The sequence below is a fragment of the Phyllobates terribilis genome, unplaced genomic scaffold (assembly GCF_046119375.1).
Source record: "Phyllobates terribilis strain yellow unplaced genomic scaffold, ASM4611937v1 Scaffold_1__5_contigs__length_1240528914, whole genome shotgun sequence".
In the NCBI taxonomy this organism is placed as follows: Eukaryota; Metazoa; Chordata; class Amphibia; order Anura; family Dendrobatidae; genus Phyllobates; species Phyllobates terribilis.
Genome location: NW_027362761.1, coordinates 1,140,941,774 through 1,141,215,981, shown reverse-complemented (window position 1 = coordinate 1,141,215,981; position 274,208 = coordinate 1,140,941,774). Strand labels below are relative to the sequence as shown.

General features: G+C 43.7%; 2 protein-coding genes and 1 long non-coding RNA gene across 9 annotated transcripts; 2 read left to right on the top strand and 1 right to left on the bottom strand.

Moving 5' to 3' along the window:
- The first annotated feature begins 41,320 nt into the window (after window positions 1–41,320).
- SH3TC1 (SH3 domain and tetratricopeptide repeats 1) lies at window positions 41,321–179,062 on the top strand. 6 transcript variants are annotated; one of them, XM_073647813.1, is made up of 18 exons: window positions 41,321–41,571; window positions 98,232–98,541; window positions 107,865–107,957; window positions 111,734–111,855; window positions 115,135–115,240; window positions 120,931–121,074; window positions 126,843–127,035; window positions 127,357–127,427; window positions 127,921–128,119; window positions 128,501–128,640; window positions 130,868–130,903; window positions 133,053–134,729; window positions 135,223–135,403; window positions 162,571–162,721; window positions 168,313–168,435; window positions 174,578–174,728; window positions 175,786–175,982; window positions 178,726–179,062. In XM_073647813.1, exons 2-18 carry the CDS (start codon window positions 98,280–98,282, stop codon window positions 178,972–178,974), a joined length of 4,095 nt encoding a protein of 1,364 aa, XP_073503914.1. In that variant the 5' UTR covers window positions 41,321–41,571; window positions 98,232–98,279; the 3' UTR covers window positions 178,975–179,062. The 6 variants fall into 6 exon arrangements, with proteins under 6 accessions (XP_073503914.1, XP_073503905.1, XP_073503932.1 ...); XM_073647804.1 differs by having other exon boundaries at window positions 41,321–41,620; XM_073647831.1 differs by lacking the exon at window positions 41,321–41,571 and adding an exon at window positions 41,583–41,702.
- Window positions 179,063–188,306: 9,244 nt separating this feature from the next.
- On the bottom strand, window positions 188,307–189,031 carry LOC141172787 (uncharacterized). The gene is made up of 4 exons (XR_012252535.1): window positions 188,904–189,031; window positions 188,700–188,820; window positions 188,533–188,610; window positions 188,307–188,450 (listed from the first exon to the last, which is right to left on the bottom strand). It is a non-coding gene; the product is annotated as an uncharacterized lncRNA (long non-coding RNA).
- Window positions 189,032–213,364: 24,333 nt separating this feature from the next.
- Window positions 213,365–251,760, top strand: HTRA3 (HtrA serine peptidase 3). Of its 2 annotated transcripts, none has more exons than XM_073647770.1 (9): window positions 213,365–213,956; window positions 224,222–224,321; window positions 236,217–236,439; window positions 237,542–237,736; window positions 238,280–238,312; window positions 240,237–240,351; window positions 243,210–243,258; window positions 245,050–245,145; window positions 246,059–251,760. In XM_073647770.1, exons 1-9 carry the CDS (start codon window positions 213,557–213,559, stop codon window positions 246,222–246,224), a joined length of 1,377 nt encoding a protein of 458 aa, XP_073503871.1. In that variant the 5' UTR covers window positions 213,365–213,556; the 3' UTR covers window positions 246,225–251,760. The 2 variants fall into 2 exon arrangements, with proteins under 2 accessions (XP_073503871.1, XP_073503881.1); XM_073647780.1 differs by having other exon boundaries at window positions 213,814–213,956; window positions 224,217–224,321.
- The last annotated feature ends 22,448 nt before the right edge of the window (window positions 251,761–274,208 follow it).

Here is a 274,208-nt window from a genome sequence, read left to right as displayed (position 1 = left end):
CACCGTCCACGTCCTTGTCCCACTGCAGCGTTCAGTTGTCCCTACCCTATTCCTTAGAATGCAAGAGCAAGTATGCAGCCACCCACCCACCCACAGGCTGCAATACTATACTGTCAATTTTTTGACAGCTGCTTGCACTTGAAATGTGGCATTTTAGGCTCGTGCAGGCGGAAGCTTTACACAACTTCATGCCGGCGGCGGCCGGGTGTCCATATTCGGTCCCCAGTCGCCACTGTTTCTCCCAGTGTCGTCTCCGCCTTCCACAAGTAGGGGTCACACAACATTACTGGTGCCCTCCCCAGTGCACTTACTGGAAAGTACCGCCTAACCACAAACACGTGGACAGGTGAATGTGGCCAGGGATGGTACGGAGCCAGTCCACAGCTTTTTTTGCTGAGAGTTGCATTTAGCTCGGTGAAAGGACTGGCATAGCGGGAAACCGTATTTACCCTGGGTGTCATTTCTCCCAGGAAGTACTCTAATGCAGCTTGTTGCAGAAGCAATGGCAGCCTGTCCAACATCAACTCGCACTTGTCGGTGGTGCTTTGACACACAAACATCTTTCTTTGCGCATTTAATTTCATGAATACAGAGTTAGACAATGGCCTGCAATGCAGTTTAAGAAATAACATGCATAAGCATGTCCGATCCACGTTAAAAAAGCAGTCATAGAGTGTCCGGGAAACTTCCCCCACACTTTTCTTAGCCATGGCTGCTTCTCGGCAGGGTTGGACGGGCCCACCAGAGAACCGGAGACTCCTCCGGTGGGCCCTGGCTTCTCCTTCAGGAGAGTTCATAGTGCCGAGGTGAGGCCATGATGATGATAGAGGCCACCATCTGCTTAGTTTTCTGTTACTTGGAATGCAAGCGCAAGTATGCAGCCAGCCACCCACCCACCCACAGGCCGCAACACTAAACTGCCAGATTTCTGGGCAGCTGCTTGCACTTGAAATATGGCCTTTTAGGCTCGTGCAGGCGGAATCTTTTCACAACCTCATGCCGGCGGTGGCCGGGTGTCTAAACTCGGTCCCCAGACGCCACTGTTTCTCCCGGTGTCGTCTCCGCCTTCCACAAGCACGGGTCCCACAACATTACCCATGCCCTCCCCAGTGCACTTACTGGGAAGGACCGCCTAACCACAAACACGTGGACAGGTGAATGTGGCCAGGGACGGTACGGAGCCAGTCCACAGCTTTTTTTGCTGAGTTGTATTTCACCACAGCCATATTCTTTAGCATGGTGAAAGGACTTGGGAAACCATATCTACCCAGCTGTCATTTCTCCCAGGAAGTCCTCTAAAGCTGCTTTCACTTGAAATGTGGCTTTTTAGGCTCGTGGAGGCGGAAGGTTTTCACAACCTCATGCCAGCGGTGGCTGGGTATCCATACTCGGTCCCCAGCCGCCGCTATTTTTCCCGGTATCGTCTCCGCCTTCCACAAGCACGGGTCCCACAACATTACCCGTGCCCTCCCCAGTGCATTTACTGGGAAGGACCGCCTACCCACAAACACATGGACAGGTGAATGTGGCGAGGGACGGTACGGAGCCAGTCCACAGCTTTTTTTGATGAGAGTTGTATTTAGCTCGGTGAAAGGACTGGCGTAGAGGGAAACCGTATCTACTCTGGGTGTCATTTCTCCGTCACCAGGTTCTTCCCATTGTCACACACGACCATGCCTGGCTGTTTGTTCAGAGGTGAGAGCCACAGATCAGGCTGCTGTGTTACAGCTTTCAACAACTCTGCAGCGCTGGGCGGTTTGTCAATTAAGCATTAAGCATGTTATCTTCAGCACAGCCTGTTGCCACTTGGCCAAGGCAGTGCTGCAGTGCTGTCAGCTTGTGACTGATGTGGTCATTTCGGAGATGGAGGAGGAGGTGCAGGAGCTGAACAATGTGATTACATTGAGGTTAAATTGGTGACGCTGTTTTTTATACTAAAGAAAGATCCTATTATTTTGGTTTTTTACGTTATTTTTTAAGACAAATGCATTCACTGGGAAATGTCATTTTAACATTTTACAACCTTATCTGGCAATGTGGTGTGTGACACATCATCAGTCACATCCTGTTTTATTTATGATGGAGGGACTCTGAAAGTCATAAAGCCTATTTTTATAGGGCCATCAGACGGCCCTTACTAATCTTAAAAGGCCAGCAGTCGGCCCTCGCTATTGTTAGAGAGCCATCAGCCGGCTATGCTTTGTTGTTCCCATTATTAACAAGTGGGTCTGCTATACTGTTATTGCGTATCCAGTGACTGCAAGGGCTGCCAAAAATTTGGACGCAACCCAATACCCCTTTGAAGAGACATAGAGGAGGGTCTCAGTAAAAAAAATGTTCCCTTTATAAAGGAGCGGGTCTCCTATAGTGGTAATGCCCATGCTGTGACTGCAAGGGCTGCCAAAATTTGGGAAAAACCCCACTAAGAATTTAAAGACACATAGAGCAGGGCCACAGTAACGACAAATTCCCATTAGAAAGGAGAGAGTCTGCTATACAGTTATAGGGTATGCAGTGAGTCCAACGGCTGACCAATTTTAGGAAAAACCCCACTAAGAATTTAAAGACACATAGAGCAGGGCCACAGTAACGACAAATTCCCATTAGAAAGGAGAGAGTCTGCTATACAGTTATAGGGTATGTGACGCGCCCCCTGGGCCGTGTGTGCAGGTGTGTGGGTTACCCGGAGCCGGGTCTCTGGGGGTTGTAGTCTCCGTGGCGGCGACCCGGTCCCGTGGCTCAGGGTGGTCAAACCAGTGGCAGTCTTTTATATGGCTTAGGTTAATGTCTAATGGTGACTACACCACCGTGGAATGCGGTCAGGGTATACCGCCGCTGCGAGGCAGACCGCTGAGGCTGGTGTTGTGTGCGCAGCAGAGAATGGGACAACTCCCCACGGGAGGAATATAGCCTCAGGGTAGTGAGTGTGCATGATGGGAGTGATGGTGCACGGGTGTAGCAGGAACGACTCAGAGTCTTTGCAGGGCAGTTCAGGGTCTTTACTGATGATGATAAGGCAGACCCTCCCGGGAGTACTTGCTAGCATAAGAGGCCTGGTCAGTCTGTGAACAAACAGGAGTTCCCCTGGCCAGGTGGAGTTGTAGGCCTCCCTGTCTGTCTGCACTCTTCCTGGCTACCTTGCTGTAAGTGAGTGGAAGTAGCCCACATCCCTGAGCGTACCGTGTAGTGCTCACCGGTATGGCTGGTGACTTGGGGCCTTCTGGTAGCTTCCGCTCCTCAATGGCGGTGCTGGTCCCTTGCTCGTGACTGAGCCTCCGGGCTTCTATGGCCAGAGGACCTGGAATCCCCTGCCGGCTGGTTTCTGCTGCTGGACGTAGAGATCCTCACAGCCTCGGACTCCGTTGTCCGGTCGTAGTGTCTTCAGCCAGGATGAGCTATATCTGCTTCCAGTCCCTGGCACTCAGCTCCTGCTCCTACAGAGCTCCTAGCTGTTGCTTTCCCTGTGTCTGTAACTTTACTCCCTACTCTCTCCCTGCTTCACTTTCTCTCCTCTAACCCCGCCCCAGATCCAGTTTATATAGGGCAGATTCCTCCCCTATCTGGTCTGGGACAGGAGATGTTGCATGTTCAAGGGCTCCTGACCAGGAAACTCCCACTTGCTCTCAGACGTGATATTTCTATCACTGTGGCGACCAGACCCCTGGGGAGCCACATATGCAGTGAGTCTAAAGGCTGACCCATTTTAGGAAAAACCCCACTAAGAATTTAGAGAAACATAGAGCAGGGCCACAGTAACGACAAATTCCCATTAGAAAGCAGAGAGTCTGCTATACAGTTATAGGGTATGCAGTGAGTCCAAAGGCTGACCAATTTTAGGAAAAACCCCACTAAGAATTTAAAGACACACAGAGCAGGGCCACAGTAACAAGTATGACATGTTCCCATTAGAAAGGAGAGGGTCTGCTATACAGTTATAGGGTATGCAGTGAGTCCAAAGGCTGACCCATTTTAGGAAAACCCCCACTAAGAATTTAAAGACACATAGAGCAGGGCCACAGTAACGACAAATTCCCATTAGAAAGGAGAGTGTCTCCCATAGTGTTGGCCTATGCAGTGAATGCAAGGGCTGCCAACAATTTGGAGGCACTTCAATGTCTCTTCAGAAAAAACGTGGAGAAGGGCCTCATAAAAAAATGTTCCCATTAGAAAGGAGCGGGCCTCCTGTACTTGTAATGCCCATGTACTAAGTGTATGGGCTGACAAACATTTACCCCTGGGGGGTATACATGAACATATTGTGTAAAAAAAAATTTTTACGGGCATTATAAACACCCTTTAAAAAAATTACGGACCACGGTCACCCTGGTGATATGGTGGTGGAGGATGAGGAGATGGAGGAGGACAAGAGCAAATAGCCAAAATAAGGAAGCGTATACCCATGTCTGGGTGTGAAAAGGTGCATGGGAATACAGCTCCCAAGAAAAGACACTGGATTTGAGTTTATGTTACGCTGCTATCATTCGGTGGTGTTGAGAAGTCTGACCCAATCCAGCCCTTGTTCATTTTTATAAGAGTCAGCCTGTCAGCATTTTCGGTTGACAGGCGGATGCGCTTATCAGTTATAATTCCTCCAGCGGCACTAAAAACCAGCTCTGATAAAACGCTGGTGGCAGGGCAGGCCAGGACTTCCAAGGCATAGAGAGCCAGTTCATTCCACGTATCCATCTTGGATACCCAATAATTATAAGGCACAGAGGAATCACGGAGGACGTTGGTACGGACGGCAAGGTACTCCCTCAGCATCTTCCAAAACTTGGCACTCCTTGTGAGAGTACCCCGCGCCTCTCAGATGGGAGAGTCTGAGAAAACTCTCCCAGAACTTTGACAGTGTTCCCCTGCCTCTGCTGGATTGGAGTTGTGTCTCTCTTGCCTGTACTCCTTGGTTGTCCAACGAAGTGTGCCCTCTGCCGTCATCGTTTTCAAATGGGAGTTTTTTTAATAGTTCCGCAAAAAGGGCCTTCTGGTACAGCCCCATTTTTGTAGACCTGTCCGCCTTAGGAATAAGAGATATAAAGTTCTCCTTGTAGCGTGGGTCTAGAAGTGTCACCAACCAGTAATGACTGTCAACCAAAATTTTGAGAACACGAGGGTCATGGGAAAGGCAGCGTAACATAAACTCAGCCATGCGTGCCAGACTACTAACAGGCAAGACTTCCTTGTCCTCACCAAGAGGATGACTGACCATGCTCTCCTCCTCCTCCTCTCTGTCCTCTGGCCATCCACGCTGAACAGACGGTACGACAGCTGTGCAGGTAGTACCTTCTATAGTGCATGAAACTAGCTCCTGTCCTTCCTCCTCCTCCTCCTCTTCCTCATTGTCACCCAATCCACGTTGGGATGAGATGAGGCTTGGCTGTGTGTAATCACCCTGTATGGCTCCTTGCTCCATCTCATCGTGCTCCACCTGCAATGCATCCGCTTTGATTGTGAGCAGAGAGCATTTCAGAAGACAGAGAAGTGGGATGGTGACGCTAATTATGGCGTTATCGCCTCTTCTGCTCACAAATCCTTCCCAACATCTGCAGTGTAGAGTTCCAACGCATGGGGACATCACACACCAGTCTGTGAGCAGGAAGCTGCAAACGCTGCTGAAACACGGAAAGGGCGGCGGAAGCTGTAGCTGACTTTCTAAAATGGGCACACAGGCTGCGTAATTTAACAAGCAGATCCGGCAGCTCCGGGTAGGATTTGAGAAACCGCTGAACCACGTGGTTAAGCACATGGGCCAGGCATGGTGCGTGTGTGAGCTCACCTCGCCTCAGAGCTGCCACCAGGTTCCGGCCATTGTCACACACGACCATGCCTGGCTGTAGGTTCAGCGGTGTGAGCCACAGATCTGCCTGCTCTTTCAGAGCTGTCCACAACTCTTCAGCATTGTGCAGTTTGTCACCTAAGCATATTAGCTTCAGCACAGCCTGTTGCTGCTTGGCCGAGGCAGTGCTTCAGTGCTTCCAGCTTGTAACTGATGTGGTCATTTCGGAGATGGAGGCTGAAGAGGAGGAGGAGGCTGAGGAGGATGAGGTGCAGGAGCTGTAGACCGTGGGGGCAACCCTGATTGACCTAGGGCCCGCAATCCTTGGCGTCGGGAGGACGTGTTCCGTCCCAAGGTCCGACTGGGTCCCGGCTTCCACTATGTTAACCCAGTGTGCCATCAGCGAGATGTACCGTCCCTGCCCACAAGCACTTGTCCATGTGTCCGTGGTTAAGTGGACTTTCCCGGTAACTGCGTTGTTGAGGTGACGGCTAATGTTTTGGGACACGTTCTTGTGTAATGCGGGGACGGCACACAGGGAGAAATAGTGGCAGCTGGGAAACGAGTACCGAGGGACGGCCACCGCCATCAGGTTGCGGAATGCTTCCATCTCCACAAGCCTAAAAGGCAACATTTCGAGCGCAAGCAGTCGGGAAATGTGAGAATTTAGTACTGTGGCCTGTGGGGCTTTGGCTGCATATTTGCGCTTGCATTCCAAGGACTGGGGTATGGACAACTGAACGCTGCGCTGGGACAGGGACATGGACGTGCTTCCTGATGCTGCTACTTGAGAGTGCGCAACGACAGGTGCAGGGCAGGAGGCATCTTCGCATGCACCATGAACAGGGGATTAGCTTGCATGCACAACAGCGGAAGAAGCAATGGTGCCACCTGCAGACACTGTTCCTGGACCGTGGGGTTCAGCCCACAAAGTCGAGTGCTTTGCTGCCATGTGCCTGATCATGCTGGTGGTGGTCAGGCTGGTCATTTTGCCACCCCTGCTGATGCTGGCCTGGCAGGCGATGCAAATGGCCTTTTTGGGGTTATCGACAGTCTTTAAAAACAACCAGATTCGGGAAGACCTAACAGTTGTACTGGTAACTTCCTTCGTGTTACGGGGAACGGTTGCCTGCCTTCTGTCTGCGGCCACCACATTGCTTCTTCCTAACTGTTGGGGTGCTCTGCCTCCCTCCCCCTGTCTGCTGCTGTCCTCACTCTGCATGTCCTCCTGCCAGGTTGGGTCAGTTACTATATCATCCACCACCTCGTCTTCCAATTCCACACCCTGGTCCTCTTCCTGACTTTCTGGCAATTGTTTCTCATCATCGCCCACCTCTTGTGACACTTTCCCACTTCGTGTGAACGTGGCTGCTCAAATATTTGGGCATCGATACACGCGATCTCCTCTTGCCCCGCTTCAAGTGGACCGGGCGAGAGGCTGAATCTATAAATGGAAAAGTGAACAGCTCTTCAGAGTGTCCAAGTGTGGGATCAGTTGTCTCTGGGCACTCGGCATGGTGGGAGGAACGAGGATCAGGGTGAGAAATATGTGGTCCAGACTCACTGCTAGTGAGACTTGACCATGTGGAAGACAGGGTGGTGGTGGTGGTGGTGGTTGAGTGACTGGAAGCGTTATCCGCTATCCAACCAACAACCTTTTGACACTGCTTTGGGTTCAATAGTGGTGTGCTGCGGTCCCCTAGAAATTCGGACAGGAAGGTCAGGCAAGAAGATGTGGGTGTTTGTTGTGGCACAATTTCAGCTTGCCCACGGCCTTTTCCTCGGCCTCTGCATGCACCATTACCATCATGTCCAGTTCCCAAATGGATCACATATACGTTTTCAGAAAATACTGCCATTTCTGGCCTCCATTAAAAATTTCTTTCAGTGTGTCAGTGAAGCAATTCACAGCAGTTTCCTATACTTGTAATGCATGGGCATTACAAGTATAGGAGGCCCGCTCCTTTCTAATGGGAACATTTTTTTATGAGGCCCTCCTACACGTCTCTTCCAAGGGGCATTGAAGTGCCTCCAAATTTTTGGCAACCCTTGCATTCACGGCATAGGCCAACACTATGGGAGACTCTCTCCTTTCTAATGGGGACATGCCGTACTTGCTACTGCGGCCCTGCTATGTGTGTCTTTAAATTCTTAGTGGGGTTTTTCCAGGGCCGTATTTGCCCTTAGGCACTTGTAGGGACGCACCTAGGGTGCCGGAATTCGGGGATGGCGGCGCCTGAGCGTGGGTTTTTTTTTTGTGTGTTTTTTTTTGTTGTTTCGTGCCCCGCCCAACCCCCCCCTCCCCTGTCATCGTGCCCATAGGCGGATTATAATGAGGGCAATCCGGGGTGTCTATGGCCGGATTGCCCTCATTATATGTGCGGCCGCCGCTTCTTCTCCGGCCGGGCCAGCACTGCAGCAGTTAACTTCCCTGTCTGCTGGCCCGGCCGCGTCACTGCTAGGAGACACGGCCCTGTGTGCGGCTGTGTCTCCTAGCTGTGACGTCACGCAGTGCACGTCCTGCACTGCTACTTACCACCGGAGAGGAGCAGGAGCCAGGAGGACTGGAGCCGAGCCGGGGGATGGTGAGTCTGTGTGTGTGTGTGTGTGTGAGAGAGTGTGTATGTGTGTATGTGTGATTGAGTGTGTGTGTCTGTGTGTGTGTGTGCAGGCAGATATCATTGTGTGATGTCTGTTTATATGTATTTTTGTGTTTCAAATGTGTTTATGCGTGTATGTATATGTCTGTATATGTTTGTGTGTGCGTGACTGCGTGCGGCCTCCTGCTGTCTCTGGGGGGGCACCGTGCGGCCTCCCGCTGTGTATAGATGGCGCTGTGCGGCCTCCCGCTGTGTATAGATGGCACTGTGCGGCCTCCTTCTGTGTATAGATGGCGCTGTGCGGCCTCCTGCTGTGTATAGATGGCGCTGTACGGCCTCCTGCTGTGTATAGATGGCGCCGTGCGGCCTCCCGCTGTGTATAGATGGCGCCGTGCGGCCTCCCGCTGTGTATAGATGGTGCCGTGCGGCCTCCTGCTGTGTATAGATGGCGCCGTGCGGCCTCACGCTGTGTATAGATGGCGCCGTACGGCCTCCCGCTGTGTATAGATGGCGCCGTGCGGCCTCCCACTGTGTATAGATGGCTACGTGCGGCCTCCCGCTGTGTATAGATGGCTACGTGCGGCCTCCCGCTGTGTATAGATGGCTACGTGCGGCCTCCCGCTGTGTATAGATGGCTACGTGCGGCCTCCCGCTGTGTATAGATGGCTACGTGCGGCCTCCCGCTGTGTACAGATGGCGCCGTGCGGCCTCCCGCCGTGTATAGATGGCGCCGTGCAGCCTCCCGCCGTGTATAGATGGCGCCGTGCGGCCTCCCGCCGTGTATAGATGGCGCCGTGCGGCCTCCCGCCGTGTATAGATGGCGCCGTGCGGCCTCCCGCCGTGTATAGATGGCTATGTGTGCTCAATATTGAGTCATACAATTAATGTAAGGCTATGTGCCCACGATGCAGAAATGCTTCGGATTTTTTTTGAGCGTTTCTGCATCTCACTGGCATAAAAAACGCATGCAGATTTTACATGCGTTTTTCCTGCCAGGGACATGCTGATGTGAAGCGTTCTTCACTTGCAATTCCGCATGTGGGTTGACAAGCGATTTTAGCATCACTTGGAAAGTGCTTGACAACTTGGTCACACTATATAAATCCATGCAACCGGCATGGATTTATATAGTGTGACCGTAAAAGAATGGTAAAAAATAAATATATAATTACCTTCTGATGGCCTGCCAACATCAGCGGTCGCGTGACCCGTCACATGACTAAATGGCGTCATGGCAGATCCCTTTCAGACCATCGTGAGCTGCCGGCAAGCCAGGACGCATTGGATAAAGACACCGGGGGCCATCAGAAGGTAAGTATGATATTTATTTTTTATTTTATTCTTTTTTTTTACAGATACTATGGTACCCGGGTCTGGAGGAGAGTCTCCTCTTCTCCAAACCCGGGTACCATCCGCACATTGAAACGCATGGATTCTGCATGTACAGATGCAGAGATGCGGATTACATGCGTTCCAATGCAAGTCAATGGCGGCAAAAACGCTGAGCTTCCGCAAAATAATTGGTTGTGCTGTGGATTTTTCCACAATGATAATCCGCAGAGGGAATTTCCGCAGCATGTGCACAGCACATGCGGATTATCATTGGGGAACATGGCAGACCTTCTACCAAGCGTTTTTTAAGCGTTTCTGCAGCGGAATTGCTTAAAAAACGCATAGTGGGCACACAGCCTGCCTGCTGCAACCCAGTTCTGTGTGGGCCGCTCCTATCCCCCCCACCCCCATATACAATGCTGCAGCCCTGTGGTCTGTGTGGGCCGCTCCCATCCCCCCCACCCCCATATGCAATGCTGCAGCCTGTGGTCCGTGTGGGCCGCTCCCACCCCCCCACCCCCATTTGCAATGCTGCAGCCCTGAGGTCTGTGTGGGCTGCTCCCATTACCCCCCCACCCCAACCTTTTATATGTGCTACATGGAATGGGGGGGGGGAGAAGCTACATGAAACTTGGGGAAATGGCATCGAGATATTGGATGCGAGGGAGGCACGACGTGGGGGGGACGTGACGTGGGGGGGACGTGATGGGGGGTGAGGGTGGGCGTGGCCGGGGGGGGGGCGACCACTGACAGTGCCTAGGGCAGCAGAAACTCCAAATACGGCCCTGGGTTTTTCCTAAAATTGGTCAGCCTTTGGACTCACTGCATACCCTATAACTGTATAGCAGACTCTCTCCTTTCTAATGGGAATTTGTCGTTACTGTGGCCCTGCTCTATGTGTCTTTAAATTCTTAGTGGGGTTTTTCCCAAATTTTGGCAGCCCCTGCAGTCACAGCATGGGCATTACCACTATAGGAGACCCGCTCCTTTATAATGGGAACATTTTTTTTACTGAGACCCTCCTCTATGTCTCTTCAAAGGGGTATTGGATTGCGTCCAAATTTTTGCCAGCCCTTGCAGTCACTGGATACGCAATAACAGTATAGGAGACCCACTTGTTAATAATGGGAACAACAAAGCATAGCCGACTGCTGGCCTTTTAAGAATATAAAGGGCTGTCTGTTGGCCCTAGAAAAATAGGCTTTATGACTTTCAGAGTCCCTCCATCATAAATAAAGCAGGATGTGTCTGATGATGTGTCACACACCACATTGCTAGATAAGGTTGTAAAATGTTAAAATGACATTTCCCGTGAATAACGTAAAAAAACCAAAACAATAGGATCTTTCTTTAGTATAAAAAACAGCGTCACCAATTTAACCTCAATGTAATCACATTGTTCAGCTCCTGCACCTCCTCCCCCATCTCCGAAATGACCACATCAGTCACAAGCTGACAGCACTGCAGCACTGCCTTGGCCAAGCGGCAACAGGCTGTGCTGAAGATAACATGCTTAATGCTTAATTGACAAACCACCCAGTGCTGCAGAGTTGTTAAATACTGTAACACAGCAGCCTGATCTGTGGCTCTCACCTCTGAACATACAGCCAGGCATGGTCATGTGTGACAATGGGCGGAACCTGGTGACGGAGAAATAACACCCAGAGTAGATACGGTTTCCCTCTATGCCTGTCCTTTCACCGAGCTAAATACAAGTCTCAACAAAAAAAAGCTGCGGACTGGCTCCGTACCGTCCTTCGCCACATTCACCTGTCCACGTGTTTGTGGTTAGGCGGTAAGTGCACTGGGGAGGGCACGGATAATGTTGTGGGACCCGTGCTTGTGGAAGGCGGAGACGATACTGGGAAAAATAATGGCGGCTGGGGACCAAGTATGGATACCCGACCGCCGCAGGCATGAGGTTGTGAAAAGCTTCCGCCTCCACGAGCCTAAAAGGCCACATTTCAAGTGAAAGCAGCTTTAGAGGACTTCCTGGGAGAAATGACAGCTGGGTAGATATGGTTTCCTAGCCCCTTCACCAAGATAAAGAATATGGCTGTGGTGAAATACAACTCAGCAAAAAATGCTGTGGACTGGCTCTGTACCGTCCCTGGCCACATTCACCTGTCCACGTGTTTGTGGTTAGGCGGTCCTTCCCAGTAAGTGCACTGGGAAGGACATGGGTAATGTTGTGGGACCCGTGCTTGTGGAAGGCGGAGACGACACCGGGAGAAACAGTGGCGGCTGGGGACCGAGTATGGACACCCGGCCGCCGCCGGCATGAGGTTGTGAAAAGACTCTGCCTCCTCGAGCCTAAAAGGCCATATTTCAAGTGCAAGCAGCTGCCCAGAAATCTGGCAGTTTAGTGTTGCGGCCTGTGGGTGGGTGGGTGGCTGGCTGCATACTTGCGCTTGCATTCCAAGTAACAGAAAACTAAGCAGATGGTGCCCTTTATCATCATCATGGCCTCACCTCGGCACTATAAACTCTCCTGAAGGAGAAGTCAGGGCCCACCGGAGGAGTGTTCGGTTCTCTGGTTGGCCCGTCCAACCCTGCCGAGAAGCAGCCGTGGCTAAGAAAAGTGTGGGGGAAGGTTCCCAGACACTCTATGGCTGCTTATCTAATGTGGATCGGACATGCTTATGCATGTTATTTCTTAAACCGCATTGCAGATCAGGCCATGAGGTTATGAAAAGCTTCCGCCTCCATGAGCTTAAAAGGCCACATTTCAAGTGCAAGCAGCTGACAAAAAATTGGCAGTATAGTATTGCAGCCTGTGGGTGGGTGGGTGGCTGGCTGCATACTTGCGCTTGCATTCTAAGGAATGAGGTAGGGACAATTGAACGCTGCACTGAGACAAGGACGTGGATGGTGATTGTTGCAAGTCTGCAGGTGCATGGCGGGAGGCATCTTTGCATGCGCCAAGGATCACTTATGATGGGTACATTTTTTGGCAGTGACCTGGGAGTCAGAAATGCTTCCAGAGATCTTCCCCATGCTGTTCCCATGTCTTTTCAGCACTGTATGCATGTGTCTGATGATGTGTCACACACCACATGGCCAGATAAGGTTGTAAAATGTAAAATGACATTTCCCATTGAATGCACTTGTCACGGTTGAAAGCAATGAAAAAGAGAAAAAACGCATCAAAAACGCTACGTGTGAACATAGCCCAAGGTGTGGAGGAGTATTTTTGGTTTTGGTTATTTATTTTGCCTTATATACAAGTCATTACCCTGGAAAGGATGTTCCTTAATATATTTCCCAGGAAAATCCATTTTGGTTTTGTTTTTGAATGTTTTATTGTGAGTCCGTAAAAGTGGCGTAATACTCTGACAAAGTTCTTGACAGCAGTGACCTGGGACCCAAAAATGCTTCCAGGCGTCTTCCCCATGCTGTTCCCATGTTACTTGAGCACTGTTCCCATTGATTTGGGCAATTTTTAGGCCCTCTGCAGACCGCCGGGTGGAGCCACCAGAAAAATGCTTGAGTTTCCCATAGACTTACATTGGGCTCATTGCTCGGGTCGAGCACCCGAGTATTGCAATTTGCTCGACCTGAGCAACGAGTATCCGAGCAATTTAGTGTGCGCTCATCACTAACCGAGCCTTTTTTGGCCGAGCGCGATGCTTTATCGGTGGGGATCGGAGCAGTTTTATCTCAGGAGAACAGAGATGGAGTACATCTGACCACCCCAGGGGGAGATATGGGGGAAACTCGGTACCCGGGCCTTGACCTTCTGTGGGATGTCACAGCAGTCGGCTCCCGGGCCCGTACCCTGGGGTCATTCTTTAACCCTAGAACGCATACCTGGGGCCTCGCAGGCCCGCCCTGTTAATTGTTTTCTATTTTCTGCAAGATTACTTTAGTTAGAATTTTGAAACTCTAGGTATTCCTCAGGTATATAGTTGTTTGTCATTTTTGTTTGAGTTATTCCATGTTATTTGCACACGGACCTAAAAGGCCCCAGGTATGTGAAAATGTAGATTTTTATGGTCATGCGTTCTAGGCTTAAAAGGGGTTTTGTTAACAGTTTTGTCTCGTGACGCCACCTGTGGTTACCGGTAATGGGTACCGGCGCTGCTGCAGACCTCTGGAGCAGAAGTTAGGGCAGCTGGGTTGGTGCGGCTCTCCACAGGCAGAGCACAGCTCTAGGGCAGTGTAGGTGTAGATGGTGATGCTGGGCGTTGTAGTGCAGGAGCGGTAGCGTGGTATAAATAACTGACAGAAAAAGTGGGGTGCAGTCATCCGAGTTTACTCACAGTTCTTTAGGTTCCTCAGGTGCACTGTACAGGTGTCAGCCTCCCACGTTGCGCTGTGTTTACCAGGCAGGGGTTCAGCACTCCCTCAAGTATATCAGAAGCATTTAACGGGACCCCCTTTCTGTATGTTCCTCTCTTAGCCTACTTCCCGCGCTGGGTCTTCTCCCTCTTGCCCTGTGCCCCGCCACACAAAGTCCCGATCGGGTACCCTGAGATCCCTCTGGGCAACTTGGAGTTCCCAGACCTGACTTGGTTCCCTTCACGGCGGCTTAGGTACGGTTGTGGCAACTGCACCTTGAAAGTGCAGAAGCCTCCGGTTTTCCAGCCGAGACTTGAAGTAACACGGCTAGTCCAGGGACCGGTTCCCTTCTTGCGGCCTGATCCCTCTGACACTTGGCAGATTCGGGCGTACGGGTGCCGTCCTGCACTCACCGTACCCCCTGGGATCCCTTCTATTCCTGGAGCCTTCCTCCCTGAGTCCCCTCTCACTCCTGGGCCTCTCTTACTAGGCCCCACTCTGGAGCAGAGCTCCTGAAGAGACTCTGCTCCTCTCCTCTTCTCTCTCACTGCATAACTAACCGACCTGCTACTCTAAGATGGCTCCCCTTTATATATACCTCCTATTCAAATGCTCCCCTATACTACATCCTCCACCCACACCCACTACTGGTTCCCCCTCACTTTTGGTTCCCCCCACTCCAGCCAGGGACAGGGCAGCAGAAGAAGTGCATAATGCCCTTCCAGGCAGGTGTTGGGGTCCCAGGCAGTACTCCATCCTTACCGGAGAGAAGGAGATGCCACACCTCTGGGTGAGGTGCAGTACCTCTGTGGCGACTGAACCCCCATTCCCCCCCGGCAAAACACAGCACATCCGCGGGCTGGAACAGAGTAAAACACGGTATATTACAGACATGTAATTTTTAGAATGCATTCACATAGAAGATAATAAACAACTTTTCTTCCCTTATGGGAGGCACTTTTTCTTAAACGTTACTGGTTACAGTTATCAAAACATTATAAGACTTTTTAAATAACATTTTTCTTTATACTTATAAAACATTCTTCTCAAAGTTACAGTGAGTCCCATAACCAGGTGTACATCTCACTGGTGAAGGTGCAACATGAGCAGCATGAGGGACCTGTCTGAAAACCCTCAACGTAGGCCCTGGGCGTGGCTACAGGGCATAAGTGATCCAGGTGTTGGACCACGTCTTCGGCCATGCCAAATGGGTTTTTGTTCAGTGGTCTTTTGATATAAAACCAATAGGGGGCACTTTAATAAGTGCAACTACAGTATTTACAATGGACAGTTTTTCGGTTATTCATCGTCCATAACCTACAGTCTTTATACCCTCACGGGTAACTAAATGAGCACATTAATTTTCAGTTCACACACATAAACAAAAATGTCTCTATTGAACTGCGGATCACGGATAAAGCCCCATCCGGCTTCCAGGTCGAACTTTACTATTAGTCCCTCCGCACGGGGACTAGGCCGGACGGACTCCGTTTGACGGATGTGGGCTTTGGCGGCCTTGTTCCTGGCCTCCATTTGTTCCCAGCGCACCTGCCGGGTGCGCCGTTCCCTTGCCAGCTGCAGGAGCTCATGTCTGCAGAACTCCTCCCTCTGCAGAGCTTGGGCTTCGGTCTCCTGCAGGTCCCCCCCCCGGTTGTTCCACCTAAATTCTTCTCCTTCTTGGCGGGCAGCCGGGGGTGCTGGTGTGGGGACTAGAGGGAGTTGTTACTGGTCCTCATACTTGGCGGACCAGTCAAAAGAGGGAGCTCTGTACACCCACTCGGGTGTCGGGGCTAGCGGTTCTGGGAGGGAGCCGAGCAGCAGGTCTGCGGAGTCAGCGCCCAGGGGTGGAGGTTCCGGGCTCAGGAGTTGCTCCACGGTGTACGCAGCCGGGGACGGAGGGTTCTGTAGGAGGCCCAGGAGCAGGTCGGCGCTTTCAGCGCCCGGGACAGGGGAACTTCTCCTACCTGCTCCAGTGCTGCATGCGGCCTCCTGGCGCTCATCAGGCTCCGCCGGGGCTGGGGTGCCGCTGGTGGCACGCAGTGCTGGCTGCCGCCGGGCTGTGATCTTCGCTAGCAGCTCCTCTTTCCAGCGTGCGACCGCCGCATGCTGGGCCTTCTCCACTCGCTGGCTCAGCTCCTGCACTTCAGTCTGGAGGAATTCGGCATCCTCCGGGGACAGCTTGGTTATTGCTCCCTCCAGGGTGAGGGGGGGCACTTGCTGCTGCAGGCCAGAGGCGGAGGCTTGATCCTGGCTTCCATCCATGCTGGCTGCCGGGTGCGGTCTGTCTAGACTGGTTAAGACCACACCCTGTCTGCACTTTTTCCTCCTCCCTCTCTCCCCTATCGTGGGCGGTTCCATGGCAGCCTGTTGTCAGTCACTCCTAGGAGTGGCCCCCCCACTTTGACAGACACATCTACATACATGGTCACTGTTGCTTGGGGCGGGTCTTGCTTTTGGCGCCATTCTGGAATCCGGCCCACGATGGGAGTTGATTCCTTGTTGTCTTTGAGTACGCACATAATGGCGCCCGTTCTTCTGGGGCAGGCGCCAAATTTCAGTGAAGCAAAAACAGTCTCTAGGCGCACAATACCCGATGATAACGGGCACGAAATCCTGTTTGTGACGCCAGGAAGAGCTGACCCGCCCAGGGGAAGATATGGGGGAAACTCGGTACCCGGGCCTTGACCTTCTGTGGGATGTCACTGCAGTCGGCTCCCGGGCCCGTACCCTGGGGTCACTCTTTAAAAGTGTGTTTGTTAACAGTTTTGTCTCGTGACGCCACCTGTGGTTCCCGGTAATGGGTACCGGCGCTGCTGCAGACCTCTGGAGCAGATGTTAGGACAGCTGGGTTGGTGCGGCTCTCCACAGGCAGAGCACAGCTCCAGGGCAGTGTAGGTGCAGATGGTGATGCTGGGCGTTGTAGTGCAGGAGCGGTAGCATGGTATAAATAACTGACAGAAACGGTGGGGTGCAGTCATCCGAGTTTACTCACAGTTCTTTAGGTTCTGGTGCACTGTACAGGTGTCAGCCTCACACGTCGTGCTGCGTTTACCAGACAGGGGTTCAGCACTCCCTCAAGCATATCAGAAGCACTTAACGGGATCCTCTTTCTGTATGTTCCTCTCTTAGCCGACTTCCCACACTGGGTATTCTCCCTCCTGCCCTGCGCCCCGCCACACAAAGTCCCGATCGGGTACCCTGAGATCCCTCTGGGCAACTTGGAGTTCCCGGACCTGACTTGGTGCCCTTCACGGTGGCTTAGGTGCGGTTGTGGCAACTGCACCTTGAAAGTGCAGAAGCCTCCGGTTTCCCAGCCGAGACTTGAAGTAACACGGCTAGTCAAGGGACCGGTTCCCTTCTTCTTCTGATCCCTCTGACACTTGGCAGATTCGGGCGTACAGGTGCCATCCTGCACTCACCGTAACCCCTGGGATCCCTTCTGTTCCTGGAGCCTTCCTCCCTGACTCCCCTCTCACTCCTGGGCCTCTTACTAGGCCCCACTCTGGAGCAGAGCTCCTGAAGAGACTCTGCTCCTCTCCTCTTCTCTCTCACTGCATATGCTATTCTAAGATGGCTCTGTAGCACCCCGAGAGCTCGGTTGCTACAGAGGTATTGCATCTCAACCAGATGTGCGATATCTCACTCTCAGGTAAGGATGGAGTGTGGATCAGGACCCCGACACCTGCATGCATTACACCACATTTCCGGGGGGGAGGGTGACCGATATGCTCCAAGTAGAGCACGACAGTCCCTGTCCCTGGCTGGAGTGGGGGGAGGGAACACCGATGAAGGGGGAACCCTGTAGTGCAGGAGCAGGGAGGGAGCAGTTCCTGGGTGCACCTAGAGGGAGGTATGAAAGGTGGGCACCATCTTAGTTCAGTGTGCAGTTCAGTTCAGAGAAGAAGTGACAGAGTAAGGGCCTCTGCATGGGGCTCTGCTCCGGAGGCGGGCCTAGCCTGTGAGGCCCAGCCAGCACTGAAAGAGCAAAGAGAGGAGAAGACAGGGAGCAGAGGCTCAGACAGAGCTCTGCACTGCAGGCAGGCCTGAGAGAGCGGCCGGAGCCTGGAGGAAGGAGAAGGAAGAAAGAGGAGCGGAGGAGGCTCCAGGAACAAGGAACGAAGGGACCCCAGGGGTGCGGACCGGCGAGTCGCCACCGCACGCCCGAATCTACCTGCGTAGAAGGGTCAGGGCAAAGGGGGAGACCAGTCCCCGAAACTAGTGGAGGCGGGGAACTACCCTCAGCTAGAAACCGGAGGCTGTGACATTTCATGTGGTGCAGCCCCTCACTACACCCGCTAGGAAGGCACCATATAGGGTCAGGGAAACTGGCGCCAAGTTTACCAGAGAAGGCCCGAGGCAGCCAGACAGAAGCGAGGTCACTGGCGGGCTATGACAGGCCAGAGAAAGGACACACAAAGGGGGTCCTGTGAAACGCTCCAAAGTTATCTGGGAGTTGGCCGAGCCCCTCACCTGGTGAGCACAGTGCGACGCGGGAAGTTACAACCGGCCGGAGTAACGTGGAGTAACGAACTGTGAGTAAAGATCCTGGACTGCATTACAGAGACTCTGAGTCATTATTTCCGCGCACCATCACCCCCATCATCTGCACTCACTGCCCTGAGGCTATACTTCTCCCGTGGGGAGTTATACTACACTCTGCTGCGCCCACAATACCAGCCTCAACGGTCTGCCCTGCAGCGGCGGTTCACTCTGACCGCAATCCACGGGTGGCGTAGTCGGACATTTAAAATACAACAAACAGACTGCCATTCGGTTTGACCACCCTGAGCCACAGGACCGGGTCACCGCCACGTGGAGACTACAACCCCCAGCATCTCACAAAAGGCCCGGTTCCGGGTTCCCCACACGGCCCAGGGGGCGCGTCAACTTTGGCGTAGTCGGCAGGATTTCGTGCCCGCTACCACCGGCTACTGCGCGCCTTCAGAGACTGTATACTTACCGTGGTGAAGATTTTCCCGCCATTCGCTGTCGTTTTCCCGCCATCGTCCACCATTTTGGGTCGCCGCGCGGGAAGAAGAGGGGCGTGAGCGCAGAAAACGCGCGAAGTCTGAAGCCCCGCCCCAGGCGCTGACGCCGCACAGGGTCCTGGAAGGAGCCCAGCGAGTGCTGATGTCAGCAGCGCGCGACGCCAGGTCCTCGACACAGACCATCGCCTGCGGAGCTGCGGCCTATGGGGAAGAAAGAAAAGAAGGTAGGCCGCGGTTCACCAAGGGGGGGAAGAAGGCGCCCAACATGGAGGGAACTTCAGCCGCAGGCGCGGCCGCTGCCACGGTAATGCCGTTCTCCATGCCCTATACACCGGGGGCGGCGCTGCAAGTGATCGGCGGCGCCCAAGCCCCGGCGAAGTTGCTTATGGATCGGGAGGTGATGGGCCGAGCTGAAGCGGTCGCGGGAGCAGGTGGGAGCGATGTCCCTGTCGCGGACGCAGCTGGTGCTGCACCGTCCCTGGTCCCCCTGCTAGAACTGCTTATCCCGGGCGCTCACGCCCCAGACCTGTACCCTGGTAATCATGTCATCTACACCAGGCACAGAGGTGAGAGGGGCTGGTATGCCCTGAATGTCCACAGGGTGGAGACAAAGACCAGTTCTTCACCCTACAGCACTGAAGACCCGGCTGGTCCAGCCTACAGTGGACAAAAGCCTCCCCGGAGGGAGCACCCTTACTAAAGCATAGTAAGTGGGACTGAACTGTACATAGTTACCCGCCAGGGTGAAGAAGTTCCGTGACACGTTGATTGCAGATTACAGAAAGTTTACCCGGTTAAGGGTTGTTGTAAAAATTTTGTGTGTTTGTTCAAGTTACCCGAAAAGGGTCTGTGAGTAGTAGCCGGCTGAGGACTGGGAGCAGCCAACTTTTGTGAACTATCCGGCCGAGGACTGGGAGCGGTCAACTTTGTAAATAATTGCACTTCTTAAAGTGCCCCCTACTGGTTTTATAAGGAACTACAACAACTGACCCCAGAACAAAAACCCGTTAGAGGTGGCTGAAGACGAGGTTCAGCAGCTGGATCAGCTACGCCCTGCAGCCACCCCAGGGCCTTCGTTGAGGGTTTACAAACGGGTTCCTCATGTTCGTCTGTTACCTGTTTGCAAGTTTGCACCTTATTGAAAAAATGGACACCTGGTCGCAAGTTGCACCGCGGCTAGTACAAGAGAGTCCACTTGAAAATGTTTGATATGAAAAGTTTTATATACCGAAATGCTTTGTATAATGCTTTACCTGATATTTGATAAAAGAGTTCCAGTGATATTGAAAGTGTACTTATAATGGTAACAAAAGAAAATGTTTCCCATAAAGGGAAGTGATATGCGGTTGACAGTTAGGCTGCGTGCCCACGTAGCGTTTTTCAAGCGTTTATGCTGCGGAATTTCCGCAGCGTAAACGCTTGTGAAACGCTAAGTAATCCGCACTCCATGGTCCCCAAGGGGATTCCGCATGTTTTATGCACATGCTGCGGATTTTTCCGCAGCGTTTATGCTGCGTACAAAAATCCGCAGCATGTCATTTAATTTTGCGGTAGAGCAGCGGAACTCCCGCCATTGACTTGCATTGAAACGCATAGAAACCGCGACTGTACATTTCTACAAGCGGCTTCTATGCGTTTCTATGTGCGGATGGTACCCAGTTCTGGAGGAGAGGAGACTCTCATCCAGACCTGGGTACCATTGTACCGGTTAAAAAAGAATGAAATAACAAATAAAGTTATATTCACCTGTCCGGCGGCTTCTCTCTGAATGCCGGCATCGCTTGAGGACCTGCGGTGACGTCACAGTCATGTGACCGCAGGCCCTTCACCGCTCTGTCTCGCGATATGCCGGCAGCCGGGAACCAGACAGGAACGAGCGCTGCAGCCACGCCGGGGCCTCGGGGGTGAGTATAGCTTTATTTGTTTTAATTTTTACGGTTCACACTGTATAAATCCATGCTGTTTGCATGGATTTATACAGTGTGACCTAGTTGTCAAGCACTTTCCAAGTGATGCTATTGTGACACCCCAGGGGTCTGGTTGTCACAGTGATAGAGATATTACGTCTGAGAGCAGGTGGGAGGTCCTTTGGTCAGGGATCCTGTGCATGCCACACCTCCTGCCCAGCCTTGGGAGGGGAAGAACTTCCCCTGTATAAACCCGGGGCTGAGGCAGGGTTAGTGAGTCCAGGAAGAGTAGAGACAAGAGCAGCATAGGAAGCAGCAGAGTCACAAGGAGTCAGGGGCTGGCAGCTAAAGAGCTCGCCCTGACTAAGAAGATTCTTTACCGGACCCGGAGTCCGAGGCTGTGGGGACTAACTTCTACCCAGCAGCAGAATCCGTCAGGCAGGGGATTTCAGGTCCCCTGGCCCAGAAGCCCGAAGGCCCGGTCACACGCGTGGGACCAGCACCGCCATCGTGGAGCGGAAGCCATTAGAAGGCCCCGAGTCACCGGCCATACGGGTGAGCACCACACGGTACACTCAGGGACGTGGGCTACTTACATCAGCTTCTAGCAAGGTAGCCAGAAGAGTACAGTCAGCTTGGGAGGCCTACAACTACGCCTGGCCAGGGGAGATCCCATCTGCTCAAGGACTGACCAGGCCCCGTTCGCTAGCAAGTACTCCGGGAGGGTCTATCGTTGTTACCAGTAAAGACCCTGAACGCTACCATACCGTCTCTGAGTGGTTCCTGCTACCCCCATCATCCACGTCGGCTGCCCTGAGGCCATACCCCTCCCGTTGGGGGTTATACTATCACGCTGCACCATCCTTCCACCGGCCTCAGCGGTCTGCCCTGCAGCAGCAGCCCCCTGGCTGCATTCAACGGGTGGCGTAGTCATCAACCATTTTCTACCGCTAACAGACTGCCGTCCAGTTTGACTCCCTGGGCACGGACCGGGTCACCGCCACGAGACTACAACCCTAAACAGATCCGGCTCCGGGTAAGCTCCCGCGTGCGCAACGCAGCGCGACACAGGCCCAGGGGCGCGTCAACTTTGGCGTAGTCGGCAGGATCACGTGCCCGCAACCACCGGGTACTGCGTGCCTGAAAAGCAAAGACTGTTCAAACTTACCAGTGGTGAAGATTCCCGCCATCGGTGAAGATTCCCGCCATCCGGCGCCATCTTCAGCCTTCTTCCCGCCATCGGTGAAGTTTCCCGCCATCTTCAGCCTTCTTCCCGCCATCCGTGGAGTTTTCCCGCCATTGGACGCCATCTTGAGGACGCCGCGCGGGAAGAAGAGGGGCGTGGACTCCGAAAGCGCGCGAGAACTGAAGCCCCGCCTCACGTCCGGACGTTGCGTAAGGTCCTGGAAGGAGCCCAGCAGATGCCGACGTCACAGGAGCGCGACGGAAGGTCCTCAACCCTGACGATCCACTGCGGAGCCGCGGCCTACGGAACAGGATCATCGCAAGGTAGGCCACGGTCCACTAGGGGGGAGGAAGATGTCGGATACGGAGGGGAGCTCCACTGCCTCAACCCCCGCCAGCGCTACCGCTGTTGCAGTTATGCCCTTCACCATGCCCTATATCCCGGGAGCAGCTTGGCTACCCCAGTACTCAGGGGAGTCACATACCCTGCATGACTTTAGAGAAAAGCTGGATAGCCTCTTCCAGGTGTACCCCCTCACAGAAGAGCAAAAAGTGAGCATCCTGGTGGCCCAACTAACTGGGGCAGCCAAAAGGGAAGTAAAATCCTGGCCACCTGGGAGGAAGACTGTCGCAGGGATACTAACCCGGCTGAAGGACACCTTTGATACCCGCACCTCAGCCGAGATTAAACTTAGATTCTACGGGTGCAAGCAGCGAGCGCATGAGAGTATAAGGGACTATGCACTCAACCTACAAGAGGCCCTGAGGGCCATTAAGCAGACCGACCCTAATGGAGTGGGAAACGAGGACAGGCTGTTGACCGAACAATTTATAGAGGGTTTATATTGCAATGCCCACCGCACCCAGTTGCGGGCAATGGCCTTACAGGACCCTCATCTAGAATTTGCACAGTTCAAGGACAGAGCCATCCGGGTGCTCCGAGAACCGGCACCAGGTGGCGTTGTGACCCACAGACGCCCCACTACCACTTACTACCAGGAGGCGGCGCCCTTGTCAGCAGGGCCTGTGGGAGCTGATGCGCAGGCTTTGGACAATGACCCGGCTCCAGACCTACACCATCAGGTCCAAGAGCTAGCTAAAAGCGTTGCTGCGCTAACCCGAACTGTGCAGTCTTTACAGGTTTCCACTCCAGGGAAGATCCAGCTGGCATCCGGACCGGAGGACATCCCGTGGCGTCGACCAAGGAGGACCCCACCGGCCAGAGGAAGACCCAGTGACCGATACAGCGAGGACGGACGACCCATCTGCCGCCGCTGCAATCAACCCGGACATATGGAAAGGTACTGTTCTTTAAACGGGCACAACCTGGGGTAGAGGGCCAACCCCCAGGAAAAAGATCACCAGGCCCATCGAACTGGCGCGACAGATATGTGGGAGGACGTCCAGTCTTGCCTGTGGTACTGGATGGCATTCCCATGAGTGCCCTACTGGACACCGGGTCACAGGTCACCACCATCCCGTACGTGCTCTTCAAGCAGTACTGGAATGACTCGGATATTACCCGCTACCCTGACGACGACTTGAGTATCATCGCCAGCAATGGTCAGCCCGTGCCACAGATCGGATTTAAAGAGGTGACCATCAAAATTGGTAGAGTCGAACTGGCCGCACAGGGACTGATCATTGTAGATATTGACAAACATGAGAGTCACCCAAAAATAACTCTAGGAACTAATGTAATTGAAAATTGTCTTGCAGAGGTGATTTTCCTTTTACAGCAGGTTGCCAAGAATGCCAGCTCCGGCGAGCAGCGGGTGCTCCAGAAAGAGATCCGGGCACTGATGCAACGGCAACAAGTGGAACTCTCCGGCGGTGAGATTGGTAGCGTAAGAATGTGTGACCCTTTTCCTATTGCCATGCCCCCAAAAAGTGAAATGATGATTTGGTGCCGGGCAGCTATTGGTCTGAGAGGTAGAGATTACCAGGCAATGGTAGAACCAGTTTACTCAGACAGTAGGCCCACCATTTTGACAGCACGGGGGGTGGTCAATGTACGCCATGGGAGGGTGCCCGTTCGCATAATAAATATCGGGGAGAGGGAAGTGTACCTGCCCCGGTATGCCACGCTGGCCAAATTATATACCACTAATCAAAATTCTATACAATCTGTGGAACCCTTGCCTCCATCTCACCCGGAGGAAGGTAACGGCTCTAAGAAAGACATGGAGGACTGGTGTCAGCAACTACATCTGGGTACTGACTCCACTCCCTCACACCAGAAACAAGGAGTCTATCGGGTGGTTCAAGAGTATGAGAGAGTGTTTAGTAAACACCCGTTAGACTTCGGGCGAGTCAAGGGGGTAGAACACCGCATCCCCACGGGAGATCATCCTCCCATAAAAGAGAGGTATCGACCCGTACCCCCTGCACATTACCAACACGCCAAGGGGATGCTTAGAGACATGAAGGAGGCTGGGGTAATCCGGGATAGCTGTAGCCCCTGGGCAGCCCCACTAGTTTTAGTCAAAAAGAAAGACAACACCATGAGGATGTGTGTAGATTACCGGAAAATCAACCGTATCACACACAAGGATGCGTACCCCTTACCAAGGATAGAGGAGTCATTGGCTGCTTTAAGATCTGCTAACTTCTTCTCTACCTTGGATCTCACTAGCGGGTACTGGCAGGTTCCTGTAGCAGAGGCGGACCGGGAGAAGACCGCATTCACCACCCCGATGGGACTTAGCGAGTTCACCTGTATGCCGTTCGGACTCTGCAACGCCCCAGGAACCTTCCAACGATTAATGGAGTGCTGTCTGGGCCACAGAAACTTCGAGACGGTCCTGTTGTACCTGGACGATGTCATCGTATACTCCAAAACTTATGAGGACCACCTGAAACACCTGGCGGAGGTGTTCGAAGCTCTGGCGAGTTACGGCCTAAAGGTGAAACCCTCCAAGTGTCACCTCCTGAAACCAAAGGTGCAATACCTGGGACACGTGGTGAGCGCTGACGGAGTGGCTCCCGACCCCGATAAGATCACCGCAATCAAAGGATGGCCAAGCCCTTCCAGCGTAAAAGAAGTGCGGCAGTTCCTAGGGTTGGTAGGCTACTACCGAAGGTTTATTCCCGGTTTCACCAAAAAGGCGGCGCCTATGCAGGACCTCCTGATAGGCCAGTCCCGGAAGGCCAAGAACCAGAAGCCGCCCTTCAAATGGGAAGAGCTAGAGGAAGAGTCCTTCCGCCAGCTGAAGATGGCCCTCACGGGGGATGAAATCTTGGCGTATCCGGACTATAGCCAGCCCTTCATCCTCTACACCGACGCCAGTAACGTCGGGCTAGGAGCCGTACTGTCCCAGATTCAGCAGGGGAAAGAGCGAGTAATCGCCTATGCCAGCCGAAAACTGCGACCCACCGAAAGGAATCCCGAGAATTATAGCTCATTTAAGCTAGAGTTCCTGGCCGTGGTATGGGCAGTCACCGAGCGCTTTAAGCATTACCTCGCTTCTTCCCGGTTCACCGTATACACGGATAACAACCCGCTGACACACCTGGACACGGCAAGACTCGGTGCCCTGGAGCAGAGGTGGATGGCCCGTCTGTCCAACTACGAGTTCACAATTAAATACCGGGCAGGGCGCTCCAATACCAACGCGGACGCCCTGTCCAGGATGCCCAACCTGCCGGACGGAGGAGAAGATCCGGAGGGACTGGAAGAAGTTGAACTCCCTGCGTTCCACCGTCATGGGACTATCCAGTATTCCCACCGGGTAAGGAGTAAGCAGGCTGCTACGTTGAACCCCTTACCTCACTACAACTGGGCGGAAACGCAAGACAGCGACCCTGCCGTCCGACTGGTGAAGGAGATGCTGACTCGCCCGGAGGCTAGCCTGGAATCAGACGCTCCAGAGGAAGCCAAACAACTATGGGCAGAGAAGAGTCGACTGTTCCTTTACAAGGGGAAGTTGTGCCGCAGAATGGTTAACTCCAGGACGCATGAACTACTCTGGCAAGTAGTGGTGCCACGAAGAGACGCAGCCATGGTGATGGAGGCATACCACGACGGAGCTGGACACTTCGGGTGGAAAAAGCTGGAGTTCCTGCTGCGCGAGCGGTTCCACTGGGTAGGCATGAGGGGAACCATCGAGAAGTGGTGCAGAGACTGTGGCCCGTGCAATCTGAGAAGGAAGGACCGGGCCAGCCAGAAGACTCCCCTGCAGTCCATCGTCACCCGGCAACCGTTGGAACTGGTAGCCTTGGATCATGTAAAACTGACCCCCAGCAGAAGTGGCTACGTCTACGCGTTAACCATCGTGGATCATTACTCCCGGTTTCTGGTTGTCGTCCCCGTCAAGGACTTAACGGCTCGAACAGCAGCTAGAGCCTTCCAGCAGCACTTTTGCCGTCCACACGGGTACCCGGACCAAGTGCTGACGGACCAGGGACCTGCCTTTGAAGCGGAGGTCTTCCAGGAATTCTGCAATCTGTATGGCTGCCGGAAGATAAGGACGACACCCTACCATCCGCAAACTAATGGACTTTGTGAGAAAATGAACCAGGTGGTAATGGATCTTCTAAAAACGTTGCCCCTGGAAGAACGCAGTCTGTGGCCTGAGAAGTTGCCCGATCTGGTGGACCTATACAACCACATCCCGGTAGGTTCCACCAACTGTACCCCGGCTTACCTAATGAGGGCAAGACCAGGTAAGTTACCTGTTGACCTGGAAATGGGAGTCCTGACGCCCGAGGACACTTCACCAGAAACAGACTGGGACACAGAGAGGCAGCAGCAGTACCGGAAAGTACAGGAGAGCGTGGAGCGAAGTCTCTGTCAGGCTAGGGAAAGACAAGAGAAGACTTACAACCAGTATGCTCCCGCTGTTCCCCTGGTACCCGGAGAGCAGGTCTTGAAGAGGAAGAGACGGCTCCACAAGTTGGACGACCAGTGGGAGAAGGACCCGTACACCGTACTGCCCTCAAGCCACGAGAACCCGAAGGTCTGTACCATCAGTAAAGACGGAGGGGAAACCACAGCCATTGTATCCCGGGACCACCTGAAGAAGTGCCCCGAACAACTGAGGAACCCTGAGGAGGAACAGGAAGACCATCGACCCGTGGAAGAAAGGGAAGATATGGTTAGTACCGTGCTCGGGGACTTCCCTCGGTCTTGGACTCAAGTCAATGGTGCAGTTGTGGTACCCGTACTCACCTTCCTCCAACCATCATTCCAAGAACCTACGGAGCAACGGGTAGAGCTGGAAGAGCAGCCGGTCCAGGAGGCAGAAGACTCCACCCAAGCGGAACAGGAGAATCCACCCTCTGCTTATAGTGAGCCTGCCGTACCCCTAGTGAGACAAAGAGCCGGTAGACAGCTGCCCAGTTTACCCTTGACAGCTCCTACACCCTGTAGTTCAGGGCCAGACAGTCAGCTCCGTAGGTCCACTAGGGCCACTAGAGGCCAGTTACCCGCACGTTGGAGGATCTAAATGTTTAAGTTGTTTTACAATGTTTACCTGTTTATTGTTGCTTGTGTGTAATTTTGTGTTTCTAGTTGTTTTCAGGAGTCTTCGGTGGATTTACCGGGAATCCTTTGTATATAGTTGGAGCGTAACCCAGGATGGACTAGAGACTGTTAAGGACTCGGGGTAGGACAGACCCCTACCTGGTTACGTCTCCCTGTGTTGGTGAAATGGACACCTTTGCTTTTCTTCAAAGACTGCACCCGGTTGCGGACATCCGTGACCATCTTATTGTGTTTCCTTATTGTATTTTATTGTTCTTTGATATACCTTGTTATATTTTTCTAAAAAGTGTTTAGTCCCGGAGTACTAAATTTCACTAGGGGGGAGTGTGACACCCCAGGGGTCTGGTTGTCACAGTGATAGAGATATTACGTCTGAGAGCAGGTGGGAGGTCCTTTGGTCAGGGATCCTGTGCATGCCACACCTCCTGCCCAGCCTTGGGAGGGGAAGAACTTCCCCTGTATAAACCCGGGGCTGAGGCAGGGTTAGTGAGTCCAGGAAGAGTAGAGACAAGAGCAGCTTAGGAAGCAGCAGAGTCACAAGGAGTCAGGGGCTGGCAGCTAAAGAGCTCGCCCTGACTAAGAAGATTCTTTACCGGACCCGGAGTCCGAGGCTGTGGGGACTAACTTCTACCCAGCAGCAGAATCCGTCAGGCAGGGGATTTCAGGTCCCCTGGCCCAGAAGCCCGAAGGCCCGGTCACACGCGTGGGACCAGCACCGCCATCGTGGAGCGGAAGCCATTAGAAGGCCCCGAGTCACCGGCCATACGGGTGAGCACCACACGGTACACTCAGGGACGTGGGCTACTTACATCAGCTTCTAGCAAGGTAGCCAGAAGAGTACAGTCAGCTTGGGAGGCCTACAACTACGCCTGGCCAGGGGAGATCCCATCTGCTCAAGGACTGACCAGGCCCCGTTCGCTAGCAAGTACTCCGGGAGGGTCTATCGTTGTTACCAGTAAAGACCCTGAACGCTACCATACCGTCTCTGAGTGGTTCCTGCTACCCCCATCATCCACGTCGGCTGCCCTGAGGCCATACCCCTCCCGTTGGGGGTTATACTATCACGCTGCACCATCCTTCCACCGGCCTCAGCGGTCTGCCCTGCAGCAGCAGCCCCCTGGCTGCATTCAACGGGTGGCGTAGTCATCAACCATTTTCTACCGCTAACAGACTGCCGTCCAGTTTGACTCCCTGGGCACGGACCGGGTCACCGCCACGAGACTACAACCCTAAACAGATCCGGCTCCGGGTAAGCTCCCGCGTGCGCAACGCAGCGCGACACAGGCCCAGGGGCGCGTCACTATCGCCTGGAAAGCGCTTGTCAATCTGCATGCGGAAACGCATGTGAATCCGCATGTGGATCCGCATGTATTCTGCAGGAAAAACGCATGCACAATCTGCATGCGTTTTTTCTGCCAGGGAGATGTAGAAATGCTGCAGAAATTTTCTGCTTCATTTCTGCATCGTGGGCACATAGCCTTAAAAAAAAAAAAAAAAAAAAAAACTTTTGCATGTCCTAATTTGTATTGTCTTTTGCTCTGTTCCAGCCCGCGGACGTGCTGTGATTTACCAGGGGGGAGTGTAGCACCCCGAGGGCTCGGTTGCTACAGAGGTGTAGCATCTCAACCAGATGTGCGATATCTCACTCTCAGGTAAGGATGGAGTGTGGATCAGGACCCCCACACCTGCATGCATTACACCACATTTCCGGGGGGGCAGGGCGACCGATATGCTCCAAGTAGAGCACGACAGTCCCTGTCCCTGGCTGGAGTGAGGGGAGGGAACACCGAGGAAGGGGAAACCCTGTAGTGCAGGAGCAGGGAGGGAGCAGTTCCTGGGTGCACCTAGAGGGAGATATAAAATGTGGGCACCATCTTAGTTCAGTGTGCAGTTCAGTTCAGAGAAGAAGTGACAGAGTAAGGGCCTCTGCATGGGGCTCTGCTCCGGAGGCGGGCCTAGCCTTTGAGGCCCAGCCAGCACTGAAAGAGCAGAGAGAGGAGAAGACAGGGAGCAGAGGCTCAGACCGAGCTCTGCTCCGCAGGCAGGCCTGAGAGAGCGGCCGGAGCCTGGCGGAAGGAGAAGGAAGAAAGAGGAGCGGAGAAGGCTCCAGGAACAAGGAACGAAGGGACCCCAAGGGTGCGTACCGGCGAGTTGCCACCGCACGCCCGAATCTACCTGCGTAGAAGGGTCAGGGCAAAGGGGGAGACCGGTCTCCGAAACTAGTGGAGACGGGGAACTGCCCTCAGCTAGAAACCGGAGGCTTTGACATTTCATGTGGTGCAGCCCCTCGCTACACCCGCTAGGAAGGCACCATATAGGGTCAGAGAAACTGGCGCCAAGTTTACCAGAGAAGGCCCGAGGCAGCCGGACAGAAGCGAGGTCACTGGCGGGGTATGACAGGCCAGAGAAAGGACACTCAAAGGGGGTCCTGTGAAACGCTCCAAAGTTATCTGGGAGTTGGCCGAGCCCCTCACCTGGTGAGCACAGTGCGACGCGGGAAGTTACAGCCGGCCGGAGTAATGTGGAGTAACGAACTGTGAGTAAAGATCCTGGACTGCATTACAGAGACTCTGAGTCATTATTTCCACGCACCATCGCCTTCATCATCTGCACTCACTGCCCTGAGGCTATACTTCTCCCGTGGGGAGTTATACTACACTCTGCTGCACCCACAACACCAGCCTCAGCGGTCTGCCCTGCAGCGGCGGTTCACTCTGACCGCAATCCACGGGTGGCGTAGTCGGACATTTAAAATACGACAAACAGACTGCCATTCGGTTTGACCACCCTGAGCCACGGGATCGGGTCACCGCCACGCGGAGACTACAACCCCCAGCATCCCACAAAAGGCCCGGTTCTGGGTTCCCCACACTGCCCAGGGGGCGCGTCAGCTCCCCTTTATATATACCTCCTATTAAAGTGCTCCCCTGTTCTGCGTCCTCCGACCACACCCACTACTGGTTCCCCCTCACTTTTGGTTCCCCCCACTCCAGCCAGGGACAGGGCAGCAGAAGAAGTGCATAATGCCCTTCCAGCCGGCCTGGAGTAGTGTAGTGTTGAGTGCAGGTGTTGGGGTCCCGGGCAGTACTCCATCCTTACCTGAGAAGGAGATGCCACACCTCTGGGTGAGGTGCAGTACCTCTGTGGCGACTGAACCCTCAGGGGCGCCACACATCCTTGTGCCTTCTTTTCGAAAAAAAATTCGGAAACCGAATTGAATTATGATGTTGGAAATCGGGAGTTGCTGGCTATTAAACTCGCGTTTGAAAATTGGCGTCATTTTTTGGAAGACACTAGATTTCCTATTCAGGTTTTCACAGATCATAAGAATTTGATCTATCTGGATGCTGCCAAGCGCTTGAATGCCATTTAAACTAGGTGGGCACTTTTTTTTTCTCGGTTTCATTTTTCTGTTACCTATATCCCTGGTACTAAGAAAGTTAAAGCCGATGCTTTATCTCACAGCTTCTCTCCTGTGGTCGGTGCCAAGGAGGAGGAGAACATTTTACAGAAAGGAGTTGTGGTGGCGGCATTGGACTCTGTTTTAGAGAATGGGATTCTAAAAGCTCAAGATGATGCTCCATCTAACACTCCACATGGGAGGTTGCTCGTGCCTAGAACCTTTAGGAGAGACTTGTTTCATGAGTCATGAGTCTTGGTTGACAGGTCATCCAGGAATTTCTGAGACTAAGAGACTTATCAGTTGCAGTTTTTGGTGGCCTGGATGGCAGAAAGAATTCATCAAGTGGGTGCTTCAATGTACGGTGCGTGCTAGGTCAAAGGCTTCACATACTCCTGTTGCGGGGTTGCTTTGCCCTCTGGAGGTTCCTAGTGCGCCTTGGACGCATCTCGCAATGGATTTTATTACTGATCTGCCTGTGTCCGAGGGTTTTACTGTCATCTGGGTGGTCGTGGACCGTTTTAGTAAGATGTGTCATTTAGTTCCATTCATTAAGTTGCCTGCACCAAGACACTTGCTAAGGTGTTTGTTAAGGAGATTGTCAAGCTTCATGGCGTTTCCACAGATATTGTTTCTGATAGAGGACCTCAGTTTGTGGCTCGCTTTTGGTGTGCTTTTTGTGACAGGTTGGGAGTCCATTTGTCATTTTCGTCTGGGTATCATCCTGAGTCTAATGGACAAGACTGAAAGAAAGAACCAGGATGCTGAACAGTTTTTGCGATGTTTTGTGGTGGACAATCAAGAGGGGTGGTCTGAGTTTCTGCCTCTCACAGAATTTGCTCTTATCAATCATACATCCTCCTCAGCTGGGTGTTCTCCTTTTTTGTTGTTGTACTGAGAGACATCCGTCTTTTGGTTCGTTCTCCAAATTGGGGTCGGCGGTGCCGGAGGAGGAGATTTTTTCCGGTGATTTGGAGAGAGTTTGGACTAATGTACGTTGCAACCTTCAAGAGGCTAACAAGAAGTCCAAGAAGTATTTTGACAGGAAACGAAAGGAGGTTTTGTTTACTGTGGGTGACATGGTTTGGTTGTCCTCAAGGAACCTGCGGTTGAGGATTCCCTCTAAAAAACTGGGTCCTAAGTTGTGGGTCCATTTAAAGTGCTTCAGGTTGCTAACCCGTCTGCGGTTAGGTTGGATGTTCCTACTTCCTGGAAGATTAATCCTGTGTTTCATGTTTCCTTGTTGAAAAAGGCGGATGTATCTGATAGGGATGCCACTGTCTCAGTTCCTCCTGTGGTGGAAGATGGCGAATATGAAATTTCACATATCTTGAATTCTAGATGGCATAGAGGGAGAGTACAGTATCTCATCTCCTGGAAGGGTTTCAGTCCCGAAGATAACTCCTGGGTAAGGGCGGATGATGTCTTTGCTCCTAGGCTTGTTAGAGCTTTCCACAAGAGGTTTCCAGATAGGCCTGGGCGATCCGGAGGATCCTCTTAAAAGAGGGGGTACTGTTGGAACCCTCCTGTTTGTTTTTTTCTTCTTGTGTTTGCAGTCACGTGACCATCTGCCTTTATATTCCAGCTCCGCCTTTTTGGCTGTGCTAGACTTCAGTGTTGTTTGACTGTTTAGCTAGCCAGGTGCTTCGGTGCCTATATCTCTCAGTTCGCTTGGTCCTTTGGGACCTCTAGTACCTTTTTCTCAGTTTATCTTTTGTTTTCTGCAACAACTTCTCTGTTCAGGAGGTGTCCCTTTTTTGTTCCAGTCCTTATTTCTTTTAGGGATCCCTTCCCTTTATTCTATAGGTCTTCGTTCAGACTAGCCTAGGACTAAGGTGGGTCAGTTCGCTAGGAACAGGCAACCCAGTACATCGTAGGGATTCAGCTTAGTCTTACTGTAGGGAAAGCTTTCCCCTCTTTCCTTAGTTCTTGTTTGCAGATCATAATAGCTTGCTCGTCCAGGTGTCAGTGGTGAAATGCACCCTGGCTGACATAGATTTTTTTCAAGGAACGGGTGATGTTGTCTGTGACATGCTGGTGTAGCGCAGGCACAGCTTTCTTTGAGAAGTAATGGTGACTTGGTAACCGGTACTGGGGGACGGCGATGGCCATCAGTTTTCGGAAAATGTCTATATCTACCAGGCAGAAAGGCAGCATTTCTGTGGTCAACAGATTGAAGATGGTGAAGTTCAAGCTCTTTGTTTTGGCATGTGTAGGAGGAAAGAATCTTTTACACGACCACAACTGCGGGACCAATGGCTGGCTGTTGTGCTGATTTAGGGTGGAGTAGGATGAACACGACAAACTGCTGGACTGTGAGACAGGTGCAGACGGAGATGTTATGGTGGATTGAGAAAGATGTGGTGTGCCTCGTGTCTGAGATTGGTAAAAAAAAGCAGGAATGGGTGTGTCAGGTCTGACAGACAGTCATACAGGATTCGGCTGTAGAAGGTCTCTGCGTTTAGCCTTGCAAACATCTTCCTGATCCTTTCATTATCCCTCTCTCTCTAGGAGCCAGTGGTGATCTTCACCTTGCTTGGGGATTATACCTTTAGGACCCAGCGGTGATCCTTACCTTCTGCTGCTAATTACCACACCCTTGCTGGATCATTAAATACACTCAGTTTCTCCAGAGAGTTGCTGGTGATAGAGTTTCCTCTTCTATTCAGGCCTGGAATTCTAGTAGTTGGCTAGTATTTCCTTATAGTTTCTTTGTGGATTGCAGCCGTGTTCTCTCCAGTGTTATCTTAAAGCTAAGTATATTACCTTGTTTGTTTCCCTGTTTTGTACTTTAGTTTGCAATGGGGCTGACTGGTGCTCACCCCTTCCCCTCTCTACCTAGGGCCTAGCATTAGAGTCAGCTAGGGCTAAGGTATCCTGCTTGGTGATAGGCGTGGAACCTATTTAGGGTCGATAGGTAGTCAGGGTGTTGTTAGATCTGCTTAGCGGTCTTCACTCTCCCTTTCCCTAGTTGTAGGGCTCCCTTCCCCTGTTCCCGTTGTTATATGATGGCGTGACAGCATGTCCACTTCCAGAACAGCTGACAAGCTCTCAGTCACCCCGACTGTAGCGGGTAAACAAGTGGAGGTTTTGTGTCCGGAGACCTGTGTGAGAACACTTGTCAATGGTGATGGAGGAGGAAGAAGCAGCAGTTGTAGCTGATGAGGTGGCCGGTAGTTGGCGAGGCCCGCTAGTATGCATTTTAGCGCAGTGAGATTCCCAGTTTAATGAATATTGATCGTGCATGTGTAAGTTCATGCATGTAGTAGTCAAATTGTTGCAATTTTTGCCTCTACTCAGTCGTTTTTAACAAAGTTGGCAGATAATGTGAGTTGGCTCATTCTTTGCGGTCTCCAAAAAGACCCAGGCTAGGCAAACCTTGCCACCCCTGCGAACTGCAGACCCACGACAGCTACTGACCACTGCCAAAGTTGTGGCTATGGATGCAGTGCTTGTCATGGTTGCATCATTCTGTGTCTGTGCCGGAAGCCACAACGTAACCTCATCTTTCTCCTCCTCCACCTCCTCTGCTGAGCTACTCAGCTGCATGCCTCTGGGTTCACACCAAGTGGGATCTACAACCTATATGATCTCCCACTCCTCACCCTGAGATTCATCCTCCTCCTCTTCCTGCCCTAACAGCACAGTACAGTCCACTTGTGCCTCAATGGTTGCCCACTCTCCCAAGTCCCGCAAGCTTGACTCAGATCTCTCCTTCAAACCTGACATCCAAGCCCTTTCCACTTAGTGCTGACTCCAATTCCAAAATATTTCCGGGATCCGCACATTCCTCAACCATGAACCTGCAAAAACACTAGTGCACGCCCTCATCATCTCCTGCCTCGACTACTGCAATCTCTTGCTCTGTGGACTCCCTTCTAACACTCTAGTACCCCTCCAATCTATCCTATACTCTGCTGGCAGACTAATCCATCTGTCACCCCGCTATTCCCCGGCTGCTCCTCTCTGTCAATCCCTGCTCTAGCTCCCCGTTGCCCAGAGACTGCAGTTGAGAACCCTAACCTTGGCATACAAAGCCTAGTCTCCCTGTACTAGTCACCTGCAAGCAACCTCCCATCCTTCCAAGATCTCTTTCTCTACTTCCCTCTTATCTCTTCTTGTCACAATCGCATACAAGATTTGTCCTGTGCATCTCCCCTGCTCTGGAACTGCTCTTGCCTACCTCTTCCGACAAGCCTACAACCTGCAGTAACTCTCACTCCACCATACAGCTGCACAACCAGCTCTACCCTCATCTACTGTATCCTCACCCATCTCCTGTAGATTGTGAGCCCTCGTGAGCAGGGTCCTCTCTCCTCCTGTACCAGTCAGTGACTCTTTTTTGTTCAAATTATTGTACTTATTGTTTGCTATGTATACCCCTTTTTCACATGTAAAGCGCCATGGAATAAATGGTGCTATAATAATTATACTATTTGTACTCTGGATCAATTGATGCCACTTTCCTGGTGTCTGTGACGCGCCTCCTGGGCCGTGGGGTGCCCGGTGCCGGGCCGGTAGATGCTGGGGGTTGTAGTCACAGTGGCGGTGACCCGGTCCGTGACCCAGGGCGGTCAATCCAAGGGAAATTATATGTATAGGTTTTATTAAAGAGTCCGACTACGCCACCTGTGGAATGCGGCTAAAGGGGGGGGACCGCCGCTGCGGAACAGTCCTCTGAAGCTGGTGATATTGCAGCAAGGATGTTATGACTACCCACAGGAAGAGTTAGCTTCAGGGCAGGGTGTGGATGTTGATGGTTGTGCAGGGTGTCATAGTGCAGTAATAATCACAGAGTCAGTATAGTGCAGTCCCAGGGTCTTTACTGATGACAAGATGACAATTAGGCAAGCCTGGATTGAGAGTACTGGCTAGAGGTAAGAGTCCGGTCAGCCTGGGAGCAAACATAGAGTCCTCCTTGCCAGGTGAAGTTGTAGGCCTCCCCTTCTCACTATACTCTTTGGCTTTGCTGCTTGTAGCGGTACTATAGCCCACGTCCCTGAGTGTAACATTCTGTGCTCACCCGTATGGCTTGCAGCTCGGACCTTACTCATGCGTTGCTCCCTCGTAGCGGTGCTGGTCCCTCTGTGCTGCTGAGCCTCCGGGCGTCTGATGGGGCCAGGAGACCTTCAATCTACGGTATCTGCTGCTGGGCCTTCAGTGGCCCACAGCCTCGGACTCCAGTGTCCGGTCCTCTGTGTTTCTCTAGCTAGGATGAGCTACTGTGACGCTCGCAGCCCTGCCCTGGGAAGATGGGGGGTACTCGGAGCCGGGTCAGATGTTGAAGGGATGCAGTCGTGGCCAAGACCCGTTCCATGCCCAGGGCCGTCACATTAAAAAGGATGTAAGGGCTTTCAGGGTTGAGTGGTATTTGTCGACTACGCCACCTGTGGTGTCTGATGATGCGCCACCAGCGCTGCTAGCAGTCCTCTGAGGCTGGATGTAGTGGCAGCAGGCAATGTTATAACTCCCCACAGGCGGAGCTGGGCCTCAGGGCAGATGTAACAGGAGGATGGGGAGAGTAGTCCTGGGTCACTCAGATGCGGTGTGGTGCAGCACAGAAATAAAGGAACCATAGGCCATAGGGATAGTCTTCCAGGTCTTTTACTCACAGTTCTTTTAAGCAGCGGCAAGGCTTCTCCCTGCTCCTCACGGATGACTGCGGCCACCAGGGATGAGGGTTCAGCGCACCCAAGGAATTCAGGTACTTCAATCAGGACCCTCCGAGTGTTCCTAACAGTCCCCTTTGAACCTCTCCTGTGTGTGTGCGTGCAAAGGCTGGGTCTTCCTCTGGACTATGCACAGATATAGGGTAAGGCGGCAATTCCATTCCGCCTGTCACCCGACGGGATCCACTGTAGCCTACCGGGCTTCTCTGACAGAGACGTGAAGTGGCAAAGTCAGATGTCGGGGGGCCGGTACCCCTCTTGCAGCAGGAGTCCCTCTGGCTGGGCCAGAATGGAGAGTACAGGTGGCGTACGCCGCTCCGTCCGTGCTCCCTGGGATCCTTTTGCTTGTGGAGCTGTCACTAAGGCTCCCGACCTTCTTAAGCAAGGGAACTTGACCGGGATAGAGACTCTGTTAACTCCTTCCCGCTCCTCGTGTCAAGGTCAGAGCACGAGGACCATGCATCTTCAGCACACTGCAAGCTCCTACACAAGGCCACTGACAGCTGCAAAGACCACAATCAAAGAACCTTGTGCTTAAGATGGCTGGCTATTATATATGAAACTATGTGTGCAAACTAAAAGTGTGTTCTACCCTTCACCCACTACATGGTTCCCCTTACTTTTGGTTCCCCCCACTTGTGATCCTGCTGAGGCAGCACTATGGTGCATACTTGCCTCCCATAGGTCTCCTCGACGTCCTAAACTCAACTCCTGACACTAAGACTAACTAACCCCGCCCCCAAATCTCAGTTGCCAAGGGGAGGGGACTCCCCTTGCTGGTCTGGAGCCAGGAAAGTGTTGCATGTTTAGTATCCCTGACTAGGGGACCCCTGCTTGCTTCCAGGCATGGCATTACCTCTTTTTAGGGAGGCAAAGTCACTGTGGCAACCAGACCCCTGGGGTGCCACATCTGCCCCTAATTTGAGCTATTTTGGCAGCTTTCAAGCCCCCTTTGAAGGTGTTGTGTTTATGTTTGGTTTTGCCTCCCATTGAATCCAATGGGATGCGGATATGTTCGTTGAACTGTATGACGAATTGTTCGGCGAACATCGGGACGTTCGCCGATCAGAAACGAACCTTTAAAGGTTCACTCATCTCTACTTATTACATAGTATCTTGTATTATTTATAGCGCTATGTTATGTACCGCGCTGTACATAAGGGAAAAAATGTTTTTACGTCTCTGCCATTTTGAGTCTGCAGATGTGCACTAGATATGTCATTTGATACATCGGTTGCTGGGGAGAGACAATACCCTCTAAACTGCATGGGGCCCTGACTAATGGGTGCCAGGAAGCTTCTAGCATGATAAACTTTTACTCAGTAAGATCCCCCTAGTGGCAGGGACTTGTACATTTATTCTAGGTGATTAGTGGGAGTCTCAATGAAAGACAATACAAAAAGGTGAATTGTAAGAGCAATACGAACATTGAGGAAGAGAAAGTTGAGACAAAAAAAGAAGAAAAACCAGACAGGGATAAAGTATAGTGATATTGGGGAAAAGCAGAAATAAAAATACTAAAGTGCTCACAAACTTTTTCTTGCCATTGTAACCAGGTGGTATACTTGTCAGTAGAGATCAATACTACGTGGATTTCGAGTGCTGTCTTCACAGTGATATACTGATCACTACCCTAAGACCTCATTCAGAATTTTCTCGTAGGCAGAAAACTGATCAGATTTTCATGAGTTTTTGGTCAGTCAGTTATTATCGTTAAAGTTAAGACATCAGTTTGGCTCGCATGCAAAAACACCCCAAACAAATTGAAAAGCTGATGGGAGTTTCCAGGGCAATCACTTTTTTCACGGACTCATACTGCATTAACGAGTTTGATCTGTGACTCGGATCAAAAGCAGACATATCTCCATGATTTAGTGTGGACTAATCTGTCTGTAAAAATACACGGACATGTAAATAGCCCCATAGACAATAATAAGTAAAAAATACATGGATAGAACTTGTACGTGAAATGCAGACGTCTCTTACTAGGATTCATTTACACATCACCTGTATTGCATTTCAAGGAGCTTTCCAGGTTTTACAACTTTGTTATTGGTAGAAAGACCCTCAACTATTAGCCCCTCGCCTTCAACTGATATTTCAAGTGGAGTAGGCTGTGCATGCAGCTATTGAGGAAAACTAATTAGCCTTTATTTCCTAAGGGACACTGCCTGGTCTATAAAATTCTACATGGAAAAAACATTACCTCTTAGACCCACAATTAAACGTCTCTCACCCAGTCAATTAGTACTTTACCCCATGAGGGGCAAAAAGTCCCAAACAGATATATGAAATTATTAATTTTTTTAGGAAGATACTTTGGTTTGTCTTATAGCCTTAATCATGTTGTAACACTTGTCATAGGGTCAGACCTTGACTTAAAGGCTTTGCCATCTACTCGGACAAGCCCTTCTCAATCACGATATTTCCCCCCTGAAAATAATAATAGCCTATACTCAACTTTGGCACTGGAGACGTTCCAGTGATGTCAGTGCCTGATCTCCCAGAGCTTGCATGACATTGTTATGTCACGCGAGCCCTGCAGCCAATCAGTGGCCGCTTCATTCTCACTTCCTTTGGGCTAAACTGACACAAATAACAAGTGAGAGCACCCTGCTTCCCTCTGACTTCCTCCACATGTGAGTTACGTCTGAAAAAGGGGAGAGTGAGACCCATGAAAGCAGGTGCTGACATCGCTGCAACGCTCCCGCATCTAGAGTGATTATAATTGGTAATATTTTACATAGTGAAAATCTAGTGATTGCGAAGGAGTTGCTCAAGTAGTGGACAATGGACAACCCCTTTAAAGGAGCAATCGATAGGTAACTGTAGTCAGCACTAGAAACACCTCAATTTTTCTATAGGAGAGCTAATTTGCATACCTATAAGAGCATATTAATAGGGATTGCCTTGATGAGACCATATCTTTAATGTTCAACATAATGTACTGCTTTCACAATGACTTCATATATGAACATATATATTGAGACACATGTCTTAATCATTCAGCCATTGCCCCCGGTGTATAGCAGCTAGCCCCTCGCCCCCGGTGTATAACATCCAGACCCTCGCCCCCGGTGTATAACATTCGTCCCCTCACCCCCCATGTATAACATCTGGCCCTTTGACCCCGGTGTATAACATCCGGCCCCTCAACTCCATTGTATAACATGCGGCCTCTTGGCCCCAGTGTATAACATCCAGACCCTCGCGCCCAGTGTATAACATTCGGCACCAGCCTGCCATCTGCCTTTATTGACATGTGGCAGAATGTCTGCTGGTGTAGAGCTCGCTGATACAAGCCCGGTCCCGTAATAGGAGCCTCCGGGGTAACAAGTGAGTTAATGACATTTCTTCCTTCCTAAATATTCTCCCATCACCTGTGAGTGATATTGAGAAGTGAAAGGAACCACAGCAACTCATTCATGAAGTTGAGACCCCGTAAAGTTACAGAGTGGGTGACCGAGTGCTGAGGAGCAGAGGGCAGAAAAGTCACCAAAGCTCTGCTGACTCCATACCTGCAGAGTCCAGACCTCCTCTGGTATAAGCATCAACATAGGCGGGTTATAATGAGGGCAATCTGGTCTACTGCCCGGGACCCGAGGCTCCGGGGGGACCCATGAATTGCCCCCATTATAATTCACAATCCCATGTGTTATTTAAGTCACTACCACCGGCCCGCGGACGCAGGTGGCTTGAATGATGCTGAGCCCGTCCTGCCGCATGATGTCAGGCAGAGCGGACCCAGAATACACAGCGCGGGGGGCCGGGCTCGTCTATTTAACAGTTAGTTGCCCACTCACGTCACGACGCAGCCGCTCCTAGCCGGCCGTCGTGGCCGCATGTTGTCACCATTGCGCGCAGATGCTGGGCCCGCCCTGCCTCATGACATCAGGCAGAGCTGGAATGGCCCCGGGTACCGTCTGGAGCTCAGTGTCGGGGGTACGGGAGTGAGGTGAGTATGTGTTGTGTTGATTTTTTTAATTATATATATGCATATCCAGCTATGGGGGCTCATTCTGTATATAACCAGCTATGGGGGCTCATACTGTATATAACCAGTTATGGGGGTTCATACTGTATATAACCAGCTATGGGGGCTCATTCTCTATATAACCAGCTATGGGGGGCTCACACTGTATATAACCAGCTATGGGGGGCTCATACTGTATATAACCAGCTATGGGGGCTCATACTGTATAGAACCAGCTATGGGGGGCTGATACTGTATATAACCAGCTATGGGGGCTCATACTGTATATAACCAGCTATGGGGGGGCTCATACTGTATATAACCAGCTATGGGGGGCTCATACTGTATATTACCAGCTATGGGGCGCTGATACTGTATATAACCAGCTATGGGGGGCTCATACTATATATAACCAGCTATGGGGGCTCATACTGTATATAACAAGCTATGGGGGCTCACACTTTATATAACCAGCTATGGGGGGCTCATATTGTATATAACCAGTTATGGGGGGCTCATACTGTATATAACCAAATATGGGGGCTCATACTGTATATAACCATCTATGGGGGGCTCACACTGTACATAACCATCTATGGGGGGCTTGTAAGGGGGAAGACCAGGGTGTAAGTACTTTCAGAACAAGGGACCCGGAACTGCTGGGGCCGTGCCTCTTGTTGCAGGGGGAAGACAGACTGAGAAACAGGAGTCAGGTGACTGGGAAGCTGGGGGTGTGTCCAGAGAGAGAGCTGAGGAGTCAGGTGACCGGGGAGCTGAGCTCGTGTCTAGGAAGAGGGTTGAAAAGGAGTTTTTGCATGAGAATAGCGGCAGTGGACAGTGGGAGTCAAGCCCGACTAGAGGGAGAAGAGACGCAGGATCCCTGGAGCTGAGCAAGTGAGGTGCAGTGTTATCAACTAGGGGCTCAGCGGGTCAAACCGGAGACCGCCCTCTGCCGCCAGAAGACGGACCTTTGTTTAGGTGGGGAAGCCGGAAGAAAGCAACACCTGCACCAGCCGGCAACTGCCTTGTGAGGAGCAAGAGTCAGCTAAGTGAAAAAACTGCCAATTACAACCGTGTCGACTCTGCTACATCTAGCCCAACTGTGGATTGTCAGTTATAGCATATTACCTGCTAATTCCCTTGTTGTCCCCATATCTCCCGTTACTCCCTGCGTGGAGATTGACCCTGTTACAGTAAATCCCCCTTGTTTATTAACCCTGTACTGGCTGCTCTGTGTTTCTGTCTCACTGCATCTTAAGTACCTGTGTTACAGGCTCACACTGTATATAACCAGCTATGGGGGCTCATACTCTATATAACCAGCTATGGGGGTCTCATACTGTATATAACCAGTTATAGGGAGCTCATACTGTATATAACCAGCTATGGGGGACTCATACTGTATATAACCAGCTATGGGGGGCTCATACTGTATATAACCAGCTATGGGGGCTCATACTGTATATAACCAGCTATGGGGGACTCATACTGTATATAACCAGCTATGGGGGGCTCATACTGTATATAACCAGCTATGGTGGGCTCATACTGTATATAACCAGCTATGGGGGGATCACACTGTATGTAACCAGCTATAGGGGCTCATACTATATACAGTATAACCAACTATGGGGGCTCATACTATATATAACCAGCTATGGGGGGCTCATAATGTATATAACCAGCTATGGGGGGTTCATACTGTGTATAGGGGGATGTCAGCATACTTAATTCTGCTCTATATTAAGTCATACAATTAATGTAAACAAATAATTATAATTAACATGTTAATATTAATATTGAGCAGAATTAATTTCAGCCTATTGGTTCGGCCCCCACAACATTCATCATGTGGCCCCTTGGGAAAATTGATCTCCCACCCCTGCTCTATTTTGTATAACGCTATGTTATGTATAATGCTATGCACAAGGGAAAAATTTGCGCTATCTGCTTTTTTTTCCATCTACAGATATGCACCAAAGCACCTGTGTGTTGCTCACATGACCTGTCACATGATTTATCAAAGGGGATCATGTGACATGTCATGTGACACATCAGGTACCCAGAGGGGGGGGGGGGGGCGCCTTCTAAACTGCCCGGGGCCCTGGCTACTCTTAATCCACTCCTGAGCATCGGCACAGACACGGCGCCCCGGCCGGGAGCGCTGTGTGTGCACTGCGCTTGTGTCATGTCACGTGTTCTATGTTTGTGTGATGTCTGATGGGTCCACTGTGCTTCTGTGACATTTCTGATGTGTGCGTTGTACTTGTGTGATGTGTTTGCTGTGCTTGTGTGATGTGTCTGATATCTGTGCTATGCTTGTGTGGCGTGTCTGATTAGTACATTGCACTTCTCTGATGTGTCTGCTGTGCTTGTGGGATGTGTGTGCTGTGCTTGTGGGATGTGTGTGCTGTGCTTGTGGGATGTGTGTGCTGTGCTTGTGGGATGTGTGTGTTGTACTTGTGTGACATTTTGGATGTGTACACTGTGCTTGTATGATGTGCACGTTGTTTTTATGTGACATGTCTGATGTGTGCGCTGTGCTTGTGTGAAGTGTGCTGTGTTCTTATGTGACATGTACACTGTGATTTTCTTATGTGTGCTCAACATGCTTTGACATGTTACCTTAAAAAAAATTAAATTAAAAATTCCTTTATGCCCTTAGGCTTGTGCTAGGGAAAAATATAATATGTCGCTCCTTCTCCCTGGGTCCAGCGATGTCTCTTTGCTGCTACTCCGGTCCTTGTTTACAGGGTGCAGTGATGTTACGACTACAACACTCATGACCACTGCAGCCAATCACTGGTCTGAGAGGTCATGCCGTGATAGATGGCACAAGCTGCTGTGTCCAGTGAATGGCTGCAGTGGTCACGTACGTTGTAGCTGCGTCATCATCATGACAGCTTGTAAACAAAGACTAAAGAAGACTTTGAGACGCAGCGCTGGACCCAGGGAGAATATGCAACTCTGATATTAGATTTTTCCTAGGATAAGCCAATGGACATTGGAAGATTAATATGCAAAAGCGAGTGGGACCCATACACAATTGTGGCACCTGAGCCTTTTGCTCTCATGGTCCGCCCGCTGTAGGAGTCATGTGGAGGTGTCCCAATACTTTTGTCCATACAGTGCAAGCCCAGAGCTTGTGTAAGTCGGCAGAGACCGTAATAATGCAATAGTGTGTAAACGCCATGGTCATCTGCAGAAATTGTTAATGGTCAACTCTTTGTTAGTTCAGAGAGTCCGAGCTCAGCTCCGGGTAGTTCAGTCAACAGGAAAGGTAAAGAGGTCACACAGGAAGGGATGTATCAGAGGCAGTTCCTGCAGTCCTGTGCACAGCGCCGTGCTGCGGAGCTGCTCTCATACTAGTCAGTCTGAGAGCAAGAACGAAACTGCAGAGGTAAGACATATTCACACTATTATGCTGAACAGGGTCTTTAGATATAGATGCAGCAGAGCTGACTTTGTCAGATGTAACGGATTTGGGTTTTTTACGACATTATATGCTGTGGTTTTACATAGGACTGCAGGTAAGTTTAACGCATTCTCTTTACTCAAATAGTTCATTGGATACACAATGCTGAATTTTATTACATGCACTATGTTCTGTTTTGGTTTGAAAGTGTAAGGCTATGTTCCCACCTTGTGTTTTTTGCTGCAGATTTTTATGCAAATTTTCAGCTGCCTTTTTCAGTACCAGCAAAGTCTATGAGATTCCAGAATTCTTTGTTCTTTTTTGTTTAGGATTTTGTACCTCGGTTGGTATTTTGGAAAATAGAGCATGTCACTCCTTTTTGACCCGTTTTTTTTTCAGCGTTTTTTTCACCCATAGGAAGTAATGGGAGGTGAAAAAAACGCTGAAAAAAACGCACCAAAAACGCAGGTGTCAAGTTTTCAAGTTTTCAGCATTTTTTGTGCATAAACCAGAATGAGATTTTTTTTTTTTTCACTGAACTTCATGTACATGCATAACAGAGACAAAAGGACAGTGAGAAAAACGCTGAATAAAACGCACTTAAAAAAAAAAAGCAAAAACGCAAAAAAAACAGCAACAAAAATCCTGAACAACCTCCTGGCAAGAGATCAGGTTTTGCTGCAGAAAATCAATGCATAAAAAAACTATGATGTGTGAACATAGCCTAACTGTTGCTTTAATAAAACTTCAGAGGTTTTGATGAGTGGTGATCGGGATACTGAACCCCCCCATCATCAGTACAGCGCCAGGCTGGCCGTCATGCACTGTGAGATAGTCTCAGCACCACTGATGCAGACTGCTGACATCTCTCTATGACATATGCAATTATTAAAAAAAAAACTTAAACACCCTTTTAATCCTTCTTGATATCCAAGTACATGTAATTTATGTGTTGTCTGCTGATGTACGGAGCGAGGGCTCGGGAGCTGCCTCTGCTGCGCACATGGAGAATGACAGCTCTGTTCTATAGACCGAATTAGCCTCTAAGGCTACGTTCCCACGATGCGCTTTTGGAGAATTTTTACACTACATATTTTTGAAAAAATACAAGTAAGCTATTTAACTTAATGGGTGCAGAAAATCTGCAATATCAAAAACTCACCGAAAGCTCATAGTGGGAACGTAGCCTAAGAGCAGCGACCAGAGCTAGCTCCGATCACTCCTGTTTAAGCCCTTTAATAGTCACATAGGTTGAAAAATAGACCACGGTCCATCAAGGTCAACATTTCTCCAACCAATTTTTTGTCACTAAATTATCTATAACCCTCAATGTTACGTGTTGCTGTCAATCTCTACGGGGACTAAAACATAAAGTAAAAAAAGTTTTGTTTTTAAAAATATTAAAAAAAATGAATCATTCCCTTTTGCCAGTTTAAAAAAATAAATAAATAAATAAATAAACATTTTGTATCACTACATCCCTAAAAGCCAAATGTATCAAAGAAAGAAATTATTTACCTGTACAGTAAACACCTTTTAAAGCAAAAAAAAAAATCGAAATGGCAGAATTTTAACTTTTTTAGTCATCAAAATATGATTTGCACCCTAAAATTGTAAAAATAAAAAACTCAGCCTGCAATGCAAAAAAAAAAAAAACAAGCCGACAAACCAAAATTCTTTTTCTTTTTACAAATCTGTGATTTTTTATTTTCACCACTTCATTTCAAATTTACAAGTTACAAGTGAAAACTCTGGGTTATTAATCATTATCCTGACGATAGCGCAATCATTTGCATTCACTGCACTGAGATTATCTGGATTTCAGAAAATGCTTTTGTTTTCTGAAACTTTCTTACAAAAAAATTCCGCAAAATTCCCATTACCAATAAATTATCCGTTCGCTGTCACAACAAAAAAAAAACGCGCATGAATCTGGACGATTCGTCGCTCTGCAGGTCGTTACTGAAAAGCAAACACAAAAGTTAAAGAGTAACTGCAGGAAGAAAACGTTAGCGAGCCGCCGGTGTGAGATTAATATGTGGCAATGTGTCCGCACTCTCTATTCGTTTTGCTTTGTACTGAGTGCCAAAATGTGCTCAGAAAATCAACTGCGGGCGCGATGTGGGACGCCGGGAAGAGGAAGGAGACGAAAACCTCTACAGTCTTCTATACCCTCAGTGAGAATGATTGTCCCATGGTTGTGGTGACTGTGATCATTTATGTAAAATCACTAAAATGAATTATCACAATGAGTAGACTGGCGGCTCAGGGCTGCATTCACACATCCGTGCTGCCGTTCTTTTCTCGGACAGAACACGGACCCATAAAGTGTCATTGATCCATGCACAAAGGGTTAATGTCTCCGGAGACTCAGAGCCGGTCCTGTTCTTATCCCTTTTGCGGATTAGATCTGTGAAAGACAGACTTTACTTCACTTTTCCTTCTTAGCTTCATCCGTTTTTTTTACTGATCCGTTGTTAAGAGTCAATGGATGAAAGAAAGTCCAGACACGGAGGAAAAAGGATGAGAAAAAGGTGGATGCAACCAGAGAGAAAAAAAACAACAATTTTCCACGTGTGTAAAAATATATATATACATAAGACAGATGTGAAAGCAGCGAACATCTCTGATAAACTCACCTCTGCTACAGCTCAGTCCTGCTACACCGAGTACATCCCCACCGACAGCGCTAGTAATGTTCCTATGGAGTCAATACATGTTACAAACCTTTGCAGATAGTACTAGTTATCTTCCTTTGTAGCCACAACTAGTAACAACTCTAAAGAAACACTGCTGGCAACATTACAATTGAGACAGTACTAGTAACATTCCTATAAAAGCAGTAATAGTAACAAGCCTATAGAGACAGTACTAGCAACACTCCTATAGAGACAGTACTAGCAACATTCCTATAGAGACAGTACTAGTAACACTCCTATAGAGACAGTACTAGTAACATTCCTATAGAGGCAGTACTAGTAACATTCTTATAGAGACAGTACTAGTAACATTCCTATAGAGGCAGTACTAGTAACACTCCTATAGAGACAGTACTAGTAACATTCCTATAGAGACAGTACTAGTAACATTCCTATAGAGACAGTACTAGTAACATTCCTATAGAGGCAGTACTAGTAACACTCCTATAGAGACAGTACTAGTAACATTCCTATAGAGACAGTACTAGTAACACTCCTATAGAGACAGTACTAGTAACATTCCTATAGAGACAGTACTAGTAACATTCCTATAGAGACAGTACTAGTAACATTCCTATAGAGGCAGTACTAGTAACACTCCTATAGAGGCAGTACTAGTAACATTCCTATAGAGACAGTACTAGTAACATTCCTATAGAGACAGTACTAGTAACATTCCTATAGAGACAGAACTAGCAACACTCCTACAGAGACAGTACTAGTAACATTCCTATAGAGACAGTACTAGTAACATTCCTATAGAGGCAGTACTAGTAACATTCCTATACAGACAGTACTAGTAACACTCCTATAGAGACAGTGCTAGTAACATTCCTATAGAGGCAGTACTAGCAACACTCCTATAGAGACAGTACTAGTAACATTCCTATAGAGGCAGTACTAGCAACACTCCTATAGAGACAGTACTAGCAACACTCCTATAGAGACAGTACTAGTAACATTCCTATAGAGGCAGTACTAGTAACATTCCTATAGAGACAGTACTAGTAACATTCCTATAGAGACAGTACTAGCAACACTCCTATAGAGACAGTACTAGTAACATTCCTATAGAGGCAGTACTAGCAACACTCCTATAGAGACAGTACTAGCAACACTCCTATAGAGGCAGTACTAGCAACACTCCTATAGAGGCAGTACTAGCAACACTCCTATAGAGACAGTACTAGCAACACTCCTATAGAGACAGTACTAGTAACATTCCTATAGAGGCAGTACTAGTAACATTCCTATAGAGGCAGTACTAGTAACATTCCTATAGAGGCAGTGCTAGTAACACTCCTATAAAGACAGTGCTAGTAACATTCCTATAGAGACAGTACTAGCAACACTCCTATAGAGACAGTACTAGTAACATTCCTATAGAGGCAGTGCTAGTAACATTCCTATAGAGGCAGTGCTAGTAACATTCCTATAGAGACAGTACTAGTAACATTCCTATAGAGGCAGTACTAGTAACACTCCTATAGAGACAGTGCTAGTAACATTCCTATAGAGACAGAACTAGCAACACTCCTATAGAGACCGTACTAGTAACATTCCTATAGAGGCAGTGCTAGTAACATTCCTATAGAGACAGTACTAGTAACATTCCTATACAGACAGTACTAGCAACACTCCTATAGAGACAGTACTAGTAACACTCCTGTAGAGACAGTGCTAGTAACATTCCTATAGAGACAGTACTAGTAACATTCCTATAGAGACAGTACTAGTAACACTCCTATAGAGACAGTACTAGTAACACTCCTATAGAGACAGTACTAGCAACACTCCTATAGAGACAGTACTAGTAACACTCCTATAGAGATAGTACTAGTAACATTCCTATAGAGGCAGTACTAGTAACATTCCTATAGAGGCAGTACTAGTAACACTCCTATAGAGACAGTACTAGTAACATTCCTATAGAGACAGTACTAGTAACATTCCTATAGAGGCAGTACTAGTAACATTCCTATAGAGGCAGTACTAGTAACATTCCTATAGAGACAGTACTAGTAACATTCCTATAGAGGCAGTACTAGTAACATTCCTATAGAGGCAGTACTAGTAACACTCCTATAGAGACAGTACTAGTAACATTCCTATAGAGACAGTACTAGTAACATTCCTATAGAGGCAGTACTAGTAACATTCCTATAGAGGCAGTACTAGTAACATTCCTATAGAGGCAGTACTAGTAACATTCCTATAGAGGCAGTACTAGTAACATTCCTATAGAGACAGTATTAGTAACATTCCTATAGAGACAGTACTAGTAACATTCCTATAGAGACAGTACTAGTAACATTCCTATAGAGGCAGTATTACTAACATTCCTATAGAGACAGTACTAGTAACACTCCTATAGAGATAGTACTAGTAACATTCCTATAGAGGCAGTACTAGTAACACTCCTATAGAGGCAGTATTAGTAACATTCCTATAGAGGCAGTAATAGTAACATTCCTATAGAGACAGTACTAGTAACATTCCTATAGAGACAGTACTAGTAACATTCCTATAGAGGCAGTACTAGTAACACTCCTATAGAGGCAGTAATAGTAACATTCCTATAGAGACAGTACTAGTAACATTCCTATAGAGACAGTACTAGTAACATTCCTATAGAGGCAGTATTAGTAACATTCCTATAGAGACAGTACTAGCAACATTCCTATAGAGGCAGTACTAGTAACATTCCTATAGAGACAGTACTAGTAACATTCCTATAGAGGCAGTACTAGTAACATTCCTATAGAGGCAGTACTAGTAACATTCCTATAGAGACAGTATTAGTAACATTCCTATAGAGACAGTACTAGTAACATTTCTATAGAGACAGTACTAGTAATATTCCTATAGAGGCAGTATTAGTAACATTCCTATAGAGACAGTACTAGTAACACTCCTATAGAGATAGTACTAGTAACATTCCTATAGAGGCAGTATTAGTAACATTCCTATAGAGGCAGTACTAGTAACATTCCTATAGAGGCAGTACTAGTAACATTCCTATAGAGACAGTACTAGTAACACTCCTATAGAGACAGTACTAGTAACATTCCTATAGAGACAGTACTAGTAACATTCCTATAGAGGCAGTACTAGTAACATTCCTATAGAGACAGTACTAGTAACATCCTATAGAGGCAGTACTAGTAACACTCCTATAGAGGCAGTATTAGTAACATTCCTATAGAGACAGTACTAGTAACATTCCTATAGAGGCAGTACTAGTAACACTCCTATAGAGGCAGTATTAGTAACATTCCTATAGAGGCAGTACTAGTAACATTCCTATAGAGGCAGTACTAGTAACATTCCTATAGAGACAGTACTAGTAACACTCCTATAGAGACAGTACTAGTAACATTCCTATAGAGGCAGTACTAGTAACATTCCTATAGAGGCAGTATTAGTAACATTCCTATAGAGACAGTACTAGTAACGCTCCTATAGAGACAGTACTAGCAACACTCCTATAGAGACAGTACTAGTAACACTCCTATAGAGACAGTACTAGTAACATTCCTATAGAGACAGTACTAGTAACACTCCTATAGAGACAGTACTAGTAACATTCCTATAGAGACAGTACTAGTAACATTCCTATAGAGGCAGTACTAGTTACATTCCTATAGAGACAGTACTAGTAACACTCCTATAGAGACAGTACTACCAACACTCCTATAGAGACAGTACTAGTAACATTCCTATAGAGGCAGTACTAGTTACATTCCTATTGAGACAGTACTAGTAACACTCCTATAGAGACAGTACTACCAACACTCCTATAGAGACAGTACTAGTAACATTCCTATAGAGACAGTACTAGTAACACTCCTATAGAGGCAGTACTAGTTACATTCCTATAGAGACAGTACTAGTAACACTCCTATAGAGACAGTACTAGTAACATTCCTATAGAGGCAGTACTAGTAACACTCCTATAGAGACAGTACTACCAACACTCCTATAGAGACAGTACTAGTAACATTCCTATAGAGACAGTACTAGTTACATTCCTATAGAGACAGTACTAGTAACACTCCTATAGAGACAGTACTACCAACACTCCTATAGAGACAGTACTAGTAACATTCCTATAGAGACAGTACTAGTTACATTCCTATAGAGACAGTACTACCAACACTCCTATAGAGACAGTACTAGTAACATTCCTATAGAGGCAGTACTAGTTACATTCCTATAGAGACAGTACTAGTAACACTCCTATAGAGACAGTACTACCAACACTCCTATAGAAACAGTACTAGTAACATTCCTATAGAGACAGTACTAGTAACACTCCTATAGAGACAGTACTAGTAACATTCCTATAGAGACAGTACTAGTAACATTCCTATAGAGGCAGTACTAGTTACATTCCTATAGAGACAGTACTAGTAACACTCCTATAGAGACAGTACTACCAACACTCCTATAGAGACAGTACTAGCAACACTCCTATAGAGACAGTATTAGTAACATTCCTATAGAGGCAGTACTAGTAACACTCCTATAGAGACAGTACTAGTAACATTCCTATAGAGGCAGTACTAGTAACACTCCTATAGAGACAGTACTACCAACACTCCTATAGAGACAGTACTAGCAACACTCCTATAGAGACAGTACTAGTAACATTCCTATAGAGACAGTACTAGTAACACTCCTATAGAGACAGTACTAGTAACACTCCTATAGAGACACTACTAGTAACACTCCTATAGAGACAGTACTACCAACACTCCTATAGAGACAGTACTAGCAACACTCCTATAGAGACAGTACTAGTAACATTCCTATAGAGGCAGTACTAGTAACACTCCTATAGAGACAGTACTACCAACACTCCTATAGAGACAGTACTAGCAACACTCCTATAGAGACAGTACTAGTAACATTCCTATAGAGACAGTACTAGCAACACTCCTATAGAGACAGTACTAGTAACACTCCTATAGAGACAGTACTACCAACACTCCTATAGAGACAGTACTAGCAACACTCCTATAGAGACAGTACTAGTAACATTCCTATAGAGGCAGTACTAGTAACACTCCTATAGAGACAGTACTAGTAACACTCCTATAGAGGCAGTACTAGTAACACTCCTATAGAGACAGTACTAGTAACATTCCTATAGAGACAGTACTAGTAACATTCCTATAGAGGCAGTACTAGTAACATTCCTATAGAGGCAGTATTAGTAACATTCCTATAGAGACAGTACTAGTAACACTCCTATAGAGACAGTACTAGCAACACTAATATAGAGGCAGTATTAGTAACATTCCTATAGAGGCAGTACTAGTAACATTCCTATAGAGACAGTACTAGTAACATTCCTATAGAGGCAGTACTAGTAACACTCCTATAGAGACTGTACTAGTAACATTCCTATAGAGGCAGTATTAGTAACATTCCTATAGAGACAGTACTAGTAACATTCCTATAGAGACAGTACTAGTAACGCTCCTATAGAGGCAGTATTAGCAACATTCCTATAGAGACAGTACTAGTAACATTCCTATAGAGGCAGTACTAGTAACATTCCTATAGAGACAGTACTAGTAACATTCCTATAGAGGCAGTACTAGTAACACTCCTATAGAGACTGTACTAGTAACATTCCTATAGAGGCAGTATTAGCAACTTTCCTATAGAGACAGTACTAGTAACATTCCTATAGAGACAGTACTAGTAACGCTCCTATAGAGGCAGTATTAGCAACATTCCTATAGAGACAGTACTAGTAACATTCCTATAGAGGCAGTACTAGTAACATTCCTATAAAGACAGTATTAGTAACATTCCTATAGAGGCAGTACTAGTAACATTCCTATAGAGACAGTACTAGTAACGTTCCTATAGAGACAGTACTAGCAACACTCCTATAGAGGCAGTACTAGTAACATTCCTATAGAGGCAGTATTAGTAACATTCCTATAGAGACAGTACTAGTAACACTCCTATAGAGATAGTACTAGTAACATTCCTATAGAGGCAGTACTAGTAACATTCCTATAGAGGCAGTACTAGTAACACTCCTATAGAGACAGTACTAGTAACATTCCTATAGAGACAGTACTAGTAACATTCCTATAGAGGCAGTACTAGTAACATTTCTATAGAGGCAGTACTAGTAACATTCCTATAGAGGCAGTATTAGTAACTTTACTATAGAGACAGTACTAGTAACGCTCCTATAGAGACAGTACTAGCAACACTCCTATAGAGAAAGTACTAGCAACACTCCTATAGAGGCAGTATTAGTAACATTCCTATAGAGACAGTACTAGTAACACTCCTATAGAGACAGTACTAGTAACACTCCTATAGAGACAGTACTAGTAACATTCCTATAGAGACAGTACTAGTAACATTCCTATAGAGGCAGTACTAGTTACATTCCTATAGAGACAGTACTAGTAACACTCCTATAGAGACAGTACTAGCAACACTCCTATAGAGGCAGTATTAGTAACACTCCTATAGAGACAGTACTAGCAACACTCCTATAGAGACAGTACTAGTAACGCTCCTATAGAGGCAGTATTAGTAACATTCCTATAGAGGCAGTACTAGTTACATTCCTATAGAGACAGTACTAGTAACACTCCTATAGAGACAGTACTAGCAACGCTCCTATAGAGGCAGTATTAGTAACACTCCTATAGAGACAGTACTAGCAACACTCCTATAGAGACAGTACTAGTAACGCTCCTATAGAGGCAGTATTAGTAACATTCCTATAGAGGCAGTACTAGTTACATTCCTATAGAGACAGTACTAGTAACACTCCTATAGAGACAGTACTAGCAACATTCCTATAGAGGCAGTATTAGTAACATTCCTATAGAGACAGTACTAGTAACACTCCTATAGAGACAGTACTAGCAACACTCCTATAGAGACAGTACTAGCAACACTCCTATAGAGGCAGTACTAGTAACATTCCTATAGAGGCAGTACTAGTTACATTCCTATAGAGACAGTACTAGTAACACTCCTATAGAGACAGTACTAGCAACACTCCTATAGAGGCAGTACTAGTAACACTCCTATAGAGAGAGTACTAGTAACATTCCTATAGAGACAGTACTAGTAACATTCCTATAGAGACAGTACTAGTAACATTCCTATAGAGACAGTACTAGTAACATTCCTATAGAGGCAGTACTAGTTACATTCCTATAGAGACAGTACTAGTAACACTCCTATAGAGACAGTACTAGCAACACTCCTATAGAGGCAGTACTAGTAACACTCCTATAGAGAGAGTACTAGTAACACTCCTATAGAGACAGTACTAGTAACACTCCTATAGAGGCAGTACTAGTAACACTCCTATAGAGACAGTACTAGTAACATTCCTATAGAGACAGTACTAGTAACATTCCTATAGAGACAGTACTAGTAACGCTCCTATAGAGACAGTACTAGTAACATTCCTATAGAGGCAGTATTAGTAACATTCCTATAGAGACAGTACTAGTAACACTCCTATAGAGACAGTACTAGTAACATTCCTATAGAGGCAGTATTAGTAACATTCCTATAGAGACAGTACTAGTAACGCTCCTATAGAGACAGTACTAGTAACATTCTTATAGCGGCAGTATTAGTAACACTCCTATAGAGACAGTACTAGTAACACTCCTATAGAGACAGTATTAGTAACATTCCTATAGAGGCAGTATTAGTAACATTCCTATAGAGACAGTACTAGTAACACTCCTATAGAGACAGTACTAGTAACATTCCTATAGAGGCAGTATTAGTAACACTCCTATAGAGACAGTACTAGTAACACTAATATAGAGGCAGTATTAGTAACATTCCTATAGAGGCAGTACTAGTAACACTCCTATAGAGACAGTACTAGTAACATTCCTATAGAGACAGTACTAGTAACATTCCTATAGAGGCAGTACTAATAACATTCCTATAGAGGCAGTACTAGTAACGCTCCTATAGAGACAGTACTAGTAACACTCCTATAGAGACAGTATTAGCAACATTCCTATAGAGACAGTACTAGCAACATTCCTATAGAGGCAGTACTAGTAACGCTCCTATAGAGACAGTACTAGTAACACTCCTATAGAGACAGTATTAGTAACATTCCTATAGAGACAGTACTAGTAACGCTCCTATAGAGACAGTATTAGTAACATTCCTATAGAGACAGTACTAGTAACGCTCCTATAGAGACAGTACTAGTAACGCTCCTATAGAGACAGTACTAGTAACATTCCTATAGAGACAGTATTAGCAACATTCCTATAGAGACAGTATTAGTAACATTCCTATAGAGGCAGTACTAGTAACATTCCTATAGAGGCAGTACTAGTAACATTCCTATAGAGACAGTACTAGTAACGCTCCTATAAAGACAGTACTAGTAACACTCCTATAGAGACAGTATTAGTAACATTCCTATAGAGACAGTACTAGTAACACTCCTATAGAGATAGTACTAGTAACATTCCTATAGAGGCAGTACTAGTAACATTCCTATAGAGGCAGTACTAGTAACACTCCTATAGAGACAGTACTAGTAACATTCCTATAGAGACAGTACTAGTAACATTCCTATAGAGGCAGTACTAGTAACATTTCTATAGAGGCAGTACTAGTAACATTCCTATAGAGGCAGTATTAGTAACTTTACTATAGAGACAGTACTAGTAACGCTCCTATAGAGACAGTACTAGCAACACTCCTATAGAGACAGTACTAGCAACACTCCTATAGAGGCAGTATTAGTAACATTCCTATAGAGACAGTACTAGTAACACTCCTATAGAGACAGTACTAGTAACACTCCTATAGAGACAGTACTAGTAACATTCCTATAGAGACAGTACTAGTAACATTCCTATAGAGGCAGTACTAGTTACATTCCTATAGAGACAGTACTAGTAACACTCCTATAGAGACAGTACTAGCAACACTCCTATAGAGGCAGTATTAGTAACACTCCTATAGAGACAGTACTAGCAACACTCCTATAGAGACAGTACTAGGAACGCTCCTATAGAGGCAGTATTAGTAACATTCCTATAGAGGCAGTACTAGTTACATTCCTATAGAGACAGTACTAGTAACACTCCTATAGAGACAGTACTAGCAACACTCCTATAGAGGCAGTATTAGTAACACTCCTATAGAGACAGTACTAGCAACACTCCTATAGAGACAGTACTAGTAACGCTCCTATAGAGGCAGTATTAGTAACATTCCTATAGAGGCAGTACTAGTTACATTCCTATAGAGACAGTACTAGTAACACTCCTATAGAGACAGTACTAGCAACATTCCTATAGAGGCAGTATTAGTAACATTCCTATAGAGACAGTACTAGTAACACTCCTATAGAGACAGTACTAGCAACACTCCTATAGAGACAGTACTAGCAACACTCCTATAGAGACAGTACTAGTAACATTCCTATAGAGACAGTACTAGTAACATTCCTATAGAGGCAGTACTAGTTACATTCCTATAGAGACAGTACTAGTAACACTCCTAGAGAGACAGTACTAGCAACACTCCTATAGAGGCAGTACTAGTAACACTCCTATAGAGAGAGTACTAGTAACACTCCTATAGAGACAGTACTAGTAACACTCCTATAGAGGCAGTACTAGTAACACTCCTATAGAGACAGTACTAGTAACATTCCTATAGAGACAGTACTAGTAACATTCCTATAGAGACAGTACTAGTAACGCTCCTATAGAGACAGTACTAGTAACATTCCTATAGAGGCAGTATTAGTAACATTCCTATAGAGACAGTACTAGTAACACTCCTATAGAGACAGTACTAGTAACATTCCTATAGAGGCAGTATTAGTAACATTCCTATAGAGACAGTACTAGTAACGCTCCTATAGAGACAGTACTAGTAACATTCTTATAGCGGCAGTATTAGTAACACTCCTATAGAGACAGTACTAGTAACACTAATATAGAGGCAGTATTAGTAACATTCCTATAGAGGCAGTACTAGTAACACTCCTATAGAGACAGTACTAGTAACATTCCTATAGAGACAGTACTAGTAACATTCCTATAGAGGCAGTACTAATAACATTCCTATAGAGGCAGTACTAGTAACGCTCCTATAGAGACAGTACTAGTAACACTCCTATAGAGACAGTATTAGCAACATTCCTATAGAGACAGTACTAGCAACATTCCTATAGAGGCAGTACTAGTAACGCTCCTATAGAGACAGTACTAGTAACACTCCTATAGAGACAGTATTAGTAACATTCCTATAGAGACAGTACTAGTAACGCTCCTATAGAGACAGTATTAGTAACATTCCTATAGAGACAGTACTAGTAACGCTCCTATAGCGACAGTACTAGTAACGCTCCTATAGAGACAGTACTAGTAACATTCCTATAGAGACAGTATTAGCAACATTCCTATAGAGACAGTATTAGTAACATTCCTATAGAGGCAGTACTAGTAACATTCCTATAGAGGCAGTACTAGTAACATTCCTATAGAGACAGTACTAGTAACGCTCCTATAAAGACAGTACTAGTAACACTCCTATAGAGACAGTATTAGTAACATTCCTATAGAGACAGTACTAGTAACGCTCCTATAGAGACAGTATTAGTAACATTCCTATAGAGACAGTACTAGTAACGCTCCTATAGAGACAGTACTAGTAACGCTCCTATAGAGACAGTACTAGTAACATTCCTATAGAGACAGTATTAGCAACATTCCTATAGAGACAGTATTAGTAACATTCCTATAGAGGCAGTACTAGTAACATTCCTATAGAGGCAGTACTAGTAACATTCCTATAGAGACAGTACTAGTAACGCTCCTATAAAGACAGTACTAGCAACACTCCTATAGAGGCAGTATTAGTAACATTCCTATAGAGGCAGTACTAGTAACGCTCCTATAGAGACAGTACTAGCAACACTCCTATAGAGGCAGTACTAGAAACATTCCTATAGAGGCAGTACTAGTAACATTCCTATAGAGGCAGTACTAGTAACACTCCTATAGAGACAGTACTAGTAACATTCCTATAGAGACAGTACTAGTAACATTCCTATAGAGGCAGTACTAGTAACATTCCTATAGAGGCAGTATTAGTAACATTCCTATAGAGACAGTACTAGTAACACTCCTATAGAGGCAGTATTAGTAACATTCCTATAGAGACAGTACTAGTAACACTCCTATAGAGGCAGTATTAGTAACGCTCCTATAGAGACAGTACTAGTAACATTCCTATAGAGACAGTACTAGTAACACTCCTATAGAGGCAGTATTAGTAACGCTCCTATAGAGACAGTACTAGTAACATTCCTATAGAGGCAGTACTAGTAACACTCCTATAGAGACAGTACTAGTAACATTCCTATAGAGACAGTACTAGTAACATTCCTATAGAGGCAGTACTAGTAACATTCCTATAGAGGCAGTATTAGTAACATTCCTATAGAGACAGTACTAGTAACACTCCTATAGAGGCAGTATTAGTAACATTCCTATAGAGACAGTACTAGTAACACTCCTATAGAGGCAGTATTAGTAACGCTCCTATAGAGACAGTACTAGTAACATTCCTATAGAGGCAGTACTAGTTACATTCCTATAGAGACAGTACTAGTAACACTCCTATAGAGACAGTACTAGCAACACTCCTATAGAGGCAGTATTAGTAACACTCCTATAGAGACAGTACTAGCAACACTCCTATAGAGACAGTACTAGTAACATTCCTATAGAGACAGTACTAGTAACATTCCTATAGAGGCAGTACTAGTTACATTCCTATAGAGACAGTACTAGTAACACTCCTATAGAGACAGTACTAGCAACACTCCTATAGAGGCAGTACTAGTAACACTCCTATAGAGACAGTACTAGTAACACTCCTATAGAGACAGTACTAGTAACACTCCTATAGAGACAGTATTAGCAACATTCCTATAGAGACAGTACTAGTAACATTCCTATAGAGACAGTACTAGCAACACTCCTATAGAGACAGTACTAGTAACATTCCTATAGAGACAGTACTAGTAACATTCCTATAGAGGCAGTACTAGTTACATTCCTATAGAGACAGTACTAGTAACACTCCTATAGAGACAGTACTAGCAACACTCCTATAGAGGCAGTACTAGTAACACTCCTATAGAGACAGTACTAGTAACACTCCTATAGAGACAGTATTAGCAACATTCCTATAGAGACAGTACTAGCAACATTCCTATAGAGACAGTACTAGCAACATTCCTATAGAGACAGTAGTAGTAACATTCCTATAGAGGCAGTACTAGTAACATTCCTATAGAGGCAGTACTAGTAACATTCCTATAGAGACAGTACTAGTAACACTCCTATAGAGATAGTACTAGTAACACTCCTATAGAGACAGTATTAGCAACATTCCTATAGAGACAGTACTAGCAACATTCCTATAGAGACAGTATTAGTAACATTCCTATAGAGGCAGTACTAGTAACATTCCTATAGAGGCAGTACTAGTAACATTCCTATAGAGACAGTACTAGTAACATTCCTATAGAGGCAGTACTAGTAACATTCCTATAGAGGCAGTACTAGTAACATTCCTATAGAGGCAGTACTAGTAACATTCCTATAGAGACAGTATTAGCAACATTCCTATAGAGACAGTACTAGTAACATTCCTATAGAGGCAGTACTAGTAACATTCCTATAGAGGCAGTACTAGTAACATTCCTATAGAGGCAGTACTAGTAACATTCCTATAGAGGCAGTACTAGTAACACTCCTATAGAGACAGTACTAGTAACATTCCTATAGAGACAGTATTAGCAACACTCCTATAGAGACAGTACTAGTAACATTCCTATAGAGGCAGTACTAGCAACACTCCTATAGAGACAGTACTAGTAACATTCCTATAGAGGCAGTACTAGTAACGCTCTTATAGAGACAGTATTAGTAACATTCCTATAGAGGCAGTACTAGTAACATTCCTATAGAGGCAGTACTAGTAACATTCCTATAGAGACAGTACTAGTAACGCTCCTATAAAGACAGTACTAGCAACACTCCTATAGAGGCAGTATTAGTAACATTCCTATAGAGGCAGTACTAGTAACATTCCTATAGAGGCAGTACTAGTAACATTCCTATAGAGATAGTACTAGTAACGCTCCTATAGAGACAGTACTAGCAACACTCCTATAGAGGCAGTACTAGTAACATTCCTATAGAGGCAGTACTAGTAACATTCCTATAGAGGCAGTACTAGTAACATTCCTATAGAGGCAGTACTAGTAACATTCCTATAGAGGCAGTACTAGTAACGCTCCTATAGAGACAGTACTAGCAACACTCCTATAGAGGCAGTACTAGTAACATTCCTATAGAGGCAGTACTAGTAACATTCCTATAGAGGCAGTACTAGTAACATTCCTATAGAGGCAGTACTAGTAACGCTCCTATAGAGACAGTACTAGCAACACTCCTATAGAGGCAGTACTAGTAACATTCCTATAGAGGCAGTACTAGTAACACTCCTATAGAGGCAGTACTAGTAACATTCCTATAGAGGCAGTACTAGTAACATTCCTATAGAGACAGTACTAGTAACATTCCTATAGAGACAGTACTAGTAACATTCCTATAGAGGCAGTATTAGTAACATTCCTATAGAGACAGTACTAGTAACGCTCCTATAGAGACAGTACTAGTAACATTCCTATAGAGGCAGTATTAGTAACATTCCTATAGAGGCAGTACTAGTAACACTCCTATAGAGACAGTACTAGCAACACTCCTATAGAGACAGTACTAGTAACGCTCCTATAGAGGCAGTATTAGTAACATTCCTATAGAGGCAGTACTAGTTACATTCCTATAGAGACAGTACTAGTAACACTCCTATAGAGACAGTACTAGCAACACTCCTATAGAGGCAGTATTAGTAACACTCCTATAGAGACAGTACTAGCAACACTCCTATAGAGACAGTACTAGCAACACTCCTATAGAGACAGTACTAGTAACATTCCTATAGAGACAGTACTAGTAACATTCCTATAGAGGCAGTACTAGTTACATTCCTATAGAGACAGTACTAGTAACACTCCTATAGAGGCAGTACTAGTAACACTCCTATAGAGACAGTACTAGTAACACTCCTATAGAGACAGTACTAGTAACACTCCTATAGAGGCAGTACTAGTAACGCTCCTATAGAGACAGTACTAGCAACACTCCTATAGAGGCAGTACTAGTAACATTCCTATAGAGACAGTACTAGTAACATTCCTATAGAGACAGTACTAGCAACACTCCTATAGAGGCAGTACTAGTAACATTCCTATAGAGGCAGTACTAGTAACATTCCTATAGAGGCAGTACTAGTAACATTCCTATAGAGACAGTACTAGTAACAGTCCTATAGAGGCAGTACTAGTAACACTCCTATAGAGACAGTACTAGTAACACTCCTATAGAGGCAGTACTAGTAACACTCCTATAGAGACAGTACTAGTAACATTCCTATAGAGACAGTACTAGTAACATTCCTATAGAGGCAGTACTAGTAACATTCCTATAGAGGCAGTATTAGTAACATTCCTATAGAGACAGTACTAGTAACACTCCTATAGAGACAGTACTACCAACACTCCTATAGAGACAGTACTAGCAACACTAATATAGAGACAGTACTAGTAACAGTCCTATAGAGGCAGTACTAGTAACACTCCTATAGAGACAGTACTAGTAACACTCCTATAGAGACAGTACTAGTAACACTCCTATAGAGGCAGTACTAGTAACACTCCTATAGAGACAGTACTAGTAACATTCCTATAGAGACAGTACTAGTAACATTCCTATAGAGGCAGTACTAGTAACACTCCTATAGAGACAGTACTAGTAACGCTCCTATAGAGACAGTACTAGTAACACTCCTATAGAGACAGTATTAGTAACATTCCTATAGAGACAGTACTAGTAACGCTCCTATAGAGACAGTACTAGTAACGCTCCTATAGAGACAGTATTAGCAACATTCCTATAGAGACAGTATTAGTAACACTCCAATAGAGACAGTACTAGTAACATTCCTATAGAGACAGTACTAGTAACATTCCTATAGAGGCAGTACTAGTAACACTCCTATAGAGACAGTACTAGTAACGCTCCTATAGAGACAGTACTAGTAACGCTCCTATAGAGGCAGTATTAGAAACATTCCTATAGAGACAGTACTAGTAACACTCCTATAGAGGCAGTACTAGTAACATTCCTATAGAGACAGTATTAGTAACATTCCTATAGAGGCAGTACTAGTAACATTCCTATAGAGACAGTACTAGTAACATTCCTATAGAGACAGTACTAGTAACACTCCTATAGAGGCAGTACTAGTAACATTCCTATAGAGACAGTATTAGTAACATTCCTATAGAGGCAGTACTAGTAACATTCCTATAGAGGCAGTATTAGTAACATTCCTATAGAGACAGTACTAGTAACATTCCTATAGAGGCAGTACTAGTAACATTCCTATAGAGGCAGTACTAGTAACGCTCCTATAGAGACAGTACTAGCAACACTCCTATAGAGGCAGTATTAGTAACATTCCTATAGAGGCAGTACTAGTAACATTCCTATAGAGGCAGTACTAGTAACATTCCTATAGAGGCAGTACTAGTAACATTCCTATAGAGACAGTACTAGTAACATTCCTATAGAGGCAGTACTAGTAACATTCCTATAGAGGCAGTATTAGTAACATTCCTATAGAGACAGTACTAGTAACACTCCTATAGAGGCAGTACTAGTAACACTCCTATAGAGACAGTACTAGCAACACTCCTATAGAGGCAGTATTAGTAACATTCCTATAGAGACAGTACTAGTAACACTCCTATAGAGACAGTACTAGTAACATTCCTATAGAGACAGTACTAGTAACACTCCTATAGAGACAGTACTAGTAACATTCCTATAGAGACAGTACTAGTAACATTCCTATAGAGGCAGTACTAGTTACATTCCTATAGAGACAGTACTAGTAACACTCCTATAGAGACAGTACTACCAACACTCCTATAGAGACAGTACTAGCAACACTCCTATAGAGGCAGTATTAGTAACATTCCTATAGAGGCAGTACTAGTAACACTCCTATAGAGACAGTACTAGCAACACTCCTATAGAGGCAGTACTAGTAACACTCCTATAGAGACAGTACTAGTAACATTCCTATAGAGACAGTACTAGTAACACTCCTATAGAGACAGTACTAGTAACACTCCTATAGAGACAGTACTAGTAACACTCCTATAGAGGCAGTACTAGTAACACTCCTATAGAGACAGTACTAGTAACATTCCTATAGAGACAGTACTAGTAACATTCCTATAGAGGCAGTACTAGTAACACTCCTATAGAGGCAGTACTAGTAACACTCCTATAGAGACAGTACTAGTAACATTCCTATAGAGACAGTACTAGTAACACTCCTATAGAGACAGTACTAGTAACACTCCTATAGAGACAGTACTAGTAACACTCCTATAGAGGAAGTACTAGTAACACTCCTATAGAGACAGTATTAGTAACATTCCTATAGAGACAGTACTAGTAACATTCCTATAGAGGCAGTACTAGTAACATTCCTATAGAGGCAGTACTAGTAACATTCCTATAGAGGCAGTACTAGTAACATTCCTATAGAGGCAGTACTAGTAACACTCCTATAGAGACAGTACTAGTAACATTCCTATAGAGACAGTACTAGTAACATTCCTATAGAGGCAGTATTAGTAACATTCCTATAGAGACAGTACTAGTAACGCTCCTATAGAGACAGTACTAGTAACGTTCCTATAGAGGCAGTATTAGTAACATTCCTATAGAGGCAGTACTAGTAACACTCCTATAGAGACAGTACTAGTAACATTCCTATAGAGACAGTACTAGTAACATTCCTATAGAGGCAGTACTAGTAACATTCCTATAGAGGCAGTATTAGTAACATTCCTATAGAGACAGTACTAGTAACACTCCTATAGAGACAGTACTAGTAACACTCCTATAGAGACAGTACTAGTAACGCTCCTATAGAGACAGTACTAGCAACAGTCCTATAGAGACAGTACTAGCAACACTCCTATAGAGGCAGTACTAGTAACATTCCTATAGAGACAGTACTAGTAACATTCCTATAGAGGCAGTACTAGCAACACTCCTATAGAGGCAGTACTAGTAACATTCCTATAGAGACAGTACTAGCAACACTCCTATAGAGACAGTACTAGCAACACTCCTATAGAGACAGTACTAGCAACACTCCTATAGAGACAGTATTAGTAACACTCCTATAGAGGCAGTACTAGTAACATTCCTATAGAGACAGTACTAGTAACACTCCTATAGAGACAGTACTAGCAACACTCCTATAGAGACAGTACTAGCAACACTCCTATAGAGACAGTACTAGTAACATTCCTATAGAGACAGTACTAGTAACACTCCTATAGAGACAGTACTAGTAACATTCCTATAGAGGCAGTACTAGTAACATTCCTATAGAGGCAGTATTAGTAACACTCCTATAGAGACAGTACTAGTAACGCTCCTATAGAGACAGTACTAGCAACACTCCTATAGAGACAGTACTAGTAACGCTCCTATAGAGACAGTATTAGCAACATTCCTATAGAGACAGTACTAGTAACATTCCTATAGAGGCAGTACTAGTAACATTCCTATAGAGGCAGTACTAGTAACATTCCTATAGAGACAGTACTAGTAACACTCCTATAGAGACAGTACTAGTAACACTCCTATAGAGACAGTACTAGTAACATTCCTATAGAGACAGTACTAGTAACATTCCTATAGAGGCAGTACTAGTAACATTCCTATAGAGACAGTACTAGTAACATTCCTATAGAGGCAGTACTAGTAACATTCCTATAGAGGCAGTACTAGTAACACTCCTATAGAGACAGTACTAGTAACATTCCTATAGAGACAGTACTAGTAACATTCCTATAGAGGCAGTACTAGTAACATTCCTATAGAGGCAGTACTAGTAACACTCCTATAGAGACAGTACTAGCAACATTCCTATAGAGACAGTACTAGTAACATTCCTATAGAGACAGTATTAGTAACACTCCTATAGAGACAGTACTAGCAACATTCCTATAGAGACAGTACTAGTAACATTCCTATAGAGACAGTACTAGTAACACTCCTATAGAGACAGTACTAGCAACATTCCTATAGAGACAGTACTAGTAACATTCCTATAGAGGCAGTACTAGTAACATTCCTATAGAGGCAGTACTAGTAACATTCCTATAGAGACAGTACTAGTAACATTCCTATAGAGACAGTATTAGTAACACTCCTATAGAGGCAGTACTAGTAACATTCCTATAGAGACAGTACTAGTAACATTCCTATAGAGGCAGTACTAGTAACATTCCTATAGAGGCAGTACTAGTAACACTCTTATAGAGACAGTACTAGTAACATTCCTATAGAGACAGTACTAGTAACATTCCTATAGAGGCAGTACTAGTAACATTCCTATAGAGGCAGTACTAGTAACACTCCTATAGAGACAGTACTAGCAACATTCCTATAGAGACAGTGCTAGTAACATTCCTATAGAGACAGTACTAGTAACATTCCTATAGAGACAGTACTAGTAACATTCCTATAGAGGCAGTACTAGCAACACTCCTATAGAGATAGTACTAGTAACATTCCTATAGAGACAGTACTAGTAACACTCCTATAGAGACAGTACTAGTAACATTCCTATAGAGACAGTACTAGTAACATTCCTATAGAGGCAGTACTAGCAACACTCCTATAGAGATAGTACTAGTAACATTCCTATAGAGACAGTACTAGTAACACTCCTATAGAGACAGTACTAGTAACATTCCTATAGAGACAGTACTAGTAACATTCCTATAGAGGCAGTACTAGTAACACTCCTATAGAGATAGTACTAGTAACATTCCTATAGAGACAGTACTAGTAACACTCCTATAGAGACAGTACTAGTAACATTCCTATAGAGGCAGTACTAGTAACATTCCTATAGAGACAGTACTAGTAACATTCCTATAGAGACAGTACTAGTAACATTCCTATAGAGACAGTACTAGTAACATTCCTATAGAGGCAGTACTAGTAACATTCCTATAGAGGCAGTACTAGTAACATTCCTATAGAGACAGTACTAGCAACATTCCTATAGAGACAGTACTAGTAACATTCCTATAGAGACAGTACTAGTAACATTCCTATAGAGGCAGTACTAGCAACATTCCTATAGAGCCAGTACTAGTAACATTCCTATAGAGACAGTACTAGTAACATTCCTATAGAGACAGTACTAGTAACATTCCTATAGAGACAGTACTAGTAACATTCCTATAGAGGCAGTACTAGTAACATTCCTATAGAGACAATACTAGTAACATTCCTATAGAGACAGTACTAGTAGCATTCCTATAGAGGCAGTACTAGTAAAATTCCTATAGAGGCAGTACTAGTAACATTCCTATAGAGGCAGTACTAGTAACACTCCTATAGAGACAGTACTAGTAACATTCCTATAGAGGCAATACTAGTAACATTCCTATAGAGACAGTATTAGTAACATTCCTATAGAGACAGTACTAGTAACATTCCTATAGAGGCAGTACTAGTTACATTCCTATGGAGACAGTACTAGTAACATTCCTATAGAGACAGTACTAGTAACATTCCTATAGAGACAGTACTAGTAACACTCCTGTAGAGGCAGTACTAGTAACACTCCTATAGAGACAGTACTAGTAACATTCCTATAGAGACAGTACTAGTAACATTCCTATAGAGGCAGTACTAGTAACATTCCTATAGAGACAGTACTAGTAACATTCCTATAGAGGCAATACTAGTAACATTCCTATAGAGACAGTATTAGTAACATTCCTATAGAGACAGTACTAGTAACATTCCTATAGAGGCAGTACTAGTTACATTCCTATGGATACAGTACTAGTAACATTCCTATAGAGACAGTACTAGTAACATTCCTATAGAGACAGTACTAGTAACACTCCTGTAGAGGCAGTACTAGTAACACTCCTATAGAGACAGTACTAGTAACGCTCCTATAGAGACAGTCTTAGTAACATTCCTATAGAGACAGTACTAGTAACATTCCTACAGAGGCAGTACTAGTAACGCTCCTATAGAGGCAGTACTAGTAACACTCCTATAGAGACAGTACTAGTAACATTCCTACAGAGGCAGTATTAGTAACATTCCTATAGAGGCAGTACTAGTAACATTCCTATAGAGACAGTACTAGTAACACTCCTATAGAGACAGTACTAGTAACATTCCTATAGAGACAGTACTAGTAACATTCCTATAGAGGCAGTACTAGTAACACTCCTATAGAGACAGTACTAGTAACATTCCTATAGAGACAGTACTAGTAACATTCCTATAGAGACAGTACTAGTAACACTCCTATAGAGGCAGTACTAGCAACACTCCTATAGAGACAGTACTAGTAACATTCCTATAGAGACAGTACTAGTAACATTCCTATAGAGACAGTACTACTAACGCTCCTATAGAGGCAGTATTAGTAACACTCCTATAGAGACAGTACTAGTAACATTCCTATAGAGACAGTACTAGTAACATTCCTATAGAGACAGTACTAGTAACATTCCTATAGAGGCAGTACTAGTAACACTCCTATAGAGGCAGTATTAGTAACACTCCTATAGAGACAGTACTAGTAACGCTCCTATAGAGGCAGTACTAGTAACGCTCCTATAGAGGCAGTACTAGTAACATTCCTATAGAGGCAGTATTAGTAACACTCCTATAGAGACAGTACTAGTAACATTCCTATAGAGACAGTACTAGTAACACTCCTGTAGAGGCAGTACTAGTAACATTCCTATAGAGGCAGTACTAGTAACGCTCCTATAGAGGCAGTATTAGTAACACTCCTATAGAGACAGTACTAGTAACGCTCCTATAGACGCAGTACTAGTAACGCTCCTATAGAGGCAGTACTAGTAACATTCCTATAGAGGCAGTACTAGTAACATTCCTATAGAGGCAGTACTAGTAACGCTCCTATAGAGGCAGTATTAGTAACACTCCTATAGAGACAGTACTAGTAACGCTCCTATAGAGGCTGTACTAGTAACATTCCTATAGAGACAGTACTAGTAACATTCCTATAGAGACAGTACTAGTAACATTCCTATAGAGATAGTACTAGTAACATTCCTATAGAGATAGTACTAGTAACACTCCTAGAGAGGCAGTATTAGTAACACTCCTATAGAGACAGTACTAGTAACGCTCCTATAGAGGCAGTACTAGTAACGCTCCTATAGAGGCAGTATTAGTAACACTCCTATAGAGACAGTACTAGTAACGCTCCTATAGAGACAGTACTAGTAACATTCCTATAGAGACAGTACTAGTAACATTCCTATAGAGACAGTACTAGTAACATTCCTATAGAGATAGTACTAGTAACATTCCTATAGAGATAGTACTAGTAAAATTCCTATAGAGACAGTATTAGTAACATCCCTATAGAGACAGTACTAGTAACATTCCTATAGAGGCAGTACTAGTAACATTCCTATAAAGACAGTACTAGTAACGCTCCTATAGAGGCAGTATTAGTAACACTCCTATAGAGACAGTACTAGTAACATTCCTATAGAGACAGTACTAGTAACATTCCTATAGAGTCAGTACTAGTAACGCTCCTATAGAGGCAGTACTAGTAACGCTCCTATAGAGGCAGTATTAGTAACACTCCTATAGAGACAGTACTAGCAACACTCCTATAGAGACAGTACTAGTAACATTCCTATAGAGACAGTACTAGTAACATTCCTATAGAGACAGTACTAGTAACGCTCCTATAGAGGCAGTACTAGTAACGCTCCTATAGAGGCAGTATTAGTAACACTCCTATAGAGACAGTACTAGCAACACTCCTATAGAGACAGTACTAGTAATGCTCCTATAGAGACAGTACTAGTAACATTCCTATAGAGACAGTACTAGTAACATTCCTATAGAGACAGTACTAGTAACGCTCCTATAGAGGCAGTACTAGTAACGCTCCTATAGAGGCAGTATTAGTAACACTCCTATAGAGACAGTACTAGTAACGCTCCTATAGAGGCAGTACTAGTAACACTCCTGTAGAGGCAGTACTAGTAACACTCCTATAGAGACAGTACTAGTAACGCTCCTATAGAGACAGTATTAGTAACATTCCTATAGAGACAGTACTAGTAACATTCCTATAGAGACAGTACTAGTAACACTCCTGTAGAGGCAGTACTAGTAACATTCCTATAGAGACAGTACTAGTAACATTCCTATAGAGACAGTACTAGTAACACTCCTGTAGAGGCAGTACTAGTAACACTCCTATAGAGACAGTACTAGTAACACTCCTATAGAGACAGTACTAGTAACATTCCTATAGAGACAGTACTAGTAACATTCCTATAGAGACAGTACTAGTAACACTCCTATAGAGACAGTACTAGCAACACTCCTATAGAGACAGTACTAGAACATTCCTATAGAGACAGTATTAGTAATATTCCTATAGAGGCAGTACTAGTAACGCTCCTATAGAGACAGTACTAGCAACACTCCTATAGAGGCAGTACTAGTAACATTCCTATAGAGGCAGTACTAGTAACATTCCTATAGAGGCAGTACTAGTAACACTCCTATAGAGACAGTACTAGTAACATTCCTATAGAGACAGTACTAGTAACATTCCTATAGAGGCAGTACTAGTAACATTCCTATAGAGACAGTACTAGTAACACTCCTATAGAGACAGTACTAGTAACACTCCTATAGAGACAGTACTAGTAACATTCCTATAGAGGCAGTACTAGTTACATTCCTATAGAGATAGTACTAGTAACATTCCTATAGAGATAGTACTAGTAACACTCCTATAGAGATAGTACTAGTAACACTCCTATAGAGATAGTACTAGCAACATTCCTATAGAGATAGTACTAGTAACATTCCTATAGAGATAGTACTAGTAATATTCCTATAGAGATAGTACTAGTAACACTCCTTTAGAGATAGTACTAGTAACACTCCTATAGAGATAGTACTAGCAACATTCCTATAGAGATAGTACTAGTAACATTCCTATAGAGACAGTACTAGTAACACTCCTATAGAGATAGTACTAGTAACATTCCTATAGAGACAGTACTAGTAACATTCCTATAGAGACAGTACTAGTAACATTCCAATAGAGGCAGTACTAGTAACACTCCTATAGAGACAGTACTAGTAACACTCCTATAGAGACAGTATTAGTAACACTCCTATAGAGACAGTACTAGTAACATTCGTATAGAGACAGTACTAGTAACATTCCTATAGAGGCAGTACTAGTAACATTCCTATAGAGGCAGTACTAGCAACACTCCTATAGAGACAGTACTAGTAACATTCCTATAGAGGCAGTATTAGTAACATTCCTATAGAGGCAGTACTAGTAACATTCCTATAGAGGCAGTATTAGTAACATTCCTATAGAGGCAGTACTAGTAACATTCCTATAGAGACAGTACTAGTAACATTCCTATAGAGGCAGTATTAGTAACATTCCTATAGAGACAGTACTAGTAACGCTCCTATAGAGACAGTACTAGTAACGCTCCTATAGAGACAGTACTAGTAACGCTCCTATAGAGGCAGTACTAGTAACACTCCTATAGAGGCAGTACTAGTAACACTCCTATAGAGACAGTACTAGCAACATTCCTATAGAGACAGTACTAGTAACATTCCTATAGAGGCAGTACTAGTAACACTCCTATAGAGGCAGTATTAATAACATTCCTATAGAGACAGTACTAGTAACATTCCTATAGAGACAGTATTAGTAACATTCCTATAGAGGCAGTACTAGTAACACTCCTATAGAGACATTACTAGTAACACTCCTATAGAGGCAGTACTAGTAACATTCCTATAGAGACAGTACTAGTAACATTCCTATAGAGGCAGTACTAGTAACATTCCTATAGAGGCAGTATTAGTAACATTCCTATAGAGACAGTACTAGTAACATTCCTATAGAGGCAGTACTAGTAACATTCCTATAGAGGCAGTACTAGTAACACTCCTATAGAGGCAGTATTAGTAACATTCCTATAGAGACAGTACTAGTAACGCTCCTATAGAGACAGTACTAGTAACATTCCTGTAGAGGCAGTACTAGTAACACTCCTATAGAGACAGTACTAGTAACATTCCTATAGAGACAGTACTAGTAACATTCCTATAGAGGCAGTACTAGTAACATTCCTATAGAGGCAGTATTAGTAACATTCCTATAGAGACAGTACTAGTAACGCTCCTATAGAGACAGTACTAGTAACATTCCTATAGAGGCAGTACTAGTAACACTCCTATAGAGACAGTACTAGTAACATTCCTATAGAGACAGTACTAGTAACATTCCTATAGAGGCAGTACTAGTAACATTCCTATAGAGGCAGTACTAGTAACACTCCTATAGAGGCAGTATTAGTAACATTCCTATAGAGACAGTACTAGTAACGCTCCTATAGAGACAGTACTAGTAACATTCCTATAGAGGCAGTACTAGTAACACTCCTATAGAGACAGTACTAGTAACATTCCTATAGAGACAGTACTAGTAACGCTCCTATAGAGGCAGTATTAGTAACATTCCTATAGAGGCTGTACTAGTAACACTCCTATAGAGACAGTACTAGTAACATTCCTATAGAGACAGTACTAGTAACATTCCTATAGAGGCAGTACTAGTAACATTCCTATAGAGGCAGTATTAGTAACATTCCTATAGAGACAGTACTAGTAAAATTCCTATAGAGGCAGTACTAGTAACATTCCTATAAAGGCAGTACTAGTAACACTCCTATAGAGACAGTACTAGTAACGCTCCTATAGAGACAGTACTAGCAACATTCCTATAGAGACAGTATTAGTAACATTCCTATAGAGGCAGTACTAGTAACGCTCCTATAGAGGCAGTACTAGTAACATTCCTATAGAGGCAGTACTAGTAACGCTCCTATAGAGACAGTACTAGCAACATTCCTATAGAGACAGTATTAGTAACATTCCTATAGAGGCAGTACTAGTAACGCTCCTATAGAGACAGTACTAGCAACATTCCTATAGAGACAGTATTAGTAACATTCCTATAGAGACAGTACTAGTAACATTCCTATAGAGACAGTATTAGTGACATTCCTATAGAGGCAGTACTAGTAACGCTCCTATAGAGACAGTACTAGCAACATTCCTATAGAGACAGTATTAGTAACATTCCTATAGAGGCAGTACTAGTAACGCTCCTATAGAGACAGTACTAGCAACATTCCTATAGAGGCAGTACTAGTAACATTCCTATAGAGGCAGTATTAGTAACATTCCTATAGAGACAGTACTAGTAACATTCCTATAGAGACAGTATTAGTGACATTCCTATAGAGGCAGTACTAGTAACGCTCCTATAGAGACAGTACTAGTAACATTCCTATAGAGGCAGTACTAGTAACACTCCTATAGAGACAGTACTAGTAACATTCCTATAGAGACAGTACTAGTAACATTCCTATAGAGGCAGTATTAGTAACATTCCTATAGAGACAGTACTAGTAACGCTCCTATAGAGGCAGTACTAGTAACACTCCTGTAGAGACAGTACTAGTAACATTCCTATAGAGACAGTACTAGTAACATTCCTATAGAGACAGTACTAGTAACGCTCCTATAGAGACAGTACTAGTAACATTCCTATAGAGACAGTACTAGTAACATTCCTATAGAGGCAGTATTAGTAACATTCCTATAGAGGCAGTACTAGTAACACTCCTATAGAGACAGTACTAGTAACATTCCTATAGAGACAGTACTAGTAACATTCCTATAGAGGCAGTACTAGTAACATTCCTATAGAGGCAGTATTAGTAACATTCCTATAGAGACAGTACTAGTAACATTCCTATAGAGGCAGTACTAGTAACATTCCTATAGAGGCAGTACTAGTAACACTCCTATAGAGACAGTACTAGTAACGCTCCTATAGAGACAGTACTAGCAACACTCCTATAGAGGCAGTATTAGTAACATTCCTATAGAGGCAGTACTAGTAACACTCCTATAGAGACAGTACTAGCAACACTCCTATAGAGACAGTACTAGCAACACTCCTATAGAGGCAGTACTAGTAACATTCCTATAGAGACAGTACTAGTAACATTCCTATAGAGGCAGTGCTAGTAACATTCCTATAGAGGCAGTATTAGTAACATTCCTATAGAGGCAGTACTAGTAACACTCCTATAGAGACAGTACTAGTAACATTCCTATACAGATAGTACTAGTAATATTCCTATAGAGATAGTACTAGTAACACTCCTTTAGAGATAGTACTAGTAACACTCCTATAGAGATAGTACTAGCAACATTCCTATAGAGATAGTACTAGTAACATTCCTATAGAGACAGTACTAGTAACACTCCTATAGAGACAGTACTAGTAACATTCCTATACAGATAGTACTAGTAATATTCCTATAGAGATAGTACTAGTAACACTCCTTTAGAGATAGTACTAGTAACACTCCTATAGAGATAGTACTAGCAAGATTCCTATAGAGATAGTACTAGTAACACTCCTATAGAGACAGTACTAGTAACATTCCTATAGAGACAGTACTAGTAACATTCCAATAGAGGCAGTATTAGTAACATTCCTATAGAGACAGTACTAGTAACACTCCTATAGAGACAGTATTAGTAACACTCCTATAGAGACAGTACTAGTAACATTCCTATAGAGACAGTACTAGTAACATTCCTATAGAGGCAGTACTAGTAACATTCCTATAGAGACAGTACTAGTAACATTCCTATAGAGGCAGTATTAGTAACATTCCTATAGAGGCAGTACTAGTAACACTCCTATAGAGACAGTACTAGTAACATTCCTATAGAGACAGTACTAGTAACATTCCTATAGAGGCAGTACTAGTAACATTCCTATAGAGATAGTACTAGTAACGCTCCAATAGAGACAGTACTAGTAACATTCCTATAGAGGCAGTACTAGTAACATTCCTATAGAGGCAGTACTAGTAACACTCCTATAGAGACAGTACTAGTAACGCTCCTATAGAGACAGTACTAGCAACATTCCTATAGAGACAGTATTAGTAACATTCCTATAGAGGCAGTACTAGTAACATTCCTATAGAGGCAGTACTAGTAACACTCCTATAGAGACAGTACTAGTAACGTTCCTATAGAGACAGTACTAGCAACATTCCTATAGAGACAGTATTAGTAACATTCCTATAGAGGCAGTACTAGTAACGCTCCTATAGAGGCAGTACTAGCAACATTCCTATAGAGACAGTATTAGTAACATTCCTATAGAGGCAGTACTAGTAACACTCCTATAGAGGCAGTATTAGTAACATTCCTATAGAGACAGTACTAGTAACATTCCTATAGAGGCAGTACTAGTAACATTCCTATAGAGGCAGTACTAGTAACGCTCCTATAGAGACAGTACTAGTAACATTCCTATAGAGGCAGTACTAGTAACACTCCTATAGAGACAGTACTAGTAACATTCCTATAGAGACAGTACTAGTAACATTCCTATAGAGGCAGTACTAGTAACATTCCTATAGAGGCAGTACTAGTAACATTCCTATAGAGGCAGTACTAGTAACGCTCCTATAGAGACAGTACTAGCAACATTCCTATAGAGACAGTATTAGTAACATTCCTATAGAGGCAGTACTAGTAACACTCCTATAGAGGCAGTATTAGTAACATTCCTATAGAGACAGTACTAGTAACGCTCCTATAGAGGCAGTACTAGTAACACTCCTGTAGAGACAGTACTAGTAACATTCCTATAGAGACAGTACTAGTAACATTCCTATAGAGACAGTACTAGTAACGCTCCTATAGAGGCAGTAATAGTAACACTCCTATAGAGACAGTACTAGTAACATTCCTATAGAGGCAGTATTAGTAACATTCCTATAGAGGCAGTACTAGTAACACTCCTATAGAGACAGTACTAGTAACATTCCTATAGAGACAGTACTAGTAACATTCCTATAGAGGCAGTACTAGTAACATTCCTATAGAGGCAGTATTAGTAACATTCCTATAGTGACAGTACTAGTAACATTCCTATAGAGGCAGTACTAGTAACATTCCTATAGAGGCAGTACTAGTAACACTCCTATAGAGACAGTACTAGTAACGCTCCTATAGAGACAGTACTAGCAACACTCCTATAGAGGCAGTATTAGTAACATTCCTATAGAGGCAGTACTAGTAACACTCCTATAGAGACAGTACTAGCAACACTCCTATAGAGACAGTACTAGCAACACTCCTATAGAGGCAGTACTAGTAACATTCCTATAGAGACAGTACTAGTAACATTCCTATAGAGGCAGTACTAGTAACATTCCTATAGAGACAGTACTAGTAACATTCCTATAGAGGCAGTACTAGTAACACTCCTATAGAGACAGTACTAGCAACACTCCTATAGAGGCAGTACTAGTAACATTCCTATAGAGACAGTACTAGTAACATTCCTATAGAGGCAGTATTAGTAACATTCCTATAGAGGCAGTACTAGTAACATTCCTATAGAGGCAGTACTAGCAACACTCCTATAGAGACAGTATTAGTAACACTCCTATAGAGAGAGTACTAGCAACACTCCTATAGAGACAGTACTAGTAACATTCCTATAGAGACAGTACTAGTAACATTCCTATAGAGGCAGTATTAGTAACATTCCTATAGAGTCAGTACTAGTAACATTCCTATAGAGGCAGTGCTAGTAACATTCCTATAGAGGCAGTACTAGTAACATTCCTATAGAGACAGTACTAGTAACGCTCCTATAGAGGCAGTACTAGTAACACTCCTATAGAGACAGTGCTAGTAACATTCCTATAGAGGCAGTACTAGTAACATTCCTATAGAGACAGTACTAGTAACATTCCTATAGAGGCAGTATTAGTAACATTCCTATAGAGTCAGTACTAGTAACATTCCTATAGAGACAGTGCTAGTAACATTCCTATAGAGTCAGTACTAGTAACATTCCTATAGAGTCAGTACTAGTAACATTCCTATAGAGGCAGTATTAGTAACATTCCTATAGAGTCAGTACTAGTAACATTCCTATAGAGACAGTACTAGTAACATTCCTATAGAGGCAGTACTAGTAACATTCCTATAGAGGCTGTACTAGTAACATTCCTATAGAGACAGTGCTAGTAACATTCCTATAGAGTCAGTACTAGTAACATTCCTATAGAGTCAGTACTAGTAACATTCCTATAGAGGCAGTATTAGTAACATTCCTATAGAGTCAGTACTAGTAACATTCCTATAGAGACAGTACTAGTAACATTCCTATAGAGACAGTACTAGTAACATTCCTATAGAGGCAGTATTAGTAACATTCCTATAGAGTCAGTACTAGTAACATTCCTATAGAGACAGTACTAGTAACATTCCTATAGAGACAGTACTAGTAACATTCCTATAGAGGCAGTATTAGTAACATTCCTATAGAGGCAGTACTAGTAACATTCCTATAGAGACAGTACTAGTAACATTCCTATAAAGGCAGTATTAGTAACATTCCTATAGAGTCAGTACTAGTAACATTCCTATAGAGACAGTACTAGTAACATTCCTATAGAGACAGTACTAGTAACATTCCTATAGAGGCAGTATTAGTAACATTCCTATAGAGTCAGTACTAGTAACATTCCTATAGAGACAGTACTAGTAACATTCCTATAGAGTCAGTACTAGTAACATTCCTATAGAGACAGTGCTAGTAACATTCCTATAGAGGCAGTATTAGTAACATTCCTATAGAGTCAGTACTAGTAACATTCCTATAGAGACAGTACTAGTAACATTCCTATAGAGGCAGTACTAGTAACATTCCTATAGAGACAGTGCTAGTAACATTCCTATAGAGGCAGTATTAGTAACATTCCTATAGAGTCAGTACTAGTAACATTCCTATAGAGACAGTACTAGTAACATTCCTATAGAGTCAGTACTAGTAACATTCCTATAGAGACAGTACTAGTAACATTCCTATAGAGGCAGTATTAGTAACATTCCTATAGAGTCAGTACTAGTAACATTCCTATAGAGACAGTACTAGTAACATTCCTATAGAGACAGTACTAGTAACATTCCTATAGAGGCAGTACTAGTAACTCTCCTATAGAGACAGTGCTAGTAACATTCCTATAGAGGCAGTATTAGTAACATTCCTATAGAGGCAGTACTAGTAACATTCCTATAGAGACAGTACTAGTAACATTCCTATAGAGACAGTACTAGTAACATTCCTATAGAGACAGTGCTAGTAACATTCCTATAGAGGCAGTACTAGCAACGCTCCTATAGAGTCAGTACTAGTAACATTCCTATAGAGACAGTACTAGTAACATTCCTATAGAGGCAGTATTAGTAACATTCCTATAGAGTCAGTACTAGTAACATTCCTATAGAGACAGTGCTAGTAACATTCCTATAGAGGCAGTACTAGCAACACTCCTATAGAGGCAGTACTAGTAACATTCCTATAGAGTCAGTACTAGTAACATTCCTATAGAGACAGTACTAGTAACATTCCTATAGAGGCAGTATTAGTAACATTCCTATAGAGTCAGTACTAGTAACATTCCTATAGAGACAGTACTAGTAACATTCCTATAGAGGCAGTATTAGTAACATTCCTATAGAGTCAGTACTAGTAACATTCCTATAGAGACAGTACTAGTAACATTCCTATAGAGGCAGTGCTAGTAACATTCCTATAGAGGCAGTACTAGTAACATTCCTATAGAGACAGTATTAGTAACACTCCTATAGAGAGAGTACTAGCAACACTCCTATAGAGACAGTACTAGTAACATTCCTATAGAGACAGTACTAGTAACACTCCTTTAGAGATAGTACTAGTAACACTCCTATAGAGATAGTACTAGCAACATTCCTATAGAGATAGTACTAGTAACACTCCTATAGAGACAGTACTAGTAACACTCCTATAGAGACAGTACTAGTAACATTCCTATAGAGACAGTACTAGTAACACTCCTATAAAGACAGTACTAGTAACATTCCTATAGAGATAGTACTAGCAACACTCCTATAGAGACAGTACTAGCAACATTCCTATAGAGACAGTACTAGTAACACTCCTATAGAGACAGTACTAGCAACACTCCTATAGAGACAGTACTAGCAATGCTCCTATAGAGACAGTACTAGTAACATTCCTATAGAGACAGTACTAGTAACACTCCTGTAGAGGCAGTACTAGTAACACTCCTATAGAGACAGTACTAGTAACGCTCCTATAGAGATAGTACTAGTAACACTCCTATAGAGACAGTACTAGTAACATTCCTATAGAGATAGTACTAGTAACATTCCTATAGAGACAGTACTAGTAACACTCCTATAGAGACAGTACTAGTAACACTCCTATAGAGACAGTACTAGTAACATTCCTATAGAGGCAGTACTAGTTACATTCCTATAGAGATAGTACTAGTAACATTCCTATAGAGATAGTACTAGTAACACTCCTATAGAGATAGTACTAGTAACACTCCTATAGAGATAGTACTAGCAACATTCCTATAGAGATAGTACTAGTAACACTCCTATAGAGATAGTACTAGCAACATTCCTATAGAGATAGTACTAGTAACATTCCTATAGAGATAGTACTAGTAATATTCCTATAGAGATAGTACTAGTAACACTACTATAGAGATAGTACTAGTAACACTCCTATAGAGATAGTACTAGCAACATTCCTATAGAGATAGTACTAGTAACATTCCTATAGAGGCAGTATTAGTAACATTCCTATAGAGACAGTACTAGTAACGCTCCTATAGAGACAGTACTAGTAACATTCCTATAGAGGCAGTATTAGTAACATTCCTATAAAGACAGTGCTAGCAACACTCCTATAGAGACAGTACTAGTAACACTCCTATAGAGACAGTACTAGTAACATTCCTATAGAGACAGTACTAGTAACATTCCTATAGAGGCAGTACTAGTAACATTCCTATAGAGGCAGTACTAGTAACATTCCTATAGAGGCAGTATTAGTAACATCACTATAGAGACAGTACTAGTAACGCTCCTATAGAGACAGTATTAGCAACACTCCTATAGAGACAGTACTAGTAACACTCCTATAGAGACAGTACTAGTAACACTCCTATAGGGACAGTACTAGCAACACTCCTATAGAGGCAGTATTAGCAACACTCCTATAGAGACAGTACTAGTAACATTCCTATAGAGACAGTACTAGTAACATTCCTATAGAGGCAGTACTAGTAACATTCCTATAGAGGCAGTATTAGTAACATCACTATAGAGACAGTACTAGTAACGCTCCTATAGAGACAGTATTAGCAACACTCCTATAGAGACAGTACTAGTAACATCACTATAGAGACAGTACTAGTAACATTCCTATAGGGACAGTACTAGTAACACTCCTATAGAGACATTACTAGTAACACTCCTATAGAGTCAGTACTAGTAACACTCCTATAGAGACAGTACTAGTAACATTCCTATAGAGTCAGTACTAGTAACACTCCTATAGAGACAGTACTAGTAACATTCCTATAGAAACAGTACTAGTAACATTCCTATAGAGACAGTACTAGTAACATTCCTATAGAGACAGTATTAGTAACATCCCTATAGAGACAGTACTAGCAACACTCCTATAGAGACAGTACTAGTAACATTCCTATAGAGACAGTACTAGTAACATTCCTATAGAGGCAGTACTAGTTACATTCCTATAGAGACAGTACTAGTAACACTCCTATAGAGACAGTACTAGTAACATTCCTATAGAGGCAGTACTAGTTACATTCCTATAGAGACAGTACTAGTAACGTTCCTATAGAGACAGTACTAGTAACATTCCTATAGAGGCAGTACTAGTAACATTCCTATAGAGGCAGTATTAGTAACATTCCTATAGAGATAGTACTAGTAACATTCCTATAGAGACAGTATTAGTATCACTCCTATAGAGGCAGTACTAGTAACATTCCTATAGAGGCAGTACTAGTAACACTCCTATAGAGACAGTACTAGTAACATTCCTATAGAGGCAGTACTAGTAACATTCCTATAGAGGCAGTATTAGTAACATTCCTATAGAGACAGTACTAGTAACACTCCTATAGAGACAGTACTAGTAACACTCCTATAGAGGCAGTACTAGTTACATTCCTATAGAGACAGTACTAGCAACACTCCTATAGAGACATTACTAGTAACATTCCTATAGAGGCAGTATTAGTAACATTCCTATAGAGACAGTACTAGTAACATTCCTATAGAGGCAGTACTAGTAACATTCCTATAGAGACAGTACTAGTAACACTCCTGTAGAGGCAGTACTAGTAACACTCCTATAGAGACAGTACTAGTAACGCTCCTATAGAGACAGTACTAGTAACATTCCTATAGAGGCAGTATTAGTAACATTCCTATAGAGACAGTATTAGTAACATTCCTATAGAGACAGTACTAGTAACATTCCTATAGAGACAGTACTAGTAACATTCCTATAGAGACAGTACTAGTAACACTCCTGTAGAGGCAGTACTAGTAACATTCCTATAGAGACAGTACTAGTAACACTCCTGTAGAGGCAGTACTAGTAACACTCCTATAGAGACAGTACTAGTAACGCTCCTATAGAGACAGTACTAGTAACATTCCTATAGAGACAGTATTAGTAACACTCCTATAGAGACAGTACTAGTAACACTCCTATAGAGACAGTACTAGTAACATTCCTATAGAGGCAGTACTAGTAACATTCCTATAGAGACAGTATTAGTAAAATTCCTATAGAGGCAGTACTAGTAACGCTCCTATAGAGGCAGTACTAGTAACGCTCCTATATAGATAGTACTAGTAACACTCCTATAGAGACAGTACTAGCAACACTCCCATAGAGACAGTACTAGTAACATTCCTATAGAGACAGTATTAGTAATATTCCTATAGAGGCAGTACTAGTAACGCTCCTATAGAGGCAGTACTAGTAACGCTCCTATAGAGATAGTACTAGTAACACTCCTATAGAGACAGTACTAGTAACACTCCTATAGAGACAGTACTAGTAACATTCCTATAGAGGCAGTACTAGTTACATTCCTATAGAGACAGTACTAGTAACATTCCTATAGAGGCAGTATTAGTAACATTCCTATAGAGATAGTACTAGTAACACTCCTATAGAGATAGTACTAGCAACATTCCTATAGAGATAGTACTAGTAACATTCCTATAGAGATAGTACTAGTAACATTCCTATAGAGATAGTACTAGTAACACTCCTTTAGAGATAGTACTAGTAACACTCCTATAGAGATAGTACTAGCAACACTCCTATAGAGACAGTACTAGCAACATTCCTATAGAGACAGTACTAGTAAAACTCCTATAGAGATAGTACTATTAACATTCCTATAGAGACAGTACTAGTAACACTCCTATAGAGGCAGTACTAGTAACATTCCTATAGAGGCAGTACTAGTAACATTCCTATAGAGACAGTACTAGTAACATTCCTATAGAGATAGTACTAGTAACTCTCCTATAGAGACAGTATTAGTAACATTCCTATAGAGACAGTACTAGTAACTCTCCTATAGAGACAGTACTAGTAACACTCCTGTAGAGGCAGTACTAGTAACACTCCTATAAAGTCAGTACTAGTAACACTCCTATAGAGGCAGTACTAGTAACACTCCTATAGAGATAGTGCTAGTAACGCTCCTATAGAGGCAGTACTAGTAACATTCCTATAGAGACAGTACTAGTAACACTCCTATAGAGACAGTACTAGCAACACTCCTATAGAGACAGTACTAGTAACACTCCTATAGAGACAGTATTAGTAACACTCCTATAGAGACAGTACTAGTAACATTCCTATAGAGGCAGTATTAGTAACATTCCTATAGAGACAGTACTAGTAACACTCCTATAGAGGCAGTACTAGTAATCACTCCTATAGAGACAGTACTAGCAACACTCCTATAGAGACAGTACTAGTAACATTCCTATAGAGATAGTACTAGTAACATTCCTATAGAGACAGTACTAGCAACACTCCTATAGAGACAGTACTAGTAACGCTCCTATAGAGACAGTACTAGTAACACTCCTATAGAGACAGTACTAGTAACACTCCTATAGAGACAGTACTAGCAACACTCCTATAGAGGCAGTACTAGCAACACTCCTATAGAGGCAGTATTAGTAACATTCCTATAGAGACAGTACTACCAACACTCCTATAGAGACAGTACTAGCAACACTCCTATAGAGGCAGTATTAGTAACATTCCTATAGAGATAGTACTAGTAACATTCCTATAGAGGCAGTACTAGTAACACTGCTATAGAGACAGTACTAGTAACACTCCTATAGAGACAGTACTAGTAACACTCCTATAGAGACAGTACTAGCAACATTCCTATAGAGATAGTACTAGTAACATTCCTATAGAGACAGTACTAGTAACATTCCTATAGAGGCAGTATTACTAACATTCCTATAGAGGCAGTACTAGTAACACTCCTATAGAGACAGTACTAGTAACACTCCTATAGAGACAGTACTAGCAACATTCCTATAGAGATAGTACTAGTAACATTCCTATAGAGACAGTACTAGTAACATTCCTATAGAGGCAGTATTACTAACATTCCTATAGAGGCAGTACTAGTAACACTCCTATAGAGACAGTACTAGTAACACTCCTATAGAGACAGTACTAGCAACATTCCTATAGAGATAGTACTAGTAACATTCCTATAGAGACAATACAAGTAACATTCCTATAGAGATAGTACTAGTAACATTCCTATAGAGATAGTACTAGTAACACTCCTATAGAGATAGTACTAGTAACATTCCTATAGAGACAGTACTAGTAACATTCCTATAGAGGCAGTACTAGTAACATTCCTATAGAGACAGTACTAGTAACATTCCTATAGATATAGTACTAGTAACATTCCTATAGAGACAGTACTAGTAACATTCCTATAGAGACAGTACTAGTAACATTCCTATAGAGGCAGTACTAGTTACATTCCTATAGAGATAGTACTAGTAACATTCCTATAGAGATAGTACTAGTAACACTCCTATAGAGATAGTACTAGTAACACTCCTATAGAGATAGTACGAGCAACATTCCTATAGAGATAGTACTAGTAACATTCCTATAGAGATAGTACTAGTAACATTCCTATAGAGATAGTACTAGCAACATTCCTATAGAGATAGTACTAGTAACACTCCTATAGAGATAGTACTAGCAACATTCCTATAGAGATAGTACTAGTAACATTCCTGTAGAGACAGTACTAGCAACACTCCTATAGAGGCAGTACTAGTAACATTCCTATAGAGGCAGTACTAGTAACACTCCTATAGAGACAGTACTAGTAACACTCCTATAGAGACAGTACTAGTAACACTCCTATAGAGACAGTACTAGCAACATTCCTATAGAGATAGTACTAGTAACATTCCTATAGAGATAGTACTAGTAACATTCCTATAGAAACAATACTAGTAACATTCCTATAGAGATAGTACTAGTAACATTCCTATAGAGGCAGTACTAGCAACACTCCTATAGAGATAGTACTAGTAACATTCCTATAGAGACAGTACTAGTAACATTCCTATAGAGACAGTACTAGTAACATTCCTATAGAGGCAGTACTAGTGACATTCCTATAGATATAGTACTAGTAACATTCCTATAGAGACAGTACTAGTAACATTCCTATAGAGGCAGTACTAGTAACATTCCTATAGAGACAGTACTAGTAACATTCCTATAGAGGCAGTACTAGTAACATTCCTATAGATATAGTACTAGTAACATTCCTATAGAGACAGTACTAGTAACATTCCTATAGAGGCAGTACTAGTTACATTCCTATAGAGATAGTACTAGTAACATTCCTATAGAGATAGTACTAGTAACACTCCTATAGAGATAGTACTAGTAACACTCCTATAGAGATAGTACTAGCAACATTCCTATAGAGATAGTACTAGTAACATTCATATAGAGATAGTACTAGTAACATTCCTATAGAGATAGTACTAGCAACATTCCTATAGAGATAGTACTAGTAACAATCCTATAGAGATAGTACTAGCAACATTCCTATAGAGATAGTACTAGTAACATTCCTGTAGAAACAGTACTAGTAACACTCCTATAGAGGCAGTACTAGTAACATTCCTATAGAGGCAGTACTAGTAACATTCCTATAGAGACAGTACTAGTAACATTCCTATAGAGATAGTACTAGTAACATTCCTATAGAGACAGTACTAGCAACACTCCTATAGAGACAGTACTAGCAACACTCCTATAGAGACAGTATTAGTAACATTCCTATAGAGACAGTACTAGTAACTCTCCTATAGAGACAGTACTAGTAACACTCCTATAGAGGCAGTACTAGTAACACTCCTATAAAGGCAGTACTAGTAACACTCCTATAGAGGCAGTACTAGTAACACTCCTATAAAGGCAGTACTAGTAACACTACTATAGAGGCAGTACTAGTAACACTCCTATAGAGATAGTACTAGCAACATTCCTATAGAGATAGTACTAGTACCATTCCTATAGAGGCAGTACTAGTAACATTCCTATAGAGGCAGTACTAGTTACATTCCTATAGAGGCAGTATTAGTAACATTCCTATAGAGACAGTACTAGTAACGCTCCTATAGAGACAGTACTAGCAACACTCCTATAGAGACAGTACTAGTAACATTCCTATAGAGACAGTACTAGTAACATTCCTATAGAGACAGTACTAGCAACACTCCTATAGAGACAGTATTAGTAACATTCCTATAGAGACAGTACTAGTAACATTCCTATAGAGACAGTACTAGCAACACTCCTATAGAGACAGTACTAGTAACATTCCTATAGAGACAGTACTAGTAACATTCCTATAGAGGCAGTACTAGTTACATTCCTATAGAGGCAGTATTAGTAACATTCCTATAGAGACAGTACTAGTAACATTCCTATAGAGACAGTACTAGCAACACTCCTATAGAGACAGTACTAGCAACACTCCTATAGAGACAGTACTAGTAACGCTCCTATAGAGACAGTACTAGCAACACTCCTATAGAGACAGTACTAGCAACACTCCTATAGAGACAGTACTAGTAACATTCCTATAGAGACAGTACTAGTAACATTCCTATAGAGGCAGTACTAGTAACGCTCCTATAGAGATAGTACTAGTAACACTCCTATAGAGGCAGTACTAGTAACATTCCTATAGAGGCAGTATTAGTAACATTCCTATAGAGACAATACTAGTAACATTCCTATAGAGGCAGTACTAGTAACGCTCCTATAGAGGCAGTATTAGTAACACTCCTATAGAGACAGTACTAGTAACATTCCTATAGAGACAGTACTAGTAACATTCCTATAGAGGCAGTACTAGTAACGCTCCTATAGAGGCAGTATTAGTAACACTCCTGTAGAGGCAGTACTAGTAACACTCCTATAGAGACAGTACTAGTAACATTCCTATAGAGACAGTACTAGTAACATTCCTATAGAGACAGTACTAGTAACATTCCTATAGAGGCAGTACTAGCAACACTCCTATAGAGATAGTACTAGTAACATTCCTATAGAGACAGTACTAGTAACATTCCTATAGAGGCTGTACTAGTAACATTCCTATAGAGGCAGTACTAGTAACACTCCTATAGAGACAGTACTAGCAACATTCCTATAGAGATAGTACTAGTAACATTCCTATAGAGATAGTACTAGTAACATTCCTATAGAAACAATACTAGTAACATTCCTATAGAGATAGTACTAGTAACATTCCTATAGAGGCAGTACTAGCAACACTCCTATAGAGATAGTACTAGTAACATTCCTATAGAGACAGTACTAGTAACATTCCTATAGAGACAGTACTAGTAACATTCCTATAGAGGCAGTACTAGTGACATTCCTATAGATATAGTACTAGTAACATTCCTATAGAGACAGTACTAGTAACATTCCTATAGAGGCAGTACTAGTAACATTCCTATAGAGACAGTACTAGTAACATTCCTATAGAGGCAGTACTAGTAACATTCCTGTAGAGACAGTACTAGCAACACTCCTATAGAGGCAGTACTAGTAACATTCCTATAGAGGCAGTACTAGTAACACTCCTATAGAGACAGTACTAGTAACACTCCTATAGAGACAGTACTAGTAACACTCCTATAGAGACAGTACTAGCAACATTCCTATAGAGATAGTACTAGTAACATTCCTATAGAGATAGTACTAGTAACATTCCTATAGAAACAATACTAGTAACATTCCTATAGAGATAGTACTAGTAACATTCCTATAGAGGCAGTACTAGCAACACTCCTATAGAGATAGTACTAGTAACATTCCTATAGAGACAGTACTAGTAACATTCCTATAGAGACAGTACTAGTAACATTCCTATAGAGGCAGTACTAGTGACATTCCTATAGATATAGTACTAGTAACATTCCTATAGAGACAGTACTAGTAACATTCCTATAGAGGCAGTACTAGTAACATTCCTATAGAGACAGTACTAGTAACATTCCTATAGAGGCAGTACTAGTAACATTCCTATAGATATAGTACTAGTAACATTCCTATAGAGACAGTACTAGTAACATTCCTATAGAGGCAGTACTAGTTACATTCCTATAGAGATAGTACTAGTAACATTCCTATAGAGATAGTACTAGTAACACTCCTATAGAGATAGTACTAGTAACACTCCTATAGAGATAGTACTAGCAACATTCCTATAGAGATAGTACTAGTAACATTCATATAGAGATAGTACTAGTAACATTCCTATAGAGATAGTACTAGCAACATTCCTATAGAGATAGTACTAGTAACAATCCTATAGAGATAGTACTAGCAACATTCCTATAGAGATAGTACTAGTAACATTCCTGTAGAAACAGTACTAGTAACACTCCTATAGAGGCAGTACTAGTAACATTCCTATAGAGGCAGTACTAGTAACATTCCTATAGAGACAGTACTAGTAACATTCCTATAGAGATAGTACTAGTAACATTCCTATAGAGACAGTACTAGCAACACTCCTATAGAGACAGTACTAGCAACACTCCTATAGAGACAGTATTAGTAACATTCCTATAGAGACAGTACTAGTAACTCTCCTATAGAGACAGTACTAGTAACACTCCTATAGAGGCAGTACTAGTAACACTCCTATAAAGGCAGTACTAGTAACACTCCTATAGAGGCAGTACTAGTAACACTCCTATAAAGGCAGTACTAGTAACACTACTATAGAGGCAGTACTAGTAACACTCCTATAGAGATAGTACTAGCAACATTCCTATAGAGATAGTACTAGTACCATTCCTATAGAGGCAGTACTAGTAACATTCCTATAGAGGCAGTACTAGTTACATTCCTATAGAGGCAGTATTAGTAACATTCCTATAGAGACAGTACTAGTAACGCTCCTATAGAGACAGTACTAGCAACACTCCTATAGAGACAGTACTAGTAACATTCCTATAGAGACAGTACTAGTAACATTCCTATAGAGACAGTACTAGCAACACTCCTATAGAGACAGTATTAGTAACATTCCTATAGAGACAGTACTAGTAACATTCCTATAGAGACAGTACTAGCAACACTCCTATAGAGACAGTACTAGTAACATTCCTATAGAGACAGTACTAGTAACATTCCTATAGAGGCAGTACTAGTTACATTCCTATAGAGGCAGTATTAGTAACATTCCTATAGAGACAGTACTAGTAACATTCCTATAGAGACAGTACTAGCAACACTCCTATAGAGACAGTACTAGCAACACTCCTATAGAGACAGTACTAGTAACGCTCCTATAGAGACAGTACTAGCAACACTCCTATAGAGACAGTACTAGCAACACTCCTATAGAGACAGTACTAGTAACATTCCTATAGAGACAGTACTAGTAACATTCCTATAGAGGCAGTACTAGTAACGCTCCTATAGAGATAGTACTAGTAACACTCCTATAGAGGCAGTACTAGTAACATTCCTATAGAGGCAGTATTAGTAACATTCCTATAGAGACAATACTAGTAACATTCCTATAGAGGCAGTACTAGTAACGCTCCTATAGAGGCAGTATTAGTAACACTCCTATAGAGACAGTACTAGTAACATTCCTATAGAGACAGTACTAGTAACATTCCTATAGAGGCAGTACTAGTAACGCTCCTATAGAGGCAGTATTAGTAACACTCCTGTAGAGGCAGTACTAGTAACACTCCTATAGAGACAGTACTAGTAACATTCCTATAGAGACAGTACTAGTAACATTCCTATAGAGACAGTACTAGTAACATTCCTATAGAGGCAGTACTAGCAACACTCCTATAGAGATAGTACTAGTAACATTCCTATAGAGACAGTACTAGTAACATTCCTATAGAGGCTGTACTAGTAACATTCCTATAGAGGCAGTACTAGTAACACTCCTATAGAGACAGTACTAGTAACACTCCTATAGAGATAGTACTAGTAACACTCCTATAGAGACAGTACTAGTAACACTCCTATAGAGATAGTACTAGTAACATTCCTATAGAGACAGTACTAGCAACACTCCTATAGAGACAGTACTAGTAACATTCCTATAGAGGCAGTACTAGTAACACTCCTATAGAGACAGTACTAGTAACACTCCTATAGAGATAGTACTAGTAACACTCCTATAGAGGCAGTACTAGTAACATTCCTATAGAGGCAGTACTAGTTACATTCCTATAGAGGCTGTACTAGTAACACTCCTATAGAGATAGTACTAGTAACATTCCTATAGAGGCAGTACTAGTTACATTCCTATAGAGGCAGTACTAGTAACATTCCTATAGAGGCAGTACTAGTTACATTCCTATAGAGGCTGTACTAGTAACACTCCTATAGAGATAGTACTAGTAACACTCCTATAGAGGCAGTACTAGTTACATTCCTATAGAGGCAGTACTAGTAACATTCCTATAGAGGCAGTACTAGTTACATTCCTATAGAGGCTGTACTAGTAACACTCCTATAGAGATAGTACTAGTAACATTCCTATAGAGACAGTACTAGTAACATTCCTATAGAGGCAGTACTAGTAACACTCCTATAGAGACAGTACTAGTAACACTCCTATAGAGATAGTACTAGTAACTCTCCTATAGAGGCAGTACTAGTAACATTCCTATAGAGGCAGTACTAGTTACATTCCTATAGAGGCTGTACTAGGAACACTCCTATAGAGATAGTACTAGTAACACTCCTATAGAGGCAGTACTAGTAACAATCCTATAGAGGCAGTACTAGTAACATTCCTATAGAGGCAGTACTAGTAACATTCCTATAGAGGCAGTACTAGTTACATTCCTATAGAGGCTGTACTAGTAACACTCCTATAGAGGCTGTACTAGTAGCACTCCTATAGAGACAGTACTAGTAACATTCCTATATAGGCAGTACTAGTAACACTCCTATAGAGACAGTACTAGTTACATTCCTATAGAGGCTGTACTAGTAACACTCCTATAGAGACAGTACTAGTAACACTCCTATAGAGGCAGTACTAGTAACATTCCTATAGAGGCAGTACTAGTAACACTCCTATAGAGGCAGTACTAGTAACATTCCTATAGAGACAGTACTAGTAACATTCCTATAGAGGCAGTACTAGTAACATTCCTATAGAGGCAGTACTAGTAACATTCCTATAGAGACAGTACTAGTAACACTCCTATAGAGGCAGTACTAGTAACACTCCTATAGAGACAGTACTAGTAACATTCCTATAGATGCAGTACTAGTAACATTCCTATAGAGACAGTACTAGTAACATTCCTATAGAGACAGTACTAGTAACATTCCTATAGAGACAGTACTAGTAACATTCCTATAGAGGCAGTACTAGTAACATTCCTATAGAGACAGTACTAGTAACACTCCTATAGAGGCAGTACTAGTAACACTCCTATAGAGACAGTACTAGTAACATTCCTATAGATGCAGTACTAGTAACATTCCTATAGAGATAGTGCTAGTAACGCTCCTATAGAGGCAGTACTAGTAACATTCCTATAGAGACAGTACTAGTAACACTCCTATAGAGACAGTACTAGCAACACTCCTATAGAGACAGTACTAGTAACACTCCTATAGAGACAGTATTAGTAACACTCCTATAGAGACAGTACTAGTAACATTCCTATAGAGGCAGTATTAGTAACATTCCTATAGAGACAGTACTAGTAACACTCCTATAGAGGCAGTACTAGTAACACTCCTATAGAGACAGTACTAGCAACACTCCTATAGAGACAGTACTAGTAACATTCCTATAGAGATAGTACTAGTAACATTCCTATAGAGACAGTACTAGCAACACTCCTATAGAGACAGTACTAGTAACGCTCCTATAGAGACAGTACTAGTAACACTCCTATAGAGACAGTACTAGTAACACTCCTATAGAGACAGTACTAGCAACACTCCTATAGAGGCAGTACTAGCAACACTCCTATAGAGGCAGTATTAGTAACATTCCTATAGAGACAGTACTACCAACACTCCTATAGAGACAGTACTAGCAACACTCCTATAGAGGCAGTATTAGTAACATTCCTATAGAGATAGTACTAGTAACACTCCTATAGAGGCAGTATTACTAACATTCCTATAGAGGCAGTACTAGTAACACTCCTATAGAGACAGTACTAGTAACACTCCTATAGAGACAGTACTAGCAACATTCCTATAGAGATAGTACTAGTAACACTCCTATAGAGGCAGTATTACTAACATTCCTATAGAGGCAGTACTAGTAACACTCCTATAGAGACAGTACTAGTAACACTCCTATAGAGACAGTACTAGCAACATTCCTATAGAGATAGTACTAGTAACATTCCTATAGAGACAATACAAGTAACATTCCTATAGAGATAGTACTAGTAACATTCCTATAGAGATAGTACTAGTAACACTCCTATAGAGATAGTACTAGTAACATTCCTATAGAGACAGTACTAGTAACATTCCTATAGAGGCAGTACTAGTAACATTCCTATAGAGACAGTACTAGTAACATTCCTATAGATATAGTACTAGTAACATTCCTATAGAGACAGTACTAGTAACATTCCTATAGAGGCAGTACTAGTTACATTCCTATAGAGATAGTACTAGTAACATTCCTATAGAGATAGTACTAGTAACACTCCTATAGAGATAGTACTAGTAACACTCCTATAGAGATAGTACGAGCAACATTCCTATAGAGATAGTACTAGTAACATTCCTATAGAGATAGTACTAGTAACATTCCTATAGAGATAATACTAGCAACATTCCTATAGAGATAGTACTAGTAACACTCCTATAGAGATAGTACTAGCAACATTCCTATAGAGATAGTACTAGTAACATTCCTGTAGAGACAGTACTAGCAACACTCCTATAGAGGCAGTACTAGTAACATTCCTATAGAGGCAGTACTAGTAACACTCCTATAGAGACAGTACTAGTAACACTCCTATAGAGACAGTACTAGTAACACTCCTATAGAGACAGTACTAGCAACATTCCTATAGAGATAGTACTAGTAACATTCCTATAGAGATAGTACTAGTAACATTCCTATAGAAACAATACTAGTAACATTCCTATAGAGATAGTACTAGTAACATTCCTATAGAGGCAGTACTAGCAACACTCCTATAGAGATAGTACTAGTAACATTCCTATAGAGACAGTACTAGTAACATTCCTATAGAGGCAGTACTAGTAACATTCCTATAGAGACAGTACTAGTAACATTCCTATAGAGGCAGTACTAGTAACATTCCTATAGATATAGTACTAGTAACATTCCTATAGAGACAGTACTAGTAACATTCCTATAGAGACAGTACTAGTAACATTCCTATAGATATAGTACTAGTAACATTCCTATAGAGACAGTACTAGTAACATTCCTATAGAGGCAGTACTAGTTACATTCCTATAGAGATAGTACTAGTAACATTCCTATAGAGATAGTACTAGTAACACTCCTATAGAGATAGTACTAGTAACACTCCTATAGAGATAGTACTAGCAACATTCCTATAGAGATAGTACTAGTAACATTCCTATAGAGATAGTACTAGTAACACTCCTATAGAGATAGTACTAGCAACATTCCTATAGAGATAGTACTAGTAACATTCCTGTAGAGACAGTACTAGTAACACTCCTATAGAGGCAGTACTAGTAACATTCCTATAGAGGCAGTACTAGTAACATTCCTATAGAGACAGTACTAGTAACATTCCTATAGAGATAGTACTAGTAACATTCCTATAGAGACAGTACTAGCAACACTCCTATAGAGACAGTACTAGCAACACTCCTATAGAGACAGTATTAGTAACATTCCTATAGAGACAGTACTAGTAACTCTCCTATAGAGACAGTACTAGTAACACTCCTATAGAGGCAGTACTAGTAACACTCCTATAAAGGCAGTACTAGTAACATTCCTATAGAGACAGTACTAGTAACACTCCTATAAAGGCAGTACTAGTAACACTCCTATACAGGCAGTACTAGTAACACTCCTATAGAGATAGTACTAGCAACATTCCTATAGAGATAGTACTAGTACCATTCCTATAGAGGCAGTACTAGTAACATTCCTATAGAGGCAGTACTAGTTACATTCCTATAGAGGCAGTATTAGTAACATTCCTATAGAGACAGTACTAGTAACGCTCCTATAGAGACAGTACTAGCAACACTCCTATAGAGACAGTACTAGCAACACTCCTATAGAGACAGTACTAGTAACATTCCTATAGAGACAGTACTAGTAACATTCCTATAGAGACAGTACTAGCAACACTCCTATAGAGACAGTATTAGTAACATTCCTATAGAGACAGTACTAGTAACGCTCCTATAGAGACAGTACTAGCAACACTCCTATAGAGACAGTACTAGCAACACTCCTATAGAGACAGTACTAGCAACACTCCTATAGAGACAGTACTAGTAACATTCCTATAGAGACAGTACTAGTAACATTCCTATAGAGGCAGTACTAGTAACGCTCCTATAGAGATAGTACTAGTAACACTCCTATAGAGGCAGTACTAGTAACATTCCTATAGAGGCAGTATTAGTAACATTCCTATAGAGACAGTACTAGTAACATTCCTATAGAGGCAGTACTAGTAACGCTCCTATAGAGGCAGTATTAGTAACACTCCTATAGAGACAGTACTAGTAACATTCCTATAGAGACAGTACTAGTAACATTCCTATAGAGGCAGTACTAGTAACGCTCCTATAGAGGCAGTATTAGTAACACTCCTGTAGAGGCAGTACTAGTAACACTCCTATAGAGACAGTACTAGTAACATTCCTATAGAGACAGTACTAGTAACATTCCTATAGAGACAGTACTAGTAACATTCCTATAGAGGCAGTACTAGCAACACTCCTATAGAGATAGTACTAGTAACATTCCTATAGAGACAGTACTAGTAACATTCCTATAGAGGCAGTACTAGTAACATTCCTATAGAGGCAGTACTAGTAACACTCCTATAGAAACAGTACTAGTAACACTCCTATAGAGATAGTACTAGTAACACTCCTATAGAGACAGTACTAGTAACACTCCTATAGAGATAGTACTAGTAACATTCCTATAGAGACAGTACTAGCAACACTCCTATAGAGACAGTACTAGTAACATTCCTATAGAGGCAGTACTAGTAACACTCCTATAGAGACAGTACTAGTAACACTCCTATAGAGATAGTACTAGTAACACTCCTATAGAGGCAGTACTAGTAACATTCCTATAGAGGCAGTACTAGTTACATTCCTATAGAGGCTGTACTAGTAACACTCCTATAGAGATAGTACTAGTAACATTCCTATAGAGGCAGTACTAGTTACATTCCTATAGAGGCAGTACTAGTAACATTCCTATAGAGGCAGTACTAGTTACATTCCTATAGAGGCTGTACTAGTAACACTCCTATAGAGATAGTACTAGTAACACTCCTATAGAGGCAGTACTAGTTACATTCCTATAGAGGCAGTACTAGTAACATTCCTATAGAGGCAGTACTAGTTACATTCCTATAGAGGCTGTACTAGTAACACTTCTATAGAGATAGTACTAGTAACATTCCTATAGAGACAGTACTAGTAACATTCCTATAGAGGCAGTACTAGTAACACTCCTATAGAGACAGTACTAGTAACACTCCTATAGAGATAGTACTAGTAACTCTCCTATAGAGGCAGTACTAGTAACATTCCTATAGAGGCTGTACTAGGAACACTCCTATAGAGATAGTACTAGGAACACTCCTATAGAGGCAGTACTAGTAACAATCCTATAGAGGCAGTACTAGTAACATTCCTATAGAGGCAGTACTAGTAACATTCCTATAGAGGCAGTACTAGTTACATTCCTATAGAGGCAGTACTAGTAACATTCCTATAGAGGCAGTACTAGTTACATTCCTATACAGACAGTACTAGTAACATTCCTATAGAGATAGTACTAGTAACATTCCTATATAGGCAGTACTAGTAACACTCCTATAGAGACAGTACTAGTTACATTCCTATAGAGGCTGTACTAGTAACACTCCTATAGAGACAGTACTAGTAACACTCCTATAGAGGCAGTACTAGTAACATTCCTATAGAGGCAGTACTAGTAACACTCCTATAGAGGCAGTACTAGTAACATTCCTATAGAGACAGTACTAGTAACATTCCTATAGAGGCAGTACTAGTAACATTCCTATAGAGGCAGTACTAGTAACATTCCTATAGAGACAGTACTAGTAACACTCCTATAGATGCAGTACTAGTAACATTCCTATAGAGACAGTACTAGTAACATTCCTATAGAGGCAGTACTAGTAACATTCCTATAGAGACAGTACTAGTAACATTCCTATAGAGACAGTACTAGTAACACTCCTATAGAGGCAGTACTAGTAACACTCCTATAGAGTCAGTACTAGCAACACTCCTATAGAGACAGTACTAGTAACACTCCTATAGAGGCAGTACTAGTAACACTCCTATAGAGGCAGTACTAGCAACACTCCTATAGAGGCAGTACTAGCAACACTCCTATAGAGGCAGTACTAGCAACATTCCTATAGAGGCAGTACTAGTAACACTCCTATAGAGGCAGTACTAGTAACACTCCTATAGAGGCAGTACTAGTAACACTCCTATAGAGGCAGTACTAGCAACACTCCTATAGAGGCAGTACTAGCAGCGTCGGACTGGAGTACCTTGTGCCCACTATGCAGCTACAGAGAAATAAATACAAGACCACCAATTGTGTGGTAACGTGCTAATATCAGGGTATTATATAAGAATGTACACTTCATGCTATAGAAAGAGCTGCTGCCCACATTTTGGTGCAAACTCAATGATAAATGTCCCCTGATGTTTATTAATAATACTAATAAACCAATATTTTCTAGCGCCAGCACAGTAGATTAGATCTTATGACATTTCATCCATAATCCATACGCTGAGAAAATCCACGGTGTAAATTGACCGGCGCTGCGTATTTGACGTGAATAATGCGTCAATTTATGCTGCAAATATTCACCACCAATCTCATCCTTTGCGATACAAAGGATCAGGTCAGCGGTAAAGGCGCACCATAGTGTAGCAGTAAGCGCAGCAATATCAGCACGATATCTGAGTGGATATTACGGATATTAATTTGCTGTGTGATTTTCATTGTAAAATTTCTGCAGAAAATACATTATGTGAATGTACCCACAACACTGGAGTGATAGCAAAATAATTTCCCTCACATCCCCCTATACACTTTACATAGAAATCACTCTGCCGCTTATAAGGCCATAACATTTTATGAAGGGCCTCATTTTGTTAGTAGTTGGGGGAGAAAACTTTTAGCCTATGTTCGCACGTTGCATTTTTTTCCGCAAGCAAAACCTGCTCTCTTGGCAGTAAAGAAGCAATGTCAAAAAAGCAGGTTTTCCTGAGTTTTTGCTGCATTTTTGTCACTGTACATTTGTTTGTTTGTTCATGCTGATAAAGTTTAGTTCAAAAAATAACCTCAGGTTTTGAGACCAAAAACGCAGCAAAAGCTGATACCTGCGTTTTTGCAGCATTTTTTCACTGTTTTTTTGCACTTGCTCATTGCTTTCAATGGGTGAAAAACACTGTAAAATCGCTGAAAGAAGTGACATGCTGCATTTTGCAAAAACCAAGGTATTTGACAAAATACTAAGGACAAAAAAAACCTGTGTGCATGAGATTTCTGAAATCTCATAGACTTTGCTAGTACTGTAAAACACAGTTGAAAATTTGCATAAAAAAACACTGAAAAAACACAATGTGTGAACATGGCCTTAGTCAGTCAGGAGTGATACAGGGAGAGGGGGCTCAGTCATGTGTGATACAGGAAGAGGAGGCTCAGTCATGGGTGATATGGGGTGAGGGGGCTCAGTCAGTTAGGAGTAATACAAGCGGAGTGGGTGCAGTAAGGGGTGATACGGTAGAGAACGCGCAGTCAGTCAGGGGTGATAAGGGGGAGAAGGAGCAGTCAGTCAGGGGTGATACGGGGAGAAGGCGCAGTCAGTCAGGGGTGAAACGGGGAGTAGGGGCTCAGTCAGGGGTGATATGAGGTTTAGTAAGGTGTGAAATGGAGGAAGGGATGCAGTCAGTGGTGATATAGGGGAAAGGGCTCAGTCAGGGGTGATATGGGGAGGGGGTGCATTCAGGGGTCATAAGAGGGAGGGGGTGCAGTCAAGTCAAGGGTAAAAGGAGAGATGAGGGAATGTTGCCCTCATTAATTTCTAAGTGGCTTAGCCCCCTCCCCCTCTATCACCCGGGACTAAAGGCCCCCCATTTTCACTTACTCGCTATTAGGCTGGAGGGGGGGCCTCCTTCAACAAAGCTAATGCTAATTGGCTACGCTGCTTGTTCAATGCTGGGAAGAGCGGTCACATAAAAAGTACCAGGGTGCAACAGCGCTCTGTTACTTACAAATAGTGAGCCGCAGTCTGCAGCAGGCGAGCTTGTCATCAATGCTATCAGTGGCGCGCACACTGCTCTCCTGGGCTGTCTAACTCTGGGAGGAGCCGCTAGGAGAAGTGACCTACACGCTGGCAGCATGCCCTGCTTGTAGCAACCCAGGAGAGCATTGTGTGATTCAAACTGCGGCACAATATTTGTAAGTAACAGAGAGCTGTTGTGCCCTGATAACTTTTTATGTCACCACTCTTCCCAGTCAGACAACCAGGGAGAGCAGTCGATATGCCTCCAGTGGGCCAGTCTGACCCTGCATGTCCCCCCCCCCCATATAACATATGCAGCCAAGTTCCCTTCTTCCATAAATAACCAAGTCCCCCTCCCCCACATATAGCATATACAGTGGTGTGAAAAAAGTGTTTGCCCCGTTCCTGATTTCTTTTTCTTCTGCACGTTTCTCACACTTCAATGTTTCAGATCACAAAACATATTTAAATATTAGATAAAGATAACACCAGCAAACACAAAATGCAGTTTTTAAACTAAGGTCTTTATTATTAAGGCAAAAAGAAATCCAAACCTACAGGGCACTGTGTGAAAAAGTGATTGCCCCCATCCCCATTAAACCATAAACCACAGTTAGTTTATCGCATCTTTGGGAAAAACAAATTATGACAAAAGTATAGGATATGCTCCTTACTTGTCGACAGTCCTTTTTTTGCTTGACTGCAAAGGGTCGGGGGTCTAATAATAAAGTGCACTAATAGTAGCGTTTCTGGCTGTTTAGGGGAGTTCCTGTACAGAACAGACTTCTAAATCTGTCATCATCTATGAAATTTCTGGACCTGCAATAGTAACTTTTTTAATAATGTCAGTCATGGTCTTTGACCTAATCAGGCTTTCCCAGTAGTGATCGGAGGTAGGTTGTAACATGGTACGGAGAATGCTATTGATCGGCATCCAAAGATCTCGTCATGTATCTACGCATATTTCTATAAAGTAACTAGTAACAACTGATTCTTTACGTGTTCATTATTTGCAGAAATAGTTCACGATCCCTGATCTAATGTAAGGAACAATTTTAATTTTTACAGGTCAGAGCGGTTCATTATTAAAATGCAGATATCATAAGGCAGGACAAGATGATGGATCCGAATGATGTAGACACCGTCCCCACCTACTCCAAAGTTCACAGACTTCACCCAATTGCCGAAGATGAGTTTGAGGACAAAGAACCGGTGGAGACACCTACAAACCAAAAACTTCCAGAAGATAAGAGTCAAGAATATTTAGAAGAACGCGTCAATGGAGAAGGTCAGGTGTCCGGACTTAGAGTGGCCGTCCACAGCTCTAGGTCCATTGTTGCATCTATGAAAAAAGTGATATCATCCCTTGGACCCAATGGTAAGAAAACAGGTTTATCACCCAATAATTATTATTATTATATAGAAAAAGTAAAATCCGGTGCCACAAGCGATAAATCCTTTATTCTAAATATTAAAAATCACATGTCCCTAGGAGGGGAACAACTGGACGCGTTTCGAGGACGCAGCCCCTTAATCGTCAGTATACAAATGAATTAAAAAACAACACATTTATAATAAAAACTGTGACCACCCCTACGCATGTGTGATAGATTAGTATACACATTAGGATATTAACTCCTACTTAGACAAGATTTGCGTGCAACAAATTCTCATAGAATATACAGACATAGACTTAGGAAAAAAAAAAAAACTTTTTTGTAAATAATTTGCCATATAGATGCACAGAACAGAATATGCATATAATATTATAAATGCAAGTATATATATATATAATTCAATAAAAAAACATTAAATCTGATCTATAATTCATACCTTGCGGTATCCGTGCATTTAATTTCAATATCCACAATTTTTCTTTGTTATGGAGCATTTTTTCCCCAATTACCGCCACGATGGGGACATGGTACTCTCTCTATGCCTCTAATATTTAATGTGCTTATATTGCCCGCATGTACCTCCCTGAAATGTTTGGAGAGACCTGATAACCTGATGGATTTTGAGGCAGGATTTGCTCCTGTAATATGTTCTGATATTCTTGCTTTAAGGGCTCTGGTAGTACGGCCTATACAATATTTTGAACAGCTGACACAAGTTGCCATATAGACAACATGGGAGGTGTTACAGTCTATATAAGACTCTATGTCATATTTTCTACTTGTATGTAAATCAGAGAAACTTGAACCCATAGCGACATACTTGCACATACAGCATCTAATTTCACCACATTTATACATACCGACATATTTCAGCCAGGTGGGACTTTGTACTTTATTATCCAAAAATACGCTGGGTGACAACATATTGCGTAGATCCTCACCTTTCCTTGAAACCACCCTACAGCCTGCTTCCAATATATTAGACAATTTGTCATCCTGATATAATATGGGTAAGTTCTTGAGAAAGATTTGTTTAATGTTGTAAAAGTGATCACTATATGGCGTAGAGAAAGTTAATGAAGATTTAGTCTTATTAGAACTATGTTTTACTGATTGTGTCAACAAACCTTCTCTATCTTTAGATGTAGCTATAGATAGATACAGCCCTATCGATCATCCATTTTTTTATATCCCCTAGACCTCAGTCTCGTTGACATGGTTTTAGTTTCCTCCTCAAAACACTCTTGTTCACTGCAATTGCGTCTAGCTCTAATGAACTCACCCACTGGTAAATTTTTTATAACATGTTTTGGGTGGCTGCTTTCAGCTCTCAAGAGAGAATTGCCGCTAAGGGGCTTGCGGTAAAGTTTAGAGGCAATTTTCCCTGTATTCCCTCCTGGCCTCGTGTTCCTCCTCTGCCTACAGGGACTCCTCAGCCTGCTGCTGACCTGTCCCTATCTGCAACTTCACTGGAACCTTGTCTGGAACTTGTCTCTCTAACCCCGCCCCAGATCCAGTTTATAAAGGGCAGGTTTCTCCCCTCCCTGGACTGAGGTAGGAGGTGCAGCATGCTAATTGTCCCCAACCAGGGAACCTCCCACCTGCTCTCAGACATGACATTGCTGCCACTGTGGCGACCAGACTTGGGGTGCCACATATACACTTATATAAAGTGAGGCCACGCCCTCTAGTCAGCCACACCCAATGAACTGCCACGTAACTAGTCAGAGCGTGGCCTCGCTCTATCCAAGTGTATGGAGCGAGGCCACGTGCACTGGACGGGTTCTGGCCAGGAATATGTATAGCTCATACATACCCACCCGGTCCCAGCTCAAAAACCGATGAATCCCCGCAGTGCACAGTGCGCGCACTTGCAGGATTCTTAAGTCTGCAGTCACAAAGAGTGACTGCAGACTTATCGATTTGGAACAGACAACCCCTTTAAATGCGGCTGTCCATATCTGGCAGCGGCATTTAACACACGCCGGCATGCGTGCACGTTATTCTCTGCGCCTATCGGCACGCCCATGACGAAATCATGGGTCGCCGATGGGCTGTCATGATAGCCGGGGATCTGCTGATGACCCCCATCAGGGCCGGCGTCAGCACCCGGCGTACCCGGGCAAGTGCCGGGGCCCTGGAAAATCAGAGGGGCCCACCCGCCCACTCACTGTCGGGGCCCTCCCGCCCACTCACTGTCGGGGCCCTGGCCGCTTCCTCTGCACCTGTTCAGGGACGCAGGCGCTGCTTGATTGCCGGCACTCCCCCCCCAGACACGGCCGGGCGCTGTCCGGCTGTGTCTGCTAGTAATGACGCGGCAGGGTCGACGGCACTGCACCTTTAATTGTGCTTGTGTGTCGCTCCTGCCGCGTCATTACTAGCAAACACAGCGCGCGGCCATGTCTGGGGGAGTGCCGGCAATCAAACACCGTCGGAGGTCCTGCACAGATGGGGGGGAGCGGCCTGGACCCGGACCCGACCGCAAGTGGGCCCCTCTGATGGTCCAGGGTCATGATCTCTGTGACACGCCGGGGGCCCGGAGCTGCTGGACAGGACACTGGACCGGGGACAGGTGAGTGAGGCTTCCCCAATCCCCATATTAAAAATATTTGTAATGGGTCTGTGTGAGTGCATGTATGTGAATGTCAGTGTGTATGACTGTGTATATATATATTTGTCTGTTTTATATATGTCTTTAAGAATTTGTGTAAAAATATGTGTATGTCTGTATGTATACATGTCTGCGTACCGTGTGTGCGTGCATGTGTCTGCGTACCGTGTGTGCGCGCGCATGTGTCTGCGTACCGTGTGTGTGCGCGCATGTCTGCATATGTGAAGGATGAGGTGGCAGGCTGGGCCCTGTCTACTATATATATATTTCTCCGCCGTATCTGTGCATCATGAATCGTGTATGTGTTAAAGGGCCCACTGAGACTGTTTCGCCCGGGGCCCAGAAAAACCTGGAGCCGGCCCTGACCCCCATGCCTGTCATTATGGAGCTCCTTTGAAACCCTGCATGTGGCCGGGCTTCAAAGGTGGACCGTGATTTCTGCTATATGCAGCAATGCTATGGCATCACTGTATGTAACACAAGCGAGCGGATTATCGCAGCTTCAAGTCCCCTTAGGAGACTAACAAGATCAGTAAAAAGTAAAAAAAAGAAAGTTTGAAAACAATCTGAAAAAAATTAAAAAAAAATCATAAAACTTCAAATCATCTCCCTTTTACCCCATTAAAAAATAAAGATACTAAAAAAAATACACATATGTGGTATTGTCGCCTTCAAAAAAGTTCAATCTATCAAAATATAGAAACAATTAACCCGATCGGTGAACACAGTAAATGGAAAAAAAATTCAAGAATGCCAAAATTGTGTTTTTTGGGGCTCCACAATTCCACAAATAATGCTGTCAGATCTATCCAAAAAGGTATCAGTAAAAATGTTTTCTCGCCCCGCAAAAAATAAGCCATCACACAGCTACATCAGCCAAAAAATAAAAATGTTATGGGTCTTGGAAAATGGCGACACAACCCCCAAAAATTTTTTGGGCAAACTTCTGTTTTTTTTGCACCACTAAAATAATAAAAAAAAACTGGACATGTTGGATAACACTGTAATCGTATTGATGAGGAGAATCATATGGCAAGGTAATTTTTACCATAAAATGTACACCGTAAAAACAATTCCCAAAAAACAATGTCATCATTGTGGGTTTTTTCACAATTTCTCCCCACTTGGAATTTTTTTCCCATTTTCCAGTACAATACGTGGTAAAATGAATGATGTCATTCAAAAGTACAACTCGTCCCACAAAAAAAACTGCCCTTATATACCAACGTGGACAGAAAAATAAAAGAGTTATGGCTCTGGGTAGAAGGGGAGGAAAAAACGGGAATGCAAACACGGAAATTGGCCGTGGCTTGAAGGGATTAAAACGCAATTTGTTTTTTCTTACGATACTACGAGGAACAAACTAGAAAAACTCTGGGTATGGGATGGTGGGCGCTGTAGCTGGGAGACTGTACTATTCCCTAGAACAGGGATGCACAACTCCAGTGCTCAAGAGCCACCAACAGGTCATGTTTACAGGACTTCCTGAGCATTGCACAAGGTGTTGGACTCATCACCTGTGCAAGTCATTAAATTATCATCACCTGTGCAATACTAAGGAAATCCTGAAAATGTGACCTGTTGGTGGGCCTTGAGGACTGCAGTTGTGCACCCCTAGAACAAAGGCAGCGATTCCTGCAGCTTGTGCTTTGTTCCATGAGAGGCAGCCATCCAGCCTCCCGTGGAAGGGTCATCTGGGGTTGGACCAGATGACCCTGGAGGTCCTCTCCAACTCTACCATTCTATGATGAGTAGATTAGCACAAACCTGGTAGTAGCTCTCATAAACTTAATGTGTAGTTTAGGTCGCCATTAGTGTTTCACTAATGTTTTCTGCGATGATAATCCCTAGCGAGACTCTCCTTGTCGATGCATTAGAAGTAGCTGCTCCTCTTCGGGTGTGAGCAAAAATGAAACCAGTCCTTGCCAGATCCGCAAAGTGGGCAGCGCATGGGCGGGATAGTGCGTTGTGATGTCCATCCAGCAAATTCTTCAAAAGTTACACTACTTTAGTGCTCCAGTCCTTGACTGGAGTAACATTTTCTGGCGGTCAATGACAAAATGCACCTACTTCATAAAGTGACATCTCAAACTAGCACTTCCTTCATTAAAAATTTCAGAACTTTGTAAAAAAAAAAAAAAGTTTGGTTTGTGCCACTATTTTCGGTGACCTGTAACTTTTTATTTTTCTTCTGATGTAGCTGTGTAAAGGCTTGTTTTTTGTGCGTTGAGCTGTAATTTTTAATGACACCATTTTTACATAAGGCATTTTGTTCACTTTTATTGCATTTTTGGAGGGAAGTATGGCGACCAAAAAAACGCAATTCTGTCTTTTTAATTACTCTGTGGATCAATATTGTTATATTTTATTAGTTTGTCAATTTCTTTGTTCCATGTTCAGTGTGGTACACTCCATGATACCAAACAGCACAGCGACTACTTTTCACCCTTTAAATAGACAGACTGTCTAATTACAAGTTTGTAGACACCTGCAATGTTAATTAGAGGACACACCTTAGTTTAACATTTCTCTATGGTCAAATTATTTTCAATCTTTTTTTTAGGGGTATCATCATTTTTGTCCAGCCCACTTTTCTAAGTTTGTTTTATTTTACATTTTTCTATTTGAACCACAATTCAAAAGTTCATGAACTGATTGAAAATTACCTTTGGAAGTTTCAACCTATTTCAATGGCCATTGTGGGTTTTTTCTTAAAATAACAGAAGTGTACCAACTATTTTATCCACGTTTGTATACTGTATTTTTTTTTTACATATACAGCAAATAAATTTTATATTTTTCACTAATTTGTTTTTCATATTTTTCTTTAGTCCCCTTGAGCCTGCAATAGCTTGAGCACCGTTACAATACACTGTAATACTGTAGTATTGCAGTGTATTGTGAAATTACGCATCTCATATGAAGTCCAGCCGAAATTCAGTATTTAACAGTTTTCATAGCTGCTCTATGGTGCCCGCTATATAACACAGCTGGCACCTGCATTGTATAGAAGGGACTCCTTAATTCCCTCTATGCCAGCAGTGCACAAGTCACTAAGGTGTTAAGTAGAGGTGATATGAGCCTACATGTTTTCCCATTACTTTGTTGTTTTTTTTCTGCTCCCCCAATCAATGAAGCTGCAGTACCACTAACAGCCACACTTGGATGGATGTCTCTGTGCCAAGAACTGTGATTTGCTGATCACTAGGCATCTTGGCGATCCCACTGATTGCTCATGTGAACTCACCCCCGTAGTGTAACCCCTCAAGATCTTCCATAATGACCACCTTATTGCAAACCCTAATGGGACCTTCAGCTTGTTTTCATGGATACATAACATTTAGGCTTTCAGTAATGGCTCCTATACTAGGAGGCTTCAGTCCAGAAATCTGCAGCTTGGGGTAAATTGTGGGAAAGTATTTTTTGGCAACTATATTTTATCAAAATGGACAATGGAGCCAACCGGTTCACGATTAAGTTACTGGGAGATTGTATGGAAACATCATTATGGGCCGCGCAGATAGGGCAGATTGTATTGGCTTCTGTCCTATAGTAACAGCATATTCCGCATGGCTGCCAGACTATAACATCTGCTTAGCTTCACTTTAATGGAGAGAACATTTTTTTTCAATCCAGGTAAAAAAACATAACTTTGTGACTTGAAGAAACCATTTCAGTGTAAATATTCTGTAACTTTATTATTAGATGACTGCATTAATAACCCCTCGTAAAGTGTTTATATTCACATTCACCTTCGAGCACCATCTTTCATATACAATTCTGACAATTTTTAGTAACCTTGTAAATACATTATAGTAAAGGGGCATTTTTTTTATTACTTGAATGCAAGTACTTTTGCAATTGAGTTTCATTATAAATATTGCACCTTTTGCCCTCTATAGCCTCAAGTCTCTATTCATCATTTGCGGGTTTTTTTTCTATTTTCTGTTTTTGTCTTTTTTGATGTTTTTTTTTCTGCCAAATTCTTCAAGATGGCACGCAAATCAAAAATGCTTTTATTTTTTTGTCTTTTACCCTTTTTTGTGCCTTTTTAGAGCAAAGAGTTGCATGTTTGGCTAAAATGTTGAAAAATTTGCACAAATAATTTCAGGCACACAATAAATTACTTAGTGGGGTTATGGGACTGGTGTACATTGACTCAGGAGGTGGTCAGTATCAGGAGGCCAGCTCCAGAGAGAGGAGCGTGTGTTTGTTCCTGTTGAACCTAAGCCATGTGGTTTTTGCTAATCCTGAGTGGCCAGATGCCGGCCGGTGCGAGGACTTTGATGGATTCTTTCTTATTTTGTTTTGCCATTATGCCAGATGGACTACATTTATGTTTCATGGACTCTGCATTGGTTTAAATAAATAAACTAAATAAACCAACTGCAAGTTTTTTAAAAAGTTGCAATTGGTAAGTCAACTGCAAACTTGTAGAAAGCAAAATGCAAGAGATCATTGGCCAACATAAAACAAAAAAAAAAAACACATAAAATAGACTTAAAGGTGCAAATTAAAATAAGAATTTGGTGCAAATCAAAATTAAGCAAAAAAAAACACTGAAAGCAAGATAAATAAGACACAAATGCGATAATGAATGGGGCCCTGGGTGTTGCCGTGTCTATTGCTGACGGACAAATTAAAGATGACATTTCACTACATTTTTTTTTTTAGTTTAACTGAGCATCTCCTCCAATTGCCACTGCTCCTCTGATTCAGGAACAGTTTTTTTTTGCATCTGTGCCCCTCCGTTCCAAAGTTATGACCCCAGAAATAAAGATGAAAATTTTCCCTTTAACAACTGGGTGTGTTCCACAGAACTTCTCTTGTGGGAGTGGCCATGTTTTGATTGGCCAGCATCAGAGGAGAAAAAGCAAATGCCCACAAGTTCTGTGGTATACACCCATCTGGCTGAAGGGAAAATTAAAACTTTTATTTCCATGGGGCATAACTTTGGAATGGAGGAGTACAGAAGAAAAAGAAAAACTGTTCCAGAATCAGGGGAGCAGCGGCAATTGGAGGAGGTATGTCATTAATTATAAAGTGGTGAAAATTGCCTTCAGAGATTTTTGTATAACTCACCCATGGGAAAGAGAAATACTGTAAATAGGTCAATGTGGGACGTAGAAATTGAACAGAAACGTGCTCAAAATTAGAGGTCACAGTAGTAACACACATTGGCACTCCAGTGTATGATAAGTGTACAGTATAGAACATATCCCTCCACTACTTCCATTGCGGATATTAACTCTTTGGGCCCAATTCATAATTTGTGAGGGGTTTTTTAAGTCACTTTTTTTTTGTCTTGTAGCGTTTATTAATGTTTTTTCTTCCCAATGCAATGAATTTTGCGCAAAATAGAAAAATGCTCTTAATATGTGTCTTTAACTGTTTTTGCGTCTTTTTGAGCACAAAAGGTTACATGTTCTGCTAACATGTTCGAAAACATGCATACATTTTCAGACATACATGAAATCACTACCAGAGGGTGACAGGAGCAAAAAAATGTACAAAAAATGTAGCAACTTTTTAAAAAATTTGCACTTGATGAATCAGCTGAAAACACTTGAAAATCCCAAAATCTGTCCACATAAAAAACAGGCGATCACATATAAAATATACAAACTAAAACAAAAAAGCGCAAATTAAAAAGTCAAAACACCTAAAAATAGACAAAAAAAGCACAAATGCAATAATGAATTGGGCCCGATGTGTCTCATCAGATTAATATTATTATTATTATTATTATTTTTAGAGCACCATTGATTCCATGGTGCTATACGTGGAAAAAAAGGGTCTTATATACAAGATACAAATATAAATTACAATGGACAAAACAACAATGACAGACTGGTATAGAAATGGGAGATCCCTGACCTTGTGCGCTTACATTCTACAGGATAGGATAGAAAGCTGGAATGACAATAAGCACAATAGGGTCTTATCTGGGTAAAATGGGGAGATTGTGGGCAATGTTGCTCATCGGTTAGGGTTGTGTGATTACAACCACTACAAAGGCTCAAGACTGCTGCAGACTCATGGCTTGGAGAACATCAGAGACTGGAGTAAAATGGGTTAAATCTGCGGTGAATAATGATGGAAAAGGAGTCAGAAATCCATTAATGCGATTTATTTGTCAACGCTTTTCGAAGTTCCACGCTTCTTCTTTTTCAGCACTGTGGTTTGTCCTGATGAAGTATGGCACTTCGAAACGCGTTGACAAATATACCGCATTCCTGGATTTCTGACTCCTTTTCCATCATCATTCACCGGCAGCGCAGATTTAACCCATTTTACTCCAGTATCTACATTTACAGAATAATGGAGAAGTTGACAGTAGGTTGGGGGGTTGTGGAAGCTTCCATGGTGGTGACGTGGCAGGGGAGTCATTTCAGGCTGTAAGATTTCTTGAAGAAATGTGTTTCGAAATTCTGTCTGAAAGTTCGGAATGTGGTGGATAATAATTGGGACATGTTGGGGCATGGAATTCCAGAGGAGAGGATGGGGGATACTCGGGAGACACCTTGGAGGATACTGGGTGAGGAACGTATGAGTGTGGAGGAGAGAAGGAGGTCTTGGGAGGACTGGAGATTACGAGTGGGAAGACATCGAGAGATTACTTCGGAGATATACATGTTAGACATTCCACTGTCTTTGAAGATGTCTTACCAAGTCGACCATGTTTCTTTACAGCTGCCTCTTCGGTTCCAGATTTCATCCATATTAATGACTGCTTTATGGAAAGATCTGAAAAAGGCCCTGATCAAACAGAAAGCTTTATGTCAGGTAAAGACTTTCTTATCTAAAAATTAATGATAATCCTAAACCGGATGTCATGTACAATACAGAACTCAGCTCATGGTGATTTTGTTCTTGTGCGACAAATTTGTTTCTGATGGGCACAAAGGCAGCTCCATGGTAAATGCATTGATTAATACAAGTAAGAGGCTACCCATGGATCCACAGCTGCCGGGAAACTACAACTTCCAGCATGATCTGCCAGGGAATGCTGAAAGTTGTAGTTTCTGGAGAGCTACACCACTTCTCTGAAGAGTCCTGAATTGTATCTAAAGCTAGAATGTATCACACTATACAATGTATTGGCATTGATACAATGCCATGCCACCAAACAATATTCTAAGAGGGTCTGAGCCTAATTATTGAGGTCGGGGGTCTAATAATATTTCGGTCTGAAATTGATTCAAGGATCTCTTTTGGTGCCTAAGAACATGGGCTTGGTCTGGGGGCTGCTTTTAATATAAGGGCTCTGGTCTGGGGTCTGATCTTAAATATTGGGATCTGAATATATTTAGTCATTCCATTTTTTTTTTATAAGTCCCTTTTAGCCACCTACCATGTATCATTTATAATAATGATATCTTATGAGGTAGAGTGATCTTTGGGCTCCTACGGACACCGGGTCCTGGATTCGAGTTCTGCCTCTGCTCCCCTATACATCCCTCTCGGGAGCTAATGATCCTTCTTGCTGAGCTCGCCTGTGATAACAAATCTGCTCAGCTACATCCCGTGAGATTAGGGGAACTCATTTTTACAGAAAAGGAAGTGTTTTTTTTGCGATTTACCTCTAAGGGAAGGAAACGGGCCAGGATATGAATGTATTTCACAGGTTTTGATATGACACAACAGCCAGTGAGACTGGTAAACAATGTAACCCGCTGACTAATGTGATATCTTGGTAGAATATAATAATACTGATTACTATAATACTGATATAATTGAATATTCTCCACCAAAAGGTTCAATCCAATCACCGAATTTCATCATTATACGGTATTCGTAAGCCAAAACAAGGAGTGGGACAGTTATAGGAAAAGTATAATAGAAACACGTCATCACTTCTGCATTTTTGACCCACTCCTGGCTCACGGAGGTAAAAAAACCTCCCCAAACACTCAACGTGTGCACGTGGCCTCAGCACAATGAGCTGTTGGTGAGTTTTTGATGTTGCATATCTTCTGGTCCATTTTTGATCCCATTAAGTAAAATAGGTTGCTTGCATTTTTTTTTTTTCAAAATTACTCAGCATAAAAAACTGACCAAAAACGCATCTTGTGAACATAGCCTCGGGCTACGTTCACAAGCAGCGTTTTTGCAGGTTTTTTTTTTCATGCAACTTAAAAGCTACATTTTACAGTATCAGGTTTCAGTAATCTCATGCACTCGCTTGTTTTTTTTCTGGCTGAATTTGAGAACTGCAGAGCTGTTTTTTTTTTTTTTTTTTTAATCTGCAGCGTGTCAATTCTTTCAGCGTTTTTTTCGCCCCTAGAAAACAATGGGAAGGTGAAAAAGAAAAAAAAAGCTGTTAAAATCTGCAACAATATTTTTCGTATTTTTTTTGCAATATTATTCGCTGTGTTTTTTGCTTAATTAAACATGTAATGTAGACAAAGCACACATGTAATCCGCACCCAGAAAAGTACTACAAAAAATGCAGCGAAAACACCACAAAATCACGAGTTTTGAATGCAGCATTTTTTCCTACCAAGAGAGCAAGTGTTAGCCGGAGAGAAAATAATGCAGCAAAATTACCACGTGTGAATATAGCCTTAGGGTTGCTGGTCTAGGAATCACCTAACGTTGTAAAATATGTAGATACTTGTTAAATGGAATCTGTTAGCATTTTTTTGCTATATAATCTGAGAGCAGCATGATGTAGGGACAGATACCCTGATTTCAGTTATGTGTCACTTACTGGGGTTTGTGTTGTTTCAATAACATTAGTATTTTATCAGCCGGAGAATATCACTAGAGAACTATCTGTCTCATGCCATGTAGTCCTCCAGCTCTGTGTAACCACGCCCCCACCACTGATTGGTAGCTTTCTGCCTATGCACAGTGTACACAGAAAGCTGCCAATCAGTGGGGGGGGGTGTTATACAGGGCTCAGCATTCAAAGAACTGATAGATCTGCAGCAGATGAAACAGAGATTTTATCAAAACTGCAGCAAGCAGCCCAGTAGGTGAGACATCTCTGGGATCAAGCTGTCAGCATGCTTCTAAGTTACGTAGCAAAAACTTAGTGACCGATTCCCTTTAATAACGGACACCGAGTATAGGATCTCTGCTTGACACTGTTCCTATGATCCTTTCCCCTCCCGTTATCAGACGTTGGCACACTAACCTGAGAGAGAGCTGAGCAGAGGAAAGTGAGCACAGCCACTTATTTGCTATCTATGTGAATGATGCCATCATGAGTTCTACTGTTGAAACATTTCACGAACAAAAGTTAATTTTAATCAATAGATCTTGGAATAATAATAACTTCCACAATTGGATGTGTTTAAATAAAATGTTCCTGTGCTGAGATAATCTTATAAATGTGCCCCTGCTGTGTACTGTGTAATGGCTGTGTCTGACCGTGCAGGAACATGGTCTGATCATACCACAGCTCCTGGGCAGGGGAGGAAGCAAAAGAGTATACAGACAGGACAGCACGGGATCACAGCTGTTTTGTGTGAGGTAAAACATTTCCCTGCCTGTTTTTAAACAATGTTTTACTTCATAGAAAGAATTAGCTGTGATCTTATGCTGTAATTACTGTATACTCTTTTGCTTCCTCCCTTGCCCAGGAGCTGTGGTATGATCAGACCATGTTCCTGCACATGGTCAGACACAGCCATTACACAGTACACAGCAGGGGCACATTTATAAGATTATCTCAGCACAGGAACATTTTATTTAAACACATTCAATTGTGGAAATTATTATCATTCCAAGATCTATTGATTAAAATGTACCTTTGTTCATGGGAAAACCCTTTTAAGCATATGCCTTCATGTGGAGAGTTTTGAAGCCTCTGAGTAAAGTTGTTTTGTTGACCAACTGATGTCTTTTGACTCTGCTCCTACTGGGGAACGTGCCAACCCTGTAAGGTATGGACCAGTCCTACACTTGGGTATTACAGTTACACCACCACGCTCAAGGTATGGTATGGGCTGAGGAAGTGTCAGCCGAGAGTTAGAGAGTGGGTGAGATTGAGAGACAGTCATCCCTTAAGACTAGTGAGAAACCTGTTCATAAAGGTCCAACAGACTGGGGGGCTATGATTAGAGAAGAATGACCGTGACAAGCCCACGACAACTCAAGTGATAGAGTATAATCCTTCCATGCTCATAAAGGAGTGATGCATTTCACCTGAACACAAGTTGGCATGTATGAACCCAAGGATACCTTTTACTGCTGCTATCATGATATATACTGCATTAACAAGAGATGTGTCAGCCTAATGCACTTGTGGTGGGAATTTTTATTCTGGCAGATGGTATTCCTTATTGAGCCAAGCTTTATTTCCCACCAAATGTTACGTCTGTATGCAGTACCAATAAATATCACTGAAAAAAACATATGACAAAACAAATGTAAAATATTACGAAGGGACCGGAACCAAAAATGGCACCAGTACCCCACACAAGAGAAGGAGTAGAGGGGCATACTGAGAAAGGGATAGGGATCCCATATATTATCAGCCATCAGGGTCACCCCATTTTCGATATCAGCCTATGTTGCTGTTGGTTGAAATAACCCATACTTTTGTCTCACAGATCTGAACATCCATCTGGTTATGGTCCGAGGAGGTATCCCTGATCCCCATCTCCAAGCAGAGCTCAGGAACAGACTCCGTCTACTGGAGAATGACAGCAAGGAAGTAGCAGCCGTCTTCTGTGTAAGTTCTCTAATATGATGGAAGCTTCTATATCCTCCTTCCCAAAAATTTGAAAAGATAGACGCAAAGGCAGCTGTCACAACTGAAAATGTGCTCTGCTCAAATAAAAGTGGCTAAAACTAAGTTAAGGAAATGCTATCGGAAAGACGGTGTATCTTCTTGCAGCCTTCACTTGTATCTATATCTAAAGCACTTGTTAAAGGGTAGGTCAGAAAATAATATTGATTTTCATTGTAAATTACTCTTTTTATTTTAATAATATGAAAGTTTTTCCAATATGGTTTAATTAAAAAGTCTCTGCCCTTCCCTTTTTTAATCTAGACCCGACCCCAAAACAGATGTAACTTGTGCGGGGCTTGCTCTGCTCACCAGGTTATCCCCTTACAATGTGCACTGCCAGTGCGCTCTCTTGCTGGCTTGTCACTTAATTAGAGCCGCCAAGGGAGCGCACTGTTGTGAGGGATGCAGGGTGGTAGTTGTGGTGAGGGGTTGTTGTTGTGTTCCCATACCCTGACTCCCCACAAATAATAAATAATATCCAGTCTGTGTGTACTGCACAAAACTCACAGTTTTCCTGGAAGTTCCCATCAGCTTCCAGATTCCAGATGCAGCTGCAGGCTGACAATCACTTTCAGACTCTGATTCCTTTTTCATCAGAACAACTTTACTCAACGTTTTCATCAGTTCAGTTTTGGTCAGACACAGCACTTTGTGATACAACCATCACAGCTTTAGACTCCTTATGTGTCCCTCTCTCCTTTCCTACTAGATGTGACTCACCCGGTACCACAGCTTCCAGGAACACAGTCCTGCTCTCTATAGGTGCATCCCCGCCCATTTCCCCTTCATGGGAAGTAAGTAAGGCTGGCTCCTGCACGCCTTCTCCAGGCCGTAGGCCCTGGACGTTTAGGGAAGTTTCCTCACAGTTATCCGCTTCCTCTTTCTTCATACTGCCCTTTTCTCTCTCTTCCTCTCGCTGCATGTCTGCTGACCTTCAGCCCCCAGAGCCCTGAACTTCTTCTATTCCTCAAACGTACCTCCTGCACAAGCTTGAACATTACAGCTAACACAACTCTACTACCCTATCTGCCCCAAACAGGAAGTGCTTGTACTACTTATAACCTTTACTCCTCCCACTTAGGAAACTCCCTAGACTCAACAACTATGATTTCCATCTATTCCTAGCACTACAGAGCCCCCCCCCATCCTGAATCCCTGGTTCATATCTAACCTTGATCTATTCCTACACTTATATCTTATTCTTTCCCTATATTACTTTATTACAATACATTAACACACATTTTCAATATTCCACCCTGATATATATGCCATATATTACACATGTACCTGTTTTGTCAGGGAGTGATGCAGAGTGTGTGACTCGCCCCCTGGGCCGTGGGACACTCGGATCCGGGCAACAGGGCAATAATGGGGATAGTAGTGGCAACCCGGTCCGTGGCTCAGGGTGGTCAGACCAGTGGCAGTCTTCTATATGTTTTGCAGTGTCCGACTACGCCACCCGTGGATTGCGGTCAGGGCTAACCGCCGCTGCAGTGCAGACCGCTGGGGCAGATGTAAATGTGCAGCACTGAATAGTACAACTCCCCACGGGAGGAGTATGGCCCCAGGGCAGTATATAATGGATGATGGAGGGGATGATTCTGACCGCAATAGCCAGGAAACGGAGGCCTCTTAAACAGTTCAGGGTCTTTATTAGAACAGGTGAGACGACCCAAAAACAGTCCCGGCTAGGAGGGGGACTGGATGTCTGAGAACAAGTGGGAAGCTGGCCCTGGTCAGGGTAAGGGTGTAGGCCTACCGTGCTCTCTGCGCTCTTTCTGGCATTTCCCTCTTCGTGGTGTAATAGCCCACGTTCCTGAGCTTGCCGTGTCTTCTCGCCCTTATGGCTTGCAACTTGGGTCCCTTTCTACTCCCGGCCTGGTACGGCTTTGCTGGTCCCTTCGGCTGTGGCGGAACCTCCGGGCTTCTTAGGCTAGGGAACATACAATCCCCTGCGGACTGGTTATTTGCTGTAGGACTTGGAATCCTCACAGCCTCAGACACCAAAGTCTGGTAGATTAGCTTCTCTGTCTGCCAGGACAGGCTCGCTTCGCCTCTTGTCCCTGGCTCGTGGCTCTCCTATTGCCACACGGCCTCTTAGGCTGCAACACAACTGTCTGTCCCTGCTCTGGGACACCTCTTTCCTCAGAGACAGGTTGTCCAGTCCTTCCTAACCCTGCCCCCAGTTCCAGCTTTTATAGGGGCAGCCTGCTCCCCCTACTGGCCTGGGACAGGAGGCATTGCATGCTAATGGTCCTTGACCAGAGAACCTCCCCCTTGCTCTCAGACACAGCTTTATTATACATTTGTGGCATCCAGGCCAGGGTGACACATGTGTGCAGGCGTTCACACACCCTTACACTGTCACTATGCACTGAAAAGAATATTGCACAGTCAGAAGGAAGCTCGTACTGAGCATACATCGGAATTGACAACTAACACATGCTTAGTAGAGCAAGTACTAGCCCAACCCATGGAACAGATGTTACTGATGATGCTTCGTTGAAGGTTGAGGATACAGGCTGTGGCAGTGACCGTGGCTCTGGCCCTGATGACGTCCCGTTTGAGTATCCCAGGATGCAATGGTTAACAAATTATGTAAATAAAAGATTACTTGGGCAATTTGAAGTTTAGAGACCAGCATCAAGAACACCTTGTAATTGAGGGACATACAGTATAGGCTGCTTGCTTGTGCCACATTGACTTTGGGGGGCCCACTTTTCACCTGCATGCAAATATTACACTACCCTTGTTCACAAATTTACCAATACCTCTAAATAATAATAAACTGGGTAGTTTGGTAAATGAATGATATGCTGCTTTTTTCTGTACAGTGTGAACTATGCCTAGTACTGCCCATACAGTGGGGTTGGGGGATCTTGTCTGTCTGCACAGGGGCCCAACGGGGGATTCCCCTGTTCCCCTATGGGCCAGTCCGAGCCTGGCTGCTTGTAAGGAAAATGTCTGTAAGTGGAAAGGAATTATTAGAACTGTACTACTTCATATTAGTTACCCCAACCACAGAAAGCCGTGGCAGCCTGTACACATCTGTGCTGTTCAAAGCTGGGCAAGATAATGAAAAATACCGTCTGTACATCTTACTAATATTACGACAGTCAAATGCTTTTCTAAGCATAAATAGTATGGTTTATAATTTATTTTATACAGTTTTTTCTTTTTTAAATAAAGTCTATAATAAAACGTCTTGCTGTTTTTTAGGAGCTTTCGGCTCGACTGTTGTCTATTGAAAGTGATAAGGACTTAATAACTGTGACATTTAGAACGTTTGAGGAGATATGGAAATTTTCTACCTACTATTCCCTTGGTAAGTGAAAACTTTTAGGAATTTTTATTTTGTAAAGCGAGACAAAATTGTATTGTTCGACAATATGATCCCTTTGGGTTCATGTGCATGGCAGTATGATGGCTCTGTGGAATCTCAAAGCTATGTAAAGCCATTATACGGCACCTTTAATATTCTGATGGGCTCTACTTAGCCTCTATTGTGGTTGCAACTTAAAAAAAAAAAAATATTCCGAGGTTCTTCTTTGTTAAATTACTGTATACACTCCTCAAACTTGATATTGGAAAAATCGTGGAATTATGGAAATTACAGGATGGATAGACATGTTAATGATATGCAAATGATGAAAAAAAATGGAACATAATTTTCAAAATATCTCGATTTATTCAGTATGGAGTATGAGCTCCCCGCACAGAAATCCCCGCACTTACACACCTTATTAACACTATAATACCCCTATGGAATCTACTCGTGACTATGGATAACTCAAAATAACAATGAAGCACTAGGATCACAGGTGGAGGAAAGACCAAGACATACAAGAGTATTTTAATCCAAGAACAATCTTTATTAATGATAATAAAAAGTAGTATAGTTAAACAACAGAGTGCTGCTAACCAAGCACGGCATTTGCAAGCATAATCAATAGGCAGTCAATAAACTGGGTGATCCCAGAGAAGTAACCAGTTTAAGATCACATATGTGCAATACATACCACACATTACCAGGTGTGAGAAAAGTTTAAGAAAGTAAAGATATAAATAAGAGAATAATAACTCCAATCCTTAAATCAGGTGCATATATGTATTACAGAGCGCCAGTCTTCAGCCTATACTGCTCAAATACAGTTGAACCCAGAAGTTTCCATCCACTATATAAAAAGACACATATGCATGTTTTCTCAATATCTGACATGAAATCAGAATAAACCTTTCCTGTTTTAGGTCAATTAGAATTACCATAATTTTTAAAATTTGCCAAATGACAGAATAAAGAGAGAGAGAATGTTTTAAGGCATTTTTATTACTTGCTGCAAAAGTCAAAAGTTTACATACATTTTATTTATTTTTTTATACCATTGCCCTTAAACTGAATGACTTGGGTCAAACGTTTGGGATATGCTTCCACAAGCTTCTCACAATAGTTGGTCGGAATTTGGGCCCATTCCTGCTGACAAAACTGGTGTAACTGGTCCAGGTTTGTAGGTCGCCGTGCTCGCAGCCTTTTCAGCTTTGCCCATACATTTTCAATAGGATTGAGATCAGGGCTTTGTTATGGCCACTCCAAAACATTGACTTTGTTATCCTTAAGCCACTTTGCTACCATTTTAGCAGTATGCTTCACTCACAACATGATGCTGCCACCCCCGTGTTTCACAGATGGGATGGTGTTCTTAGGCTTCTAAGCTTCTCCCTTTTTCCTCCAAACATAACGATGGTCATTATGTCCACAAAGTTCAATTTTAGTTTCAGTAGACCACAGAACATGTCTCCAAAAAATAAGGTCTTTGCTCCTGTGTGCATTTGCAAGAATTAATCTGGCTTTTTTATGTTTCTTTTGGAGTAATGGCTTCTTCCTGGCAGAGTGGCCTTCCAGCCCATGTTGATACAGTACTCGTTTCACTGTGGATATTGACCCAATCTTACCAGCTTCCTCCATAATCTTCACAAGATCTTTTTCTTTTGTCCTTGGGTTGATATGCACTTGTCGGACGAAAGCATATTCATCTCTAGGACACAAAACCCGTCTCCTTCCAACCAGTCTCCTTCCTGAGCGTTATGATGGCTGGACATTCCCATCTTGTTTGTACTTGTGTATAATTGTTTGTACGGATGAACGAGGCACCTTCAGGTATCTTGAAATTGTACCCAAGGATGAGCTAGACGTGTGCAAGTCCACAATTCTCTTCCTGATATCTTGGCTGATTTCTTTAGACTTTCCCATGATACTACACAAAGAAGCAGTGTGTTTCAGGTGTGCATTAAAATACATACACAGGTGTGTCTCTAATTAACTCAGATGTTGCCAAAAAAATAAGCTTCCAAACACATGACATCATCATATGGGCAGTCCAGAATTGTTTAAAGGCATAGTAATCTTAGTGTATGTAAACTTTTGACTTTGCAGTAAGCAAGAAAAATGCCTTAAAACATTCTCTCTCTCATTATTCTGGCATTTGGCAAATATTAAAAATGATGGTAATCTTAATTGACCTAAAATGGGAAAAGTTTATTCTGATTTCATGTCAGATATTAAGAAAAACATGCAGATGCGTCTTTTTATATAGTGTATGTAAACTTCTGGTTTCAAATGTAGATAATGCAGCTCCTGCATATAACAAGTGAGAATCATGAAGATCTGTCAAATCAATCATGCCCACTAGATGGTGCAAGGGGTTATCTTATGCAAATATAAGCAGGGTCATTAGGACCATCTATTCAAATCTGGAACTGCATTTAGAAATATAAATGGAGGCTACTTACAAGTGCTGCCCTAGAGATCTGTAAACCGTAAATGCAGTTCCAGATTTGACTGGCGCTCTGTAATACATATATGCGGAAGTGAAGATGGATCCAGCTCAAAACACCAGGCAATTGATTAAAATTCAACAATCTTTATTGGCAAATCCTTTTAAAAATTTGTAGAAAAGACAAAAAATGGACATCTCAGACGACAAAGCATATATTATGGAGTGGTGTGTATAAAATATACCATACGCGTTTCGAGTAAAAAACTCTTGAACACTGGCTAAGCCAGTTGAATTTTAATCAATTGCCTGGTGTGTTGAGCTGGATCCATCTTCACTTCCTCACTGACCCAGGCGCTGTGCAGCAGCGAGGACGCCGTGCTCCATGCCAGACTGGGATTACATCTCAGGGGTGAGCTGAAATTTTCTCTTTATTCATAATACATATATGCACCTGATTTAAGGATTGGAGTTATTATTCTCTTATTTATATCTTTACTTCCTTAAACTTTTCCCACACCTGGTAATGTGTGGTATGTATTGCACATATGTGATCTTGAACTGGTTACTTCTCTGGGATCACCCAGTTTATTGACTGCCTATTGATTATGCTTGTAAAAACCGTGGATGGTTATCAGCACTCTGTTGTTTAAATATACTACTTTTTATTTTTTTTATTTTCATTAATAAAGAATGTTCTTGAATTAAAATGCTCTTGTGCATCTTGGGCTTTCCTCCGCCTGTGATCCTAGTGTTTCTCTTACACACTTTAGCTGCTATCAATGAGATTATTGATGGTTGTCGGAGAAATGTTTTTGCTACTCTGAATGCACTTGGGCAAATCATCAAGATCCACTGCTGACATTTCCCAATGATGTCCCAACCAATGATGTCCCGCATGTGCTCAATGGAGGACAACTCTGGAGATGCTGCAGGCCATGGTAGCACATTTAGGCCACACAGTTTGCTCACAGTAACACGAACAACATGTTGCCTGACAGCTCTAGGAACACTTTAGAGAAATGGCCGGAGTACTAGTTCAATGATTGATCCATTCAGTACTGCAATTGAAATTTGACGTCATATATCAAGCCTAAGACTTGAAGCAGTGTCTACTCAAAGAAAAAGCATTTCACAACATTGGGCTACGAACCAGACGTCCAGCTACAGGTGCTCCATTGACCTCATGTCACCGCTCTCAAAGGCCATCATGGTGCATGGAATGGAGGCTTATCCTCTTTAGTGATGAGTCCCACTTTTGACTTGGATGCAACGATAGCCAGAGATTGGTCTGGAGACCATGAGGGTAACACCGTGATGAAGCCTTCACAAGGGAACATCATACCAGTCCTACTCACGGGATTATGGTGTGGGGTGGCATAACGTATGGTAGCCGGACACCTCTAGTCTTCATTCCAGGTGCACTAACAGATCAGCGTTATATTGACTGGGTTAGGGAACCAGTGGTATAGACATTTCTACAAAGTGGCCAGGAGCTGTTTTTTAACATAAAAACGCCAGGCCACATGTTTCTCATGCTACTATGAGCCGTCTATATGGTCTAAACGTGCTACCATGGTCTGCAGCGTCTCCAGACTTGTCTCCCATCGAGCATATCTGGGATTTTATTGGTTGGCAATTGCAAAGGGAGCTGCCAGCAGTATATCTTGATGATTTGCCCAAGTGCATTCAGCATGGTAGAACATCTCTCAGATAACCATTAATAACCTCATTGATACAGACAAAGCGTAGAAAAGTGTGTGGCGCTCATTTTCCACTATGAATAAATCAAGAAAATTTTCATCCATGTTTTCATCATTTGCATATCATTAACATGTTAACATCCTGTGATTTCCATAATTCCACAACTTTTCCTTCTTTGGGTTGCAGTTTCAATGTTGAAGAGTGTATACGAGTCCAACAAGAAATATTTGTGCCTGCCTCAGCGCATAATGAATCTATTTGTCTCTAAGAAATATTGCATCTTCTAATATTGAGTTGACCATGTCATTTACTTAAAGTGGTTGTCCAGAAACAATAATTGTCACTATCTGCAGAATAGATGATAAATGTATGATCATTGCGGGTCTGGCTACTTATACCCACACCAATCCCGAAAACAGGTGGCTGAAGGTTATCTGTATGAATGGATTAGTAGTGAGCATGTGCAATAACCCCTCCTGTAGACAGTGAGAGAGCTGTGATTGCACATGCTCATTACTGATTAGTTCACAAGGGACTTTGGGAGCCCTGTTCTATTTGTTATTCCCCGTCTGAGTGGTGAGACCCCCAGCGATCATACATTTATTATTTATCTTGTGAATATACAGAAGAATATGTGAAGTTTATGGGGAAAAACCCACTTTAGTACTTTTACACATGTTAGGGTCAGTTTCAGAGAATTCCAATGACCTAAGCATATTTTGTACTTCTGAAAGAATCCAAAAGAAAGAATCAGGATAGGAACTCTTTTATTCCTTATGCTTGTGCCAAATTTATAAAATTGGTGCACTTGCTAGCTTTTTAGGCTTGTTAAGTGTGGTTTTCGTTTTTAGACGTGTACATTAGTTTTCATCACCTCTAAAAAGGTGCCACATTTTCTGGCTTCTCTAAAATGCACCATTCAATTTTTGCCTTTTTGCATTTTTGTTTTATTTGGCAGTACAGTATAAAGACTGTCATCTCTCACATCACTCCAAATCCACAATGGAGATCATAGTCTAATTTCTCTATTTCATACACACTAGGGCTGATTTAATAGGAAGTCAATAACTCATCACTATTCTTTTCGAAGTCTGGGAAGAAAGCAGAGTATCCCAAGGAAACCCATGCAAACATGCAACAACATACAGCCTCCATGCTGATTTTGAACTTGTTGGATTTGGACCCAGTGTTGCAAAACAAGTGTGCTAACCTACAGATCACCAAGGTTCACTATTGTATAATATTGTTGGCAGCAATAAAATAAAATGTTGAGTGGATCAGTGGCTAGCACTGTTGCTTTGCGGTCCTGGGTTCGAATCCCAGCATGGAGTTTGTATGTTCTCCCTGTGCTTGCCCGGGTTTCCTCCGGGATCTCTAGTTTCCTGGTTTCCCCACTCCATAGACATACCGATAAGGAATTTAGATGATTAGATTTAGATTAAAAGTGCTATAGAATATGATGGTGCTATATAAGTAAGCATAATAAATAATATTACAATCATAGTAAAGCGGCTCATTATTCTCTTGTTATTCCACACAGGATTCCTGGATCACTGCATGGAGAACATATTTTTAGACCAGTCTTTTTGGCTTACTTCTCCAGAGGAAGAAGATGCTGGGATTCAAGTCTTCTTACATGAAGGGTCACTAAGTCTTATTTACAAGAGCCTTTTAATGGAGGAAGGTTGGTAAGATTTTTCAAGATGTAAACACCTTTGGGGACATTTTTTATGTAAATGCATGTGTCACAGCGGTAACTTGCATGCCTCCTCAGCACCACCCTACTCACTGTGGTCACCGCGCGGCTTCTCCTCATGTCAGGCCGTCTTGCTGAGTTTGCCTCCTGCAGCACTCCTCAACACTGCTACATCTGCATGTTGTTTCTATTTGGCTTTAGGTGGGCATGGCCAGTCTCTGCAGGAATTTAACCCTGCTGTGTCTTGCAGAGATTAAGTTCCCTGGCCTATCCTCTGCCAGCAGGGTCTATGTTGGGCAGTTCCTCTCACCATTCCTTGCATGAACGTTGGTTCCTAGCCTGCTATCACCTGTTTATGCATATCTCCGTATTCTGTCTCCCGTTGTCAACCCAGCCTGTTTACCCGCTGTTTTACTTTCCCGTCCCTTACTCTGGCTTTGTATTGTGAACCCGTGCTGTCTGCACCGACCGTCTGACTACGCTTCTATCTCGCACTCCTGTACCTTGTACCTGCCCCTCTGACCCTCCATCCAGCTGCTGTAGTCCCGGGGACTGCCCTGGAGTGATATCTGGTGTCTACCATCAGCCCAGTCTATCTGCACCATCAGAGGCCCTCCTGAATACCCTGTAGTGACTTAGTAACGCCCCTCCAGCGTAATCCCGGCCTGTGGTGCAGCAGAATTTGATTAAAAGTGCTGAACATTGTTTTCTACATCTTCTTAGTGTAATTACTTAGCAGTGTTGGACTGCGGTGGCAAAGGCCCACTAGTAACATTGAATCTAGGGTCCCACTGTACAGCTACATTCAATAATTACCTGCCTGACCCTAGTTCACAAATGTAATCATACTTCTATATAATATTAAACCTTTTAGTTTGTCTAATGAATGAGTAGATTATGGCTTTCTCTGCTAGTAATTAGCACTCCTTCACAGAGGCCTACCGAGGGATTTACCTGCTCTCCCGTGGGCCAGTCTGAGCCTGCATAACAGACTGCAGAATAAGTTTCTGGTAAATCAGAATTCCAATATTTTATTAATTTTATAAACAGGAATAGGGGAAGGAAGGAATAGAGAGTATCGAAAGGGGGGAGGGGGAAGGAAAGGAGAGGAATGAAAGGGAAGGGAAAGAGAGGAACTCAATAAAATCAAATGTTACATTTGAATGTAATATATAAACAAATCATTACATAACGATATAACCAATAAAATTTGTTACAATAAAATTTCATTGAAAAAATATTATATTAAGTCAAATAGAACTTGGATTGAACTAATAACCAGATGTAAATTTTACCTATGACTTAGCTGAGTGATAAACCAGTTAATCAGGGAAATAATTCAGACCATCTTAACCATTTTTTAGAAAAATTTATGGAATTGATTATTTATAATGGCAAATTTATGTTCATAGGTTCTATGAATCTTAATTCTTTCTAATATATCTGGAAAGAGAGGAGGATCTGTTTTCCACCAATGAAAAGCAATGGCGTTTTTGATAACAAGGAATATGTGTATAATAATAGGTCTAATTGAGTCATTAATATTTTCCATGCCAATAGACAATAATGCCATTTGAGGAGTTATATTTATTTTACTTTTGGAGATTTTATAAATGAGTTCGAGTGTTTGTGACCATAAAAATTTAATTTTTGGGCAATTCCAAAAAATATGTAACAAATCCCCTCTGGAACCGCAATTCCTCCAACACAATGGTTGATTATTAGGATTTATATATGATAATCTTGTAGAAGTGCAATACCACCTAGTGAGTAATTTATAATGTGCCTCATGAAGGGGCATTGAAATATTTGACGTATAGTAGAAATTCAAAGCGTTCTCCCAATTTTCTGGAGGAAGGGAGAAATTTAGAGTTGATTCCCATTTAATCATGTATGAATTCTTAACCAATTCAGTGTCCTTATTAAACCAACTATAAAATATATTTAAGGCTCCAAAATATTTTATGATTAAAGTTACCAAACAAGGTTGATGTGGCTTCGGAACATAAAGGTTTATTACTAATGAATTTATGGATAAGATCTTTCACGATTAAATAGTGAAAGAAATCTGTTGAAGGTAAATTTGAATTTGTTTTTGAGATCTATAAATGAAAGGAAATTTCCTCCCTCATAAAAATCTTTTAATTTCTTTATTCCACAGTTTGCCCCCCAAAAAGGGGGTATTATAAGAATTCCCTAGAGAAGCAATGAATGTTAGTGGAAGGAATTTTACATAATGAAATTTATTTGAACCTCTTATTGGTTTAGATAATTTTTGCCAAGCGTATATGATGGCTTGAAAAATAGGGTGAGAGAGAGAATCAGAAGGTTTTGTATATATATGCTTAAAGAATAGGTCACGAGGATGTATGTTATTGTTTAGTGTGATCTCTAAGTCAAGCCAGCCCGGAGCATCTAGATTTTGTAACATGAACTTTCCTTGACTAGGCATGCTAGATAATATGCCGTAACATTTGGAAGACCAAGTCTCCCATGTAATTTTGTCTTATAAAGGATGTCTTTAGCAATTCTAGCTTTTTTACTTCCCCAAAATGCATGAATTAACAAGGGATTGAAGGATAGTCAAGTATATCGTTGAGATTTTCAATGGAAGTGATCTAAAAATATAGAGTATTTTTGGGAGAATGAAAGTCTTAATTGTTAAATTTTTACCTATCCAGGATAAATCCTGGTTGCCATATATTACTAAATCTTTTGATAATGTATTAATTAACTGATCAAGATTAGAAGAAATTGTAGTTTTAACATCCCTTGTTATTATGATGCCTAAATAATTAAGTTTCTTTTCTGCCCAACCAAAAGAAGAGAGCTTTTTAATGTTATTAATTAGATCATTTTTTTAAATTAAAGAAGAGTACGTTTGATTTATCATTATTTATTTTGAAATAAGATATTTCTGAAAATATTTTAAGGAGGTCAATTAACTCCTTTATTGAGTTTAAAGGGTTCGAAAGGGTTAAAAGTATATCGTCTGCGTATAAACTAATCTTAAAATGGCGCGTAGGAGTATGTATGCCTACGATATTTTGGCTTTCTCTAATTTTTTGAGCTAGCGGTTCCCTGCCTGGTGCCATTAGAAATTAAAAAAAGAATTAGACAGATGATTATTTGCATAAATTTTTGCACTCGGATTTGAATATAATGCCATGACATTAGTCAAGAATTGGCTATTGAAGCCTAATTTCAATAAAGTATGTTATAAAAAATTTCCAATTCAGTCTGTCAAACGCTTTTTCAGCGTCCAAAGCAACTAAGACAGATGGAATTTTAGAGGAATTAATTAATTTGATGGTGTTAATTATCCTTCTTGTGCCATCTATGGATTGGCTACCTTTTAATAAAGCCAATTTGGTCATTATTAATTAAATTGGGCAATATCTCGTTCAACCTATTCGCTAAAATTTTCGAGTATATTTTTATATCTACATTTATTAATGAAATAGGCCTATAATTTTTGACTTTCTCTAAATCACTATTTGGTTTGGGGATTAAAACAATCGTTGCTTCCAACATCTCAGTCGGAAAGGAACCTTGAGAGGATGCTACGTTAAATGTTTGGGTTAAGTGTGGTGTTAAAATTTCACTAAAATTTTTGAAATATTCACCCCAAAAACCATCTGGACCGGGGGGTTTCGCGTTTTTTAGATGCTGAATTACTTCAGCTGTTTCTTTAAGCGTGAATGGGGCAGTTAATAAGGCTAACTCTTTGTTATTCAGTTTTGGCAATTTAATAGAAGAGAGAAATGATTCAATGCTACTCTCTTTTGGTCGTTGGGTTTGAGACTGGAGATTTATATTATATAGGTTTTGACAAAAATTAGCAAATATTTCTGCAGTATCTTTAGGATGTGATTTAAAGGAGCCGTCAGCTGAATTAATTCTGTCAATTCTATTATGAATTCTTTTTTGTTTTATACGATTCATCATGAACTTAGTTGGCTTGTTAAGAGACGAATAAGATTTAAATTTTAATGTTCTAATCAGGGAGTCATATGAAGAAAAAAATTCTGGTCTTAAACTCCTGTCTAAGTTTAAGAATTTCACTTTGTAATACAGAGGAGGGAGATGGAAGGTTAATTTGTTGAGATTCTTTATCTTTGATTAGAGATTGAAATTTTGATATTTTGGCTCTGTTGATTTTTTTTTATGTCTTGAAGAAATTTGCAATAGTATTCCTCTTATGAATGCTTTGTGGGCATTCCAACGTACAATAGGATTTATTGAGTCCGAATTATTATCTATAAAAAAAATTTTTAGGGCTGTTTCTATTTCAGATCTATAGTTGGGATGTGAGATTAGATATGAATTACACTTCCACAAAAAGTCGTTTTTAATTGGAGTACCTAAATGAATTGTTCCAATAACAGGGGAGTGGTCTGATATAGTCTTTGTGTTTATTGTGACCTTTTTAAACTTGGAAAGAGCCAAGACCTCAGTGACAATTAAATCTATACGTGAGGCAGACTGATGGGGCTTCTGAAAAATGTGTGAATTCTTTGGAAGAAGTGTTTATACATCTAAAAACGTTGAATAATTCATTTTTGAATAACCAACCATTGAGAGAAGGAGATAGGTGACACGTTGAAGAAGAAGAATTCATAACACCGTCTGGAACGATGTTAAAATCCCCCAACATGATCAAAATTCCTTTTTTTATTGTTCATATTTTTCCTGGATACAAATTATATCCGCTTGAAGATTAGAAATTTCTTTCCAGAATGAAAACCTTTTATTAGGACTATTCAATCCCCTAACATTATATGTCAGGAGATTGAAACTCATCCTTGGGAATTACATGATACAATTGAAGGTCGTTATATTCTTTGTTAACCCAAAGATAAAACCCCAATGACACTCAAATGAAAATGTATGTAACAATTCAAGTTCAAATTATAACAATGTGCACGAGATAGTTAATAGTTTCTGGTAAATCAATTAGGAAATATGTGCAGGCTAGAAGCTGTGCTGATATACGAGCTAATCAAGACTGCAGCAATCTTGATTCAAACAGACCTCATATCCAACCTATATTACTGAGACTCGGAGAGACACTCCCATCAGAGAAAAAACACATGAAACTTGATTTAGGATGCATACGGCATATCAGAGGGTCTGAAAATAAATGAAGGAATGAAGACTGTAGACTGAAAATTACTACAATGTCCATGTTAAAGATGTTCATAGCCTTTAGAGATCAATGCAAGATTCTCCATACAGTTTGCACATTGTTGGCAGCATGTCCTTTATACAGGGGTATCTGATGCTGAGAACTAATATTTTAGGGCCCTTGTAAATTATCCAACCTACCAATAAATAAGCATTCTGATAGATTGTTGGTTGATCAGTTGAATGGCCATTTAAACCATGATCGTGACTGAGCGTTCTTAGGAATATTCAGCATATTATCAGCCAGTGTAAATGGGCCTTGTGGTGATTTCTGTAATGATCCTATTGGGAATTTCCTCTTGCCCTCTTTCTTGTCTCCTGCTGAGTAATGCACTTTGAACTGCCAAAAGAAGTTCTCGGGAAGAAAGTAATAACTGCTTTGTATTTGTTAACTATTTGTAGCTCAAATAATTGTCATTTATTTATGTTACTCACTTATATAGGGGCATACAAAATTAGGAACTTTTTTTATACAAGCACTATTAAACCACCCCCTATAGGCAAGAATTAGAATGTAGATGTGTAGAAAAAGGGATCTGACATTTCATATTAAACCTCTCTTTCCATAGGGATGTACTTTGTCCTCTGTTCTGACAACTCTATACAGCAGGCTGTGGTTGTCGATGGTAATGTGCAGATAATTCAGTCCAGTGCTACTGCTGATGGTCCAAGTACGGCTTGGACAGAGAAGGATCCTTCCACAAATGATGATAAACCATTGGGCCCCAGGACAGTCACTGAGCCGCTTTGTCCATTCCATCAGTAGGTAGCTGCTTTTTTCATCCATTCATTTTATTCCAAAGTATTCGCAAATGTTAAATTCTACCCCTCTATACTGTTTAATTGAGTTACAATTATATAAAGCACTGTATGCAGGGGTGTGGCTGGGAGTGGGCAGGGTTACCAGCTCCTCGGGGGTGGGGTAATGATTTGCCACTTTGTCTTGGATTGGGTATTTAGATACAAGTCTAGTGTTAGAAATGTAACCTCATGGTAAAAAAAGCTTAACTAAGGCTATAATTGATGTCTGTATGCTGAATACATTATATGGCTCTGTAGCTCTTATTTTTGATATTTTTTTAGGTGGTTCCTGAAAACAAATGTAAATTCTGATCTAATGGACAAAGCTGATTCTCGGTCAGGAAATCAGATTGGTAAGTTTAGACCATGACCATTGACTTAATGCGGATGTAGTAAGATTGCAAATTATTCCTTATTCCCAGGATAGAGAATATCTTACTGGTGTGACTGCTGGGAGGTTGAGCATGTGCACCTCTGCTCTATTCATCATCTATAGGGCTGTGATATGCCGTCTCTGACAGTCTCATAGACAGTGAATGGAGGACCTGTATGCATGCTCGACCTCCACTCCATTCAGATTGGTCTCCGTTTTTGGGATCTGCGGGAGTTCACAGCAGTCAGGTGCTAAGGAAGGTGATGGTATTAGTTCATGCATGAAAAAAATGGTGACAGGTTCCCTTTAATAATTGTCAAACGCCAATTTGACACATTTTTTATTCCAGCACTTTGTTGATTAACAAAACATTAACAAATCATCAGTGTTGGGGGAAGCAGGGTTTTGATTGTCCTTGTCGTTCATTTATTACTTAATCTATAAAGTGGTTTTTTTTTTATGTCCTATGCTAGCATATACTGGTTGGGTAGAAGCCATAGTGAATCATGAAAGTGATGCCCCGGATGAGATTGGTTATCAGCGTGGGGACATGGTGGAAATCATCACTACATATATTGAATGCATGGAGTGGTTTGTGGGAAGAAATGTTACCACTGGAAGCGTGGGATTTGTAAGAACTTGCAATATGAAACCTTTTATGCCGGAAAAAGGGTAAGAAAATTGTTACAATTATTTTTGAATAACTTAGGTCTTACTGCACCAACATTCGCAATCTATACTACATCCCAGGGTCATGCTGTCCTTCCCTACAACAAAGGACGGGAAGCTGATGGCAAATGATCATCAGGTCCTCTCTTTCCAATGTATGAGGAAGACGGGATGCCCATGTGTGGACCAAAGTGTCACAGTTATGTCTACATGTTGTGGTGATTCGCTTATTATGAGGGAGATGGTGGGCATTTTTTTTATAACATCAGATACACAGTCATGCCTTCTAATTATTTAGAAATAATAGGGCTCTATAAGAATTGTAGCCCTTTGTATAAATCTGACATGTGAGTATGGTGAATCTAATACTGTCTTATTATCCAGACAGAACAGCACATACTTCCCCATAAATGACAATGGACTGAGCAAAAATGGTGCAGAAGAAGAAGACTTTGACTTTGAGGCAGCAAAGACTTTATTGCAAAGAATATCCCATTCTGATGTCTGCCACTTGTACAAGCTCGGTAAGTCTTGGTGATGCAGTAATGTGGTAGACCGCCGCAGATTCTAAGGGCACTGCTTTCTTTATAGACTATACAAGCACGATGCCGTACAATAGGAAGCTATGTATTGCCCGACTGCAGCTGCCACATGACGTATACCTATTATTCACTCTTCTTGGCGCCTTAAGACAGACTCGCTCTCATTTTTTTCCTCCTCTTCTTCCAAGAGCCATCTTTTTTTTCTTCATTTAAGGGCTTGTTTTTTCAGGACGAGTTTGAATTTGTTTCCTATTTTTCAGTACATTATAAAATGAATGGTATAATCCAAAACTACCAGTGTGGTGAAATTATGAAAAAATCGCCATTCTGACATTGTTTTTGGGTTTTTGTTTCTACAGCACTCATTGTATAACTAAACCCAGAGAATAGAAATGCAGGACAGGTATTTTTCCAAAGCAGACAAACAGATTTTGTTCTAATTCAGGTTAAAAAATTCAAAAAAAGGTCCATAAGTAGATTAGACACAGAAAAAACACAAGTGTGTGAGCCACAGATGATAACTACAATTCAATGAGAAAAAAGTCAAAAAAGTCTTGCGAGTCGACAGATACCTCAAGATGCCATAAAAGATGAAACCCAGAGATCAAAGACTAAATAGTCAAAACATCTGAAGTAAATATAATTACCCACACAGGATAGACCCATGTTTCGCACCTGCTTCATCTGGGGTGTAGTAAAAATGACCTGCCAAAATGATTCTATGGGTCGGTATGATTATGGCGATACTAAACTTATATACTTTTTTATTGAAGTTGTTAAAAATATGTTGTTTGTGTCGCCATTTTTTGAGACCTGTAACAATTTTTTTCCATCAGTGGAGCTGTGTGAGGGCTTGTTTTTTGTGCGGCTGATTTTTTTATTCATCATGTGTTGGGTTTCGTACAACACTATATAGTTTTTCTGTTTCATTTTTGTGGGCGAGTGCTTGTGACAATAAAAATGTAAATTCTGGCATTTGGCTTTTTTTTTCATACAGGTTCAATAACCTTATATTCTGATTAGACTATTACAAATTCAGTAATTCCAAATCTAATTTTTTCTACTATTATTTCTATACTTTTATCAGGTAATGGGGAGGGGGGGGGGTATTTGAATTCAGTTTTGTTTTTTTTTTGTTTGTTTCTTTCACTCTTTTTTTAGGCCTCTTTTGAGATTTTGAACCTGCTATTTTTGATCCCCTGTTCTACATACTGTAATATTATAGCTCGTAGAGATCATTATAGTATCCTATAGAGCATCGAGAAGGGGTTAAAGTGATTGTTAACTAAATGTAATTTCATGCATCTAATATTTTTAAGGAAAGATCCAACTGTATCGTAACTGCCGCATTGGTTTCACATAGTTACTAGTGATGAGCGAGTATGTTCTGTTAACCCTTTCGCCGAGTATGCTCGGGCCGAGCTCCGAGTAGTTACAGCTGCTCGGTGATATGTTTGAATCGCTCCCGTGTGCATGATTTGCGACTGTTTGACAGCTTTAATACATGTGAGAATGTCTATTTCTTACACATTCCTCACATGTATTAAAACTGTCAAATAGTTGCAAATCATGCACACGGGAGTGATTTGAACATTTCACCGAGCAGCTGTAACTACTCGGAGCTCGACCGAGCATACTCGGCGAAAGGGTTAACAAAACATACTCGCTCATCACTAATAGTTACCAATATTGGTAATTTAAAGGGAATGTGTCACCCCCTGGGCAGGGAATAATAACCAGATAGGAGGGGTTTGCTTTGCGTCCCCTGGACACCAAGCCTCTGGAAAACAGACTTTATAAAACCAAAACCAGATTTCTCTGCAATCAGACCTCTGCTATGGGCCATACAGGTAAGTATAGATTTACTTTTCTATCACCTGTATGACCATAGTAGAGGTCTGATATCGCCCAGGGGAGTGACACATTCCCTTTAAGGAAGTTTTTGTCCTGCCCTTTGGTCCCATCTTGGATTGCTCTGGTCCAAAGCTCCCATAAGTGGACAGTGTTTGTAATAACTTTTCAGTCCGTCCCACTGCAAGTTTTCTGCAAAAATCAGGACAGGCCCAGCAAATTTGGGCCAGTTGGCATGTACAGTATATGAGAAGAGGGGGAAATACTAAAATGTATTATGTGTATTGTATAGGAAGCTATGAAAATTATATGATGAAATAAATAACCCCTGTCTTCTTGCTATTATCTTTTATAACAGATCAGTTTGAGGAATCAGAAATTTGCCAAAATAAAGGTAAGTTTATAAAAATTAATAATTAAAATACTTAATATTTCCCTGGTAGTCATGTTTATTCGATTTGCACATCCATAGAACCTGATAATATTTTATCTAAAGGTCTAGCGATATAAAGCATAGGGTTGATTGTCACACAGAGATCCTGGTAATAGAATCGGTCCAAAAGCCCTGCTGCCTCATATGACTAATGCATAAAAGTAACAGGGGTTCCCTAGGCAAAAAGAATATTTTCTTGGTGACTTGGTATGTTAAAAAAATACCATTCACCTGGATCCAACAAAGGCCACTCTGGAAGAAAGAGGTCACCAATGATGTGCTGCAAAAGTCACCTGACCAATCATAGGCCGATGAGGTCCTACTGTTGCTTTATCGGTGACATCTGCCTTCCAGCTAAACCCGGACCACGGAGCTGCCTGCGCAGGATTCAGGTACCATATTTTTTGGATTATAAGACGCACTTTTTTCCTCCAAATTTGGGAGGAAAATGGGGGTGCGTCTTATAATCAAAAGCGAGCTTACCGGGGGGGGGGGGGGGCGGCGGTGGAGTGGGGTCATAGGAGGCAGGGTCGCTGCTTCAGGAGGCCGGCGGTGGCAGGAGTGCAGCGATGCTGTGGTGCCTGGGCACTCATTAGATTTGGCGAGAGTGAGCGGAGTCCCCTTTCCCATTCAGTTCCCTGCAGTGAGAATCGGGAAAATGGCCACCGTAGGTGATGCATGCACAGATTGAGATCTCGGGAGACGAGATCGCTTTATTTTTTAACATACCAAGCTATCGAGAAAAATTTTATTTTGCATAGATAGCCCGTTTAAGGCCATAATTGTTAACACTCCTGGAACATCTGGGAGTCTCTCCCGGACTTCTAAAAGAGTTGATACGTTTTATGGTCGCCCTCAGAAGCCTCCTGGAATCTCCCACAACATTTTCTTGAGATAAGGCAGAGCCCCAATATTCAGCGGTACATTCCGGGGCTGGGAACAGAGTGTTGAAGGTTGTTGCCTGTCAGAAAGGGGACATGATTACACAATTTTGTCAAAATTGTCCAGAAAAAAGATGAGCTTGATATCATCTTAAGTTGTTACTTGAATGATTAGCTGATTCTCAGTGTCTACAGTCACCACTAGAGGGAGCTAAGGAGCTTATTGCATACTGTTATACAGCACATTGACAGCTCTTAAGCTCCCCCTAGTGGTGACTGAAAGCAGTCAGCGCATAATCTTATTTAATCCATGTTTATGCAGTGATTTTGAAGCTCTTTACCACTTTAAAAATAACTAATGAAACGAATCAGCACAAAACAAGGTAAAGCAAGGTAGAGATTTACTTTCACACCAGCATTAGTCAAATGTTAGATTTGGTGGATACCGGAGATCAGGGGAAGACACTGACAGCTTGAGGGCCTCTGTGCAAGAAATGTGTTTGGGCCTCCTCCTTTTTGGGCAACCAAGCTATGAATTCAGTATATGTCGTACATCCTGCTATAATGTGATCTGTTTTGTAATTCATTAAAAACTAACAATACTACTCACCTTCCCTCTCGCATCCCATGACGCGTGATGTCCCCTTCTACAGCCGATGATGGAGTCGGCAGCTGAATTTGACGTCCCCATCATGGTGCATAATGTCACTGCCATGCGCCCCCAGTCACGGGCATGGCGGCGTCATCTGCTGGCCTCTGATTGACTGGCAGCATGTATTGCAGCGTGAGGAGCCGGTGGGTTCCCTGTGCCACAATACATTTCAGCTGAATGTGCGTCCTTGGTTGCACATATAGCTGAAGAAGTCGCTGGTGGCTGCGGGCCTACCTCTACCTCCGGGCCTCGGTGTAGCCGCACCACCTGAATCAGGTGATATGTCCACCCCTGCCAAGAGATATTGGGACACATGCACAAAAATATAGTTCCATCTTGCTTAAACATTTATCTTTTCTTTTTTTTTTCCCTGGCCGTTGGGGAGGGTTGAGATGCTGAGAAGGGTTATATTTATGATTTACCATACTATTTTTAAAATGTGTATTATGAAGCAAAACGAACAAAATTTAAAGGACAAAAAACTATAAACCTTTTCAGATACTATAAAGAAAGTGAGTAGTTAGAGGTGACATATTTTACATATTTTGAATACTAATTTTAATCTTGTAAATTTTAGAAAATTTACATGGAACGTCAAGTTGCGACACCAGCAACTTAAAAGAAAAGTTGGAGACATTCATGAACATGTCTGTCACTGGCCCACCTTGTTTGGATACCTCCAGTGACTTTCAAGATGCGAGCTCCATTCCTTCCTATTTCCAGACCCCACTTGATGAATATGAGGACCCCATCTTCTACATTCATGCAGAAGAAGAGAATCAGGACTCGTTACAACCTTTGCTCTTATTTTTGAATAGTGAACAGTATCAACCAAGTTTCCAAAAACTTTATGATGTCTCATACACTTTCCTACAAACTTCATTTCATGGATACAATGAAGAAGAGGAGTTGGTTCGGTACCTTAGTATAGCACGAGGAGCAGCTAAGAAGTCTTGTATGAAATGGGCTCAGGCAAGAATTTGCTTTCTTCTGGGCAGGCTCTGTACCAAGAAGAACAAGTTTTCCCAAGCTCGGGTTTACTTGGAAGAAGCCATGGGAGTTATTAATGGGGATTTCTCTGATATCTTTTTGTTTGCTGCTGTCCACATGAACCTCAACGCCATTTACTTAAAGCAAAAATCGAAGGAAAAAAGTTGTCAAATGATTGACAAGTCTTCAACGTTACTCCTCGGACTACAAAACTATATAAGCAGCACTGACATGGAGTCCTCGTTTCTGAAGTATGCCATGAAAAAGGCAATATTGAGTCAAGACCAGAAGACTGAGATCAACGTATGTCAGCTTCTGGTCAAGACTTTTATTGACTTTAGGCAACACAATGAAGCTTTGCCATTTATCGAGAGACTACAAACTTTGAACAACTCAATGGACTCCAGTAAGAGGTCGTCAGGATACTACTTCCAGTTGGCCGATATCTATACTAAAAAGTGTTTGCCAAACTTGACCTTAAGCTGCGTTAAAGTAGCTTCTCCGACTTCTTGTAACATTGTGGACTCTTTAAAAAGGATTAGTGCCATCATAGAACATACTTCTAGGCCTCGCGGAGTGAAAAGCAAAGGGCAGATATTTCCATCTCAAGTTGCATATCACCTAAGACAAGCCCTTAAATCAGTGGTCACTGACCAAGACCGGGAGCTGTGCTGTTTCATCTATCTGAGCTTATCGGTCATGTGCTCAAGCCAAAAATTGTACAAAGAGGCTCGTTCCTATATCATGAAGGCAATGGACACTTTCCCTATGGATGTAAAGTACAGGGCGGATATATTGGTGTCACTTGCTTGGCTCTACTTGCTTGACAGAGAGAACGATGTGGCTCTTGATTTATTGAGCAGAATGGTGTCTTTATCTTCCTGTACTCAAGACCAGTTTGGCATTGCCCATAACCTTCTTGGCATTGCTCTAAGAGGAAGAGATAAAATTGAAGAAGCGGCTAGACACTACTGTACGGCTTTGCAGATTTCAAGAGCGTTGGATAATTTGCAGAACCAGGCAGCGGTGCTGGCTAACTTCGGGATTTTATTCTTGCACTTAAAAGCTCGGATTCTTTCAGAAGTATTTTTGCAAAAATCAATGACCCTTTATTCTGGGTTTTCAATTATTGAAAATGGTGCCAATTTTATATATGTTTTATTAATGCTTGGAAACCACTACATCACTGGAGGCCATAACGAAAATGGAAGATGTTATTATGAATGGGCACTCCTTGTTGCAATGGAAACAGATCATTTGGAAGGTAGAGTATAATACATGTGCATTTAGCAATAGCATTAAGGGCAAGTGATACATTTCTGATTACTGAGGGCTCCAGTGTTGGGACCCCCATCAATCACTGGAAACGGGGTTTTGAACCTTTTATTCTTCTTCGTTACACTCCTTCGAAGTGAGGACAACTTTGAATTGAATGGTCCCATAGACATTGAATGAATTGGTACCATACCTGTTCAAGCGTTCCTCCATTAAAACTTCTGCTTATTACATGGGGTGAGTGTGGAGAAAAAGAGGCTTTAGGGTCCCGACTCTAGTTGTCAGTGGGGGTACCAGCAGTTACACATTAGTTAGTGGGAAAACTCCTTTAATGGGTAAATCTTATGATGACCCTTCCCATTGAATCTTAAAAAACAATACAATTATTTTACACTTACGTAAACATGGAATAAAATGTCATATTCTTATCTTTGTTGAAGATTTCGATGATGTATAAGCGTTCTTTACTCTTTTTCGGACAGGCCAGCTTCATGCCGTCCAGCTCCTTTGTCATTTTTACAATACACTTGCAATAAATGAGGCTCAGTGTATTATTTACAGTGAATACCAGCTATCCTTAGCCAAGAAAATGTCTGACAAAGTTTTGGAAGGGCAAGTGCTTGAAACAATCAGCCAGCTGTATCTATCACTAGGTACCGAAAGGTAAGTGGGGAGGTAAAGATAGAAATCTATTTTATGATCCATGTTATTGTGACGATCTGTGTTTCTGACACAGGACATGAACCAATATTGGTAATACCACAATAAATTGTAAGAAGGCTGTGGACACTTGTGTTCAGTAAGACATCTTCCTCATTTTCTTCAATTGTAAGAGTGCCCTTGATCTTCTAGTTGAAAAAAGAGAAGGTTTTCCAAGTTTCAAAGCTTTAATAGAAGGGGTCCTTGACAATACACTGATTAGAAAATGTTCTACTGTTGGGACCCCCAGCAAGAGAAATCTTAGTTAAGCCCCCCATACACATAAGAAGCTTGTCATCCGAATGATGCTTTGGCCAATCGTTCGTACGACAACCATTGTGACTATGGTGAGTGTGGACCCACCACTGCGCCACCTGCCGTGCCTACCCTGGAGGGGTGTGACTAAGTGGCTACCTGGTCTTCAGTAGAGCCTCTGTTGGTGTCCATAGGCTTGAGCCATTAGGGAAGCCACCAGCTGCCACTCCAGACCCATGACCAGACCTGCAGCAGCTGACCGAAGAGTCAGAGGCACAGATGAGTACAGCCCAGAGAGTAATCAGAGAGATGGCCAGGAAGTCCGATGTCGGGCATGCAGCACAGGTTCAAAATACAAAGCTGGGGTCAGGAGCGGAGAGGTCTGACGAAATGAGTACACAAGCCGGGTTCTGTAACAGGAGAGTCAAAACTATAATGCACCTAGACAGGATAGAAGAGAACACACTGCAACTAGGAACCTAAGCTCAGGCAAGGTCTGGAGGGAGCAGCTGCCTAATATATCCCCTGCTGGCAGGGAATAGGCCAGGGAAGCAAAACTCCGCAGTACACAGCTGGTTTGAATATCTGCACAGTCTGGCCCTGCCTCCCTATAGCCAGGTGGAGACAGCAGGAAGATGCAGCATTGCCGGGAGTGTTGCAAAAGGCAACTCAGCGAGATGGCCTGAGACGGGGAGGAACAGAGTGGCAAATGCAGTGAGTAGGACGACGCCCACTTGTGACGCTCACAGCCCTCCCTGGGAAATGGGGGTCCTCGGAGCCAGGTCAGATGTTGGGGGGAAGCAGTCGTGGCCTGGACCCGTTCCGTGCCCAGGGCCGTCACAACAAAAGTAATGGGCTATCAGGGTTGAGTGGTATTTATCGACTACGCCACCTGTGGTGTCCAGTGATGCGCCACCAGCGCTGCTAGCAGTCCTCTGAGGCTGGATGTTGTGGCAGCAGGCGATGGTATAACTCCCCACAGGCGGAGCTGGGCCTCAGGGCAGAGGTGCGGATGGAGGAGGTAGTAGTAGTGAGGAAGTTCTGGTGCTGTGCGGTGCGGTGTAATAATAAGAGTCCGGAGGCCTTAGGGATAGTCTTCCACATCTTTAATCACAGTTTTAGTAAGCAGCGGCAAGGCTTCTCTCTGCTCCTCGCGGCGCTCTGCGGCCACCAGAGACGAGGGCTCAACGCACCCAGGATACTCAGGCACTTCGTTCAGGACCCTCTGAGTGTTCCTAAACTGTCCCTTTCGACCTCTCCTGTCCGTGTACGTGAAAAGGCTGGGTCTCCCTCTGGACTATGCACAGATATAGGGTAAGGCGGCAATTCCGTTCCCCCGTCACCCGACGGGATCCACTGTAGCCTACCGGGCTTCTCTGACAGAGACTTGAAGTGGCAAAGTCCGATATCGGGGGCCGCTACCCCTCTGGCAGCAGGAGTCCCTCTGGCCAGGCCAGAAAGGAGAGTACAGGTGGCGTACGCCGCTCCGTCCGTGCTCCCTGGGATCCTTTTGCTTGTGGAGCTATCACTATAGCTCCCGACCTTCTTAAGCAAGGGAACTTGACCTGGGTAGAGACACTGTTAACTCATACCCGCTCCTCGTGTCAAGGTCAGGGCACGAGGACCGTGCATCTTCAGCACACTGCAGGCTCCTACACAAGGCCGCTGCCAGCTGTGCAGATCACACTCCATCAATAGGACTCAGAATCGAGAACAGGAGCCAAGAGCCAAGAACCTTAAGATGGCTGGCTATTATATATCAAATTAGGTGTGTAAACTAAAACTGTGTTCTACCCTTCACCCACTACATGGTTCCCCTCACTTTTGGTTCCCCTCACTTGTGATCCTGCTGAGGCAGCACTATGGTGCATACTTGCCTCCCATAGGTCAGGAGTGTGTAGTGTTGGATGTAGATTCAGGGTCCTGACCAGTGCACCTTCCTTACCTGGGTGAGGAGACACTACACCTGCTGACAGGCTGCGGTATCCCCCCTTGTGGCGACCGAACCCTCAGGGGCGCCACACACTAACCATGCGAGTCACCGATGTGACAACCAACTGTCATCTCTGTAATACACAGGGCACTCATACGGCCGAGCGGTCCTGTGTTCTCTATGAGAAAGTCGCCAACAGGCATCTCTGCCATTGTCTTATCTACGGGAGAACAAAGTGAATGTCAGTCTGAAATTGGACATACCCGATCAACATCTTCTCTGACAGTCAGTTGGCCGAAGCCCCCATACACATTACACTTTTGGCCATACCCATCAATATTGGAAGTTGCGGCCAACATTAGCCTAATGCCTAAAAAGAGCTTAAGTATTCAATATTCCTACAGATCCACCACAGGGAAAATGAAGCATTGCACAATGTACAACTTCCCATTCTAGCCAAGAGATGAGGATCCTAAGCAGAGGCCCCCCTCGATATACCCTAATTGCGTATATGAAAATGGGCTTATAAGGTTATGGGCAACCTTTTTAAAACGTTAATTACAATATACAGTGGTGTGAAAAAGTGTTTGCCCCCTTCCTGATTTCTTATTCTTTTGCATGTTTGTCACACTTAAATGTTTCAGATCACAAAACAAATGTAAATATTAGACAAAGATAACAAAAGTAATCACAAAATGCAGTTTTTAAATGAAGGTCTTTATTATTAAGGGAAAAAGAAATCCAAACCTACAGGACCCTGTGTGAAAAAGTGATTGCCCCCTAAACCTAATAACAGGTTGGACCGCCCTTAGCAGCATCAGCTGCAATCAAGAGTTTTCAATAACTGGCAATGAGTTTTTTACAATGCTCTGGAAGAATTTTGGCCACTCATCTTTGCAAAATTGTTGTAGTTCAGCCACATTGGAGGGTTTCCAGGCGTTAACCGCCCTTTTAAGGTCATGACACAGCATCAATTGGATTAAGGTCAGGACTTTGACTAGGCCACTCCAAATTCTTAATTTTGTTTTTCTTAAGCCATTCAGAAGTGGACTTGCTGGTTTGTTATGGATCATTGTTCTGCTGCATAACCAAAGTGCGCTTCAGCTTAAGGTTACGTACAGATAGCCGAACATTCTCCTGCAGGATTTTTTTGGTAGGCTGCAGAATTCATGGTTCCATTTACCACAGCAAATCTTCTTGGTCCTGATGCAACAAAACAGCCCCAGACCATCACACTACCTCCACCATATTTTACTGTTGGTATGATGTTCTTTTTCTGAAATGCTATGTTACTTCTATGCCAGATGTAATGGGACACAGTACAGACCAAAAGTTTGGACACACCTTCACATTTAAAGATTTTTCTGTATTTTCATGACTATGAAAATTGTACATTCACACTGAAGCCATCAAAACTATGAATTAACACATGTGGAATTATATACTTAACAAAAAAGTGTGAAACAACTGAAAATATGTCTTATAGTCTAGGTTCTTCAAAGTAGCCACCTTTTGCTTTGATGACTGCTTTGCACACTCTTGGCATCCTCTTGATGAGCTTCAAGAGGTAGTCACCGGAAATGGTCTTCCAACAATCTTGAAAGAGTTCCCAGAGATGCTTAGCACTTGTTGGCCCTTTTGCCTTCACTCTGCAGTCCAGCTCACCCCAAACCATCTCGATTGGGTTCAGGTCTGGTGACTGTGGAGGCCAGGTCATCTGTCGTAGCACCCCATCACTCTCCTTCTTGGTCAAATAGCCCTTACACAGCCTGGAGGTGTGTGTGGGGTCATTTTCCTGTTGAAAAATAAATGATGGTCCAACTAAACGCAAACCAGATGGAATAGCATGCCGCTGCAAGATGCTGTAGTAGCCATGCTGGTTCAGTATGCCTTCAATTTTGAATAAATCCCCAACAGTGTCACCAGCAAAGCACCCCCACACCATCACACTTCCTCCTCCATGGTTCACGGTGGGAACCAGGCATGTAGAGTCCATCCGTTCACCTTTTCTGCGTCGCACAAAGACACAGTGGTTGGAACCAAAGATCTCAAATTTGGACTCATCAGACCAAAGCACAGATTTCCACTGGTCTAATGTCCATTCCTCGTGTTCTTTAGCCCAAACAAGTCTCTTCTGCTTGTTGCCTGTCCTTAGCAGTGGTTTCCTAGCAGCTATTTTACCATGAAGGCCTGCTGCATAAAGTCTCCTCTTAACAGTTGTTGTAGAGATGTGTCTGCTGCTAGAACTCTGTGTGACATTGACCTGGTCTCTAATCTGAGCTGCTGTTAACCTGTGATTTCTGAGGCTGGTGACTCGGATAAACTTATCCTCAGAAGCAGAGGTGACTCTTGGTCTTCCTTTCCTGGGGTGGTCCTCATATGAGCCAGTTTCTTTGTAGCGCTTGATGGTTTTTTCAACTGCACTTGGGGACACTTTCAAAGTTTGCCCAATTTTTCGGACTGACTGACCTTCATTTCTTAAAGTAATGATGGCCACTCGTTTTTCTTTACTTAGCTGCTTTTTTCTTGCCATAATACAAATTCTAACAGTCTATTCAGTAGGACTATCAGCTGTGTATCCACCTGACTTCTGCACAACACAACTGATGGTCCCAACCCCATTTATAAGGCAAGAAATCCCACTTATTAAACCTGACAGGGCACACCTGTGAAAACCATTTCCGGTGACTACCTCTTGAACCTCATCAAGAGAATGCCAAGAGTGTGCAAAGCAGTCATCAAAGCAAAAGGTGGCTACTTTGAAGAACCTAGAATATAAGACATATTTTCAGTTGTTTCACACTTTTTTGTTAAGTATATAATTCCACATGTGTTAATTCATAGTTTTGATGCCTTCAGTGTGAATGTACAATTTTCATAGTCATGAAAATACAGAAAAATCTTTAACCCCTTAATAACATCTGACGTACTAATACGCGTCTGTGCCCTGGGACTTAAGAGCCAGACCCGTATTAGTACGTCATCGCGATCGCGGGCGCACACAGGCTGTGCGGGCGCGATCGCCGCCGGGTGTCAGCTGATTGTCACAGCTGACACCCGGTACTATGTGCAGGGAGCGGTCACGCACCGCTCCCAGCACATTAACCCCCGCGATGCTGCGATCGAAGTCGATCGAAGTCGATCGCGGCATTGCGGGGGCAAGGGGAGGTGATCGGCGATACTCACCTCCTCTTCCGGCTTCCAGCGCAGTCTGCAAAGGCTTCCCGGGTGTTGCCATGACGACCCGATGTCGTCATGACAACATCCGGGTCACCAGAGAGCAGGAAGATTGCTTGGACATGCGCAGTGCATCTCCAAGCAATCTTCACACTGTGCACTTCTGACAGCCTTCATGGCATAGGGATGGTGCTCCATTCCTGTGCCATGCAGGCGATCAGAAAAAAAAAAGGGAAAGTCCCAGAGTGGGACAAAGTAATAAAGTGTATAAACTGTGTGAAAGTGGAAAAAAAAAAAAAAATGTGCAAAAATATTATAAAAAAATAAAAAAAATAATACACCAAAAATAAAAATATAATGTACCCATCAATAAATATTATTATAAAAAAAATAAAAAAAAACAATAAAAGTACACATATTTGGTATCGCCGCGTCCGGAACAACCTGACCTATAAAACTGTCCCACTAGTTAACCCCTTCAGTGAACACGGTAAAAAAAAAAAAACAAGCAAAAAACAATGCTTTATCACCATACCGCCAAACAAAAAGTGGAATAACACGCGATCAAAAAGACGCATATAAATAAAAGTGATACCGCTGAAAACGTCATCTCGTCCCGCAAAAAACAAGCCGCCATATAGCTCCATCAGCAGAAAAATAAAAAAGTTATAGCTCTCAGAATAAAGCGATACTAAAAAATATTTTTTTCTATAAAATAGCTTTTATTGTGTATAAGCGCCAAAACATAGAAAAATGATACAAATGTGGTACCGCTGTAAACGTACTGACCCGAAGAGTAAAGCTGCCTCATCAATTTTACCACACGCGGAACAGAATAAAAAAAAAAAAAAAAAAAACAATTCCTGAATTGTTGGTTTTTGTTTATTCTGCCTCCCAAAAATCGGAATAGAAAGCGATCAAAAAATGTCACGTGCCTGAAAATGGCACCAATAACAACGTCAAGTCATCCCGCAAAAAACGAGCCGTCACATGACTGTCTGCCAAAATCTGGAAAAATTATAGCTCTCAAAATATGGCGATGCAAAAACTAGATTTTACAAAAAATGCGTCTTTTAGTGTGTGACAGCTGTCAGTCATTGTGGGGGTCGTGATGACATTCCACTCGTCCTCCAGTCACTCCAAATTCAAACTATGAGCATGGGTCAACCATTCAAAGAATGAGTCAGACAACAAGCTGGTTCAAGCTCAGAGCATGCTCAGAAGACTACTACAGTCAACCTCCTCAGCATTGTTCTGCGTTTATTTTTACATACACAAATCTAAATACACTACATAATGGGAGGGAAAAGGGGTTGTCCGGGGCGGGTTAAACAATGAAAGTCCAGTGTCTGGCCACTCCTGATTGGTCCACATCTCCTTATCTCAGTCTCTGGGCAGATATTGCAGCCGTCAGCTTATAATCTTGTTTCGTTTCTCTGAAATGTCTTGGCAACACTGGAAATGTCTTAGTTTAAGTTTCGATTTGAGTAATTACGTAGCAAGGAAAGCTTATTGTTATATGACACAAAATGGTGGTTAGTACATTAGCAAAAAAGCGTATAAAAGTTACAAAAATATAAAAGTTACAAATATATATATTCTCTTTTACCCTGACATTCCCCCCTAAACACTAAGCTTTCCTTTGCTTCGGGGCCTTTGAGACTGTCCATGTGTGGGGAGAGGGGAGGTGGATTTCTTCACCCAATCATCTTAGAAGCTGCCCCCTTATGGGACGCCCCCAGACAATTGAGCCCTATCCTGGGTGACACATGGAGTTCTCCCAACTGATCCTAAACTGAATCTCTCAATTGGACTTTGTCATGGGGGGGCTGGTCAGGCTTGTTCAAAGGAGTGTATTTCTCTATATAAGGGGACTATGCAGCACAGGACCACCAGGCCCAATACTAGTAGACCTCCCATTACTAGACAAACTTGTTGGAGGAATCCCTTGAGCCCTCCCAACCAACTTGAGAAAAAGGAGCTATCTACCCCTGTGTGGTAGCTGTCCACCCTGGGACAGACAGTAAGCATATGGAAAGGATATAGAAGAAGGTAGTCATCTTTTATAGACTCGTTCTGTCTCTCTTGCAGTGGGAGCCGTGAATCCAGGTGCTCTTGCCCTCAAGCTTCAGAGCCGTCGGGGTGGTGAGAAGCACAGTGTACGGTCCCTCGAACCGCGGCTGGAGGCAGTCTTTCCGGACAAACTTCTTCACATACACTAGATCGCCTGGAGTGAAATCATGTACTGCATCACCTGTAGATTCTGGGAGAGAAGCAGATACTGGAGAGCGGGTGTTAGTCAATTCTCTAGACAAAACAATCACAAATTTTACCACTCTATCATGTGTTTCAGACAACTCTTGGGGCCTAATCTCTCCTATCTTGGGTGGGGTCCTAAACAAAATTTTATAGGGAGTCAGCCCATGTTTGGCCTGAGGAGTGTGTGTGATATGATACAATACTATGGGGAGTAGGTCGGGCCAGGGGAGGGGATGATCTTAGGTCATTTTCAAGAGCTGGGTCTTGAGTGTGGAATTCATCCTTTCCACTTTGCCTGAACTGGCAGGATGGTATGGAGTGTGGAGGCCCAAATCTGTTCCCAACATGTTCCAGAGTTCTTCGTAGATATTTGCTGTGAAAGCTGGTCCTTGATCCGATTCTATGACTTGGGGAAACTCCAAATCTGCAGGCAATTTCGGTGATCAGTTTCCTGGCTGTGACTTTAGCAGTCATGTTGACGACCGGGTAGGCCTCGGGCCAGGCTGAGAACATATCCACGGCTACCAAAACGTACTCCTATTTTCTTGCTTTAGGCATTTGGATATGGTCGACTTGTATTCTCTGCCAAGGGTAGTCTGGTTTAGCCAGGTGTTGGAGAGGGACCCGTGCCGTACACGTTGGGTTGCAGGTAGCGCAGACAGAGCAGGATTTTGAGTACGAAGTCACAGTGGAAGAGATTCCGGGTGCAAAATACAGTTTCTTGATACATGCCAAGGCTTGATTCTTTCCTCTGTGTGTAGGCCCGTGAGCCCATGCTGCCACAGCTGAGTACATGCATCTAGGCAAGCAAGGCTTCCCATCCACTTGGTAAAGAGTCGAGTTGACCTTTGAATCTTTGCGACCTGCCAGCACGGCTCCTGCCGCTTTCCATTGCTTGACTTCTTCAGTGGGGGTCTCCCTTTGTTCCTCACACAATTTTTCTTCAGGCATCCTGACCCCCCTGGATTCCATTCGTGTCTCCGCTGGACTTGTATGGTCTTCCGCCGGCTGTTCTTTGGCTCTTGCTCTAGTGAGCGCCACAGCTACGGTTTGCAGGGTTTCTCCTATCTCTTCTTCCTTTTCCTGCCACTTTGATGACACATTCTCCACTGCTGCAGTCTTGGCTGCTTGGTCAGCTAGGTGGTTGCCCCTGGCTTCTCTGGATTCTAGTCTTCCATGAGCCTTGACCTTCATAACAGCAACCTGAATGGGTAGTTCCAGGGCCTTCATTAGGGCCTTAATCCATGAGGCATGTTTCACTGGTGTACCTGCAGCTGTGATGAATCCTCTAGACTTCCACAAAAGTCCAAAATCGTTGCAAATTCCATGTCCATACCTGGAATCGGTATATATATATATATATTCGCCTTTGTTCCTGCTGCCAGGTGGCAGGCCTCTGTGAGAGCCACAAGTTCAGCTTCTTGTGCAGACATGTATGGTGGTAGAGCTTCAGCCTTGAGGACTGTTAGGTCTGTTGTGACAGCATATCCCGTGTGGAACTTCCCTTGAGGGTCTGCGAGCGGATGTGCCACCATATTCTCTGGAGCAGAAGTCTCTTCCTGCAAAATTTTTATACAATCATGAGGTTCCACCAATGGACCTTCACCCTCTTCACCTTCCCCCCTAGAAGGTGGAAGCAAAGTGGCAGGATTGATAGTCAGACATCTGGTAAATGTTATATTGGAGGGCAACAATAGGGAACACTGCAGACGCAGGTGTCTTTGGTTGGTGAGATGTTTCGGAAATGTTTGTTGCAGAACAGCTGAGAGATCATGACCGGCCTGTATAACTAGATCATGTCCAAGGACGATATCAGCTGACTTGTCAAGGAGGATGTGAGCAGCGTGGACCGCCTTAAGGCACATGGGGGCAGTTCGGGCGACAGGGTCCAGGCGGGCTGAGTAGTAGCCTAAAGGCCGATACTTATGATCATAGCGTTGTGCTAGAACTCCAGAGGCATGACCTTCCGATTCCGAGGCAAAAAGATGAAATGGCTGAGTATAGTCTAGTAAGCCCAAGGCCGGGGCAGAGACAACAGCCTGTTTAAGGCGGTCAAAACATAGTCTGTGTTGATGAGAAACACGTGGATCTTCAGCATGAAGCCAAACTGAGCCTTCATTCTTGAGACAGTCGTACAGAGGTTGCATGAGCTTTGAGGCATCAGGGATCCATTGCCTGCAGTAAGTGATGAGGCCAAGGAAAGTCTGCATAGCGGAATAGGTGGTTGGGAAGGTGATATCCATGATGGCTTGCTTTCTTTCTTCAGTCAGATGTCTAGCACCTTGTGATATACAATGTCCGAGGAAAATGACCTTGGGCAGACACCATTGGACTTCGCCTTTCGAGACTTTACAGTTAGCTGAGTGAAGAAACCAGAGAAGGGATTCTGACATCTCTGGCAAATTTTCTTCAGTGCCACAGAGTAAAAGATCATCCACATACCGTAGAAGGGTGACCTGAGGGTTATCTTGAACTCATGGCTCCAGAATAGACTTCATAGAATGAGTGAATTGGTTAGGAGAGTTCTGGGCTCCTTGAAAGGTGAAGGCAAAAAGAAACCACGAATCTTCATGTAAGGGTATACTGAAGAAGGCGTTGGCTAGATCTAACACCGTAAACAAGGTGGCCGTTGGAGGCAGCTGAGACAAGAGGGTGTTTGAGTTGGGTACCACTGGAGTTTCTAAAATGGTAGCTGCATTGACGGCTCTGAGATCCTGAACCAACTGGTATCTTGGAGACTCTCCCGGAACGGTTTTCTTTTTTACAGGAAAGAGGGGTGTATTGCATGGAGATACACATCTGACAAGGACTCCTGATTCCAGGAGGGAAACGATTTGGGTACCCAAGCTTTGTTCTTGTGCAGCCTTGAGGGGGTATTGTGGCAACCGTGGATACCTGTGTCCAGGCTTGAGGTGTACTCGGACCGGGGGAACCTGCAGGAGGCCGACGTCCTCTGGCCCACTGGACCACAGAGAGTGAGGGAACTGTGAGATTGTATGGTCATCATCATGAGAGGGAAGGCTTTAAAAACACAGTGGTCTTCAGTCCCTTGTTCGGAATGAGGGTCCCGCAAAAGAAGCTCCATACCATGGTTTCCGAAGGTAATTGTTGCCTTCATTCGCTCTAAGAGATCGGTTCCCAACAGATTGACAGGACAAGTTTCAGAGACCAAGAATCTTGTGAGTACTCCGGTGAACGGTCCTGCAGACACAGGGACTGTGGGTGGAGAGGAAATATGTTGGCCTTCCACCCCAACACAGGTGAGGGTATCCGGTGATAGGGATACAGAAGGAGGGAGCTGTGCAGAGGAAATGACAGATGTGGCCGCCCCAGTGTCCACCAGGAACTTCAGTGGTTGATGGTCCACCTGTAAAGTGACAGTCTCTGAGGATGTGGTCAAGGCTACCACACTGCCAACATAACATTCATCCTTCAGAATCACGAGGTTGTCTTCTGTTTTTAGATGATCCCTTGTCATCTCTTCTGTCTTGTTTTCTATATGTGGGAGGAGTATCATCACCTGTGCCTTTAACCATTACCCACTTGATTCCATGTTGGTTGCCAGGGGTGGGTAGCTTTCTTGAGCTTGATATACCGTGGCAGAAGCGGCTTTCTTCCTTGGCTTAGTATCCTTTTCCATTTTTAGCATAGCTTTTTGGAAAGCTTTGACAATGTTCACTACGTCGTTGAAAGAAGAAGAACGAATCTCGGGCCGTACTCTCAGGACTTCATCTCTGAGAGCGTCTTGTAGGCCATCTACTAGGGCCTGAACCAACAGGGCGGCCTGCGTCTTGACATGAGGACTGTATCCAAGATCCTCAAAATGCATGCTGAGTCTTGCAGCATATCTTTCCACAGATTCATCAGGGTCTTGTTGAACATCTTGTACAGACCCAGCTTGATCTGACAAGCGATCCTGAGCCCAGGCTTTTAACTGTTTCATGTATTCTAGGCCGGATTCATACGTACTAAGGGATCCTGCTTTTGTGGAATTCATGGCCTTTTGAAAGCTCTCCGTTTTCGGCTAAGTGAGCCTGGCATTCTGCAGCCAGAGTAGAACCAGCAGCAAGGGCAATTTTACGAACCAATCCTCCAACATGGCTCATACAGGTGTTTGCAGGGTTGGCTATGGCCCCCACCCGATGTGTAAGGATGTCACCATAGCCTATTGACAGAGTGACAGGGTGTCCTGATGGGTCTACTAGGTTCCGGGAGCGGCAGGGGTCCCAGACTTCTGAGGGGCTGGGGGGTGGTGTTCTGTCAGCAGTTGCTTGGAGCAAGGGCCGGAATATGGGTAATGAATGTGGGGTGGAGGATGCCATAGGAGACGTATGGGGTAAAAAGGGGGGGGGGGGGGCTGGAGTATCTTGAGCCCATCCCTCATCTGGCTCCGTATCGTCTTGAGTAACAGTATGTTGGCGGAGGGAGAGCAGTCTGGCCTGAAATTCTGGGGAGTTGAGGAGGATATCCCCAGGGTTGTGGGTGACTCCCATAGGAAACAGGGGAAGCGTCTCAGCATCGTGAACTGGAGCAGAGGGTGTCACATTAGTTTCAGATGGGTACTCTGGGACTACGGGCTTTTCCACCTGTGCTGGTGGCTGGTAATATGCACTGGACGGATCTAGTAGTGGATATAGGCTGGATTGGGGCTTTACGGGCCTCCCACAACAAGTAAGAGGTGTAGCAAGATGGCCGTGGGAGGGAAAAGTTAAAATGGAAGTGGGATTATTCTTGGAGGCAGGAAAAGGTGTAGTAAGATGGCCGTTGGAGGGAGGAGGGGGGAGTGGGGGTGGGATTGTTCTTGGGGGCAGGCTGGGCATCGTGCCATGGGCGGCCCGCCCAGAGTGGGTTTTGCTCTCCACACACCCGACACGTCCACCCCTCCGGTGATTTGTTGTTGGCACCATTATAGGGCGGTGGCTGAAGGCTCGGTGTAGTGACAGGCATCAACGGGGTTACGGCCAATTTAGGGTCACATAACAAATCACATTCTGTAGCTTTCATGTATCCGAACAAAGGCTCGGCATTCTCTGTCCCCCCCCTGCACCATCTACTCTAAGATGTGCTTGCAGAAATCCTCACCCAACTTTCCCAACTTCTGTGTAACACATTCATAAGCTTATCATATTCTACAAATTCCTAACATTCTTCTTGCCTTCTTGCCTTCCCGTAACTCCACTAATTGGCTTAACTCCTACAGCAGCATTCCGCAACTTACGAAATCTTTCAAATTTGAATATACACAACATTTTCTTATAGAATGCAATGATCTGTCGCGACTCAGATCACTGGTGCAGCCGACAGGTCGCCACTCCTCAGTGTAGAGACACCTCGATACACTGTTGAGATAGAGAGACACCTCAATCTAACTCCTTTCCTAGCCTTGAATGGCGACTTTACAGTGCGACTCACCACGGCACCCTGACTACAGGTCACCACCCGTCAGTGTAGAGACACCTCGATACACTGATGAGATAGAGAGACACCTCGATCTATCTCCTTTCCTACCACGGTACCACCCGACAGTGTAGAGACACCTCAATACACTGTTTAGATAGAGAGACACCTCAATCTATCTGCTTTCCTACCACAGCACCACCCAACAGTGTAGAGACACCTCAATACACTGTTTCCTAACCTTGACTTAACAGCAGTCTCTGTATTAGACGAAGAGTACTCCTCAATTCGTCACAGATTCTTTCTCCCTTACACTACAATTCAGGAATGCTTTGTAACCTTGACTATCAGTCACGGGAGGCAGCTATCTAAGAAAAGTACAGTGACCGGGGGAGGAGGAGGTGGTGTGCACACGAGCACGCGCAGGCATGCGACGTCACTCGGTTTAACACTTGCTGGTTCAGGACGTGGTGCGGGACGCCCAAGGTCTCACCACTCGACCGGTCACCCACCCAGATCCAACCTGACAACCCCACAGAAACCGCTGCGGCTGACACACAGGCAAGTGAGACATATAAAATACATCTCAACTTACCGTGTTCGATGGAGGTTGATCAGGCCTCAAATTCAGCCACCGCGGTCACCACCAGGGAAGTCAGCAATATGGGTCCGGGAGGGCGGCGTACCGCTAGCCACGCCCCACGTTGGGCGCCATTTGTGGGGGTCGTGATGACATTCCACTCGTCCTCCAGTCACTCCAAATTCAAACTATGAGCATGGGTCAACCATTCAAAGAATGAGTCAGACAACAAGCTGGTTCAAGCTCAGAGCATGCTCAGAAGACTACTACAGTCAACCTCCTCAGCATTGTTCTGCGTTTATTTTTACATACACAAATCTAAATACACTACATAATGGGAGGGAAAAGGGGTTGTCCGGGGCGGGTTAAACAATGAAAGTCCAGTGTCTGGCCACTCCTGATTGGTCCACATCTCCTTATCTCAGTCTCTGGGCAGATATTGCAGCCGTCAGCTTATAATCTTGTTTCGTTTCTCTGAAATGTCTTGGCAACACTGGAAATGTCTTAGTTTAAGTTTCGATTTGAGTAATTACGTAGCAAGGAAAGCTTATTGTTATATGACACAAAATGGTGGTTAGTACATTAGCAAAAAAGCGTATAAAAGTTACAAAAATATAAAAGTTACAAATATATATATTCTCTTTTACCCTGACATCATAAAAACCCCATATGATTCTGGCATTGCTGTAATCACACCGACCCGAAGAATAAAGTCGTCTAATCACTTATACCACACAAGGAACGGCGTCAAAAATAAACTCTTGGGTTAGGATTGGGCTAGGGTTAGGGCTGGGTTTGGGGCTAGGGTTGTGCTGGGGCTAGGGTTGTGCTGGGGCTAGGGTTGTGCTGGGGCTAGGGTTGTGCTGGGGCTAGGGTTGTGCTGGGGCTAGGGTTGTGCTGGGGCTAGGGTTGTGCTGGGGCTAGGGCTGGGGTTGGGATTTTTTTCAAAAGTAAGAAAAAAAGATGACGATATGGCGACTAGTGTTGAGAGCAAGTGCTCGCTACTTGAGTTTGCATCGGGTGCTCTGGTATGCATTTAGTATCGTGGGTATTTGAGTGACATGCTCGAGTCTCTGCCCCATATGCTTCGCGGCCAAAAAACTTTACGGGGATTGCCTGCCATGCACGAGCGATCCCCGCATGTTTTTTTTTGGGTGTATAATAACCGTGAAACATGCGGAGCAGGGACTCGAGCATGTCACTCGAGCACACGCTGTACATGGTGCATACCTGAGTACCCGATGCAAACTCAAGTAGCGAGCACTTGCGCTCAAGAATAATGACAACTTATTCAATATGATGACCTAATGTAAACAAATAATGTGCCGTACCTCTGGGTTCAAAATGTTCACTATACACCTTAATAAAATCTTTGAGGGGTATAGTTTCCAAAATGGGGACACTTGTGGGGGAGCTCCACTATTTAGGCACATCACGGGCTCTCCAAACGCGACATGGTGTCCGCTAACAAATTGAATGGAAAATCGGCTCAAATTGTTAGCGGACGCCATGTTGCGTTTGGAGAGCCCCTGTGTGCCCAAACATTGGAGCTCCCCCACAAGTGACCCCATTTTGGAAACTAGACCCCCCAAGGCACCTATTTAGATGCATAGTGAGCACTTAGAACCCCCAGGTGCTTCACAAATTGATTCGTAAAAATGAAAAAGTGAAAATAAAACACTTTTTCATTTTTATGAATCAATTTGTGAAGCACCTGGGGTTCCAAGTGCTCACTATGAATCTAGATAGGTGCCTTGGGGGTCTAGTTTCCAAAATGGGGTCACTTGTGGGGGAGCTCCAATGTTTGGGCACACAGGGACTCTAAATGCAACATGGTATCCGCTAACAAATTGAATGGAAAATCGGCTCAAATTGTTAGCGGATATCATGTTGCATTTGGAGAGTCCCTGTGTGCCCAAACATTGGAGCTCCTCCACAAGTGACCCCATTTTGGAAACTAGACCCCCCAAGGCACCTATCTAGATGCATAGTGAGCACTTGGAACCCCTAGGTGCTTCACAAATTAATTCGTAAAAATGAAAAAGTGTTTTTTTTTTCACTTTTTCATTATTACGAATCAATTTGTGAAGCACCTGGGGGTTCCAAGTGCTCACTATGCATCTAGAAAGGTGCCTTGGGGGGTCTAGTTTCCAAAATGGGGTCACTTGTGGGGGAGCTCCAAAGTTTGGGCACAGAGGGGCTCTCCAAACGCAATGTGGCGTCCGCTAACAATTTGAGCCGATTTTCCATTCAATTTGTTAGCGGATACCATGTTGCATTTAGAGAGTCCCTGTGTGCCCAAACATTGGAGCTCCCCCACAAGTGACCCCATTTTGGAAACTAGACCCCCCAAGGCACCTATCTAGATGCATAGTGAGCACTTGGAACCCCTAGGTGCTTCACAAATTAATTCGTAAAAATGAAAAAGTGTTTTTTTTTTCACTTTTTCATTATTACGAATCAATTTGTGAAGCACCTGGGGGTTCCAAGTGCTCACTATGCATCTAGAAAGGTGCCTTGGGGGGTCTAGTTTCCAAAATGGGGTCACTTGTGGGGGAGCTCCAAAGTTTGGGCACAGAGGGGCTCTCCAAACGCAATGTGGCGTCCGCTAACAATTTGAGCCGATTTTCCATTCAATTTGTTAGCGGATACCATGTTGCATTTAGAGAGTCCCTGTGTGCCCAAACATTGGAGCTCCCCCACAAGTGACCCCATTTTGGAAACTAGACCCCCCAAGGCACCTATTTAGATGCATAGTGAGCACTTGGAATCCCTAGGTGCTTCACAAATTGATTCGTAAAAATGAAAAAGTGTTTTTTTTTTCACTTTTTCATTGTTACGAATCAATTTGTGAAGCACCTGGGGGTTCCAAGTGCTCACTATGCATCTAGATAGGTGCCTTGGGGGGTCTAGTTTCCAAAATGGGGTCACTTGTGTGGGAGCTCCAATGTTTGGGCACACAGGGACTCTCTAAATGCAACATGGTATCCTCTAACAAATTTAACGGAAAATCGGCTCAAATTGTTAGCGACACCATGTTGCGTTTGGAGAGCCGCTGTGTGCCCAAACATTGGAGCTCCCCCACAAGTTACCCCATTTTGGAAACTAGACCCCCCAAGGCACCTATCTAGATGCATTGTGAGCACTTGGAACCCTCAGGTGCTTCACAAATTGATTCATAAAAATGAAAAAGTGTTTTTTTTTTCACTTTTTCATTGTTACGAATCAATTTGTGAAGCACCTGGGGGTTCCAAGTGCTCACTATGCATCTAGAAAGGTGCCTTGGGGGGTCTAGTTTCCAAAATGGGGTCACTTGTGGGGGAGCTCCAAAGTTTGGGCACACATGGGCTCTCCAAACACAACATGGCGTCCGCTAATTATTCAAGCAAATTTTACAATCAAAAAGTCAAATGGCGCTCCTTCCCTTCCGAGCCCTGCCGTGCGCCCAAACAGTATTTTTTCCCCAAATATTGGGTATCTGCGTGCCCAGGGGAAATTGCACAACAAATTTTGGGGTCCATTTTTTCTTGTTACCCCTGTGAAAATAAAAAAAATTGGGTCTAAAGTAACATTTTTGTGAAAAAAGTTAAATGTTCATTTTTTTCTTCCACATTCAAAAAATTCCTGTGAAGCACCTGAAGGGTTAATAAAGTTCTTGAATGTGGTTTTGAGCACCTTGAGGGGTGCAGTTTTTAGAATGGTTTCACTTTTGGGTATTTTCTGTCATAAAGACCTCTCAAAGTGACTTCAAATGTGATGTGGACCCTAAAAAAATGGTTTTGTAAATTTTGTTGGAAAAATGAGAAATCGCTGGTCAACTTTTAACCCTTATAGCTCCCTAACAAAAAAAAATTTTGGTTCCAAAATTGTGGTGATGTAAAGTAGACATGTGGGAAATGTTATTTATTAACTCTTTTGTGTGACATATCGCTCTGATTTCAGGGCTTAAAAATTCAAATTTTGAAAATTGCAAAATTTTCAAAATTTTCGCCAAATTTCCGTTTTTTTCACAAATAAACGCAAGTGATATCGAAGAAATTTTTCCACAATCATGAAGTACAATATGTCACGAAAAAACAATCTCAGAATCAGGGGGATTCGTTGAAGCGTTCCAGAGTAATTACCTCATAAAGTGACAGTGGTCAGAATTGTAAAAATTGGCCCGGTCATTAACGTGCAAACCACCCGCGGGGCTTAAGGGGTTAAATGAGAAGGTGTGTCCAAACTTTTGGTCTGTACTGTATATTAAAAAAAATCACAAACAGTAATAACAGGGAACTGATAAAACCGTCAGCAAGTCAGACCCATCAAATTAATAGAGTCTAATTTCCAGCAGAGGACAATAACAAATAATAATAATAATAAACACCATGCAGAGTCCCTGTCACAGTCAACTTATGGCATTGGAGACAAGGTATTTACCCTCTATCAGGGTGGAAATATAACCAAACAATCAAAGCACCTTGTCAGCCATTAGATATGTCTCACCTACATATTGATGTGTGCCTCTTTAAAAGTGCATAGTGCGTAGTGCAAAGAGGCTTGCAATTGTATGTGTATCACTGTCTACCTAGGTAATGGATAGAAAGGCAGAATACAATTAGATGAGATACACACAATAAATCATGACAACATGTCAATGGAATATATCATAGCTACATGCTGGTGTGTATCTCTTTAAAAGTGTCTGGTGCATAGGGCAGAGAAGCTTGAGGTAATGTATATATCCACATATATATCCATATATATCTGCCTCAGAAAAGTGGAGAGACAGAGTGCCGCGAGTTGAAAAACACAGGGTGAAGGACAGAATGGAAAAGGTGGACAGTAAAATGGTGATACTCACTGCTAATATCAGGTCTGACCGCACATAAACCCCGACGACGCCGTTTCGCCTGATGCTTCTTCCAAGGGGCGTTGACAAAAAGGAGAGTGGGTGTTCTATAAATACCCAGCGGTGTGAATCTGGCCAATCACGGAGATGTTATCCCAGCCAGGAGGCAGCGCATGAAGCGCTCTAAGGCCGCTCATGTGTGAAATGACTTCCGTCTGCGGTGCTGTGGAACACATGCTGGAACGCATGCAGCCCCTATGGCGCCGGACCGGAAGTCTGTGGGTGCCGTGAGTGCACATGCGCACTGGCTGGAACAAGAATGGGAAGGTAAGATGCGGCTGTCCTATGCCGCCAGATGTACAAAAGGGGAGGGGCCTAACAAAATTCTAATGGCAAAGTCAGAAAATGAGGGAATGAATGGCCAAAAGAAAAGTAGATAAAGAAGAAATTAACTACTATTACATTGATCCACCGGTATTAATATCAAAGGGTCAATATCAAAAAAACACATAACATAACAAGAACTACAAAGAATATAGCGACAGAACTTGCCAATGAAAACAAATAGGCCAACAAAATAGAAATGTGTAGACTATATCCCCATTAATCAAGATGGAACAGATTCCTTATTAAACCCCACATCCTAGACCATCCTACTCAGTTACTATGGTGTTTTCCCAAAGACTGGTACAAACGATATTAAGAGTATATATATATATATATATATAATAATCCATAACTTTGTTGAAATGTTTTTAGGTAGATATATTGAACTCTGCATTATGAGAACCAAAAGGGTTTCCCTAAATACATGAATGAAGAATTCATGACACTCAAAGTATTAGTCCATGAATGCAAAATAGCGACATATCCTGGTCACATCAAAGGTCCAGCGAGTAGTCATCAGGAGCGGCCATTCTTCAAGGGGTCCTATGTGCAAATGTAACATCACCTAGAATAAAGGTTTGAGTTGAAAACTGTTTGATTTCAGTGTGTAATAACCTGCTAATGCTTATAATTTCAAAAATGACCATTTTTTTGTTCTTTATTAAAATGAAAAGGTTGAAAACTCTGCTGTGCATAATAATTTGGAACATGCATTTTGAGTGCAGTTTTGAGTTTTTTATTTTTTTAAAAATATACTGTTATCATAGGCAGTTTGTACAAAAACCTTTCAATTGTGCTCTAATAGTTATTTGACTGGAAAATTACAATGACTGCAATTCATATAGGTAATTTGGGAAAATCTGAGAAAATATTATTTGCATAATAATTTGGAACACAGTGTATATACACCCAGGTACAAACCTGGCTTACAAACACCCACAGAGAGAATCAAGAGATCGTTTGCAAAAGGAGAGAGTGCATATATAGACAGGTCACGGAGGTATGTATCAGAGGAAGGAAACAAAACCTAACATCTCGTTTAGTCCTTGTGGTGACAAAGTCCCTAATCTAAAAATCCATTGACTTTCTGTCTGAGCCAGCATCTTCCCTAGGTCACCCCTACCCCCGTGGGCCTAGGGTTATTTGATCAATAGCCTTTAGGCCATCTGGTTTCCAGTCATGCCATATTTTGAAATGTCTGGGAAGAGTTTTCAACAAACTAACATCTTCTTTTGTTGATGCTTTCTCTATGTCTCGGACATGTTCCCTCGTCCTGATCCGGACTTCTCTAGTGGTTAAACCTGTATACTGTAAATCTTTCCGTAAGGGCATGTGGCATGGTATATTACACCCTTGGAAGTGCAGTTCAAGTATTTCCTGATAGAAAATTGGCGAGATCCGTCTTGATTGGAGAAGTATTTATCCTTAATCAAATTTTTACAACCTTTGCATAAACCACACGGGAAGAAGCCGACTGTTGGATGAGCCTTATTCCTAGATTTTAAAGATGGGGAGTAGTGGCTGTGTACCAGAGTGTCTTGATGGTCTAGATCAGTGGTCCCCAACCTTTTTTGCACCAGGGACCGGCTTGAAGCAAGATCATTTTTCCATGGCCCAGCAAGGAGGGGGTGGGGTGGGCGGGGCTTTGGTCATATGGGGGCGGGGTAATGGAGGGATTTGGAGTTTAGTGCATACTTATCATATAGTGTAGACCAGGTCCCCGCCAGGAGCTATGCCAGGAGCCCCACATAATGTGCTGTGCCAGGAGCCGCATCACTGAGGCCCCATCACGCCCTGCAGCAGGACAGGGCAGCTGTCCTGACAGCTGCTGTTCAGCTGCATTTACTTCATCCCAGGGGCGGACACAGACTGTAGTGGGCCCCTGTGCAAGAAATTTTTGGGGGCCCCCCCGCCCTTCATAAGGCAACAAAGTTATGTAAACATAACCCCCCCCATGTGCATCTCTCACCCCCCACTGTGCATCTCTCACCCCCCCGTGCATCTCTCATCCCCCCCGTGCATCTCTCATCCCCCCCGTGCATCTCTCATCCCCCCCATGCATCTCTCATCCCCCCGTGCATCTCTCATCCCCCCCGTGCATCTCTCACCCCCCGTGCATCTCTCACCCCCCCGTGCATCTCTCACCCCCCCGTGCATCTCTCATCTCTCCCCTCCCCCCCATGTGCATCTCTCATCTCTCCCCTCCCCCCATGTGCATCTCTCATCTCTCCCCTCTCCCCCATGTGCATCTCTCATATCTCCCCTCCCCCCCATGTGCATCTCTCCCCTGCCCCCATGTGCATCTCTCTTCTCTCCCCTCCCCCCATGTGCATCTCTCATCTCTCCCCTCCCCCCATGTGCATCTCTCACCCCCCACTGTGCATCTCTCATCCCCTCCGTGCATCTCTCACCCCCCCGTGCATCTCTCATCCCCCCCGTGCATCTCTCATCCCCCCCGTGCATCTCTCATCCCCCCCATGCATCTCTCATCCCCCCGTGCATCTCTCATCCCCCCCGTGCATCTCTCACCCCCCGTGCATCTCTCACCCCCCCGTGCATCTCTCACCCCCCCGTGCATCTCTCATCTCTCCCCTCCCCCCCATGTGCATCTCTCATCTCTCCCCTCCCCCCATGTGCATCTCTCATCTCTCCCCTCTCCCCCATGTGCATCTCTCATATCTCCCCTCCCCCCCATGTGCATCTCTCCCCTGCCCCCATGTGCATCTCTCTTCTCTCCCCTCCCCCCATGTGCATCTCTCATCTCTCCCCTCCCCCCATGTGCATCTCTCATCTCTCCCCTCCCCCCATGTGCATCTCTCCCCTCCCCCCATGTGCATCTCTCATCTCTCCCCTCCCCCCATGTGCATCTCTCATCTCTCCCCTCCCCCCATGTGCATCTCTCCCCTCCCCCCATGTGCATCTCTCATCTCTCCCCTCCCCCCATGTGCATCTCTCATCTCTCCCCTCCCCCCATGTGCATCTCCCATTCCCCCCACTCCTAGTTTATTGTATTTAAAAAAAAATAAAACTTGTTATACTTACCCCCATGCGATCCCTGCAGAATCCTGGCGCTCGTCCAAATCGCTGACACCAGGTTCTCCTGCCTTCCGGTCATGTGATGGCGCCGTCACATGACCGGAAGTCAGAGGAATTATGAGATGTCCTGGACCCGGCGCTTTGCATGGGGCCGGGGGCCCCATGAGGAGAGAGACGCACAAGAGGGGGGCTCCGAGGGGGCTCCTACCGGCCGGGCCCCATACTGGAGTCAGGGCAGTCATGCCCTGATGGTGGCCCTGCTGGAGGGGCCCCCTCTCCCTCGGGGCCCCCGTTCAATGAACCGGCTGCACGGGCGGTAGTTCCGCCCCTGCTTCAGGACCTGTGGTGACATCACAGTTATGTACCTTGATGTCATCACAGGTCCTCTACAGGTCTACCCTGCGGGAGTCTAGAACAGCGGGCAGCATCCACCCCACACAGTGTGCTCTGAGCCACCGCAGACCAGAGCACACTGTCAATGTTTAGTAATTGTCTGTGGCAGTGCCGCGGACCGGCTGAAAAACCCCAACGGCCCGGTCCTGGTCCGCGGTCTAGATGGTAAGATTTTGTTCAAAAGGGGGTCTGTAAGTAATATACTCCAGTGTTTCTGAAGGATATTGGTAAGCTCACCCCACTGTTTATTATAAGTGGTGACCATACGTATGATCTCCTTTTTTAATGCAGTTGGTTGCTCGTCCCCCCTTTTACCATATATCAGTTCTTCCCTTGGTGTTTTTATTGCTCTATAGAAACCTCTCTTAATTCATCGTGAGCTATACCCCCTGTCTTTAAATCTACATGTCAAGTCATTAGATTGTTGTAAGAAGGCTTCACCGGTGGTGCAGATTCTTCTGATTCGCAGGAATTGACTGATAGGTATCCCATTAATTGTATTGGGCATATGAGAGGATGTGGCACGCAATAAGGAATTTGTGGAGGTAGGTTTGCGATAGAGATCAGTGATGATGTGGCTGTCTGGGAGGGTTGAAATCAAAAGATCGAGAAATTCAAGTTTGTGTCCATGTTTGTAAGTTAATTTAATATTGATGTCCTTGTTATTAAGCCGTGCCATGAGATCATGTAATTGATCAATTGGACCATCCCAGACGAACCACACATCATCAATGAACCTCATCCAGGTCTGAATCCTCTCCACTCCAGGAATATGGCTATTTTGAAAAATATCGCGTTCCCATGCACCCATGAACAGGTTGGCATGTGAGGGGGCACAAGCTACCCCCATCGCAGTTCCCTGCAATTGTAAAAAAAAAAATAATTTTTAAAAATAAAGATGTTATGCTGTATTACAAACTGCAATAATTCCAAAATCAGATGTCTTTTAGGTCGTTCAAAATTGCTGAACTCCAGAAATAGTGATACAGCTCATAGGCCATCACTATGTCTAATGGAGGAGTATAGGGCCTCCACATCAGCTGTAACCATGGTCATCCTTTCATCCAATTGCAAGTTGTTGATTCTTTGGAGTGCTGCCGTAGTGTCTTAAATGTATGACGGCAAGGTATGAACCAATGGCTTAAGAAAGTGATCTAATACCAAACAAACAGTTTCACACAGTCCTCCATTCTGGGATCTGTTGGGTGTTTATGCAGTTTGGGTAGAAGATAAAAAGTTGGCAATCTTGGATGTATCTTTCTGACGGTCTCAACCATTCTTTTAGGGATAATATCAGACTCATATGCCCTTTCGAGAATCTTAATCAATTGATCATGGAAGCATGGAGTAGGATCTTGACTGAGTTTTTTGAGGCAAGTAGGGATATTTAAGATTTTGAACACCTGTTTCTCGTATAAATTATTTGGCCAGAGGACCACGTTCCCGCCTTTGTCTGCAGGTTTGATGCAGACATTCAGTAGTGACTGTAGTTCCTGAAGTGCACTTCTATCCTGGACAGATAAATTGGAAATCCATTTGGGACTATTGGGAAGTGATTCAATGTCAGAACTCACCATTTTGACAAATACTTCCACAGCAGAGCAAGTGCTCAATGCTGGGAAGGTCTTGGCTTTTTGAGTGAGTTGTATAGGAAACTTACCTGTGGTTTGTACAAAAAGCCACAGTTAATGTATGGTGTAAGGGGATGGGGGCAATCACCTTTCCACACAGGGCCCTATAGGTTTGGATTTCTTTTTCCCTTAATAATAAAGACCTTCATTTAAAAACTGCATTTTGTGGTTACTTGTGTTATCTTTGTCTAATATTTACATTTTGTTTTGTGATCTGAAACATTTAAGTGTGAGAAACATGCGAAAGAATAAGAAATCAGGAAGGGAGCAAACACATTTTCACACCACTGTAGTTACCTATAAGTTTACAGTTTTATGCCTTCTGTAGAAGAGACATGTTGCAATTTTCCCCAAAGAGCTGATATGAGCTCACCTGATGAGGTGGATTCTCTAAGGCACAGGTCAGGGTGGGCAACACGGACCGAAGGCGATGGCACAGCAGAGCTGGATGACCCATGGATCAGCGAGGTCCAGGACAATGAGGAATGGTGCAGACTTGCACAAAAGGAACAGACCCTAAGGGCAGAAACTGGATCTGTATTGAGAATAGGTTACTTTCTAGAGAAAATTTCACAGCTTCCCAACATAAGTGCTTTATATTCTCCCATATACGGCTTTATTCTTCTCTTTTTCATTCTCAGTACTTATAATTGCAAACAAAATGTAATGCCACAGCTGAAGTTGTGATATTTGCTGTAAAAGGACCTAATTTCTTCCAAAAAAGGATGGGTTTGGAAATACCATTGATTGTATATGTAAGTGCACTAATTGCACAGCACCCTTCAAAAAGTTATGATGTAATGTAAAGTCAAGACGTAGAAATCCTGAGACAAGAAGATTTTCCAAACAAATTTAATAAAAAAGCATAATATGTATTCCTGGGGCAGAAATCTAAACCTGATTCTCCCTAAGATATCTGCATCAAATTTGCAGTTTGAGTTACCGCAGATTCTGTGAATTAGCCCAATTGTCATTCAATTTGATGAATCCACCCCTTTTCTGCTCACAATCCACTCAAACGTGTAGTATGCTACTTATCTCCATAAATAAAAGAAAATCTAATGTCCAATGAGTCAAGAAATCAAATTCTAGATACACAGCACAGGTAAAAAACTTAGCTGAAAGTGTCAGGATCTTATACGGGTGTTTCCAGGTCCCACAACCAGCTTCTGAATAACAGACAAAGAAGACTCCAAAAGTGAAAGACCTCTCATAATGAGGCACAGCGCCCCAAAGCTGTTATTATACCCACAAAATTCTAATGAACAAAGACAGTTAAAAGTAGAGTCCAGAACTTAATACAAACTGTGTGTATTGCACACTTACCCAACTCAAGTTTCGCCTGATTGGCTTTGTCTGTGGCATGTCAACATCCTGAATTTTTCCTATTAATTTGTAACATCTGAAGTCAATATGTAACATCCAGTTGTTGTTTCTTTGCGTTTTTGTGTTTTCTGTGCGCGCTGAACGTTTTTTGTGCGTTTTTTTTCTTTCTCTTTCCATTTCTTTGGTGTAACTCTGGGTGTAGACCCACTGTGCCACTGGCCGGGCTTACCCTGGAAGGGTATAACTAGGTGTCTACTGGGTCTTCACTATTGCCTCTGATGGTGAAGATAGGCTAGGCTGCCGGTAAACACCAGACATCACTGCAGGGCAGTCCTTGGGACTGCAGCAGCTGACCGGAGGGTCAGAGGCACAGGTGCGAGGTACAGGAGGGCAAAGACGTGGTCAGACAATCCAAAGTCAGAGCAGGCAGCACAGGTTCAATACTCGTAGCCAAGGTCAGGAGCAGACAGAGCAGACAGGTCAGACAGGACAGGTACACAAGCCGGGTCGTCAACAGCAGATATAATATGGAGAAATGCAAAGTGCTAGTAAGCTAGGAATCAATGTTCGGGCAAAGAGTGGTGGGACAAGCTGACTAGTGTAGAGCCTGCTGGGAAGGCATAAGTGAGGGAACCTAATCTCTGCAGGACACAGAATGGTTAAATTCCTGCAGAGACCGGCCACGTCCCCCTAAAGTAAAATGGAAACCACATTCAGTGCTGAGGAGTTCTGCAAGAGGCAAAACTCAGCGAGCCGGCCTGACGCGAGGAGAAGCCGCATGAGGAGTAGGACGGCCCTGAGGTGGCATGTGAGTTACCACCGTGACATCTGGATTGTTTGTTTGTATAGATCATGTCGGTATGGGTGCTGTTTGCCATAGATGTTATATGTTTTAGTGATTCTGGATGTTACATATTGACTTAAGATGCTATAAATTAATAGGAATAATTCAGGATGTTGACATGCCCCAGACAAAGCCAATCAGGCGAAACTTGAGTTGGGCAAGTGTGTAATACACACAGTTTGTATTAAGTGCTGGACACTACATTTCACTACATTTTATTCATTTGCATTTTGTGAGTATAATAAAAGCTTTGGGGTGCTGTACCTCATTATTAGTGGTCCATCAAATTTGGAGCCTTCTTTGGCGTTCCCCACCCCATTAGGTCAGCGGAAATTTTAAATCCAGATATTGCCGAATATTTGATCTCTGTGTCTGCTTTTCAGAAGCTGGCTGTGGGAACTAGAAACACCCATACAATATCTTGACACTATCAGCTAAGCTCTTTACCTGCACGGTGTATCTAGAAATGACTTATCACCTTGGCAGATTTATTTCTCCAAACACGGCAAAAATGCACAAGGAAATTTTATTTTCAATGGATTCTCAACGACTTGTGGAAACCCTAATCACACGTATGGTATAATCAGATCAGATTGTCATCGGATTTGACATGGATTTTTTTTGCACAGAATCCGAACCTAAATTCATGACAAAGTCTACCCATGTGAATATAGTCTACAAATATCCAGCAATAGTAGTAGAGTTTTCCTGAGTTTTAGTAACCTAAAAACAAACAAAAAAAAATCAGCAGAACTATCTACTTTTCATTAAATGGTGACACATTCTTTTAACAGTAGAATGAGAATACACTTGTCTTCTATTAGTAAAACCAATTTAATGAGCAATTTTCATTTACATTGGGTCCATCAAGTTCTACAAGGGGTAAGGATATTGATAAAATGACGGTAAGGAGGAAAATCTTACAATTTTGCTTCCCCTGGTTGAAAAACCTCATTAGACATGAAATAATTTTACCTAAAATTGATGCTGCCCTAATTATCACCCTTGCAACATGTCGACCTTTAGTTGATTGATCTTTGGTGATTTGCACCTGAACATGTCCTCCTGTCATTGTCTAGAGCCTGCAGATCGGCCCTGGAATACACCAAAAGAAGTCTGGGCATTTTTATTGATCTTCAGTCTAAAGAGAGAGAAGCTCGAGCTTGGTTAATGGCTGGGAAGATTTATTACATTCTGGGACAGAACGAGCTGGTGGATCTATATATTCAGGTACTTATATATGACACCGGTGGGTATAATGTTGACTAACATTCAGAGAATATTTCTACTCTATGTGCCTGGTGTAACATTGATCAGAAGATATGTTTACAGGGAGACCAGATGCTTTCTAAGTGTTCCCTCACCAGAAAGAGGTGCGAATATATTCATGACAAGATAATTGCCCCTAGGCAGACTGGACGTCTCTAGTCCATACCAGGGATATCACATGGCAGACTGGAAGTCTCTAGTCCTTACCAGGGACATCACATGGCAGACTGGACGTCTCTAGTCCATACCAGGGACATCACATGGCAGACTGGAAGTCTCTAGTCCATACCAGGGACATCACATGGCAGACTGGACGTCTCTAGTCCATACCAGGGATATCACATGGCAGACTGGAAGTCTCTAGTCCTTACCAGGGATATCACATGGCAGACTGGACGTCTCTAGTCCATACCAGGGATATCACATGGCAGACTGGAAGTCTCTAGTCCTTACCAGGGATATCACATGGCAGACTGGAAGTCTCTAGTCCTTACCAGGGACATCACATGGCCGACTGGACATCTCTAGTCCATACCAGGGACATCACATGGCAGACTGGACATCTCTAGTCCATACCAGGGACATCACATGGCAGACTGGACGTCTCTAATCCATACCAGGGACATCACATGGCAGACTGGACGTCTCTAATCCATACCAGGGACATCACATGGCAGACTGGAAGTCTCTAGTCCTTACCAGGGACATCACATGGCAGACTGGACGTCTCTAGTCCATACCAGGGACATCACATGGCCGACTGGACGTCTCTAGTCCATACCAGGGACATCACATGGCCGACTGGACGTCTCTAGTCCATACCAGGGACATCACATGGCAGACTGGACATCTCTAGTCCATACCAGGGACATCACATGGCAGACTGGACGTCTCTAATCCATACCAGGGACATCACATGGCAGACTGGACGTCTCTAGTCCATACCAGGGACATCACATGGCAGACTGGACGTCTCTAATCCATACCAGGGACATCACATGGCAGACTGGAAGTCTCTAGTCCATACCAGGGACATCACATGGCAGACTGGATATCTCTAGTCCATACCAGGGACATCACATGGCAGACTGGACGTCTCTAGTCCATACCAGGGACATCACATGGCCGACTGGACGTCTCTAGTCCATACCAGGGACATCACATGGCAGACTGGACGTCTCTAGTCCATACCAGGGACATCACATGGCAGACTGGACGTCTCTAGTCCATACCAGGGACATCATATGGCAGACTGGATATCTCTAGTCCATACCAGGGACATCACCTGGCAGACTGGACGTCTCTAGTCCATACCAGGGACATCACATGGCAGACTGGATATCTCTAGTCCATACCAGGGACATCACATGGCAGACTGGACGTCTCTAGTCCATACCAGGGACATCACATGGCAGACTGGATATCTCTAGTCCATACCAGGGACATCACATGGCAGACTGGACGTCTCTAGTCCATACCAGGGACATCACATGGCAGACTGGACGTCTCTAGTCCATACCAGGGACATCACATGGCAGACTGGATATCTCTAGTCCATACCAGGGACATCACATGGCAGACTGGATGTCTCTAGTCCATACCAGGGACATCACATGGCAGACTGGACATCTCTAGTCCATACCAGGGACATCACATGGCAGACTGGACGTCTCTAATCCATACCAGGGACATCACATGGCAGACTGGATATCTCTAGTCCATACCAGGGACATCACATGGCAGACTGGACGTCTCTAGTCCATACCAGGGACATCACATGGCAGACTGGACGTCTCTAATCCATACCAGGGACATCACATGGCAGACTGGATATCTCTAGTCCATACCAGGGACATCACATGGCAGACTGGATATCTCTAGTCCATACCAGGGACATCACATGGCAGACTGGACGTCTCTAATCCATACCAGGGATATCACATGGCAGACTGGACATCTCTAGTCCATACCAGGGACATCACATGGCAGACTGGACGTCTCTAGTCCATACCAGGGATATCACATGGCAGACTGAAAGTCTCTAGTCCTTACCAGGGACATCACATGGCCGACTGGACATCTCTAGTCCATACCAGGGACATCACATGGCAGACTGGACATCTCTAGTCCATACCAGGGACATCACATGGCAGACTGGACGTCTCTAATCCATACCAGGGACATCACATGGCAGACTGGACGTCTCTAATCCATACTAGGGACATCACATGGCAGACTGGAAGTCTCTAGTCCTTACCAGGGACATCACATGGCAGACTGGATGTCTCTAGTCCATACCAGGGACATCACATGGCCGACTGGACATCTCTAGTCCATACCAGGGACATCACATGGCCGACTGGACATCTCTAGTCCATACCAGGGACATCACATGGCAGACTGGACGTCTCTAATCCATACCAGGGACATCACATGGCAGACTGGACGTCTCTAGTCCATACCAGGGACATCACATGGCAGACTGGACGTCTCTAATCCATACCAGGGACATCACATGGCAGACTGGAAGTCTCTAGTCCATACCAGGGACATCACATGGCAGACTGGATATCTCTAGTCCATACCAGGGACATCACATGGCAGACTGGACGTCTCTAGTCCATACCAGGGACATCACATGGCCGACTGGACGTCTCTAGTCCATACCAGGGACATCACATGGCAGACTGGACGTCTCTAGTCCATACCAGGGACATCACATGGCAGACTGGACGTCTCTAGTCCATACCAGGGACATCACATGGCAGACTGGATATCTCTAGTCCATACCAGGGACATCACCTGGCAGACTGGACGTCTCTAGTCCATACCAGGGACATCACATGGCAGACTGGATATCTCTAGTCCATACCAGGGACATCACATGGCAGACTGGACGTCTCTAGTCCATACCAGGGACATCACATGGCAGACTGGATATCTCTAGTCCATACCAGGGACATCACATGGCAGACTGGACGTCTCTAGTCCATACCAGGGACATCACATGGCAGACTGGACGTCTCTAGTCCATACCAGGGACATCACATGGCAGACTGGATATCTCTAGTCCATACCAGGGACATCACATGGCAGACTGGATGTCTCTAGTCCATACCAGGGACATCACATGGCAGACTGGACATCTCTAGTCCATACCAGGCACATCACATGGCAGACTGGACGTCTCTAATCCATACCAGGGACATCACATGGCAGACTGGATATCTCTAGTCCATACCAGGGACATCACATGGCAGACTGGACGTCTCTAGTCCATACCAGGGACATCACATGGCCAGACTGGACGTCTCTAATCCATACCAGGGACATCACATGGCAGACTGGATATCTCTAGTCCATACCAGGGACATCACATGGCAGACTGGATATCTCTAGTCCATACCAGGGACATCACATGGCAGACTGGACGTCTCTAATCCATACCAGGGATATCACATGGCAGACTGGACATCTCTAGTCCATACCAGGGACATCACATGGCAGACTGGACGTCTCTAGTCCATACCAGGGACATCATATGGCAGACTGGACGTCTCTAATCCATACCATGGACATCACATGGCAGACTGGATATCTGTAGTCCATACCAGGGACATCACATGGCAGACTGGACGTCTCTAGTCCATACCAGGGACATCACATGGCAGACTGGACGTCTCTAGTCCATACCAGGGACATCACATGGCAGACTGGACGTCTCTAGTCCATACCAGGGACATCACATGGCAGACTGGATGTCTCTAGTCCATACCAGGGACATCACATGGCAGACTGGATGTCTCTAGTCCATACCAGGGACATCACATGGCAGACTGGACATCTCTAGTCCATACCAGGGACATCACATGGCAGACTGGACGTCTCTAATCCATACCAGGGACATCACATGGCAGACTGGATATCTCTAGTCCATACCAGGGACATCACATGGCAGACTGGACGTCTCTAGTCCATACCAGGGACATCACATGGCAGACTGGACGTCTCTAATCCATACCAGGGACATCACATGGCAGACTGGATATCTCTAGTCCATACCAGGGACATCACATGGCAGACTGGATATCTCTAGTCCATACCAGGGACATCACATGGCAGACTGGACATCTCTAGTCCATACCAGGGACATCACATGGCAGACTGGACGTCTCTAGTCCATACCAGGGACATCATATGGCAGACTGGACGTCTCTAATCCATACCAGGGACATCACATGGCAGACTGGATATCTGTAGTCCATGCCAGGGACATCACATGGCAGACTGGACGTCTCTAGTCCATACCAGGGACATCACATGGCAGACTGGACGTCTCTAGTCCATACCAGGGACATCACATGGCAGACTGGACGTCTCTAGTCCATACCAGGGACATCACATGGCAGACTGGACGTCTCTAGTCCATACCAGGAACATCACATGGCAGACTGGATATCTCTAGTCCATACCAGGGACATCACATGGCAGACTGGACGTCTCTAGTCCATACCAGGGACATCACATGGCAGACTGGATATCTCTAGTCCATACCAGGGACATCACATGGCAGACTGGACGTCTCTAATCCATACCAGGAACATCACATGACACAATGTAAATGCAATATTAATTATTACATGCATTTGCAATCGGAGGACATAATTGCTTCTATGGCTCCAAGTGGATTTTCGGCCTTGGGAAATCACAGAAATGTAATATCTATCTGAATTTTGGATATATCGTAGTCGTGTTTCATGTGTCTAGGATGGTGAAAGTATCTTTTTGAATTATGGAAGTCATATTATTCGAGTCAGTGGATAAAGCTCAAATTCTTGGCATCCAATGATTAAAGAAGTCGTCCAGGAATACAATATTTTAGAACGATGGTATCTGGCACCCAGCACCCCTACTGATCAGCTGATTGCAGATCCCGCAGGCACTGGTTATACACCGTGTATGATGCCAGAACACCACAGCTCCATACACTGCGTAGTGGCTAATCTTGTGTACTGCAGCTTAGCTCCTACTGAAGTGAATGGGAGCTGAGCTTCAGAACTCAAGAACTGCCACTATCATTACGATATATCATTAACATTCTAGCTTCAAGCACCCCTGCTTCTGATATCCATTGTGTCTACTTATTTGGTTGCTTAATTGTTTGTTTTTTGTTTTTTTTTATAGAAATATCAGAATATATATATAGAATCAGCTGATCCCACTATGTTCCCACCAAACAGATGATTTTTCTGGAGGACATAGGCAGGGAAAATGTAGTATTACATGGCGGTCTTTCAGATGAATGACCGTTCTTGCAATACAAGGACTGAGCACATTTGCCAGAATAGGAGCTGCTCTCTGATCTGACTCGTATAATAAGGCTCCAATCGGAGGACCTTATGGCATCTTTGTCCTAATCTGGACCTCTTTAATGCTATAATCCCAGATTTTCTTTGACAGTAACTTACAATACTTCTGGAAACTTTTAGGAGCCTGGGCCATGTACGCACAGCATACTAATTCACATGAATGAAGACTATTCCTCTTTCCAGGTGGCGCAGAACGTTGCTCTGTGTACGGGGGATCCACATCTCGGCATGCAGCTGTATGAAGCCAGCGGAGATATATTCTTCAATGGCGCCAGTGACAGAAATAAGGCAACCACCTTCTACAGGGCGAGTATAGTTCTGTGATATTGGTGTGTGATATGTTGTACCGCTGAGATATTTCTTTTCCAGATCAATTTTGAGAGATATGAAACATTTTTTCTCTGGACCCTCTTGGCCCCCTATGGCAGACATACTGGTGGCACATGCGCTTCTTCTTCTCCATTTAAGTCTATGGGAGTTATGCAATCAGGCAAACCCACAACTAAAGAGAGAGTTTTACATGTGTTTCCACCTCCTCTGGACTGGATGCAATAACAGAACGGCTATTACGGACCCTATGCTATTCTGGGGATGGGGTCCCAGAGTGCTGGGGGTGTACTCAGACATTGTTTAATATATTCTCATGTTCTTAAAGGATTTTCCAACTTAGCCACAGGATATCCACATGATATGCCATAAGTGTCAGATGCATGACCTACCTTTGGGACATCACCCTATATTCACCCGAACCCCTACCCAGCCAGGACTGCAGGCACGTTGCATGCGCAGCTCTCATCATTCACTTCTATGGAAGTTCTAAAAAATAGCTGAGCAAGCTGGAAGCTGGAATCCCCATTTATTTTACTTTCTTTTATAGGACTATGATATTCGACAGTAATTTACAGACATTATTACCACTGTCCCCACACTCTAAACTACCGATCGTAATTGCAGATATTGTCCTGGATGGGAACTGTGCGACTAATACATTTTTAAAGTGGTTTTCCATTTTGGCAAATCCTGTCCTCCGACTTTTGTTTGTTCTAAAACAAATAAATTGTTCTTTTCTCACCCTCCCCTGATCCAGTGCTGAGTCTTCGCTGCTCCATGTGTCTTTTATAGTCTGCAGTGCTGACGTCACATTGACAGCGCTGCCGTTAATCAATGAGCTCAGAGACTCGTACCATCAATTCGGACAAAACCGCCACGTTCAGTTATTGGCTTCAGTGCAACTGACTTAACGCAAGCCCTGCAGAGAATAACAGATTTAAGGAGCAGTGCTGGACACGGAGCTTTGGACCTGGGGAGGGTGAGTAATGAAAAGTTAGTTCGTTTTTTTTTTTTTTAGCAAACTGAAACCTGAAAACCCCTTTAAGGCTCTTGACATCTTCCTCAGACCCTTTTCTTCTTATTATTATTATTATTTATTATTATAGTGCCATTTATTCCATGGCGCTTTACATTTTCTTTACTTTTGCCAGATGTTTTTCCTCTATCACACCATTCTTTATATACAAGGTTGACAATTTTTGAAGTTCTGGGCCCAGTTAGTCTCAGCATTGATGGTCAGGCCTCATTCTAAACCACCTCGATCACTTGATTTTAGCATTTTTTATGTACAGTAGATTCACATTGAGACAGATCCACTGAAAACTGATCACTTGATTGTATGCTGCACTCAGGTGTTTATATCTAAACCAGGAATCGTGAAAGGGCCGGTGTCTCTAATAAACTGTCCACCCAATATAGATAGATCATATGTGCCGACTCTGCTGGAGAGTTCTGGAGGCTCCAGGAACAAGGGGGGACGTTCTGAATTTTTAGAGTGGTCTACAAAACTCCTGGATGCAGTCACAACTTTCCAGAAATCAGTGATTATGTAATGTTTTTTGCTTTCCACGGCAGAACATTGACACAGAGCAGTCAGAAAAGAATATGGAGGGGTGTAAACTGCAAAACGGTTAGCTCCACAATATTTATGCTTTCCTGGATGCTAAAAGTTCTCCATTATGGGATCAGGAGTCCCTAACTTATTGGTGGCATATCCAACGTCAAGGACTTTTCTTATTATTATTCTGCTTATACATAATTGTCATTTTGATACTTTTTTAGATATATTCTTTTTTCTCGTAATGAGAGTCTCTGACCAGCAGGAGGTGCTAAAGCCTTTTCTATGCCATCCCTTTACTAAAAAGCAGTAGAAGCCCTTTTTGCAAAACAGGTGAATATTCAGCGACCTTTTAAAATCATCAAAAACTAAAGTCATACATGTAAAATCAATTAAATTAAAAAGGATTGTCTACTTTTGGGGACAATTTTTTTTTTTTTTACTTAAGTGAGTGTAGTTGGGGCTAGAAATTATATTTACAATTGGTATTGTTAAAATTTTTGTAACCATTTGCTTTCTATAGCCTTGGTATTACACTGTCTATTGCTGACTGCAGAATGAGTTAACTGAGAATCTGTCAGTCAGCTCTCTATGATGGTGTGACTTGGAGTTTAGAACTCTAATATTTCTTTTTCTGACCTCTTCTCCGTTGATTTATTACCACAGACCACATCAAAGTGGAATGTGCAGAGAAACAAAGAGCCTGTAACAGTCAAATAGTGCAACATTTTTAGCCCCAAATACATGCATTTCAGGAAAGAAGAAAATGTCCCCAAAGGTGGACAACCCCAATCCTAATAGCCAATGAACGTTGAGCAATCCGGCATTTTCGCAGAATACTTATTGATGAGCATGTTAGAATAATTTGAAACTTGGGCCCAAATCATCATTTACATTATTTTTAAGTCACTTTTCTTTTTTTTTTTCTTGGTCTTGTCTTATACGTTGACATATTTTTTTACATCAAATCCTCAAAAATGGTGCTTGTGCTTCATGAGTTTTGTGCAAAATATAAATTCCTCCTTTTTATGTCTTTTCGTTATTGCGCCTTTTAAGAGCAAAAAGTTGCAATTTCAGCTAAAAGTTTGCAAAATTAGCTCTAAATATTTCAGGCATACAGAAAATCACTCCAGGGAGAGATTCAAGTGAATTTGCTCAAAAATGTTCTGACTTTTTAAAAAAAATCACAATTGATGAAACGTTTGAAAAACAAGAGACCCCATTGACAATGATGAACATTTATTTAGTTTACTCATTTTTATAGCATTATGAATTCCACAGTGCTTTACAGACATCATCATCACTGTCCCCATTGGGGCTCACAATCTACATTCCCTATCAGTATGTCTTTGGAGTGTGGGAGGAAACCAGAGAACCTGGAGGAAACCCACACAAACACGGGGAGAACATACAAACTCCTTGCAGATGTTGTCCTTGGTGGGATTTGAACCCAGGACCCCAGTGCTGCAGTGCTAACCACTGAGCTACCCTGCTGCCCTATATATAGTACTGTGCTAACCACTGAGACACCATGCTGTCCTATATATAGTAATGTGCTAACCACTGAGCCACCGTGCTGCCCTATATATAGTACAGTGCTAACCACTGAGACACCATGCTGCCCTATATATAGTACTGTGCTAACCACTGAGCCACCGTGCTGCCCTATATATAGTACTGTGCTAACCACTGAGACACCATGCTGCCCTATATATAGTACTGTGCTAACCACTGAGCCACCATGCTGTCCTATATATAGTACTGTGCTAGCCACTGAGCCACTGTGCTGCCCTATATATAGTACTGTGCTAACCACTGAGCCACCATGCTGTCCTATATATAGTACTGTGCTAGCCACTGAGCCACTGTGCTGCCCTATATATAGTACTGTGCTAACCACTGAGCCACCGTGCTGCCCTATATATAGTACTGTGCTAACCACTGAGACACCATGCTGCCCTATATATAGTACTGTGCTAGCCACTGAGCCACTGTGCTGCCCTATATATAGTACTGTGCTAACCACTGAGACACCATGCTGCCCTATATATAGTACTGTGCTAGCCACTGAGCCACTGTGCTGCCCTATATATAGTACTGTGCTAACCACTGAGCCACCGTGCTGCCCTATATATAGTACTGTGCTAACCACTGAGCCACCATGCTGTCCTATATATAGTACTGTGCTAGCCACTGAGCCACTGTGCTGCCCTATATATAGTACAGTGCTAACCACTGAGCCACCCTGCTGCCCTATATATTGTACTGTGCTAACCACTGAGGCACCCCGCTGCCCTATATATATATATATATATATATATATATATAGTGCAGTGCTAACCACTGAGGCATCCTGCTGCCCTATATATATATATATATAGTGCAGTGCTAACCACTGAGGCACCCTGCTGCCCTATATACAGTTATATGAAAAAGTTTGGGCACCCCTATTAATCTTAAGCTTAATGTTTTATAAAAATTGGTGTTTTTGCAACAGCTATTTCAGTTTGATATATGTAATAACTGTTGGACACAGTAATGTTTCTGCCTTGAAATGAGGTTTATTGTACTAACAGAAAATGTGCAATCTGCATTCAAACTAAATTTGACAGGTGCATAAGTATGGGCACCCCACCAGAAAAGTGACATTAATATTTAGTAGATCCTCCTTTTGCAAAAATAACAGCCTCTAGTCGCCTCCTGTAGCTTTTAATGATTTCCTGGATCCTGGATGAAGGTATTTTTGACCATTCCTCTTTACAAAACAATTCCAGTTCAGTTAAGTTTGATGGTCGCCGAGCATGGACAGCCCTCTTCAAATGATCCCACAGATGTTCAATGATATTCAGGTCTGGGGACTGGGATGGCCATTCCAGAACATTGTAATTGTTCCTCTGCATGAATGCCTGAGTAGATTTGGAGCGGTGATTTCGTTCATTGTCTTGCTGAAAGATCCATCCCCTGCGTAACTTCAACTTTATCTCTGATTCTTGAACATTATTGTCAAGAATCTGCTGATACTGAGTGGAATCCATGCGTCCCTCAACTTTACCAAGATTCCTGGTGCCGGCATTGGCCACACAGCCCCAAAGCATGATGGAACCTCCACCAAATTTTACTGTGGGTAGCAAGTGTTTTTCTTGGAATGCTTTGTTTTTTTGCCGCCATGCATAATGCCTTTTTGTATGACCAAACAACTCAATCTTGGTTTCATCAGTCCACAGGACCTTCTTCCGAAAAGAAATTGGCTTCTCCAAATGTGCTTTTGCATACCTCAGCCGACTCTGTTTGTGGCGTGCTTGCAGAAACGGCTTCTTTCGCATCACTCTCCCATACAGCTTCTCCTTGTGCAAAGTGCGTTGTATAGTTGACCGATGCACAGTGACACCATCTGCAGCAAGTTGATGCTGCAGCTCTCTGGAGGTGGTCGGAGGATTGTCCTGGACTGATCTCACCATTCTTCTTCTCTGCCTTTCTGATGTTTTTCTTGGCCTGCCACTTCTGGCCTTAACAAGAACTGTCCCTGTGTTCTTCCATTTCCTTACTATGTTCCTCACAGTGGAAACTGACAGGTTAAATCTCTGAGACAGCTTTTTGTATCCTTCCCCTGAACAACTATGTTGAATAATCTTTGTTTTCAGAGGAGCCCATGATGCCACTCTTCAGAGGAGATTCAAACAGGAGAACAACTTGCAAGTGGCCACTTTAAGTAGCTTTTCTCATGATTGCATACACCTGGCTATGAAGTTCAAAGCTCAATGAGGTTACAAAACCAAAAAAAGTGCTTTAGTAAGTCAGTAAAAAGTAGGTAGGAGTATTTAAAACAAGAAAATGATAAGGGTGCCCATACTTATGCACCTGTCAAATTTTGTTTGAATGCAGATTGCACATTTTCTGTTAGTACAATAAACCTCATTTCAAGGCAGAAACATTACTGTGTCCAACAGTTATTACATATATCAAACTGAAATAGCTGCTGCAAAAACACCAATTTTTATAAAACATTAAGGTTAAGATTAATAGGGGTGCCCAAACTTTTTCATATAACTGTAGTACAGTGCTAACCACTGAGCCACCCTGCTGATCTATATAAACTCCAGTGCTAACCACTGAGCCATCCTACTGCCCTATATATATTACAGTTCTAACCACTGAGCCATCATGCTGCACTGTATATAGAACAGTGCTAACCACTGAGCCATCCTGCTGCCCTATATATAGTACATTGCTAACCACTGAGCCACCGTGCTGCACTATGTATAGCACAGTACTAACCACTGAGCCATTCTGCTACCCTATTTGTAGTACAGTGCTAACCACTGAGCCACCCTTCTGTCCTATATATAGTACTGTGCTAACCACTGAGCCACCCTGTTGCCCTATATATAGTACTGTCCTAACCACTGAGCCACCCTGCTGCCTGTCAAATAGATGTAAAAAGAAGATTCAAATTAAAAGAAAAAAATTGTTCAAATCAAGGCAAAAAACACCAAAAACTAAACAAAGAAAGGTGTAAACGCAGTAATGAATTGGACCTGTTGTGTGCTCCTTACCCTTCAGGACTGCGCTCTGCCACTTGCTGTGAAGACAGAGAATGTGACGGCTGAACTGCGGCTGAATAATAAACTCACCGAGATACTGGTGAGCGTGAAAAGCTACGAGGAAGCCCTGGAACATGCAAAAATGGCTCTGGTCCTGAGTGTCAATTTAGGTAAAAATCACAAGTGTGGAGGCCTAAACAACTCTCTACCAACAGATGATGTTAAAGTATGAAAGATTGGGCATGTTGAATTTTAACATGCCTGATCATTTTGTTCTCAAGAAAGATAATGCGGTACCTTGAAGCAGCCTACTCCCTCCTCCCCATTGAAAACATATCCATACTCAGCCAAATCAAGCATACATGTGGATGGGAGAGTCTGGCGGAATAATTATGGGGAGGCTATAAATAAAGTCACTTGATATAAATCCCGCTGTTCTCCTGAATCTGGGGTCACTTTTCTTTTGTTTCTGCGCCTCTCCATTCCTTCAATATAGCCCTTTAGTCCCTGTTTGTAAATCTAGTCTTGTTATCCAAGTGGGTGTGGCACTCAACACTAGTCTGTGGGCGTGTTCTTCAGTCCCATGCCATTTTGGCTAAATATATTAGATTTACATAAAGGGAAGAGGAGGCCATATCTCATTAATGAAGAGGAGTAGAAAAAAAGGAAAAACATTGCCGGATTCAGGAAAAAAGCGGCATTTACACCAGATTAAGACAGATAAAAGAGTTAGAAACTCCCATTTTAGCCTCAGAATGCTCTCACTGACAGATTCTCAGTTAAATCATTCTGTAGCCCAGTAATAGACGGTGCAACACAGGGGTTCTAGAAGGCAAATAGTGCAAACTTTTTAATTAAATCCAATAGCAAAAAAATATTTTTATCAAAAATACATGCATTTAAGTAAGAAAATATATGTCCCCCATGGTCGACAAACCCTTTATAGTTAAAGGTGATGTATAATATAAGCTGTTAACTTCCAAAAGCAGCACCACCCCTACCACAGGTCGTGTGTTGTATTGCAGCTGTTTCCTATTCATTTTAGTGTGACTGAGCTGCAATACCGGACATGACCTGAACACAGGTGTGGCGCTGTTTATAGAATAAAGCAGCCATGTTTTTATGAATGAATTTTTTTTTTACAATTCCTGAATGCCTAATTCCATGAGTGATGATAACTGTAAGCTTCTAGGTAATACCAGCAGATATGTGCATCCGCCATTACAGGGAATCAGCTGAATGAACGGGTCTCGTATCACCGACTAGCCGGGATTTACAGCCACCTGAAACAGTCCGAACTCGCTGAGCATTTCTACCTGAAGGCTTTGTCTCTCTGCTCGTCGCCCCTGGAGCTAGAAGAGGAGTCTGTGTACTACATGAAGGTGTACCTGGTCTTAGGAGACATCATATTCTATGACCTGAAGGTGGGGACCCTAATAAATGAGGACTTACCCTAAGTGCCCACGATGCAGATTTGATGCAGAGCATTTTTGCCTCTCCCTGGCAGAAAAAACGCATGCAGATCCGGTCTCCTCCAGTCTGCTCCCGGCGGCGGCGTCCTCTCTCCTCAGCGTCCCCCGGTGTACTGGCAGGACCTGCGGTGACATAATTTAGTCACCTGATGGTCACACGACCATCACATGATCGCTGACTTCAGCGGTCGCGTGACCATCAGGTGACTAAATGACATCACCGCAGGTCCTGCCAGTACACCGGGGGACGCTGAGGAGAGAGGACGCCGCTGCCGAGAGGAGACCGGAGAGGTGAGTATACAGGTTTATTTTTATTTTTATCTTTTTTATTTCTTTTTTCGCCGCGTGGTAGCCGGGATGAGGAGGAGTTGTAGTCTCCTCTTCATCCCGGGTATCACACGCACCGCGATTACGCCGCAAATTCGCGGCCATTGAATTTAATTGAAACGCAGCAAATCCACATATACCTGCGGGTTTGCTGTGTTTCAATGTTCCTCAATGGCCGCAAATTTACGGCGTAATCGCGGTAGAAATGGTCATGCTGCGTTTTGCAACGCAATGCGAATTCGGCGCGCTAATTAGCGCATCATGTGCACAGCACATCCGAATTCACATTGCTTTGCATGGCAGACGGTTTTACAAGTGTTTTCATGGCCGTAAAAACGCAGCAAAAATTCTTCAAGAACGCTACGTGAGCACATGGCCTTACTCTGTCTTCTCCCCATTTCCTGCGCAGTTTAATGCAATCTATTGTTCTCTGTTATCAACCAAATAAGGCACAGAGGATATTGCTCTTATACTCTTCACTGTATACACTCCTTTATCTACCCACAAAGTTACTAATTGTCCTGAATATATAAAGACTGTCCTAATTTTTCGGAAAGGACGTATAGACCAAAAGGGGAGGGTTTCCTAGAAAGTCAACCCCAAGTGGGCAGTCCAGTTAACTTTAGGAGTATTCCAGGGCAGGACAGTGCGCCAAGGGGTTGTCCATCTTTGGAGGACAATCAATTTTTCCTAACTTCACCCCTTCATGACCAGGCGATTTTCCATTTTTTTTCGTTTTTTCCTCCCCTTCTTCCAAGAGCCATAACTTTTTCATTTTTCCGTCCACAGAGCCGTACGAGTGCTTGTATTTTGCAGGACGAGTTGTACTTTTGAATGACATCATTCATTTTATCATGCGATGCTCTGGGAAGTGGGTAAAAAATTCCAAGTACGTTGAAATTGCAAAAAAAAAGTACAATTTCACAATTGTATTTTGGGCTTTTATTTGCCATGTTCATTATACGGTAAAACAAATTCGGAAATTAGTGTTACCATTTTACGAGACCCTTAACGCATTCAATTTTCGTGAACTGGGGCTTATTTTTTGCCCCCTGATGTTTTTACCATTTTGGGGTACATACAATGTTTTGATCGCTTCTTATTGCATTTTTTTTGCAATGTTGCAACCAAAAAAATGTAATTCTGGAGTTTCAGTTTTCTTTCTTGTTACACCGTTTACCGATCGGATTAATTTACTTTATACTTAGATAGATCAGACTTTTATGAAAGCAGTGATACCAAATATGTGTATTTTTATTTTTGTAATTGTTTTCTTTTTAATAGGGAAAAAGGGGGGCGATTTGAACTTTAGTGTTTTTTTTTTATTTTTTTCACATTTTTTAAAACATTTTTTTTACTTTTAACTGTGTTTGTTAGTCCCCTTAGGGGACTTGAAGCTGTGATCATCTGATCACTTGTTCTGTACATAGCAGTGCATCACTGCTGCTATGTGTAAAGAAAATCACAGTCTCCTATGAAAAATAGTTAAACGCTGGCTTTCACAGGAGTACTGTAATGAGAGGCACGGGGGTCTTCAGCAGACCCTCGGCTGTCATGACAACCCATGGACCTGTTCAAGTTACATGATGGCTGATTAAATCAATCATCATCTGCCGAAAAAGATGTGAGCTCAGCGTACGAGCCAAAATCAAAGACAGGACACGACATATGACGTACATTTATGTCATCAGTCGTGAAGGGGTTAAGATTAGGTAAGGATCTTTCACCAGTATGAGCATGTTGAACTGGCCGCTTCATGGAATAGTGTCTGCAAAGCTCAGTAAAATGTAGCTTTTATTGCTGCAGTCTGTTAAAAAAGAAAAAAAAAACTGTCCCGTTCTCACCCTGAGTCTCCGCTGCTGCTCTCAGTGTCTGTTATTGTCATGTTGATAGCACTGCAGCCAATCAGTGCTTATGTCTTCAACTCGGGCAAAACTGGTGAGCTAGCACTGCAGCCAATCAGAGTTTATGTCTTCAACTCGGGCAAAACTGGTGAGCTAGCACTGCAGCCAATCAATGCTTATGTCTTCGACTCGGGCAAAATCGGTGAGCTAGCACTGCAGCCAATCAGTGCTTATTTCTTCAACTCGGGCAAAACCGGTGAGCTCAATGATTAGCCGCAGTGCTGTCATTTCTGCAGACCATAACATACACAGCGGTGACTTAGGGCTGGACCTGGGGAGAGTGAGTAAAGCACATTTGTTTTTGTTAAATAAACTACAGTCGGGGACAGGGGTTTTCTAGCACCACAAAACCCCTTTAAGTCGATACAAGAACACCAGCGTCATCTGATATAATACTGCCCCCTATAGGTGTGAATGATCCTCGGTTGGGATGTGACCTTTGCTAACCCTGCTGTGTATTGCAGGATCCCTATGATGCCGCTGGATACTATCACCTCGCCCTGGCTGCTGCAATGGATTTAGGCAACAAGAAATCCCAGTTGAAGATTTATACCCGACTTGCCGTCATCTACCATAATTTTCTAGTTGACCGAGAAAAATCACTTTACTTTTATCAGAAAGCCCGGACCTTTGCCACCGAGCTGAATGTACGAAGGATAAACCTGTCTCCTGGGCAGCAATGCCAAAATCTAGCACGGACTCACAGCCGCTGAAAGGTTTCGATGAAAAGACGACTTTTTATTATTTCCTTGTGTAAATTCTGCAATACTTTTTATTCTGTATTAAAGCAAATTGCTAAAACCGTTCTGCTTATCTCAGACGTCCAAAATGACCCTGCACTTCCAACCTGAAGAAACCGTGGGATTGAAATCTCCCCCTGCAAAGTGGATGGGATCTATAGATCTCTCCTGCCCACCGTGCTTTTTTTTTTTTAACACAGCGTAAACTGAGCTGCGGTGCGATTGATGAGATGAGGAAAATTTGCAGGTTAAAAAAAAAAAAAAAGCATATATGTTTTTATTGTGTTTCTGCAGCAGAAATGCAATAAAAACCATGAGTTTATCAATTTATTTTTATCAAAGTAACAGGAAGTTTTCAAAGCAATGCAGCTTTATTTAAGACATAACATAGGAAAAAAAGAGACAAAAAAACACAAAAACGCATGTACAAAAACGTATTAAAGAAACACAAGTGACCTAAATTAGTTAAGGTGGAGAAAATCAACCCTCCTAAGTAGTCTATATGGGCATGTAGGTCATAGGAAGCTGAATAAAATGACAATTGATATCTGGGATCAGATGTTTCATTCCAGAGAAATACACATTTTTCTTAATATGAGCTGTTAAGATCTATGGGCCGGACATAGATCTCCCTGAGAATTTACCTCCAGAGTTTATTATAATCTAAAGGGAGAGATACCAGTGTGAGACATGTAATGATTGATCCTGATTTACATTTCTCACACTGGTAACTCTCCCTTTAGATTATAATAAGAGGAGGTAAGATTCTCAGGGAGATCTATGTCCGGCCCATAGTTCTGAACAGCTTATTGACATAGAAGAAAAATGTGGCAATCTCTGGAATAAAACATTGGATCGCTGATATCCTTGATCATTTTATTGAACTTTCTATGACCTACATGTCCATCTAGACAGCTTAAGGGGACTGATCTTACTAAGAGATTCCCTTTCTGCAAAGATCATTGTGTAGAGGGGGGAGGGAGGTGAGATATGACATCACCTTTTGCTGATGGTGGATCTTGGGTTAGATACCGGTCTGATGCCTCTCACCCAGCCAAACCAGAACTCACACTTTGCACTGATGAGGGGCAATGCCCCGAAACACAGTGTCTGCAAATTGAGTTTCTGGTTCTCTTCCTCTCTGAAGAGGCAATTTAGATGTGTATAGATTTGTTACCTATCATTATAATCCTGTCTGTGATGATAATGAGACTACTGAAAAGTCTTCTGTAAAGTATAAATTTGAAATAGCTCCGGTGGGCAGTGTCAAAAATTACAACATTTCTATTTTTTCTTTTAATACAGTTGATATGGAAGAAAAATTGGCAAAAACTTAAATAAAAATGTTTTAATAAGAAAATACACTTAACCTAAAAACCTGATTTAAACAATATGTAACTTTCTAATGATCCATTCCCTTTAAAAATTAAGTTTGATTTTTCCAACATACCTTAAACAGTAGGGGATGCCTTGTTTTCTTTTTTCATTTGATGATGGGTCCCTCTGTCTGCACATATGTTATGTCGGGCCCAGATAGTACCTCTCATTTCCACTGTATCATACTAAGTTGCAGTCAGTAGTTTATACATTACAAATCCTGCTGTGATTTGGATGTGATTTTGTAAGAAGAGAGTACAAATAGAATGTATTACAATTTTTGGCCTTCCTGGGGGCATTAATGGTATTGAGATTTCCCGAATGCAAATATTCATTATGTGGAATTTTAAGATGGAACGAAAATGCGTTTACACAGATGTGATTCCCATTTGGAAGCATTTAAGCCCTTTAAATTCTGACAGCCTCACTATTAGAACCAGTCATACACACAGATGTAGAAGATCTGACTAATGGCACATGATGGATTTTGTTTTTTATGTTCTTTTGCATCAATATAAATTATTATGTATATTATTATGTAATTTATGACTAATTGCACCAACATTATGGGGATGATTCATCACGGCTGGAGTTAAAGGTCCTAATTCACCAAGAAGTTTTCACCTACATTCTGGATACAACCTGCTTGAAATATCTGAAAATTTTTGCACAACTCAAATGTAACTTTTTTTTGGCATTTTTACGCCATTTTTGCCAACCTTTTCAAAAATTTGCTTTGCTCAAGTGGGACGGGGCATGGTCAACCACGACCAACAGACTTATCATAATTTACCCTGCAAAGTGACGTAAATGACGACAGAAATGTACAGCAGCCCCCGACTGGCATACGTTTTTGGCGCTGGCGCACAGAAGTTGAACGATGCATCAAATTATTTAAAGAAACCCATGACTCTTAATGAGTTAAGCACGTCTTACTCCAGGAAGATGCTTACTACAAAACGCTATTTAACAATGAATCGGGCTAAATAGTTGTAACTACTTTTCTTTATTTTTTGCCTTATTTATTATTTATTTTGCACCTTCTTTTAAGTTTTTTTAAGTACTTGAGTTTGTCTGTTTTTTTTATTGTTTTGCAGCATTAAGGGGTAAGGTTTTGGTAATTGAGATGTTTTAGAGCAGGTGTAGAAGACCGTATCATTTCTCATCCGAGAAAATCGGGGGTTTTCTGTGCAGTTGAAGACCAACATGCAATGACTTTTTACTGTCAGAAAGTGCAAAACAGCCAAAAAAAGCATCTTTAAATTTGTGCCAGTTTATATCACATTGTGCACCCATTTTGATTAATTTGGGCCAAAACCCACAAGTGCAAAAAGATGAGACAAAAAAATTACTGAATAGTGAATTGGGATGAAAGTGTACATAACACTACACAATGATCTGCGGGTGTTCCAAATGGGTTCTTTGCTTTGACAATTCCATATTAAAAGGATCCATTCACAATAAAATAATCACTGTTGCGTGCCTTGTATGTGTTGCAAGTGTAAGGCATCCCAAAATAGTCACCGACTAACAGCAGAAGATCTGAGTGAACTGTAAGATGGACTGACAGCTCGGCGAGGGAGGCCGAGGACAACTTCGCTCTATACTTTGAAGTATATAGATTGGGCAATATCAATGTTTTCAAACTATGAAGTGGTTAAAACAAATAATATAAGATGGAACATGTGCACAGCAATGTCGTTTTGACATTGCTGTGCACAATATTCATTTTATGGGGCGTTTTAGCTGCACTTTTTCAGGCAGATTCTAGGGGGCTTCCACCTGAAAAAGGTGTGTGCTCAGAGCCTTACACTGTTTAGGAGTGTTACATGTCCTCTACGCTGATGCTGAACATGTGCTGCATAGACATAGGAGAGCAGGAATCCCTCATGTCTGTGTGTGCTGTGTATAAGAGACATCATAGCAGCTAGTTTCCACCCAGTAGCTCAGAGACAACTGAAAATTAGAGATAGAATCTGCAGAGGGAAAAACAGGTGAAAATACAAGTCATATAATGGCCAGAAAGCGTGTTAGGCCACGTTCACACGTTCAGTATTTGGTCAGTATTTTACCTGAGTATCTATAAGCCAAAACCAGGAGTGGAACAATCAGAGGAAAAGTATAATAGAAACACGTCACCACTTCTGCATTTATCACCCACTCCTGGTTTTGGCTTACAAATAGTGATGGAAAATACTGACCAAATACTGATAGTGTGAACGTGGCCTTACTCTCCATATACACACCTGACAGCTTAGTCTGAAAAGTCACCTGAAAGGAAAGGAACACTTTAACCTATACCTATATTTTGCTTTCTTGTGCTTAGTGGGTCATGATGACTTGTGAGGTTTTCCCAAAAGTTACAGGTTCACCATTTGAAGAGCAGATCAGTATTTGCAGGTAGCGATTATCCACGACAAAGACGTTGGGGGGTACATACTTAGGATGGGCGGACAGGCAGGGATTTAGGGGCTTACGTTCCTTCCAAATAAAGCTTTATGAAAATTAGTCTCTCGTAGACAATTTTGATGAATGAGTATGAAGACAGTTGTTGTTTTCTCCTGCTCTGGTCCACACCCTCACATACGCAGTAGTAGAGCCATAACTCTGACAGCCAAGACAAACACGAGGAGGAAAATACAACTTTTCAGTCCATTATTTTCAATCATTGTGTCTGATGTCATCCTAATTTTATGCAGGAAATAGGGCTGAGGAAATAGAAAACAGGTCAGATCTGCCTGAACCAAGCACATACGATTTATTTACCCTCTAACCAGTTCACGACCGGGCCTTTTTCACATTTTCATGACCAGTAACATTTTTATTTTCCTTTAGTTTATGTGTTGGCTTTAAAAGCTCTAATGTATTTTCTCATTTAGATATTTTATGTCTTTCTTTTATTTTGGTAAGGAAAAAAAAAGACATTTATGTCTGTTTTTCACATTTTTTTTTTTTCACTTTTTTTTATTTGTTTGTCTTTTATTTTACACATTGTGTCTCTTAAATAAGTCATAAAAAAATCTTTAGGGGATGAGAGATTAAAGGGGTTGTCCACACCTGGAAAAATAAAAACATATACTCCCCTCCAGGACTGCTGCTGTATCTCCTGGAACTCCTTTTTATGTGACGTGAGATGGGCTGATGGGCTGCAGCGCTGTATCAGAAGGAACTCCGTCTGACGGATCTGTGAAGGCTGCAGCCTTTCCATGGTTGATGATAGGCTGCAGCGAGTGACTGCAGACTGGAACCCCAAGCCTGGACAACTCCTTTAATTTTACTAAATACTGCAATAAACTGAAAGAAATGAACTGGAGCATAAGTTGGTGCGCATGCAAAATAAGAGCACGTTCACATTGGTCATTAAACAGACAAAAACTAAGACAGAAATAAAATGAACATTTAACCTGCGGTAGATAAAGAAGTAAAAACAATAGTGCATATAAATAAATAGGGTACTTTGATCAAAAAAGCATAAAAGCCATCCCACCAGCGTCAAGGTGAACCCAAATTCGGGGTGGTTCTAACCTCTAGTATTACAACCTTACCATGCGTCATAGTGACATTAGTGTGAATAAGGACTGAGCAGGACCGGGTCTCGAATATGGAAACACAGCAAATGGGAAGCTATATAAATGTAATGTCCAGCTCAAAGGAAGGGAGGCCACATCCTTACCTGCACTAAATGCAGAAACCTGAGACTTAACCGAAAAAATGAAATGGAATATAAGTTGGTATGTCCATGTTCAGGCCCCGATCCTGCTCAGCCCTTATTCACTATGATGCATGATAAGGTTTTAATACTAGAGGTTAGGACCATCCCGAATTTGGGTTCACCTTGACGCTGGTGGGATGGCTTTTATGCTTTTTTATCAAAACAGTGCTTATGAAGTACCCTGTGTTATTTATATGCACTATTGTTTTTACTTATAGCAGGATATAGGTCTCATGGGTGTGTCAGAAGTGACAGACAGTTGCTCTGCAGTTGGTTGCAGGAGATCTCTACGTTTGGCATTAAAGACACCTTCTTAAAGGCTGTCTCTCTAGGACCCAGCGGCTACCTTCCTCAAGGCTAATTAACACCCTGGCCTGGGTGTATAAATACCTGCTGTCTGCTAGATGGAGGTGCCGGCAATACTCACATTACCCCTTGTGAAGGCTTGGAGCAAGTGCATTACTTCTTCCTCTCTGGAGCTATGAGGACGGGTGTTCTTCTCTCTGAAGTCGACTAAAGCTAAGCTATCTTCCATTGCTTGTTCCCCCTTGTTGTCTTTAGCTGTCAGTGGGGATCGACTAGCGCTCATCCCCCTCTGTTCCCTAGCCAGGGCCTAACGCCAGGGAAAGACAGGGCGAGGCTCGCATGCGGCGATGGGTGAAGAACCAATATAGGGACGTTAGTGGAGACGGGGTAATATTAGATCAGCCTAGGAGGTCTCCACTTCCCCCTTTCCCTAGTGTCTGGGCTCCCTTTCCCTCTTCCCTTTGGGTGGCACTAAGTCTTTCCCACACCTTGCGTGACAATAGGTTCATTTTGTTTTGGTCTTAGGTTTTGTCTAAATACTGCAATAGTGAAAAACATAAAAATGTAAATCATTCCCCTTTTCCTAATACAAAAATTAAAAAATGTATTATTTGGTTTCGCAACATCCACAAAAGTCAGACCTATCACAGTACAAAATTATTTAAGAAAAAAAAGAAAAGAAAATCATCAGAATTGCTGTTTCTCATTCGACATACCTCACAACAAAAAAATTCATTAAAAAGCAATTAAAACATTATACCTATCCCAAAATAGTGCCAATAAAAACACCAGCTCGCTACACAATAAACAATCCTTGACAACACTACTTTGGCAGAAAAATGAAAAAGTTACAGATCTCATAAAATGTAAAAATTTTTTTTTACAAAGCTCAGAATTTTTTTTAACCACTTAACACAAAGCAAGTAATCCGTAATCATACTGACCTGAAACATCATTTATCCAGGTCATTTTTACAGCACCCTGAAAGCCCAAAAAAACAATGGCGGAACTAATTTTTTTACTAATTCACCTCACTTGGAAAGTTTTTCTTGTTTTTAGCACAGTGAATGACGTCATTCAAAACTCGTCCTGCAAACAAACAAGCCCTCATACGGCTATGTGGACGGAAAAATAAAAAAGTTACGGCTTTTGGAAAAAAATAAAAGAGCAAAAACAAAAAATTGGTCAAAGCAGCAAGGGTTAACAAAAACTTTATGTAACTGTTACGGAGTGATGATACCATAGGAAAATTATTTTCTTAGCCCTATGGATTTTTTTTTCCTATTTACCACTTTGGTGAAAATTGTTGTGAAAAGAGGCCAATATTGGTTGTCTATGTGCTGATATGGCTGCCCGTAACCTGTGCCTCTATATGCAGTCAGCAGATAGACTATGTCCATGAAAGGCCATGATATATCATCTATTCTCGTTACAACCTGCTTGGTTCTTTACAGAATAAAAACCTCATAAAACCTCCGACCAGATGAGCTGAACCTTCTCATTTCTTCATCCATGGAGCACTGTATGTAGAGTGACTCATTGTTTCCATACTCAGTAAACTCTCTTCCTAGCTTTAAACCCAGCTTCATGGATGAGGCACAGGAGCCTCCTAATTTGTGCCATGATGTAGAAAACACATGTATGATTGGAATATTTACTGTTAGATAGAATTGGAGTCCACGCCTAGTATTTATTATGTCATGAAGTGGTGACATCTGCAAGGGATTTCACAGCCCAAAGCTCACACTGAATGCTCGGAGAGTTTTCTGCTGATTGAAAGCTTGATTATTCCATTAAAGTGGTTATCCAGTGACTCCCCCTTCCGCATGGAAAGGAGAAAGGCACTCCTGACATGATGTCCATTGGCCAATTGCCAGATCTTGTGCATGGTGGGCAGTTATTGCTCTAGTTATGGATGCATGCACAATACTTGGCAAGTTGGCAACAGATGCCATGTCAGTAGCACCTCTCACCTTCAAATGTATGCAAATGTGGGAGCCACCGGACAATTCCTTTAAGGAAAGCTTGAGATAATGTTAAAATCCCCAAACCAGGTCACCAGAATCTCAAGTCCCCTCCTTTGATGGTCTCCATCTTATTTCTTGAAACCGATTCACAATGGAGCAGTGTTGTAGCTATGTTGATGTCCTGAAAGTTCTCTTTGTCTCCTTGTGGGTGGGTATGATAATGACATTTAATCATGCTGGCACCTGTAGGAAGTAGGCATCTGGTTCTCTCAATCTGGTAGTGATTTTAACAAGTAGATCTAAAGAATGAGCCTGGGCAGGAAAGGTGGTGGAGGTCTACTCGTTATCCAATGTGGGGAATATTGTCATACATTTTCCCATTCTGTAATTCACCCCTGAAATTCCGCAGCCGAAATGCATGAAAAACGCATCGTGTGCACACAGCCTAAATCACTGACTTTCCGATAAAAAGGTTTTTGAGGAGTGGACTAGTTCAATCAAGTGAACATTCAGTGCTTGAAATTGATCTGTTAGAAGTAGGAAAAAAGCTTGAGAAGAGTCAAATTGTGATGCCTAGATGCATCTCCAAGATGGCAGGTATTTCTGATACACAGTAGTTCGTATCTACCAAAAGTGGTCCAAGAAAGGAAAACTGGAGAACTGGCGATGAGGTCATAGGCGTCCAGTGCTCATTGATGTGCATGGGGAGTGAACGCTAGCCCGTCTGGTCCAGTCACAAAGAAAAGCTACAGTAGCACAAAATGCTGAAATGCTATTGGCCTGATTAATCAAGTTTTCTTTTACATGATGTGGACGGCCAGGTGCGTTTGCGTTACTTACCTGGGAAAAGATGACTCCAGGATGCACCATGGACAGAAGCTGGTAAAGGCATTGTGATGCTCTGAGCAATGCTCTGTTAGGAAACCTCGGATCCTGACCATAAATAGAAACTAATCACAGCCGCAGAGCCAGTTCAGCCCTTCTTGGCACCAGTATCTAGTGATGGCAGTCGTTTTTTTTTCAGCAGAATAATGCCATACTGACGGAATGGTTAAAGGAAAATGACAAAGAGTTCATGGTGATGACTTGCCTCCAAATTCTCCAAAACAAAATCCAATCGACCATCTGTGGGATGTGTAAGTTCGATCCATGGATGCCGCAACTGACATCTTGCAGGACTTGAAGGATTTGGTGGTAACATTTTGGTGCCAGATACCTTCATCGGATGTGTGGAGTCCATGCCTCGATGGAGTACAGTTTGGCAGCATGATGAGGGAGAGCTATGTTTGGGTTTGATTGCCTCTGATTGTGAACCATCATGTCAAGTTGAAACAAGGGCAAAGAAGTGGCACCTTGAAAGGAATTAGGAAAAGTCCCAATTGTTGAGTCAGTGGAGACTGTGGCCAACCACACAGTTCCCCTGCTATGGTCAACTTTTCATATTAATGGTTGAACATGAACATGGTCAAAAGAACAGAAGATGCTCACTGTGGTGGCTCTCTACTCACGGTGAGGGGGTCCTAAGTGTGGGACCACCTCTATTAGACAGAGGAAAGCTAATAATAGGATATTTGAACAAGACTTATCCAGCTGGAGGGATGGAAGTGACTGAAGTCATAGGAATACAATATATAAAATATTCTACATTTTAGTCCCACAGGGAATTGCCCGCAATAGCAGGGATCCAGCAGGACACAGTACAATCATAAGACTCATCCGATCACTGCATCAATGTGGGAACATCCATCTCTGTAACCAGAACCCGATAAATGTAGCTGAAAAGAAGTAAATTTGCGCTAGTGGTAGTGAACAGAAGGACAGAACGAGAGATATATACAGTGCAAGAGATAATTTTATTTATCGAACATAAGCTTAAATAAGCATAATTAAAATGATTCAGACTCAGTGGGGTCACTGGGTCGGATAAGAGAATGGGTAAAAATATATATATATTAAGATTTTATAAGATTTTTCTAAAAACAATAAAAGGGATGGTGTCCACTGGTATAAGATCAACATAGGCCTTTTCCCTTAGTCTGTGGATATTCGATTGCAGTAGATGTATGAGGAGGCAAAGGCTTGTAGACCTGGTGAATAAAATAGGAATGTATAAATATGGTATACTAATGAGCGGTAGGGAACAAGTAGGTATCCTTTTGTTGTGGTTACCTGATACTGGTGCCTCGTATGGGGTACGAGGATCACTGGTGGTACGTGTTGGTGCCTAGGAGGGAGGACGAAGGGTGCCTAGAGTGGGGTAGAAAAGAGTATGGATTAGCGGGAGTGGAACTCGATAGAGATGTCTCTGTTGGACTCTGGATTGAGTCGTGAGTTACCTGTACTTGGTATGGTACTCAATAGGCTGTGGTAGTGGTTAGCTGTTTCTCCACAGTCGTTCTGCTACTGGGATGACAGTCAGCAGGCTGTATGGATAATACGGAATTCACTGGAAGGGTACTAAGGGGGAATAAGGGGAGAGACTAATATGGAATAGGGTGCGAGGCTCAGGGGCACAGGTACGAGATAAAGAGGTCAGTTACCTTCTAGAAGGTGGCGTGGGGTGTCCTGAGTATATTTTGATGACTAGGAGATGGCGGTCCTAGTCCTGTTGGGATAGTGGTAGAGGATATGTACCACACGACTGTGGGTGGATGATCTGAGTTAGATCTGTTAGGGGGAGGAATAAGAAATAAATCATTTCTTATTCCTCCCCCTAACAGATCTAACTCAGATCAATATACTCAGGACACCCCACGCCACCTTCTAGAAGGTAACTGACCTCTTTATCTCTGTGGAGAAACAGCTAACCACTACCACAGCCTATTGAGTACCATACCAAGTACAGGTAACTCACGACTCAATCCAGAGTCCAACAGAGACATCTCTATCGAGTTCCACTCCCGCTAATCCATACTCTTTTCTACCCCACTCTAGGCACCCTTCGTCCTCCCTCCTAGGCACCAACACGTACCACCAGTGATCCTCGTACCCCATACGAGGCACCAGTATCAGGTAACCACAACAAAAGGATACCTACTTGTTCCCTACCGCTCATTAGTATACCATATTTATACATTCCTATTTTATTCACCAGGTCTACAAGCCTTTGCCTCCTCATACATCTACTGCAATCGAATATCCACAGACTAAGGGAAAAGGCCTATGTTGATCTTATACCAGTGGACACCATCCCTTTTATTGTTTTTAGAAAAATCTTATAAAATCTTAATATATATATATTTTTACCCATTCTCTTATCCGACCCAGTGACCCCACTGAGTCTGAATCATTTTAATTATGCTTATTTAAGCTTATGTTCGATAAATAAAATTATCTCTTGCACTGTATATATCTCTCGTTCTGTCCTTCTGTTCACTACCACTAGCGCAAATTTACTTCTTTTCAGCTACATCAAAACCCATTTGGACAACTCTGGTTCCCTGTCCACTAATTTGCTGCCACTAGTAGTGACGAGCCCACAGCGCCTCCTGTACCCATATACAGAACCCGATAAATATCGCACACGGCCGGGATGGAAAATACCGCGTGTCCATTAAATTTTGCTCTAAACAATTTCATCTCTCTTTGACAGAAATTGAGCCCCTGGCAGGAGACGTGATCTCTGGGCAGATTCATCTATAATCGTTTTTATCTGTTGTATCTCAAAATAGGACTAAATGTTATTAGATCTTTATCTTAAATTACAAGGAGGGATCGGTCCAAATGTTCCTTGTTTAAGTGCTGGCGTTTCTTAACCTCTTGAAGACAGAGAGCTTTAGACATAAGAACATTTTTTTGTTTCTTCTCTGCATTCTGTTTATGTTTTTGTGGAATGATTTGTATTATATGGAAGAGCCATTTTTTCCTACTTGTACATTAGCATTTAATTTATATATTGTTTTTATTAGGACAAAAAAACAGCAAGTCGGCTATGTTTTTTTGTTTGTCTGGCACTGGACATCACAAATCTTCCTATAAGGCTGCGTGCCCACTATGCGTTTTTCAAGCGTTTTTGCCACGGAATTTCCGCAGCGAAAATGCTTAAAAAACGCTTGGTAATACGCGCCCCATGGTCCCCAATGATAATCCTCATGTGCTGTGCACATGCTGCGGAAATTTCCGCTGCGGATTGTCATTGCGGAAAAATCCGCAGCATGTCCATTAATTTTGCGGAAACGCAGCGTAATCGCTGCTATTGACTTGCATTGAAACATCCACATCACTGCATCTGCATTGTTCTCTGGTGGTGACATTATTACTTAGCATTATTACTTAGATAACTGTATGGCAAGTTTTTTGATACGTATAATTAAACACTACATGGTATAATTACTGGTGCAAAGTTGTTATGTCTCACTTGGAGAGCTGGATCCATGGAGCCCATTGTGCCATTGAGCACTTTTTACAAAGCACGGGCACGTCGTGCTGGTGCAGCAGGGCAATCGAGCTGAACCCACGGTGGTGGACATGGCCAAACAGAAATATTGGTAACTGGAGTAGAAACATAAGAGTCACAGATAGTGATGAAGCAGAATAGACTTAAAGGGGTTGTCCACTACTTGGACAATCCCTTCTCAATTACTATATTCCCCGTGTACTCCACGCCGGTGCCGTTCCAGCAATGTCTGTGCCGGTTCTCCAGTGACGTTGTTATGTCACGTGAGCCCTGCAGCCAATCAGTGGCCACTAATGGATCACTTCACTCGCTTGGATGAAAACTAACATCTGGAGAAAGAGAGAACTGCTGCTGCTCTCTAACTTCTTCCAGGTGTCCGTTTTGTCCAAAGGGAGCGAGGGCGAAGTGGCCCATTAGCAACTGCTGATTGACTCCAGGGCTCACGTGACATAATAACGTCACGAGAGCCCCGAGAGACTGGCTCCAACATCGGTGGACCTGTGCCATCGTCAATGGTGAGTGCAGGCCGTTATTATTTTACATGGCAGAATATAGTCATTAAGAAGGGGTTGGCCAATTAGTGGACAACCCCTTTATCAAAAAGGAACAGGTGTAGGAGAGATTAGCTCACAAGAGCTCAATGTGGCAGAGCAGGCACAGCGATGTACAAGAATTGACTCAACGGTGGGAAACCGGGGTAGGAGAGCCGAGTCAGCAACAGAGTTGGAAGGGTGACGTCACCGGAGGGCGCCATGTTGCCTTAGCCAAATTACACACAGAAGAACAGTGGCACCTGACAGAAGAGGACGGAGGAAGAAGTAGCGTTCGGCGCTGTATCCAGCAGACGTGGGCAACAACCAGTATGACATTAATGGCGGCAGCAGCTTAGGGCAGTGCACAGGTCACCTTCTGATATAATAGTGGCCCGGCTAAAATGTAACATATAAAGCACTAATTATTTTAAGTTATTTGGAAGAATGAATGAACCTGTTTTACTTGCATGCTTCACAGGAAAACTTACACTAAGCAGGAGCCAAAATTAGGAAATGAGCCAAGTCAATGAATGTCGTCTTCAAGGCCAATAATGGAGACTTCTCTCGAGAATGAAATGTGCATTATAAATAACATTTATAAAAGAGGCGGCTTATGTATTTGTTTAACAATAACTACATTATTGACAGCGTCGCATAAGGGACTAAAATGGTTAAATTGTGTTGAAAGGTTTAAAGTCCAGATCCCATCATGGGCGCTGTGTTCTGCAGCGCTCCTTCACTTTGACTTGTTTTGTTTGGCCATAGACTCACATTCCTCTATAATCCCAGCATGTTCCTGTTTAGTGGTGAGGCCATAAAGAATAATAGTGTGGACACAGCAATGTCATCCAAGTACGGAGCTATACTCCAGAGTGCTTGGCCGGGATAACCTGTACCGGTGTATCACCGTGTGTACAGAATTAATAAGAACTTTAATTAACCACAATAATAATGGATACCATGGCGGCTGCTTAGTTTTCTTTCAGTACTTTGACCTTAAACTATCCCACAGAGTGTGTTTGGATATTCATTACTGCTACTCAATAACCTACTTCGCTGCAGCCTGCTCCAGTCCACTAATACTAATAGAGATTGTCCACTACTTTAAATTGATGGGCTGCTCCACCAGCTTGTAATGGCTGCTGCAGGGTACTGCACATCCGCCTCCTATTGCTTTGTATAGGAAGCGGATGTGCAGTACCAAGCCCCAGGCAGAAGACGGAGCAGCTCGTCCAAATATTTCAGGAACAAATAAGAAACAAAGTGATTGAGCTCCATCAGTCTGGAAAAGGTTATAAAGCCATTTCTAAAGCTTTGGGACTCCAGTGAACCACAGTGAGAGCCATTATACACAAATGGCGAAAACATGGAAAAGTGGTGAAACTTCCCAGGAGTGGCCGGCAGACCAAAATTACCCCAAGAGCTCAGCAACAACTCATCCAAGAGGTCACAAAAGACCCCACAACAACGTCCAAAGAGCTGCAGGCCTCACTTGCCTTAGTTAAGGTCAGTGTTCATGACTAGAGATGAGCGAAGCTTTCAAGGTTCGGTTCGGCGAATGTCTAGATGTTCACCGAACAGTTCAGCGAACAGTTAGTCTAACATATCCAAACCCCATTGAATTCAATGGGAGGCAAAACCAAACGCATAGACAACACCTACAGGGGGGAGCAAAAGCTGCCAAAACAGCTCAAATTAGAGGCAGACACCAGGAAAAGTGACATCAATTGACCTGGAGAACAAATAGTATAATTGCGCATCATGGATCCATGGGACAGGGCTCGGACCAGCATTTATAGCTTAAACATTGATCAGTGACAGGTGGATGAGTGACAGGTGTAGGCCTGGGGCTCTGAGAGCCCTGCCAAATTCAGGCAACACACATGATGGAGATCCAACTTCGAGTCCAAACATTTCCAAAAATCAGGGGCAGATACCAGGAAAAGTGGCATCAATTGACCCACAGTAGAAATTTTATAATGACACAGCAGAAGTCAGCCATGGGCCATGCATGAGACAGGGTCTGGGCCAGCATGTACAGCTTTGAATTTAAGTTCAAACTAAGAGGTGGGTGAGGGATCGGTGTAGGCCTGCTGTGCTGGGAGCCCTGATACCTCATGCAACAGCTCAAGCTGCATTTCTACTCAGCCACACTCAGATGGCACAAATATCAGCTTCATAGACTACTATTGGAAGAAAAATGTAAGGATAGTAACACAGGTAGTTGACTGAAATTAAGTGCAGGCCTGCCGGTCTAGGAGCCATACTGCTACAGGCAATACACATGAAAGAGACCCAACCACGAGTCTCCACATTTCAAAAAATAATTGCCACCCACCACTAAAGTGGCATCAATTTCCCCCGAGTAGAAGTATTATAATGGGGCACTGACACCCCTTCCACTACAACCTAGCACATTTCAAAAAATTGTACTTAACATCAGCAGCAGCAACAGCAGGCACAGAAGCCACAACAACGGTGTCACACACTGCAATAACACAAGATCAATGCAGCACACTAAATACGACACCATCTCCTAGTCTGCCCCGTCTGCAACTGGGGTGCAAAAGTCCTTGGAGATCTATGAGTTGTTCATCTTTATGAAAGTTAGGCGGTCTTCACTTTCAGGGGACAGCCGGATGCAGTTATCCGTCAGGACACCACCAGCAGCACTGAAGACACGTTCTGAGAGAAAGCTGGCTGCCGGGCATGATAAAACCTCCAAGGCGTGGCAGGTGAGCTCAGGCCACTCTTCCATTTTTAAAGACCAAAATCCAAAAGGGTCCAAAATCCCCCAATAACATTGATATTGATAGAGCTCGAGATACCCCTGCACCATCCTCTCCAGTCATTCACTACATGTCAGACTTGTACTCTGTTGTGCTGGTGCACGGGCTGGTCTACAAAATGTGTGAAACGACTGACAGAAATTGCTTCTGCCATTTACTCTGCTGCTGCTGCTAATGTTTTTGCATTGACGACTCGACGTTCCCAGGTTTGGAAGTCTACAACTGCAATGCACACTGTGTGCCTCACTGTTGTCTTGGGGAAAAACACTCGTAACATTGTCTATAAGCATGTTATGATACTCCAGCATGCGCGTGTCCCTTTTCAGAGTGGAAAGCATCTGGAAAAGTTTACTCTTGTACCGTGGATCTAACAGAGTGGTAACCCATATTAGATATCTCAAAAATATGTCCACATATCAAATATGGCACTTCCACTAATGAATACCTAAATGTTTCTCAGGAGTAAAGGTGTCATGCAAGGTGTGGGAAAGAAGAGGGGAAGGGAGCCCATACTCTAGGGAAAGGGGGAAGTGGAGACCTCCTAGGTTGATCTAGCGTCACCCTGTCTCCCCTAACGTCCCTGTATTGGCTCCTCACCATTCGCCACACCCGTGCCTCGCCCTGTCCTTCCCTGGCGTATGGCTAAGGCTAGGGAAGGGAGGAAATGAGCACTAGTCGTTCTCCCGTAAACACTAAAGACAATAACAAACAGGGGGAAATTGCTTAGCTTAGCTTTAGATGATTCCAGACAAATGCACACATGTCTTCAAGCTCCAGAAAGGACGAAGTACTGCTCTTGCTAAAGCCTTCAGAAGTAGTAATGAATATCGCCGGCACCTCCCTCTGAAACACAGCAGGTATTTATACACCAAGGCCAGGGTGTTAATTAGCCAGATGGAGGTAGCCACTGGGTCTTAGAGACAGCTTCTAAGAAGATGTCTGTAATGCCAAATGTAGAGATCTCCTGCAACCAACTGCAGGGCTACTGTCTGTCACTTCTGACACACCCATGACAAAAGGTGTTCCTGAGAAAAAATAAGCTTTCCATACAAAGTACTATCAATTCATCTTTATTTACATATCTCTAAAAAAAACAAAACAATGAAAAAACAAACAAACCAGTAAAAAAGGTAAAAAAGCAGTTTATGCCTCAAGAGGGCACTGTGGCAGTACATATAATTAAATCCAAATACTCTGGATCTCCAAAATTAAATTTATCAATATTGGCCCAAATATAATTATCTATATAATATAATAAACAGGAAAATTTATTTTTTTATCATCAATAATAGGGATTGGATATATATATGATTTCCACTTTAAATTTATGCATTATATATTATGCTATAAATATCACAGCCCATTTAACAAATTGATTTAGCCATATCAAATCTTATATCAGAAATATATTATTGCACATAGCCCTTATCTCACCTTTACAACCATGTATATCTTATTCTAGCAACTAAATGCTCATATCATATCCTATCGTTCATTTCCTTTAATGCTACTGGATGTGACGCACCCCCTGGGACATATTCCTTTTTGAGGGGAATACCCGGCACCGGATCAGATGGGGGGTTGTAGTCTCCGAGCGGCTGTGACCCGGTCCCGTGCCCAGGGTGTCAAGCTCAGTGTGATGTGGCAGTTCTACAGATGTTACTAAAGTTCTTTTGTGTCGACTACGCCACCCGTTGTATTGCGGTCACTATGGCCGCCGCTGCAGCAGGGTCCGCTGAGGCTGATGGTGTAGGTGCAGCTTTTGATGGTATAACCCCCAACGGGTGGGGTATAGCCTCAGGGGGTCAGGTGCAGAGGATGGGGGTTGTGGTGGTGCAGCATAGATGTTAAAGGAAGACAGAGTCGGGTTGTGCAGTTTAGGGTATTTACTCACTGCTGATGTTCCGGTCACTCCAGCTGCTAGTGACCACCCGAGCCGTGCTGCGTCCACCAGGTCCTGGATCCAGCCAACCCCCAAGCGAGTCCGGAGCGTGACCCTGAGCTCTCCTTCTGTCCTTTCTCTGGCCGTCCCCACTAGTGATCCACCCAGGTCCAGCTCCCTCGGGCCTTCTGTTGGGTGACCCTTGGCCTTGGGTTCCCTGACCCTCCGCGTGGTATGCCTTCGGGGTGGATGTGGTGGGTGGCCGTGGCAGACGCTGCCCACGGCCTCCGGTCTCTGGCTGGGGTGTGTTTCTGCCCCCACCAGCTTGGGTTCCGGTACCCTGATGCCGGCTCTTCACCCGTTGTTTTAATTTGGGATCTTGGAGTCCTCTCTTCTGCTTCCCCCTCTGGGTCTCTCTTTCTCTGCTCCACTCTCTCTCTCTCTAGGGCTCTGCTCTGCTCCTCTTCCTGATTCTGACAGACTGACCCTGATCTTAGTTGGTGCCCACCTTATATACACCCTCTATGTGTGAGCTCAGGTGACCAGCACCCAATGAGCTCCTATCTTTACCCAGGCTGCTCCCCCTATCTGCCCCTACACTACTTGGGATGTACCACCCCCCTCCCACTCCAGCCAGGAACAGACTCGGTCGTACCTGCACATTTCTAAGTGGGAGTACCGTTGGTCTGTTCCCCGGAAATGGGATGTGTGTAGTGCATGCAGCCTACCGAGCTCAGTTCCACACTCCATCCTTACCCGGGAGTGGAATATCACACCTCTGGGTTGAGGTGCAATACCCCTGTAGCAGCCGAATCCTCAGGGTGCTACAGATGTCCCTGAATACCCTCAGTCATAGTATACACCCCAGTGCCTCAGGATTTATGGACCAGAAGTTGTGTAGATGAACTAACATAAAGAGCTGAAGTCCAGAGTTACCTTATAAATTCAGGGTGTCTCATTAAGGCAGAGGCTGACTGCGCAAGAGGAGGCCCTAGAGGAGGTGGAGGAAGCAGAAGCAGTGGAGGAAGTGGGAAATACTGAGGTTTGTTCTGCAAGCCTTGGGAATTCCAAGACTTGTGGAGCAGCCCTTTCCCCGCCTGCCCCCACAGCCACCAGAATCACCCAGTGCCCAGTAAGTGAGATGTAACGCCCTTGGCCATGCTTACTCGTCCAGGTGTCTGTGGTGAAATGCACCCTGACAGACATAGATTTTTTCAAGGAACGGGTGATGTTGTTTGCGACATGCTGGTGTAGCGCAATCACAGCTTTCTTAGAGAAGTAATGGCGACTGGGCAACTGGTACTGGGGGACTGCGACGGCCATCATCTTTCGGAAACCGTCTGTATCCACCAGGCGGAAAGGCAGCATTTCTGTGGCCAACAGATTGGAGATGTTTGACATGCAGGGAGTGTTTTAGCAGAGCCCCAGGGGGATTGTGGGGACCTTGCTATTGTAGTCTGGCTGAAGCCGAAGAGAAAGGTAGTGTGTTATCTGGATCTGACAGAAGGCAACTGAACAGGATTCAGATCAGGAGAGAAACTAAACACAGGTCAGATAAACTCCCTGAACTAACAGCGCAGAGTATTATCGGACAGAAAGATAAGGACTGGAAGGAATCGTGTCATAGGGATCTTCTCCCTCATCAAACCCTCCCCCCCTCCATCTCCATGCAGGATAAAGAATGCTGTGTACTAGTGAGTCCTTGTGAAGGAAAAGCCTGTGGTTCTGTTTGCATAGAAGTGTGCTGCTAAGAGATCTAATCTATGCTGAATTATGATAGTGAAGAGACTGTAATACTGTGCTTGTGAAGAAACTACTGTATTGTTACTGGAGCCGGTTGCTCAAAAAACTCAGACTGTACTGTAATGAAGATTGTTGCTGTAATATCCCTGAATTGCACTGGCCATGCTTCAGATTAAATTCCACTGTTAAATTGCTGAAAAAGACTCTTGACAGATGTGTCTGGTCAGCAATTGAATCTATCGTGTGCCTGAGAGAAGCTGCAGCACATGGTCTATGGTTACCCTGAGTTAACCCGTCTCGCCCTATCTGAACCTAGCGGCATGCATGTAACAGATGGTGGAGTTCAAGCTCTTAGCTTTGTCATGTGTAGGAGGAAACAATCTTTTACGTGACCACAACTGCGGGACCGAGGGCTGGCTGCAGTGCTGAGAGAGGGCAGAGTATGGTGAAATGGACAAACTGCTGGACTGTGAGTGAGGTGCAGATGTTACGGTGGATTGAGAAACGTGTGGTGTGCTCGGTGAAACAAACACAGCAGGCATGTCCGCTTCCGTTACAGCTGATGGGCTCTCACTCACCCCGACTGTAGCGGGTAAACAAGTGGAGGATCTGCAGCCGGAGACCTGTGTGACAACACTTTCCATGGTGACGGAGGAGGAATAAGCAGCAGATGCAGTTGATGGGGCGGCCGATGGTTGGCGAGGCTCTCTAGTCCGCATTTTAGCGCAGTGAGATTTCCAGACTAACATATGTTGATTGCGAATGTGCCTGTTCATGCATGTAATAGTCAAATTATTGCAATTTTTGCCTGAGTTGTTTTTTACAAAGTTGACAGATAACGTGAGTTGGGTCATCCTTTGCGGTCTCAAAAAAGGCCCAGGCTAGGCAACCCTTGCCGCCCCTGCGAACTCCAGACCCCAGACTGCTGCTGGACACAGCAGCCACACTTGTGGCTGAGGATGCAGTGCTTGTCGTGGTTGCATCACTCCGTGTCTGTGCTGGAGGCTGCAACGTAACCTCCTCATCTTCCTCCTCCTCCTCCACCTCCTCAGATGAGCTACTCAGCTGCGTGCCTCTGGTTTCACACCAAGTAGGATCTACAACCTCATCGTCATCCTCTCTGTTCTTCCATTCCTCGCCCTGAGAGTCACTCTCCTCCTCTTCCTGCCCTGACAGCACAGTACAGTCCACGTGCGCCTCAGGTATCCGAGTCTCATCAGGATCACCTCCCCCTGGGGGTTAACGTCTAATACAATCAACTGGAGCACATGCTCTTTCTGGCCCTCATCTACAAGGCGTATCGCTGTGCGGCTGCCAAAGAAAGGGAGTGGAGTAGCCCATCCAGTAACAGAAGTTGTCAGTTGTCTTTGGATAGGATGTAACGGTGTTTGTTCACTAGTGCTTTCAGTAACATTACCACCTACCCCACGTACACCTTGAACACCAAGCCTACTCCCCCTTCCACCACGACCTTGCTTTTTCCCACTCATGTTGGATGCACCCTTCCTCTGTTTTAACCAGATGTTTAACAACCCTAGGCCCAGACCTGCCAGTCACCTGTCACTAAATTAACAATCAGTATTTATTTGCTGAGTGTGGCTGGAGCACACTATTAGCACAAAGTATTTAGATTCTGAAATGTGGACTTCTGGCTAGAGCACAATATTAGCAGCACAAAATATTTATATGCTGAAATGTGGCCTGGTTTCTGGACTACACAATTAGCACAAAGGATTGATCTGCTGGAAGGTCGATTTTACAGTCACACAGGATCCTATCTATCTGAACTAGCTGACTGACAATCAACCGCCTAGCTGACTATCTGACTATCCTGTAACAGCAGCAGAAGCAGCCTCTCTGTGCTGTTACACTGACAAAATGGCGCCAAAGCAACATGTCTGCTCCTTATATGGAGAGGAACATGTGAATTTTGCGGAAAATGCTCGGGGTTCTTTGAGATTGGTGAGCGTTTTCCGAACAAGTTCGCTCATCTCTATTCATGACTCCACCATAAAAAGAAACTGGGCAAAAATGGCAGAGTTCCAAGACGACAACCACTGCTGTGCAAAAAGAACATAAAGGCTCGTCTCAGTTTTGCCAGAAAACATCGCCAAGACTTTTGGGAGAATACTCTGTGGACTGACGAGACAAACGTTTAATTTTTTGGAAGGTGTATGTCCCATTGCATCTGGAAAAGAAATAACACAGCATTTTTAGAAAAAGACCATAGGCGTAATTAGGAGAAATTGCACAACACATTTTGGGGTCCATTTTCCCTGTGTTACCCTTGTAAAAATGAAAAATTTGGGACTAAAGCAGCATTTTTGTGGGAAAAATCTTAATTTTCATTTTTTTACTGCAACATTAACCCTTCTAACTTCATAACAAAAAAAAATGATGTTTCTAAAATGATGCTGATTTAAAGTAGACATGTGGTAAATGTTATTTAATAACTATTCTGTGCTGCATCATGTAGTGCATTAGTATTGTGACTAGGTTTGGGTGACTGCTTTTCTGTGATATGTTTTAGATTTGATGTAGTTTTCAATTAATTACAAGTATGCATTTTAACTGCACCCCACTGTCAGACATGTGACCGAACAGCTTAGCTTTGTATCATCGGTAGAAAAGAGGGTTTTTTTTGGTTCAGCCATTCATTCATTGTTTGACTTTTATTTCCCCCCTAATTTACAAGTATATACAATTGTACTGATATGTAGAGATATATCTATAATTACCAGTACATTGTGCCTATAATGAAGAAGAGAATCATTTTGATCTTTAGGTAGAGAAAATTCTTCTATTTTTTACAGTGTAGTCTTGGCTCATTGCTGAAGCGGCTGCCTGTCATGCTAGAGGTCCTGAGTTTAAATAATTTGAATTAAGTAGTAAATAATTTATTGTCGAAATATAAATGAATGTAATGAGAACAGACACGTTTCCCCAATTTAGAGAAGAAAACACTTACTTCAGTTCCTTTAATTAATATAACTGAACCTTTACAAGTGAGTAAGTGGTGACTTCACATAACCTTTTATCAATGATTTGTCTCCATCAGATGTGACTAAATGAGGCATCACAAGGCAGAAGTTAGTTTGGAAGGGACAACACGAGGAACAAGCTCCACTGTGTCATCATCAGAGGAGGAGGTTAAGTCATGGTGGAGACCTTCCAAAGAAATGTTCTTCCAGTCAACAGTGGAAGAAAGTATTTGATAAATGCAAAGTTTCGATGAGTTAGAACTAGGAGAAATCCTGTTTTGGGCGTTGCACAAATTTTATATCAAACATCATGTACAAAAAATGCAAAAAAAAGTGTTGTCATTGGGAAGTGTGCACAGACCATTATGGAGGGGTATATGATGAAGAAGAGGAAAACTTATTCAAAGAGTTCCCTTTTAGTTTTTTTTTTTTTAGAATATTACGTTTGCACAAAATGACTTCTAGGGGATCCCATTGTTTAACAATTCACTTAATTTTAACCCCTTCGTGGCTGGATGATTTTATTTATTTATTTTTTCATTTTTGCGTTTTTTTTTTTTGTTTCCTTCCCTTCTTCCAAGAGTCATAACTTTTTTTTTTATATTCCGTCGTCATAGAGTAATCATCATATGAGGGATTTGTTTTTGCTCGACGAGCAGTTTTGTACGTCACTATTCATTTTAACATATTATGTACTGAAAAATGCCAAAAAAAGTTCAGTGTGGGGTGAAATTGTGAAAGAAAAGCAATTGTCTCATTTTTAAGGCATTTATTGTGCAATATAAATAAGACCTCAGTATGGTTCTCCAGGTCTGTACGATTATGGGAATTTTAAATTTGTACATTTTTATTTTATATTTTAGCAAAACAAAAAAATGTGCTTTTTGTTGGCATTTTCTGAGGAATGTAATTTTATTTTTCCATCGATGGACCAGTGTGAGGGTTTGTTTTTTGCGAGCTGAGATGGCGTTTTTATAGATCCCATACAACATTTTGATCTCTTTTTACTGCATTGTTTTAATCAACTAAAAAAAAACAAATATGGCACTTTTTTTCTTCTTCATTTAATGTATGGTTTAAATAATTATATATTTTGATTTTAGGGATTTTTTTTTTGCTTTTTTTTTCATTTTTTATTTCTTTAATATTATTAAACTGGGAAAATGCTAGTGATTTAAAGGGAATCAGTCACCGGGTTTTTGCTATCCCATCTGAGAGCAGCATGATGTAGAGGCAGAAGCCCTGTTTGCAGTGATGTATCACTTACTGGGCTGATTGCTAACCTGTTTTATCTACTGCAGGATCTAGCAGTACGGTGAATGCTGAGCTCTTTATAACTCCGCCCACATCACTGATTGGCAGCTTTGTATGTATACTGTGCATAGGCAAAAAGGTGCCAATCAGTGGTGGGGGCGTGGTTGGACTACCTGTCGGCAGCTTTACTTGTTCTCTAGTAATAATCTCCTGCTGATAAAACAATGAATTTAGAAAAACTACAACAAGAAGCCCAGTAAGTGACATATCACTGGAATCAGGGCCTCTGTCTCTATATTATACTATTCTCAGATTAGGGAGCAAAAATCTGGTGACAGATTCCTACTTAAGTTATATATTTTTTAAATATTTAAAACAATATTTTTTTTACAATTAATTTGTACCTGTGATCGTTTGATCGCTTATACTTTATTAGCTTAGTTAGTTAAATTGACTTCCTCCTATCAAGTCCATAGGAGCACCAACATGGCAGTGATGGGGACATTCAGCCCCTCGCCTTCCGCTCCCTCCCTCTTTCCCCCCCGACGACTGCTATGGCACTCAGCTGGCATCTGCCCAGTATGGAGATTTTGATCAGAGTTTCATTAGTTTTTCTTGGATGAGAAAAAAAAAGTTTATCTATCTTTTCCTATCTGGCGTCTGATTGCGGTCTGATTTTTTTCACGGACTCATAGACTTGCATATTGCTAATTTATATCTGACACTCCGATTAAAATCGTACTTGTCTCCGCAATTCTGCATGGAACGTAAGTTCCACAAAATAATCATGGACATGTGAGTGACCTCATCCACTATTACTATAGCACTTGTAGAAGAAAAACTGACAAGTGAATGAAACCTTAGGCTTTATTCACACTTCAGTATTTTTGATCAGTATGCCAAAGCCAGGAGTGTCTCCAAAAATCAGAACAGTTCTAACAATAACAACAAAAAAACTTCATGAAGAAAGGAAACAAGTGCACATTATATTACCCTATCCTGAAAAATACAGTAGTAATAATAGTACTCAATTCTTTTTTTTCTCTTTCTCGCTCATTTTCTTAGCCTGAACGTACTTCTCTTTTCATTTTCCTTCTATCCCTTTAATTATTCCTTTTCCCAATTTCCCTATTAAAGTATACTTTCCCTTCCTTCTGTTTACTCTTAACCTTTTCCCACCCTTCTTTTGCCTTTATCTTTTATCCCTTTAAATATTCTTATTTGTTATATTATTAGGCTATGTGCCCACGATGCAGAAATGCTCCGGATTTTTCCTGAGCGTTTCTACATCTCCCTGGCAGAAAAAACGCATGCGGATTATACATGTGGATTGTACATGCAGATTGTACATGCAGATTGTACATGCGGATTGTACATGCGGATTGTACATGCAGATTGTACATGCGGATTGTACATGCGGATTGTACATGCAGATTGTACATGCGGATTGTACATGCGGATTGTACATGCAGATTGTACATGCGGATTGTACATGCAGATTGTACATGTGTTTTTTCTGCCAGGGAGAAGCGTTTGTGAAGCGTTTTGAACATGCGATTTTAGCATCACTTGGAAAAGTGCTTGACAACTTGGTCACACTATATACAGTGCAGACCAAAAGTTTGGACACACCTTCTCATTTAAAGATTTTTCTGTATTTTCATGACTATGAAAATTGTACATTCACACTGAAGGCATCAAAACTATGAATTAACACATGTGGAATTATATAGTTAACAAAAAAGTGTGAAACAACTGAAAATATGTCTTATATTCTAGCTTCTTCAAAGTAGCCACCTTTTGCTTTGATGACTGCTTTGCACACTCTTGGCATTCTCTTGATGAGCTTCAAGAGGTAGTCACCGGAAATGGTTTTCACTTCACAGGTGTGCCCTGTCAGGTTTTATAAGTGGGATTTCTTGCCTTATAAAAGGGGTTGGGACCATCAGTTGTGTTGTGCAGAAGTCTGGTGGATATGTAGAACCCCGGGGGTTCGGCTGCTACAGGGGTATTGCACCTCAAACCAGAGGTGTGATATCCCACTCCCGGGTAAGGATGGAGTGTGGACCAGGACTCGTTTAGCTGCATGCACCACACACACCCCATTTCTGGGGGACAGCTCAACGGTGCTCCCACAGAAGTGCAGGCACAACAGCTTCTGTCCCTGGCTGGAGTGGGGAGGGGAAAGTACACCCAGTGGTGTAGGAGCAGATAGGGGTGGGTTTCTGGGCATAGGTAGGAGCCCATTGGTTGCAAGTCACCTGGGCTCGGGTGTTAGAAGGAGGTATAAAAGGTGGGCACCATCTTAGGACAGAGTTCAGTTCAGTGAGGAGGAGAAGAGGAGAGGAGCTCAGCCAGAGAGGGCTGACAGGGAGCTGTGGCTCAGTCTGGGCCCAGCTCCAGAGGCAGGCCTGGAGTGGAGGCCAGAAACAGCAGAAAGAGAGAGGAGAAGGAACGGAAAGGAAAGTAAGAAAGGAACTGGAACAGAGGAGAAAGGAAGCAAGGAACACAGAGAAAGGCCCAGAGACACGAGGACAGAAGGAACCCCATATGCCCAGGAGATACAGGGTGAAGGGTTGGCAGAGCAGGGTACCAGAACCCAAATTGGTGGAGGCAACTAATCCTCAGCCAAAACTGGAGGTTGTTACCACATCTTGGTGCGACCCCTCACTACATCCACCAGGAAAGCATACCACATAGGGTCAGGAAACCGGAGAGAGGTTTCGCCAACAGAAGGCCCGAGGAAGCTGGACAAAGGTGGGTCACTGGTGGGGACGGCCAGAGAAAGGAAAGGAGGGGAGCCCTGTGCCACGCTCTGGAATTGCCTGGGAGTTGGTCGAGCCCCTTGCCTGGTGAACGCAGCACGGCTCAGGCAGTCCTTCATGTGCACAAGTGACCAGAATAACAACTGTGAGTAAAACATTGGAAACTGCAATTACAAGTCTCTGTGTTTCATCGCCGCACCAGCACCATTAGGACTGGGACGCTCACACCATCACTCCCACCATCATCCACATTAGCTGCCCTGAGGCAATACTGAGTTATCCCATACTTGGCTGCGCATACAACACCAGCCTCAGCGGTCTGCAGCGCAGCGGCGGTCCCCACTGACCGCAATCCACGGGTGGCGTAGTCGGACACTTATTATAACACCAATAGACTGCCACTGGTTTGACCACCCTGGGCACGGACTGGGTCACCGCCACATGGAGACTACAACCCCCAGCATCCTACAACAGGCCCGGTTCCGGGTTTCCCCAGCACAGGCCCAGGGGGCGAGTCAGATACACAGCTGATAGTCCTACTGAATAGACTGTTAGAATTTGTATTATGACAAGAAAAAAGCAGCTAAGTAAAGAAAAACGAGTGGCCATCATTACTTTAAGAAATGAAGGCCAGTCAGTGAAAAAAATTGGGCAAACTTTGAAAGTGTTCCCAAGTGCAGTTGCAAAAACCATCAAGCGTGTAACATACCTGGCGGCGTCCTTGCATAGTGGTCCATCTCCCACTGTGCAGGAGCGCGCACTTGATCTCCTGTCCAGAATGTCTCTCTGGCTTCCCTCCATGCTGTCTGTTTGTGTCTGTCTCTGCTGCTTAAGGGCGGCGCCCGATCACTTCCTGCTCTTTGTACCTGCTGTGGGTCACGCCCCTTGTGCGTCCTCAGCCTATTGCTGTCTGACACTTGGTATATAGCTCAGCAGCTCCCTTCTATCCCTGCCTGAGCATAGTGTTTTCCTTCAGTGTGTGCTTGCACTCTGAAGGTGCCAGGTCCCGTCTTTGTTTCTTGTCTGCCTTTCCTGGAGGCTGTATTTCCAGGCCTGTCTGAACTTAGTCCTGTATGTCTCCTGCTTTGCGGTATCAGCTCCCGTGTCTGAACTGTGTCCTGTATGTCTCCTGCTTTGCGGTGTTAGTTCCCGTGTCTGAACTAGTCCTGTATGTCTCCTGCTTTTCGGTATTAGTTCCCGTGCCTGAACTGAGTCCTTTCTGTGTATCTTGTCTGTCCTGTCTGAACACGCTCCTAGCCTGTTCCTCCCGCCTTCTAGGGGCCGATTACCTAGACCCGCTCCTGTATTTTGTCTGTCCTGTCCGAACACGCTCCTAGCCTGTTCCTCCCGCCTTCTAGGGGCCGATTACCTAGACCCGCTCCTGTATTTTGTCTGTCCTGTCTGAACACGCTCTTAGCCTGTTCCTCCCGCCTTCTAGGGGCCGATTACCTAGACCCGCTCCTGTATTTTGTCTGTCCTGTCTGAACACGCTCCTTGCCTGTTCGTCCTGCCTCTCTGGGGGCAGTATTCCCAGACCCGCTCCTGTATCCCGCTGCAGTGTCGGTCCCCTCCGTACACTCAGTTCCAGTCTGAACTCTCTCCTATCCTTTACCTGTTTTTCCTCTATGTTCGTTCCCTTCCTTTTTCTGCAGAGTCTGAACTTGTACCTAACTCCTGCCTGTTGTCTCTGTACTCCCGTTTGTGAGTTTGTGGTCCACTCGCTACTTCACTGCAAGTACCCTGTGGGTGTCTGGCTCTGTCTTTCCCTTCCTGTCTGTTCCGTGTGTACAGAGTCCTGTCCTGCCCTGCTTCTGCCCGCTGCTCCGGCAGTCCTGTCCTGCCCTGCTTCTGCCCGCTGCTCCGGCAGTCCTGTCCTGCCCTGCTTCTGCCCGCTGCTCCGGCAGTCCTGTCCTGCCCTGCTTCTGCCCGCTGCTCCGGCAGTCCTGTCCTGCCCTGCTTCTGCCCGCTGCTCCGGCAGTCCTGTCCTGCCCTGCTTCTGCCCGCTGCTCCGGCAGTCCTGTCCTGCCCTGCTTCTGCCCGCTGCTCCGGCAGTCCTGTCCTGCCCTGCTTCTGCCCGCTGCTCCGGCAGTCCTGTCCTGCCCTGCCTGTACCCCTCTGCCTGTAATGTTCCTGAGTCCCAGTGTGTACTGGGCCCTATCCCGCCTGTGTTCCTACCTGCTAGTGCCTCCCTGTCTGCACTCTAGCTGTGCTCGCCTGTGTCCCTGCCTGCATACCCGCCTGCCTGCATACCAGTCGTGCCTGCCTATACCCTCCAGTCTGTGTGCCAGCCTACCAGCCTGTTCCTGTATTTCCCTGTGTGGGTCAACAGCCGTGTCCGGGGTCTGTCCTGGAGTAGCACCTGGTCCCTCTGCTCGGTTCCTCCTTGGTGCACTGGCGTCGTATGCCGTCGTGCGACCCTGGTCGGATCGGGTGAATACTTAGTCACGCCCCTCCAGGCATTCACTCTCCGGCACGGTCCAGTGGAATCACTACCAATCACACGCACACGCCGCTTAGCCCGGGCGTGTGCATAACAGCATGCTCAGGCCATGGTTCCCGTTGAGCCCCACGGCCTTCGCTCTTTGAGAAGTTTTTCCAGCGAATATATGCATTAAAATAAATAAATAAATTTTTTTTCTCTTAGCTGAGTTCCAGGCGAAATTACGCACCGTCCAGATGGATCTATCAGCTCTCGTTCCTGCGGATCCGCCACGTTACTATGGGGATCCAAGACAGTGTCGTGCATTTGTGGAGCAATGCATGCTACACTTTAAGGCCTACCCTCTCTATTTTTCTTCCGATTGGGCTAAAGTGGCCTTTATTATGTCTTACCTGGCGGGTGATGCCTTGGAATGGATCAACCCCCTATATGAAACACAGGATCCAATCCTCCGGGACCTAATGGCCTTCCTGGTGGCCTTTCTAATGGTCTTCGATGATCCTAACCCGGAGGCTCCTGCTGAAGCTTCACCTCCCAATATCCCGGAGCAGCCCCAATGGGTAATGTGTGTGGGTAGCGCAATAGTCCTCCAGCCCAATGAGACTACTGCCCACCCAGAATCCTCACAGGGTGACTACGCTTTCCGGAATACTTCTCTCAACCTCAAGAGGCAGTCCAGACGTGCTAGACGTAGAGGCAAGCCGTCACGCCAGGGTCTGTCCTCCCTGAGACCTCCTGACCCCAACCTTGAAGTCCCTACTGAAGCTTCATCTCCCTGTATCCCGGAGAAACCCCAATGGGTAATGTGCGTGGGTAGTGCACCAGTTCTCCTGCCCGAAGAGACTTCTGCCTATCCAGACTCCACACTGGAGAACTTCCTGCACCCGGCATCAGATGCTTCTCTCTCTTTAACCGGTGTGCATGTCCAAGGATGCTCCAAAGCTGTGGTTACCTCTGAGTCTGTGCACCTCTACTACCTGGCGGAGGATCCCCTGTTGCCTCCTGAATCCTCCGGGATACCACTCGATGACAAATGGAGAGAGACTTCTCTACACCCGGTACTCAATACTTTGTCCGCTTCGTCCTGTGAGCCTGACAATGGGTACCCCAAAGTGGTAGTTACCTCCGAGTCTCTACACCCCTCCGACCTGGCGGAGGATCTCCAGTTGTCTCCTGAACCCTTCGGGGTGCTACCTGGTAGCGAAAGGACAGAGACTCTCCTATACTCTGTACCTGATACCTCGCTTGCTTCGTCCAGTGAGTCCGACCTAGTGTACTCTGAAGCAGAGGTTACCCGTGAGTCTCTACACCCCTCCGACCAGGCGGAGGACCTCCAGTTGTGTTTAGAATCCTTCGGGGTGCCACCTGGTGGTGAATGGACAGAGACTTTCCTATATCCTGTACCTGATACCTCGCTCGCTTCGTCCAGTGAGTCCAACCTAGTGTACTCCGAAGCAGAAGTTACTCCCGAGTCTCTACACCCCTCCGACCAGGCGGAGGACCTCCAGTTGTGTTCAGAACCCTTCGGGGTGCCACCTGGTGGTGAATGGACAGAGACTTTCCTATACTCGGTACCCGATACCTCGCCTGCTTCCTCCAGTGAGTCCAACCTAGTGTACTCCGAAGCAGAGGTTACTCCCGAGTCTCTACACCCCTCCGACCAGGCGGAGGACCTCCAGTTGTGTTCAGAACCCTTCGGGGTGCCACCTGGTGGTGAATGGACAGAGACTTTCCTATACTCGGTACCCGATACCTCGCCTGCTTCCTCCAGTGAGTCCGACCTAGTGTACTCTGAAGCAGTTGTTTTCTCTGAGCCTCTGCACTCTTCTGACCCGGCGGAGGACCTCCAGTTGTTTCCTGAATCCTCCGGGGTACCACCAGATAACAAAGAGACAGTGACTTTTCCTCATTATGTACCTGATAACACGTCTATTTTTTCCTGTGAGCTTGACAAGATGTACCTCGAAGCAGAGATTACCCTCAAGTCTCTGTCCCCCTCCAACCCAGTGAACGACTGGTCCTCGAATTCCCTGCGGAAGATTCTGGCAGGCCTGAAGAAGAGGGGGCGTAAGGGGGGAGGTACTGTAACATACCTGGCGGCGTCCTTGCATAGTGGTCCATCTCCCACTGTGCAGGAGCGCGCACTTGATCTCCTGTCCAGAATGTCTCTCTGGCTTCCCTCCATGCTGTCTGTTTGTGTCTGTCTCTGCTGCTTAAGGGCGGCGCCCGATCACTTCCTGCTCTTTGTACCTGCTGTGGGTCACGCCCCTTGTGCGTCCTCAGCCTATTGCTGTCTGACACTTGGTATATAGCTCAGCAGCTCCCTTCTATCCCTGCCTGAGCATAGTGTTTTCCTTCAGTGTGTGCTTGCACTCTGAAGGTGCCAGGTCCCGTCTTTGTTTCTTGTCTGCCTTTCCTGGAGGCTGTATTTCCAGGCCTGTCTGAACTTAGTCCTGTATGTCTCCTGCTTTGCGGTATCAGCTCCCGTGTCTGAACTGTGTCCTGTATGTCTCCTGCTTTGCGGTGTTAGTTCCCGTGTCTGAACTAGTCCTGTATGTCTCCTGCTTTTCGGTATTAGTTCCCGTGCCTGAACTGAGTCCTTTCTGTGTATCTTGTCTGTCCTGTCTGAACACGCTCCTAGCCTGTTCCTCCCGCCTTCTAGGGGCCGATTACCTAGACCCGCTCCTGTATTTTGTCTGTCCTGTCCGAACACGCTCCTAGCCTGTTCCTCCCGCCTTCTAGGGGCCGATTACCTAGACCCGCTCCTGTATTTTGTCTGTCCTGTCTGAACACGCTCTTAGCCTGTTCCTCCCGCCTTCTAGGGGCCGATTACCTAGACCCGCTCCTGTATTTTGTCTGTCCTGTCTGAACACGCTCCTTGCCTGTTCGTCCTGCCTCTCTGGGGGCAGTATTCCCAGACCCGCTCCTGTATCCCGCTGCAGTGTCGGTCCCCTCCGTACACTCAGTTCCAGTCTGAACTCTCTCCTATCCTTTACCTGTTTTTCCTCTATGTCCGTTCCCTTCCTTTTTCTGCAGAGTCTGAACTTGTACCTAACTCCTGCCTGTTGTCTCTGTACTCCCGTTTGTGAGTTTGTGGTCCACTCGCTACTTCACTGCAAGTACCCTGTGGGTGTCTGGCTCTGTCTTTCCCTTCCTGTCTGTTCCGTGTGTACAGAGTCCTGTCCTGCCCTGCTTCTGCCCGCTGCTCCGGCAGTCCTGTCCTGCCCTGCTTCTGCCCGCTGCTCCGGCAGTCCTGTCCTGCCCTGCTTCTGCCCGCTGCTCCGGCAGTCCTGTCCTGCCCTGCTTCTGCCCGCTGCTCCGGCAGTCCTGTCCTGCCCTGCTTCTGCCCGCTGCTCCGGCAGTCCTGTCCTGCCCTGCTTCTGCCCGCTGCTCCGGCAGTCCTGTCCTGCCCTGCTTCTGCCCGCTGCTCCGGCAGTCCTGTCCTGCCCTGCTTCTGCCCGCTGCTCCGGCAGTCCTGTCCTGCCCTGCCTGTACCCCTCTGCCTGTAATGTTCCTGAGTCCCAGTGTGTACTGGGCCCTATCCCGCCTGTGTTCCTACCTGCTAGTGCCTCCCTGTCTGCACTCTAGCTGTGCTCGCCTGTGTCCCTGCCTGCATACCCGCCTGCCTGCATACCAGTCGTGCCTGCCTATACCCTCCAGTCTGTGTGCCAGCCTACCAGCCTGTTCCTGTATTTCCCTGTGTGGGTCAACAGCCGTGTCCGGGGTCTGTCCTGGAGTAGCACCTGGTCCCTCTGCTCGGTTCCTCCTTGGTGCACTGGCGTCGTATGCCGTCGTGCGACCCTGGTCGGATCGGGTGAATACTTAGTCACGCCCCTCCAGGCATTCACTCTCCGGCACGGTCCAGTGGAATCACTACCAATCACACGCACACGCCGCTTAGCCCGGGCGTGTGCATAACAAAGCGCTACAAAGAAACTGGCTCACAGGAGGACCGCCCCAGGAAAGGAAGACCAAGAGTCACCTCTGCTTCTGAGGATAAGTTTATCTGAGTCACCAGCCTCAGAAATCGCAGGTTAACAGCAGCTCAGATTAGAGACCAGGTCAATGCCACACAGAGTTCTAGCAGCAGACACATCTCTACAACAACTGGTAAGAGGAGACTTTGTGCAGCAGGCCTTCATGGTAAAATAGCTGCTAGGAAACCACTGCTAAGGACAGGCAACAAGCAGAAGAGACTTGTTTGGGCTAAAGAACACAAGTAATGGACATTAGACCAGTGGAAATCTGTGCTTTGGTCTGATGAGTCCAAATTTGAGATCTTTGGTTCCAACCACCGTGTCTTTGTGCGACGCAGAAAAGGTGAACGGATGGACTCTACATGCCTGGTTCCCACCGTGAAGCATGGAGGAGGAGGTGTGATGGTGTGGGGGTGCTTTGCTGGTGACACTGTTGGGAATTTATTCAAAACTGAAGGTATACTGAACCAGCATGGCTACCACAGCATCTTGCAGAGGCATGCTATTCCATCCGGTTTGCGTTTAGTTGGACCATCATTTATTTTTCAACAGGACAATGACCCCAAACACACCTCCAGGCTGTGTAAGGACTATTTGACCAAGAAGGAGAGTGATGGGGTGCTACACCAGATGACCTGGCCTCCACAGTCACCAGACCTGAACCCAATTGAGATGGTTTGGGGTGAGCTGGACCGCAGAGTGAAGGCAAAAGGACCAACAAGTGCTAAACATCTCTGGGAACTCCTTCAAGATTGTTGGAAGACCATTTCCGGTGACTACCTCTTGAAGCTCATCAAGAGAATGCCAAGAGTGTGCAAAGCAGTCATCAAAGCAAAAGGTGGCTACTTTGAAGAACCTAGAATATAAGACATATTTTCAGTTGTTTCACACTTTTTTGTTAAGTATATAATTCCACATGTGTTAATTCATAGTTTTGATGCCTTCAGTGTGAATGTACAATTTTCATAGTCATGAAAATACAGAAAAATCTTTAAATGAGAAGGTGTGTCCAAACTTTTGGTCTGTACTGTAAATCCATGGAACCGGCAATTGCAGCATCATTAGTAAAAAAAAAAAGGAATAAAAATGGTGAAAAATAAAACAAAACATATACTTACCTTCCGATGGCCCCCGGTCTCCTTTCCAGTGTGTTCGGCTGCTCGCGGTGGTGTAGAAGGACCTTCCATGAGGTCATTTAGTCATGTGAAAGGTCACGCGACCTCCGAAGTCGTGTGACCCGTCACATGACTAAATGACGTCACGGAAGGTACTTTTACCACCGCGAGCAGCCAAAGACACTGGAGAAGGAGACCGGGGGCCATCGGAAGGTAAGTATATGTTTTTTGTTAATTCTTTTTTAACTACAGGTACAATGGTACCCGAGTCTGGATGAGAGTCTCCTCTTCTCCCGACCCGGGTACCATCCGCGCATTGAATCGCATAATATCCACATGTGCACATGTAGTCATGAGGATGACATGCGTTCCAATGCAAGTCAGTGGTGGCGATTTCGCCGCGATTCCGCAAAATTAATGGACGTGCTGCGGATTTTTCCACAATGATAATCCGCAGCGGAAATTTCCGCAGCATGTGCACAGCACATGCGGATTATCATTGGGGAACATGGCAGACAACTTAACAAGCGTTTTTAATGCATTTTCGTTGCGGAAATGCAGCTGCGGAAACGCACTAAATCCGCATCGTGGGCACGCAGCCATAAAAATTCAACAAATACCATTGGAAAAGAAAACACAGAGCAGTTATAAATCTTTCAATTCTAGTTTTTCTCTCCAGGTTTTAGCATACAAACACTGTTGAAAAATACTGACCAAATACTGACGTGTGAATGAGGCCTTAGAGACACCATTTTTGTGGGGTGTTCAAGGCATGTCTTAATTAATTATGGAGGCGCTCCTATTGGCTTTAATTGGACTGTACATAAACTCTACAAAAAGGGAAAACTTTTGGCTCAGCATCACATCATAGTGGACAATTGCTTATATTACAATCCCGAAGATATAATAGTGTAGAAATGGCTGCAGGTCAGGATAATGATGGAGATCCGACAGTCATCCTGTGCAACCATCAGAATCCAGACAGATCCCCAACCACAGGCATTTTCTGACTTGCATCCTCTTATGGAGTTGCTGGTCGAGCAATTCCCCTATGCATGCGGCAGCAGCAGGTTCCACCCACAGTCCAGTACATGCCCACTGACATGGTGACTCCCATCTCTCCCTGGTCGGTGGCAGAGCTGCAGGGTGATGGGGCTGAGACTTTCCTGCAGTAACACCCCCATCCTCCAGTGCACACAGCCCCTCTCATTACTGATCCATATAACCCAGGCTCAGTCCCTGCCCTCATCATCCTCTGTGATGCTGCACAACTGACTCTGCCCTGGCACAGACGACACTGAGCATTGGTGCCCTCAGGATGCCAGGCTGCTGCCCATCACTACCGCTGCTGCTGCTCCCTCTGCTCCTGGGCACCTCCGCCTGCCCGTCCCGCTGTGATGTCTCCCGGTGCCCCAGCCCCGTGTGCCCCAGCGGGTATGTGCCAGACCGCTGCAACTGCTGCCTGATCTGCGCAGCGGGGGAAGGAGAGCTCTGCGGCCGGGATGGAGACCCCCCATGTGGCGACACCCTGCAGTGCAAGCCGCCCCCCGGCAAGAGAGGACTGAAGGGCACCTGCCAGTGCAAGCACGACTATGAAGTGTGTGCCAACGACGGGCAGACCTACAACAACCTGTGCCAGCTGAAGCTCGCCAGCAGGAGGGCGCTGCAGCAGGGGCACTCACCTGTGGTGCAGCTGCACAAGGGACCATGCCAATCGGGTAAGGAGGGGCAAGCATGCCAGGGCTTATAGGGTTAACCACTTCTACTTGTATTCCCTGCATGATGCAATGAAACGCCATCTCCAGTAGAACTACTACTCCCAGCATGTCATAGGAGCTAGCACTATGTATTGTATGTGCTATCACTTCTGAGTTATCTATGGGCTGTGTCTCTACAATACTAGCCAGTCCCATGACTAGTCAGTGACTACTGGAGCCCAATACCTGCTCCCAGTCTGCTCTGTGGCTGTGGGCCAGATAATAAGAGGTGACATTACAGGGCTCCTCCAACTGCAATTGACTTTTTTGCAATTGGTGTGTATTAGTTTCTCAACTCGCTGTCAGTGTATGGGAACATTATTTTTTACATTCAGGGGCTGAAATAATGTGCAGGTCTTAGGCGCTGTTCACACAGGAGGCTCCATAGCAGATTCAGATATATTCAGATGGAAGACCAGTGCAATATGCTATTCTTCTTAATGTAATGACGGACATCAACACATGCAGCACTGCAAATTTAATTTCCCAAAAGAGCATTGCATGGCCTATGAGTCTCCTTACACTGGAATGTCAAAAAAATGTAATTTTCCAGAGGACCATTGCATGGCGTACAAGTCTCTTTACACTGGCATGTCAGCAAATTTAATTTCCAAGAGGAGCATTGAATAACCTATAAGTCTCCTTACTCTGGAATGTCATCAAATGTAATTTCCCAGAGGAGCATTGTATAGCCTATAAGGCTCCTTACACTGGAATGTCATCAAATGTAATTTCCCAGAGGAGCATTGCATAGCCTATAAGTCTCCTTACACTGAAATGTCAGCAAATGTAATTTCCCAGAGGAGCATTGTATAGCCTATAAGGCTCCTTACACTGGAATGTCATCAAATGTAATTTCCCAGAGGAGCATTGCATAGCCTATAAGTCTCCTTACACTGAAATGTCAGCAAATGTAATTTACCAGAGGAGCATTGCATAGCCTATAAGTCTGCTTACACTGAAATGTCAGCAAATGTAATTTACCAGAGGAGCATTGCATAGCCTATAAGTCTCCTTACACTGACATATCAGCAAATGTAATTTACCAGAGGAGCATTGCATGGCCTACAAGTCTGCTTACATTGGAATGTCAACAAATGATATTTTCCAGAGGAGCATTGCATGGCCTATATGTCTCCTTACACTGGTATGTCAGCAAATTTAATTTTCCAGAGGAGCATTGAATGGCCTATAAGTCTCCTTACACTGGCATGTCAGGCATGTCACTCTCCACAAGGAGAGACCTTACCAGTTAGAGATCCAGCACTGAGTCATGGTTTCTGTGAATGCAGAAAGCAGATGTGAATACAGGTTTTGCAACAGGATTCAGATGAACTCTTGATGGGGCGATAGACTGCAATGAAACACAATTTTTACTGCAATTTTTAGACAAGCACAGAAACACACAGTAGGTGGTTTATCTGAATCCTGTTTTTAGGAACATTCAGGTACAAAACCACAAAACGAAGTGTGAACAGGGCTTTATTATACTTTGTAAAAGTTTATTTAGTCTAGACAGAAACCTCTATCATGTTTCTTCACTTTGCATCAATGTATCAGTGTATATAACGTGTGTGATACACACCAGATACCAGTGAGAAATCTCATGTCTGTGCAGGTTTTCAGCTTCTGGATGTAAATGATAATGTTTCTGTTTATAGAAAGCAAGAAAATATTTGGAAAATAGGAAGAAAATGAACCATACAATAGGAAGTAGCAGAACCTCTGATTACACAGTGGTTATAAGGAATCAGTCACCAGAGCAGAACTATAGTAAAATAATCCGGATAAAGACCTCTGTGGATGGTCAGTATCAGGGGCCACTAATAATGCACGGCAGCTTGTCCTGGAGGAGACAAGGATCGGCCATGGATATTCAACATCCCAGATCCTTCTCTAATCCATCATCATCTGTTGGAGAGCGTTGGGACCCCCATACACATTAGTCTGCCCATCCTTCCATAATCAGCGCGGTCGGCCGACATTAATCTAACGTGTATGATGGCCTTTAGAATATTTAGTGATGTGCTTCCCTTAAAGGGATTGTCCTATCATAGATATTGGTGGCGTAATAGGATATTCCACCACCACTAATGTCTACTGTCACCATCCTGATCACTAGAACATAATGATAACGAATCTAGGAAACGCCATGCCGCTATGCCTGCAGATCCAACACTCAAAGGGGCTGTCCTCTCCATTGATATTGATCACCTATCTGTGGGACAGGTGATCAATATCACATAAGTGGGGGGTCTTACATATACCACCTCCACTGATCTGCTGTTATCAGCTGTGTAGGAAGCCAGGAAAGCACAGCGCCATACATTGATTAGTGGACGCTTATGGGTACTGCAGCTCAGCATCTAGAGAATTGTAGATCTGCAGTATCTGGAAGTGAGCGTTATTCCGATGCTGTTCTGTTCTGCTCCGTACACTGTTTCTATCCAGTCACCATTACAGCTGATAACTTCTGATCGGTAGGACTTCTGGTGTCGGACCCCCACTGATCTGATATTGATAGGATAGGTCAATATCAAAGCAGCGGACAACCCCTTTATCTATGCCATGTTAAGCAAAATATTAGATTTCAGTTGCTCTTATGAAGTCACTCTTTGCTGCAGGGTTTATAGCTCTCTGCTCATATATTATGACTGTCCAGGATATGGAGGTGTATGTACTGTATATATTCCTCAATGGATAAAACCTACAGAAAATAAATTGACCCCCTTATTTCCCCCTTTGCTGCTGTAATCTCTGACATCTACTCTAGGAGGCTGAATTACAGCAAAGTCAGAAAGATGCTGTACTCATTTACTGGGAAGTGCAGAACTCCTCCGAGTCTCAGCTGCAGGGACGTCATTCTCCACAGACCTCAAGAATTTAACATTAAGAATCCTCCTTTAGCAGTTTCTGATTTGTTTTACTCTGTCAAGGGTCGATTATAACTTTTTCCCATATAGGAAAACTCTGAAGTTGCATCATGTTTGTCACCTTGTACGGCCACTAGCTTGAGCTTCTACGGGCTATTCCATAAATGCACGCATTGTCCATAATCCCGATTAGAGTTTATAGACATCATATAGTGAGATTCTTCCTCAATACAGCGGTCTCCTTAAAGAGGACTTGTCAAAAGTGGCCATTTTTTGCTCTTATCCCCATTGCTCCCCGATGTATTTTTTTTTAAATGCGTCATATGGTTTCAGAAATATGTTTTTTTTTTACTTAGAGCTAATTTTTATGGTCATTACCAAGGGTGTGGTGCTCACGGGGCAATAATGCAGAGCTGCCAGAAAGAAATGCCCCAGAGGATTCGGTGAGACACTTAGCAAAAACCATAAAAATTAGCACTAAATAAAAAGGCCATGATCTCTGGAACCATATGGCACATTAAAAAAAAAAAAAAAAATAACAATAAAAAAAAAGAGCTAAAAACGGAATACTCAGAAACAGAGGGAATAAAATAAGAGCAAAAACTGGACACTTTTAACTTGGTGATAGGTTCTTTTTAAGAAGAAACCATACCCCTTAGATACTGCATAGAAGGCCTTCTAGAACTGAAGAAGGGCAAGAAACCCAAAACAGTAGTATGCAGATGGAGCTTCTGTTTTGGCTTTATATATTCTCATGTGACAAATCTCTTTGAAGGGAATCTGTCCCCAGATTTTTGTCACCTAATCTGAGAGCAGTACGATGTAGAGACAGAGACCCTGATTCCAGCGATGTGTCACTTATTAGGCTGTGTGCTGTAGTTTTGATAAAATTACTGTTTTATCAGCAGGAGATTATCACTATAGGACTAGTTGTCTCTTGCCATGTAGTGAGGTTTCTGGAAGCCGATATCTCTAATCTGAAAAGGTCACCTTTAATATATATTTTGTGATCAGTGTTGTTCTGAACCTACCAAACAAAGAAACTAAGACCCTTCATCTTACATGGGGTCTTCTTTGCATGCAGGTGACTACAGTGAAATCTGGCGATCCCTGAGGACAAATAGACAAGGCACTTGGAGGTTTACTATGGCCACTTTGTTCTTGTCATTAGTGAGAGTTACTGGCTCTGACCATTATTTAATGCAGGGTACAAATGTTTTATACTGAGTCCTCACCAGCCAAAACATGGCACACACTGGGCATCTGGGCTCAAAGTTAATGCCAAAATTAAAAATGTAGTGCTAGCTCCTCTAAGCTTGGAGAATGTCTTTGAGTGAAGGAACATGACCACCCTTCTTTTGCCAGATAAGGGTCTATCTTGTGATTTTCATATCACTTTTGTCTTCTGGTGGAAATGCTACTAACTGGACATTTTCCCCAACCGTCTTCTATTTTGGCCAATTCTGCCATAAAGTTTGGAATGTGGTTTCAGAAGATGCTTCACTTCATTACTCCTCCTACAGTAATCACTATAGTCCTTTCATTGCTGCCATATTCCTGTTTTTACAAGTCATGGACTTGGTTGACTAAATAAACTTTGTTGTCAGTTCTTATAGGCAGAGGCTGAGCAGCCGCGGTCAAATACTTGAGATGCCTTCACTAGCATGTCACATACAAGACCATGGTCTCACTCATAGCTTCATAATTGCAAGTCCATGTAGTCCGTAGTCTAGTGGAGAAGGAGTACAGTTTTTGTATGTTCCTAAGCCTTTCCTCAGGATGGTGGACCGGCGGAGGTCAGCTGAATGTTCATGCATGATACTCTCAGGTTTAGGTGGATCTCATGTATAATCCTATAGAAGGACGAGGAGGAGCAATGTTTCTGCACCTGAACTAGGGGTTACTTTGTGTAGAAACTATAGATTTGAGGACAAATGCTACAAACTTCCACCTCTTGTGATAGAAATATCTTGGACAAAGATATTCTTTGAAGGTGTTGTACGGTTTTGACAGTCTATCATCTGTTCATTTCCTAGAGACGTGGTCCCCAACCTTTCTGATCTTGAGAGCCACATTCAGTTATGAAAGAGGGTCGCAAGTCACATTCAGCACTCTCCTGAGTAGTGACGTCAGACTTTCGCCCCCTCACAGTATTGACACAAAGAGCCATTAATGACGTTTTCCCCACATTAAGACTATATATTACATCCAAGGATTCCCACTTTACCACCATTCAGTTTTCTCACATCAACCTTACCATACTTAATTTATTAATAAGCCCCCAAGGAAAGTATATTTACATCCAGATCAGCTTTTTTGTGCAGGGTTAGTCTCCATCTGGAGACCTCCTCTTCACAGCCATTTGCTAGACCTGGTACTAATACAACGAGCTGGGAGACAGCCACGAGCCAAACATCACTGGCTCGCGAGCCACATGTGGGTCCTGAGCCTTAGACTGGGGACCCCTGTCCTAGAGGTTTCGCTGTTGGTAGCCCCCATGGTCTTCTATTGGGACATGATGGGCAAGCTCTTGCTGATCTTTTCTAATCGCAAATGAGATACAAAATTAATTTGACCATTGGGGCCATGTTATTTCTCCATGGCTTCCAACATTGAGGTGCTGCGCAGATTCAGAGTACCCATGTATGAATTTATAGTTTAGGTCACCGGCCACCATTGCGGTCTATCAGACTTGGCCGGTTTCCTAAGCAAGATGCTCTGCTCTGAAGATCTCCTGTGCTCCTCCAGTGGTGCAGAAGCTCATCCAATCTTCTGTAGCGCATCGCCCCCCTAGCTAGAAGGAAGTCGAGGGGCAGGGGATAATGAGAAGATTGATTAACTGGTACTGTAGGAGAAACATTGTCTGTGTGTCTGTTCCATTACACTCCTCTAGGTTTGGAGGTCGCAGCGTTGGCCGTGCCCAAAAGCACGTGTACCACATAACAAGACACCAAATATAATGGGGGGGGATTATTATAGAATTTAGATTGGGGTCCAGGAGCATGAAGTTACGCCCCTGCTCAGAGTAATAACATGATGACTAAATAGAGCCCGGAACATATAATAATTACTCTCATATTACAAATATTAGTGTATGAGCGTCCATGCAAAATATATCAGGGGAATTATGCCTCTTTTGCTGTTTGAGGCGAAAGGGGAAATCATTTCCCATTTTAAAGTGAATCTGTCAGGGTTTTGCTACCCCATCTGAGACAGAGACCTTGATTCCAGCGATGTGTCACTTACTGGGCTGCTTGCTGTCATTTTGATAAAATCACTGTTTTATCTGCTGCTGATCTAGCAGTGCTCTGAATGCTGAGCTCTGTATAACCCCACCCACACCACTGATTGTACACTGTGCATAGGCAGAAAGCTGCCAATCAGAGGTGTGGGTGGGGTTATATAGCGCTCGGCATTCAGAGAACTGGTAGATCTGCAGCAAACAGGGATTTTGTCAAAATTACAGCAAGCAGCCCAGTAAGTGCCACATCGCTGAAATCATTGTCTCTATCTTGATGAATATGGAGGACTACTTTGCAGCAGGTTTACTAGTCCTCTGGTGGTAAGCTGATAAGTCAGTGATTTTAACAAAACTACAGCAAGCAAACTCTGGAAGTGACACAATGCTCGAATCAGAGTCTCTTCCCCTACATCATGCTGCTCTCAGATGGGGTAACAAAAACCTGCTGACAGATTCCCTTTAGTTTGCCGTCTACTATTTTCGAGTGGGTGGTTCCTCTTCATTGTCATTCTACCAGCACTATAAGAACTGGAACTTCCTCCCTTTCCATTCAAATGATTAGCCTGCTCTAAACTGAAAACCTGCTTCTAGTATTTGCCTGTAAGTATTTTGACAGACAGGTGAGCTCGGTGGCTCTGTTATTAGAGATGGATTGCACTTGACAATAGGCACTGGAAGCAAATCATGCAGACGGGAAAATTTTGGAGCAAGTTTTGGAGGCTAAAACATTATTTTAGGATAAAATAAGTATTTTGCAATTTTGATAGTCATCACACTGCCAATTATATGATCCTTGGTTTAATAAAGCAACAAGAACAATTTAAGAAAAAGGGATGGAGATGATATTTTTGGGAGCACAGTGAAAGAGGAAGTAGCTAGCTTCTTCTCCCAAAGTTATTAAAAGTTTCTTGGAGACCCAGACCTCGAAAGTTTTAGTTCAGATCTCTTGAAATACACTTTATTTTATGGATTTTTCGTGTCAGACTGGTCGAGCTTAGTCTCTGTATCATCAGTTAGGTTCCATGTAAAAATGAAGTATTCCATCCAGCGCTCTTTTACAGAGTCTTTCCTGTAAACTCCAGCATCTCCAGAGGTGAAATAAAAAATAAACAGCAATCTTCCTGAGACTTCCCTGCTGTATACAGGACGAGACGAGAAGTCACCTACTGTAGTTATAGCTTCGCCGGTAGCCGGACGCTTATTTACTTATGCACTGAGGCCCATAAAGCAGAATTTTATAGCCATGCGCTCATAACATGTGAAAAGGTGCCATAGACCGAGGCGAGGATTGAGAAGGACCGTGATACATCCTAAGCACTGGCCGGCTGTAGACATGGCTCTAGACGGAGCGCTCGGTTTATTTGCAGCCAGTGATCCGTGTTGAAACGGGTGAGCAGGAAAGTTTACATAGGTGGTACTGTCGAATATTTTGAGGCGGCTGCCAAGTCTGAATGATTGTCAAATATTTCTTGACTTACACATTAGGTAATCAAATATTTTCTTTAATTCTTTCTTCAAATGTCTTGTATGAAAAATGCATTAAAGAAAATGAGTAAAGTCACGGAGAAGAATTATAATGTCGCTTCCATCTTTGGTGAACCTATAGTTAAATATTATATAGAAAATATAAAAAAAAATCCTGAAAAAAAAAAAAATTATGTTTTTAGAATCACTCTATTTTCAGATCAGAACACACTATATAAGCCCGAACACACAGCCCCTATATACAGTAGGATACCACACAGCATCCCTATATACAGCATGAGCCAACACACAGCCCCCCTATCTACAGAATGAGCCCCTTTTGCCCCCTATATACAGTATGAGTTCACACACAGCACCCTATAAACAGTAGAATACCACACAGCATCCCTATATACAGTATGAGCCAACACACAGCCCCCCTATCTACAGAATGAGCCCCTACAGCCCCCTATATACAGTATGAGTTCACACACAGCACCCTATATGCAGAATGAGCGCCTACAGCCCCCCTATATACAGTATGAGCCCACACACAGCCCATATATACAGTAGAATACCACACAGCATCCCTATATACAGTATGAGTCTACACACTGCACCCCTATATGCAGAATGAGCCCCTACAGCCCCCCTATACACAGTATGAGCCCACACACAGCTCTATATACAGTAGAATACCACACAGCATCCCTATATACAGTATGAGTCTACACACAGCACCCCTATATACAGAATGAGCCTCTACAGCCCCTTATATACAGTATGAGCCTGCACACAGCCCCTATATACAGTACGATACCACACAGCATCCCTATATACAGTATGAGTCCACACACAGCACCCCTATATACAGTATGAGTCCACACACAGCACCGCTATATACAGAATGATCCCCTACAGCCACCTTATATACAGTATGAGCCCACACACAGCCCCTATATACAGTATGAGCCAATACACAGCCCCCCTATATATACAGAATGAGCCCTTACAGCCGCCCTGTACACAGTATGGGCCCACACACAACCCCTATATACAGTAGAATACCACACAGCATCCCTATATACAGTGAGTCTACACACAGCCCCCCTATATACAGAATAATCCCCTACAGCCCCCTATATACCATATGAGATCACACACAGCACCTATGTATAGTATGATACCACACAGCATGAGCCCCTACAGCCACCCCATATACAGTATGAGCCCAAACATAGTCACCCCCCTATATACAGACACTCTTTCCATACACATTCACACAAAAAAACCTTCCATCGCTCCCATTACCCTGATACTCCGCTCCTGGCCTTGCTGTGTGCACCGATCGCTCCCATTCCCCTGATACTCCGCTCCTAGCTTTGCTGTGTGCACCGATCGCTCCCATTACCCTGATACTCCGCTCCTGGCTTTGCGGTGTGCACCGATCGCTCCCATTCCCCTGATACTCCGCTCCTGGCTTTGCTGTGTGCACCGATCGCTCCTATTCCCCTGATACTCCGCTCCTGGCTTTGCTGTGTGCACCGACGCTCCGCACAGCAGAGACACCCAATTAAAAAATATATATATTTAAGACCAAAAATACATGGTAAAAGTGCCCCTAAAGGTGGCCATGTTCTTAAATGTGTAAGGGACTTTAAAACTTGGTGCTTGCTAATTTAATATATTAAATTAATAAGTCCTTTCTAAAGTTGATCAAAATGGGCAATTTTAACCAAAGCGTCTGTTCGATGGGTGGAACTATAGTTTTAGCAAACCAACGACACTTTGTTATCAGCTGAAAATAAGTCCAATAGTCAGTAAGTCTATGAAGGAACTTTCCATGGCTATCCTATGCTGGAGCGCCCCCTCTTTGCACCTAATAAAAGACATATAGGAGACCTACATCTTTGAGGCTAAGGCAGATGCCATAATTCATCCCAAACACCAGAAACCTGCGTAGGAAAATTCTTCCCATATTTTCTGAACTGAGTCTTCATCCTTAATAAGCTCCTTGACATTTCAGATGCTGTTTCTGAATATTTTAAGAACTTTTTTTGATGTGCGCCAAAGTTGGAGTTTACACCGAGCGGTCGTGTAGATGTAAATATTTAAAAGTCTCGCATTGTCTGTACATTTTCCATGTTGTGGGACGATGTTTGTGGTTTCGGACCACATGAAACCTTCCTGTTCTACTCATTAGAGAAGTCTATTACATGAACGCCAAATGTTTTCAAGTGGACCCTTTCATGTGGTCATCCTCAAGTAAACGTAGCTAGTCGAGACAGGGAAAGAAGTATCTCCAGTCTGGAACGTTGTCTACGTCGCCAGGTGGAACAGATTAGGATCCACCAATGTAGTTGTTGCGTCTGGTGTCACCAAAAACAAAACTCCGCAACCTAAAACATGTCCTCGGTGGAAGAGATGACGTCCATGATCTTTATTTATAGATCTCACACTGTTGTTCTGTCTTTGTGAACTTGAAAAAAAAATGGGGTCAGCCAAGTTTATGACTGGATATGGGGTTTAGAAGATGTCTCTTATCCAGAAAGACGAAAGGTTGTAATTAAACATAATCCTGTCTGCGTGGAGGAGACTTCACCCAGGAATGTTCTGACTAACATACCCAATTTTTTCTGCCAGTATAGGTCACCAACATCCCAACAGTCCGAGGTACAAATTTAACTTCATTGCTGATGTGGTGGAAAAGATTGCTCCGGCCGTGGTGCACATTGAACTTTTCGTCAGGTAATCTCATCTAATTTGCTTTTGCTGATGGAAGGGCAAACGTACCCTAGTGCCAGAATTTTACGGGGGCCTTGGAAAAAGAACCTCAGATATGGTTGGTTCCATCTTTATTTCGGCTTGGTGTGGTGGACCTACCCTCTAGAGTAACAGGATTGTTGGATGGGGAAACTGGACCATGTGTAGAGAGAAACAAATAAACACCATAAAGTCATGACCCCACTATCAGTATTTGGTCAGTAATCGGTCAGTATTTTTTCTCAGGAGTGGGAGACAAAACCAGATGAGGAACAATCAGAGAAAAGATATAATAGAAACAAGTCACCAATTCTGCATTTATCCCCCACTCCTGGTTTTGGCTCCCACTCCTGAGAAAAAATACTGACCAAATACTGACAGTGGGGCCGTGGCCTTAGGCACCCAATCTGATCTTTACCATAGGGTCCTATCACTATCAGCGTTACTTTAAATGACTCCGTAAAGATATTAGAACTTTGGGAAAAAAAAAAATTGGACCCGAGTATAAGGCTGTGTTCACACATCATGGTTTTTTCAGCGTTTTTTTAAACAAATTTTCAGCTGCGTTTTACAGTACCAGCAAAGTCTATGAGATTCCAGAAATCTCATGCACACATCATGTTTTTTTTTTTTTTGCTCGGGATTTTGTGCTTTGCATGGCAAAATAGAACATGTCACTTTTTTCAGCATTTTTTCACCCATTGGAAGTAATATGTGGTGAAAAAAAAATTAGATTTTTATTTTTTTCACTGAACTTTATGTACATGCATAAAATAAGACAAAAGGACAGTGAAAAAAATGCTGGAAAAACGCACAAAAAAGCAAGAAAAAACCTGAACAACCTCCTGGCAAGAGATCAGGTTTTGCTGCGGAAAAAAACATGATGTGTGAATATAGCTAAAGAGGAAAAGTTTCTCCTGTGGAGAGTGACATGTCTGACAAGGCAGTACAAAGAGACTTGTAGGCCATGCAATGGTCCACTAGGAAATTAAGTATGCAAATTGCCTCTTCTGAGAGAAAGAGGACTTGAACTTTAGTTCCACCTATTAGAGGTAGCAATACTACAAAGTCAATATCGACCCTTCACCGAGCCTTGCCAAATGATTTAGGATTAAAGCCAAACCAGAATATCAATTTGCAGCCTTGTGTTTCGGGGTGTCGCCCCTCGTCAGTGCAAAGCATGAGATTTGATTTTGCTGTTTGAGAGGCCTCTGACTGGGGTCTAAGGGGTAACCTTTCTCTTTGTGGAGAGTAATAAGCCTAACATGCCCAGGTAAGGATACTTAGAGGCCATGCAATTCTCCTTTGGGAAATTAAATATGCAAATTGCCTCTTCAGAGAGACATAGGACTTGAAATCTAGTGCCACCTATTGGGGGTAGCAACCCTAAAAGCTAATATTGACTCTTTAATGAGCCTTGTCATATGACTTAGGATAAAAGTCAAACCAGAATCTCAATTTGCAGACACAGTGTTTCGGAGTGTTGCCCCTCATCAGTGCAAAGCATGAAATTTGATTTAGCTGTATCAGAGGCCTCTGACCCAAGTATGATATTGGAAAATATATGGACTTTTACTTTACTTAAATGCATGTATTTTTTGCTAAAAAGCATTTGTGCAATCAGGTTTCATTACAAATTTGGACCTTTGGTTTCTACAGCCTCACAGTCCATAGTAGACTCCAGTATGAGCTATAGAGGTTTTCCTAGCCTACCAAATACCTCTGGGATGAGATCTCGTGGAGCCAGTGGGTAGCCGGTAGGCTACTGAGAGCCCCTATTGCTGCCATATTGGTGATCCAATTTTACAATATACTGGATATACTACAAACAATTGTTGTACGATTGGGAGTTAAACAATTATAGTAAAAATTAACACGGTTGTCCACTAGTTTTTCAGTGATGACCTATCCTTAGGATAATAGGTCATCAAAGTCTGATTGGTCGGGATCCGACACCCGGCACCCCCGCCGATCATCTGTTATCAGTGTCGGCGGCCACCTACTGGAACTGCTCGATTGCGGAGCTGCTCCGCCTCCTGATAGTGGCCGCGGCAGGGTACTGCACATCCGCCTCCTATTGATTTGAATCCCTGCCGCGGCCATTATCAGGAGATGGAGCAGCTCCGCAATTGAGCAGTTCTTGCTGGCGCCGTCTGCTGCCGACACCGAGAACAGCTGATCGATGGGTGGGGTGCCAGGTGTCGGACCCCCACCCGTCAGACATTGAAGACCTATTATCCTAAGGATAGGTCATCAATGAAAAACTAGTGGACAACCTCTTTGTATGGGAAAAAATATCTTAAAGAATATTACGAAGGTTAAAAAAAAAAAAAAAAAAAAAAAAAAAAAAAAATCGAAAAAAGTTTAACTCGCCTTCCTTTTCCAAATTCAAAAATAAAGAAATAAAAAAAATGAGGTTGGGCTTTAACAGAGAAGACAAAACCAATCATTAAATTAATGAATACATATGTTAAAGCAAAAAAAAAAAACTAAAAAGACCAGAATTGCTATTTTTGTATCTGTACTAACCCCCTAAAACCATAAAAAGTGATGAAAACACTATATATATGTACACCAAAATCGTATCAATAAGAACTACAGTTCGCCACGACAAAATCAGCCCTCTTGCAGGTCTGAGAAAATCGCGACATAAACCAAACTTGTTTTTCAAAACTTCTGATTTTTTTTTTAACCGCTAAAACATAGAAAAAAAAAAAATTTTAGGTTTGGTATCACTGTAATCGTACTGACCTGAAAAATCGTGTACGCTGCCAGGTTTTTACATTTTTGCTGCGGAATGAATGCCGTTGGCAAAATTTTATTTTATTTTATTTTTTTTGCATTATTTCACTCAATTAGGAATTTTTCTACGGTTTTCAGTACACGGTGTGATGAAATGAATGGTGTAACACAAAACTACAACTCGTCCCAAGCAAAACAAGCCCTCGTAATACAGTGACGTAGATGCAAAAATTAAGAAAAAATTGTTTAGGACTCTTAGAAGAAGGGGAAGGGAAAACTAAGGCACAAAAAAATTGTAAAAAATATGGTTGACCTATCTGTAGGAAAATGTCATCAGTATCAGATAAATGGGGGACCCCTGGAGCTTCCACTGAGCGTTGTGCTATAGATGTGGTACAGCGCCATACGTTGAGTAGCGGCCGCGAGGGGTACGGCAACTCTCTCCCATACAAATTAATTAGAATTATTTTTGGACTTTTTGGGCTTTTTTTTATTGTTGACTTCCATAGGAAGGATTTAAATCTGTGATGGACACACAGGCGCAGGGCTTGTTACCGTACCGGTGTCTTGTAACATGTCCTACATCTGGAGCTTCCAGTGATGTCTCTGACCGGTGGCGCCCAATGGTCATCACACTGGCTGCAAGCGGTACAATTGGCCATGAGTTTGTAAAGCATGGCACTACTGCTTGCAAGTGGCGTCTGCCCAGCGGCGCGTCCAGTTGGATCATCTAAGTATTTCTTAAAAAGCAGCTTAGAGGTGGATTATTTTGCTGCTTGGCAGGAGCATCTCATGTCTGCACAGGAGTGGTGAAATAATATGATTATCTGGCATTAATACTGCGGCCACAAGCACAAGGACAACTTCTCTCTAAATCATGAAAATTACTGCTTGCTTCTGGTGTTGAATATAGAGTAAAGTAAAAAAATGCTGCAAGTAATTTGTAATCTGGGGAACGTGGTTGTGCCAAAGTAAATGAAGGCTCCTCACAGCTATAAAAATTCTTAAGTGCTTACCATAGACTTTGCACAGCTCCATCATTCATACGTGTGAGCCGAGAAAGTCTCTGTCCTGAAATGACTCAACACCAGCACGAGAAAAATGTAGACTGGGCTCTACCAGCCAGGTATTATATATATATATATTCCTAGTATATCCTATCTAGGCAATGTGCTCAGCAGAAGAAGATAAATACTTTTCATACAATACGTTAATTAAATCTTCTGCTAGTTTAAAATGTCACCCATAGACAAAATTATTTCATCAAAGAAGTGATGACAGCAGCAGGAGAAGAGGAGTTTGTTCTTGTAATAAGCAGTGACCTGTCCAATCTTGTCATTATGTTAGTGTGTGAGATGGAAGAGGGGCAGTGTTAACTTGGCCATACACATAAGATAGGTGTCAGACAAGCTGTCTCTGACTCTTAACACCTCCGGAAGAAGCTCTTCTCCCCTAAAAAAAAGTAGTGTTGAAATTTCAACTACCTGATCCTTTCCATCAGATAATTTTGGGGTGAGATGGGAATCCCCCCCCCCCCACCATACACATCAGATGGACAGGTTTGGCTGACTTTTATCTAGTGAGTATGGCGGCCTTTAGACGAACATAAACCACATTGACAGATTATGGGCTGAAAGCAGCAGAAGAAGACTATGTTGAGTTTGTTGGGAGCAATGACTGTCCACTTATAACATGTCATTATGTTAATGAAGATATAAGACTGAATGGGACAAATACAATGTCATAAAGCAGTTGGAAATAACCACACTATTAAATGATGGAACAGCAGAAAAAGTGTGTTGCTTCTGTTGGAGGCAGTAACACGTCCACTCATGATATTATGTTAATAGAAACACATAACTGGACAGGTCCAATACAATGTCATTGTGGATATAGGTGGGATATATATTACACTGATAGATGATGTACATTATGACAACAGCAGAAAGAAGATTTTTCTGTATTTTCATGACTATGAAAATTGTACATTCACACTGAAGGCATCAAAACTATGAATTACCACATGTGGAATTATATACTTAACAAAAAAGTGTGAAACTACTGAAAATATGTCTTATATTCTAGGTTCTTCAAAGTAGCCACCTTTTGCTTTGATGACTGCTTTGCACAATTCATAGTTTTGATGCCTTCAGTGTGAATGTACAATTTTCATAGTCATGAAAATACAGAAAAATCTTTAAATGAGAAGGTGTGTCCAAACTTTTGGTCTGTACCGTATATACAGTGTGAACCCACACAGCCTCTTTATATACAATATGAGCCCTCACATAGCACCCTATATACAGGCACACATCCCATACACATATGAAAAAAAACAGCAACACACAATCACCCCACTCCCGTTCCCCTTACGCTTTTCCCTGGTTTCCGATGCTCTGACTCTCCGCACAACAAACACGATGTAGTGACATTGCGTCTGCTGGCTCACACGCTGATTGGCGGAAGAAGGAGCTGTCGGCATCCTGTGGATGCAGATTGGTGTGATATCGGGATGTAGGTGGCAGCGGTGGACTGGTGAGGGCATGGCACTGCCCATGGGCCACTGTTTTCAGCTTTTCAACTGTCTTGGTCCGCGGGGTGAACTGGGACAGCCAGAGGGCTGAATTTGGCCCATGGGCCTGGGCACAGTGTGGCCCGTGTGCCGCATCCCACCCTCTCGCAGTTCCAGTCTGGCCCACAAGACTGGATCTACTTCAGAAGTAGGCAATGTGCAGTTGCCCGGGTCGGAAGTAGATCAATAAAATTTCCATCAACTATCAGTGATAGATGGTGGAAATTATAACAGCTGTAGGAAAGAAGTTTGTTGAGTTTGTTGGAGGCAGTGACCTTTCTAATTATATGATTATGGTAATGAGGATATAAGGCAGGTGTCACGCCAAGTGTGAATGCAACACAGAGGGGAAACGGAAAGGGAGCCCAGACACTAGGGAAAGGGGGAAGAGGTGACCTCCTAATCTGGACTAGAGTCACCTTGTCTCCCCCTAACGTCCCTATACAGCCTCCGCAGCTGTTGCCGATCATGTGCCTCACCCTACTTATCCCTGGCATAAGGCTAAAGCTGGGGGTAGAAGGAGATGAGCACTAGTGAACTTCCGCTAACAATCTAAAGAGAAAAGGGGAAGACAACACAGGGAAATAATAACTTAGCTTTAGAAGAACTCCAACAGGGCACATGGCCTCAAGACTCCAGAGAGGACGTGATGCTGTTTCAGCCAAGTTCCAAGTAAAAATGAGTATAACCTCTCCTCCGGGCCATAACCTTTCCAGTGCACCAAGTATTGCGGAGAACGACGTTGGAGACGAGAATCTACTATCCTCAAAATCTTGAACTCCAAATTACTATCAACCATTACTGGGAGTGGTGGTAGAGGTGAGGGCTCAAGAGGTTCTGCGTACCTTTTGAGGAAGGACCTGTGGAACACATTGTGAACCTTAAGGGCCCGAGGAAGTTCAAGACGAAACGCTGCTGGGTTAATGACGGTGGTAATTTTGTAGCGACCAATAAACCTAGGTCCCAGCTTCCAAGAAAGAACTTTCAATCTTATATTCTTGGTAGACAACCATACAAAGTCATTCACATTCAGGTCCAGACCTGGAAAGCGTTTTCTGTCAGCCATACGTTTATACCTGTCACCCATGGTCTTCAAATTACACAGAACACCCTGCCACACCGAGCAGAGCGACGAAGCTAACCGTTCCTCTTCAGGAACTCCTGAAGCTCTGCCCCCACTGAAGGTACCTAACTGTGGTTGATAACCGGTGACCTGCCAGTGGACGATGATTATTGATGGCAAATTCTGCCAGCGGTAAGTAGGATGCCCAATACTCCTGATTTTCGGAGATGAAACACCTGAGGTATGTCTCCAAGTTCTGATTGACCCGCTCAGTCTGACCATTCGACTGAGGGTGGAAGGCAGAGGAAAAGGACAGCTGTACGCCCCAGTCGAGAACAGAATGCCTTCCAGAACTTGGAAACAAACTTGGTCCCCCGATCAGACACAACATCGGAGGGAACCCCGTGAAGCTTCACAATTTCATTTATGAACACCTGAGCAAGTGTCTTAGCATTGGGAAGTGCAGGCAAAGCGACGAAGTGAACCATTTTACTGAACCTATCTACTACTACAAAAACCACCGTTTTGCCTGCAGGAACCGGTAGGTCAGTAATAAAATCCAAGGACAAGTGTGTCCATGGCCTGCTGGGGATAGGTAGCGGAAGAAGAGTACCAGACGGATGGGTGTGCGAAACCTTAGAACGTGCGCAAATACTACAAGCAGCTACTTGTTCAATTACATCCCGATGCAACCCCAGCCACCAAAAATTACGAGAGAAGAGGTCCGCGGTTGCCTTACCACCTGGATGCCCAGCAAGCACAGAGTTATGATGTTCCTTAATTACTTTACGGCGCAGATCAGGTGGTACAAATAACTTTCCTGAAGGGCAGGAGGCAGGGGTGTTCCCCTGAGCCTCCAGCACCTCACCCTCCAGTTCAGGAAAAAGAGCCAAAATAACTACCCTTTTCTATAATATCGGGGCAGGGTTCTCATGGTCACCACCACCAGGGAACCTCCAGGACAAAGCATCAGCCTTGATGTTTTTGACCCGCCGACGAAAAGTGACAACAAAATTGAACCTAGTAAAAAACAGGGACCATCTGGCTTGCCTAGGGTTGAGACGTTTAGCTGACTGGAGATAAGATCGGTTCTTATGGTCAGTAATAACAGTAATAGGATAGACAGCCCCTTCCAACAAGTGTTGCCATTCCTCGAACGCCAATTTGATCGCCAAAAGTTCCCTATTACCCACGTCTTAATTTCTCTCAGCCGGAGACAATTTTTTAGAAAAGAAGGCGCATGGATGCCATTTACAAGTGGACGAACCCTGAGACAACACAGCCCCAACCTCGACATCCGAAGCATTGACCTCCACAATAAAGGGTTGAGAAAGATCGGGTTGACTGAGAATAGGTGCAGTGGCAAAATGATTCTTTAAGGAAGAAAAAGCCTGGAGGGAAGCCTTCGACCAGTTGTAAAAATCAGACCCATTCTTAGTCATGTCAGTAAGGGTTTTCACTACCACAGAGTAATTTTAGATGACTTTCCTGTAAAAATTAGTAAAGCCCAGAAAACGTTGTAGAGCCTTCAGGTTCTCGGGACGTTCCCAGGCAAGGACTGCATGGATCTTCTCCGGATCCATCTGAAAACCTGAAGATGACAGCAAGTACCCCAAAAACTGCACCTCCTGAACATCGAAAACACATGTCTCTAGTTTGTTATCCCTTAATATCTGGAGCTCCTGCTTAACATGCTCCCGATGGGTCTCAATATCAGGTGAATAAACCAAAATATCGTCCAGATAGACCACCACATACCTCCCCACCAAATGATGAAAAATATCATTTATGAAATGCTGGAATACCGCAGGTGCATTAGTCAAGCCAAAAGGCATAACCAGACTCTCGAAATGACCTTCCGGGGTATTGAACGCTGTTTTCCATTCATCCCCTTCTCTGATGCTAACCAGATTATAGGCTCCCCTTAAATCCAACTTGGAGAAAACCTTAGCTCCCACAACCTGGCTGAACAAATCAGGAATCAGAGGAAGAGGGTATGGATCACGGATGGTAATTTGATTTAATTCCCGGCAATTTAAACAGGGACGTAGGCCGCCATCTTTTTCTTCACAAAGAAGAACCCTGCCGCCACGGGCGAAGATGAGGGTCTGATATGTCCCTTCTTCAGGCTTTCCGCAATGAAATCCTTCATGGCTTGTCTCTCAGGGCCAGAAAGATTATACAGTCTGGACTTCGGTAGTTTAGCTCCGGGAGTCAGGTTAATAGGACAGTCATAAGTACGATGAGGCGGCAAATCCTGACACCCCATCTCAGAAAAAACGTCCTGAAAAGCAGGCAGTATCTTCGCAGAGACAGTAGCAATGGAAACATTCAGACAGTTCTCATGGCAGTAATCTCTCCATTCAATAATCTCCCCAGTTTGCCAATCCACCAATGGATTATGTTTAACAAGCCAGGGGATACCTAAAACAATCGGAGTAGGGAGATTCTCCAAAACATAGCAAGGAATGATTTCACAATGAACTGACCCCACCCTCAGTTTCACATTATGTACAATCTGAGTAAATGCTTTCTGTGCAAGTGGCGCCGAGTCAATGGCAAAGATGCAAATAGGTTCAGCTAAAGCGCAGCAAGCGAGACCATGAGTTTTCACAAACTTAGACTCAACCAGGGTGACCCTGGCTCCACTGTCAACAAACACAGACATTTTTTCAATTTTGCTCTCTAGCACCACCCCTGCAGTCAGAACAAAGCGGGAACTGCAGTTTGGCCACAAATGCACCCCTTGTTTATCCAACTCCAGACTACCGAGAGTTAATTGAGTCTCTTTTTGTTTAGGAATTGAAGGACAGGTCTCAACAAAATGTCCCTTTTTCCCACAAAAAAAACATACGCCTCTTTTTTTGCGAATCTCCGGGGAGATGTACGATGTAGAGACACCCCCTAACTGCATAGGTTCCTCCACCTCCCCCAGTACTGGTTCAGCCCCAGACCGCTCCCTTGGCAAAAGTACACAACCCCAACAAGAAGGCCCCAGAGAAGAAGGTCTCACCCGTCTATCCCGAAGGCCCTTATCCAGATGTATGGCCAATGACATGGCAGCCTCCAAGGACTGAGGGGTATCCTACACAGCCAAGGCATCTTTCAATCTTTCCGTTAGCCCCTCACAAAATTGACTTCTAAGGGCTGAGTCATTCCATTTGGAATCCGTTGTCCATCTACGGAATTCCGAACTGTATGTTTCCACTGACCGAATCCCCTGCTGAAGGCAACGTAGCCTAGACTCAGCCAAAGCAACTCGGTCAGGGTCATTATAGATGAGGGCAAGAGCTTCAAAAAACCCTCCACAGATTGGAGACAAACCGAATCCTGCGGTAACGAAAACACCCACGACTGAGGATCTCCCTGCAGTAGAGAGATCACAATGCCAACCCATTGCTCCTCATTACCGGAGGAGTAGGGACGAAGCTTGAAATACAATTTGCATGCCTCCTTAAACACAAAAAACCTGTCCCTACCTCCTGAAAATCTGTCCGGGAGGGCAACCTTGGGTTCAGGCTGGACAAGGCTACCTGCAGAGACCCCCACATTGGCGGCCTGTAACCGCTGATACTGCTGCTGAACCTCACAGCGGAGGTCATTCACCTCCAGAGACAGACAGCGGAACTGCTCTGCAAGCTCTGAAACTGATCCCATACTAAAGGGAGTAAGGAAAAAAGGTGCACGCCCAAAAAAAAAATAAAAAATAAACAAAATGTCAATCTGGTGGCGTTTTTTTTTTTTCCAAAACGTGCTCGGCCAGTTATAATACATACATACAGGTTATGTATGGTTGTCCTGAGGAAGGAGTCGGTGGACTCTAAAACGTGTACACAATAAACCTACATTTTTATCCATACTAACGGTTTGTCGTGACTCCAGAGAGCGCAGAAACAACTTCCTTTCCCAGCATGTATCTCGGCCGGTTCTAATGTCACGCCAGGTGTGAGTGCAATACAGAGTCACGCCAAGTGTGAGTGCAACACAGATGGGAAAGGGAAAGGGAGCCCAGACACTAGGGAAAGGGGGAAGAGGTGACCTCCTAATCACCCTGTCTCCCCCTAACATCCCAATACAGCCTCCGCAGCTGTCGCCGATCACATGCTTCGCCCTACTATCCCTGGCGTAAGGCTAAAACTGGGGGTGAAAGGAGATGAGCACTAGTCAACCTCCGCTAGCACTCTAAAGACAAAAGGGGAAGACAACACAGGGGAATAATAACTTAGCTTTAGCCAAGTTTCACGTAGAAATGAATATAACCGGCAAGGCCCACCTAGACACACCAGGTATATATACACCCAGACTAAAAGGAGGTAGTCGCTGGGTTTTAAACACAGCCTCCTATCTAGGCAGCTGTCTGCATTACCAAACGTGGAGACCTCCTGCAAACCACTGCAGGGCGACTCTGTCACCTCTGACACACCCGTGACAGCAGGATGAGACAGAGATAATGACATAAAATATGTGGATACATTTCATACTGATACATGATGAGAAATATGACAGCAGCATTAAAAAGTGTATTTATTTTGTGGGAGGCAGTGACTTGTTTACTCATGTGATTATACTACTAAGGTTATTGCTGAGGTCAAAGAGTTGGATAAACACAATACAGTGTCAAGAAGTAGAATAGATCAATATAATTTCCATTAACTACAATATGATGGAATTTATAACAGCAGCAGAAAAGAAATGTGTTGATTTTGTCAGCGGCAGTGACCTTTTCACCCATATGATTTTGTTAATGAGGATATAAGGCTGGATGGAACAGAGATAGTGACATAAAATAGATAGATATAGACTACAATAGAAGATTCTGAGAATGGTGACAGTAGCAGGAGATGAGTGTGCTGGTCTTGCAGGAGGCAGTGACCTGTCCACTCATGTTATTTTGTGAGAACAGTGATGCATGTTAAAGGTGGTGGCATAATGTAATGAAAAGGTGTCAGATACCCTATAGCCAGCAAAATAGATGGATTGATCATAGGAACAGTAGTTCGATATTCTTTTAGTGACCTGTCCACTTGTCATTATTTTGATCTCGTAAGGGCTATAACAGGATTCGCTCTGCTAACCTTTTTTTTCGGGAGGGAAAGTGGAGGGAGGTTTTTAATAAATGGACAGTATGCAACTGCATAAAGATGTTTTTGAAGAATATCTCCAATTGTACATTCTAAGGAGGAGACTGTTCCTTAACCATGAGCTTTAAAATTCTAAACATTTTTTCCATATTCCACAAATCTTGAAGCCATGTCTGTAGCAAGTATAAGACACAAGAGATGATTCAAGCTCTGCTGCTAACCAAGAACTTATAAATCATCCTTATCCTCCACATTTTCCAGCAGCCGTATGCTATTTTTGGTTCTTAAGGGGGATTGCAGTTATCGGTCGCTTCTCCTGTAGACCTTAACTTGCTCTCAACTTGAAAGAATCAATTTTCTATGTAATGCTGAACATAAGTGATACGTCCTGGATGAACCCACTTTTCCCATTATTTTCATAGACACCCACTATTTGGCCGTAATGTCCCCCTGTCCAGTGGATCAGGATTTATCATCTCGGATATGGGATTAATTGTAACCAACGCTCACGTGGTGACGAGCAGTAACGCCGTCTCTGGGCGGCAGCACCTAAAAGTGCAACTCCATAATGGTGACACCTACGAGGCAACAATCAAAGATATCGATAAAAAGTCAGATATTGCCACAATCAAGATTTACCCAAAAGTAAGTATGTAGGGTCTTATCATTGAGACAATCACTTATGCTAATTATAGGAATCATAGAATGTTAGAGTTGGACGGGACCTCCTGGGTCATCGTGTCCAACCCCCTGCTCAATGCAGGATTCACTAAACCATCTCAGACAGATGTCTGTCCAGCCTCTGTTTGAAGACTTCCATTGAAGGAGAACTCACCACCTCTCGTGGTCGCCTGTTCCAGTCATTGATCTCCCTCACTGTCAAAAAGTTTTTTCTATTATCTAATCTGTATCTTCTCCCTTTCAGTTTCATCCCATTGCTTCTCGTGTTTCCATGTGCAAATGAGAATAAAGCTGATGCCTCTACAGTGTGACACCCCTTCAGATATTTGTAGACAGCTATTAAGTCTCCTCTTATAGTAGACTTCTCCCCGAACTCTGGGAACTCTTATAGTCATCTTCTCTCCAAACTCTGGGAGATCCTGGGCCAACAAGAGAAAGCTTTAGTGCTCTAGTTGGCCACTTTGACTCTGAAGCCATGGCCAGAAGGATTTAAATAGCCCTTTTCTCAGTTTAAACATTTCTTAAAGCAAAGCTATAGATCGACTTTCCTTCATCGGGGGCAAAAGGTCCAATGCATTGCCCTCTCCATGTATATAAATACCCCACTGACACCCTTCCACCATTAGCCCCCCTCTAACTGTGCCCTAGCTTAAAGCATATTCTGAGGAAATGCCATAAATACCCACCTCTAGGATCCTAACCTATAGGATGAATGGAGGGTCATCAGATTGCCAAGCATCACGCTCTCGGTATATTTTAGTGTAGCAATGGCTAAGCTTATGGAGACCCCTGTTCTCCTGGAGGTGGGACCTGCATATATTAGCCATTTATCCTAAATTTATTCCGTAAACCCTTAGGAAATTTCTCACCTCACTAGCTGTTATAATAGTTGACAAGGGACCCGTGACCAGTAGCCAAAATCACTCTGTCTGCCACTACTTGGAGTGGGAAGGTCCCCAGGCAGCCTTAAACTAGGCGGTGGCAGTACATCAGTCACTCACACAATTTTTTTTATGCAACCTTTGTATTTTTCTATTCTTGTATATAACTTTTGCTTTTTGTCTAGAAAAAGTTACCAGTCTTGTTGTTGGGACATTCGGCGGATCTTAGACCTGGAGAGTTTGTGGTGGCTATCGGAAGTCCATTCGCCTTACAGAACACTGTGACAACGGGAATCGTCAGCACGGCTCAGAGAGACGGTAGAGAACTCGGCCTGAGAGACTCCGATATGGACTATGTGCAGACAGACGCCATCATTAACGTAAGTCTACATCTTCATTTCTAGATTGATGACGTTTTAACTGCTGATGTATAAAAATGGATCTTCTGGATGAAAATCGGATGCTTTTATTATACGCTCATGTGATCCTTGTGAATGATACAGAATATGTCCAAATATTCCTATAATTAAGAGTCCAACCAGTGGCTCGCCACTGGACTAGAAGCATAACCTGACACTCATGGGCCACAGTGTGAACTTGCGACATGTTGCCCCACCACTGGTGTCTCTGTATGTGGCGCAGGAGCCTTGGCTCAGCTCAGGCTCTGTGCGTCCCTAACATTTCCGAGGCAAGAACGGGAGTATCTGGCCCCAATTCCTGGTTGGCAATTGACTGTGCCTGTAAAGTCCTTCTCCATTAAAGTGTATGAAAGATCCAGAGATAGAAGGAGTTGTAAGCACTTTTGAGATTCCCAATCAGTCCCGATTTTATTGCACGTCTCAGAGGCATGGTGCACAATTTATCTTTTTTTCTTTTACCATATTCTTCATATTTTTAACAGTAAAATGTTTTTTTTTTCTTAGTATGGAAATTCTGGGGGTCCTCTGGTGAACTTGGTAAGTATTGTACCTTCATGTTATTGCATCTATGATTGGTAAAGGAACATAGGCCATAGGTATATATGCCACATGAGACTTTGGACCTCCTTAGGCTCAAGGGCCCAGCTGCGACCTCCTCCATTGTACCCTTTATAGTTATGCCCTGAGTGACTGGCCAACAGGAGATGTAGCTTGAAACTCTTGGGGCCCTACACAAAATATGAAACATGACCTTAAATCCTCAGGTTTGGATGCGACTGTAATTTTTGCAATGATTTTTGTTTTATTCAATATGCCCAATTATTTGTTTAAACTTTCTAAGTTTGTAATAAGGGTTGTAATATGGTGCGGGGAGGTAGCCACGGTAATCGTCCGTCCCCCCCCCCACGCTACATGAAAATGGGGGTCCTGGCTGGATGTGTGGACTTGGGTTAGTTTGGCGATGCGCTTCTACAGCCCGTATGGTGCCGCTGTATTTGTCTGGCCAGGACCAGGTGTGATGGAGTTATGGAGGGAGACCACAGTTCAAAAATAAACTTCTTTTTACTGAACAATAATTGAATAAGAAGTGTATACAGCAGTTATACATCTTTATAGACGTTTCTTTAGCAACATGCGACATCACACACCTTTCCTTCCTTGCTCTGCTCTTATCATTGCCTTTCTGTACTCTCAGTACAGCCCAGCAAACTATCTTGCAAGCTTCCATCTTCCTCAACAACAATACTAAAGTCCAGTCACAAAAGTCTTAGACTCCATCCCGTAGTATTGCATCCTTCTCTCTGTAGGAGAATTTATATGCCAGTATGGCGACTGCTTAGCTTTCTTTAGTACTGATGCTTAGTAACTACCATGCGGTGCGTATTCCCCTCTTCTCATTTTCAGTTCACCTTTATATTCTGTTACCTTTCCGTCTGAAAACTCTGTACTGTCCAAATGGGCTTCCTTCCTTTCTTCTTTCCTTCCTTCCTTCCACTTCTCTCATCTCTTCAGAGTCTTACTATCTGCTCCTCAAGTCTCCCTCTTGCCACACGAACACCAATTACATGCGGATCTGATACTTCTGAAAGCTGAACCCTTTCTGAATAATTACCAGAAAGTGGTCTCCTTTATCTCCATGTATCTCCTCCCGTACTGGGCTAGGCACAACTCTTAATTATGTCTATACCTACTAACTACCTGTTTCTGGGTAGAATATAACTATATCAACAAAAGTATTATTTCAGCACAGATTCTTCAAGAGGCGTGCACAGCTTCTCCAATTCCTTACAGGGTCGCTGGTTCTCATTCCACCAGAATCTAAAGACTCCCATACATATCAGCTTTTGGCTGAACAATCTCTGATCTGACAGATATTTCTCCCAGATGACAAGGGTATCGGTGACTTAAATCCAGTGTGCTGGATCCTTCTCTCCCCCAATATCTGAGAGTAGGGAAGGCCCCCAGATACATTAGACTGTTAGCCGATAACACCAATATCGTCCGGCTCTGCCAACTTCAGTTTGGAGGGGGCCTAACTTTCATCCAAGACATGTTCTGACTGGTTCCTATGAGGACCAGTGACCCTAAGACACACCGAGGTACCAGTCCCCGAGGTACCAGTGAAGACACAAGCAGATGAACCTCCTTTAGACTCAGATTTTCGGGATTATATTAGAAGACGTGTAATCAACTTTTATATCATTTATTGAGATTTGGGTCATGCTTTGGTACTTTACACTTCTCTAAGAGAGCTAAATTCCAATTTCAATGCAAATCTAGGAAACTTTTGGTTTTATTTTTCTAGAAATACAGTCCCGGACTAAATAAAGTACATCTGCCCCACATTGGATGTAGAGCTCATATACAGTAGATATAAAACTTCTAGGAACTAAATAAAAAAAGCAACTTAAAATCCATGCAAACCTTCTAATTGTAGTCGTTATTATGTTGCTTCATCAAGGACGGAGAAGTGATTGGAATCAATACCCTGAAAGTGGCCGCGGGAATCTCATTTGCAATCCCATCCGATCGCATCACCAAGTTCATGACCGACTTTCACGACAAGAAAATTAAAGGTAAAAAATAAAAACAAAAAGAGCCATTCAAAAATGGGAAATGATTTTTAAGTGAATCTTTAGCTTTTCTTATTTAATTTTAGGTCCCTGCTTTCTGATTATTTCCTAAGTAACCGTCATATAATTTTTTTTTCATAAATCAATAGTACACATGAAAATAGAAATCTTTGTAATATATCTCACTAGAAAAATCCACTTATTTCTCCTCCTGGATTGATCTTTCATTCTCAATGTTCTCAATTCACTGGTAAAATGTGTGTTCTGTGAATACAGATTTTCCCATTACTGAGATTGGAGATGACAGTTGGTGCTCATAAAGTTCTATGGAGAACTGTAACTGTCATTTCAGGAGAACTTGCAGCAGAATGTCTGTGTCTGCCTCCATCTCCTGCTTTCTCCATAGGATTTTAAAAGAACCAACTGTCATCTCTGTTCTCAGTCATGGGGAAATCTGTCTTCATTGAATACACATTTTAGAGATTTTACCCATGAATTGAGAATAAATGATCAGTCCAAGAGGTGAAAGAAGAAGATTTCTCTGTTAAGATATATTATAAAATAGCAGATTGGGATATATTATAAATTAACAGATTGGAAAAATTATATTTGAATTTTTCTTTTCTTTTCTTTTTTTTTTTAGATTATTGAATACAGTTTCAAAATAATTTTAGTTCCTAATCTTTGAACTGTTCGATCACTGCTATAATTTACTGCACTGCATCTGTATTTCAGCGTATTATCATTTCAAAGAGTAACTGTTGTTTTAATTTTTTTCCCCATAAACCAATAGATCGTTTGAAAATAAGAAACGTTTGTAATATATCAGAGAAATCTGCTTCTTTCTTCTCCTGGACTGATCATTCATTCTCAATTCTCATGTAAAATTTGTCTTCAGTAAATACAGAATTCCTCATTACTGAGATAGGATATACAGTTGGTGCTCCTAAAGTTCTATGGAGCTAGAACCTCACATGGTATACTACAGCCAATCAGGAGTGACTATCTGAGCCTGTACAAAAGTCAAGGCAGGGAAGGCAACTGACATTTTTAGAGTGATTTAAAATGTAACTCTGGTTTCAGGTGAATTTGCAGCAGTATGTCTGTGTCTTCCTGTAGCTCTTCACCCCTCCCATCTCCATAGAATGTTATAAGCACCAACCGTCATCGCCTAGCTCAGTAATAGGAATGTATGTCTTCACTGAATACAGATTTTATAGACTATATACATGAACTGAGAGTGAAAGATCAGTCCAGGAAAAGAAAGAAAAAGATTTCTCTGATAAGATATATTACAAAGTCACTTATTTTCATGTGTACTATTGAGTAGTGAAATAAAAATTATGGGCACACTTTAACAATACCCTATAAAAGGCTACACAGGGGTACCATGATGGCAAACATAGGGAGCCCTTGGCTGCCATGATAACTCATCCACACCTGACCAATGCACTGTGGGGTAGCAGACGGGGTCTAATCATAGGAGGGTTCTAGCCAATTGCCACTGTGTGCTGGACCGACTTAAAGGGGTTGTCCCATTCAACAAATTACTACCCACAGGCCCAGTTACATGTCAAAAGAAACAAACCAAGCATTATTCTCACCCGGTCCAACGCGGTGTCACCTCCACTACTGCAGTCTCTGTAGTTTGGATGCAGCAATGACGTCACTTTAACATTGCTGCAACCAATCACTAAGCTCAGCGGATCCCGTAGTCTATATCAGCTTAGCCACTGAGCTCAGTGATTGGCTGCAGCACTATCAAGATGACATCATCACTGCAGACAAGCAACAAAGACCGGACCAGTGGCAGAGACTCAGCAGCTGGACCTGGTGATGGTAAAATACCTAAAGTAAATTTTCACCACCGGTTAGGTATCACTAATGTATGTAAGTACCAAAATTATACTTGAAATAAATCTCAGTCTTTTGTGGGAAGTTTTTTCTACATGTTACGGAGCCAATGGGATGAAGTTTGTTGAAATGGGACAATCCCTATAATACATTGGTACCCTACATGTGAATAAGGGGTTAATGCTATGTCTGTGCAGGGGATATGGAGCTCTGGTGTTTACGGGGGCTTCAACCATTATAGAAAATAAAAAAATAATGAACTAATACAAGATTTGGGGTTACATAGATTAAAGAAAGAAATGGTGTCTAGAATGGACACCTACATTAAAGAGGTTGTCCACTGCTCTGATCCTATGTTTGCCCCCAGTAAAATAAGAACAGTTATACTCACCTCCATTCCAGCGGTATCAGCACTAACTCTCCCAGGGATTGCGTGACATTATTATGTCACGCAACCCCTGCGGCCAAACAGCGCTGGCTTCACTCTCCTCTCCTATGGATGTAATTAATATCCGGAAGGAGTCAGAGCTGTGGCTGTTCTCGGACTTCCACTGGATGTCTTGATTTGTCCAAAAGTGGGGTAGTGAAGCCAGTGCCCCTGATTGGCCGCAGGGGTTGCATGACACAACAATGTCACGCGATCCCCGGGAGAATCAGTGCTGACAACGCTAGAACGGCACCAGAGATGAGTATAAGTGTTATTATTTCACTGAGGGGAAACAGAGTTTTAATTTCTGATCACTATAGATTATATAAAATGAAAGTATTGCGCAAACATATGAAGTTTATAAAGCTCATATACAACATAGTACAAGGCATAGTCTGCATCGTAAATCCGTCACTTGATATTCTGTACAGTCTTGTAGCTATAGCTATCTATATAATCTCTGAGGCCAGCAGTCTGACCTTTACGAGCGGTGAAAAAAAAGATTTTTATTATTTTTTTTTTAATACATTCCGAATGGATACAACAACTGTGACTGTCCTGACAATGTTTGTTTCTTCAGACGGAAAGAAGCGTTTCATCGGGATAAAGATGCTGACTATAACTCCTGCGTAAGTAACAGACACTTGTATTCTTGCCAAAAACATTTTTTTAATTTTCTGTTATGGAAAAGTTGTAGCTGTGGAGTCTGAAATTATTACAAAACTCATTTCTGGCCCGAGTCCGAGTGTGCAAACTCCGAGGACTGAAAGCTTTTGGCAAAGAACATGAACCGAGTTTGACTTGTTGAGTATAAACTTTGTACTTAGAATCTGAAAATATTTAGATAGAAGTAAAAGCAACTTATTTTTATCACCACATTGATGAATAAAGGATTTAAAGGGGTTGTCCAGTCTAAAAAGAAAATAAGGAGGGCGCAGACATGCCCAGAATTACAAATTTTCTTACATTGGTGCATAAATGTTCGTGAACCCTTCAGAATTTTCCAGATTTCTGTATAAATTTGAGCTAAAACTAAATTAGATTGTCACACAAGTTCTAAAAGTAGATAAACAGAACCAAATAAAAAAAAATGTCAAAAATATATTTTTTTTAATTAGGAAAATGATGCAATATCACACATTTATGAGGGGCAAAAGTATGTGAACCTTTGCTTGCAGTATCTGGTATGATCTCTTGTGCAGCAATATCTTCATCTAAATGTTTCCAGTAATTGTTGATTAGTCCTGCACTTCGGTTTGGAGAGATTTTAGCTTAATCCGCCCAACAGCACAGCTTCAACTCTGTTATGTTGGTTGGTTTTCTCCCATGAACTGCTCTATTCAGGTCCGTCCACAACATTTCTATAGGATTAAGGTCAGGACTTTGACTTGGCCATTCCTAAACTACCTTCATTCTTCTGTAACCATCCTTTTGTAGAACGACTTGTGTGCGTTGAGTCGTCTTGATCATGATCTTGGTCATGATCCACGTTTTCTTGAGATGCAGCTCATGGGCGGATGTCTTAACATTTTACTTTAGAATTTGCCAATAAAATTCAGAATTCATTGTTCCATCAATGATGGCAGCCATCCTGGCCCAGATACAGCAAAACAGGTCCAAACCAAGATACCACCACCACTGTGTTTCATGCTGTAATGGAGAGGGGTGGAGTTTCTCCAAACATAGCTCTTCTCATTCAAACCAAAAGCTCTATTTTGGTCTCATCCATTCACAAAACATTGTTCCATTAACCTTCTGCCTTGTCCTGGTGATCTATAGCATACCGCAGACTAGCAGCAATGTTCTTTTTGGAGAATAATGGCTTTCTCCTAACAATCTTGCCAGGCACACTTTTGTTGTTTAGTGTCCTACTGATGTTGGACTCAAGAACATTAACATTAGCTGATGTGAGAGAGGCCTTTAGTTGCTTAGATTTTACCTTTGGTTCCTTTGTGACCTCGTAGACTATTATACACCTTGCTCTTGCAGTGATCTTTGTTGGTTGACCGCTCCTGGAGAAGCTAATAATTGTCTTGAATTTCTTCTATTTATACACAATCTGTTTGACTGTGGATTGGTGGAGTTCAAACTCTTTTTCTGGGAATATCAGAAATCTCTTTTGTTTGTGCCATGAGACACTTTCACAAGCATGCTTTGAACATCAGACTATGATAGATCTCTGTTCTTTAGATAAAATAGGTCACCTTCTTACACCTGATTGTCATCCAATTTACTGAAAACAGTGGACTCTTATTTCACCTTCAAATTATCTGATCATCCTAAAGGTTCCCATACTTTTGCCACTCGCAGATTTGTGATAGTGGATCATTTTCCTCAGTGAAAAAATGGCAGTGTAATATTTTGTACATGATTATTTTTTTTCTTGACTGATAGCAGTGCATTATTTCATTTGGTTGTAGACTTGTGGAGGAACTGAAGTTGAATAATCCAGATTTTCCAGATGTAAGCAGCGGGATATATGTTCATGAAGTTTTACCCAATTCACCGTCTCAGAGGTAAGCGCTAAATTAAGCTAAATGTTCTGCAAAACATCCACTGATAAGGCCCATTACCCTTTTTTTTACACCACTACCACCTCAATCTTTACATGTCACGGGTGTGTCAGAAGTGACAGACAGTCGCCCTGCAGTTGGTTGCAGGAGATCTCTTCGTTTGGCATTACAAACAACTTAGAAGCTGTCTCTCTAGGACCCAGCTGCTACCTTCCTCTTGCTAATTAACACCCTGGCCTGGGTGTATAAATACCTGCTGTTTGCTAGAGGGAGGTGCCGGCGATATTCACGTGATCCTTTGTGAAGGCTTGGAGCAAGTGCAATTCTTACTTCCTTCTGGAGCTGAGAGGACGTGTTGCAATCTCTCTGAAGTCGACTCAAACTAAGCTTCTTCCCCCCGTGTCTGCCTCCCCTTGCTCTCTTTAGTGTTAGTGGGGACTGACAAGCGCTCATTACCCCCGTTCCCTAGCCAGACCATAGCTCTAGGGAGAGACAGGGCTTTAGGGTCCTGCTTGACGATTGGTGAGCAACCAATATAGGGACGGTAGGGAAGGACAGGGTGATATCAGATCAGCCTAGGAGGTCTCCAGCTCCTCTGTCCCTAGTGTCTGGGCTCCCTTCCCCTCATCCCTTCGTGTAGCACTTTGTCTTTTCTACACCTTGCATGACATTACATAGGTGACATGCATTACACCTCCAGACATTGCCTAAGATGTAATAGGTGGGACCACTATGGAGTATAATCTTGTAAAAGTCTAATTTGTAGACCCTGCCTAAAACTTTTCCCAAAAGTCATCTGACTGGTTAAATATACAGAAATACAACAGGATTAGACACAATAATTTTTTAGTTTTGGGTTGAAGTCTGTTTTAAACTCCTAAGATTCTGGTCTTATTGTATCATTGTAACTTTACAGAGGTGGAATTAAAGATGGTGACATTATTGTGAAGGTCAACGGACGACCGCTGCTGACATCTGGTGATTTGCATGAGGCCGTAATGAAGGAATCCCCTTTACTACTCGAAGTCCGAAGAGGGAACGATGACCTACTATTTAACTTAGAACCTGAGGTTTCAAAGTAATTAAAAATCAAAAAAGACTCTTCTACAAAACTAGGTACAACCAAAGACATGAAGCTCTACAAAGTCCAAGTCCACAGAATTTTCATTAACACCTTCGGAAAGATCTCAGACTTTCCCACAAGACTTGGTAAATGAGAGTGCCACCAAAGACTTGTCCTGAGGTTTCTTGCAAAATAAGAGGTCTAAGAGAGATTTGTCTCCAAAAGATTCTCTTCGAGAAGACCACCCCTTTTTCCAGAGGCCTCCACATCCATAGACTCTTCAGAAACATCCTCCGAAAGATCTCAAGTTTCAGCCAAAGAAGACTTCTAAAACGAGGTTGCCACCAAAGTCCTATCATATTTCTCACAAAATAAAGCTTGAACAGGTTTAGCAAGGAAAGTGGTTACCTTTTTTGAGAAGACCACCCCATTACCCATCATAGACTATTCATCTTTTTTTGAGAAGACCACCCACTAAAAGACCATTTTCAAAACAAAAAAAGGTGGTCGCTTCAGTGAGTTAATGAGCACTTGCATTCTGGAGGACACTTCTTGTTTGATCCATGTCTGTACTGTATTAAAGAACAAAGAACTTGCTTGTCAGCACCAAAAATGTTGAGCATTTGGTAATATAAAAGGTACCAAGACAACTAAGGAGCATCACAACTGTTCTGCTGCACGTGAATTTCCTTAGGCAAATAGAGTAGTATTGTCATATAAATGCCATAGTACAAAATAATTGGCCAACGAGGTAACATAACCACATGCAATGTGTGCCTTCCTATATAGAGATAAAACGTGGAATGACTGTGTAAATACATTGAATTACTTATCCAGTACTGACCTTGAATTACATCCTATTTTATACTCCAGAGCTGCACTCACAATTCTTTTGGCTGTTATTGATAAGCTTGATGTCAGACATCCCCTAGTGGCTTAGCTGATATCCTATAATACAGATTTTTGCTACACAGAGCTAATAAAGGAAGAAAGATATGTCTAGGTCTAATGCCAGCAGGGAATGTTGATAGACTTCAGCACTGTAGAATTCTGAATGCTGCTCTGGAGTATAATCCAGGATTAGTACAAAGTACTAATGTTCAGAGGTGAGTACACACTTTAAAGGAAATCTAGCAACAGGTTTGTGTTACCACATCTAAGAGCAGGATAATGTAGGAGCAGAGACCCTGATTGCAGTGGTGTCACTTACTGGGCTACTTGCAGTTGTTTTGATAAAATTACTTTTCTGCTGCAGATCTAGCAGTTCTCTGAATGCTGAGCTCTGTATAACTCCGCCCACATCTCTGATTGGCAGTGTACAAAGTACATAGTCAGAAAGCTACCAATCAGTGGCTGGGGCAGGGTTGGACTACCTGGCAGCAGGTTTACTAGTCCTCTAGTGATAATCTCCTGCTAATAAAACAGTGATTTTCTGAAAGCTACAGCAAGCTGCCCAGTAAGTGACACATCGCTGGAATCAGGGTCTCTGTCTCTACATTATGCTGCTCTCAGATTAAGTGGTCAAAACCAGGTGACAGATTCCCTTTAAGTAGTTGTGCCCACTCATTATATAGTAGTTGTTTTAACTGAGGCAGTTTGCAATTTCTTAAATTGTGCACAGGACCAGTAAATGGGCATTGTGAGATTATTTATTCTGAAATGCGCAGGAAAAAAATTTGTATGGGGTATGTACTCCTTTAATTGAGAGTAGATCTGGCAAATTGAACCGCAATTGGGTACTGGGTTTCTTTACAAATCATGGCCCCAAAGGACTGATGTGCATTTTCTGCCTTCAGCAATGCTTAACCAGTTCCATGCTGAGTCAGGGACTCACTATCTGGCCGAGAAGCGACATACCATATGGGCAATGTGAACAACTGCACCATAGGACCCTTAGGACCCATAGGACCCAATTTAAACACCTTTGGGGATTTTTTTAAATTAATTGAACGTATTTTGGGTTACAAATAATTTTTGTAATAGGGTTTCATTAAATATTTTGGATTGTTTGGCTTCTACAGCCTCTATGTATCTCTGTACTTAGCAGACTGCAGAATGAGTAACCATTGAATCCAACAGTGAACTTGTTCCACTGGTTATAAATTGGCTTAAAACATCTTTAAGGAAAATAGAAATAAGGATGTCAGTCCCTGCTGCCAGAACCAGCTCAGTTATCAATATGCTATGTACAGTGAAACATAGAGGCTGTGGAAGCTGTATAGTCAAAAATGTTTTATGAAACAAAAAAATAATAATAATATTTAGAAAAACAAAATGCGTTTAAATAGCAATATTTTTTTTAACAGTACAAGCAAAGATCAGAAACTTTGTAATAACTTTTGCTACAGTCTTATTACTTTTCATTCCCTCTTGAAAACTGCTCAAATCTGTATACATTTCTGTCTTCACTGAAAGATCAAGTTCATACTCCTGTGGCTCACATTGCACCAACAAATGGTCAGTCTGAACAGTCGTTTCCACTCACCACTTTCTTATACACATAAAGATAAAAAGGTCTCCAAAGTTGGGCAGCTCTTTTGCAATGTGTGTCAATAGGAACTTGTAGTTCTCCAGTGAAGCTTAAGAAAAATACAGTCTTGATAACCCTAGCAAAATATTAAGTGTAATACCATAGTGCAGCGGATATCACACTTGGATTCATCAATAGGTTATTTATTCTTATATACTCACAATGATTATAATTTATATATTTTTTTTGAGTCCAGTGGCACGCCAGACTCCTGCTGCACCTTGGGTTTCGCTTTCACGGTTTTTCTGAGGACATGCCCCTGAAGAAGCCATGAAGGTTGAAACCTAGGGTCATGCAGGAGACTGGCGTGTCACTAGGACTTTATACATTTATATAACAAACACTTTTTATCATTGCTTATGAATATATAAGAATAAATAACCTCTTGATTATCCAAGAGCAGGGGTGAGCAATTCATTTTCCAGAGGGGCCACATGAGAGACTGTGACTGCTGTGGAGGCCGAACCAATAGGCTGAAATTAAGTCCGCTCAATATCAATATTAACTAATTATAATTATTTTATATTATTAATAATGGTATCACTTAATATTGAGCAGAATTAAGTATGCTGACACCCTCTATATATTGTATGAGCCCACACACAGCCCCCTTATATACAATATGAGCCTCCACATAGTCCCCTATATACAGCATGAGCCCAAACATAGCCCCCTATATAAAGTATGAGCCCCCACATAGCCCCCTATATACAACGTGAGCCCTCACACAGCCCTATAAATACAGCGTAAGCCCCCACATAGTCCCCTATATACAGCATGAGCCCAAACATAGCCCCCTATATAAAGTATGAGCCCCCACATAGCCCCTATACACAGTGTGAGCCCCCACACAGCCCTATAAATACAGCGTAAGCCCCCACATAGTCCCCTATATACAGCATGAGCCCAAACATAGCCCCCTATATACAATGTGAGCCCTCACATAGCCCCTATATACAAGGTGAGCCCTCACATAGCCCCTATATATAGTATGAGTCCCCACATAGCCCCTATACACAGTGTGAGCCCCCACACAGCCCTATATATACAGCGTAAGCCCTCACATAGCCCCTATATACAGTATGAGCACCCACATAGCCCCCTGTATACAGTGTGAGCCCTTATATAGTTCCCTAAATACAGTATGAGCCCCCAGATGGCCTCCTATACACAGACTGACATGCTGCATACATCCCATACACATATAGAAAGTAAAACAACACATACACACCTCGCTTTTAACCCTTTTCTGACTCTTTAGCATGAAGCAAAATGATGGACAGCCCTTCATCATTTTGGTAGATTTGAACAAAATGTTAACCTAAATTTGGGGAAATTCTTAAGGAATTTGATTGATTTAGAATTGATTCACTCCCCTCTAATGGACACGTAGCGCTCCTGTGCAAGAACAGTATATGGACAATCCACTAGTAAGGGTAAGAAGTGGATGGGAACGAGTGTAGCCCCATTGTATGGGATTTAAGTGCTATTAGTTTTTAAAGGTAGCAATGGCTTTGCACACATGGTATGTCTACCTCGTCTGAGGATACAGAATAATTATGGAGGACTGCAGGAAAAACAGGGTTGTATCGTATGAAAATATCTTTTCTTCCCAAAACAGCAGCATAATTGTCCACAGGATGTGTGAATGGGGACTGAGCTGTAATACCACAGTCAAACTGCAGCAAAGTGTGGCGCTGTTTTTGAAAGAAAGCTGCCATGTTTTTCCATCTCTGAACAACTCATTTAAACCACACCATCCTTAGGTGCCATATTTGGATGATAATCTCAGTTGACTGGTCAACTGCACAGGATATCATTTTGGGGTTGGGTAGCGATGTTGGGGTTGGGAATTTTCTAGTGCTTATGGTCTTAGCAGTCAAAATGTATAAACTTTGATCCGATGGACAAAATCTGTTTTTATGAGAAGTGTTTATAACCTAATTGCACGTAGGTGCTACGCCAGTCCTGATGGAGTATAATAGGCTTTGAATTCATTAAGATGCACACGCCACTTAATGAATTTGGCGGGCCCCTCCGTGTGCCGCGCCAGAAATGCTACTCTGGTCAGAGACTGGAGTAACACTTCTGGCCTAAAACAACGCCGGCACTTTTCATGAATTGCACGGGCATGCCAAGCCCTCTCTCTGCCTGGCTCCTCCCCAGCACCATCCATTTTAGTGGAGCGAATCCAAAGTGGCATAAAAAGCCAAAAGTCGCAAAAAAAATTTAACTTTTCAAAGATTTCTCACCATTTTTTATGGCGTAAAAGTGTTGATGAATCGGCCCCATTGTCTTCAATTTAGATATGAGTGCACAATGCCAACTGGTATTTGTAAGGCAAAACTCAGAATTAATAGTTGCTTCCTTTAGGCTATGTAGAAAAATTAATAATATAATATACAAAAAAAATGAGATTTAGGCAACGAATGCTGAATATTTGGCAGTGCTTGAAATACGGTGTCAACCCATTTTTGGGTGAAATTGAGGGGAACCTGTCACAATGAAAATGCAGATGGATCTGACGGTATCAGGTTATAGAGCTGGAGGAGTTATAGAGAGCTCAGCATTAAAGAACTGCTAGATCTGCAGGAGAGAAAACTGTGCCTTAATAAAAATTAACACCAAGCAGACCAGTAAGTGACACATCACTGGAATCAGGGTCTCATCCTCTACATTATGCGGCTTTCAGATTATATAGCAAAAACCTGGTGACCTATTCTCTTTAGGTCCCATTATGAGGTAATTAATCTAAAAGAAGAGAAATGATTATCTTTCTGACTGTAGGCATTGGAAAATGACCTCAGAAGCGATTCATTCTGGGACATGTTTGGTAATTCTTATAGAATTAATGCCTTATTGACGCACAGAAAAATGACTTTTTATGATAAAGACCAATAGATATTCACCTATGATTTCTAACAGAAGGCTTCTCTATAATAAATCATGCAGGTCATATATTGTTTTGGTTTTTTTTGCTTGTACATCTCTGCTGTAAAAATAAAAGTTGATGTAAAACATAAAAGTTTTGTGTGATTTTCCTGAAAATAAAAAAAGAGCGTTCATAAGAAAAATACTTAAAGGAGTTGTCCAGGCTTTGGGCTTGCGAATCTTCACAATGCGCACAGTGCGTGCTGTCAGGATTCTCCGGTGTCGGGAGTGGGCAGTCATGTGACCGCAAGTATGCGATTTGCATACTTCCAGCCACATTCCGACTAGACTTGCCCGGCCTCTCTCAATTCACTTTTATTTAGCGACGTTGTGCACTTGTAGTTGGAATGTGACCACGTGTATGCAAATCATATACTTGCGGTCATGTGCCAGACATTCCAAAGAATCCTGGCAGTGTGCACTGTGAGGATTCCCAAGGGGGATGCTGTTGAAGTTTATTTTTTTCTGTGAAACTGCTTTCTGTGAGAAGGAAGACATAAGTGGAAGACATCTTGTTAGCCTTTTTAGGCAGGAGGAGGGGAATGCAGCTGACCTTTTTCTGTCTCTGTGTTGGTAAAAACGCATACTGTCAGAGAGGAGGAGAGAAGAGAGGAGACCTCTACTGAGCCTTAATAGGGGGGAGGAGGGGGATGCAGCTGAACTTCCTCTTTCCCCTGTGACAGTGCAACTGCATTCTAGGAAAAAAGAGGAGGGAAGTGGGAGAACATTTATTTTGTCTTCTTAGGAAGGAGAGGGGGATGCAGCTGAAGTTGCTCTTCCCCCTTTGTGCTGCTGCATGCTGTGATGGAGGAGAGCATTGGGTAGACATCTACTTTGCCTTATTACGGAGGAGGGAGATGCAGCTGAAGTTTCTCTTTTCTCAATGTCTGTGAAACAGCATGCTGTCAAAGTGGAGAGTAGTTAGGAGATATCTACTTAGCCTTATTATGGATGAAGGGGTGCAGCTGATGTATCTCTTTACCCTTTGTCTGTGAAACATCATGCTGTGAGAGAGGAGAAGGGAATTTGGGAAACATCTACTTAGCCTTAACAGTGAGGAGGAGGGAGATGCAGCTGAAGTTTCTCTTTCCCCTATATCTGTGATAGTGCAAGCTGTGAGAGGGAAGCAGAGAAGTGGGGAGACATCTACTTAGCCTTATCAGTGAGGAGGAGGGAGATGCAGCTGAAGTTTCTCTTTCCCCTATATCTGTGATAGTGCAAGCTGTGAGTGGGAAGCAGAGAAGTGGGGAGACATCTACTTAGCCTTAACAGTGAAGAAGAGGGAGATGCAGCTGAAGTTTCTCTTTCCCCTATATCTGTGATAGCGCAAGCTGTGAGAGAGGGAAGCAGGGAAGTGGGGAGACATCTACTTAGCCTTATCAGTGAGGAGGGAGATGCCGCTGAAGTTTCTCTTTCCCATATATCTGTGATAGTGCAAGCTGTGAGAGGGAAGCAGAGAAGTGGGGAGACATCTACTTAGCCTTATCAGTGAGGAGGGAGATGCCGCTGAAGTTTCTCTTTCCCATATATCTGTGATAGTGCAAGCTGTGAGAGAGGAGAAGGGAAGTGGGGAAACATCTACTTAGCCTTATCAGTGAGGAGGAAGATGCAGCTGAAGTTTTTCTTTCCTCTATACCTGTGATAGCACAAGCTGTGAGAGGGAAGTGGGGAGACATCTAGTTACCCTTATTAGGGGGAGGAGGGGGATGCAGCTGAACTTTCTCTTTGACTTTTGACAGTGCAACTGCGTTCTATGAAACAAGAGGATGGAAGTGGAAAGACATTTATTTTGTCTTATTAGGAAGGAGAGGGATGCTGGTGAAGTATCTTTCCCCTTTTTGCAACTGCATGCTGTGAAGGAGGAGAGAAATAGAGAGCTGTATTAGCTCTATGTATATGGGAAGCCTATAGCTATTTAACAGGTTATTCCCAAAATTGTAAGCTATACCCTTATCCATAGGATCAGGGATAAGATACTGATCACTGGGAGTTTGGCTATTTTCTGCAGTCCCATAGACAATGAATGGAGCAGAGGTCATGTAGGTGCAACAACACGCCATTCAATATGAGGCTCTACAAAATGCGTTTCGGACCCACAGCGACCGCTACGTTATCCCCTATCAATAGGATAAGGGATAACCTATGATTTGGGGAATAAACCTTTAGGTAACATGTAAGAGATGTTATTCAGTTCCTGATTGATGCTTCAACTAATACTGTGACTTCCTACTTGGTAAAGGAGGTAGAGCTGCTCTGTTCAGTGTCTAGATCCTGGATACATGGTGGCCGTAGTGTTTGTGGTCTAGCAGAAGAAGCTACATATCAAGAGCTGCAAGCCACATGTAGCAAGAAAGAATATAAATGTGCAGCACTGAATTAAGGCACCGAGAGGTAATTTCACAACCGGTTTGGCCCAAATGGTTAAAGCCTGGAGATAATTACCGGCAGGCCAAGTGTTTCTCTGCAGCTGCTCTGCGACCCAGCTGTACAAACATCTGCACTTCAGACGTGAATTGAGAGGTGAAAGACATCTAAACAGCCCAAATTACAGGCAAAAGAACAGATTGTATCAAAATAAACAAAGCTTTATTATACACTTAAAGGAAATGTGTCATCAGAAAATGACCCGGTATTAAATCAGGTTTGTTTTTTTATTTTTCTACATCATAATCTGTATTAAAGAAAAGCAAAAGAACCCAAAATATATAATCTTGTAATTTTCACACTGATCACTGAGGCTTTTTTAGACTCCTACTACCTGCAGGAAGAGTTTTCAGCGGTCTCATTATCATCAGAGGCAGGATTACAGTGACAGGTGACACCTCTATGCACAGATGATAACACATGATCCACCAATCGCGATAGATGATGTCACAGCTCCCCCTGCTCCCCACCCTTCACATGATCATGGGACACGCTCATTAGATTATTATTATTATTATTATTTATTATTATAGCGCCATTTATTCCATGGCGCTTTACATGTGATAGGGATATACATAACAAAAGCATTTACATAATCTTAACAAAACGAGTCAGCGACTGGTACAGGAGGAGCGAGGACCCTGCCCGCGAGGGCTCACAGTCTACGAGGGATGGGTGAGGATACAGTAGGTGAGGGTAGAGCTGGTCGTGCAGTGGTGTTTACTGCAGGTTGTAGGCTTGTCGGAAGAGGTGGGTCTTCAGGTTCCTTTTGAAGGTTTCCACGGTCGGCGAGAGTCTGATATGTTGGGGTAGAGAGTTCCAGAGTAGGGGGGAAGCACGGGAGAAGTCTTGTATACGAGTGTGGGAGGAGGAGATAAGAGGAGAGTAGAGCAGGAGATCTTGTGAGGATCGGAGGTTGCGTGCAGGTAAGTACCGGGAGACTAGGTCACAGATGTATGGGGGAGACAGGTTGTGGATGGCTTTGTATGCCATGGTTAGAGTTTTGAACTGAATTCTCTGGGCAATAGGGAGCCAGTGAAGGGATTGACAGAGAGGAGAGGCCGGGGAATAGCGGGGGGACAGGTGGATTAGTCGAGCAGCAGAGTTTAGGATAGATTGGAGAGGTGCAAGAGTGTTGGAAGGGATGCCACGGAGCAGGAGGTTGCAGTAGTCGAGGCGGGATATGATGAGGGCATGCACTAGTGTTTTTGCAGAGTCTTTGTTGAGGAATGCACGGATCCGGGAGATGTTTTTGAGTTGGAGTCGGCAGGAGGTGGAAAGGGCTTGAATATGTGGTTTGAAGGAGAGATCAGAGTCCAGGGTTACCCCAAGGCAGCGAGCTTGTGGGACTGGGGAGAGTGAACAGCCATTGATGTTGATGGATAGGTCAGATGGGGGATGTGAATGAGAGGGTGGAAAGATGATGAACTCTGTTTTATCCATGTTGAGTTTTAGAAACCTGTCGGAGAAGAAGGATGAGATGGCGGACAGACATTGTGGGATTCTGGTTAGTAGGGAGGAGATATCGGGTCCAGAGAGGTAGATCTGTGTGTCGTCAGCATAGAGGTGATACTGAAAGCCGTGAGACTCTATGAGCTGTCCCAGGCCGAAGGTGTAGATGGAGAAGAGCAGGGGTCCTAGAACTGAACCTTGGGGGACACCGACAGATAGGGGGCGAGATGAGGAGGTGGTGCGTGAGTGGGAGACGCTGAATGTCCTGTCTGTTAAGTATGAGGAGATCCAAGATAGAGCCAAGTCCGTGATGCCAAGAGATGAGAGAATCTGGAGTAAGAGGGAATGGTCCACTGTGTCAAAGGCAGATGACAGGTCCAGAAGGAGGAGGATGGAGTAGTGTCGCTTGGATTTGGCATTTAGTAGGTCGTTTGTGACTTTGGTCAGGGCAGTTTCAGTCGAGTGATGCGGTCGGAAGCCAGATTGTAGACGGTCGAAGAGGGAGCAGGAGGAGAGGTGGGAGGACAGTTCAAGGTGGACATGTTGTTCTAGAAGTTTTGAGGCAAAGGGGAGAAGTGATATGGGGCGGTAGCTGGTCAGAGAGGAAGGGTCAAGGGAGGGCTTTTTGAGGATGGGTGTGATTGCGGCATGTTTGAAACATGAGGGGAAGACTCCGGTTGTTAGTGATAGATTGAAGAGGTGGGTTAGGGTTGGGATGAAGACTGAGGTGAGGTTAGTGATGAGGTGGGATGGGATTGGGTCAAGTTCGCAGGTGGTGAGGTGTGATTTGGAGAGTAAAGAGGAGACTTGACCTTCTGTAATGGTGGAGAAGTGGGGTTTGGAGGAGGATGGTTGAGTAGATATGAGGAGGGGTTGTGTGGACTTTAGGCCAAAGTTTTGTCTGATGGTGTCAATCTTCTGTTTGAAGAATGAGGCAAAGTCGTCGGCTGAGATGAGAGAAGAGGGAGGAGGTGCTGGGGGACGAAGGAGAGAGTTGAAAGTGTTAAATAGCTGTTTAGGGTTGTGAGATAGGGAGGATATGAGAGATGAGAAGTAGGTTTGTTTTGCTGTAGTGAGTGCGGACTTGAAATTAGTGAGGGATTGCTTGAATGCCATGAAGTGCTCGATGGAGTGAGACCTTTTCCATCTCCGCTCCGCAACCCTGGAGGCCCGGCGCAGTTCTTTGGTAAGTTTAGTGTGCCAGGGTTGCCTGTTGAATGTGCGAGGTGTGGTGTGTGTGAGAGGGGCGATCGAGTCTAGAGCTGCAGCTATTGTGGTGTTATATGAAGCAGCAGCAACGTCTGCATCGTGCAAGGAATTTATGTCTGTGAGAGGAAGGAGGGATTCAGAGAGAGAGTGTAGGTCAAGGTGTTTGAGATTTCTGCGAGGGTGTGTGAGTTTGTGGAGTGGGGATTGTGCACCCGGAGAGGAGAGGGTAGAGAATGTGAGGAGGTTATGGTCAGAGAGAGGGAGTGGTGAGTTAGAGAGGTTAGATAGGGAACAGAGGCGGGTGAAGATGAGGTCCAGTGTGTGGCCATCTTTGTGGGTGGGTGTGGAAGACCATTGAGTGAGTCCAAAGGAGGAGGTGAGGGATAGGAGCTTAGAGACAGACGAGTGGGGAGTGTCAATGGGGATGTTGAAGTCACCCATTATGATAGTGGGGATGTCAGTGGAAAGGAAGTGAAGCAGCCAGGTAGTGAAATGGTCTAAGAAGGTGGTGGCTTGCCCTGGGGGTCGGTAAACGACGGCCAGTTGGAGGTTGGAGGGGGAATAGATGCGCACACAGTGCACCTCAAAAGAGGGGAGTGTAACGGAGGGTGGCAGTGGGATTTTGGTGAAAGCGCAGAGTTCCGATAGGAGGAAACCTACGCCTCCACCATGTTTGCCATTGGGGCGGGGGGTGTGGGAAAGGTGGAATCCGCCATATGAAAGGGCAGCTGGGGAGGCTGTGTCAGAGGGGGTGAGCCAGGTTTCAGTGATGGCGAGGAAGGAGAGTTTGTTTGTAATGAAAAGATCGTGGATGAAGGAAAGTTTGTTGCAGACAGAGCGAGCGTTCCATAGAGCTCCTGTTAGTATAGCTGAGGAGGTGGGTATTAGTTGGATGGGTATGAGGTTAGAAGGGTTGCGACAGTTTGAGGAAGGTCGTGGATAGGAGGTAGAAGTGACTGTGGGGATATGGCGAGGAGGACCAGGATTTGGAGAGATATCTCCAGCAGTGAGGAGGAGCAGAGAAAGTGTTAGCAGGTGGGAGCAAGAGAGAGCATGAGGTGGTTGTCTGTGTTTGGAGATCCAGGATTGAATGCTGAGGAATAATTTGGAGGAGGAGGTGAGATGAATGGGGAGAATAGAGGGAGAGATGAAGAGTTTCTTACTTGGTGTAGGGATTTGAGGGGTTATTAGAAAGTGGAGGACTATAGAGGAAAAAGTGAGAGCTAACAGAAACATAGTTAATGGAGAGTAAGTGGTCAAAGTGTTTGTTACCTGACTCCTGCCCTGACTAACTGCCTCTGAAATAACTGCCACTTCTCTCCGAAGCCACTTTGCACAAGAAGACGCGTGCACACCCCAGCACGCGTGCACCCCTTACAGAGAGTCTAAATATATAGGCCACATTAAACTATATCAGGTGTAGGGCATTGTGGGACCGGCTTGTGGATAAATTAACAGCTGGTCATTTGAACAGGAGATGGCTGGGTGATCAAAGACAGAGCCAGGACACAAGTCTCTGCAGTTTAACACCTCTAAAAATCAGATAAGGTATATAGTGGGGAAAGAAGAAACATATGTGAATATTGATTGGAGTGGGACAGATGAAGCAGGGGAATTATGCAGAGCATATACCAGAGAGATGGGTCAGCAGAGCATTAGCAGACAGCATACATAGGAGCAGGGGAATTATGCAGAGCATATACCAGAGAGATGGGTCAGCAGAGCATTAGCAGACAGCATACATAGGAGCAGGGGAATTATGCAGAGCATATACCAGAGAGATGGGTCAGCAGAGCATTAGCAGACAGCATACATAGGAGCAGGGGAATTATGCAGAGCATATACCAGAGAGATGGGTCAGCAGAGCATTAGCAGACAGCATACATAGGAGCAGGGGAATTATGCAGAGCATATACCAGAGAGATGGGTCAGCAGAGCATTAGCAGACAGCATACATAGGAGCAGGGGAATTATGCAGAGCATATACCTGTGGGAAGAGAAGAAGATGCTTCAAAACATAGGGCCTGAGTCTGATCATTGATTGTAATGTAGATGTGGATTTCCTGAAACAAAAGGAAGTTAGAGTCTAAGAAGCCCTAGTGGTCGGTGTGAAAATTGCAAGATTTTTAATCCTTATTTTTAAGATACATTGTGATATAAAAAAAAAAATTGCCAAAAATGTATAATATATATATTTAATAAAATGCTGCACAATTGTCGGGCAGCATGTTTCAGGCACTGATTGTATGTTTTCAGCCATGAAAGTTTGACTTTGAAATGTTGCTGAGGAAAATATATTTTAAAACTCGCCAGGGACCGAGCTGCGAGGTAGACTAGTAAGACAGTAATAATAATAATCTTTTTATTTATATAGCGCCAACATATTCTGCAGCGATTTACAATTCAGACAATTTTACAGACATTATCATCACTGTCCCCATCGGGGCTCACAATCTACATTCCCTATCAGTATGTCTTTGGAGTGTGGGAGGAAACCGGAAAACCCGGAGGAAACCCACGCAAACACGGGGAGAACATACAAACTCCTTGCAGATGTTGTCCTTGGTGGGATTTGAACCCAGGACCCCAGCGCTGCAAGGCTGCAGTGCTAACCTCTGAGCCACCGTGCTGCCCGCTATGAAGTCTCAAATTGTCATAGAAGATTGCACAGCGATGGTTCCCTGTGTGTTACATGCCACTGGCAGCGGCCATGTCTCCGGGCTGGGTTACACCCATAGAGCTACATGGTCAAGTATCTTGGGAGAGAGAATGGATAGAAGGAGAGATAGTGAAACTGACCAGATCCCAGAACAAATGGTCTGCAGCAAGCATTTGCCGGCACTGTTTCTCATTCTGGCAAGGGGCCTCAGGTATGGCCTGTGGTTGTAAATGGACTTCAGGACTCGGGGAGTGTGGTGACTCTGGGAAGGGGAAACACTTCAGCATGTACTAGTCCCTCTAGTGGTTGTAAGGTGTGTCCATGGAGATGCCGGGAATTGTGCCTTGATCCAGGTCAGCATACGCATGGGCTGTGCTTTTGGGTCCCACGAAGTGGCAGCGTGTAGGACTGTGTGCCGTGAGTTTTGCAGCATTATGATGTGTCGGCATTGGTAATGCAGTGAGCACTATGTGTCTGTAGAGAAGTATGGTATGGAGCAAATGTTAAGGTTGCTTGTAGCATTGGACTGACTGCATGTTTCAGACAGCAGATACTGTGTGCGTGATGGTGCAGGCGGCAGAGCCTGGGTGCATGTAGTCTGTAGGTAGCAGAGCTCTGTATGCAAGCTGTGGATAGCAGAACCCTGTGTGAAATGTGTAAATGGTGTTCCCCAGAGGGTGGAGACAATGATCATTTTCTGCAATTGGCCAGGCACGAGCCTCCCGCTTGGGTCGATGTGATCCCTGTAGATACTGAGGGGGTAACAGATGGTGCCCAGCTCTCAACTTTGGGCAGAGAGGGAGGGTGTGTAGCAAAGCCTGGTAGTACAGGGTTAAATCTCAGCTCTGCAGAGTTTGATTAAAAGCACTTGCAGTGTTTTGCCAAGAACCCAGAAATGAATATAGCAGAGTGAAATGTGTGAAGGCTGGTGAGTGACCAGCCAAGATGTGAGCTGTACTTGGGAGAGAGACAAATGAGGTTCTCTCTCTGAATGGAGTGACTGGGGATCCTGCTGAGAGGCTGAGCAGTCTTTGTGAGCTACAGTCCTCCTATATCAGCCACAATGCCCATAATGTCGGCAACTGTGCCAACAGCCAGTACTTGGCTGGGTGCATTATATATAATGCCTTTGCCAGGACAGGACAGGACAGAAACATGTGCAGAACTAACAAGACCATCATGCTGAATGTTGGGGCATTTCAGAATCATGCCGCGCGTCCCAAAAACCTTTGGGGAACCTCATAGTTTTAGAACAACTATTACATATTATAGGTGTCACGGGCTTACTGCAACAGAGAGAATCCAGTAGTCCACGCCGTCTGGTTTCTTCTACTCCTTCACTGACTAGAAGCACTTCAATTTCATATTAAATGGTGTATTAAGGCTCTCAGCTGTTTCCTGTTTGCCACTCCCTGCTCCTATATATACTGGACTCTGGCAGGCAGGCATTGGTTCAGGAGTTGGTGGAGTGTTACTTAAGGAGGCGTTTGGTGGATTTATCCAAGACTGTTGCTTGGTTTTGGTTGTGTGCAAATCCTCTTCTTCTACTTTGGTTTTTCCCATCCGTCACTCATTAGTGTTTCCCTCTGTTGTTTGTGTGTACATATTTATATGATTGGCATTTTCCTTTATCCCTGTTCGAATTACCTTGTTAGTCTGGGTGGTGTATTCTTATCCACTACTACTCCCCTTTTCCCTGAGTGGAGGGAGGGAACAGACTGAGGGTGGATTCAGGAGCTCAGCAAGGTACGTGGCCCCGACCTCTTCCCCATTAGAAGTAATCCAGGGAACAGGGATAGCTAGGGTGCCCCTAGCGTTAGGGACAGGGAAGCAGCCCCTGGTCCGGGGATACCCAACAACAGAGTTGTGACAATAGGATTAGAGAACTGCAAAGTCATTTGCTGCAATAAAAATAGTCATATCATTATTTTTTACAAAAATTGCTATTTTGCCAATTTCCATGATTTGCCCACCACTATCCAAAACTTCTAACCTTTCATATGAGCACATTTTAGATCAATAACATTTAGATAGAAAAGTCATTGTCAATTCCTTGACTGTTTGGCATTTAAAGGTAATGAGAAAAAGGGTTCTGCGATAGCGATGTGAAACTTTAATGTATTCTGAGTGTTTATTTTACTATTTTCCCCATATAAACAATCTGAGCACCACATATCTGATGTTGTCATTTTTATAAACAATTTCAAGAACAATTCCAATTGTAAAATGGAAAGTGTAGAGTGAGTTTATAATACGGGAAGGGCCGTTTAAGGCATTTATGCCAACCAATCATCATCATGACTACTGATAACTCTTACAGTCTACTAGACCCAAATAAAAACTTCTTTTTGTCAATCCTCATGCACTGTGCCCTTGGAAAAATCATCACTAGGTACCCGAAGATATAAGCAAGATTTCCTGTAAGCCAGGTGATTCTAATCAGCTTGAAATAATGCCATATGGTGCCCAAATAAGCCATACATAGCACCCATGTCATGGATGAATTATAGGGAGGTCAAGATTGGCAATGGCCTGGAGGCTTCATCGACCAGATGCTTCAAGCACCTCTTAAGCACTCCCAGCAGCAAGACGCAGGAGCTAGCACTCTTTCCTCTAAGAACTTTCAATGGTTCCATCTACAAAGGCTCTCATTTTTTGAATTTTTATATATATATATATATATATATATATATATATATATATATATATACAGTACAGACCAGATGTTTGGACACACCTTCTCATTTAAAGCTTTTTCTGTATTTTCATGACTATGAAAATTGTACATTCACACTGAAGGCATCAAAACTATGAATTAACACATGTGGAATTATATACTTAACAAAAAAGTGTGAAACAACTGAAAATATGTCTTATATTGTAGGTTCTTCAAAGTAGCCACCTTTTGCTTTGATGACTGCTTTGCACACTCTTGGCATTCTCTTGATGAGCTTCAAGAGGTAGTCACCGGAAATGGTCTTCCAACAATCTTGAAGGAGTTTCCAGAGATGCTTAGCACTTGTTGGCCCTTTTGCCTTCACTCTGCGGTCCAGCTCACCCCAAACCATCTCGATTGGGTTCAGGTCTGGTGACTGTGGAGGCCAGGTCATCTGGTGTAGCACCCCATCACTCTCCCTCTTGGTCAAATAGCCCTTGCACAGCCTGGAGGTGAGTTTGGGGTCATTGTCCTGTTGAAAAATAAATGATGGTCCAACTAAACGCAAACCGGATGGAATAGCATGCCGCTGCAAGATGCTGTGGTAGCCATGCTGGTTCAGTATGCCTTCAATTTTGAATAAATCCCCAACAGTGTCACCAGCAAAGCACCCCCACACCATCACACCTCCTCCTCCATGCTTCACGGTGGGAACCAGGCATGTAGAGTCCATCCGTTCACCTTTTCTGCGTCGCACAAAGACACGGTGGTTGGAACCATAGATCTCAAATTTGGACTCATCAGACCAAAGCACAGATTTCCACTGGTCTAATGTCCATTCCTTGTGTTCTTTAGCCCAAACAAGTCTCTTCTGCTTGTTGCCTGTCCTTAGCAGTGGTTTCCTAGCAGCTATTTTACCATGAAGGCCTGCTGCTCAAAGTCTCCTCTTAACAGTTGTTGAAAAGATGTGTCTGCTGCTAGAACTCTGTGTGGCATTGACCTGGTCTCTAATCTGAGCTGCTGTTAACCTGTGATTTCTGAGGCTGGTGACTCGGATAAACTTATCCTCAGAAGCAGAGGTGACTCTTGGTCTTCTTTTCCTGGGGCGGTCCTGATGTGAGCCAGTGTCTTTGTAGCGCTTGATGGTTTTTGCAACTGCACTTGGGGACACTTTCAAAGTTTGCCCAATTTTTCGCACTGACTGACCTTCGTTTCTTAAAGTAATGATGGCCACTCGTTTTTCTTTACTTAGAATTTGTATTATGGCAAGAAAAAATCAGCTAACAGTCTATTCAGTAGGACTATCAGCTGTGTATCCACCAGACTTCTGCACAACACAACTGATGGTCCCAACCCCATTTATAAGGCAAGAAATCCCACTTATTAAACCTGACAAGGCACACCTGTGAAGTGAAGACCATTTCCGGTGACTACCTCTTGAAGCTCATCAAGAGAATGCCAAGAGTGTGCAAAGCAGTCATCAAAGCAAAAGGTGGCTACTTTGAAGAACCTAGAATATAAGACATATTTTCAGTTGTTTCACACTTTTTTGTTAAGTATATAATTCCACATGTGGTAATTCATAGTTTTGATGCCTTCAGTGTGAATGTACAATTTTCAAAGTCATGAAAATACAGAAAAATCTTTAAATGAGAAGGTGTGTCCAAACTTTTGGTCTGTACTGTATATCTATATATACACACATACATATATTTATATACATATTTATATATACACACATATATATTATATACACTATATACATACTCTTATGTCCAAAATAATGTCAGCGTGTTTAAAACTAGAAACTAGAAAAAGCTCAATCCTCATAATAGCATTTATCTCCATATACACAAAGGCACTGGGAGCTGTACATTCAACTCCAAATGAAAACAAGAAAAAAATTTTAATTTGTAAATTGAAAATGGAAAAAATAGGAATAATAAATAGGCTGCTCAAAAAAATAGCAGTGTCTGCAGTTTCATTTACAAACTCGAATATTTCCAGTATAAACGGAGATTTGCTTACAGAATTCACTTTTCTGCTAATCACTGAACTAATATTTAGCTTTATTTCGGATAACTGCTTTACATTTGTGGGACATGGAGTCAAATAACATCTCACACCTGCTGACAGATCCTGCACCCACGCGGACTGCACTACCTTCCACAGTTCTTTTGCATTCTTAGGTTTTGTATTAAAATCAGCATTTTCGATGTCACTTCACAAATTCTCAATTGGATTGAGGTCTGGGGATTGGGCTGGCCATTTCATAACATCAATCTTGTTGGTCTGGAACCAGAATGTTGCCCGCTTGGTGGTGTTAGGGGTCATTGTCCTACTGAAACACCCATTTGAATGGCATTTCTTCTTCAGCATAAGACTCCATGGTGCCTGGTATGTGATTAATGGGCCCAGTTCCATAGTATGAGAAACATCTCCAAACCATTATGCTTGCACCTCCATGTTTACCATCTTTACAGTGGACTGTTGCCTGAATTCAGTGTTTATGGGTGGTCTCACAAACTGCGGCCATTAGACCCAATAAGAACAATCTTTCTCTCATCTGTCCATAGAATGTTGCATTACTCCTCTTTTAGGCCGTCAATGTGTTCTTTGGCAAACTGTAACCTTTTCAATATGTCTTTTTTTCAGCAATGGTACTCTATGAGGGTTTCTTGCAAATAGTTTGGATTCCTAAAAGTGTCTTCTGATGGTTGCAGGACTCACAGGTAACTGAAGATCTTCTTTGATCTCCCAGGAGCAGAGCATTGGATGTTTTTTTGCCATTCTTGTGATTCTGTGATCTATGTGGATGGTAGTATTTCTTTTTCTGCCAAGTGTTTTGGGTATTTTAAAACCATTTTAAAGTTTGGGAATCTTTTTAGCTGAGCAGCCAATTTCTTTCTGCACTTCTTTATGTTTTCTCATCTCCAATCAACTTCTTGATCAAAGTTCTTTCTCCTTCGGTACAATGTCTGGAACAACTCATTTTACTCACTGAACAAGTGCTAAAACCAGAAGATAGAATATTTGCAGCCCCCCTTCTTTAAACAAGGGCCATAATTGACACTTGTTTCTTCACAGAAAGAATGATCTCATTAATTGAACTCCTACTGCTATCAAAGAAGCACTCCCATAAAAGTTTTTATCCTCTTAATGTATTGCAATCATCATATTATACAGCACTGTGTACTTACAATTGCTCATTTTGCCTTTCTACCCAGCTAATTCTTCTCTTTTCTCTGCTCTATGTAGAATCAGTAAGTCTCTTGTTCCTGTATGACTCCTTCCCCTCTTCAACTTCTGACCCAGCTATTCCGCTCCTCCTATCCCTGCCATAGACTTTTGCAGTGACTCATGACTTGTGCAGAGAAAATTGACCTCCTGTTTCTACATAGAGCTTAGAAGGATTCAGTTAGTCATGTGATATCATAGACCTAATGGAAAAGAGAAGAATTAGCCTGGTAGAAAGGCAAAATGAGCAATTGTAAGTACACAGTGCTATTTAATATGATGATTGCAATATATTAAGAGGATAAACATTTTGATGGGAGTGCTTCTTAATTAGAACACCTCCCTTCCATTAAATGAGTCAAATACACCCAATCAGCAGCGTACATGTCATGACTGTTGATTGCCCATTACTCGCCTATGCCCATCCCATCCGCCTACATCCATTACTATGACTGCATGGCAGTAGGCATTATCAGGGGGCTTGTTTGCATTGGGAGTCGGAAGCAAGCCATGCCCACCAAACTGTGACGTAGCATCTCAGAACAGAGGGGAGAACTCAGGCGGCATCTCATCACAATGAGTAGTTCTGAATAGCACATAACTGTGACAATTAAAAAACACTATTATGGATATAAGCCTTTATAGGTTTTGAAGTTATTATTTATTATTATAGCGCCATTAATTCCACGGTGCTTTACATGTGAAAAGGGGTATACATAGCAAACAACAAGTACAATAGTTTGAACAAAAACAAGTCACTGACTGGTACAGGAGGAGCGAGGACCCTGCCGGCGAGGGCTCACAGTCTACAAGAGATGGGTAAGGATACAGTAGGTGAGGGTAGAGCTGGTCGTGCAGCGGTATGGTGGAGCGAGGGTTACTGCAGGTTGTAGGCTTGTCGGAAGAGGTAGGTCTTCAGGTTCCTTTTGAAGGATTCCACAGTAGGCGAGAGTCTGATGTGTTGGGGTAGAGAGTTCTAGAGTAGGGGGGATGCGCGGGAGAAATCTTGTATGTGATTGTGGGAAGAGGAGATAAGAGGGGAGTAGAGAGGGAGATCTTGTGAGGATCGGAGGTTGCGTGCAGGTAAGTACTGGGAGACTAGATCACAGATGTATGGAGGAGACAGGTTGTGGATGGCTTTGTATGCCAAGGTTAGGGTTTTGAACTGGAGTCTCTGGGTAATGGGGAGCCAGTGCAGGGATTGACAGAGAGGAGAGGCCAGGGAATAGTGAGGTGACAGGTGGATTAGTCGGGCAGCAGAGTTTAGGATAGATTGGAGGGGTGCGAGAGTGTTAGAAGGGAGGCCACAGAGCAGGAGGTTGCAGTAGTCGAGGTGAGAGATGATCAGGGCATGCACTAGTGTTTTTGCAGAGTCTTTGCTGAGGAATGTGTGGATCCCGGAGAAATTTTTGAGTTGTAGTCGGCAGGAAGTGGAAGGAGTTTGGATATGAGGTTTGAAGGAGAGATCAGAGTCCAGGGTTACCCCGAGGCAGCGAGCTTGTGGGACTGGGGAGAGTGGGCAGCCATTGACTTTGATAGATAGGTCAGTTGAGGGTGTTGAGTATGATGGTGGAAAGTTGACGAATTCGGTTTTATCCATGTTAAGTTTTAGAAATCTAGCAGAGAAGATGAAATAGCAGACAGACATTGTGGGATTCTGGTTAGTAAGGGGGTGATATCAGGTCCAGAGAGGTAGATCTGTGTGTCGTCAGCATAGAGGTGATACTGAAAGCCATGAGACTCTATGAGCTTTCCCAGGTGGAAGGTGTAGATGGAGAAGAGCAGGGGTCCTAGGACTAAACTTTGGGGGACACCGACAGATAGAGGGTGAGATGAAGAGGTGGTGTGTGAGTGGGAGACACTGAATGTCCGGTCTGTTAGGTATGAGGAGATCCAAGAAAGGGCCAAGTCTGTGATGCCGAGAGAGTCTGTCGTAAGCTAAGTCAATGTGAATACTCAATTTCATCTCTTCGGAGTTTTAACCCCTTACTTACCGGGGACGTATTAGTACGCATATTTGCGATCCCCCCGTTCAGTGAGGGCTGCTGCGCTGAGCCCTCACTGAACGGAGCACATGTCAGCTGATTCTTACAGCTGACATGTGCCCGCAACAGCCGCGGGTGGAATCGCGATCCACCCGCGGCTGTTAACATGTTAAATGCTGCTGTCAATCTCCGACAGCAGCATTTAACGTGCGCTTCCGGGTAGCGCGTCATAAGCCCCGCCCACCGGCGACCCCGTCACGTGATCACGGGTCGCCGATGGGCGTGCATGACAACCCAGGGTCTGCAGCAGACGCCTGTGGTTGTCATGATCTTGTCGCTATGAGCGCCACCTAGTGGTCGGCGCTCATAGCACAGGACCATTTCTGCTGCATGCAGGGGACCTGCTCGTCCCCTGTATGTAGCAGAGGCGATCGGATAGTTGCTGCTTCTAGTCTCCTATGGAGACTATAGAAGCATGCAAAAAGTAAAAAAAAAAAGTTTTTAAAAATATAAAAAAAAATAAAAAAATATAAAAGTTTAAATCACCCCCCTTTTGCCCCATTCAAAATAAAATATATATATAAAAAAAACCCACATAGACATATTTGGTATCGCCGCGTTCAGAATCGCCCGATCTATCAATATAAAAAAAGAATTAATCCGATCGGTAAATGGCGTAACGAGAAAAAAATTCTAAACGCCAGAATTACGTTTTTTGGTCGCCGCAAAATTGCAATAAAATGCAATAACGGGCGATCAAAACATCGGATCTACCCCAAATGTTATCAATAAAAACGTCAGCCCGGCGCGCAAAAAAATAAGCCATCAACCAGCCCCAGATCACGAAAAATGGAGACGCTACGGGTCTTAGAAAATGGCGCTATTTTTTTATTTTTTTTTTTACCAAATTTTGGAATTTTTTTTCACCACTTAAATATAAAAGAACCTATACATGTTTGGTGTCTATGAACTCGTAATGACCTGTAGAATAAGAAGGGCAGGTCAGTTTTAGCATTCAGTGAACGTGGTAAAAAAAATAAATAAAAAACAACTGTGGTATTGCACTTTTTTTGCAATTTTACCGAACTTGGAATTTTTTTCCCGTTTTCCCGTACAGGATATGGTAAAACTAGTAATGGCGTTGAAAAGTACAACTCGTCCCACAAAAAATAAGCCCTCACATGGCCATATTGACCAAAAAATAAAAACGCTATGGCTCTGGGAACAAGGGGAGCAAAGAACGAAAATGCAAAAACGAAAAATGCTCGGGGGCTTAAGGGGTTAGGGGTCTGACTGCGAAGACCCTCACCAATATTGATAAGGAAGAGATTACAGTGCAGCCATAATTTTTCCACTGCAAAGTGTCTCTCTTGGTGACTACTTGCATGGATAAATGTAGCAAAGCCCCATTCAGTAGTGTTGTAGGGGGCTTCATCAGTGTATACCGTCTCTCTATGTAATCCAAACTGTAGCGACAATCCCGTCACGATCCCTTCAAATATAAGACAATTCTATACCAGGTCATTGAAAGTTCATTGAAAATGTTGTAAAATGTCATCGGAGTTAATAGTAGTGAACAGAAATCAGAGCAGATTATGGCTCATGTACATCAGGACATTCCTCTATGACTCACGGCACGGGATGAGCCTACAGAGCGAAATCTCAGCCTGACTTGTACAGTTCATCAGGGCAGGGATAGTAATACGCATGATGGGACACCTGGCAGAACCCCACTGAGCTCAGCACTAGACAGCAGAGATTAGTCAGCCCCTCCTGACTCAACATCTGGAACCTGTCCAGGTATCAACCAAAGCATGAAATATAGGGACTATACAGGATCAGAAACACAAGACTACTTTCTTCTAAAAACAGCACCACTCCTGTCCATAGGTCGGGTGCAGTACTGCAGCTCCGCTCCATTCACTTCTCTGGTGCATCAGTGGAGAGACAGCCCTGGACCCAAGGAGAGTAAGTAAACCTCAGTTTGTTTGTTTTGTTTTTGTTTGTTTGTTGCTTTAATAGGCAACGGTACTAGTGGGCTGCAGAGATGGGATACGGGAGCCGTTAGCTGACAGGTGGGTCAGGACCGGCAGTAGTTCACAATTTCTCGGTGACACCCAGACCAGTAGAACCTCTGCAGGACCCGCTCCCGAGTTTTGTCTACCCCTAGATGCCCACCCAAGATATCAGAATGGGCCGGGTCTAATACCTTACACCTATAGGGACCCGGCAGCACTAACTGCGCTCACTTCCCCTTTTGGCTTAGTGACCCGGTAAAGAAGCTCCCCATTGAGTGTAAAATATGGGCACCTGGTATCAGCCCCCGGCTCTTGAGCAACCCCATTGATTACAGACACATTATCAAATGCATTCTTCAAGGTAAGATCCTGCATTTACGCAGTACCAAAATTTCACTCAGACACCCCCAAATCCGGGGTCACCGTCTCGTCCTCGTCACCAGCAAGGACTCATCTGCCTCTGACTGCGATGGTGATGCATCATGGTGTAACCAGCTACTGCTCGAGACACTTGGTACCCCCGCTTTCTGCCACAAGTCCCAGAACAGGCAGAATTCCCGCCCTATTATTACCAGGTCCTTAACCACCCCAATCTCATGGGACTCAGCCCCACAGTCAGTTTGTATAGTCACTCTAGCAATAGGGTAATCCTTGGCGTCCCCGTGAACGCACTGTACACCCACGTTTTTCTCGGGGATCAACTGGTGTGGGAGCATGGCCTTTATCGGTCACCAAACTCCCTGAGTCCAAGAGTCCTGCCGCCAGTACCCCATTAATAGTTACGGGACATGACTGTGGCCCCTCACCGGGCTGATAGTCCACACTGCAGGCACAGCGGCGTCCCAGGCTACAGTCCATCTGTTCTGTGGTCAGTGGGCAGCTACATGGCCTAGGCCGTGACACCTCCAGCATATATCACCAGTAGGGACCTTAGGCATTACCTCTCCCACCCCTTTTTGAGCCTTTGCCCCCTGGTGAGTTCCCCAGTATGGAGTGGGCTGCTTTCCCAAGGAACCCTTGGCCCCCTGATACTTCTCGACCAGACCAACCAGCTCATCAGCATCCTGGGGATCACCCTGAGCAACCCATGTCTGTATTGGCCTTGGCAGGGAATGCACAAATCGGTCCATCACCATTTGCTCTACCATCCGCACCAGGGTAGAGGACTCCGGCTGCAGCCATTTTTGGACCAAGTGCAACGGGTCAAACATTTAGGATCGAGGGGGTTTCTCACAGTGATACACCCAGTGGTTGACCCGCTGTGCCCTGACAGTCATCGTTACCCCTAAGCGTGCCAAAATTTCAGTTTTCAACTTCCCATACTCTTTGGCATCTTGCAAGGCCAAGTTGTAATATGCCTTCTGGGGTTCCCCCGTCAGGTATGGCGCCAGCAACCTCTGCCCATTGTTCTGGCGGAAGTTTCTCCCTCTCGTCTTACCGCCTTCCGGATTTGGAAGTCATCGACTGGTCCTGGGGGGTGGGGTGGTCTGTCGGGCCTGGATGGTGGTCGCCAAAAGCTGCATCTGCTGCTGTTGATCCTGATGCTGTTGACGTATCTGCTATAGCAACAGCTTGTTCATCTCCTGCTGCTGATGCAACAATACCAGGTGTTTTATTACGTCCTCCATGCTGCCGGACAATTCCTGCTGGCTGACGGCCTTTACCCAGGACATTCACCGTTTTCTGTGGTAGGTACACGTATTCCTGGAATCTTGCATGCACTCTCGCACCACTTGAGGTAGAGTCTCTCGCTCTGCTGCAATTGGAGGTTGATACAGGACACTGTCTCTTTAAATGACTTGGTGGTTAATTGTAAGAAGCGGCATAAACCACGGCCAAGTGCAAAACATAAACGTAGCCTTTCTGGCATAACAGTAAACAAAAAGGAAAAAGGTACAGAACAGCCCTTAGTTTGGTCGAGGTCCGGCCACTCAGGGTACGTAAGAGCACATGGTCCAGTTTTAGCACAAACACAAGCTCCTCTCGCTCTCAGGAGCTAGCTTCCACCCACTGAACAACACCTGAGTGAAAAGGCTGGTATTTAAAGCCCAGACCCCACTAGATATGGAGATATGGTGTATGGCCTCCCACCCACACTGCAGCCATCCACCTATAAAACATGCCCTTTGTAAATGGCTGTTTAACCCTTTCTGCACCTAGTATGCAAGAGAAACTTCCATGTTTCACATCACTGAAGCTAACAGCCTCAGTGAAACATATCTCCTCTCCAGTATTCTGCCAGTGACTTTGTCACAACATCCATGATCCTACGGACTAAATACTCGAGAAGAGGAAATCTTTTGGCCTCCATTGGGGAAACGTGATCAATGTATACATTTGATGCAGGCCCTGGGAGTATTCCTGGCGCTTTCTCCAAATAGACACTGCACAGAAAGTATGAATTCAGCCTTAGGCAACATTCAAACATTGAGTTTTATTCTGCAGGAAAACCTGCTCTCTTGGCAGTAAAGAAGCTGCTTACAAAAATCAGGGTTTGCTGCGGATTTTTCAGGTACATTTGTCTCTTGTGCATGCTGATAAAGTTTAGTGCCCCCCGAAAAACTATAATGCAACTTTCTGAGTTTTCTGCACCAAAACTTGATACCTACGTTTTTTACTCCGTTTTTGCACTTACTCATAGCCTTAGATGCATTCCAAAATTAATTTTTATAGCTACATTTCAGCCTTCAAAAGGCATAAAATAACTGCAAGGACATAAAAAATATGTTATAGTCTAAAACGAATTAGAAAAAAATATTCCCTTTGTCCTTAAATCTCAATAAGTCTGGAAATATCTGAATCCTGGTGGTCCGACCTTACGGACCCCGACAAATTCTGAGAACGAAAAAGGAAACAGTGCTAGGGTAGTCATGAGTCCCCTGATTATTTAAGTGGAGTAGTCTTTTAGGTCCTTGCATAGCTCTATGCCCACAGGTGGAGGGGGGGCACTGAGCAGGCGAAAACAGTGAAGGGGGTGCAGCACTACATCTGTCCATTTCATTTTCAAAACAGGTGGGGTTCCCTCCCCAATTTACTGTAGTGCACATTTAGGCGTATGACTGAGAAGATGTCCTCACTTTTCCATATGTGACCTCTTTCCCAGCAGTGTGTGTCATCATTCATTTTTATTAACTCTTGCTGGGTGTTTCTGGTTTATAATGTTGTAGTGAAGAATAAGATGGTTGCTGTCTCTCCTTTATTATAAGAAATGCTCCCAAAACACTCGTTTGCGGGAGGTACCGAGTGTTGGACACTACCGATCTGATATTGATTTCTTTCAATATCAAAGTAGTGGAAAACCCCACAATTAGGGATTGTACTAAATGGAGAAACCTTTTAAATTAAAAACACCCAAACAAAGATTTAGGGTACCTGTCACGGGTGTCAGGTGTGACAGATAGTCGTCCTAAATCTAGCTGTAGAAGGTCATTGCGCTTGGCTCAGCACGCACCTTCTTGACCTTTTCATCTCTGTAGCGTAGTGATATCCTTCTCCCTCTGAGACCTAGCAGTGACCTCCACCTTCTGCTGCTAATTGACACACCCTTGCTGGATGTTTAAATACCTTCAGTCTCTCCAGAGAGTCGCCGGTGATAGCTCTAATTTTCTCTGTCCTGAAGTACTAGTAGTTGGTTAGTGTCTTCTTGGAGTTCCATTGGAGGATAGTTGGCGTGATCTCTCTGGTGTCTTCTCAAGCTAAGTGGATTCCCTTGTCTGTTTACCTGTTTGTCTTTAGTTGCAATGGGGCTGACTAGTGCTCAGCCTGTCCCCTCCATACCTAGGGCCTATGGCTAGGGGCAGTCAGGGATTAGGTTTCCTGCTCAGCGATAGGTGCGGAACCTATTTAGGGACGTTAGGGCAGTCAGTGTGTTGTCAGATCTGCCTAGGGGTCTCCACTCCCCCTCTCCCTAGTGTTTGGGCTTCCTCCCCCTTTTCCCGTCATTGTGCTCTTAGTCTTTCCCTCACCTTGCGTGACAGTACCCTTTCAGTAAACCTTTAATTCATGCTCTTACCTAAATGGGTTGTCTCACCAAGAGAAAACCCTGTGAGGCTCGGTTCACACTCACCCAAAGCAATTCACCTAACAATACGTCAGGGTGAGTGTCGAAATACCCGAATAACTATATTCCAACGTGAGCCCAGACAGAGCCACAATGGAGCCATTTACTTCAATGAAGTCGACTTTGGACTCACCGATTGACCTTCATCCTGGTAATATTAAGTCTTTTTCCAAAATGCGCAAAAAATGTGCTAAATACACGGCAAAATACAGGTGCCAGATACATAGAAAAAGCGTGGCAGATACAAGGCAAAATACACGTGCCAGGGTCAATAATGTAAGCAAAAAAAAAAAAGAGTAGATCATGTGGAATCATTTTTTATGGAAAGTGAAGCCTGCTTCCCTTCCCTGTACAAATGATATGCAAATATGTGACGCCTCGCTCCCGCTCGCTGGCCCTACCCTGAGAGATGGGGGTACTCGGAACCAGGCCTCCTGGTGTACTGTGGATGCAGTCGTGGCCTAGGCCCGGCCCGTGCCTAGGGTCGTCACAGTAAAAATAAGGGCCAGGAGGGACGGTGGTATTCGAGTGGATGTAATGACTACACCACCTGTGGTGCCTGGTGATTCGCCACTAGCGCTGCGGCAGTCCTCTGAGGCGGGATGTCGTGGCAGCAGAAGATGGTACTACTCCCCACAGGCGGAGCAGGGCCTCAGGGCAGAGAAGACGGATCAGGGGGGTCGTAGTGGGTGGTGCGGTGTGGTGTCGCACTGAAATGAGGAACTGGAGGCAATGGACGAAGTCTTCCAAGCTTTACTCACGTTGTTAGGTGTCACCTGCAAGGCTTCTCCTTGCTCCTCATGGCGCGCTGCGGCCACCAGGAAGGGGTTCAGCACACTCCG

Excerpts from the sequence above, each read along its gene's own strand:
- SH3TC1 (XM_073647813.1), top strand. The coding sequence starts at position 98,280 with ATGATGGATCCGAATGATGTAGACACCGTCCCCACCTACTCCAAAGTT. Across the intron at positions 121,075-126,842 it reads GAGCCTTTTAATGGAGGAAG|GGATGTACTTTGTCCTCTGT; the intron begins GTTGGTAAGATT and ends CTCTTTCCATAG. Across the intron at positions 162,722-168,312 it reads TGGTGGATCTATATATTCAG|GTGGCGCAGAACGTTGCTCT; the intron begins GTACTTATATAT and ends TCCTCTTTCCAG.
- HTRA3 (XM_073647770.1), top strand. The coding sequence starts at position 213,557 with ATGCCAGGCTGCTGCCCATCACTACCGCTGCTGCTGCTCCCTCTGCTC. Across the intron at positions 224,322-236,216 it reads CACATTGAACTTTTCGTCAG|ACACCCACTATTTGGCCGTA; the intron begins GTAATCTCATCT and ends TTATTTTCATAG. Across the intron at positions 236,440-237,541 it reads CAATCAAGATTTACCCAAAA|AAAAAGTTACCAGTCTTGTT; the intron begins GTAAGTATGTAG and ends CTTTTTGTCTAG.